The 288,358-nt window shown below is 40.0% G+C and overlaps 4 protein-coding genes and 1 pseudogene across 21 annotated transcripts; all 5 read right to left on the bottom strand.

The window, feature by feature from the left end:
* Positions 1-3,819: 3,819 nt before the first annotated feature.
* On the bottom strand, positions 3,820-46,976 carry BCLAF3 (BCLAF1 and THRAP3 family member 3). 9 transcript variants are annotated; one of them, XM_081126820.1, is made up of 12 exons: positions 46,842-46,976; positions 37,985-38,051; positions 36,481-36,555; positions 32,510-33,073; positions 31,485-32,144; positions 26,903-27,075; positions 25,277-25,391; positions 24,527-24,590; positions 22,912-23,027; positions 16,734-16,836; positions 14,743-14,820; positions 3,820-4,863 (listed from the first exon to the last, which is right to left on the bottom strand). In XM_081126820.1, the coding sequence occupies exons 3-12, from the start codon at positions 36,519-36,521 to the stop codon at positions 4,834-4,836; spliced, it is 1,944 nt and encodes a 647-aa protein (XP_080982946.1). In that variant the 5' UTR covers positions 36,522-36,555; positions 37,985-38,051; positions 46,842-46,976; the 3' UTR covers positions 3,820-4,833. The 9 variants fall into 9 exon arrangements, with proteins under 9 accessions (XP_080982946.1, XP_080982952.1, XP_080982950.1 ...); XM_081126826.1 differs by having other exon boundaries at positions 32,711-33,073; XM_081126824.1 differs by having other exon boundaries at positions 32,510-32,995; positions 46,842-46,933.
* Positions 46,977-56,966: 9,990 nt separating this feature from the next.
* MAP7D2 (MAP7 domain containing 2) lies at positions 56,967-152,778 on the bottom strand. 4 transcript variants are annotated; one of them, XM_081126708.1, is made up of 18 exons: positions 152,405-152,675; positions 110,170-110,247; positions 108,908-109,071; positions 102,669-102,789; positions 101,799-101,897; positions 99,619-99,726; positions 97,708-97,830; positions 95,171-95,301; positions 92,954-93,081; positions 77,364-77,632; positions 76,733-76,856; positions 68,880-69,126; positions 68,021-68,125; positions 66,935-66,991; positions 66,230-66,308; positions 64,863-65,049; positions 61,984-62,259; positions 57,322-60,191 (listed from the first exon to the last, which is right to left on the bottom strand). In XM_081126708.1, exons 1-17 carry the CDS (start codon positions 152,529-152,531, stop codon positions 62,010-62,012), a joined length of 2,397 nt encoding a protein of 798 aa, XP_080982834.1. In that variant the 5' UTR covers positions 152,532-152,675; the 3' UTR covers positions 57,322-60,191; positions 61,984-62,009. The 4 variants fall into 4 exon arrangements, with proteins under 4 accessions (XP_080982835.1, XP_080982834.1, XP_080982836.1 ...); XM_081126709.1 differs by lacking the exon at positions 101,799-101,897 and having other exon boundaries at positions 56,967-60,191; positions 95,171-95,325; XM_081126710.1 differs by lacking the exon at positions 97,708-97,830 and having other exon boundaries at positions 152,405-152,778.
* On the bottom strand, positions 57,004-58,273 carry LOC308551086 (large ribosomal subunit protein eL33 pseudogene; annotated as a pseudogene). The gene is made up of 2 exons: positions 58,186-58,273; positions 57,004-57,384 (listed from the first exon to the last, which is right to left on the bottom strand). The product of its transcript is annotated as a large ribosomal subunit protein eL33 pseudogene (transcript).
* A 6,528-nt stretch (positions 152,779-159,306) lies between the features above and the next one.
* Positions 159,307-176,044, bottom strand: EIF1AX (eukaryotic translation initiation factor 1A X-linked). Its single transcript, XM_081125838.1, has 7 exons — positions 175,668-176,044; positions 170,092-170,175; positions 168,001-168,104; positions 167,078-167,128; positions 165,121-165,202; positions 163,783-163,874; positions 159,307-162,238 (listed from the first exon to the last, which is right to left on the bottom strand). Exons 1-7 carry the CDS (start codon positions 175,681-175,683, stop codon positions 162,233-162,235), a joined length of 435 nt encoding a protein of 144 aa, XP_080981964.1. The 5' UTR covers positions 175,684-176,044; the 3' UTR covers positions 159,307-162,232.
* Positions 176,045-181,210: 5,166 nt separating this feature from the next.
* RPS6KA3 (ribosomal protein S6 kinase A3) lies at positions 181,211-278,807 on the bottom strand. 6 transcript variants are annotated; one of them, XM_081124959.1, is made up of 24 exons: positions 256,457-256,549; positions 256,206-256,299; positions 255,216-255,252; positions 249,120-249,176; positions 225,555-225,671; positions 220,950-221,031; positions 214,694-214,774; positions 213,814-213,893; positions 213,114-213,220; positions 211,917-211,954; positions 211,594-211,736; positions 211,338-211,408; positions 203,188-203,276; positions 202,938-203,002; positions 202,759-202,861; positions 200,492-200,616; positions 198,093-198,218; positions 195,592-195,681; positions 192,831-192,989; positions 191,026-191,187; positions 187,828-187,904; positions 187,220-187,337; positions 183,365-183,505; positions 181,211-182,737 (listed from the first exon to the last, which is right to left on the bottom strand). In XM_081124959.1, the coding sequence occupies exons 4-24, from the start codon at positions 249,159-249,161 to the stop codon at positions 182,615-182,617; spliced, it is 2,139 nt and encodes a 712-aa protein (XP_080981085.1). In that variant the 5' UTR covers positions 249,162-249,176; positions 255,216-255,252; positions 256,206-256,299; positions 256,457-256,549; the 3' UTR covers positions 181,211-182,614. The 6 variants fall into 6 exon arrangements, with proteins under 6 accessions (XP_080981085.1, XP_080981086.1, XP_080981087.1 ...); XM_081124960.1 differs by lacking the exons at positions 256,206-256,299; positions 256,457-256,549 and adding an exon at positions 278,343-278,361; XM_081124961.1 differs by lacking the exons at positions 255,216-255,252; positions 256,206-256,299; positions 256,457-256,549 and adding an exon at positions 278,785-278,807.
* Positions 278,808-288,358: the final 9,551 nt, after the last annotated feature.

The raw sequence follows: 288,358 nt of genomic DNA, 5'->3' as shown, positions 1-288,358 counted from the left end.
TCAGCAAGAATTTCCCAACAAGTCAATTGAAGTCAATTTCTTCTTTACTAAATATTATTTTAAGTATCCTTAGAAAGGATTAGAATTTGAGGTAAAATTTTACTTTAGAAAATCATCTGTAAAACTTAATCTAGTGTTTAGTATCTTAAATGATGTATACAGACAACAAACAAGCCCTCTAAACTTTAATATGATAATTCAGGATTTCCTAAGACATTTTTAGCTTTCCTGGAATGGGATTCTGTCCCTTGCCTTCTAAAATATGTAAACTTCAATGTCATACAGACTGCAAACACGTTTTAAACATGTATGCAACTACATGTGAAGACTGAATATACATATATAAAATATCTCAACTACCAAAATAAGCTCAGAAAAAGACTAATGAAAAATACCAAAATGTTAGTTTTCACTAAATATATACGAGCAGTGTGATTATGAACTTTTCTTCCTCCTACATACTATGCTCTGTACTTTTTGTCAGAGAAAAGTTTTTTCTTTTGAAAAACAGCAGTAAAATGAATTTAAAGTATATATAATTATGATAAATATTATAAATCAACAATTTTTATTAAAAAGTCAACACAACACATACTTACTTAAGGTTAGCCACATTTTATGATATGGGAGGAGGAATGGCAGGGATTGTAAAACCCTTCTGGACTAAGGTGAAGTAGGCAGCCCTTGGAGGTAAAACTTGTTTACAAGGACTTTAGTAACAGAAATACGATAGGATGAAATATCCTTACATTTTTAAAAAGAGTGACTTTATCTTATCAAAACGCTACAACGTTCATTATGTTCCACAGATACAGAAAAGCAGTCACTCATATCCTACCACTTAAAAAAGTCACGTGTTAACAACAGAATTCATAAGTGCAGACAGAATTGATGATGGGAATCACTGTATTTTAAAAGGTTTTAATTTATTTGAATGCTAAAGAAAAAAATAGAAATGAAACTGAAGGGGCCATTTCTTCACCATAGGGGCTACTGGTTCTAAGAGCTAAGTAAACCAGTCCCCTGAAGGGCTTGTTAAAACAACCTGCTGGGCTCCACCCCCTGGAGCTTCTAATTCAGTAATTCTGGGGCAGGGCCAAGAATCTGCACTTCTAACAAGTTTGCAAGTGGTGATGATGCTGCTGCTGGTTAGGGACCACACTTTGAGAACCACTGTGCAAAAGTCAAGAAAAAGACTGAAAAACTTAAGGTCGGTCGCTAGGGTTTTTCCTATATTATACAATACACTCTTAGACATTAAAACTTCACACGACATTTGGCCATGAAAGATGAGACATTCAGCACTTGATCTTTGTTCCCCTTCTCTCCCCCATGTATCAATTGATCAATGTATGTGAATTTTTCTTTGTCAAGATTAATGACATTTACATTCCATTCTACAACTATAATTCCTCAGTTTTCAAATCTTAGTTCTGTATTTTAATGGACTCAGAGCTCCTAACTATTCCTTTTACTAGAACTTTGTTGAGAAACCTGGTCCCCTTTCTTCTAGGTTCCCAAATGTCCAGAACAGGGGTTGACTGGACCCAGTCAAAGGTGTACCTTACCCTTCGGACTTTGGCATCCACAGGTGGGTACTTCAACCTGACCCGGCAAGTGCTTCCTGCTGGGGGATCTCTCCCCTGCTTCACTGAGGTCCTGAGAAGGTAGCTAAGACTTCATCTTCCCAAGGGTTTTCCATGACTCTCCACATGGCCTGGTCACTTCGTCAGTCCTTGTGTTCATACATGGGCCATTTCTCACCAAGATGTTGTCAGTTCAGTTTCTTTACTCAGTGCACCTCAGGAGGGTGGGGGAGGACTTGCACCACACCTGTTGCCTTAGCATCTTCTCTGCTTAGCTTCCTTGTTTGGTTGCTGCTGCGGAAACTTGTGACTGCTGCATACTGGGTTGGCTATTTAATGGAGGAGTTTCTGATCCAGCTTTACTTCTCCTGTTTGGACCTAGAAATATCTCCAGCCTTAAAAAAAAAAAAAAAAAAAAAAAAACTACTGAAAAAATGATTTATTGGGTAAAATGTGCTCCATATTATGCATCTACATAAATTATTATAATGTAACTATAATAATTTTTTCCAATAGCAAAAAAGTATCATCCAAAATATCTATAGTTTTCTCTGTGATAAGATTATGGATACTTTTTTAATTGAAATTTGTATTGAGATAATTATAGATTTACATGCAGCTATAAGAAATAATACAGACAGAACCCATGCTCACCTTACTCAGTTTCCCCCATCCCATCAAATTTTAAAACCAGCAAAACCACCAACACAATAGTGCCTTTTGAAGTTTGTGAAACCAATAAGAAAGGAATGTGACCAGGGGATGCTCAACCAGGAATACCGTTTCTCTCAACCTTTTATATATATGTCCAGTATAATACTTACACTCTATATTGCAAGTCTTTATTTTTGTGACTCTCTTCCCCAATAGCTGATGAGGCTCCTCAGAGCAGGAACTGTGTCTCACTCATCTTTGTCTTCCCAGTGCCAGGGAAGGGGTTACCACACAGAGGAGGAAGGGGAGAAGGCAATGATATGTGACTTATCATAACTTCTCTTCTGAAGTCTTGTGCATTAGTGACTTCAATTCTTTCCAGTCAACAAAAAATACCATGGATAACCTTTTGTTCAACCTCCACAAGAAAATTAGATATTTAGTTCCTAATAAACATATTCTACTCATTGCCCATTCATTAGACTAATGAGTTCCTACTATGTGTCAAGTAGGATGTGGGGAGCTGGTGATACTACAGTGAACAAGACAGACATGGTCCCTGTCCTTATTTTATACTCTAAATTATAAAGCAAGCCTTTCTTTTTAGGCTTTAGATCTTACGCAAATAGGTATTTTGCAAATAACAGGCTTTGCCTTTTGAGAGTGCCAAAAGTATATCCAAATATGCCTAAAATGAAAATCTGTTGTGGAATGATTAATACTGAACCCTGGCTAGGTAGCTCAGCTGGTCAGAGCATCATCTCAATATGCCAAGGTTGCGAGTTCGATCCCTCGTCAGGGCACATACAAGAATCAACCAATGATGCTTAAAAAGTATAACAAAAAATTGATGTCTCTCTCCCCACCCCCAAAAATAAATAAAAATTTAAAAAATATATTGAATCAACCAACTTACCCTGAAGTGTAACAATAAATAAAAACAGAGCGAAAGAATTAATGCCATTTACTGAGTTACATTTCTATGCTTACCATCCATTTTCCCTATCAGACTGTTAGTACCATAAAGGCAGGCTCTATGAGCTTTTTTCTCTTGTTCATTGCTGTAACTTTAGCACAGAATCTGTGCAATAAATGTGTTAACTAAATGGTTAAAAATATGGGAGTAAGTGAAATAGATCATTTTTAAATTTAAGGAAGATGTTATAAGTACCTAACGAAATATAAAACTGTCATACTACTGTGTACATGCATTTCTTTCTTACCATAAGTGGAATGTTAAATATGTTTGGAAAACCCGACCTACAGAGGTGGCACACAGCATAAGACAGGCCATCTACCTAAATTTATTACCTGATTTTAATGCAGCAAGTGTTTTCACCCTGTATTGCTGACCTGTTAAGGAAATGGCTGCCCTGCCTTTTAAAGATATGTAAAAAAATCAAATGTTTGTAGTAAGATTTTTCATAATCCAGTCACTAAAAATCGAGTTCTTACCAGATTTTGATTTAGAAAGGTCTGTCTTTGTAAGTGCAGAATGGTGTTTTAAACATCAACAGGTCCTTCCTAGGGCTGTATTTCTCAAGTAAAATTAAAATAATGTTCTCACAAACTGGCAAATAATTTCTTCAAGAATAACAACAACATTTTGTTTTATTACCAATAAACATTTCACAAAAATTTAATTGGGAACGTATAGGTACTATTAAGCAGAACACAGAAAACAAAAAGAAATAAGATATTAAAGCCTAAAATATCATTTATAACCATCGATTCTATCTTATACATAGTATTCAATACAACTGAATTTAAAATAAACACTTTATAATATATGCTTGCAAAATGTGTAATGCTGTAGTAGTAAAGTACAATTTCCAAATATGAGACTGTCAAATTTTTAAAGGCCTTTAAAAATATGATATGCACAAGCTTGCCCTGAGGGAAAGTAACATGGAATATAGATTACAAAATCTTCACATATTTTCCACAATAGCATTTTAAAACTCGAAAAGAGCAAATAGCTTTGGAAAAAAATTGAATGAAACAATTACTAAAAATTCAGTGCACTCATAACTACCTGATGGAATATTTGGAAGCACCTTTTCTCTCACCTTCTTAGATCATAATATGAAATGTATGAATTATACAAGCCTTGAACTTCAGAAACTTAAGAAAACTTCAAGTTATAAGTCAAAATGTCATCAGAAAAAGAAAAATCTGGTATAAAATTTGCTACCGTAAGGCCACTGTTTAAAGTTCTTTCATGTACAGACACTATACAATTCAGATACTTTTGTTTATTTTATAAGCAAAACTTTCAACATATAAACATTTGGATATAACCCAGTTAACTTCCCTATGAAACCATGCTCAGAGAAAAATTCAACAAATAATGCCCTTTTGAGACTTTTTGCAAAAGAAACTGTACTTAACAGAGGTTTTTAATTGAATACTGTAATTTAAAACCAAGTAAGTGTAAAAAAGTTAAAGCATTCCACTACAGAAAAATAAAGTTGTAGGTGTTTTTTTTTAATCAAGAAAGTTACAGTATTAGTGCTTTAGTGGGAATTCTAACTCCTGAAGAGATCTTCTCAAATTATTCTGTAGTGTTGATTCCACTTGTAACAATTTCCCATTAGTTTTCTGTGTCGATGTTTGCATATTCCTATTGAAAAACAAAAGAAATACAGACTTCAAGAGAAGCTTCAGGTATAACATCTGAGCTGGAGTTTTGTTCACATTGCAATTTGCAAAATATTTTAATTTATGTAGTACTACTTGCATCCAAGATCCCCACAAAGCTCTGTGGAACCCCAAACACACAAAGTAACAACAGCACACATCAAAGTGGGTATCAAATACTGTCAGTAGGACAAAGAAAATACATGGTACTCGACCCACTATTAGTAAGTTGATGGAAATGGCATTCTGCCATTGGGGACATCCCTGGCAAAAAAATCAAGGCTGTTAAACTTTAGCCCCTCAAGTACAGAGCCTGATTTGACACATGCACATCTTCAAACTGCTATTTTATCTTCGTCATCACATGATATCTAATTCTAAAACTATATGGACTCTTCTAGCTTGGCTGATAACAGAGAAAGCTATGGGGGGGGCTTTCTTGCTTTTGGATGGTTACCTACAACATAAATATATGTAAGGCTTCAATAAATGCAGAAAAAGAAATTCGCAAGAACAGTAAGATTATGATTAAAGGGTAATGATTGTAGATTCTATACTGTTACGCTATGTAAAATATTGTTACCAACCATGAACTGGACATTAATATCATGCAACTAATAAAAGAGCAAAAATGGTAGAATGACATGTTTTTTAGGACATTAAAAAAACATTAATACATATATCCTTACCTTTTCCTATAAATAACATTTCCTAATATAACAATTTCTATATATAACATTTTCCTAGGATCTTACATTATTAAAACTGAAAGAAATTTAAAATTTGATTTATTTTTTGGCCTTTATATTAGTATGCAAATGTTTAATTCCAAAAACAGTACTGATAGAAAATTTTTATTCTTCTGTTTTTGTTAATGAAATATTCAAAATATATGCATATATACTTTGGCAACATTATTCATTTAAATAGAGGTAGACTTCATTGTATCCTATTTCTTTATTCATTATATACTATAAAAATTATAATTATATAATGTAAAACAATTTTAAAGAAAAACTCTATACTACTTGAAAGTTTTCCACCTGAAATGCCTTGCCTATAAAAATGTACAATTATTCTGAATCACATTCACCTTTGACATAGCTTCTTCTATACCATCTCTTTGATTAACCCCTCCAGTCTTCCAATTATTTGAAAACCTAATTGAGCAGAATGCTGAACTAGCTAAACAAGCACCACCTTCATCTAGATTTTCATAACTTGCCACTTATGTCATTGCAAATGTCCCCTTGTTGGCATTCCTGCGTCTCATCTCCTCCCCAGAACCCTGCCTACCCACTGCTCACCAAACAATCATCCTCAAGTACCACTTTCTCCTTCAGAGTCTAGGAAGATGCCCTATTACTACCACGTCACATCCTATTCTACCCAGCTTTTGAGGCACTCAATAATTTGTAGGCCCCTATCTCTACCCAACTCTGCGTTCTACTGCCAACATGGATCTGTGGCTATATGCAGCCCCTTCTATGTCCTGCTCTTCTCCATGACTAAGCTCATAACCTACCTCCTCTGTGGAAAGAGTAAAAATCAAAGTGCTTGGCATACACATTCCCTGACCATTCCTAACATATTGACCTTTTCCTTCTCTCTTTAGGCATTTACCATCTGTGAAATTAAGTTCTTCAAAAATACGGTAGTACAGCAAACAATTAATATAGTATACCTGGCTGCTATCCTTTGAAAGGCCTACTTACAAGGTTGGCCATTGGCTGGCATCTGGGAACTTAGATTTCGGGAGGGTTCCCACCACTGGTGAGTGTCTAAACTGTGCAAACAATAAAGTCTTTGCTGAACACCTGCTTTGCTTCTGAAAGTCTCGAACTTGGGTATGTGCCTGGCAGGGGGTGCCTATGTGACCAGCTTCCAGTAAGTTTCCAATGAGCACTGAGTCTCTACCAAGCTTCCCTGGCTAGCAACATTTCACACGTGTTTTCACAGCTCATTGCTAGGGGAATTAAGCAAGTCCTGTGTGATTCTACAGAGAGCAAACTCTTGCAAACTTGCATCTGTTGTCCCCTGGACTTTGCCCAGGGACCAATTTCCTTTGCTGATTGTGCTATGCAGCCTTCCACAGTAACGCATATCATAGCCATGAGTATCACTATATGCCGAGTCCTCGCAGTCCTCCTAGCAAATCGCTGAACCTGGGTGTGGTCCTGAGGACCCCTGACACAATGGCTGCTGCTCACTCACTTTTTAGAGCTAGGGATGGATGAGCTTGTGTGAGTGTATGTATGTGTTGTGCGTATGTATGATCAGATTTGATTCACTCAACCAGCATTTTCTAAAGATGGACTACATGAAAAGCACTAGGGGAATGTATAAAAACTAATGAGGTACCCTCTGTCCTCAAGGATTTGAGCATCTGTTTGGGGAAATACAAAGGTAAACAGCAACAGTTAGAGATCAAGTGAAAGGACAGCTAAAGAGGGGAGGGGGCGGGGCTTTGGTAAGGCTTTACAGTGGGTCTTAAAAGGAAATTTGGGTTTTAGTAAGAAAAACTGGGGGTCGGGAGGCCACTTCTAGTCAAGAGAACAGCAGGCACAAAGATACAAATACATGAAAACATATGTTATGCTCCCAAAAAGCAGAGGGCCCAAGAAGAAATGTGGTTAGAAAGGTAGCTTAAGGCTGGGCCTGGCTAACAAGTCTAATCTCTTTTTTCATAGGAACAAAACCCTTGGAAGGTGTCTGCACAGGAGTGATATGACTCACCCTGTGTTTTGGGACAATAACTGTGCTAGCAGCACAGGAGTGGAGTAAGCAAGTCACAGGAGGCAAGGGAACAAGTTAGAGGCTCCAAAGAGTCCAAAGACAGACCAGGAATACATAAGAATGTGGCGTACAGTAAAGGTGGCATTTTCAATCAGTGGGGAAAAGACAAAATATTCAATACAGCATTAGAAAAACTGAGTATCCACTGGGGAAAAAATTAGATCATGACCTCACACTGTATCATAAAAATATAGTCTACATGGAATATTCACGGGTTTAAATTTTATAATCATAAATTTAACCATTATAGTTATAAAAATAACCATAAGGAATTTTTATAAGCATAAGCATGACACTTGACAGATTCATCAACATTTACAAGTTCTATAACATAAAAGCCACCACAAACAGCTGACAAACATCAAATAAACATCAGTAAAATGTATGTACCCTCAGCAAATCAGGAGCTCCTATAAGTTAACAAGAAAAGTACCACCCCTCAACAGAACCACTGGGAAAGCAGAGAAATAGGAAAGTGAGGGAAGAAATACAAATGGCCAATAGATACATAAAAATACAGTCACATCATGACTCATCAAAGGAAGGAAAACGAGAGCTATTTTCTGCTATCATTTTGACAACAGATAATAAAGACTGATCCTGTAGAGTGCTGGCTGGGTGTAGGTAAACAGGCCTCTTCATGTACCTCTGCTGAGAGCAGAGAGGAGTAAAAGAGGCACTATGGAAAGGTACTGAAGTGTCAGTGTTCCCAGTGGTATTACCAAAAATAATGGAAACCTGTAAGCTATCCTGGAGTCATCAACAGAGGCTTGGTTAAGTCAGCACACATCAAATGCAGGTATGCATATCCTCAGGGGTACATAAAGACTTTCCAAGGAGTATGTGGGTACAGCTAGTTTGGAGGGAATTGATTTCCAGATCTTCAAATTCCCAATGCTTGCTTTCCAGCATTAACCTGTCTGCACATCTGATTAAGTCTGATGCCCCACCTCCCACTTTATACAAGAAAGATACACCTTCTCATTCCGAATCTGATTATTTTGCATTACCTGAGGACCCCCCAAAAAGGGGCAATTAAAAATATTGGTGATATGCCCTGGCTGGTTTGGCTCAGTGGTTAGAGTGTTGGCCCACAGACTGAAGGGTCCCGGGTTCCATTCTGCCCAAGGGCACCTACCTTGGTTGCAGGCTCGACCCCGCATGCGGGAGGCAACCAATCGGTGTCTCTCTCACATCGATGTTTCTCTCTCTCTCTCTCTCCCCCTCCCACTCTTTCTGAAAAGCAATGGAAAAAATATCCTCGAGGAAGGATTACAAAAAAAAAGAGAAATATTGGTGATAGTGTGAAAAAAATGACTTCTTTGTCTAATCAATACTTAAAATCTGTAATATATTTATGCTATTTTGATCAATAGTAATGTTAACTCAATCCAGAGGAAGTATTTAACACCTAATAGTCACAGAAATCTAATGTTTTATGTCAAATTTGATTTGGTTATCAATAAAAGACTTTCAAAGAAAAGTCTATGGGGGAAATGAAATGAAATTCAAATTCAAGGCAAAAAAGGGGATGATGTAAAATTTGTCATTGTTAAAAAGAGCTTGTACATCTTTTTAAATGGACGATGTTAGTTATCAAATTCCTGTGGTGGGCAGCTTACATTGAAGAGATTTAAAAGAATGCTATAATGGTTTTATTTAAAACTCAGTATTTATAATATGCCAGATATTATATCCTTTATAACAATTTAAACTTATAATAAAAAGGTTAGATACCAAACTAAACATGTGCAACCAGGTTAATAATTTTTGAAAATTTTAGGGTATGTAAGCAAAAAAAGTTTGAAAAGCACTAAATAAATCATACATCCATAGAGAGGAATAATATGCAGCTGTTAAAAGGAGTGAACTGAATTACAGAATAAATGAGTCATAGAAAGACGACGACTTGGAATGGCTGAAGTTGGAAGGAGGACTAGGATTAACAGGACAAGTTTCTGGTGTGGCTCGCTGGCTGCAGAGCTGTGGACCATGAGGAAAAACCAATGGTCTGGGGAGGAGAGCAAATTTTATTTTATCTTGAACAACATTACTGTGATGTAATTCACATACTATACAGTTCACCCACTTCAAGTGTAAAATTCAAGTTTCTTAAGTGTATTCAGAGCTGTGCAACCATCAGTCACCATAATCAGTTTTAGAATGTTCTCACCCCCCCAAATCCATACCATATAATTAACAGTCACACAACCACCACACCCAATTCCCCCTGACCCCCCGGTCCCTAGCAATCACTAACCTATCTTCTATCTCTATGGCTTGGTTTATTCTGAACATTCCCTATAGATGGAACCATACACTATGTGGTCTTTTGTGACTGGTTTCTGTCCTTTAGCCCTGCGTTTTTAACATTAACCCATGCTGTACCATGTGTCAGTGCAAGTTTGATTCTGAACATGCTGAATTTGAGGCACTTTTAGGACATCCACGTCAGGGTATCTGGGAGGTGGCTGGAAATCGGGCTCTGAAGAACAGTCAGGGTTCAAGACATCACCAGAGGTGATGGCCGAAACTTTGGGAAAAGTTGAGGGCAACCAAGACAAGCAGAAATAAGGAATAAACAAAGAGAACAAAGAATATAACATTAGGGGATGCTTACATTGCTTAAGGCTGCATGGAAGAAGAGAAATCCCTAAGTAAGACAGAGAAGTCAGAGAAGTAGGTAGTGAAACTGGAGGCTCCAGATCATAAATGTTTGAAGGCAGTGATGCTCCTATGCAACACTTTCGCACCTTGGCACACTTCAGTTTGAGGGACACAGCGTGTATATAACAGATTTTTGTTCATTCATCTGATCTTGGTTCCTGTTCTAATCTTTGTACTCCATGAGTTTCATGGTTGTTTTCAACTCAAAAAGCCATAAATCCTAGTCTCTATGGCTCTCTCCTTTGTTCTCTTCCTAGCCAGAGCTCTGGTAGGCGCCCAGAGCTCCTGAGGACTGCTGGAGAAACTCTGATGGTAAAGAACTCCACGTCTTCCTGACCAAATGCACAAGTGCTGACAGTTTTTCAGAGGCAATGTTCCCAGAGGTGGCTTCATGAATTCTTACTAGGTTCTATGTTCTATTCTGGTATCTGACCCTCAAGAGTTTCTGCAAACTTTCTGTGACAAGAGGAGGATATTAAAGAGGGGCACTTGTGAATGACAGTGGATAAAAGACCAGCCTTATTCCAGGTGGTAACAGACATTCCTCCTACCCTTTCATCTTCCAGCCTAAGCCCAGAATCCAAAAGAAAGGAAATGCGATAAAAAGGAATCTGGGTGCCAGAATGTGATTGATACAAGTGCACGATGAATGAGGAGAAAGAATTTCAGTTCTGTACTTTCCTAATACTGCTTGGGAATCTTACTACTTTGTAGGCAGCTGGGGAACCAAGGTGGTTTAGGGAAGCCACACTGTTCTGGTTAGTGAGATCAACAAGAGGACATATTAAGAGGACATCTCCCCCACCCCTCGCTGAGACTGTTTGGTGTTGGAGAAAGGAAGCATGTGTCTGATGCACAGTAACCAGGCCGCACTACAGCTGAGCATCACAAGACTTTCGAGTCATGAATGATCAGCTCAGGTATTTCAATATGGTGGGGGAGTGAGAAGTCCAGACAAGATCAATCTAAACCTTCCTGGGAGACTTTGAGGCATGTGGGAATAAGTTACAGCATACCTAGATTAACCAATTGATCAAGCATCCTTAATTAATCTAGGTGATGGTCAAATAACAATGAAAAGAATAAAGTTCCTATTGGGGCAAAAAAGCCAAAGCAGTGAACAGATGCTGCTCAGACTAAGGTTTCTCTCCAGAACAGGAGCTTCAAAGTTCCCTCTAAATGCAGGACTTGGCATGAAAAGTGATGTAAATGGTACCTCACACCCAGTAACCCCATTTGAGTGAAAGTGCCCCTAATCCTGGGTTCGATTCCAGTCAAGGGGACGTATCTCAGGGCTTGTGAAGGAGGCAACCAATTGATGTGTCTCTCTCACATCGATCTCTCTCTCTCTCTCCCCCATTCTCTCTAAAAAAGCAATGGGAAAAAAATCCTCAGGTGAGGAATAAAAAAAAGGAGAAAAAAAAAAAAAAGGAAAAAAAACTATAGCTCCCAAATCTAAATCTACTTTATTAGCATAAGAAATGGAAAAATGTCTGGTATTTAGAGCCACCCTTAATTCTACAACCTACAAATATTAAAAGGGAATAGGTTAATGATGGTAATAAAGTACGTTTTCCTCAAACTAGCTTCCTATTTTTTTAACTTTTTTGTACTGATTTTGTTTTATATTTTTATTGATTTCAGAGAGAGGGAGGGAAAGGGGGGGAGAGAGAGAGAAACATCAATGATGGGAGAGTCATTGATGGGCATATGCCCCCTGCTGGGGATCCAGCCCACAACTCTGGGCATGTGTCCTGACTGGGAATGAACTGCAATTCCTGGATCATAGGTCGATGCTCAACCACTGAGTCACGCCAGCTGGGCATTAATTTTTGTATTGATTTTAGAGAGAGGAAGGGGGGGTAGAGAGAGAGAGAAATATCACTGTGAGAAACATCGATCAGTTGCCTCCCACATGAGCCCAAAGCGGGGATCAAACCTGCAACATGGCTCTGTGCCCTGACCAGGAATCAAATCCACCACCTTTTGGTGTACAGGACAATGCTCCAACCAACTGAGCCACACCAGCCAGGACTTATATAATAATTTTTAAATTTTACGTAAAACCATTTTTTAAAACTGTTAAGTGTAAAAAATTTCAAATTCTTGAAATTTACCATGCTAAAAAAATACAACTTCCAAAATCTCTAATGAGCTAAAATTATCCTTCGTATTCATAGTGAAATATATCAAATCACAAATGGAAGGGAAGACATTAAGTATTGACATCTATTTAAGAATCAAAAGCTCTCAACTTCATTCTTGTCAGTACCTTCAAGCCAATCTTTCTTTTTTAATCCTCACCTGAGGATGTGTTTTTATTGATTTGAGAGAGAGAGGAAGGAGGGAGAGAGAGAGAGGGAGACAAGAGAGAAACATTGATGTGAGAGAGAAACATCTATCGGCTGCCTCCCCCACACCCCCCGACTGGGGATCGAACCAAAACCTTTTTGGTGCACAGGATGATGCTCCAAACAACTGAGCTACCTGGCCCGGGCAAGCAAATCTTTCTTTAACATAAAAATTCCATTAGCAAATATTTTCAAGATAAGAGTTATATTTTAAAAGACTATTTTCTCACCTGCATACTGCCCAGTATTATAACAGATATAAAGTGACAATGGGTAGTTGTGTTTCCCATGTGGGAAATGTACAAATGGTGTATAATAATGGAGTAATTATAAAAAACTAAGTACATTCCTCTTCCCACAATTATTTAACAAAGGGTATGTCATGTATAATGAAGCACATAAGTTTATAAAAGGTATGTACGCCACGCCTATTTCCAATTATTTTCTTAAGACTACAAAAAATTTCAGGTAAAACAGAATTATAATGAGACTGTAATTTTGTTAAAACTATCTGCACAAACTAAATATATCAGAGCTAACCTTCAGATTTACACTGTCCATTGTTACCTATCTAATAAGGTGATTACTAATTCTGGCTTTGAATTAGTCCAATTAACATAAAAAGTAAATTTTAATCAAAGAATTCCTTTTCCTAGGAAGGACTATTTCCTCCTCCTATTTTACTATAAAGAATTGTGGACTTCTAAATAATCATATAATATTACATAGCTTCAAATAAATGGTCAAGAAAATTATTGCATATATTTTTTTTAAATTTATAATTAATGTCAAAGAACTTTCCATTACGGAGAAAGGGTAACACGAAATAGCTCTTATAACAATTGTAGAAAAATACTACAATCAACTATATCTGACCAATGACTAGAACAACATGTAGGAAGCACTTATATCTGAAAGTCCACTGACAAAGTCTTTAAGTTATGTAGGTATCACATTTTCAGTTAATGATTTTATGCCTCAAGAGACTAAAAGATGGAATAAAACATGTTTATATATTCTATGGTCATAGCTATTTTTGAAAACCTAATGTCACACGTTTTTAGGTATATGAACAATTAGTCTAAAACCGTTATCTACTCAATTGTGTTGCTCCCAGTGGAAAAAAATCTTTTGACATCTAAAAATGTTGACTATCAAGAAGCCAGGTATTAAGAGAAGATCACTCAGCTACCTCCCTACTCTATGGTTTGGGGATAATTTATATTACCTTTCTGCTCATACTAATTTCCTACTAATGAGCTAACTACTTCATCCAGCCTGCTTGCTCCTTTCACACAAAAAAAGCTCAGATTCTTCTTTTCTTTTTGGAGGGGAGGGGAAATAAGACACTGTGGAGTGAAAAATATGAATAAAGTACCTATCATAAGCAGGAAAATAAGCCAGAATGGATTTAAAAAGCACTTCAACTTCTGAGAGTAAGAAAAGAAAAATACAATACTTTGCACTGTAATTCTTATCCCACACATTTGGGGGATGAGGTTATCTGGATAATTCAACATGTTGGCTGATTAAAACTATCACACCAGACACAGCTGTACATGTAGAATGCGATGGAATATGCTTTAACAAAGCTTGCTGGACCAGAATTTTTCTCTGATGATCAATCCAGAAAGCCCCTGAGGACTGCATGTCTATCTATGACAGGGTTTTTCAATCTGTGAATCCTGGAGAAAGCTCTATAGCTATGCACTTACATCTTACAGGTAAAGGGACAGGCTTAGAAGGAAGGTTTGGGACCTGGCTTGCCTCCCCACCTAAAGCCACTCTGTCTGTATCTGTTTTAGGTATTTGTATTTCTATGTAATGTTGTAAAAGGATTCCACTGATAAAAAACAAATTGAAAATTAAGTCCTGAGGAAAGGGGTCATCATTAAATTGACTAAAGTTAACTATAAGTGTCCAGAAATAATAGTTCATAGCTACTATTTGAAATATCACCAAACAGCTTTGAATTTACTAATACTTAAAACATAATGTTCAAAGCATAAACCAAAAGCTAGAATTAAATAGAAAATAGCACTCAATACCTTAAAAGATCTAAAGTCTCTTGTGTTTTGATGGTCACTTTCATCTTCAAATGGTTTGTCAGTAACGTCGTCTTCTCTCTGCAAAGTATAATTCTGTGTGAAAAAAAGTACTGGCACGGGTTAATGCTCTTTAAAGTTTACTCTCTTTTTTTTTTTACATTTTATTAAACTTATTGGGGTGACAATGGTTAATATGAGCATATAGGTTTCAGGTGTGGGTTTCTATGTTACAAGATCTGTATACTGCTCTGGGTGCCCACTACTAAAGTTTACTTTTAAAACTTCATTTGACCACTTAAAAAATATCCATTTTAAATGTAGAGGATTAAGAACACAAAACATGTAGCATGTAGCTTAGCTATAGGAACATACACACATTTTCCTTCACATAGCCCATGCTAGTTTCTGAGGGGCTAGTTTAATTTATGAACATGAGAAGTGTAAAAAGAAAAATACTCCTGGCTAACACAATGGGTAACTTTTAGAAAATGGACTAAAAATGTAATATTTATTCAGTCATTCAGAAGAGAAACAAACCCAATATTATCAGGAGTTGCTAGAATCCCCACTGTCTAAGAAAAACAACAAATTCTCAGCACTGTAGGAGGCAGGTTTTGCTGACTCAGACAAATAATTTGAGTAGCTGCTCCTGCCATGACTAGGAAACTATCCGAAGTCAGAGTATTAAGATGGAAACTACAAAGAACCTGAATCCTTAATGGGAACAGAAAAGATGGGGTCCACTCTGAAAGATGGTTTCTTTTTTCCAAAATAATAGTCATAATCTTCTTTTATTCCATTTGGAGTCTATACTTCTCCTAAATCTTCCTCCTTCATACCTTTACCTCTCTCCTCAGTGAAAAAAAAGGCACATAAAACCCTTTTCATCGTAGTTATCGTGAATTTATACTAAGTCTACAAATTTGAATAAGTGCATGAAGATATATTTAATGAGATGAGACTTTTGGGGACCCTTGGAGGGAGGAGGTGTATTCTGCATGTGAAGGGATGTGAATCACTGGAGGCTGGTGGGAGGACTCTACTAGGCAGCTTCTGACCAGGCCCCCAATCCTCCCCACCTTCCAGTATCCAGGCCCCTATGTCACCCCCTTCCTTTGAGTGTGGCCTAGACCTAGTGTAGTGACTTGCTTCTTACAAACAGAGTATGGTAGAAGTGATGGAATGTCACTTCTGAGATTAGGTTACAAACATACTGTAGCTTCTATCTTTCTAGTTGTTGCTTGTTCTTATGGAAGCCAGCTGCCATTTATTTTGGGGGGGGGGGGTGTTGTTTTTTGAATCCTGACCCAAGGATATTTTTTTTCATTGCTTTTCAGAGAGAGTGGAAAGGGGAGGGAGAGAGAGAGAAACATCGATGTGAGAAAGACACATCGATTGGTTGCCTCCTGCACATGCCCCGACCAGGGCCGGGGATCGAGCCTGCAACCCAGGTACATGCCCTTGGCCGGAATCGAATCTGGGACCCTTCAGTCCGAGGGCCAACGATCTAACCACTGAGCCAAACCGGCTAGGGCACCGAACTGCCCTATGAAAAGGCAAATCTTTAAAACAAAAAGTAGATTAGTAGTTAGCACGCATGAGGGATCTTACTGGGGTCACAAAAATGTTCTAAAACTAGATTATGGTAATGGTTACACATCTTGGTAAATTTACAAAACATCACTAAATCATACACCTAAAATGAGTGAATTTCATGGTATGTAAATTATACCGTAATAAAGTTGTTCTTAAGTAAAGAAAGCTAGTACTATAATAAATGCAATAAAATCCTGCTAAATCAAATATGACCATTTCTTCTGTCATAATAACTGTATGCTCAACAGAATCTTAACGTTGAACAGAAGAATTATAACCCATACTTACTGAATAGTTACAAACATTATGAAAAATCTTCGTGACCCCTGTACATGTAGATATATCTAAGGAGAATATAATGTACGAAAATGAAAACTTTGGAACTGCAATCTTACCACGTAAGGTTTCTGAATAAATTTTCTAGAATTTGATTTTATAACACATTTAGGGTTTTGGAAGCTATCAATATGAGTTGAAAAACTGGAAGGCTGGTCATTCCTAATAAAATGAGAGACAGAAAATAAGAATCTTTTATTAGTTTATCTTTATCCAACAAATAAATAAGAGAAATCAAATTACCCCCTTCAGAGACCAAGCGGCACAACAGCAAAAATAACCTCAATGATCTATCACTACTAAAATCACAAATGACAGTTATCAGGGTTAAAACCCTCATTTTTCAACAAACATTATTCAGCTAAGCAGAAGTTAGCAATAGGGGTAAACCAGTATTCCTTGGACCAGGGTTCTCAATCTGGGATCCAAGGACAGGCAGCCTGAGGGCTGTAACCCCCTGAAATCATACATAGAGTGTGTGTTTTCTGAGGGTAGGTAATAACTGCTCTCAAGCCTTCGGTCGCACTGGATGCTCCCTTGCTGAGACTCTTATTGGTGAAAGCACAGGAGATGAGGTGTGTGATAGGCTCAAAGTCCCCTCATGACAGAGCTGGGGCCTCTGATACTGCTGGGTCCACAGTAGCAAAGGACAGCTCCCCTCCACTGTCGCCACTAGGTCCAGAGGCCAACAAGGGCTCTTCCCAGAGGGAACGCAGCCCTATGTGGGAGGGAGGCCCTTCCCTGGGCTTCTCCTCCATCCCTGGGGCCTCATTCCCATAGCCCTCGGGGAGTCCTCTCCCTGTCCCTCCCACGTCTTCCCACAATGCTCCTCAGACCCTTTCTGCTCCACAGTGAACAAACATCTCACCTCCTCAGCCCTGCTTCAGTCCCTCCCACAGGTCCCTGTCCCTCAGTGACATTCGGATAAAATTTACACTCTTCATGATCCCCGAGGCCCTTCTTGCTCAGTCCCTTGCTGCCTCGCCCAGCTGCTTCATTCCAATCTCCCCAGCATGCACACTGAGCTTCAGGAACATTTAACTACATGTAGCTTCTGGCACACACCACAATCTCTCCTGCTTCCGTGAGTTTGCATGTGCACTTCCTTCTGTTGTAATTTCCTTCTTAGAGCAACTTCAAGATTTAGCTCATTTGCAGCCATTCCAGGAAGGCTTTCCCAGACCCCTCTGAGGTGGGCTAGGTACCCCAGCTAAGTGCATACATAGCACCCAAGGTCTTCACATGGATCACTTGTATTTGTAACTGGGGCACCTGTCTGTTTCACCCAGAAAGCTTGGATCCCTTCAGAGGAGGCACTGTGGACAGTTTGTTTTGTGGCCCCAGCTCTGCACCCAGAACCTGACATGAATTAGGCACTCAGGGTTTTTTGAAATGTAAAAAAAAAGACCCTATGTTCTGTCAAAATGCTCATGATACTAATAGTAAGTCAAAAGAGTAGAGTGCAAAGCCACATCATAAGGACAATCTCAATTATTTAAAATATACACATACATGCCCAGAAAAAAAAAAAGATAGGAAATGTACTAAACATTAACAGCCATCATCTCTGACTGGTTAAACTAAGAATGTTTTTAAACTTTGCTATATTCTTTCAGATGTTTACTATTAGCATGTCCTATCACTTCTACAAACAAAATAATGAACTTCAAATAGAGATGCAAATTAAAACATCAATGAAATACTATTTTATATCCACTAGGATGGCTATAATCAAAAAAATGACAACACCAATGTTCACAACAGCATCATTCAGAGTAGCTAAAAGATCAAACCCAAATGTCCAGCAACAGAAAAATGGATAAACAAAATGGGTACATCCATACAGTGGAATATTATTCAGCCTTACACAGGAATGAAATTTAAAGAGAATTCTGACATATGACACAACGTGGATGAAAACATCATACTAAGTGAAATAAGCCAAACACAGAAGGATGATTATTGTAAGATTCTACACATACATACACATCTACATACATATATATATATGTGTGTGTGTGTGAGGTAACTACAACAGGCAAATTCATAGAGATGGAAAGAATAGAGGTTATCAGGGACTAGGGGTAGTGGGGATGGGGAATTACAGTTTAGTTGGTACAGTCTCTGTTTAAGAAGATGAAAAACTTCTGGAAGTAGATAGTGGTGATGGTTGCACAGCATTGTGAATGAGCTTAATGCCAATTTATTGTACATTAAAAGTGTTAAAATGTTAAAATTTATGATATGCGTGTTTTGCTACAATAGATTTTTTTACTCTTTGGTATTTAATTTTTGACCAGGCAAATGAGTGTCCAAGTTAAACAATATATTTCCTAGGCTCTGCAGCTACGCATGGCCAGGAGACTAAATTTTGACTGATGTTGCTGAAGAGTCATGCGTAAGTTACAGGAAGTCCTAAAAGTAAAGGATGGAACGTGGACATGATGGCCCGGGCACAAATGCTCACCTTGGACCATGGAGCAAGTACCACGTGCAGAGGTTATCTGAAGAGCGATATCAAAGGAGCCTAGCTTCCTGATGGCTCCACCCTACCATGTTCGACTTCCTGCCTCTAATTTTTTTTTTTATATGAGAAAGAAATATTTTTTCCTCTAGCTCTTATAGTTCATTTTCCACCAAGCAAGCAGAGTGATCCTTTTAAATTTTAATGAGATTATGTCTCGTCTCAGGTTAGGACCCAAAATGTTTTCTAATCTCACTCAGAGTAAATTACAAAGTCTTCATATTCTTCAAGGCCCTTTGTGATCTGGCCTCATCTAACTCTCTCCCTTTTTCACTGTTTCAACCTCACTGGCCCCTTCCTATTCCTTAAACAAGAGCAAGTGTGATCCTGCCTCAAGGTCTTCACATTTGCTATTCCCTTTCTTGAAATACTATGCCCTCAAAAAACCCTATGGCTAATTCTCTCACATAATTCACATCCCTGCCCAATTAAAAAACAACAACAACCATAAGTGCATTCCGTAACTATCGTAAATAAAATCACACCACATCATCACTCCACTCAAGTTCCTCTCTGCCTTACTTTTCGACTGACATATCTTTGTTCTGCTTTGTTTCTTTCTCCTACCATTGAATTACAAGGTCCAAGGGCAGGGGCTTGGTATATAGTTTTTCACCGTATGCCCAGTGCTTAGAACAGTGACTGGAACATAGAAATTAAATATATAAATATTTGTTGAATATATGAATAAAAGATTTGTATAAAGTTAATTCTAGTTCAGTAAAGATTATAGATTATTATATAGCAAAAATAAAAACTGATGTTTTCTGTAATCTGCCTAGCCAAACAAGAAAGCCTTTGCAGTCTGAGGCCCTCTTCATGTCTGCTGGTACTATTCTGAAGCTGCTCCTTCACACACACACCAAGCCTACAGAGCACAACGCCTCACCAGTGCTGCAGGGAACCTAGCAATGCTGGTCACAAGAGAGAGACAGTGTGTCAGAAGAGGACATGGAGATACTACGGTAAGAGTTGGTCACAAGTGGGAGAAAATGGAGAACAAGGTCTGGAGACCAGATAGAATGTCTTAGTGTTGGGCTTGCTTGGAAAGATTACCTAGGGTATCAGAGAATAAATAGCGATCCAGCTCTAAATGCATTACAATTTCAGTACCTCTGTCCCATCTACTCCTTTGGAAAGAAGACTTCATCCATTCAAAAATTATGAATTGAGCTCAAGGCAGTGGGGATACAATGGTAAGCAAACACAGACACAGAGCCTGCATAGAACTTTTTGAGGGGAAAAAAAAATCACACAGGTAGGAAATTGCTCCATCCTATGATTTATGATTTCATTTCTTCTGAAGTTCTATGACTTAACTAAAAAGGTTTATGCAAAAATATTAATGAGGTCAATTTTGATAACTAAATTTCTAAGATAAAAGGGCAAAATAAAATGTTTTTCTTATTTTAACAAGAAAATTAAACTAGGACAAAATGAGAGGTTAAAGGTTCATATAGTTGTTTTTTAAATATGAACAAGCTGGTGAAGATGTGGAGAAACTGGAATCCTCCTCATACATACACACACAGCTGGTAAAAATGTAAAATGGTACAGCCATTGTAGAAAACAGCCTGGCAGTTCATCAAAAAGTTAAACATAGTTATCATATGACCGAGCAATTCCAATCCTAAGTGTATACAAAAGAGAAATGAGAATATATGTCCACACAAAAACTTGCACACAACTGTTCACAGCACCATTATTTACAATAGCCAAACAGTGGGAACAACTCAGATATCCACCAACTGGTGAATGGACAAACAGAAAGTGGTATGTCCATACAATGGAGTATTATTCAGCCATAAAAGGAATATTCACGCTACATGGAGGGACATTAAAGACATTATGCTACATGAAAAAAGTCAGTCACAAAAGGCCACATATTATATGACTGCAATGATATGAAATGTCAAGAATAGTCAAATCCATACAGATAGAAAGTAGATTAGTGGTTGCCAGGGGCTAGGTGGAGGGAGATATAGGAAGTGAAAACAAATGGGTACAGGGTTTCTTTCGGGGGTGATGAAAATGTTTTGGAATTAGATAGTGGTAACAGTTGTACAACTTTGTGACTATACTAAAAACTACTGAATTGTTCACTTTCAAAGGGTGAATTTTATGGTAATATCTCAATTTTAAAAACTCTTCATGGTTCCACTACACCACACCTGCTATTGAATACAAATAAAACAGTCCAACAGACCCAGCAAAAGACAACTTGCAGAAAGACATCTTTGCATGCTACAACACCATCCTCAAAGTTAACTTTAATAATAGGTAACAATGACCAGCTACTCTGTACCTAATGCATCACTTTACTTACTCTTAACCACCACTCTGAGGTAAGTATAATTCTTATCTGTTTTACAGATGAAGAAACAGAAGAAGTAAATTGTCCAATGTTAGTCATATAGCTAAGTGTCTACAAAGCCAGGCGTTGAACTCCGTGCTCAAAGGGTGAAGATATATTCTGAAGCATTCCATGGTCTTTGCAGTATGTTGATTACCTTAAATCTGTTTTTTAAATCCTCTTTCTTGGTACACTGAGTCTCTTTCACTTGCTGGATCAAGAAAAGCATGAGCAAGTTTGTGTCACTAAACAGCATAGTCATGCTGTTTTATCTTCGGAAAACTGTAGACTTTTACACCAAGGAACAAGATTTTAACGATTTTACTTTCAATTGTTTTATATGCCCCAACACAGTTTTGCTATTTTTTAATTGGTCCCAAACTTACGTCAGAATCAAGTCCAGTTTTAAATGAGCTCCATATATTCTGACTAAGACCTAGTTAGACTTAAAAGTCTAGTCAAATATCAGTAATTTGACACTAAGGACCATGGACCATTCATACATTCCCACTTTCTGGGAGATCCAAATAGTATGAGGACCACTGGGGCAAACTGGAAAATTTTTCCCATTCAATTATACCTCATAATCACATGGGGTCCCCCACAGTAGCCATGAGTTCCACATAGTTTTCAGAACTAGAGATGAACTGGGGCCAATCTGGAATACCCAGAGCCCTTATAAAGAGGTACAGTGTTGGAAAAGTAAAACAAGAAATCTACTGCCAATCAATTTCCCATGTACACCATAAGTACTTTACATGTGCCAGCTCATTTACTATTTTAACCTCTCCATCGCAAACTGGTTATTCTCATTTTAGAGAGGAAAGGGCTCCAGAAACTAAGCAAGTTTGCCCAAGAGCTTATAAACTCGCAGAGGTGGGATTCCAACTCGGAGCTCCTCTGCATTTTCTACTATACCTGCCTCTGTTTCATAGTCAGACATTCACGAAGTTCTGAAAAAGAACTGCACTGACCTCAGCAAATTTTAAAATATTCAAATAGCAGAATCTAAAGGGCAAAATGTGTCAGAGTTTGAATCAGCCTGAGCCAAATAATCTATAAACTTGTTGGTTCTGACTCTTGCTAATATTAAAAAAGCTGTTATACTCCTTTTTCAAAGTATAAAGACCTCAAATACTCACCTATTCCCCACAATTTTTGTTGTGTAAGTCAAACAGCATATGATGATCACTGAATAACTTTGAAACATTTTAATAGATTTTACTTAAACTTATAAAATAGATTTGAAGGATTGAATCCCTACGCTAAAATGAAAATTATCATCACACACAAAAATTGAAAAATATATGCTGATACCAAAAGCTCCCTGATAACAGGATGTTTTTCATCTACTGATTACCTCTCTGCAGCACTATCTATGTGAAAAATGTGCTCATCTTCATTCTGTAACCGTTCTTTTCTCCTTCTTTCAATGTCATGTCGTAGGTCATTTGGATCTATAACTTTGACCAGAGTCTGAGGAATTTTGACAGAAGACAAACCATTCACATTACTGTTAGTTGCACAAACACCATATCTAATAAGAACCTTAAGTAAAAGTCCTAAATAAGTTATCTTGTACTCATCCTAATTGCAGTGTAAACTAATAAAAATATTTTGAGATACAATTGACAATACGGAGTCAGAAAAGTTTGACATTGAACCAAGAATCCCACTTCTGGGACTCTATCCCAAAGAAAAGGCTATCTACCCAAATATATTCAAAGTGCTATATTTAAAATAACAGCAACAAAAACCAGAAGTAACTTAAATATAAAAAACAAAGGGGAAGGGAAGAATGATTTTATGGTAAATTTAAGTCAAAGGAATAATGGACAAGCATGGAAACTGTGCTAATATAGACTATGAGGAAGTAAACATGGAAAAACACTTATTGAAAAAAAGTTAATTGAAACTTAAAAGCCTCAATCATAAAAGGTCGTGGGGAATTCAGAGATTTTTATGTAAAAGTAGTGTTATTACAGTTTAAGTAAAAAGAAAAAAGCATCAGGACTGCCTATACTATGATAGCAACTATGTTAAAATGCCAGATGTAGGACTGCAAGAAAAGATCAAACAAGATTTTGCGTTAAGTGGTTGATTAGAGGATTTTTTTTAGCCTCTAACTTTTAAAAACCCTCAAATTTCCTTTAAGTTGCGTATAGTACTTTAATGAGTAGAAATTTTCTGAAAATTTCATTTATTGAATAAACTAACCTATCTCCATAAGTTCAATAGAATTGTAACCATTCACAAGTGAAAAATTATTTATATATTCTATCAGAAATGTATGAAAATTTCCCCTTTACAAAAACTCTTTACTCTCAATGAATAAATTAGCAGCTCTTTTAGAACTTAATATACTTATTCTAAAACAAGAGCAGTTTTCTTCCGCCTTGGCTAGTTAAGATAGTTTTTTAATTAGCCAAGAAATGGGGGGGAGGGGGCAGGAGGTTTTGGGTGGAAACCACCACATACATGACAATAAAAAAAATTCAGTATTATTTCCATTATTTTGCTAGTTCATATTCCATAGAATCTTTCACACATTTTACAATAAACAGAAAGGCAATATCAAATAAAACTAAGTTCCTCTGTATTCATTCTACATATGATTTAAAAATATATTACAGAACTGCTTTGGAAAAACTAGGTATCAAACATGCTTTCCGCAAGCTTTACAGTGTGAAGTTTTGGAATGAATATTAAATACTATAATTTTGTGTCAATTTTACAAAGCTGTTGCCCTTAGAGACTGTCTTAGGGAATATTTTTGTCTTTTGTCAGTTTTCTCCCTGCAACCTGGCCAATAACTAGAATCATGTGGAGAGCTTTGTAAATTTCAGATTCCTGGGTCTCAATCCTTCTTCCTCATCTACTTTAACCCCCTTTTTATTATTCCCAATCACCAGTTCCCTTTCCCATTAGTATGCCAACAATAAGATAATCTCTCATCAAAAATTGTATTCACTTACCTGTTCTGAATCACATACCGTACTTTGTCTACTCTCAAACTCGGTCGAACATATATCTAGTCTCCTAAAATAATAAAGGCATATTATAATTAAAAAATTATGTTATACACTGATACCTTGATTCCATTACTACAGAATGGAAATTTGAAATAAAGCTAGTGTGTCTTGGAGGAAGCAAAAGAAACCTGCCACCAGATGGCTTTTCATTTATGTAGCAGTTTCCCAAGACATACATATCCTTTAAACATCACAGTGATGCTTTAGTGGTTCTCAAATCACTAGTCTGTGAAACCTTAAACTTTGCTCCAGTGATCTACTGCATTCTAACATTGATTCAACTCAGCTCACAAAACAGATGCCAGTAGCAGAAGACATACATGTTTTCATCCAGCTATTCTCAGAACAGCCATTTCTGACCACATGAAGCAACACATGATTTCAATGCCTTGAGAACTGTCTTTCATTCTTCCAGTGATAACTTCAGTAGGCAATTACTATAGACACAGCAGAATCAAAGTTAAGTAGGAAAATATTTTCAAAGTCCTACACATTTAAGCAATGCTAGTCAATGGCTTCAATACAACCTATTCCATCACAGTGCACAGGCCCAGCGCCTGCTTGGAATTGTTCTATTTTTAGGTGGGAAATCTGGTCCTAGAGTCTATAGCAAGCCCAGGAGGCAACACCTTCCCCATCTCTTCTGAGGCTTATTCCCATGGGTTAAGTGGGCATACAATAATTAATCATTACCTGTGAATTTCTGGATCTAAATTCGATTTAATTTCATTTACACCTGCAGCTTGTGTTCCTTGTATTTTCGAGAAACGCTCATGCAGAGTAATGACAGGTGACGGAAAATAATTTGCTGAAAAAAAGGAAGTTTTATCTCAGTGTAAAACTGATTTCACTTAAAAGATTATATATAAGCACAGGAAGAAGGGATTATTTTAAAACATCCAACCTGTTTTCTCTTGAAAATATGTGGGACCTAAACTTATTCCACAGACTAATTCATAGTGCTTCCATGCTTTTTCAAGCCCAAACAATAGTAAAACACCAGATTTATGAACCCCAGGATTCTGTTCCTATTTGACATGCCTGCTTACTTGTTGGGAGAAAAGAGTAGCTCTCTCAAAGTGAGGACCTTTCTTCTCCAAGACAAGACCTTACTATATCTGGGAAGCTCTACTTGGTCTAGAGTGAAAAGTAACTACAAAAACAACCCTGAAATATCAAAATGATTCTGAACAAATGCTAAATGTTATGTTTACATATCAGAGAAGGCCTTCTAATGCCATTTAACATTAACTGAAGCTCACAAAGGTATTCTGAAATCAGCTATGCTTTTAACAGGATAGAGAGAAAGATGATACACTTGACTCATCAGAATGCTACTTAAGCAATCTTTTCCCCTAACTTGCTATTACTGTTCTGAGACAGTCTTCTGGATGTTTCTGCAATGCTAGCTCCCTTTCTGCCAAGAATTACACTTCCTTTGGGTAAGAGGGGCTGGAACTAAGAAGGTGAATTGTTTCAGACAAACCACATGCTTCAAAGTAAATATATGTCTTAGTTTGAGGGATGCAGAGAAAATAATACATTTTCAAAATACGTTTTATGAAGGTAAGAAAGATTTATGCAATTATCTAGCAAGAAATATAAAAATTTTGGAATTCTCCAAGGTGTCTAATTTATAATACCCAGAATTGCCTTACTTATACAGGATCACTTAGGAAAGTTATTCTACATGACTAAAATTTCTAATTAATGGAAATTGGCCAGCAGTAAAAAGAAAACAAAACAAGTCAATGCAAACCTTTAAAGTATTTATTACGCAACTCCCTGATGTCATAAAGTATGCCAAATTGAACTAGAATCTTTTATTGATCACTTAGCATCACCCTTCAGGTATGAAGTCTATAATGCCCTCAGGGCCATTAAGAATATCACCAAATGACCCAGACTTTCAGATTTCTGAGTTTCGTATCTGGTTTTTGTCCTTTTCTCCTTCCTGTTCTGTTATCAGGTATTGTTTCTTGCTCTCAGTACACTCGTCTTTTGCAGTAGCCAATTTTTCCCTTCATAACTTTTGATTTCTAATCTGTTAATTGAAGCATCAGCTTATTGAAACTACATATACGCAACGAGGCCTAGGTGCCATGGCTACCTTGAGAGTCTAGTACTCTTTAAAATAATAATAAAAAACCCCACCTAGGCTTGAATTAATATCTGCTACTCTCTTCAACAGATTTCCTAATTAATGATCTAGCTTATAACGAATTACCATTACAATATCACAGATATTTTCCTACATCTCATGAAAAGTCAGTACATTATTTTTGTGTTGTCCCTAATGTATGTGCAAAATATACCAACCTTTAATTTGATGGATTACATTTATGATTTCCTGAGCAAATTCTCCTGTAGGTTTGTTTTCAGTATTCTGAGTTGAGTCAAGATGTTCAAACACTGGATTCAAGTTCTCAGTTTTCTTGCCAACAGCAACCAAATCATGTGACATCTGTCTCTCTGTCTTGCTAGAAGCAACTCTAGAATAATTTGTAAATGTTGAACTAAATTTGAAAGTGTTTTACTGAGGAAAAAACTTACTAAAAATTAATCAAGATAGCTATACAACTAAAAAGATGTTTATCTTTTCTTATAATTAAGGCAATAAATTGTATGCCATAAAACATGTACAATGATAAGTAGAAGAAAATAGTTACAGATGCATGGCTTTGAGTTCTTTTCAAATCAGAGATCATTAAATATTTGCCACTTTAATAATAAGATCCCCAAAATCCTAAATTAAACACTTTTTACTTTAAAAAATTTAGCAAGGCATTAAATACACTCCATATGCAAAAAATAATCAATTAGATTATTTTCTGCTCCAATATCCATAAAATTGTAAATCCAGTAAGCTTACAGTATCTTAAAATACTACCATACTTTAAAAGCTGATATCAAACATAATAATTTCTCTGACTTCACAGAAATCCTTATATCTCTATATCAGTAATGAGAAGCTTAGAATAGTATTTTGAAATCAAATTCTGTCTAGATTATTTTAATCACTTAGAAAGTCTCACTACACTCTCAGAAAAAAAGTCTCAGTTGTCAGCAAAGTTATGATTAGAACTAATTATAGTGTTTACCCTAAATATATCCTTAAAGAAACGCTACCATTTATAATACAAACCCAGCTATCTTATAACTTTAATGCTTTCTGAATCTTTATAACTTTCATTGAGAGCTCTCCTGACCTTTAGGTACCATTACAAAGCTATTATTTTGACATATAGCTAACACTTATTGAGAGCTTACCGTATGCCAAACACAGGGGCTTAGAGCTTACAAACATGATCTCATTTCATCTTTACAATAGCCCTATGGGGAAGGTGTCATGGCACCAAGACAATGGATGTCTAAATTGTTTTGCTTTACATCCCAGAGGTCAACCCTTCATATGAGCATAATCCTTCCAAGTGTCCTAATGGGAAATTATACCTTATTCCAAGAATTCTGCTCTTGCTTAAAACTACTCTTAAATTCCTCATCTAGAAGCAGTTTATGAGTCACAGAAGAAAATGTCTCATTATTTAATCTTTATACCTCATTTTGAACCCAAAATGGCACTAACCAGCTTACACCCATTTTACTCCTCTGCACTTAACTCTAAACAGCTTTTGGTTTTTGCCAAAAATAAAGCTCACTGTCCAAAGAATTGAGATTTACAACTGCTAGGGTTCTTTATGAGTATGTTATAGGCTCTGAAGATATATCCAAGAGAGAAACCTGAAATATGTTTTAAATAACAGCAGCACAGCTCCTATCTTCTTGGTTGGCACCTTCTCCATCAATAAACCTCTCCTTACTCCAATAAATAAATAAATAGATAAATAAATAAATCAGCAGCACCACTGGATAAAGTGATACTTCTTCATATAACAATAACCAATCAGATGGATACATTTGGGGGTGTGTGTATACATGTGCACAGATTTACTTAAGTCACATAAGAGCCATATATCCAAAACTACTCCAGGGTTATGAATGGCTTACCGATGTTCATTTTTTTAATCCTCACCCAAGGGTATATTTTTATTGATTTTTAGAAAAAGAAGGGGGAGGGAAAAGAGAGAGAGACACACACACACATCAATTGGTTGCCTCCCATACACACCCTGAACAGGGATTGAACCCACAACCTGCATATGTGAGCTGACCAGCAATTGAACCCACAACATTTTTGTATACAGGACAACGCTCCAACCAACTGAGCCACCCAGCCAGGGCCATATTCTTTAAAATGTTCACTCCTCTAACAAGATGGCTTTAAGTGCCTATTTTTAACTTATCAGAGGAAAGGCTTCCATCTGCCTTTCGGTGCTCCCTGCTCCTAAACCAGCACTCTTGAAACAACTTCCTGCCAAGGCAGAAACATGGAGAAGTGACTTAAGTAAATCTGTGCATATGTATGGTAATAGTTGAGAACATGACTCTATTGAGGTTAGCATTAACCACCTTTGTTTTATGTATACTTCATAAGTCCATACATAATTCAATCCAACCCCACAAAACTCTTCCACAGCTCATTAATCAATAAATAATTATAATGAAAGAGTTTGTTGAGCATGATGCTTTATCATACTGAAAAGATGCATATATTTATTAAGTTATTCATTCTTCAGGTTTTCGAATAGAAAGGATTTGCAGTGGAAGCTTTTTATTGTACAAGCCATCTTTCAGGTCCTTGTCAGGTAATTCAAAGATGCTGACAGGTCCCACTGACAGGCCATGAAATTTCACAAAATTATAGTTTGTAAATTCAAACAAAAGATACAGCAACCTCAATTTTAGGAAGCTTACTTTTGTGACATATTATGAAGACCGAGCTACTATTTCTAAATATCAAATTGTAAAATTAACAGTGTTCAGTATCTTTAAAATAAAAACCCTTCAAAATTGCTATTTCTAGCACTCTTTAAAAGCACTACAGCCAATTTATTCTCTTTTAAGTATAAAACATTTCATTATTAAATGTGGAGGTATTGTTAATTTTATAGAAATTCAATATATTTTTTGCAATTTGATTATGCATCATTTTACCTCAAAAGAATAAAACTAGAAACAAAAATTATATACTGAATTATTTAAAGGGAAATGTACTGATATCTGCAATTCACTTTGAAATGCACTGAAAAATAAGATGGAACAACAGATGAATAGATGGACAGATATGTGATTATAAAAGAGTAAAATGTTAATTGTAGACTCTAGGTGGTGGGTATATAGGTGTTCACTGTACAATTCTTTCAACTTTTCTGTAAATTTGAACATTTTCATGATATAATGTTGAAAAGAAAAAAGCTTAACATCCCTAAACTTGATGCTTACAGCAGCCTTTGTGCTCTTAAAATTAAGAACTAGTAGGAAATATAATAGCACAAAATAATTTAAGACATACTATATGAAATAGGATGCAAAAGTATTAATACTGTATTATGACACCCATGTGAAATACACACAGAGAAATAACAAGAGGAGCTGCACTAAAATATTAATAAAATTGTCCTAGGGTAGTAGGATTGAGTTATTTTCCCACCTATATTTGTCTTTCTATAATTGTATTTGTAAATGTTTTCCATAAACATATAAATATACATATGTATACTTAAAATATTTTTGCAAGTACAAAACAAAAACAAAAACAAAAAAACGAGGAAGGGGGCTGCCATACCCAACTTTAAGAAAAAGAACAAGATATATTTTGTTAAAAAAAAAAAGGATTTTGGGTTTGCCTAACTCTGTCACATTCTAAGCATGGATTTTGTTTTCTCGTTTTTGATTCAAATATAGATACATCAAATGTGAACATAAATGTACCAAATCAACATGGTCCATCACTTTTTATTCACATACTGGTACTGTATTAAAGTAATGAACAGATTTTAGCTGACACAGCCTACTGCAGTGCCTTATTCTTCTCAGAATTCATAAAGAGAGGTAATATTCATAATGCAAGAATGCACACAAAGCACTTTAGGAGAATATAACCTAGTACGACTAGTCTATTTTTCTACAAAATCGTTAGGAGCTAAACCAAATGTTTTATAAATAGGCCTCTTTCTACACTCTAGCTTAATTTCCTCTACTTAGGAGAATCTAGTAGGTTGAGCCCCAGTCTTTTTTTTTTTTTTTACTATATCTTCTTTATTGATTTCAGAGAGAGGAAGGGAGAGGGAGAGATAGAAACATCAATGATGAGAGATTCATCATTGATCGGCTGCCTCCTGCACGCCCCCAACTGGGGACGGAGCCCGCAACTCAGGCACGTGCCCTGACAGGGAATCAAACCGTGATCTCCTGGATCCTAGGTCGATGCTCAATAGCTGAGCCACACCCCGGTGGGCAGTCCCAGACTTTTTGAGATGGCAGCAAGAACCATATTAAGTCACCAGCTTCATTGCATCACAAAGGGTCACATGGATTTGAGACCCAGGCACTCCTACCTAAGTCGCTCTTCTGCTCTATAAAATCAGGGCCTACTAAGGTCGCTTCCAGGTGAAAAATTCTCTGAATCTCGGGCAACAGGGAAAACACTCTGAGAAACTAAGCAAGGAAAAGATCTCCTTAAACTCCACCCAGCCTATCCCTGGATACAGAAAATCTGGCAGCATAACAACATGCAAATTCATGAAGAGGAAAAACTCCATAGAATACTCTGCCCCTAAAAAGCATCTGAAGATTCAACATGGAAACAAGCAGACATGAGATCAGCCCATATTACTAATCATGAGATTCATCCTCTTTACAAGGCTTTTTTGAAAAAAATCTAGGCAATCCCTCACCCTTAATGGACTCTAAACACAGTATTAATTTCATTTTCAAAGCTTCTAATAAAGGTGGCAAAAACAGTTATTAAATATCATCAAGAAAAAAACAATGATAATACCTGGATGTATTTACTGTTTTCTTTGAATCTACTTTAATTATAAGTGATTTCTTCCTAAGATTAGGAGATGAAGGTTTCACATCAGAAGGTTTACTTTCATCAAGTTGATTACTGGAAGAGGTGCTCTCTCTTCTCGCTTCTCTTTCTCTCTTTACTTTCTTCTTCCGTTTGCCATTATAGGGTCTCAAATCATCATCACTTTTATTTGAATGAGTAGAGGCAGTGCAGTCTTTCTTAGGTGGTTTAGAAGCTTCTTTAGCTTGCCCATCTTCATTCTCTCTCTCTCTTCCAGCATCAAAACAACTGGACTCTCTATTTGCAGAGCCATTTTGAGAAGTGTCTTTTTTATCTTCTTCCTTAGAGTATTTCTGTGTTCTTCCATCCGAAAAGTCCTGGTCCCCATCTGAGGTCTTATGACGTTTGCGGCGATGGTCCCTGGATACCCTGGTTGCTGAACTGCTCTCTGGGGATTTCCGATGAGCACGTCGATGAGAGTGGTGTCTATGGTTCCGCTGATCTCTCTTTTCTTGGTAAGGTGAAGGACAGTGCTTGGACTTCCACTGTGAGTTTCTGGAAGGCTCTCTGTTTTCATACCTTTCCATACCTGGAGATCTTTTTGATGTATGTTCATATTTTCTGTAATCATGATCCTCAGGATACCTGTGGTGACATAAAGCAGTTTACACTTGCACTACAGAGAAGAAAGTGAGAACTTCTATGTGTGTGGAGTGTTGGGCAGCATCGCTTTAAATGCAGAATGCAGTGGTAAAGTTAACCTCTACTCCTTCAAGCCAAATCACAGAGGCTCCAGGTAAAGAGGAAATACCATTTTATTTTTAAATATTCTAGCCATCTACATGATTACTCTAAAAACAAATACTTCCCTACTACCAGTAGACATAACTACATTATAACTACTTTTTATTTTTTCAGATAAAAACTTTTCAAGGTGGTTATCTTTAACTATAAACACCTTTTCACTTGAGGTTTTATACCCAATTACCCAGGTTTAGTTTATCCTATACCTTGTCTGAAAAGAGCTCCTTCTCTCAAAATCTTCAGAGCCTCTTCTAAGTGATTGAGAATATTTTTCATCTTGTAACCTCTGGTAACTCAACTCATCTTCATACCACTCTCCTTCCAATCTAAAAGAATCTGCTATTGACCTCTCAGGTGATGTCCCTTCTTTTCCACTCCTTCTAACTCTGTCATCATCAGGAATATACCTTTCTTGCACTTGCTGAGGATAACAATTCCACTGATAATCTTGGTAGTGTGCACCTCCTGAGTATCTGGACATATACGGAGATCTCCTATCATCCCTTCTTGGTGAATATAGGTGGTAAGGCTCATAAGAATAAAAATTGTCTAAAGAGCTGCTTCTTATGCCTGGAGAAGGTGATCTATGTTCATAACATTGGTAATGTGTATCTTCACGAGAAGAAATCCTTGGTTTACTCTGTCCATGTTCCTTATCATTCATTCTCCAAGCGGATCTTTCAAGATCCTCCCTATAGTCGGAACAATAATACTCATGAGAATATCTTTGCTTGTAGTATTCAGGCTTTCTAGGTACTGGTGATGAAAACCTATGTAAACAAACACAAAAAAGTTTAGCTCATTTAAAGTCAATAAATTTTGTCTTAACATGACTTATCAAATAAAAGATTTGTTTTCTACTGTTTCTTCAACCCAAATTCATGAATTTGCCATATCTGCATTCTAAATTGTCCATGTGGGGGTCTGATTATGCTTGCCCCAATTAAACAAGCATACTCTTTCCACCTGAACTAATGTATCCCATGTGCATATTAAAAAGGGCTGAGGACACCCGTCCTGTTGGAGGAAGACCAGCTTAGTTACACAGCAGGATCCATTTTGGAAGATTGCTGACAGCAAAGTTCTGACAAAAGGACTGGTAAGAGCTTACATCAGGTTCAATGGTCAGGTAAGAAAAAGGCAGGACACCCTGGCCAGGTGGTTCAGTTGGCTGGAGCGTCATCCCTAACACCAAAAGGTTGTAGGTTCAACTTCTGGTCAGGGCACATACCCAGACTGCAGGTTCAGTTCTGTCAGGGCAAGTATGGGAAGCAACCGATTGATGTTTCTCTCTCACATTGATGTTTCTTTCTCTCTCCCTTCCTCTCTCTCTAAAATAAATAAAAACATATCCTCAGGTGAGGATTAAAAAATAAAATAAAAGAAAAAAAGAAAAAGGCAGAAGGAAGGCTGGATTCATACAAATAAATATGTGGGAGAATCTCTGGCAAACTGAACACAACCTTGAAATTAAATTAGAGTCTAAGAGTTTGATGCCACATAAACTCAAACTCAGACCCAAAACTGACCCCACAGCTTCTCCAATTGTCTATTCTCTCTACTAAGACTATCTTAAGGAGCAAAAAAATGCATACTTGAACATTGTGTGTAGGTGGGGGAAGAAAAGGGTCTTAAGACTTGACTCTCATGCTTGGATCCTCCATAAATACTAACATAGGTAAATTGCTTTTCCTTCCCAGACCTATTCCCTTACACATAAAATAAAAGATGTGTTATTGAAAAACAGCTTGCAACTTTGGTGAATGTGTATTTTTATGTTGCTATAATGCTCTCCAGAGACAGCACATCCTTTCTGTAACTCCTTTCTCAAACACCTCAGCATTGTCAACATCAAGCCTTTCATTCCCAGTGAGGAGGAAGACTTCTGTATCCAGATAAACCAGTCTGAGTTGTCTAGACTTCAGGATAAGAGAGAGGAGCGCTACTATCTGGAACACAATGAAGTTCAATTTTGCATCTGGGGAATGTTTCCTCCCATCTGACCTGTGCAATTTCCCCACCTCCTCCCTGAGGGTTTAATATCTTCTAATCAATGAAGCTGCGACTCTTGCAGCTTTTGTTATCTATCACTCTGTCTTCAGGTGCTGCCCCAGAGTTGGAACAACCATGAGTAAAAATTCTTTCCATTTGGTGACCTGCATACTTCTGACAAGAAAGGAGGCAGATTTAGGTTCCTCACATACATACTAGGATTTTTTTAAACGTATCTTTATTGTTTAAAGTATTACAGATATCCCCCTTTTTCCCCCACTGACCCCCTCCACCCTGCTCCCACCAGGCCTTCACCACACTATTACCTGTGTCCATACACTTACACAATGGAATACTATGCAGCTATAAAAAAGAAGGATCTCTTACCCTTTGACACAGCATGGAGGGACCTGGAGAATATTATGCTAAGTGAAATAAGCCAGTCAGAGAAAGACAAGTATCACATGATCTCACTTACATGTGGAATCTAATAAACAAAATAAACTGACATACTGGGATGTATATACTGGACAAGGCAGTATCTCCCTCTAAAATCACCAAACTACATATACTGGTGTGATATTTAGCTGAAGCAGAAGCTGTCTCCCAGCTGGCTGCACCTCATCAACACAGGAATAAGCAACTGGGGCCTCTGAGGACTTCCTGGAAGATGGCATCTCTTCCACCACTAGGGAGAAAAGCTGGCAGCCAGAGGCTGAGGTCTTCCAGGCTGGACAAAATAGTCAATCTCTCACTTTAATCCATACTTCACTTTGAATACACTTTGATATTATATTTCACTTCAGGGTTTTATTGTATAGAGCCCCTTTCTTCTGAAGGAGATTGCTGGAATGGTTGCTATAATTTTCAGTTCTCCTAAAGGGAAAAAAGAGACCCAAAGAGTCTGTTGGGAGACAATTCTCTTTGGGTCTCTCCCACTCTGCACACCTTGTAAGCAGAGGCACTGACAGCTTTCATTCCAAGACAAACAGCCTGGAAAGATGGAGCCAGGGCCTCCCTCAGGGGCAGAGGGCCGATTTGTCTGCTATCCAGGATAATAAGATAATGTCTCCTCCAAGGCCAAAGCCCCTCATGGGACTTGGGTTCCTCAGCTATGTTGTCACCCCACTGCTTCGCTGTCCTGCAGCACCCGCCCTCAGGGGGATGGCAGTGAGGGGAACACAGGAACATGAAGCTCAGCCTGCCTGCTGTACTATGAGGAGTAAAGACCTTTGCCTCTGCTCCAGGAGGGCCTTATGACAGGCTAGTGTGTCAACTTGCAAGAAGAGTAAAGTATCAGACTCCTTACGGTTTTCAGGGTCCTGAGAAGGAATCCAGAAACCAGGCACTAAGCTTGGCAGGCTCTTTTGTGCCCCCTCACCAGGGCCTACCACAAAAGGGTGACACAAAATGACCTCTGTGATGCCCTCTATGTTAAAATCATTCGTTTCTTTACATTCCCCATTTTTGAAACTCCTCCCCATTAAAATTTGGTCTTATAAACTGGAAATTAAAATTGTTGAAGAAATGGCTGATTAGTCATTGTAGAGCCACAATGGTCAAGTCGTATTACCATGAAAAATCTTTGTCTGCCTTTTGTGTATGTAATTACGGTCCTTTATATGAATCCTAGAACATACCAGTGACTTTCACAGCTCTGTGCCTTTGTTCCTGTTGTCCCCCATAACTGGAATATTTTTCTTCTCTCTTTCTGCCTTTAGAAATTCTACTCATCCTTTAATGGCCAGCTAAAATCTCATTGCTTCTTTGAAGACTTTCTTAGCATCTGCATTTCCCATCCACAAAAGCAGAATTATACCCTCCCTGTGGATCCAGAATACTCTGTCTCAGTAAGTAGCACCACACTTTTCCCACCATCTTATTTATGCATTCATTGGTTGAGTCTTGCATGTGCCCTGACCAGGGATCGAATCCGCAACCTTGGCTTATCAGACGACACTTTAATCAACTGAGCTACCCAGCCAGGGCCCACTGCGCTTCTTTTTATTATGGATTAATTCTAGCTTCCAGCTGTAATTAAAGAAAGCTGTCAGCTCCTAGAAATACAACCTCTATCACTTTAAAGCACCTACTATGAATAACCAGGTCCCATGAGCTCATTAAAATAGGTTCTTAATAATACTGGTGAATCCAACCTTGCCGCACTACACTAAGGATTGCTCACCTGTGTTTCCACCCGGGGGATCTAGAGCGTGACCGTGTCATCCTTTGACATGTGAGCCACTATCCACTTTTTATACTGCAAAGAAATACAATATTAGCACGTTTGTAGAAAGAGCCTGCAATCTGCTCTAAAAACAGTGAATGCCACCGGCAAAAAAATTACTTAAGCTCTCAGTGCCTCAGTTTCCTCATCTATAAAATGAGGATGATAATAATCAGACCCATATTATCACAATATTGTAAGGATAAAATGAATTAAATCAGGGATGAGCAAACATTTTCTGCAAAGGGCCAGATAGTAACTATTTTAGGCTTTGTAGGCCACACATGGTCTCGGTACATTTTCTTCTTCTTCTTTTTAAACATCCCTTTAAAGATATAAGAACCATTCTTAACTCAAGCCCCCCCCCCCCCCCACAGGCCTCAAACACCAAATGCAGTATAGTTTCATGATCCCTGAGCTGACTCATGAAGAGAGCTTAGAATAGTGCCTGGCACACAGTAAGTACCAAGTAAGTGTTCCAAAAAGAGGGGAAAATTACCCAGAATTATTCTCTCTCAGTACAACCACTACTACTCTCCTGTCTTTCGTCATGTACATAAACACTTCATATAATGATAGTAAAAATGTTTGAGGATACTGGATGATATCTCCTGCTTTTTAAATGGTCGAATAATAAGAATTACAATGCCCAATTACAATACTCAATTGCTACCTAACTTCCACCAGATAAATATATCAAAACTTAATTAAGCATGATTAAATATTTAGCTTGCTTCTGATTTTTTGCTAAAATATGTGAAATAAGTAAAATGTAAAAGATACAAACTTGATTTTTTAAAAATATACTTCAGTCTTGCCCTGGCAGGTGGCTCAGTTGGTGGACCATCATCCTGTACACCAAAGGGTTTCGGGTTCTCGGGTCCATATGAGAGACAACCAATCAATGTTTCTCCCTCTCCCCGCCTTCCTCTCTAAAAAAATCAATGAACAATGTCCTAGGGTGAGGAGATATATATATATTTTTTTCCAGTCTTTAAAAAAAACTGATAGCTTTAGGGACTGGATTTTGAAAATGGATAGCTTCAGGGAATGTGATTAGGATATAATTTTCTATACTATTATTTACATTTCAATAAAGCTCCTCAGTTCTGAGAATATAATTAAGTAGTTCTCAACTTACACTTTGGTGGGTTTCAAAATTATTGCCATGGGTCCATGAATAATACATACATCCACCATGCACATATTATATAATATATGTCTCATATATTATAACCTCTATTTTACAAATTTCTGAAGATACTACGGTGACTGTTAAACTATAAATGGCTCTTGCCACTATGTAGTTTTTCTACTGACTGATAAAGTACAATTACTATTTTGTTGACAATGGTTTAAAAAGGGAGTCTTCACAGTCAAACATTTGCAAACTATTGTTATAATGAAATTCAGAAGAAAGTAAAAGCATATAAGGTTAAAGGACTTGAATCAGATCACTCACCAGAAGAAGTACATTCAGTTCAATTCATTCAGTTATTACACTGCTTCATTCCAAAACGAATTTGAGGCTAGGAAGAACAATTAGTTCAGATGTACAATGAAATTAAGATAATAAAGGGGAAAATGTTAAAGGGGAAATTAAGATACTAAAGGGGAAAATATCAAAATGCATTCATTCAACAAATGTTACTGAGTACCTATTATTTGCCTGGGGATATAGCACTGTTCTGGGGATATAGCAGTGAACAGAAACAGGAAAAAATTTCTGCCATCCTGAACCTTACAGTCTACTGAGGGAACTTATAATTTAACTAAAGCAGCTTTGGGAGCCCGGCAGGGCGTGGCTCAGCAGTTGAGCATCGAATCGACCTAGGATCCAAGCAATCGGGGTTTGATTCCCGGTCAGGGCACATGCCCGGGTTGTGGGCTCCATCCCAGTCCAGGGCGTGCAGGAGGCAGCCAATCAATGACTCTCTCATCATTGATGTTTCTATCTCTCTCTCTCCCTCTCCTTTCCTCTCTCTGAAATCAATAAAGATATATTTAAAAAGAAAAAGAAAAAAAGAAGCTTTGGGTATCAGTTCATACCAATTAAATTGAACAAAAATAGTAAACTCAAAGGTTGGGGCAGGGTACCAAATAGTCTTGGCAATGATGAAAAACATCCTTTTTCTGGAAGGTAATCTTATTTTCCTTTTTTTTTTTTTGTAAAACAGGTTTATTGGGATATAACTCATATACCATACAATTCACCTATATAAAGTATACAATTCAATGTTTTTTAGTATATTTACAGGAATGTACAACCATCACCACAATCTAATTTTAGAACATTTTCATCCCTTCTAAAAGAAACCCTGTTAGCAGTCTCTCTCCATTCCTTCCCTCCTTTGATAAGCCCCTACCTGACAACCACAAATCTTTCTGTCTCTATAGATTTGCCTATCCTGGGCCTTTCATATAAATGGAATCACACAATATGTGGTCTTTTGTAACTGGCTTCTGTCCCTTAGCATAACATTTTCATAAGTCATCCCTGTTATACCATGTATAAGTACTTCATTTTTTATAGCCAAATAATATTCCATTTTATGTGTATAGCACATTGTGTTTATTTATTGATCTCTCAATGGACATTTGAGTTCTATTTTTTGATTAAGAATAATGCTGTTCTGAACATTTGTGTACAAGTTTTTGTGTGGACATGTTTTTCTTTAGTGTATATACCTAGGAGTGAATTGTTGGGTCATATGATAACTATTTTACTTTTTGACAGACTTACGAATTTTTCCAAGCAGTTCCATCATTTTACATTCCCACCACCAATGTATGAGAGTTCCAATATTTCCACATGCTCACCAACATTTGTTACTGTTTGTGTTTTTTATTATAGCCATCCTAGTGGGGGTAAAGTGGTACCTCAACTGTGGTTTTGATTTGTAGTTCCTTAATGGTGGGTAATCTTCAAATATGTAAGAAATTATGAAACTAATTTTACCTATTTTCCTTTAATAATTTCAGTTTAAACTTATTTCAAGATAATAATTTAAAAGAAAAAAGCAACTATATATATTAAGATGTCTGTATCAGCTTTATAATAGGAAAGAAAACCAGTCAAACTAATTACAACCCAAATGCCCAACACTCCCAGTACAAGATTAAATGAATTTTAAAAATATATATCGAGTTACTTCCTACATTTCTCCCAGCCTTATGTATGTCTTTTCCTCCACATACACCACACTACTTGCTTTTTTCTGATTAGGCCATGCTGTTCCTACCACACAGATGGCCCTCCCTCAGTCTCCCTGACAAAAATCCTTATTCTTTCGGGACTCTTTGACCATTATATCCCCTGGGATTCTTCCCTTGACTTTATTTTTCCCCTGAGTCTCTTTCTTCTTGGGAATTCTGGGTTTATCCTGTGATTATTTCAATACATAATCATATTTATTTCAACAGGCAAAAGACTCCAAACAGCATATTACAAAATACAAATACAAATGACTTATGGACACCTGAGATGTTCAACCTCTGAGATGTTTGACCTCATCAGTAATTGAGTAAACACAAATCAAGATCATAACCGTCCCACACCTATCAGATTGACAAAACAACAACAACACTGAAGTTGCATGTTTCAGAGTCCTGGTGAGGATGTGGAACAATAGGGACTCTCATATATTGCTAGGTGAGTATCCATAAGTATAACCAATTTGGAAGGGGCTGGCTGTACCCATTAAAGTTCAGCATGCTCATATCCCACAGCCCAACAATTCCACTCTGACATATACCTTGGAGCAACACAATTTGCTGGGCCTTATGCCAGGGGTAGGCGCCCCACTTCTAGCAAGTTTCCAGGTGATGCAGATGCTGATGCTGCTGGTCCACGAACTACAGAACCACTGGGTTAAAGGGAAAGGAGGAGGTCACTTGGAAGAAAATGCTTACAAGTGAGATTTATTGATTACATGATAAAAAGAAGTGTTATGATACTTTCCTTTGCTAAACTGAAATTAGCTTCATTGAAATTCAAACTATGTACTCAAAATGGGTGAATTTTACTGCATATAAGTTATATCTTAAAGCTGTAAAAAAAACAAGCAAGCAAGCTTTAAGTAAGGAAATGCTCTAAGATTAGATCGGATATTACGGAGATGGTTGCACAGCTCTGCAAACATACTAAAAATCACTGAATTGCACACTTTAAACCTGTAAATTATATGTCACTAAAGCTGTTTCTTAAAAAGGTAACTTTGTTTACAATTGCTTAGTGCACATCAGCTAGTAATGAAAAGTACTGGCTCAGGGGCTTAAGGGATAAGAGAGGAGATTTCATTTAAACCCCAGAGTCTGAGCTAAGAATGGTTTTTACATTTTTAAAGGATTGTAAAAAAAAGAATATGTGACAGAGGCTATCTGTAGCCCACAAAGCCTTAAATATTTACTATCTTATTTACTGGTCCTTTACAGAATAAATTTGCTGACCCCTGATTTAAACTAGCTTACTTGTGACTAGCAAAGTTAATTAAAGGAATCAGCTTTAGGAGAGAGCAGGAGGGAGGGGTGGGGGGGAGAGAGAGGGAGAGAGGAAGAGGAAGATAGAGAGGAAGTAGAAGAGGGAGAAAGGAAGGGGAAAGGGAGACAAGGAGAGAGAGGGAGAGGGAGGGAGGGGGGAGAGGGGAGAGAGACAGAGAAGGAGAGGAAGAGGGGGAGAGTGGAAGAGGGAGGATAGGAGGGAGGGGGAGAGAGGGGGAGAGGAAAAGAGGAAGGGAGGGAGGGAAGGAAGGAGAGAAAAAGGGAGGAGGGAGGGAGAGAGGAAGAGGGAGAGGGATGGAGAGAGAGGGAGAAGAAGAGAAAGAGAGGGAGACAGAGAGGAAAAGGAAGAAGGGGAGAGGGAAAAAGGAGGGGGGGAGGGAAGGAGGAAGGGAGAGAGGGAGGGGAAGAGGGAGAGAGAAAGAGTGGGAGAGAGGGAGAAGGAGAGAAAAAGGGGTAGAGGGTGAGAGAAAGAGAGGAGGAGGGAGGGAGGATAAAGAGAATGGGAGAGGAAGGGAGAAAATGAGGGAGGTATGGAGAGAAAGGGAGGGAGCGAGGGAGGGAGGGGAGGGCAGGGGAGGGGAGGGAGGGGGGAGGGGGGGAGGGGGAGGGGAGGGGGGAGGGGAGGGGAGGGGGGAGGGGAGGGGAGGGGGGAGGGGGGAGGGGGGAGGGGAGGGGAGGGGAGGGGAGGGGAGGGGAGGGGAGGGGAGGGGGGAGGGGGGAGGGGGAGGGGAGGGGGGGAGGGTTTGAGAGGAGAGAGGGAGAGAGAGAGGGCTAAGGACCTGAACAGACACTTCTCTAAAGAGGACTTAAGGTGGCCAATAGACATATGAAAAGATGCTCAAGGTCACTAATCATCAGGGAAATGCAAATTACAACCACAATGAGCTATCACCTCACACCTGTCAGAATGGCTATCATCAATAAATCAACAAACATGTGTTGGTGAGGATGTAAACAAAAGGGAACCCTAGTGCACTGCTGGTGGGAATGTAAACTGACATAGCCACTACATAAAACAGTACGGAAGTTCCTCAAAAAATTAAAATGGAACTGCCTCCTCATTCTTGGCCCCTCATCAATCTGGCTTTCTACTCCACCACTGCAGCAAACTGCTCTAGTCAAGATCGCTAATGAAATCCAGGTTGCTAAATCCAGTGGTTATGGCTCCTCCTCCTCCTGGACCTACCAGCAGCATGTGACAATCGTACCTGCCTCTCAGAAACATTTGCTCACATGGATTCCAGAGCACTACACTTTCCTGGTTTTCCTCCTACATGTAAGGATTCCTTCTGTCTCTTTTGCTGGCTTCTCTTCATTTCCCCTGTCACTACCCTGATCCCTAAATAGGAACCCAGTCTTCCTCTAAATACTGACCTCAGTGTTTGGACTTCTCATTGTCTACACTTTCTCCCCAGTCCACACTCCCATTCAGTTGCATGGCTTTAAATACTCTCTATAAACCAACAACCCCCTATCCTCTGTGCTGCAGTCTCATATATCCAACAGCCTACTAGATGCTGTAAACATCTCCAAGAACAAACTCCTGACCTCCCTCCAAAGTTTGCTGCTCCTACAATCTGTCTCACCTCAGTAGATGGCAGCTATATCCTTTGAGTTTTCAACAAAGAGGCGACATAAATGTCCAATAAACACAGGAAAGGATACTCAACCCTACCTAATAGGAAAATAAAATGTAAAACTTCATACTTACGAGATTTGCAAAAATTTTAAAGTCTGATATCCCCGTGTTAAAAGAAAGTGGAAAGAGTTCTCAATTAAGGGAAATTCCTCCCCAAAAACCATGAAGCAGAAGAAAGTCTATAGTCCAAGCAGAATAAATATAACCCAAAGCATTTAAGGATATTTTTTAAATATACCTTTATTGATTTCAGAGAGAGAGGAAAGAAGGAGGAGAGAGAGAGATAGAAACATCAGTGATGACAGAGTCATTGATCAGCTGCCTCCTGCATGCCCCTCATTGGGGATCGAGCCCGCAACCGGGGTATGTGCCCTGACCAGGAATCAGGAATCCAACCAAGATCTCCTGATTCATAGGTCAATGCTCAACAGCTGAACCACACCAGCCGGGCTAAGGATATTTTTTTTAAAACCTCACCTTGAATCAGAAATTTTAAAACTAAGAAAATAGACCAAAAAACAGTGAAATGACAGGAAAAATGTTAAATGAACTCAGAGAAAAAAATGGGAGAAAGACTAAATTACATCGGAAATGAAGAACAAATAACAAGGTGCCCAAGAGAGAATAAACTCGAGTGAAAATTTAATAAGGGACACTGAAACAACCAAGAAAATGAAAATGACTTTGTGGGGGAAAACAGAGAGTAAGTAGTGGAAACAGATGACAGGTAAAGAAGGAATAATATTTGTATTATAGTCCCTGAGAAGAAAAACCAACAAAACTGAACTAACACTTAAAACTATAATTCAAGAAAAATTTCCAGAAATAAAGAGACCTGAACCACAGTGGCTGGTGTGGCTCAGTTGGTTGAAGCATCCTCCAGTACACCAAAAGGTTGTGGGTTCGATTCCTGGTCAGGGCACATACCCAGGTTGCAGCTTCGATCCCTGGTCGGGGCACTATTGGGAGGCAACCAATCAATGTTTCTCTCCCCGCCCCTATCTAAAAAATCAATAAACATATCCTCAGGTGAGGATTTAAAAAAACAAGACTTGAATGATATCAATCTACACACTGAAGGGCTCACTTGGGAAAATTAAGCTCAATCAATCAACTCTGAAACACAGCCTGGTAAAAACTATTTAATTTCAAAGATAAAGATAAAATCCCCCAGACCTCTAAGTAAAAAGAATAACTTACAAATAAAAAAAAATACACTAGCACCTGATATTTCAAAACCAACATACAAAGCAAGACAAAAGATCAGTTTTTAAAATTTAAAAAATAAAATCAGTGAAAATAGGTGTATATGCCAGGCATATAAAGTTGGAAGAGGCCTAGTTTATTTCCTGGAGATGCTAAGTCTTCAGTAGATAACAATGATCACATAAGTGCTAGTACTTTCTGGTTCACATAGTATGTAGCAACTACTATCTCATTTCTTACCTGCCTTTGAGGAAGCTGGGATTACCTCCATTTCATAAGTAAAGAAACTGAGCCTCAAAAAGATCAACCAATCTGCTCCAATGAAAGACCTGAAACTAAAATCCAGGTTCTCAGACTCCAATACTAACACTTCCCCACCTTGCAACTCCTACCCTCAGAAAAATGACCCTGAAGGGACTGCCTGGTCATTTCATAGATGCTCAGTCAGCAGAATTGGACTTTAGCACACTCCAGAATAGTAGACATCCCGCATCACATCTAAAATTGGTGTCTAAATTTGGAAAGCAGCTTTTATGCAAAAAGCCTGGACTTTCTGTAGCCTGTAGGGCACAAAGACTACGTTTTATTTATCTTGATCCCAAGGACTGTGTTTTATTTAGCTTTATATCTGTCCTCCTCAGCTTTATATATAGTGCCTTTAAATATTTTCTCCTTCAACATCTGTGTAGATCCATTCATTCACCTAATTTTATAACTCTGAGATAGTTTTTAATATAATCTGGGGCATCAGCATAAAACTTCACATTTAAGTAGTGAAAGAGTGTGGGGACAAAGGATATCATAAAATAGCTTTTTGAATTCAGATATCTGCTTTAAAAAAAATCAAGATGCTTTTGTGCCCTGAAATTTTTACAAGATGACAATAATTAGCAACAAGACAAAGTATGTTTAAATGTACTTTTCCATAAATGTCTCATTTGACCCTTAAAATCACCCTGTAAGAAAGGTAAGGCAAATGCTCTACAATTTCTAATTCAGAGTTGAGGAAATAATCCCTCAGAAAACATAAGTGATTTGTTCAAGGTAATCAGGTAACACTGACTTCAAATGTCCTACTCCATGATGCCTGTGCCTCACCTATATAACCTTTCTTTACTAAACTGGTAAAGGTGGAATAAAAGATGAGAAACTGAAATGGTATCAACAAATAAGAAAAACATATGCTCTGACTGGTGTGCTCAATGGTTAGAGCGTCGGCTCCCCCACACAGGAGAGGGTTACTGGTATGATTCCTGGTCTAGGGCACTTACTTGGGTTGCAGATTCGATCCCACCCCAGTGGAGGTGCATGTGGGAGGCAACCAATCGATGTCTCTCTCACATTGATGTTTCCATTTTGTTTCTCTTCTCTCCTCTCCTCGCCTCTTCTCTCTCTCTCTCTCCTCCCTCCCTTCCACTCTCTCTAAAAATCAATGGGAAAAATATCCTCTCCTCAAGTGAGGATTAACAAAAAAGAAAAAAAGAAGAAAAAAAAAAAAAAGCATAGCTAGAGAAGAATATCTGTATGTGGTTGGAGAGAACAGAAATGGCCCAAAAGTATTCCTATAGAAATCCTTTAAATGTTGTCTTTGGCTAGGGTGCAGAAAACTTAAGATTGTTGGTGGGAGTGCAAACTAGCAGATCCTTTCCAGAGGGCAACTGAGCAGTTCATATTTTTAAAAAACCAACAATTCTATCATCTAGGAATGTACACTAAGTAAGTAATCATGGATATGCAGATTTTACATTTCTCCAACAATGAATTTAAGTAGTGCAAAACTGGGAATAACCAATTAAGTAAATTACTACAGCCATATAAGGGCATGCTAAGTAGTGGGGGTGGGGTGGGGTTACTAAAGAGTATCCACTTTAGAACAATTTGTGCATTCATCGCTGCATACAAAATGACTGGAGGTGTGCACCCAGTGTACCCATGTGCACAATGCTTACCTGGATACTGTACAATGTTTCTAGTAAGACGTTTTAACGGCTTCGCGGGGGGTGGGGGATGAAACAGCCGGGCTTTCAAAAGAACATTCTAGTACCCATTTTTAAAATAACATTACAAAATAAAGCATTACTATACCATTATCATGAAAATAGCACGTATTGTACACCGAAACTTGTTACTAACCAATGTTGTATCAATCTTTAAAATACCGTTTAAAAAATTAAGCTCTCAGAAATCCACACCAAAACCGTTTCTTTTAAATTCCAGTCCTTCACTTGTACCGGTTCGTGTTCGGAAAAACGCTACAAATGTTGCCTGGCTAGAAGTCTGGCAGACACTCTCGATCCCTCCAGGCAGTTTTTACTTTGTTCCAGAAAAAAGCATCACCTAAGGGGCAGCTCTCGGAAAAGCGGCGAAGTTTCTCTCCCATTTCTTTCCGTCCCTACCCCCCCTCCCGACAGGACGGTCCTGAACTGACCGGCCCAGTTTCCTAATACACACTAGAGAAGCCCAGGAGAAGAGCCCATTTGCGGTACACGTTTCTAAAACGACAAGTTTTCCTCTCCAGTGTGGGGGAAAGAGCAGCCTTCGCTACTCCTTCTGGAGGAAGATACTACGGCGCGGGAGGAGCGCCCCTGGAGAAGGACAAAGGGGGGTTCCTCCGCTCCGGTCTCTCAGGCAACGCTTTCGGGCCGCGTCCGAGACAAGGACACTGTCCCTGGACGCCGCTCCCCCCCGTCCCCGTGGCAGACACTCCCAAGGGCCCGGACCCCAGCCTCTGCCCTACTACGGCGGAGGATGGGGGCGCGGCAGCAGGTGCCCGGGTCGCTGAGCCTAAGAGGAGGCACCGGCCCAACGGCCTGAGGTAGTGTCACCGGACCGGTAGCCCGGGAGTCCAAGCCCGGCAGCCGCATCCTCCCCGCCGCCCCACCGGCCATCCCAAGAACCGCCCCTCCCAGGCTACGGACACACCCGCCCCGCGGGTGGGAGCCTCCACGCCAGTCCGCGGCCCAGAGCCACTCACCGGTCCCGGAGGTCGCGACAACCGCCGCCGCCCCCTCAGGCCTCGCCCCGAACACTGCAACCGCGTTCCACAGCAGCAGAATGTCGAGAGCTGCCGCGAACCCGGAACCACTTCCTTCCGGAACCTCCTGGCCCCGCCCAGGCCCCGCCCACCGTCCGCGGCATGCGCCCGGCAGCTCTCGAGACGCCGGCGAGGCTTCCAAACTCCGAGAGCCTCCCGGGCTGCTCAGGTCGAGGCGCCTGCGCCCTCTGCCGACCGTTCCCACCTCTGCGGCTCCGTCCAGAGCGCGTGCGCAGTCTGCCGCCCTGTCCTGGAAGAAAGGACCAATTTGGGCGCTTCAGGTCCCGCAATCCTAGGGGTTGAAGGTTAGGGACGGGAGCTCACCCCTCAGTGAGGGGCAGGAGCTTGCTTGGTCCCTTGGGCCTTCCAGCCCCTGGCTTGGCCCTCAAAGCCCTTCCAGAGCCATCCCACCGGAACATGCACCTCCGCCTACTCACTCTCTAACCGATCCCAATGGCCTCAAATCAAACTTCTACCCGAAAAAGCAAAACCTCCCCTCTGGACTTCCCAAGTAGAGAGGTTAATGGTACCAACATCTCTCTACCATCAATTCAAAATATTGACTCTTTTTTATCTGCTGTCTTGATTTTTCTCCTTCCACATTCCATCCACCAGCCCCAAAGGTAACATGTCCGTCTCTCTTGGAGCTTTCTCACTTGACACTTTGATATTCTTTTTACCCTTGCAAGATTTCTCTTTCAGGATCCACCTTATCTGGTAGTACTGCCTTTTACCTTCCTTGTCACTCTTATCTACTTATTACAGTAGCTTTCCTTTCCTGAATTACTGCCATCAGCCTGATGTGTGCAACAGCCATGACTAAGCCCTGTTTCCTTAACTACCTCAACCCACATGACTTACCTCTACTCTACTTTCTCCACTCATTCCCAGGCACACCTCCTAGAAAATTTAGACATTCATTGCTTTATACCGCTCCATCTCATAAACCTTAAGTTCACAAATCCCATTTATTTAGACTCACAATCCTCATCCTTGCTGTCCTATCCCTCCCTTAGTCCCGATATATTTTTCAAAGATCCCAGAGCTCTCACATCCCCTGAGCCTTCTACCTGACATAAGGCCATGGCTTTTGACTTCAACCACTTTTGTAAGCAGAGCCCCTTGATTTGCCCTTTGACGCATCCTAACATCAAATCACCATCTTAAAACACTCAAGTTATCTGCATTTTCCATTCCTATATCTATGTTTCCAAGCACTGCTTAGGAGGAAAAAGCCACACAATTATAACAGAATGATGCCACAACAAATCTATGGACACCCGCCACAGTAGAGAGCCGTGGTGCCTCTTAGGAATCCTCTTAGGTGACCTCTTCTATTTCCAGTAATTACTGTTACTAACCCTTACAGCTTTCTTTAAGCTCCATACCAATGATCACTTTCCTCTCTTCATACACAATTTTACTTCCTGTTTTGCAGAGAAAATTCCTCGGCATAGTATGTAAGGCCTTTTATCATCTGGTTCATGCTCACCTCTCTAGCCTCTCTGGTCCTTGTATGCAATGCTTTGGCATGACTGAAATCTTTGTACTTGAAGAGGATTGCTACTTTTGTTTCCGTTTGGTTGCACATATTGTACTTTCTGTCTGGTTAAGAAATATAAGTCCTTTTTAACTGCACATATATGGTTTCAGTTCAAGGAGGTTTTCTTTCATTCTACCTACAAGAATTGTCTATGCTCCATTTGCTCTGGTCTCTCTTTTAGGAAGAAGAGAGCTGTTCATGGTAGTTCTCTGTTTTATCATGTTCATTTCTTTATCCGTTTTTTTGAGGGGCTGGGCATTCTGGTATACCACAAATTTGCTTTTACTATTACTAATAAGGTTTCCCAAAGCATTATTTCTGCCTCTGTTTTTGCTTAAATTCTATTATTGAGATTTTTGTTTCTTTGCTTCGGTTCCTCCTACCGATCCCCTTCAATTCATCCTATTGATTTTTCATCTCATCTTCTCACTTTCTTATAGATTTCTGTTCTGGTTTAATAGAAGGCCTACCTTCTTGCAAAAGCATGCTAAACTGGTCATAAAATTTTTCTTTTGGACCTTGTAGTCAATCATTCTCATACGTATGTGCTTCTCTCTCTTCCATTAGTTTTGTGCACTTCACTTTATATACTGACCTCTTCGAACAAGGCGATCTTTGTTCAGACTTATTATTGGTTAACAGACAGCACAAGTAGATGGCCCTCTCCGTATTTGCTGTCTACTTGTGTGGACAGAAAGGTTAAGTAGTTAGCACAAAGTCATGTGGGAGAGGAACAAATTTCCCTCTACCCTTCTAAGTTCTTTCCGCTGTTCTAACAATCAAATCAAATGGATATGAAACAGATTAACAAGAGAAAATAACCAAATTTAATTACATATGTATGAGACCCCACATACATGAGAGTCAGAGACAGAAAGGCGAAAAGTGGACATAGATGGCTTTCTAAGATAAGGGTGAGGTGAGGTGCCTTTGGGCTTCAGAGGGGAGGTGGGTCATTCACAAGATAATAAGATGTTTGATAACATTTGCCCTGACCTATAGACAGGTTCAAAGAAAAAAAAAGCTATTTCTGGCAATAACACTTATTAAGGGCAAGGCCCCAAATTTAAATTCTTTAAGGGAAAGGTAAAAGTTTTTCGGGAGCCCGGAGGGTCTCTATTGCCTTCAGCTCAAAATAATTCACATGCCTTTTCTGAACTCTTTTAGTCACATAGCTCTTGGTGTGTATAAATACTTCATACACACACACACACACACACACACACACACACACCAAGCCTAAGAGAAATGGGTTATTATCTGCCCTTCCATTTATTTTATTTTTCTTTGATTTTTTACGCAGTTACATCTGCTGTTGAATGCCAAATATACTTAATACAAGCATTCTGTAATAGTAAGAATATGTTATAAGAGCAATCCCAAAATATCAGTGGCTTGTAACAACAAATGTTTATTTCTCATTTACAAGCCTATCATGGGTCAGCTTTGGTTCTTCTGTACGGGACCCAGGCCAAAGGAATAGACCTTATCTGTGACATTAGTGGTGTCATATCAGAAGAAAAGGAGCAAGAGTGGGGAGCATGAGCTAGATCTTAAAGCTTCTGTGTTCGAGTTGAATCAGGAACTCCAGGGGTGGGGCCCAGCATCCTATTAACAAGCCCTCCAGGGGTTTCTGAAGCTCACTCAAGTTTCTCAACCACTTCTCTATGGCTTGTAATCCCTGTAAACCAGAGAAGAGATATAGAGGCTTGATGAAATTCCGAGTGGTTTTAAAACTACTAATTCTTTTTTTTTTTTTTAAATATATCTTTATTGAGTTCAGACAGAGGAAAGGAGAGGGAGAGAGAGAAACATCAATGATGAGAGAGTCATTGATCGAGCCCGCAACCCGGGCCTGTGCCCTGACCGGGAATCGAACCCTGATCGCCTGGATCCTAGGTCGACGCTCAACCGCTGAGCCACGCCCAGCCAGGCTAAAACTACTAATTCTTAAACAGAGAAAAAAAGTCTAATTTAAAAAGAAGGGGGAGCCTGGCCGGTGTGGCTCAGTTGGTTAAGCGCCATCCCATGCAGCTGGAGGATTCCTGGTCAGGGCACATGCTTGAGGGGGAAGGGGGGTGAAGCATCCCCTGTAGGGGGCATGCGGGAGGCAGCCAACTGATGTTTCTCTCTCATCAATGTTTCTCTCTCTCTCCCTCTCTCTTCCTCTCTCTGAAATCAATAAAAACTTAAAAAAGGGGGGGGCATCAGGCTTGGTACACACTTAGAGCCAGTGCCCACTGTTATTGTCATGTTTTGGAGGGACACTGCCTCTGGGGAAATCTGCTCTGACACACATCTCCAGCTATCCTTCTGTATAGCTTTCTTTAAAAAATGCTGAATGATGAGAGAGGCAGATAATTAGGGAGGAGCAGGACAAATAGCGTTCTCATTCCTTGACAACCCTGTTGGCCCGGATTTTTCTCGTAGTTTCTGTATAAACAATTTGTATTGTGTTGGTCATGTCTTCAGCATCTACATTAGTCCTTATAACTCAGAGCTGACAGAACCAGGTGAGTTTTCCCTTGCCTTAACTATCTGACGCTGATTGTGTTCCTTAATACTCATAACAAAATGTGATGTATATATAGGGTGTCCCCAAAACGTATACACATGCTTTGAATAATTATAAAGGCAATGTTTAGTATAATATATTTCATTTTCAAAGCTGAGCTCTCAGCTGTTACAGTGTGTATACATTTTGGGGGACACCCTGTACTTAGCGGCCATTTTCTTTTTTATCCATGAGATAGACATTTTTTGTGGATGCTGTCCTTGCTTTACCTTTACTTTTTTTTTTTTAAATACATCTTTATTGATTTCAGAGAGAGGGAAGGAGAGATAGACAGAAACATTAATGATGAGAGAGTCGTGGATCAGCTGCCTCCTGCATGTCCCCTGCTGGGGATGGAGCCCGCAACCCGGCATGTGCCCTGACCGGGAATCGAACCCAGATCGCCTGGATCCTAGGTTGATGCTCAACCGCTGAGCCACGCCCGGCTGGGCACCTTTACTTTTTTAAGGGTTTTGTCAACAGTGGAATGAAGAGAGAAATTATGTGTATTGTTTGAAAGAAACTGTTTTTTAGACAGGATTACGCTGCAGATTCTTTTTGCTTATTCTAGTCACTGCTTTTATGTGTTTGCCTGAAACGAAGGACAAACTCCTAAACAAGCTTTGGTAGTTACTACCAGCCCACTGGCACCATAAATTATTTCTGACGAGCTCTTTGGTAATGTAATATGCGAAGTGGCTTGGCGCCAGTTCTGCAAGTCATATGATATTTGTGGTTTTAAAACAACGTGTCACAACTCAGCAATTATTTAAAAAAAAAATTGATTGATGTGATCTACCAATATTGATACAAAGCAAAAAAGGATGACATTAGGCTTAAAACTTAATTTTACTGCAAAATAATTTTTTAAAGTTCATTACTCCCTGTATTTAAATCTTCAGTGCTCCCCCAAAGCTTTTCCTCAAAATCCTTGAGAGGTTCACTTCACATATCGCTTCCTCTCAAGCAGTATGCTTTTCTGTCCTGACACAACCCAGACACCAATTCAAAAGCCATTAAGCTCTCAAAAAATGTTATTTGCCTGAAAAATTTGGTGTAACTCCACATTTATCCCCCCACCACAGTTTCTTCTTAATTTTTTATACCAATTCTCACTCTCCCTTAAACTGGTAGGAAAAGAGAACCTAATAGACCCTGTGGTAGATTTTATAATAATACAATCAAAATTTGTACTGCCCCTCTCTTCCCAGGCTCCCTACTTGAACAGTGAAAATGACATGTGGGCCTGGCCAGTGTGGCTCAATGGTTGAGTGTCAACCCATGAACCAATAAGTCACCGGTTTGATTCCCAGTCAGGGCACATGCCTGGGTTGTGGGCTCGATGCCTGGGTTTCAGGCTCGATTCCCAGTTGATGTTTCTATCTCTCTCACTCTCCCTCTCTCTCTAAAATCAGTAAAAACATTTTTTTAAAAAATGACATGGCACAGCCGGGTGTGGCTCAGAGGTTGAGCATTGACCTAGGATCCAGGAGATCAGGGTTTGATTCCCGGTCAGGGCACATGCCCGGGTTGTGGGCTGCAGCCAATCAATGACTCTCTCATCATTGATGTTTCTACCTCTCTCTCTCCCTCTCCCTTCCTCTCTCTGAAATCAATAAAGATATATATATATTTTAAATGACATGTGGGGCTCACTTTATATTCCCATTAGACAGCTCTGCTCTGAGGCAATCATGATATGGCAGAGACAACTAACTATGCACCAAATTCCTCGTGCTCTCCCTTGTATAATACAGCAATATCTTTGGTAGGAAGTAAAGCAGCCAGGGACTCCATGTCTCAGTATCCCTTGCATCTAAGTGGGGGTCACATGACTAGTTCTTGCCAATGAAATGTGAGAGGAAACTGTATGAGTCCCTTAGAGGCAAGGTGGTTGGGAAGCAGTGTGTCTTTTCCATAGTCTTTCCCTATTCTGTCAGCTGGATGCAGAAAACCATGATACGATGGTAAGATGAGGGAGCTACAAGATGGAAGATGCCTGGTCCCTGAATTACCACTCAGAGAGTTGCAATAAGACACATCTGTTTTGGACTTCCCATGAGGGAGAAAAATCTTCTATTGTATTTGAGACATTCTGCATCTTGGTGGGGCAGGTTGTTGTTATAGAAGCTAGCATGGCCTTAACTAATGCATGTGATCATCGCCTTCCTTTGTCCAGTGATTAAGCTTAGCTTAGGAGTCAGTGTAAGACCTAGTACTGGCCAATGAGAAACAGAAATCTGTTGGGAGCTTCTGGGAGTTTCCTCCTTGGTGGAAGGAGGGGGCAGTACAAGGAGCAGCCTGCCATTGACTTCTTCGCATCTTTGACCACAGAGGAGTGAGGATGGGATGCTGGTGCCACAGTAGCCTTCTTAAGAGCCAAGAGACTCAAAGAAGTGCTGCCCTAGAATCCTGCTGTCATTGAGCTCCCTTTGGAGCTTGTTATGTATTATGTGTGATTAACAAATAACCTTAATATTGAAGCCACTTTCTGCTGTGCATGGTGGAACCATCCAAATTGGTATATTTCAATTTAAAAAAAAAAAACATTTAATGGTATACATGGATTTGAATTCATAGGGTACCTCAGTGACAACTGTTGTTTATTCACTCACAAATATTTACTGAATACCTGTGTTAGTAGTAGGAAGATGGCAGGCCTATCAAGAGGCTTACAATGAGGGAGGCAGACAGTAATCAAAGAATCAAAGAAATGTCTCATCACAAACTGTAATAATATGAAAACGTGTAACAACAGACCTTTCCTCATTACCTATCCCAACTGCAAATAATATCTTCATAAATCATTTGTCTACTGTCTCTCTTCCCTGTTAGACTGGGCTACAGGAAGGTGGGGACAATATCTAGGCTCATTCTCTGCTCCATCCCATCCTTAGCAAAATGCTTGGCATGGAGGAGGGAGGAGGTATTCAGACATAGTTGCTTCATAAATGAGCATTTCCTCCTGGATGACAAAAGAAATCTAACATTCTGTGCTTCCAGACAGAGGGTGCAGGTATTCTGCTGCACTGAGTAGTAGAAAAATAGATCAAATGGCCTCCGCAGAAGATTCCCAGGGATTTTCAAAGTCAGCAACAACCTATGGTGAGGGAAGCTGGTTGACATAAAATGGGAAGCTTGCAAATATAGTTAGGAGATGTGTAGACTGGCAAGAGCCTCTAGGGATTGTGACTGTGTGATTTCCCCAGGCAAGAACTTTGAGGTGTGGTGGGCCAGGGCAAGCACAGGCTCCAGAGAAAATCTTGGGCTTAGAGTGCAGCTGTGTACTTCCTGGCTATATGTGACCTTGAACAAGGCACTTCACCTGTCTTGGCCCTCATGGTAAAGTGAGCATGGCAACAACAGGCCTAACTCTGAAAGTCATTCTTAAGGTTAAGAGAGAGAACACATGGAAAGTCCTTAGCACAATGGCTAGCTGGTTCAGGTCCGGTTCTCCAGGAACAGACCTTGAGACCAATTAGCATGTAGGAAGTACAAGGGGAGTGCTAGGGGAGAAGAGAAAGCAGGAAGGAGAACTTGGGCTGCAATGCAGTCTCAACAAAGGCCACAGGTGAACGCACAGGGAGCTCTGAAGCTGCGACAGCCCTTCTGAGTTGTCCCACCTCAAGGCAAAGGTCTTTATATGCCCAGTTACCCAGTTATTGGATGCGGGCTTCCCAAGTGAGGGGCTTTGACCTTGGTGAGGCTGCCTCCTTCAGTCAAGGGCAATTCTCAGAGGAGAACTCTACCAACAAGACTCAGCAACTCTACCTCCAGCATCTGGAAGGAGACATCTGGAAGGACAAGTACGGCAGTCCTAAAGGGGAGGCCCATCTGGGCAGCACGCCACGACATCCACTATACTAGCATTGAATATGAACCTTTAAAGCCATTGTAGCAGCTTTTTAAAATTTCTCAAAGCTGCCTGGCCAGCATGGCTCAGCCATTGAGCATCGACCTAGGATCCAGGAGATAGTGGTTTAATTCCAGGCCGGGGCACATGCCTGGGTTGCAGGCTCGATGCCCAGCAGGGAGCGTGCAGGAGGCAGCCAATCAATGACTCTCTCATCACTGATGGCTCTCTCTCTCTCTCCCTCTCCCTTCTTCTCTCTGAAATCAATAAAGACATACACAAAAGAAAAAAAAAAAGACAAGAAGAGCCACCAGAGAGCTGTTGGCTCTAATCTGAAAGTGGCTTTACGTAAAAGCTCAGTTCTTTGGGACTCTATTCCTTGCATTTTCCATTTCCCGCGAACAGGTGAGGCAGGGAAAGCCTGCCCTTATACCGTCTTGGAAGTGCAGAAGGCTGACCGCTTCAGGTGCTTTCCCTAGGGCCAATGGGAGGCGTTTCCTAACCACAGCACAGAGGCTTCTCGCTTGCTCACTGCAGAGCTAAAGGGAAAGGTGGGGAGTGAACTCTCCAAGCACGCCATCCGAAGCAGATCAGCTAGCTCCCTGTGCCTTTCGCAAGGTGCCCCTCCAGCTCCAGGCTGTGGAAGGAGTGATTTCTTTCCACAGTATACACTGCCCACTGTTTTGGACCCTGACCTAGACCTCAGGGGAAAGAAAAGAAATAGGCAGCACTGAAACGCTCTTTCCCTCCTGCTCGACATGGGCCATCTGTTTCAGAAACACAAGGGCAAGTGGAGCCAGCCCTCAGCTGCCTGATCTAATGGTAACACATTAAAGGCACGTCTCCGAAGGTTCAGGATTTTCAAAGCATTTTAAGTCAGTTTCACCCACTCTATGTCTCTCATTGACCTAGAAGTCCCATGCCGGGTATCTGATAAGTGAGCCTGTGTTTCGCATTTAACCCAATATTTATGCACAGAGAATGCGAAACAACACAGAACAGCCCACATGAATTAGGTTACATAAACACCTCCCTAATTTGAAGGTGGCGAAGGGGATGCGACCAGTTCAGGGAATACTATTTTCAAATCCCATGTTCTTGCTTCCAGGTACAATGAGAACTTGAATTGATGACAAAGCCAAGCTCTGCAGCTTTCAGTAGGCGAATGGATAAGAAACACTTGCAAAAGCACGCTCAGATGAAAATGTTCTGGAATTATGGTGGTGATGGTTGCATAAATCAAAGATGGAGAATGTAAGCTTTAAAAGGGGGAATTTTATAGTATGTGAATGATACCTCAATCTTTTTTTTTAATAAAAGCACACTTAAAACTAGGATTCCCCATGAAGGTTTGGGCTTTTCTCAGCTGTAACACCTGCTCTAGCAAAACACTTCTCTGCTCTCAGGGGCACAAGAGCCTGTCAGCTCCCCCAGGGGGAACCAAAGTTGGGGGCCCTGGAGTCAACCCCAGCTCTGCCAAGTTCCAGCTGTGTGTCCTTAGGGACATAACCCTCTTCTACCTACCTGATAGCCTGGAGAAGTCTTAGGACCATCTTGCATACAGCAGGAACTCAGGACGTGCCCCCTGTTAAGGTCTACTCCTGAGGAAGCTTAAACCACAGCAAGTAGAGAGCACTGTTTCTCACCTCCTGAGATCATGGCACATCCTGGGGAGAGGGGCATCAATTTAGGATCTTTAAAGGCTGGTACCAAGCCTTGTATGTAAATTTTCCCCAACTTAAACTTTGAACCATAATTTGTACCCACACCTTGGATCCTCCTCCTGTCTTTTTCATTTCCTCAGACCTCTGAGCCTGTACCCCACTCCATCAGAGATGCTAAACTCACTCCCCCAGGAGACACTAAACCATGTGTCCACTCTACAGAACAAATGTTCCAACCCCACCCCATCATGCCTTAAAGTCTTATAACTCGTGGGTATGTTGCTGATCTCTATTTCTATTCCAAATTCTGTCTCTTTCTCTATCAGACTATACTGTCTTAGTTTTGGAAGTTTAATCATATAGTTTACTATTTGTTGGGGGGAAATCTCCTTTTTAAAACTCCCTTTTAAAAACTCATTTCTTAGATGTAAGTTCATTTTCTTTCTTTTTTATGAGAACAAATCCATTTTACTTAGTTTTCAGTAAGTTTAAATCCTTGAGGGGAACAGCATTACACAGATTCTGTGTCCAGTGGCCTTAGCAGGAAGATTGCTTCGGAATTTGACACGAGCCATGCCACTGCTTCCATAAGCACGAGTTACCTTTCCCCAGATGACTCTGGGTTTGTCCAGTTTGCCACCAGGAGTCACTGTGTTGTCCTTTGCTTTGTGCACATAAGCACATCTCTTGCCCAGATAGCATTCAGTTTCATCTCGAGCATAATCTCCTTCAGTTTTAAGAAGAGCTGTGTGCTCCCTCTGGATCCAGAGACCCCGCCTGTTGCCAGCAAACATGGCCTTGGACCACAGCCTTCTAGACGTATTTGTCCTCATAGAAGTCCTGTTCCCAGCAGCCTCCACGGGGTCCAACTTGGCAGAAAAAGTATGTCTATTTTCTCTCATGAACCGTAAAAATTATACTTTCAAGTTGCAAAAAAGAAATCCCATTCATGGAACTTCATTTAGTTTACAAAGACTGCACAAATGTGAGGGCCACCTACTGTTGGTCTTCTTCACAAGCACAGGTTTTCCCATTTAGGGGCATGGGTTTACGTCTATGCTAATGTACCACAGTCAAGTTTTAGACATTCTAGGAATTACATGGGTTTTGTTGGGATCTACTTCCTGTTTATTGTTAATGTGTAAGAAAACTATAACGTTCTCTTTATTTAGTAGTTGGCTCCCTGTGAAATTATTCTACAAGTTTTTTAGTTGTTTCTCTTGGGTTCTCTTTTCTAATGTTTCTATGAGTTCTCACTCCATTTTCTTAAATAATTGTGCTTCCTAAACAATGCTGAAGCGTGGGGATAGAGGTCACCCTGTGTTGTGCCTCAATGTAATGGGTGTACCTCTAGAAACAAATTAGTTCTTTACATCTGCTTTCTAAATTTAGTTTACAGAGACATTTGCTAATAGGAAAACTGTACATACTAAAAAAAATGTAGAATGTTCACAAAATAGAAATTGCTCTTAGGAGTGACTGGCCTCTACTGTGACCCTCTGGCTAGAGCTCATGATGACAGAAGCTACTTGTAATGCCAGTGTCAAAAGCCAGCATATGGAAAGAGTTAGGATGTTGACTCTTGTGCCCTCGCCAAAGCCTTTGTCAGCACAGCTGGGGAGGGCTGCACAGACCGGGCCCTAGCTTGGAAATTGCAGCCTAGAAGTTACCGTGCAGGTTCCAACACCTCCATTCCAGCGCTGCCTCTCTGGCTTCTGGTCCTGACTGGTATTGTCTCCCAGGCTTCAGGCAAGCCATGAATTCGATACAAAAAAGCTGGTCTGGGTTTCAGCTTACTGGAAAATAAGAATCACCATTCCATTATAATTTTGTTTAAACGCCAGATTGCTATGTGGAATGTTTTCATAGGTTACACTAAGGTTAACTGCATCTTAACCAGTTAGAAATCCCTCCCATCAGTGGTCTGAAAGTGCAGCAACTTTACTGTACTTAGAAGTTCATCATGTCCTAGGGCAGCTTATCACTTAAGCTTATTTCCACAGTTGGCTTCACTTGGAACTGACAACTGAGGAATTTTAATGAGTTTGACAGGGAAAGGACAGCCACACAAGATTTTTGCTGTTTTTTCCCCACATGGGATTTTTAAAAATCTGGTTTCCTTTCAGCAGATTTCTTCATTGAGCCTACAGAAACAAACAAAACACTAGCACACCATCAAACTCTTCAGTGAAAATGTATTTCACGTTAAAGACAATGTACACATCATGCAAATGAGGCATCACCACAGTCACAATGACGCTGTGAGGCACAACAGATCACAACAAAACAGACCTTTAGCAAAATAAAGCTGTAAGAAAGATGCGAGGCATTTTTTGAAAGTCATGCTGTCATTTTCTATGTGCTTGTCATAAAAGGGATTTTCCCTGATAGTCATCAAGATCAATGGCACTGCGTTGGTGGAGGCATATATTTTATTTAGTATATACACATACACAAACATACACAGTTTCCATAACTAATAGTCTTAAACTGCAGCTGGTTTCGAAAGCACATAAACAATATTACTATTGACACTGCTTTATATTTCCTGGTTTCAAACCTCAGTCAGCATTATGGATCTTTATGAACTCTTATTATACAAGAAAGAGTTTCAAAGAAGAAAAGGTGATTTTAATCTGAAAGTCACATTTCACCACAAGAAACAAAATTAAGAAAACACATTATATGGCGTAAAACATGAGAAGTGTACATTCTAGCGTCATCTGTCCTCCGTTCAGATGTTTTATGTTGAAGTCCATTACAGTGACACACTGAGTCCCGTTCGGGGCCCCCGTTTCAGAGCGCTATCATTTCCATCGGTGCCTGGTTTTATTCAAGTTGAGCAAACACAGGAGCGAACAAACAAACAAAAGCCCCAACAGCAACAACATGAAAACCAACCAGCAGTGCATGAGACACACGATTCATTCAGTCCAAAAGCCACTCGATGGATTAGAGTGGCTACAGCTTGGGGATGTTAAGGTGCAACACGAAAGGTGCTCACTAGACTCAGCTGCTCATGTCCATAGGAATGTAAGAAAACAGAAATCATTCCACACTGTTTAATGGCTTCCTAATTCAACCAGACTTATTCCGTTAGCTCCTCAAGGAGTAATGTGACGCAACACGTTTTGCAGGTGACTAAGCTTAATAATAAGAAAAACAGCTTCTTGATAGTAACTTCCAACAAAGAAACCCCAGAGAGAGGGAGAAACCCTCTGGAATTTCTTCTTCTAAACACAGGTGTGAGATATGCAGCCCAAGTTCAGTATATGTTTAAGTAGAGTCTGGGTAAGTATCTAGAATATTTACAGGAAACAATATCTAAATGTTCATGGGCTCCAACTTTGGGAATAACAGTTACAGGTGAATTTCCGAGCTGGAATGACTCGGTTTCGGATGATCACTATGGTAACAGTAAGTAGTACAGAAAGCGCTTTGTCAGCAGCCGAAGCTCATAAATAGAACCATAACATGAAACGGCGCTAAAGCCGACAAGGCCAACTTCGCAAGGTGTCTACCGTGAGTGGCCAGTGTTTGATATACTAACTAGGAATACAGTTACACTTCAATCTAACAATGTGGAATCCAGTGGGTAAGGATGACAGAAGCTTCTTCCAAGGGCCAGCAGCTCGGATCTGACTACCAGCATCTTCACGGCTTCTCGCAACACCATCTGTGTCAATTCACAAACAAACCCTGGTGAGACCAATGAAGACACCAAGTATATTGCAATTTGTAGCCTCTATTCCCTTTCACTAAAATGTTCACACACTGTGGGACTTGCTGCCTGCTTGGTGATTTTATTTCCTTGGTTCACATGGTATCTCTCAGCAGAAGTGCTGCATCATCTTGTGTAGAACTGTTCTTTTAGGTGGGCCAAGTTTTCTTTGCACGGACTGTGTGAAACCTGCAGGCTGCTGAAAGTCCCAAACTTTGCTTTCCAAATGCTAGTGCTGCCACCAGCCATGTGACAGCAAAACCCCCAACACATTTCTAAATGCCGCCCCCCCGAACCATGCAGGGGTGGTGCCACCTCTGGTTGAGAATAATTTAGGAACTGGACTAAAAAACAAATGAAAATATACAAACAGTTATAAATGCAGTTATCTAGCTAAGGTATTTTCTTTTTGGACAGGGATTTTGCACTTCTTTTAGTTAGAGATGTAGAGAATAGACTCAAGGAGCCTAGGTTTTGTGGATTTTCTGGTCTTTACTGAATAGTGATGTCAGTGGACTGAAGGGTTCAAGGTATGCTAACAATAAAAGAAACCTTTGACTAAATATTAAGCCGTATGTCAGGGAGATAGAATGCTCAGGTGAATTGTTTTTGGTTTTGGAGTGTCCAAGAAGGCAGCTGCTCTTCCAAACCAGGAATATTCTTTATTCTAAAAATTATGTCACACATTCCCTCTCATGTGTGAAGGTACCACATCTGCTTTCCCAAGAGCCAAGAGACGTAAACTCTAAAATGCACTGTGTACAGCCTACAGCTGAGGTTAGGTAGAAATAAGTATACAAAACACCGCAACCTTGGCCATGTGGCTTCCCCAACCTGCTTCCTCATTTAAGAAAGAGAAAGATTGGACTAGGTCATATCAGGCATCAAAGTTCTGTTATAGGAGTGGAGCATCACAAAACACAAAGTGGCCAAGAGAATGCTGAGACTATAAAAATGTCTAAAAGAAGTCTAAAGTGGGAGGAAAATTGGCATTATTAAGTTACAAACAATTGGTGGTAAATTGTTTTCATCACTGAAAAACAAATGAGCCCCAAACTGAAGTAAATCCAATGTGAGGTATGTGTAACTAAAGGCACATAAATGCAGAGGGTTTAGAACCCATATATAACTTGCTCAAATGAGAAGAGCTTCTAGAAGGACTTTGGCAAGAAAAAAGACCAAAGGTGGGAAACAAAAGCTTCAGGGCACAAACTTCAGTCTCCCCACCCCCCACTCCCTCAGGTACACTCCAAGAGCAAATGTTGCTTTGGAAGGCTCCAGAACGGGTCAACAGGACAGGAAATCATCTGGCCGAACACTCATCAATGTATACGAATGATTCTGGATAGAATGTGAGATGTAGCTGAGTAAAACTTGGGGAGAAGTTCATTTTATGAACATCGCCCTGAACCACTATTAGAGCAGTCTCTCTTTGCTTCTAAATAAGGTGCTACTCGAGATAGGTGGTGGGTCAAAGTTTTAGGCAGCGCTTCTCAATACACACACCCATCCACACGCCCTAACGGCAGGGCCGGGCATGGAGGGTGTGGTGCTAAAGGCTCCCATGTGAAGGATTTACTTGAAATCCACTTCAATTCTTGTGTGTACTGCAGTATGTACTACATATTCAAATTCATACTTGCATTTTTCAAATAAAACTGCCTATCCAGGAGGCTGCGTGATGTTTATCCTACCTTCATGACCCCAGTTGGAGTTATAGATTTAGACTATCATCAAAAGACTGTACCTTTCATTAAAGAGATGCTGTATTTGTCAACAGAAGGTGTTCAGAGTATTTTCTTGGCTGGGACTGTTAAATCCTTCGATCAGGTTTTTGTTACAGTCATCCAGGCTGAGATTTTCACTGGATCTCTTGGGGAACATGGGGGGGCCGGTGAAATCTAAGAGATCTTGAAGAGCTCGGGCATTACCAGTTCCATTTTGGTCCAGAGACACCCCAGGAATCATTTCACTCACTGGTGAAAATTCTGGGATGGAGATAAGCTCTTCTTTTGAAACAGGACTGGGTGGCAGGCAGAAAGGAGGGGAGAAGGAGAGGGAGAGGGAGAGGGAGAGAGACAGACAGATAGATAGAACTATTAATTCTAATATTTTGTTATACTACTCTTCTTTCCTAGAGTAGATGGATTTAGAGCCAGAGCTTGTGTGTAACACATTGTAAAAAAATGTAAGTTAGGCCCGGCCGGGCGTGGCTCAGCAGTTGAGCGTCGATCTGGGATCCAGGCGATCGGGGGGTTCGATTCCCAGTCAGGGCACATGCCCGGGTTGCGGGCTCGATCCCCAGTCGGGGGCATGCAGGAGGCAGCCGGTCAATGACTCTCTCATCATTGATGTTTCTCTCTCTCTCTCTCTCTCTCTCCCCCTCTCCTTTCCTCTCTCTGAAATCAATAAAGATATATTTTTTAAAAAATGTAAGTTAGTTCACATCTGAGATGCTGACAGACACAAGGCCCCAGTGGATGAGAACTAGGGAAGGGGACTGAGCAGGGCTGTGAAGGTCAAGCTCACAGTGTCCACAGGAAGGAAGAAAACAAGAAGCACAGGCACCAGCCCTCTACTGCAGAGAAGTCAAGTACTTCCCAAACCTTCGAAATGGGAAACCCAGACAGAATGCACACGCTGGAAGTTAAAAGCGAGCTGAAGAAGGGCCTTAGTTGGCACTGGGCCTTGGAGTGCTGCCTCTCTCCAGCAGTGCAGCCCTGGGCGAGCTGCTTTTACTTCCTGGGCCTCAGCTTCCTCTGCTGTAAAATGGGGCGAACAGTCATTTCTCCCTGCCAGGGCTCCCGAGAGTGGGATGTGCTCACACTGGGGAGTATTCCTGCATCTGTCTACTGTAAGCGCTCATTAAGGTTGGGACCATCGTCAACAAGGACCCCATTATTTACCCTGTCACCTGCAGAGCGACTCTCCCACAGCTCCCTCTGTAAAATGAGGCTTCTGCTCCACCCCTGACTTATCCAGCTCCTGCCCAGTGGGCCTGGTCCCCTCTCTCTCTCGTCTCCCTAGAGATGGGAGGCAGCTGTGTCAACCACGAGTGGCTGACTGCAATTTGAGGGCCTGTCACCTGGAGTCTCTCTTAACAGCCAGAGTAAGGCTGCTTCCAGGTTGGTCTGTTCTTTTTTTACTCGATAAGATCTTAGAGAAGAATCTAGAAAAACCTGTTGAACTGTAGAAGCTCAGAGGATCCATCTCCCTCACACTGAGCAGCAGCTGACCTAATACCATTTCTGGTGGCTGGACCCTGGGCAAACTGCCTCATTAGCAAAAACATCCACCCCACCTCCTTTTCCTGGGTTTAAACAGCTTCTCAGTGCTTGGGGAGGAGAGGATGCCACAGCCTTGGTGTAACCTCCAGAAATCGCCTCTCTCCAGAGGCACAGGAAGCTACCGGGAGAACTCAGTGCACACACAAAGCCCCTTCCCTTTCTTGAACTCTGGCAGGGGCCATGTCTTGTCCCCTTCCCCACCCAGATACAAAAGGAATAAGAGGGCTCAGCACGGGGGGGGGGGGGGGTTCTGTTAACCTTTAATATGCCTCAGCTGTTTTCCCTGGAGGCTGCCGGCCATGATGGTGGCTGGTGGTGGCCGGTGGTGGCAGGGGAGATGGTGGCAAGGGCTGAGGAGGCCCTGCTATCAGTGTGCACAGGACGTGCTCCCCTGGTGATGGGGCTGCTGGAAGTTGGGTTTTCACATATCCGGCTCAAGGCCAGGGTGGGAAAGACCCTCCGCTCATACCTCTCCCCCTAGACTTAGCTGAGAATTCGCAGTCAAGGAGAGCAGGGTAAGCTCTGGGAGAGCTTTTGCCAACACTGTCGGTCCCTCCTGACCGAAGAGCCGCCTCCACTCCAAGGGCCCTGCCTGGGGCTCTCTAGTCCAGTGCCACTGCCCCCACCCCACACGAACTGTTCTCCTTTCATCTGGGATGAATTTGCCAGGTGGTATCATCCACAAACATACCAGTGTGAGAATTCCTTAAGTTCTGAGAATCTGAAAGCAAACTAGTTCCGTTATCGAGTCTTCAATAACAGGTCCCCTTAAACGTGAGACACTAGACACAGTGGGCCCTGTTCAGGGTGCCCCTTTACCCGCAGGTGCACCAATCCCTCAGCTGCAGAGAGAGTTGGCAGCTAAGCATTCTGAGCTGCCACTTGTGTTCTGGACAACTGCCTTCAGCTGACGGGAGCCCCATGCCCACACACATTATACCTGCCTGCCCCACCAAAGACTGATGGATAACGGCATGAAGGCTGCCCCCTTCTCTCATTCAGATCATAAGCTGCTAGAAATTCATCCTCCAGGGCTCCCATGGGACCAGCTGGGGCTGCACCTTGCCCGGTGATTTCCCCGGCCCCATCCTGTTTCTCACACCCTCCACTTTCTCCTAAGACTCTCTCCCATAAATCCCAGGCCCTAGACCCCCAAACCCTAGGCTCTGCTTCTAAGAAGCCTGACCCAAGACACTAACGTACCACTGAGAGCTTTCCTGAATGGCAACCGAAGCCATCTGAGTTGATCGGGATGTGTAAAAAATGAAGAAATCAACTATGAGGTGGGGGAGGTGTTTGGAGAAGAGATGAGTCTCAAATGCAACAGAAATCAACTTACCTCACATCCATAGACTGAACTTCTTCAGTTGAGTCATCCAGACTGTTTGATTTCCCATCAAGGGCATCCAGATGAGCAAGTCCCCCAACTGGTTTCAGCCCTTTGGAGAAACCGTCTCGGGGGAGAGTTGCTGGGGCGGCACGCTCCACACTGTTAACTTCCTGGCAGGTGTTCAATCCATTGATTTCTGATTGAGAACAGAAAGTCATTCTGTTCATCATAAAATACCCAAAACAATGGAGCAACAGAGGAAATATATACAGTGGTACCTCGGTTTTCGAATGTAATCCGTTCTGGAGACCGTTCAAGTTCTGAAACGTTCGGAAACTGAGGGATCTTGCCCTCAGCAGAAGCCGTGGGGCATGTTCGACTTCCGAGGCGTGTTCAAAAACCGAAGCATTTCCTCCTGGGTTTACGGCGTTTGTAACCCACAACGCTCGTCCACAGAGACGTTCGAAAACCGAGGCACCACTGTATATCGAGGCAATTAATATAATCCTCTGCTTTACCAATAATGCAATATCTTTTGCAAAAAGAATCCCAGGTAATCACTGGCACACAGGGGAAGAGAAGACAAGTGGCATTACCAGTGTCTGTGCAGCAGAGCTCAGGACCCAGCCAGGAGTCTCTGTGTCATACACTGTACAAGTCCCCCAGTTCTGGCAGCAGGTTTTTGGGTTTTTTAAAATATATTGTATTGATTTCAGAGAGAAGAAAGGAGAGGGAGAGAGAGAGAAACATCAATGATGAGAGAGTCATTGATCAGCTGCCTCCTCCACACCCCCTGCTGGGGATCGAGCCCACAACCAGGGTATGTTTCCAACCAGGAATCGAACAGGGATCTTCTGGATCATAGGTTGATGCTCAACTGCTGAGCCACGCCAGCCAGGCTGGCAGCAGGTTCTTGAGCCACAAAGTAAAGGAGAAATGTGAAGAGTGACTCTGAGATGGGTATGCCTTTTCTGACTTTGGCTGCCATGAAATATTCAAACCTAAGAAGTTCTAAGTGTACACACTAGAAAAGAGCTAGACTACCCAGAGGTGTGGCAGGCAGAAGAAACTGTCATAGAATAGTGGTCAGTTTTTAATAGAACCTGCCCAGCACGTAAGCTCCCTGGAAAGCAGCATGGGCAGCAGACGGCTAGCTCCTGCACTGCAATAATTAGAGTAACCAAGGAACCCAGGCCTTTCCGAAAGTTCCCGGCAGATTTGTGCTGGAGATTGAGACTCCACCGGGGAAGGGAAAGTGCACAGCCCCCATTCAGCAATCATGTTCTTAGGACCCACAGGTGTCTGTCCCCTGCAGGAAGTGCATCAAGCCCTCACCTCCTGAAATGAGATACCCAAGAACCAGACCTCTCACTCACCTATTTTGTTAGTGACAACTGTTTTTGTCTCACTTTCCATGCACACAGTGGGCTGGAGCTCTATTTTCAGGTCTTCTTTCTGAAAACAAACAGAGGGGAGGCTGACTTCACATAAAAATACAAATGCTTTTGAAAAGCATCAGAGGCTATCTGGAACCATGCTGGGCCATCTGTCTGCTCCATGGTAGTTCTTTGGGTTTTCTGAGCTTATTACAAATCAGCTGTTTCCCTTATTAATATGTCACCATTCTCTTTTTTATTCATGACTACTGTGTCTCTCCCTGCATCCCCACCCCCATTTCTCTGAGGAAATATTTAATTACCACCCCATCTCTGAAACTCCTCTCTTAGACTCCTCTTTTTGGGGACCTACAGCCTCCTTAATATAGCCAGGAACAAAGCAGGAAGGGTCCATTTTGTCTGGCTGCTCCTCTCTGAGATCCACAATTCCACTGAATGTCTTCTGCCATTCAGCACACAAACTATTAAAATGGTATTCTGGCCCTGGATGGTGTGACTCAGTTGGCTGAGCGTCGTCCCAAGCCCCAAGTGGTTGCCAGTTTGATTCCCGATCAGGGCACATACACAGGTTACGGATTCGATCCCCTCTCTCTCACATTGATGTTTCTCTCTCTCCCTCTCCTTTCCTCTCTCTCTAAAATCAATAAAAAACATATTTAAAAGAATGGTATTCTGAATGCTTACCTTCACTTCTGGAGACACATCACTCCTCCTTGTTCTCTTCATGATTTCATCTATTCTCTGGAAACCAAACAGAACCAGGTAAGAGGAATGCAAGACCAAAAAGGCATGAAAGTAGATGGGTCTATATGCAATTTCACATTTCTCAGAAAACTCATAAAACAGAAACGTCAGCAGAGGATAATGAGTATAGAAAGGTTTTCTGTTGGTTTTGCAGATGTACACCTTTGCCCTCTCAACAAGGTCAAATGTTTGAAAAGTGAACTAGTAAGTATGTAGAATCAACATCTCATTTATATTCCATCTTTCTCCTTCCTCTCCTTAGGTTACCTAAAAAAATCAATAATCACCACCTGCTATTCAAGGGGACCACCCTAGAGAAAGTGAGGCTGAGATGCAAGTTGAGAGGGAAGGCCACAGATTGGCTTCCTGGCTCCCAGGCCTACACCTACAGCAGCACAAAGCCCAGGCTGGAGCTGGGACACCATGATAATGGACCTTTATAATCAGCCTCCTTAAACACACTTTATCCATAATTCCATGACATGTAAATAGACCAAACACTGCAGTCTGAAAGCAAAGACTGTCAAACTGGATTAAAATAACAAGTCCTGACTATACGCTACTCACACTTATAAGGACACACATAGGTTCAAAGTAAAAGGACAGAAAAAGATTTACTATGCAAATGCTAATCATAAAAAGACCGATGGAGTGGACTTTAAGACAAGTATTACTAGAGATAGAGAAAGACATTTCTAATGATAAAGGTAGGTGTCAATTCAACAGGAAAATTAAGTACTTTGAAATATATATTCACCTAACAGCAGAGCTTCAAAACATATAAGACAAAAGTTGATAAAGAAGGAGAAATGGACAATTCCATAATCACAGATGAAGCTTTTAACACTCCTCTCTTAGTAACTGACAGAACAAGATGACAGAAAGCTAATAAAGATATAGAAGATCTGAATAGCACTATCAATGAACCTGACCTAATTTGACAATTCTAAGATCACTCTACCCAACAACTGCAAAAGAGAACTGGATTTGCCTCACCCTCAGTCCTCCTAACCCCTTAGCCCTTACCTTCTTCCTCTCCAGTCGCTCCTGTTCAATCTGCAGCATGATCTGTTCTCTTTCTAGACGCATCTGTTTAGCTGCCTCCTGGGCCTTTGCTTCTGCTGCTTCCTTCTGAAAGGAACAGGTAAACCAAGGCATAGGCTTTACTAAGCTACGAAAACACTGTAGCAATTACCTAGGGTTTGCACATGTTCCTTGACCGCATCATCTACCCCAAAGTGGTGCTGCTCTACCACTCAGTGTGGATTTACACGGCCGGCTCTACGACACAGCAGACTAGCTGGGCCTCACTCACCTACCCTGCAAATCAAGTGTAGACACTTCCCATGCATGGCCAAAGTCTTTGTGTCTGATGGCAGCCTCTGGCCATGAAGTGTATATGTGGCTAGGAGTTTCAGGAAGTTAATTCCCCAAGGATTGACCTTCATCCGTGAGAGGCAGGAGTTGGTAGATAAATAATAATCCAGTTTCCTCATCCCTCGGAGGGACAATTCTAGGCATGTTCCACAGTTTCTTAGATAGTCCCAAAGGGAGTGAGTTGCAGTTGCCCATAGAAACCCACACATCAATGCGCTTACATTGGCTTTCCTCTCACTCCCCTACTAGTTTCCTGGGATCTTCTCCCAAATCAATTACTGGCACCCAAATTCTCCTCCAGGGTCTGTCTGAGGGAGCCCTAACAAGCATACAGCAAACATTACCAACTTCACTTTGATTGCCCAAAGTGACTCATATTTAATAATCAGCCCAGTTGGTTTAAGAAAAAATACTTCAAGAAAATATAATGAGTCATTCAAATTTAACTAATTTTACCTAATGCTAACTAAGATCCTTAAGAAGAGTCTATATGAAGACTCCCAAGTACCTGCTTTTCGATCACGGCTTTTTCTTGCTTTTCTTTTTCTTGCTTTTCTTTTTCTTGCTCTTCTTTCAACAGCAGCTCCTCTTTGGCCTTCTTCTCGGCCTCCTCTTCCTCCAGCCTTTTCTTTTCCTCTTCCTGCTGCTGCCTTTCCTCTTCCTGTCGCTGCTTTTCCTCTTCCTGCTTACGGGCTTCCTCTTCTAAGCGAAGTCTTTCCTCTTCTGCCTTTCGTTCCAGTTCCTCTCTCTCCAGCCTTTTGAGAACATAACTGTCATTAGAAGATGAGAACATGCTCAAAGGCAAACTGCCAAAGAACTGTGCGCTGACAGGAGTGTAGCACAGCACAGTCACAGACACGTGCACTTCAATTAGTATCCACTTAAGAAAATGACTCATCCTTCCCAGAAAGCCACTCCAGTCCATATACTTACAAAAAAAAAAAAAAAAATTAACGAGGGTTGACTTGAAATTCTGTTATGAAGAGTAATGATGATATTGATTTGTGAGCATATTGTAATGAAGACACAGATGTTCCCCAGTCAACCCACAAATGACCACAGCCCCATTAGTCTTATTTAATGCGATCCTTTAAAAACTAAGCACAAGTGTCTCAACAGCCACAACTGTGCCAGTCAGCAATTTGAGAGCAGTGACTATGGGCTCAAAAAGTTCACTTTGGGTTTTAATTGGTGCATCACTTCTAAAGCAACAAACAGAAGAAATGCTCAAAAGAAACTTGACATTTAACACAGAAATTAAAATACCCTTTTCCCATTGAGTTAGGAAATCTTTAAAAATCTGTTGTAGCTTTTATTCTCCGCTGTATAAACTTTAACTCATGGACATGGACAACGATGTGGTGATTGGCAGGGGGAGGTGGAAGAGAGCATAGAGGGGATAAATGGTGATAGAAAAAATATAAAACTTAAATTAAAATAAAAACTTAACAGGCATTTGGACCTTTTTCACCCACAGATGAATACTTGGTGATACGATGACAAAAGAGCTCTAGGCAGCGAGGGAACGTTGTGTAACAGACAAGCTTGTGTTTTTACATCTCTAATGCCCTTCTTGCTCACATGTGAGTCACTTTCCTCCTCTATGAAAAAACCTGAGTGATCATACTCACCTTGCAGTGTGTGCCGGACTGGCAATGTGGCAAATGGGCAAGACCAAGACTGCATTCTGACTGTGCCACTCACCTTGTGACCCTTCCTCGGAAAGTGACTGAACATTTCTGATGCCCATTTACAAAGTGCGAATGGCTATATTATTGGCTCCACGACATCACTGTGAGAATGAAGTGAGATAATGCATGGGAAGCACTTAGTGCAATGCCTGGCTCTGGGGAGATTCCCAAATGTTAGTTTGTCTTACAATTTAAAATGAATCTTCTCTCCAACTCCCAATTTCCTTTTAAGAGCATCTATAAAACTATGTTTTTCAGAAATTACCTTTATTTGGAAGAATGTGTCACTGACTTACTGGATGCTGTTATCCTGTTAAAGATCAAGACTTTAAAAGAAGATCCTTCTATCCTAATGGTTAGCTTCAGGAATCGTGGAGACAATTAGCCTATATGTCACAAAAGAGACATTTTAAAAGGTGAAGAGGCCCGGCTGGGTGTGACCTGGAGGTTGAGCACTGACCTAGGATTCAGGAGGTTGCGGTTCGATTCCTGGTCAGGGCATGTGCCTGGGTTGCAGGCTCACTCCTGCCAGGGGTATACAGGAGGCAGCCGATCAATGACTCTCTCATCATTGATGTTTCTACCTCTCTTTCTCCCTCTCCCTTCCTCAATAAAGATATATATATATATATATAGATATAGATATATAGATATAGATATATATATATATGAGGAGATACTTAAAGACATTATTTAGCCTACGACTGACAGTGTGTGAGAAACATATTCTGTATTAGCACAGGTTGCACTGCCCAAAAGCATTGCTGCAACAACCGAAATTATTAACAGATATTCTGGAAATCTCTGGAGAAGAGCATTAAGGGGCCTAATCAGAAAAAAACTCTCCAGTTCTTAGATTCCTCAGTAACAGACTAAGTAGACCCAACACAGCATAATCGCAAATGGACGTGTGGAGAACACGATTTATCCAGAGGTTAAACAGAGCACCGTTCTCATCTCAGTTCTCATCTCTTCTAAGGAGCCGGTTGTGGTTGTCCTAGACAAGTTAATACACAAAGAATCTGTTGTGTGTGAAAAAATGCCCATGTTGCTTCACCTTTCTCTTTATCTTCAGGATCTGAAAAGCCACTGTGTTCCTCCCATTTTACCATGAGGACTTCAGAGGTGCCCAATGCACACACGCAGAACATAACCTATCTTTTTGACCCCTAAGTCTCCATAATCACCAACAACAGAAATTCCTCCTCCTAAGCCCACTAGCCCCTGCCTGTCCCTCCTATTACAGATCAAATTCCCTCCATTAACCACACTCTGCTTCCCCCAGGACTGGCATTGCCTGTGTGACACTGAGCCCCTCAGTATCCTCTGCAAGGATGAACATCCTTTCTCTTCCTGCTTAAAGAACCAGGCAGAACATGGATTTTTGGTAATTTCCCCACCACCCCTCTCCTGCAGGCCACCCACACCCCATTGCCCTTGTCATTACTCCATTCCCTCCAGCATTCACTAGACCTATGTATGGCTCTGGCACCCTCTCTGTCCTTGTTCCTGTCACCTACCCCAAACCCACCCCCTTCCTCACCAGGCAGAAAGTACCAGGAACCTGTGGTAATCCTTCAGCATCTGCACCCTTATCCCCATCACCAGCCACTGGCGAGGGTCTTTGCTGGATAACTTGCAACCTCCAGCACTTCGCTGCCTCCTGTCCCACCTTTTCATATTTATACCGCATCTCTGACCTGTGCTCAACCTTGAATTGCTCAGTCTGTGGACAAGTATGTGGCTTTCACTATTCTCTCTTCCTTATGTGCTTAAAAGGTTTCATTTGAAAAAGTTTAACCTTTAACATCCTAAACTTCACCCTCTGTGATCTGCTCTCACCCTGCCCTTCACCGCCTTCTCTCCTGACCTGCCTTGGGTAGCACTGTGCAGTCACTGTGTCTGCTCCCTCTCCTCTGTGCCCCAGGCCTCCATCCCCTCCTGAGCACTGCTGGGATAGCATGGAGCCCACTCTGCTGCCCATCCACGCTCGAGTGGCCCCAGGGCCCCCTGTGCCCTTCTGGGCTGCCAACACTGGTTAGAGCAAGGCCCAAACAAGGCTGACCGGCCACCTGTCCTGGGGCCTCAGCTACCACTCCAGCCTTCTGGCCCTATCCCTGCCCCCGATCTCTGTGGAAACAGTCTGAACCTCTACCTCTTCCCAGTCTTCAGCATTCTTCTTTGTTAATGGCATCACAACCACTTTGCAGAGAAGCCTGGGCCACCTGATCTGAGCTTCCTAATCTTTTCTATCACGCTGCTGCTCAGAAATGTCCCCTTTCTTCCTCTGCTTAGAGGCAAAAGATTGTAAATGCCACCACTCCTGCTATTAATTTCACACTCTCCCACACCGTGTTCCTACCACTATCCCATGTCTTCCTTCCATCGTTTCACCCTCTACACATACTTTCCCATAACCTGGAAAAACACTCAGGTCTCAGGCGTCCCAAACAACTCTCCCCTGCCTTCCACTCATGGCCTCTTAACATCCAGCCAACAGTTCAGAACCTCTGTCCTCTCACCTCTAACACGCTGACTTCAGTCTCCACAATTTCCCTCCAAAATCTCGGTTCACCTCCTAAATGTCAAGACCAACAGCCTTTCCTCGACCTACCCTGCAGGTACAGATAGCATTAAATGTCTCTCCTGTGAGGACTCCTCCTCAACCCTGTGCCATGAGGCTCTCCCCTCCTGCCTCGGCTGCCACCACACTCACCACCCCACATTGGATGGGCCCCATCTGCCCCATCTCTCACCCCAAAAGCCAACTACCTGAAGGCTCAGCCAGTGAGGCACAAGGTCTGAGAGGCAGGAGGACCTCTGACGTGGACATCGTGACCTTGCTCATGGGGGCTGTCTAACTTAAAATGTCTTGCTGCGTGAGCACCTAGCAGCTTTTTTAGTTTCTTAATGTGACTTACTGGGCCCCATTTTGGAATCCCAGTAAGATCTCTGGCTTGCTGGCTTCTGCCAGTGCCTTCCCCAGGGTGGACCTGGGCTCCAGGCAACTCAGAGTCCTGATTTACATCTTGGGCCACCCACAAGTCCAGAGGCTACGCCCTACTCTGTGTGCTTCCAAGAGAGCCCTGACGTCACTGTAGTGGGCACTGGGTCAGCCTTTGCTCTTCTTCCTGGGCCCCAGGTACCTGGACTGTCAGCCCTTCTGTTCTGAGTAGTCTCATCCCTGATGGCGTTTCCCTCACCAGTTTGTGACAATAATCAGCTTTCCACGGTTTGGCTCAAGGACCTTTATTTTTTGTCTTATTCTTGTACTTGGCAACTGCATGTCTGTGGCTTCAACTATTGCCTCTAATAACAAAACAGACGTGGGGTGATCTTATTCCAAGTGATATCCGCTGTGTTCCAGCCCCAGGTTGTCTGGTACTTGCTCACCTCCCACGTGGTGCTATGCAAAGCTTCACATTCTGGCAAGAGAGAGGAAAACTGGTTTTGTGTCAAGCGTATTACTCTCGTTTTTATTTAGGCCCCAGGCGTCAACTCCATTTCCAATCACCTGAACATTTTGCAGGCACTTTCAACTTAGTTTGTCTAAAATCAACTGGATAGTTTTTACCCTCTAAAACTAATTCCTTCTGCTCTTCCTTTATCGGTTATTGGGTACACCATTCTCCTAAGTCCTTACACTCAAACCTCACCATCAACTTTGAATCGGCCTGTTCTGTTGGGTCGTACAAGTCCTCAGACCGGAGCTAGGCCACCTGATATGAACTTGCCCTCCCTTTTCCAGGACTACTTTCATGCAGTGTTAGCCCCTGCCTTCTCTTAGCCTACAACTGCAATAGTGTCTTAGTTGGGTCTCTTCCTCCTTCTCTGCCTTCCTTTTACATGTATTGAGCACGAGCGCCAGTGATCCAAGGACTGTATGTCAACCTTTTAAGGTGCTTACTAGGGGACAGCGGGCCAGTGAGCAGATGACGCTGTGTCAGTTGCCAAAGAGCTGGGCTCAGGAAAGAGGAAGGGGGGGAGGTGTCAGTTCTCTTCTAGGTGCAGGGCCAGAAAGGCTGCAGAGGGAGCTAGACTTGACCACAGTCTGGAGAAAAGGTGTGTCTGTCAAGGAGCATGAGTCCATGTGCAGCAGAGGGAAAGCAGAGGTATGGAATCGCATGGTGGGGGCCTGTCATGCAGGTGTCCAGAATGCTGGAAGTGGAGGTGCAGGTGGTGGCCAGGTCATGTCTGGCCCTGAAGGCCTTTTGATGGGTTTGGATGGATCCTGTGGGCAGGGAGTCACTGGCTTGTTAAAGAACAGGAGCGTGACAATGACACTTATGTGTGAATAGTCACTAGGGACACAGTGTGAACAATGGACAAGCTCTAGGAGACCTAGAGCAGGGAGCTCAGCTGGGATGCCACAGACACAGTTCAGGTGACAGACAACAGGAGTTGGAGCTCAGAGGAGAGGATGGGCTGGAGGAGAAGGGAGAGGAGAGAGATGCTAAAGAGGCAGCACGGATGGACCTGGGAACTGATGGGACACCGAGGAGGAAGGTGAGGGAAGAGTTGAGAGCTGACTGAGACTTCTGATTTGGGTGCCTGGGGAGATGGGGGCACAGAGCTTGTAAAGAAAAAGGAAATTTGGGCAAAAGATAATAAAGCCTGCTTGGGAAATGCTTGGTTTGAGGTACATGTGGTACACACTCAAATGAGGAAATATAGCCTCTAAGTGCTCTGCAATAGAACTTTCTACGATTCGGGAAATGTTCTAGAGATTTGTGCTGTCCACAGTAGCTACTAGCCATGTAGCTGCTGTGCATTTGAAATGTCACTAGTCCAGATAAGGAACTGAAGTTGACTTTATTGTAGTACATTCACATTCAGGTCGCCATATGGAACTAGACGCTATAGCAGTGGACAGCACAGCCCTTCTCAGAGACCAGGCCATAGGCTCAGGTTCAGGAGTTGCCAGTATGCATGTGTCACTTAGTGCCTCTCTTGTACCAGAAAGTATTGAGGGTTCACAAAATAAGAAGGAATTAGCTTCCAAAACAGATAAAAAGGGAAAATGAGAGGAGAAAAGGACATGAAAGCAGAGCTGGTTTAACATCAGATGGCTACCATGAAACCATGGCGTGAAATGTGAGCCCCAAATCTTTTGAAGCTGGAAAAACTGGCAGCGTGACAGGGACACTGGCAAAGCAGGAGGACTTGTCAGGTGGAGTTGGCCAAGGACTGAGGGCTGGGAGCCCAGGCAACACGTGAGGGGAGGAGAGGTGGACAGAGGGAGACCGAGATGGAGAGGCCAAAGAAGCCAGCGCAGGTTGGACAGGGTGCAAGCCAACAAAGAAATAGCTTAGGCGTCTGGCAGTTTGGAGGAACAAGTGAGTGTGAGCTATGGGACTGAATGTGAGCTGAGGAAAGAGACAGGGAATACAATCAATTCTTTCAGGAGCTGAGCTGTGAGGAAAATGCGAGCAAGGGTAGTCGCTGGAAGGTAAAGACCTTCGCCTTCCTCAGCACACAGCTACAATAGTGTTACTCACCTGCTCAGGGCCTGCAATTACCAAGGCTGTCATTTGAGGTCCCGTGGTTCATCTTCATCTCCTGTAACCTCCCCTCACAAACCCTATGGCCCACCCAAACCAGCCCAAGCACACCACTCAATAAAGAGGTCTGCAGCCACACGTGGGAAAATCATCAGAGAAGTCTGGAATTTGAAGAAGGTACCAGCCAGACCTACCCCCCCCCCCCACCACCACCACCTTCAAAAAATAAATCAGCAAACCTGTAATCAGAGACCACAAATGACTTGTCAAGGTCACTTCAGGATGGAGAATACTACTCTATTATTTATTACTCTCAACTCAGTGCCGGTCTTGCAGAGCCGCTTCCTGTCATGTTAATTCTCTAAATAGTGTTGAATTGCACTCTGTGATTATCCTAAAAGCTTCCTTTATCAATTTAGAGATAAAATCTACCTTGCTCTTCCACATGCATTCCTCTCTGAATACAAAGATCAGAAAAGCCAGGCTGTCTGTCTATATTTTGACCAAGTGTCCGGTATGAACAATGCAACACAGTGGTTCTCAAACTTCAGTGAGCTGTTGAGGCAGGACAGGGCCTGTACCTGTGGGTTTTCCCTGCATGTCTGGGATGGTCTGGGTACCCTCCAAAGTTTAGGGACCAGTCTAGTCTTATGTTATGCTCCAGGATGGGAGTCCCCATACCTCGTATCTCGTGGACTATCACGTCGGCTTCCACCTCACCCAGGGGCCTCTGCCCAACCCTCCTCTCTCTCACTTGGGGGTGTAAGTTAGGATAATTTGGGGGAAAACATGATTCAGGAAGTAGAATCAAAACCCTTATATTTAGAACCTCCTGTCTGTTCAGGGAGAACTTCATTCTATAACTAAAGCTCAAACTCCTTTGGTCACTCTATAAGGCCTGGCTGGTCCTAGAGTCCAAGAGGAGAAAGGGAAGCGCTGGTAACATTTAGATCCAGTAGCTATGTGTTTCCAGGTCGTCTGAAAAGACCAAAGTTCCACTGCCATTAATGACATCTAATAAAAGGCGCAGTCTCCTGGACACGTGCCAGGCACACCTATACTTCCGCCAAGGCTTTATCAATTCCAAAACTTTAGAAAGAAAGGCAAGTTGCTCTTTCCACCACAGCCTTTTGTGTGAGATCGCGGCAAAACTCCGAGCACCCCCATACCTGTCTTGCTCAATCTTCTCCAGCCTCTCCTGCTCCTTCTGCAGCCGGGCCTGGCGTCTCTTTTCGGCCAGGATCTTCGCAGCCTCTCCTGCATTGGTGGTGCCTGCTACAGGCTTCCCTGAGGCTGCACCAGAAAAAAGATCAAGGGGAATAAACTAGTGAGCACAATCACGTGGCAGCTGCCACTTGGAAACAGAAGACCCTATCTGGTGGGGGATGGGAAATACTACAGGACTGGCACAAGTAGCCACTGAGCAGAGTCGCTGCAATGGGCGGCTGTGACTCAAATGCATTTCACAGTGGAGGCCAGTGGAAAGGTGAGGAGGAGACAGGGTCACCACCAAGTCCCACAGCAGCCACCATCGCTGTGCCCATCTGGGTAAACTCGCTGCATCCATCACAGCAGCTTATAGGACTAAAAGAAGAGTCGTTCTGTGGGAAATGCTGATGCTGGCCCGATGCAGCAGGGGACTCTCAGGAGACTGAGGGGCAATGTGCAGCTATTTAAAGGAAAATCCCCTCCCGCCTTTCTTCCCCAAACACGAGACTCCCACATGGATCATGGATTGGGTCAGAAGGCAAACTGGCCGGGAAAGCCAAGGCTGGGGTGGTGTTGGCAAGGAGGGCCTACCTGCACCGCTCTCGGCCTTCCCGCCTGTGGCCACATACTTCTCCGTGACATGCTTGTCCACCACATGCTTTTCTGGGGCTTCATCCCCAAGTGGGTTGGCTGGCCACTGAGCCAGCGCCCCTTCTTTTTCCTTGTTGCTCTTCTCTTTCTCTGCTTTCTTCTTGGGTGTTTCCTGGCTGGAGAAGGCAGCCAAGCGGTACTTCACGAAGGACTCTGGGTAGGGCATCTTCACATTCTTTGGAGACTGTGGAGACCCTTTCCCAGTGGCCCTGAAAAACCAAAAACAGGCCAGAAGATACTTACTATGCCTGACCACAGAACTCTCTGTTCCTGAGACACCTGGTTCCAAAAAGTCAAACAATTTCATCCCTTTAAGAACAAATGTAAGGCTTAGCACAAGCTCAAAAGTCCCTGGGGCACTGTCACCCTAATAGGAGCACATGTTATCTATAAGATGTCCCAGGGCAAAGGGACAATACTTTTGGAAGCCAAGTTGGTGATACCATGTCCTAATGTCACTTAACTTTGATGACAATGTAAAGATGGAGTGTTAGGCATTTTCCCACCACCCCCTTTTAGGTGGATACCAGAGCTGGATGTGGCTTTAGGATATGGCAATAGACAAGTGGGCTCCTTTTTTATTGTAGCAAAATACATGAAATATAGAAGTTACCACCTTACCATTTGTACTTGTACAGTTCAGTGGCATTAAGCACATTCCCACTGTGCCGCAAACCATCACGACATCATCCACACATAAAACCCTGTTCCCATTAAACACTAACTCCCATTCTTCCCTCCCTAGCCGCTGGCCACCTCTTCCCTTCTGCTTTCTGTCTCTGGGAATTTGACTATTCCAGGTACCTCACAGAAAATGGAATAATACAGGATTGATCCTTTTGTATCTGGCTTATTTCACTCAGCATAATGCCTTCAAGGTTCCTGGTTCCATTTAAAAAAAAAAAATCTGCACCTTTACTGAGATTTAACTGACATCTGGTTCCTTTTTAGATGCTGAGGAACAAAGTCAGTCAAGAGATGGGGAGAAGGGGTGTCTTTTTGGAAGGTCTTCAGGTTTAAAAGGATCTCTCTTGCTACTAGGAAGATGCAAAAGCTAAGGACAAGCCCATTTCCACCCAGGGAAACACTGCTTTGTTAAAATACAGGAGCTTGTGCCTTGGCAGATTGGCTCAGTCGGTTGGAGAGTCTTCCTGTACACCAAAAGGTTGCGGGTTCAATTCCTGGTTGGGGAACATACGGGAGGCAACTGAACAATGTTTCTCTCTCACATCAATGTTTCCCTCCCTCTCTCCCTGGCCCCCCTTCCTCCCTCTTTAAAATAAAACAACAACAACAACAAAAAACATATCCTCTGGTGAGGATTAAAAAAAAAAAAATGCAGGAGCTTGTCTTATGTCCAGTGGACGAAGGTCCATCATAGGTATGCTGGCCTAGCCCTGGCTCCTGGTGAGCGCTGGATGTTGATGACGATGGTAACAGCCTAGCTTTAGACTCTGAGTTTACCCAGAAGTTCGCATAGGGATGTGGCATTTATACGGAGTTCCTTTAGGAAGAACATAAAGTAGTCTGCTCGTAAATTACAAACTGTCACTCAATCCTATAGCAGGTTTAAAGATGAAATTGCTAATATTCAACTGTTTTTGATCTATAAAAACAGCAATAAAAAAAAACAACTCAGCTCAATATTAAAGGTCCATTTCTCACCAGAGGCTTTACGTTACCTAATCGAATCCTGATGATAAGGAAAATGAATATTAGACCAATATTAAATTTGGTCTTGAGCTGGAAAATAATCCTCAGGTGATATGTGGATTGGGTAACATGCAGGTCAGTTTTCCAATGATGCTCTCACACTGAAAGGCCAGCTTCAGGTGCCCTTCTCTCAGTCAATGCCAGGCTGAGGACCACAAAGTAATGTGATCACTCAACCCAATGAGTATGACTTGAACATAATTTGAATTTTTAAAATTCAGTTTTTCAGCATCAACCATTTTACTGATACAGAATCAGTTCAGATCCCACATCCATAGTGGGCTGTCTACCCCTCTCCAACGGTCTGCTCCCCAGCTGGGCAGCTCTAACCTCAGAAAGAACTGCTTCATATTGGCTACACTGACCTCCCTGTAACATGTCATCCATGTGGACGAGGGCTCTCCTCTGCAGACTGTTCTCCTTTCATCCTTGGGCTCAGCTGACTAAGGCCCACCATTCCTAAGGGACCTCTCAGCAACCAGGTGTTTCTTTCCAGATGCGCTATAACCCTGGTTTCCTATTTTTGTTCCTAGACTTTTAACCAAATAAGTCGTAACAGAATCCTCCTGTCCCCTCCAAATACATATGCAAATGCACAAGGGTTTCTCCAACCCTGCCATTACTGATGTTTGGGGTTGGGTCATTCTTTGTTGTGGGCACTGTCCTATGCACTGTAGGGTGTTCAGTAGCATTCCTGGCCTCAACCCGTTAAATATCAGTAGCAATCTCCACCCGCAACCCCCGGTTGTGACAACCAGAAATGCCTCCAGACATTGTCAAATGTCCCCTCAGAGGCAAGATCACCCTGGGCTGAGAAACACTGAAGGGAGACATGCATACAGCCACCCCCACACGCCTTCTATCTATGTAAAGCAGATAAAAGTAGAGCTGCTGTGGTTGAAGGTGCAGTATCCTAAGTCCCACACCACAGTGACCTCGAGGCACACCTATGGGATTCCTAAGCCTGAGAGGTAATTACTAGTGCTTTGTGTGTTCTGACAGAATCATACCCAGTCTTCCCCTGAATAACCTGGAGCTCAGACTTCCATTAATACCCATGGACCAACACTGGCTCCATGCTTCTGAGTGCTGTCTACACACCAGCCACTGTGCCACTAAGTGTATACATATACACATGTGTCTTTTAGTTGTCAAAACACAATATGGCACAGGTACTATTATTTGGGTCACTTTACAGGTGAGGAAACCAGGCTGAGCAAGGTCAAGGAGGCCGTGGAGCTGCAGTCTGAGCCCATGTCTCCCTGACTCCTCTTTTCACAACACTGCCATATTCCATGTTGCAATGGTGGCTAAGCCTGAGTTTGGGGTTATCAAGACCCTCACATGTTCATTTTAGAACTGGCACAGGGTAAGCACTCAATGGCTACCTGTGTTGATTAAATATATGATAAAATACAAATCTGAATTCTCCTCACGAACAACAACAAACTTTTGCAAAACCAGGAGGAACTGTGTGGGGGGAGAATATAACCCTGCCATCTCACGATGACGGTGCTCCACTGAGCAGTTTCCAATCAGCTGCAAAACCCTGTGTTTAGGTTTATATCAGCTGTACAAACATATGGCAGACAATCTTTTGCTCAGCAATGCCCCCTTTACACGCTGCTGTCCAGTGCCATAATGAGCTAACCGCAAGGAGGGTGTCCCGAGGGACCCGGTCTGATGTCTTGTGATGATAAAAATTAGTCACCAGAGTCACCCACTCCCTGGAATATCATGTGCATGCTGGGTATGGCTTCACTCTAACCACAGGGCATGGCCAGGGAATGGCAAAGAATTAGCCTGGATTTGGGATTTCAGGAGAGAGGCGATGGAAGGAGTGCTATTTTATAGTAGGTGATACAGATGGACACAGCTTCCGCTCCATAAGCATTCCTACCTTGACACATGAATCGGAATTGCTCATATTAGAAAGGCTGACAAAAAGCCTTCTGCGCTTCTTCCTTGCATTCCTCCTCTTCCTCTCTCATCAGTGAAACTCAGCAAAGGTGCTGGGTAGCTTCAAGCACTCTCTCACTGGGCCCGCCTGCAGTGAGCTGCACTCTGGGCTTCTCTAAGCGGCACCTGAGCAGGCAGGCTCCACCCCGGGGGCCTGCAATGTGCTGGCACCTCTGCCCATGAATGGGTAGATAGATGAGGAGCCCTTCTACAGATGCCACCCCCATCATGAGGGGCCCTATGGCTCGACTGGAGGGAGTGGGTAAGAGGCCTGAACTGGCAGCAGGCCCAATCCATTCAACAGTCCAGCCTCAGCATCTGGATCTCAACACAATCCCAGAGTCTGGTTTAAATGGCTCACAATCACAAGGGAAGGGAGTGTGATGAATTCACACCCTCAGTGTGCATGGAGCCTGTAAATGGCAATGTGGGGCAGAATCACAATCCCAGGGACGAAAGGCCAGACTGGCCTGGATGGGAAAGGTTCTGACAGCTCAGGCCAGCTCACCCCCAAGCTACCTTGCTTCATCTTGCTTTAATAGAACAGTCACACGTACATTCTGTTCACACCATAGACTATTATTCTAAATAAAACTGAGCCAATTATCCATGAGAACACATTTAAAAATAATTTCTACCTGAGAAGTAAAGGTGGATTATTTGGGATAAAGCTCAATATATTAAGAAGTCTGTTTATCACTCCCAGTGATACCAACAGCAATCAAGGCTCAACTACAACAGGACAGTGCACACAACCCACACAGGGACCACACCTGAAGTACCCAGCTCAGGTGACTGGGGAGGCTGTGCCACTGGGCCCTACAGGACACCTACTACATAAGACTACTCTACCTACCAAGTCCAGAAGACACAGCAGCTCTATCTAATACATAGAAACAAACTTAGGGAAACAGTCAAAACGCAGAGGCAAAGAAACAGGTCCCAAATGAAAGAACAAGACAAATCACCAGCAAAAGAACTAAATTAAATGGGGGCAAGCAAACTACCTGATACAGAGTTCAAAACAATGGCTATAAGGATGCAAAAGCATCCTTAATGAGAACTTCAACAGCATGAAAAAGGACATAGAAACCACCAAAAAGGACCAGTCAGAAATGAAGGCTACACTAACTGAAATGAAGAATTTACAGGGAATCAACAGATTAGAAGTTGAGAATCAAATCAGTGATTTGGAATATAAGGAAGCAAAAAACACCCAATCAGAACAGCAAAAAGAAAAAGGAATCCAAAAACATGAAGATAGTGTAAGGAGTCTCTGGGACAACTTTAAGCATACCAACATTTGTATCACGGGGAAGGAAAAGAGCAAGAAATTGAAAACCTATTTGAAAAAATAATGACAGAAACTTCCTTAACCTGGTGAAGGAAATAGACATACAAGTTCAGGAAGTGCAGCGGGTCCCCAACAAGATGAACCCAAAGAGGCCCACACCAAGAAGCATCATAATTAAAATGCAAAAAGTTAAAGACAAAGAGAGAATCTTAAAAGCAGCATGAGAAAAGCAGTTGGTTACGTACAAGGGAGCATCCATAAGACTGGCAGCTGATTTCTCAACACAAACTTTGCAGGCCAGAAGGGAATGGCAAGAAATAGTCAAAGTGATAAAAAACAAAACTGGCGAGTGTGACTCAGCTGGTGTGAGCACCATCCTGTACACCAAGAAGTGGCAGGCTCAATTCCCGGTCAGGGCACATACTCAGGTTGTGGGTTGGATCTCTGGTCGGGGCATGTGCAGGAGGCAGCTGATAGATATTTCTCTCTCACATCGATGTTTCTCTCTCTTCCCCTTCTTCTCAACGAAATCAATAAAAACATATTTTTAAAAAAGGAAAAAAAGAAAAAATATGAACAATAAAATGGCAATAAATACTTATCAAAAACTGAATCTAAAAAACAAAATAAACTAACAAGCAAAAGAGAAAAAGATTCATAGATACAGAGAACATTACAACGATTGCCAGATGGGAGGGGGGTTGGGGAGATAGGTGAAAAAGGTGAAGGGATTAAGAAGTACAAATTGGTTGTTACAGAATAGTCATGAGGTTACAAAGTACAGCATAAGGAATATAGTCAATAATATTCTAACAACTATGTATGGTGTTAGATGGGTACTAGATTTATTGGGATGATCGCTTAGTAAGTCATATAATGTCTAATCACTGGGGTGACACCTGAAGCTAATATAATATTGTGTGTCAACTATAATTGAAAAATAAAAAATGATTAAATGGCAATAAAAGAAGTCTGTTTATAATCCCCTTTCCTAGTTCCTGCCCAATAAACAAAAAAAATTAGAAGACACACACACACAGCCTTCAAATTAGAGAATAGGCAACTCATAGATTTTTTTTAACAGCAAGTGACCAAAACACAGAAGAAAACCTTAGAGGTTCCCTATTTTATCTCCACGTCTTTAGTTTCCTGCTCATCCTGCCTCATCACTTCCTTACAGGATTTAGCCCCCTGCCAGGCACCTGGGAGAGCGCTGAGCTCAGGTATCTTGAACCAGAGGATGAGGGTCTGACAGGCCCCAAGGCTCTCTGGTCAGCTCTGCTAACACGAAGTGTGGCAAAGTCATCCCCCCCACCAATTTCCTCAAAATAAGTATCTTCGCTGATGAAATTAAACACAGATTAATCAGAGGAACTCACTGTGCTTTCATAGAGTTTTATTCTTAAGTACTTTCTTGTCTATTTAATAAGGGTCTATTTGATTGCCATGAGAACCCAGTGAGCAGATAGGAAATTACTATTAGCCATATTTTAGATAGGAAAACCTAAGTCCCAAACGCTTAAATGATCTTTCCCAAGAGATGTCAACAGATGAGAGAACCAAGGCTAGCATCCAAGTCACTGATTCTTCATCTTGCTTTTTAATAGCTCTTCCACTTTAGTTTTTAAAAGTTCAGTACATCCAGTGATTAAAAATCTAACAAAGGGGATTCACAAGTTTTGTTGGGGTGGTAGAGATAGGCCTTGCTGGTGCGCAAGGCAGGATTATATAACTTCTTAAGGTTTCTGAGTGTAGGAAACATTAACAAACACCTCTGTAAGTAGAGCAGCAAGAATAACTCTCGGGAGAGGGTTGTCACACTTCTGAACATGAGTTTACTGCAAAGCAGAACCCCAAAGGACTTTTTTCCTCCACAGCTTGGAATCCAGTTCTATTTTCTCCAAAGCCACTTTACTCCAGACACAGTGAACACCGCCCACCCACAGGATGAGAGGGGTCTGTGGCCTTGTCAGCACAAGTTGGTCAACAGTCTTTAAAGTCTATGTTTATGGTCACATTTTATTCCTTCCCAGAGAGGAAAAGAACAATTTATACCAGAGAAACCTGTGGATACCACCTTAGTGATCAAAGATACCATCATCAGTAATATAACAACCTGATATTCAGGCCTCCTGATATGATGCACTGAGAAGGAGCCCACATCCCTCCAGTGGGATTCCTGCCCCAAAGGCACAATCATGCGGAAGCAGCAGGCCAACCCAACAGAAAAAGTCCTCCAAAATAATTGGCCTGTGTTCTTTTAAAATGGCAAGGGCATGAAGAAGAAAGGCTGAAGAACTGTTCCAAGTTAAAGGAGACAAGACAACTCAATGCAGCATGAGAGTCTGGGGTGGGTCCTGAAGCAGGAAAAAAATGCTATAAAGACCTCATTGAGACAACTGGCAAAAGTGGAACATAGACATAAATTAAGTAACAGTATTATATCAAAGTTAAATCTTTTGACTTTCACAATTGCACTGTGGTTATTATACAAAAGAATGTTTATTTTTATTCTTAGAGGTAAAGGGTCATGACGTCTTTAAGTTACTCACAAATGGTACTGGGGGAAATCTGTGTGTGTGTGTGTGTGTGTGTGTGTGTGTGTGTGTGTATGCAAAGTGAATGAGAGTGGGTAGGGGGATGGGAATGATGAAGCAAGTGTGGCTAAATGTCAACAGGATGAATATTATACAGGAGTTCTTTGTTCTAGTCTTTCAAGTCTTTTGTAGGACTGAAATGATTTTATAATAAAAAGGCTTTTAAAAAGTGGTCTAAACTCAAATTACTCTCTAGTAAGAGAGAAAAACACAGGACTATGGACTGGGTGAGTGTATAAGTATGACTGTGCAGAGGGGGTGTAACAACATTCTCAATTATCCTTTTCAAGAAAATTTTCAGGTAAGAATACAGAAGCCTATTTGAGAATGGTAGTGGCAAAAACAGTGAAATTGCCAGTACAGGGAGCCCTGATCCACTGAAGACACTCACGTGCGGGCAGGGATGACCATGCCATGCATCTTCCAGAGAAGCCCATGGGAATGGCACCCAGTAATGATCACTCAATTCTATGTCCTCAACCTCCAAAGGAACGGGCTGGCTCCAGGAGCCTTCCAGGAGCCTATGATGTAACTAGGAGGTACTTATTTGGAGCCATTCAGACAACCTGGTCTTAATTTTCTTTCCTCACATGGAAAAACAAAATCTGTTTTGTTTCCAATGCATGAGAAAGTGAAATTAACCTAGGCCAGGTTCCTGATACAAAACTGATCTCAGATATGAGCTATCTCTGACAGTGATTATTTGGCAGATTGTATTTTCCAAAGATGGACAATAATATCTCCTCCCATCCCACATGATCTTTTGAGTTTATTTCTCCATCCCATTGAATCTGGGTTGGCCTGACTGCTTTGAGCAATAAGATACAGCAAAGAAGGAATGTTGTCCCAGTTCAGGGCATTAACTGGCCTAGCAGCTTCCACTCCCTGTCCTGGGAGATAACCACTCTTGGGGACACTCCCTCTTGGAACTCAGCTGTCATGCTGTGAGATGCCTAAGTCCTATGGAGAGGCTCCACGTGGGCATTCTATTCTGGTTGAGAGCCCCAGCTGAGCTCCAGCCAAAAGCCAGCATCAGCTGCCAGACAGGTGAATGGGCCATCTTGGACCTCCAGCTCAGCCGAGCCCTAGGTTAACCCAGCCAACCCTGGACCGTAACTGCATGGAAGACTCCAAGTGAAAAGCGACCGGTGAACCCAAATCAACACACAGAGCAACCAAACAAAAGACCCACAGAGAGACCTTCCAGTTAGCCTAAGTCACAGAGCTGTGGGAATTAACAACAAATTGTCTTATACCACTAAATTTGGGGGGGGTTTCTCACAGCAGCAATGAACAACTGAAATATTCCCCATTATAATGACCAAACTGACTTAGAATATATTTATAGGAACCTGAAATCATCAGAGAATATTTCATGCTGAAGAACTGAGAGCACAGGTGGCCCTGATAGAGGCCGGGGCAATCCAATGGCCACACTTGATTTCCTCTCTCTAGGTTACAAGAAGAAAGCTATGTTCCAGCCACATCTGAGAGTGCTGCTGAAGCTAGTTTTCTAAAACCCATACAAGTATCCAACAATGTGAACAATAAAAATAAATGTGAATCCTGCAAAGAGCAATGCCATTAATATGCACAGCCACCACCAGTGGCTTAGTTTATCTAAGATCTGGGAGGGGAAATGCACTGTCAGAGCCATTCATCACATAACACGTCAGGGTTTCTGGATGGGAGTTCAAAGGGACTAAGCCTGAAGCCACGTCGCATCCAGTGAACTTTATGGATCACACCCTTGGTCTGCACAGAGGAGAGCTCGAAAACGCCGCTTCAGTGGGAGTTTATTTTGTGTGTGACACCATTTTAAAAATCAAGCATTTCTTTTTTGTTTTCTTTCTTCAATATCAAGTATGCAAAAGACTATTTATAAAATACAAAAGGTATAAAGAGTATACAGATGGCCAAGAGACACATGAGAAAATGCTCAACGTCGTTAATCATCAGAGAGATGCAAATTAAAACCACAATGAGGTATCACCTCACACCTGTCAGAATGGCTCCATCAACTAATCAACAAACGACATGTGCTGGCGAGGGTGTGGAGAAAGGGGAACCTAGTGCACTGCTGGTGGGAATGCAGACTGGTGCAACCACTATGGAAAACAGTATGGAGGTTCCTCAAAAAATTAAAAATGAAGCCGCCTTTTGACCCAGTGATCCCACTCCTAGGAATGTATCCTAAGAATCCTGAAACACTAATCAGAAAGAATATATGCACCCCTATGTTCATAGCAGCACAGTTTACAACAGCTAAGATCTGGAAACAGCCCAAGTGCCCATCAGTAGATGAGTGGATAAAAAAAGCTGTGGGACATTTACATCATGGAATACTACGCAGCTGTAAAGAAGAAGGATCTCGTACCCTTTGGGACAGTATGGATGGACCTGGAGAAAATTATGCTGAGTGAAATAAGCCAGGCAGAGAAAGACAAACATCACATGATCTCGCTTATACGTGGAATCTAAAGAGCTTTTTAAACTGATGAACAGCATAGATTGAATGACATGGAAGCACAGATGAGACTGACGAATGTCAGAGGGATGGAGGAGGGCGGGTGGGTGGAGGAGGGCGGGTGGGTGGAGGAGGAGAGAGTAACCAAAGAATTTATATGCATCTATGCACAACCCAAGGACACGGACGATGGTGGGGAGAGGGACTGGGGAGGGGAGTGGGACGGGGTGGAACAGGTCACTGGGGAGAAAAAGGGACATCTGTAATATTTTAAACAAAAATTAAAATTAAAAATTAAAAAAAAGACTTGGAAAAAAAAAGAGTAATAACAAATGCCTGCACATCCACCCATTAGTTCAAAAGAAAGACATTGTAATTAGGCCAGAAACTCCTGTGTGCCCCTCCCTGATGGCTCTCCCTGCCCCCCACTCAGAGGCCAACATCACTGTGCATTTTATGTTTGCCATTTTCTTTTACTAAAATTCATTTTACCACATTTATATTCTTAAAAAGACAGTGTGTAGTTTTGCACATTTGAGAACTCAATATAAGCAAATTCTCCCGCAACTTCCTTTTTCTGCTCGACACTATGTTCCCGAGATCCACCGCTGGTTGTGGGCAACTGCAACCCATTCTTTTTCACTGCTGTACAGTCTGGTTGGATTTTCAGAGTTCACTCATGGTCTACCTGACTTCCCACATTTCTTAGACCTGGTCCATACCCAGTGTGGCTCAGCCATTAATTTTCACTATCTTTCTTTCTGAATATCTTAAAATCAAGAAATGTTTGCTTCTTCTTAGACATCTCAACTTGCAATTCTGATGTAGAGGGGCCCGAGCAACTTCTATCCCCAGGGTCCCTCTTAAGAAGATGATGTTCTGGTAGTTTTGGCAGCACACAAGGAAGGCCAGCTGGGATTGAGGTTACTATATGCTGCCTGCACTAGAGATGGCATGTTTAGGGCTCTGAAAATACAGGCAATTCCATTCATTTCTCTTTGCTAAAGTGGCAGGAATACCCAGCAGTGCAGTACAGAAGCTGGAATCCCTTATACTTTAAAAATTCCCCAAGTGAAATACGCAGCCCTGAAAAGTGAAAGTTAAGAGACTCACCAGTGGGAGAATAAACCTATGCATGGCCCAGAAGGAAAGAGGCAGCAAAGGGCAGGACTGGTTCTAGCACTGTCCACTCCAGCCAGCCAAGCCCACCCCTGCCCTCCAGGCTCTCCTTCCCTTCTGGCTTTTGTCCCACCAACACTTAATTGAGCACCTACTGTGAGACAATAAATGGAGTCAGTCCCCACCCTCTTGGCAGGAGGTAACACAGTGCAGTGACATACAGATCAATATGGCCTGCCCCCTCATTTCATGCAGGGCTTGGCTGAAATGTCACCTCCTCAGAGCCAATATCACCACCTTCCTTGACCACCTTATCTAGCTATATCCTTCCACTACTCTGTCATCCAACCGGGTTATCTTTTCCTTCACAGAAATTCTCACCACCTGATGTTCTAGTTGCTGTTCATGGTCAGGTAAGCTCCACGAAGGCTGAGAAGCATACTGCACACACAGCAGGTGCTCTGTAGGTATTTGATGAAAGAATGATAGAGGTCTGCACACGATGCCCCATGAGCACAGGGAAGGGGATGAATTCAGCTTTGGCTGATTCTAGAGAGGATAATGGCTGAGCTGCATCCTGAAGGATGCAAAGTTCAAGGCAGACAACTCCCTCTCCGGACCATACCTGGGACTGTCCTCCTCTGTGTCAACAGGTCCCTCCCACTTTACTTGGGGTCAACAGGAGACTGTACTCCTCATTTGGGGATTCTCTGAAGTGTCTGGCACAGTGACGACATTCATTCACACCACCAATATATATGAAGCACCTACTAGGTACCCATTACTATTCTAGAGAGAGTGGGAAAAAAGTAATTTCTCTAAATTGAACTTCATAAAGAAAGTCTGGGATTTTGTTCATATCTCTTTGGTCAGAGAGAGCTTTTTATAAAATTCAGATGATATGTCCTTTAAAATATAAAATAGTTCCGCCTGGCTGGGTATGGTTCAGCGGTTGAGCATCAATCTAGGATCCAGGAGATAACGGTTTGATTCCCGGTCAGGGCACATGCCCCAGTTGCGGGCTCAATCTCCAGTTAGGGGCGTGCAGGAGGCAGCTGATCAATGACTCTCTCATCATTGATGTCTCTAGCTCTCTCTCTCTCCTTCTCCCTTCCTCTCTCTGAAATCAATACAGATATATTTAAAATATAAAATAGTTCCATAAAGAAGATGTGGTATATACACACTATTTAGCCCTAAAAATGAATGGAACCTTGCCATTTGTGATAACATGGAAGGACCTTGAGGGCAATACGCTAAGTGAAATAAGTCAAACAGGGGAAGACAAATACTGTATGATTTCACTTATAAATGGAATTTAAAAAATAAATAAGCAAAACAAAAACAAGCTCACAGATACAGATAGCAGATTGGTGGCTGCAAGAGGGAAAGGGGGATGGCAGTGGGTGAAATGGGTGAAGGGGGTCAAAAGGCACGAACTTCCAGTTATAAAATAAATAAGTTATGGAGATGTAAAATACAGCACGGTGACTATAGTTAATAACACTATACTGAATATTTGAAAGTTGCTAAGAGTAAATCTTGAAAGTTCTCATCACAGGAAAAAAGAAAAAAAATTTTGTAACTAAGTATGGTGACAGATGTAACTAGACTTACTGTGGTGACCATTTTGCAATGTATATAAATATCAAATCATTATGTTGTACACCTGAACCTAATATAATGTTATATGTCAATTATAACTCAATAAAAAAAAAAGAAAGAAAAGAAAATAGTTCCTGAAACACAACCTTCAAGATTTTCAACTTCAAAGAAATAGCACAGAAAACTAAAATGCAGAGAAGCATTCAGAGACTGGGAAGGGGACACCTACTGTAGCACCTGGCATCCCCACTGGGTCAAGGGGAGGAAGAGAGAATGTTACAACTCACTGCTGACCCCACCCAGGACAGAGTCCCATCTAGAGTGGCAGTGCACTCTTACCTCCACTGGGGCTTGGAAAGACATGTTCTCAGCACATCATCTGCCAAAATTCTGCCTTTAAGCCAAGTCCTGTTCCTATCAGCCTTAACATAGCTTCAAACTTCTTTTGTAAAATAGACAAGCAAAATATCCTTCCCTTTTTTTGATAATACAAAAGTAGTATGTGATTTTTGTAGATAATTTTGAAAATAGAAAGACAAACAAAAAAGGGAGGAAGAGAATAAAGACCTCATTGCCCCAAGAACCACTGATTGTCTACACATATTTATAGTCACCAATGTGATCAGGTAATATCGATCTCTTAAAAATAATTCATTAATCCTATGTCTGAAAATCCATCTTAAAGAAATATTCATCAATATGGAAAATACGCACTTGATGAAAATGGAACCATGTTCTATATCCATTTTATCACAATACCCTGATCAACTTTCCATGTAATTACATATTGTTCTTCATAACTTTTTATGGCTGTATAGCACTCCATTGTTTGGATATGTCATAATTTGTTTACCAGTATATTCTCAATATATTTATGTTGTCTTCCATTTCGCCCTATTAAAACAAGGCTATCCTTATAGCATAAAAAAAAGAAAAAGTCCCAGCAGATATGGCTCTGTGGTTGAGCGTCAATCCATGAACCAAGAGGTCACTGGTTCGGTTCCTGGTCAAGGCACATGCCCAGGTTACGGGCTCGATCCCCAGTGGAGGGCATACAGGAGGCAGCCAATCAATGTCTCTCTCTCATCAATGTTTCTACCTCTCTATCCCTCTCCTGTCCTCTTTCTCCAAATTAAATTTAAAAAATAAAAAGAAATACCACAGAGCCTACTGAGAGCTTGCTTCTAAAAACTGAATTCTCTCTCTATAGAGAGGGCAACAACCCCTTGTTCATCTTAGTGAAATTTACAATGATGATGATGAAATTTGTCAGCTACTATCCATGCAGTAACCATGAGTTGATACCCTGGAAAGAAAGGGGGGGAAACTGGAAACACTTCAGTGTGAACAGGACTTTTTCTCTGTTAATTCCAATGTCCCAAACTATCACCAGAGTAGTAACATGTGAATGGAAGGGAAATAAGGCAAATAGAGACCTTCCGGCCCACCTATTGGATTTAGAGTTTGCAATAAAAGAGCAATACCATAACCAAAGGTAGGCAATACAAGCACAGAAAGAATGCAATGGACTTAAAAAATTAACAAACCACGATGCTATTAATTTAGCAATGCACTATAGGAGGCTTTTCCTTGTGGAAGACAGATAAAGCAATAGTAGAAATTAGTAGTCTATAAAAACCATAGTGATATCTGAGCAAAATAATAATAATGCAAAAGTCTCTGTTAGAAAGTAACAAATTAGAAATAAAAGCTTCTGTCACCTTGAAATATTTTAAGAAATTCCCGAATGTTCATTAAATTTGTGTTTTATCCTATGTTCTCTGAGCCAAACTGATGCACTAAAAAAAAGTTTTATATGATTCTCTCTATATAAAGGGTTTCCTATTTTCCCAAAGTAAAATCATATTTCTCTTTCTCTCTCAGTACCACTGAAGATGTTTCCATTCTACTGCTGGATTGGGTTACTTACTGAGTCATTCTTGTCAGTTACTATCAATAAAATATTTTAATGACTTAAGACAAAGCCACACAGTATAAATTTGTTTTTCATTTACACAATTGCATTGGTGAATTCACCCAATTCTTAATTTTAAAAAAAAAAAAAATATATATATATATATATATATATATATATATATATATATATATATATATATGGGCTTCATTAGAAATAACCACACTGCTAATGGTGGCCAACAAGTTATTATTGCCTCTTTTAATAAGAGAGACCCAAACACAGTGTGATCACTTCACTCCAGGTGCAGATGAAGGAGAAAGAAGGAAAATGTCAGGAAAGCAGAATGAAACTGAAGGGTCTAAAGAAAAAGTGCTGCCTGGCCAGGCGTGGCTCAGTGGTTGAGCGTCGACCTAGGATCCAGGAGATCGGGGTTCGATTCCTGGTCAGGGCACATGCCCAGGTTGTGGGCTGCGGCCAATCAATGACTCTCTCATCATTGACGTTTCTATCTCTCTCCCCCTCCTTTCCTCTCTTTGAAATCAATAAAGATATGTTTAAAAAAAAAAAGAAATTTAAAAAAAAATAAAAAATAAAAAATAAAGAAAAAGTGCTGAATGGGTCATCTCAATAACTAAGAGTCCCATATTTACCAGGCAACAAGACCTCTTAAGAGCCTGTTGTTTGTCTAGAAGATACTCAGAGAGTGAAGGAAGTAGAAGTCATGGTTCAGCATTCCTCCTGCTCACCTCTTAGGCCGCCCATGCCTCGTGGGGGAGCAGGAGTCATATCCTGCCCTGCACAGAGCCCCACCAAGCTGCTTTAATCATCTGACTGTGATTACAGGGGCAAGATGTTTACCTGGATGCCACGGGAGAAGATGACCTTTTAGAAAGGCCTATGGGAAAATCACATCTCTTCAGAGGGGACCCAGGGCTCACATAGGAAAAAGAACTGGTTGTTCGCAGCCCCTTCTTCATCTTCTCCATCTGCAGGGGACACAGAATAGGTCAGCTGTGACCCACAACAATTTCTAAAAATACCCCAGATGGAAGCGATACACGGCTTTCTTTCAGAAGGATCCATTTGAAGCTACAGTGCTTCCCACAATAGGAATATTTGCAGAGAAGCACCATCAGGTCATTATATTTAGGCAATTTGGTTAAAAATAAATAAATTCAGCCTCAAAATGCAAAGATTTCCTTCTCCTTGTTATCTTGAAAAGCACTAACAACAGAACCATATGATGGTCCTGGATACAAGGGTAGGCAAAAGTAGGTTGAATTACCAGCCATCATTACCTAAAAGATAAATCATAAGTGGATATGAAATAATAACAATAATAAGAGTAAAACAAATAATACAAATAAATACTAATTAATTAATAAATAACACAAGAAGAAACTTTTGTGTACTCACAACTGTAAACCTACTTTTGCCCACCCTTGTATTTAGACAGTGGAAAGAGTACAAAGATCTACAATCACTAGGAAAATTGCAGGTGTATGCAAATGTGGTTATAGCACTCAAGACAGTGAGCTGTGGCCCTGGCTGGGTGGCTCAGTTGGTTGGAGTATTGTCTCATACACCAATAGGCTGCGGGTTCAATTCTCAGTCAGGGCATGTGCCTAGGTTGTGGGTTCGATTCCCGGCTGGGGCATGCCCAGGAGGCAACCGATCGATGTTTCTCTCTCTTTCTCCCTTCTTCTAAGCATGTCCTCGGGTGAAGATTTAAAAAAAAAAAAAAAAAGCCAGTGAGCTGTGGACCCTAACAGTGTACCCTGGAACCCTACCTGCCCCTCTGTCTTCCCCATGACCTCCCTCTGCAGGAGGTCAGAGGCATGGGCCTCAGTGCTTGGCCTGCAGTGGGGTTCTCCAAGGGTGATTCCCTTCTCTCTCCATCACACTTTTCTGCAGCAAATCCTTATTTGGTCCTCACACCCACATATGTTGGCCCCCTTCCACAGTCATCCACCCTACAGTAAAAACAACGAGTCTGAAACATTCACTCTTCATGTGAGAACCTCAGGGCTACCCCGGATTTCAAAAATAAACATGGTGTTATAAAAATAAATGCCCAATAGTACAGTAATGTGGTGGTTTTAAAGTACGTTCATACATTATTGGCTGTTCTCCCTTCAACAGGTGGAGCTCAATTCCCGTCCCCCTGAGTGTGGGCTGGTCTCAGTGACTTGCTTTAAATGCACAGCATGTGGCAGGAATGATGGTGTGCAACAGCTGAGGCCGGCACGTAAACATGTTGCAGCTTTCCCCATGCTCTGGCTCTCGGATTTCTTGCTCTGAGGGAGGCCAGCTGCCATGTCCTTGGAATGCTCAAGCAGTTCTATGGAGAGTCCACGCAGTGAGGAACTGAGGCCTCCTGCCGACATGTGAGTGAGCCGGCCTGGAAGAGCCCCAGCCAAGCTTTCAGATGACTGCAGTCCTGGCCACCATCCTGACCACACGCTTATGAGAGACCCTGAACCAGAAGCACCCAGCTAAGCCACCCTCAATTTCAGACCCAAAGAACCAGTGAGGTAATAAACATTTGTTTTAAGCTGCTAAGATTTGGAGTAATTTGTTATATAACAAGTGACAACTAACAAAAGTAGTGTAGTATGTATAATTTCTAAATAAATGTACCTAATTGGGAGTGCCTGCTCAACATTTGTTTTGCTGATGGTGTCAGTATGACAGAAAAAAATGTCTAAAGGCCACTTGTGTGAATGGCAGTTGGCCTAGAACCTCAGTTCTGGTAGCCTGTAGAGGCAAGACTGATCCAGATTCAGACACCCTTAAAGAAGCAGAGGACACTCAGAACCTTCCTTCTAACTCCCAGCCTCTGGAGGGCAGGCTGTGAGGAGGACAAGATCTTTAGGAATTTGCTCTAAGGCACTACAAGATTTAGAAGAATACAAAAAGCAAAATGATTTTCAAAGGTTGAGTGAAATTTTAAACCAAATCTGCCCCTTGAGCGGTCCCTGGACATTGACAGAAACAGGCCCAGGTCAAGCGCAGGGAGGAAGAGCACTGTCAATTCAAGCAGTCCCGAGGGTGAATGAATGCGTGTAGACATACCCGAGAGGCCTCCACTGAGGCAGGGGCTCCTTTCCCAGCATCTCCTCCGCTAGAGGTGGATGCAGTCTTCTTCTTCTCGATGGTCCGAGTAGGGGAAGACTTGTAGGAGCATTGAACAGGGCTAGCTGTAGCTGTACGAGGACAGATATGAAAGACTAGAGAGTTACAGCATGACAGCCAGAGAGACAGGGAGCACAGACGGAAAAAGTAGCGTGAGCAAGAAGTTGGGAAGAACACATTTCTGTTAGAACGTGACACGGGCAATCCACAGTCTCAGAATACCACCATGCTTTTTCCCATGTGAACAGAAAGGACTATCTTAAAAGACTCCCACACTCAGTGTTAAAGAGTCCAGTTCATTTCAGGAGCTCAAAATCCAGACATTGGAGCCAGACAGACCAAACACTATCACCTAACAGCTGGATCACTGCGGGCAGGTTACTTAACCTCTCTAAATGGCAACTTCCTTGTGTAGAAAGAGCTAACATAGCAGGCCTGACTGTCTTTGGAAAGAACTGCTTACAAGGTTGGACCTTGGTCAGCATCTGGGAACTCAGGTTTCAGGAGGGTTCTCACCACTAAGTGAAGAGTAGCTCACTGCACCTAAGCTGTTAGTACAAACAACGTGACTTCTGCTGCCCTTCTGAGTCCAGAATGCGGGTATGTGCCTGGTGGGGGTGCCTTCAGGACCAGCTCCCAATAAAAACCCTAGGCACTGAGTCTCTAATGCGCTTTCCTGGTCGGCAACATTTCACACAGGTCACAACTCATTGCTGGGAGAACATGTCCTGTGTCACTATCCTGGGAGAGGACTCTGGAAGCTTGTACCTAGTCTTCCCCAGACTTCGTCCCATGTGCCTTTTCCCTGTAATAAATCATAGCTATGAGTCCTCATAGAGTCACTGACCCTGGGAGTGGTCTTGGGGACCTCCTGACATATCCTTCTTCTCAAAATGGGAATACTTCCTGCTTCCCAGGAACTTCTTTATTTGTACGAAACATAATTCACATACCATAAAATTCACCCTTTTAAAATTTACCATTTTTTAGTATATTCACAACATTGTGCAACCATAACTATAGTCTAATTCTAGAACATTTTCAACACCCCCAAAGGAACCCCTGTACTCATTAAGCATTCATTCACCTTCCCCCGCCTCCTCCATTCCCTAGCAACTACTAATTTACTGTCTCTGGATTTGCCCATTCTGAACATTTCATATAAATGGAAACATACAATTTGTGGCATTTTGTGTCTGGCTTCTTTCACTGAACATGTTTTCAAGGTTCATCATGTAGCATGAATCAGTAATTCATTCCTTTTTATAGCTGACTAATATTCCACTTTATGGATACCACGATTTCATTTACCAATTCATCTGTTGATGAACATCTGAGTTATTTACACTTTGTCTATAATGAAAAATGCTGCTAAGAACACTTGTGTACAAGTTTTGGTGTGAACACGTGTGTTCAATTTCCTCGGCTCTATACCTAAGGTGGAATTGCTGGGTCATATGGTAACTCTGATTAACTTTTTGAGAAACTTGGCCAGGCTGTTTTCTAAAGTGATTGGATCATTTTTTCATTTCCACCAGCAATGTATGAAGGTTACAGTTTCTCCATATCCTCACCAACACTTATTTTCCTTTTTCTCTTTGAATTTTAACCAGTCTAATAAAACGTCAAGTGGTATCTCATTGTGATTGTGATTAACATTTCCCTAATGACTAATTATGCTGAACATCTGTTGTGCTTATTGTATATCTTCTTTGCAGAAACAGCACTACTCAGAAACAGCCAGAACTAGGTAGAGAATTATGTCATTTATACATCACCTCACTGAATACATTATCTTGAGAACTGAGACCAGACCTACCCTAATGTGGACACAGCGTTGCTCATGTGCAAACGGAGCACACCAGCCCTCATTAATCATGCCATAATGAGTTGACCCACTTTGGTCAAGGAAGGGTTTTGATGGTATGGCCCAGGGTTTCTGATTATAGCATGCAGGTCTGGTGGGTCCTGGAGTCTGCCTTCCTAACAATCTCTGGTGTGATGCCAATGCTGCAGGTGCATGGATCAGTCCTTGACATTTGTTAAGCTCTCTTACTGTGCCAATCTCATTTAATCCTCATGACAATGTAATATAACTCCATTTTATAGATGGGAAAACTGAGGCTTAGAGAGATTACTTTATCCAAAGTGGTAAGAAATACTTAAGTGGTGGAGTTGTTTATAGAAGCCCAGAGATTGGGTTAAAGGGAGCTTTGCCAAACCATCTCTTTAAAAAGTCTAACCTCCATAGCTCATGAAATGGATTTTTTTCCTAATCCACATGCCTTCAATGACAAAATAATTTACTCACCTTTGTGACACTTAAAAGAAACATAGCAATTGGAAAACACTGGTGGGCAGACATTTCACAAAGCCAGCAAGTATGAAGCGAACTACAAAAATTCAGGAATAACTTATAGGATAGCCAACACCACTTCTGGCATTGTCCTTAGTGTCACCAGCTTGGCCTCTTTTACCTGAGTCACTGGCCTGCTCAGGGACTATGAATGCACTTCTGCTTCTGGCTAAAGAAGCCTGTGTGGGTGCCAACAGTCGCATAACGAGAAAGTTTTCCGTGGGAGTAATGTGCATGCGTTGAGCTGAGGAATGGAATCAAATAAAAAATTTAAAAAGCAAAATTAAAACAAAACAAAATAAAATGTTTAAAACAACACAGTGCATGATGCAAATTAACTTTTAGGTGGTAGAACGAATGTGGAAAATAAAAATATTCTAGCACAGGATGGCTTCAGAATTTGTTATAGTAAAATAAAACAAATGATGTGTCATTTAGTGTGAAAGAGTGCATTAATTCTCTTGCAGTGCCCAAATTCATTCAATATGCTATTACAGTGTTACCTGTATCACTCTAAGAGAATTAGCCCATCTTCCAGAACATAATATGGACTCAAGAAACCATTTACTCACCAAGTAGATCTAACATTGAAAAAAGATTACTTCTACAAAACACTTGTTTTAGGTCCTCTGTAAAGAATATTTCATAGGACACTGATTTTGCTTGTGTGTAAATATGCATCCTTTCATATTTTTCCATGTAAATAAGGGCAAAATTAAATAAGCACAAAAATAAAAATAGCCAACTGATTATCAGCTTTCATGGAAGTAATAATATTCATAATCTAAAATTCAGTGACTTAAATGTCATTCTGATGGTTTTGGAATGTATTATAAGGTAATGGATGAACTTTTCCATTACTCTGTACGCTTTGGGTACCCAGTAGCCAGTAAATGGTTGGGAATTCAAATTTTCAATTCATAGTTCACAAGCAGGTAATTTAGCTGCCAATCTTTGCTTTCTAATCAATGAAAATATGAATTTAACAGCAACTTGGAAGCATGTGAGTTCATGAAAAATTATGGAATACACTCACTAATGCAACAGTTCTATGGATTTAAGAACATGTATACATTTTCTCATCCAGCTCTTAATCAACTCCAGGTTTCCAGTGCTTAACCATGAACTAATCCGAGATCAGCCACACTGAAAGGGGTCTCTGACACGCATGACAGGTCTCCATGCTGGAGGTGCAAGGTCAGTGCCATTGAAAAACAACTAGGAAGACATACTGGCTTCTTCAAAGTCACAAATATCCTTCTTCTGGCCCTTTGGTGATGACTTGATGTTTAAAATATTCCACTGGCACCTGATACCTCTTCAGCGATGCTTTAAAACACACTTTTGATGCATGGACAGCTTAGCTTCCCTGCTTCCTTAACCTGCATGTGCTAAAAGGTCTCAGTTCAGACTTTTAATGACTTATCTGAGCCTCCACTAGAACTCGGGAAGTTTTCAATCTACTCCATTTCTGGCACTGGCACGTGACCTATACATAGCATCTCCCACCTCAAAGCAGAGTGCAGGAAAAGGCCACCCACCCTTTCCCCCTTTTAAAGGCTTCATATTAATTCTGAATGGCTTGGGCAGGCCCACAAAGCACAGGCAGAAGCAGAGCCCAATTTTTTCACTCATCTAAGTCTCCCACGTACCTCTGCCTCATCAATTCTGCTGTTTCTGGCTAATCAATTACATCACACCAATAGCTGGGCGGTTACTTTTTTAATGGGCACATCTGCCCACCAGCCAATTAATTCTAGGACAGGATAACTCCTGCATGCATGGTGGGAGATGGAACAGTCTCTTTCAGGTGGGAGAAAAGCAGTAATTCCTATCTCTATACAGCCATGACCTGGCTCTAAAGGGCGGTGCCACTTTCCAAAGTCCCATTGTGGTCCTCACATTCAGACCACAAGACTAGGATAATGGCAGTGTTTGCAGAAGGCTCACGAGGAGCTCTCACGAAGACCGACATTAAGACGCTAGCACTAGAAAGAACACAACTGGAGATCAGGTCTCCGTGCTCACTTGCCTCGTTCTGGGGAGCTGGATATTGCCGCGGTGGATGAAGACAGGCGCTTGCTCATGGGCTCCGTCTGCTTGGGCAGATTCATAGCTGATGCTGAAAGGCTGTCGCGCGCTGCAGAGAAATGCAGTAAAGACACTGGTACCATGCCACTGTAGACTGAGAACCACTCCCCAACCCCCCAGCATTCTTCCTGTCCCCATCCACGTGCCTCCGAAGCTGCTGTGACACAGCACACTGCCTCCAGCGTCCTCCCATCTACCTGCCTGTCGGGAAACACCCAGGCCACAGCAGCCGCAGGACTGAAGCAAGAGCTTCTCTACCACCTACCTCACTGCACTGTTCAACTAAAGGCATGCTAATCCCATCAGCAAATCACTTATTTCCTTGTGTCCAGGGGCTTTTATTCAGTATGTTCAGACCACACAAAAACAACACCAATCAGAACCCAGAGACAAATAACCCCCAGAAAATGTTCTATGGCCTGAGTGCATGAGTGGGAACCGCACTTTTTCTGAGGGCTGTCTACAGCTCAGGTGGGAGAGAGAAGCCATTTGTAAGGAGGGGAGCTCTAGTTAAAGCAGAACAACCTTTAGTAGCTGTTTCCCTCCTCTTATCAAGAGATGGGGTCACCATGGCCTTTTCTCAAATGCTGTAATTGCTTATGGTTAGAATGGTAACATGTGGTCCCGGGTTTGGTGTTCTTGAGTTCCAGCCATTATTTTAGAGTGGTTTCTAAATGAAACCATTACAGCAAATGAAGAGGTACAGGCGGTGCCTGCCAAGCCATATCGGAGCCCAGGGCAAAAGGAAAGATGTGTACCCTGGCTTGAAAGGCAGCAAACTAAACTCATCAACAAGACTTTCAAAATCTGCTCCTCTCCTCATGTTTTCAAATGAGAGAACTGCTGTGTTTGACTATTTCTTCTGACCAAGTGACGATCTTAAAAAATTTCTAATTGACTTAAGCTGAAATAAAATTATAATAAATTGTTTTGGTATAAATAAAATAAACTTACAATTATGTGTGTTTTAATACACCTGCTTTTCAATTTTTCAGTATTTTGGCAACTACTTTAATATTCTCAAAGATAATTAACTTGGGAATTACATAAAGCCATAGATCGGGGTACACATTCCCCCCCCCCTTTGCCTCAGGTTCCAGTGTGGCTCTGCATGGCACTGGTCTTTAGAAATTCAATATTTTTGTCCATCATGGATTGTTCTGCATTAATTTTGATTTATTAAAATATTATTTTATCTCGATATAGTGAGATTTTTGGTGCTCCCTTAAATTGTGTACCTGAGTTGGGTACACTTACCTCACCCTGGCCTGGGCCCTGGGTGCGATTCCCAAGAGTTAATTATCAACTCCACCTGCCCCTCTCTGTCAAGGGGAGGCCAGTGCCTCCACTACAGCTCCCTCAGCCTGTGCAGCAAAGCCTCTGCCACTCAGTAACACCCATAAAGATTATTCTTTGTCAGAGGAATGCTGGAGAGCAAGGATATTTATTCCTACTGCTATAAACTGACCTGTGCATGGCTGGTAAATAGTGCATCTCTTTTACTTTGTTTTTTCTTTGCCAGCCAAAGATGGGTTGAATTTCTAAAGTGGTCATTAAATGGGAACAAAGGTTTGCTAATTCTGTTCTTGATCTAGAGTCTAGACCCTAAGAATTGCCCAAGCCTGTATCGAAAGCAGAGAGCCTATCAGAGAGGTGAAATCCAGAACCCAGCCCGCTGATCTCCTTGTTTGGATCCCCAGGGTTAGTACTGATAAACTCCCTACCACTCCCTCTCAAACAACTCTCCAGGAATCCATCACATTAACACCCAGAACTCAGTAATTAACCAGAAGTGACTAAAACACAATACTACTTAGTGCCCAAAGCAATGATTAATGAGTGTGAAAGATCTGAATGAACAAAAGTCAACATTAACAAGATTTAAGACAAAAGTTAGAGAGCTAAGGATGAAATGTTTCCAGGGCACTAGGATGTAAGGCATGCACAGCTCCATGCTGACAGGAACAAAGGAATATGAGCATGTCATCCACATCACTAGAAAAAAAGTTCTAAGGGGTCAGACTAAGAACTGTAAAAGTGCTTGAGACAGACACAGTGATGGAGGAGGGCGATGGGAACAGTCATCACAAAATGCCATGGCACAGTGATGCTCGGATATACCATTGGTGGACTCAGAGGCGGCAGTGGTCCCTGGATCCGGAGGAAGGGTATTGCTGGCTGCTAAACCTAGAGGAGGGGGTGGAGTATTTTCTGATTCACCTATACAGCAAAAAATCAAAACAAAGAGGTAAAAGAAAAGGTCCCACTTTCTGGTTGACTTAGTTCCTACTTAGGAAATTAGGAAAGTAACTGAAATGGGTTGACTTCTCACAAACAGAAAAAACAAAGTATATTCACTGACAAAAGGTTAAATGCCCAATACAGCAAAGTCAAGAAGCTGTAATATAAATGTAAATCCATCTGCTTTCAGGAAGAGCTAGTACACAACTCCTGGATAAGAAGATGACAAAAGGTAAGACATTGAAGGGGGGAAGGCCACTCAGACTGGTAACAATCCATACATTCAATTAAAGATTTTAAAATTTTAAAATGAGTACGAACTAGATAATGAAATAAATAAGTCATCTTCAAACAAAATAGAAACAACAAAAATTAACGAGGAGGGAAAGCCCCTACCCCCTTTTGAGAAGGTAACTGCTGCTCAGCCTCTGTGGGTCATGCTGTAGCGCTGCCATCCCCCTGCCCTGAAATCAGACTGTCCCAGGGCTTGCTGGGTGGAGCCGGTTAACTAGACTCTGCATTCAATTTCTTTGCTTTTCTTTTGCTTTACCTCACAGCCCAGTTATTGTATCAATTGCTGCTTGCTAGCAAAAAAGAATACACAGATCCCCTTCACAAGAAATGCATACACAGGAAGCTTGGCAGTTTGAAACATTACATCTGAAAAAGGTACCTGCAGACTGGTACAAAGCATCCCCCAGACCCTGTAGGCTGTGGGGCCCTGCAATGCAGGGACAGCCCTAAACTCACCATCACGTCCTCCAGGCCCGACTGCCACTGCCGGTGATGCTCCTCCCCAGGAGTACCTCTTCTTCAGCTCTAGCTGCTGGGAACGCTCCAGGGACCTGCGCAGCATCGCCTCCAGCCGCTCCTGCCCAGGTGGTGCAAGGGAGAGCAAAATTAACACCAGACTCAGCGCTAGGATGAGTCACCAAATGGGGCTCTGGGCTCAGCATCCAAAACCCAGGCACAGGTGCTCTCCGCCACGCACACACACACAGTGCCTTCTCAGTGGGTGGATAGTAAACAATGATAGTAAACAATGCAGCTGGGAGAGTAAACAAGGCAGCTGGTGTGTTCCCAGCCCCAACACCTCACCCCTGGGAGAGGCTGTGCAGCCAGGCCTAGACAAGCATTAACTCCTTGAGGCCTGTCTCAAGTCCCAGTTTGCTCCACCTACTAGGAGAACTGGAGTTGTGTTCTAGAAACAACCAAATGCTCTCTAGTTGAAATGCATAAAGCATTCTGATTTGAGAACATTTATATTAAAATATAATTTGAATTTTATAACCAGAAGCCTAACTTTTGGGGTTGCTACATGACTGAGAGATTTATTTTGCAAAGCCCATTTTCATCTTAGCATTTCTTAAAGGGGAATCCACTGTTTTCTACATTGTAACACTTTTCTGCTCTATAGTCTTCTGGAGATAATGCTACATATTTCAAAAGTTAGAGGAGACAAGAGTAGGGAAGTTTCTGGCCACAAAATACAGCATCTGTGCCTTCTCAGAGTTGGATGGGAGGAGGGGAGGGAGAACTCAGCAGTTTTTAGCCAGAAGAGAAAAACACAGACTTCTCTCTTAACAGAGCATTTATCAAAAGCACTCTCCTGTATTAACCCAATTGTCACTTTCAGAAGGTTGGGCCTGATTGCTGGCAAGTACTTCCCTGGCACTGGAGTTTCAGTTCTACACTCCTCACTGCCCCAATGACGCTGCAAATACTAGACCCTCTCCCTAACTCCCCATGGAGAAGGCCGAAGCAAGATAAACAGTTATGCTGACACCCTTTCACCCTCATAAAACCCACCTAAGGTGCTCCAGGAACTGGGCTAATCCTAGCCTGACTCCAAAACCGAAAGATACTCTTTACAACTGGCTTCAATAAGCAAGCCAAATTAATTTAGGGCAGCACTAACCAAGTAACCGTGACTTAAGGATCGGGCAAGGCTCCCTTATTTCACTCACTAGAAACACAGAGGTCACTTAGGAGGTGCCTGGACCTATCCTTTGTCTACACCAGAGGGATGAGTTGAGCATTCTTCACATCTCAGCCTCCTCTGCAGAATTTCTCTCTGAACAACACTTTGCTAAGAGACAGCCTCTCCGGGGACCTGAGAGCAGAAAAGGGATTTTTTTCCTCCAGTAAATATCAGATTGGAATTTGCTCTTGTATTTGGCTGAGATTCTACAATCATGAGTGTGCATTTCCTGGCAGAGTCCTGTCCTCATGACCTGGGGCCCATTAAATTCTGACAGCCAACCCCGGGGATCTGTCTGAGAAAAGCTGGGGCATTGAGGGACTTGAACATCTTGACTATTTGAAGCTTGAGGTATGGTTGATCAAGACTGGGGCTGAATAGTATTTTGTTACATGGATTTAACATAAAGTATTTAACTAGTGACCTAATTTAAGTGCTGAAGCCTTGCACCTCAGAGTAAATCTAGTATTGAGTGGCTTATGGAGATTTCCTACATGCCAGGACCTCACAAGGTAGTCCCTCATCTACTAGGAGACCAATGAGAGGAAAGAACACTAAGACTCTGGGCCAACCTTACCACCGAGCAGCTATCTAGGGGCATAATTAGAAGGGAATGATCACTCAAAGCCAGACCTACTCTTGGACTATTCAGTTACCTTTAGAAAAAACACCTCTCCATCTACTACCAATCCACTGAGGGAGCTCTAAATTCCACCATTAGAGATTCATTCCTTTGAACTGTTTATAGGCTTATGAAAATGAAGTTATCACTGAGAGAAGACACAATCACTTTGTGTCACCCACTTTTGGAGAGGTGATGAAAAATAGATAGTAACCAAGCTCTATGGTAAGGGGATTTATAGAACCCAAAGTTGTCCAGAATGAGGTGATTCAAACATCAAAACAAAACTGGTTCACTTTGCTTTCTCAGAGGTTAGTTTACACAGGTCAGTACTACCTAGTATCTTCCTATTCCTTCACGTGATGGAATGGAAAGAATACTAGATTTGGAGTCAGGAGGTATGGATTCAAATCCTACCTCTGCCTGCCACTTTTTACCCTTGTCACCTTGAGTATGTTTAAGATCCTTGGGCATCAGTTTCCTCATCTATAAAATGGGGATATTACCTATATCAGCAGACCATTCAAGTGTACAAGATAATAACTAGCACAGTAAATCCTGAGCCAATGCTAACTGAATCTGAATTTGAAGAGGAGGATTATCGACAGGGCAGTCTGAGCAGTGGTTCTCCAACTCGAGTGAGCCTGTATCAGAGTCCCCTGCACTGCTTGTTAGGACAACATTGCTGGGCCCCACCAAATCTCTGGGATGGAACCTGTTGAGAATTTGCATTTCTGATGAAGTCCTAGGCAATGTAGGTACTGCTGGTCCTGAGGCTACACTTCCAGAAGCACTGGTTAGAGGAAAAGCTGAGCATGAGAGGGCAGTTGAGAAAGTTCCCTCACATCAGTATTAATAACTATTAGAGCTGCATACCACATAGCTCGATTCCTGCCAAGCTCTGGTTCTTCAGATGGTTGATAGAGGATGGGGAAAGGGCAAGGCAGATTCTTGTCGCTAGAATGTCCTTTATTGGGTGGGGCTTAGTAGAAGGAAAGAATAAGGAGACCTCACCCTTGACCCCTTGAGCTCTGGCCCTAGATCTGCCTGTATGAACTCAGAGGAGAATCACGACCAGGGTGACCTGCTGAGCTGGCCTAGCTTGGGAACTGCTACCCAGCTAGCCAGCTCTGGCAGGAGAGGAGGGCTGGCTGGGCCTTTTCCAGTGCCCTTACTATATGTGTTCTGGAGATGACAGTGTGGGACAAGCTCCCAAGTGGTCCTCAGCAGAGGGTCTTTCTCTCTACAAACAGACGTCCACCCCTGACAAGAAAGGCCATGCAGTCACCATGGCCCCATACCAGCCAGTGCCTGCGAGGGCCAGCCCTCAGCTTAGTGAAGTTTTTGTTTAGGTTGAGTTCAGAAATTTGTCTTTTTTTACACTCAGCCTGGTGGGTCTAGTTAGGTATTAATCAATATCACTATGAGAAGTTGTGATGTATCCAAATAACTTACAGAGATGAAGCTACTCATTGCCAGAGGCCTTTCCTGGTTATCTGTTTAGCATGAGGAACATAGAATTGGCTTAGCCAGACCCCATTTTCCAGGGCCTCTCGTCAGGAAGCCATTCTTCCCAAGCGGAGGGTGGGTGACCACACTGTGTTGTCAGCCCTATTCCAGGTAGGTGACAAGGGCTTATTCCAGAAGCTCGATCCCTGGGGCATGAGAGGGCTGGAGGAATCTGCCTTGAGGAAAAGGCAGCCTCCAGTGCATACTGTATGGCCCCTTCCCCAGGACAGGCCTGACCAGCCTCCAGCCCTCCAGACCCCAGGAGCAAGGCTGTCCATGGTGCCCACTTCTCTGTTGGCAGACAGGAGGCCTCCAGGCTGAGTCTGGGGCTCACTCATATGGATGTGAAAAGTCATCAAGAGCACCATCACGGCAACCCTGGGGACATGGCACTGGGATGGGGCTGGGGGAAGATGGGGAGTCAGCGGGCCTTTTACAAGCTCCTAATTAATATCAGACCCACAGAGGCAGGACTTGGTGGGCAACCCAAACACTTTCCAATAAGCTTAAGAGGCAAAATGGGCCGCAGTGGAATGAAGCCCTGCAGAGGCTTCTCCCTGGCTGACGGAGACAGAGCATGACAAAAAGACTGAAATCTGCCACTGACAAGAAGATGGAGACTCTCCACAGCTGTGTACCAGGCAGGCCGCGGCCCTCCCAAAGATCTCCGGTGACCCCTGGGGCCATGTGCAGAGGGTTTCCTTAGGAAAGGCACTCTTGCAATGTAGACTTACCCATTTTCTCCAAAGATAACCCATGAGCATGCCAAACAGGCCTCTGCACAAGCAGAGCCAAAGCCAGCGTGGTTAGCAGGCCAGCCTGCATGTGGAAAGTCCCTAGGCTCCACAGGGCTCGCCCGGGGCCCCAAGGGTAGGAGCAGGTGGCAGAGAGAGGCTGCTGCTTCCCTGTCTTGCTACGTTGCTCCTCAACCACAGGAGACCCAGCTCTCAGCCCTGCCCTGCTGAGTCTGGGGAAAAGAGGGAAGCAAGCTTGGCTTGTGTTTATGCTGACGAGAGGCAGCATCCCCTGTTCCCCGCCATCACCATGCTAGGGATGAAAGGGAGCACACAGAGCAAAAAATTAGCAGGATGCGCAACCACTGAAAAGTCAGCTGCATCAGGACCAACCATCTGGCCTAACATTCCCTCATCTGCAAGAGCAGGAAGTCTGAGAGCTTGATTTCAAATGCCTCCAGTGCCACGGTTCAATGAGAAAAGCTACGGACAGGGGTGCCTCCAAGGTGGACCCCTGTGACACCATCAGGTGTGCCAGAGGCTTGGGAAGTCTCCTGTGACTGCACAGTGCCCCTTCGTGGAAGCAGGAGTCACACTTGCTCTGGAATCAGCAAGCCAGCAGGATGCCAGGAATCAAAGTGGAGAGAGCAGGGAGGAAGGGGACAAGCTGTGAGTCAAGGAATGGAGGATGGGAAGCAAATGGGCGAGTCCAGTGACTCACAACAAATACACACAGGCTGGGAAAGGGCAGATCTGTCGAGGGTTACCGAAGCGGCCTAGTACACTGTGGATTTCTTCTTAGTCTATAGACTTTGTGCCGTAATCTTTTCTGGGTAGCTCCCTCTTGACCTTGTTTCAGCCCAGGTCAGCTGAAGTCACTGAAGGGAATCACACATTTCTGAGCATTACTCTCTGCTACGTGCTTTCTGGGCACTTTCACAAAAGTCACCTCCTTAATTCCTGAGACCACCTGTTTTGTGCTGAGGAGACTGAGTTACAGGGTTATAAGGGGCTAGGTAACTTGCCCCTGGCTACCGGCTGCCTAGTGGCAGAGCAGGGATTTGCATCAGGAGCAGATGAAGCCACACAGTGATCAGGCTGCAGCCTGCAACAGCGAACTGTGGCTAAGATCTTCGCTTAGACCTTCATCTGCTAAGAGGAACAAATAAATTGCCATGTAAACGCATGCTTTGTGGGCAAAGATGAATGTAATTGTGCGTGTGCACGCATGTTCATGTTTTTTAAATTATTAAAAGAGGAAAGGGTGAAGATATATCATGATAAACCATTCAGAGATTTAAAAAATACTGAATTTACAGAACTATTTCTGTATCCTCTAGTGTTGGCAATCAACAAACCTCTCTGTTGTTCATACTGGATGATGAGTCATTATGCCTTATGAATAAAAAATGATCATCACCTGATCCAAGGCTATGACTACACCCTGAAAATATACTTGTTAAGAAAATCTATACCCCAAAAATGCTTTCCAAATATATTTTCAAAGTTTAGTAATAAAAGACTCTGTAGGGGTAATTATATTCCATTTCTTTTTTAAAAGGTAACTGGAGAGAAAGGATGATTAAAGCAAGGAACTGCATTAAAATTTAAATATACTAGCATCTTTGGATTTAAAGGCACACTATTTGAATTTTTCCAGTGGTAAAAGGATCAAGTTCTCTTCCACCCTCACAGCTCTTCCTCAAGCCTCTTGTCTGCCCTGCAGGCTTGGACCTCCAGCAGAACCCTCAGGCCTCCACCACCAGCCGCCTATCCACAATCCCCTGAGTCCTAGAGTCAGAGATGGTGAAGCCTGGAAGAAGCCTTGGAGACTGCCAAATCCAACCTACTCCTTTCAGAGACAAGCAATTCAAGGCCCAGAGAGGCCAAGTGGCTTGCCCGAAGTCACACAGCAAATGAACAACTGAGTTGAATGGATAAGTCTCTTTGTCCCTAGTCTACTGCTGCTCCCACTGTATAGTGTCACGCTGGTAAAAGAAGGCATTGTGAGCCACCCAGGAGAGAGCTTAGGAGCAGATCACTCTTGTACCTTGTACCAAAGAACTGGGAAGGACACACAGGTGCCCTGAGAACCAAGCCCTGTGTGAGCCGCTCAGACAGCCTGGGGGTCTGGGGACCTTACCCCATCCTCCCGGAGCTTCTGCCTCCTCTTCTCTTCCACGGCAGCCCTCTTCTGGTTCTCTCGGCGCCGCTGCTCCTCCAGTTTCCGCCATCGCTCTTCCATTTGCTTTTCATACTGGAGCTTGGCTCTTTTCTGTTTCTCCAGAAACTGTTGCTCCCGGGCAGCTGGGGGAAGAAAAACAGAAGAAAGGTGGCATTACCAGAGCACTCCACACCATCTGGATTAAGTCCAACAATGCAGAAGCAAGAATGAGAGCAAAAAAAGGGCCTGGTGGGAGCTGAGGCCACAGTGACTGAGATGAGGAGTCCTGGCAGCTCTGCCACTAGCTGGGTGACCCTGGCCTGCTAAGCGCACAATCTCTGCTTTGGTGTCCTCCTCTGTGACATGGAGACAGTCACGTTTGCAACATCCCAGTGCTGTGAAGATCGAACGAGACAATGCATGGAAAGTGTACAGTAAGTGCCCCTACACGTGGCAGCTCCAACTATCATTGTTGTCCTCGAGTCAGTCTTGTCATGCTGGGTAAGCCATACACTGGTTGAGAAATGAGAGCTGTAAGGCTATGATCATTCAAAACATGTTAACTGTGCATGCATCACGCACCAGTCACCGAGCTAGGCGAGGAGGTAAACACATGAATAAGCTTGGCCCCCACAAAACAATTAATAAAGGGGCCTTAACTCCATCCACCTGGCCCTCAGGGAAGAGCTCCCTGGAGGGCTCAATGCCTGTGCTAACCAGCAGGAGGCAGTCAAGAACTTGAAAGCTCCTCATTTGTCCCAATGGGGGGAGGGTTCACTATCTACTTCAGAGTACCGTGTAGGGACACGCCCTACTTATCCATCTACAGTCTGCAAGAGGTAAGACAGCATTTCTCAACCGGGTTCCCTACCTTAACACAAATAATGTCTCAACTGGCCCTTTCAGATGCCCCAGAGAGAGTGAGCGCACACAGTGGACACCCGAGAAGCGAGGGCAGTGAGCACTTCTCAGGCTCTTGTTCTTCATGCTCTCTGCAGCCCCCAGCATGTGGCCTGGAACACAGCACATGCTCAGCGTTTGCTAGGCGAGTCAAGGAACTGTTCTAAGAATCACATAATTGTGACCATGCCAATCACAGTGTGGGTTCACCCCCAATTCTCCACGTTCATCTACCAATTGTCCTCTCTTCCAATTCAGTCCCAGATTTCTAAGGCTCTTGAGGGAAGACACGGCCATATCTCTGCTTCCTTGGACCTACACTGCCCAAGTGCACAACTTACCAATACACTTTTCTCTTTCTTCGCGTCTTTCTTTGGCTAATCTCTGTCTCTCATCACATCTTAAAAACCCGTCCATGCCTACAAGAAAGAAAACACAGTGAAATATTTCTTTACTCTTTGCCCACCTGCTGAGTGCCAGGGGCTGCTGGGCCTGAGCCCTGGGTCTGGCCACGTGCATACATCATACATCAGTATCGCTTTGTCCTCCGAGACCCAATCCGTCACTCCCCACCCACCGCACAGTCCCACCCCCACACGGCTGGCCCCAGAGCTGAGGGGCAGCAGCCATGGCGGCCACTCACCCACCAGCACCAGCCCAGGAGAACCAAGCCTGTTCCCGTCTTCTGTTCCCGGGCCTGGCCCTGCAGGGCTCAGAAAGTAGTAAGTGCCCTGGCCGGTTTGGCTCAGCGGTGAGAGTGTCAGCCCTCTGATTAAAGGGTCCCGGGTTTGATTCTGGCCAAGAGCATATACCTCGGTTGCAGGCTCGATCCTGGCCCTGATCAGGGCGAGTGTGGGAGGTAACCAATCGATGTGTCTCTCTCACATCAATGTTTCTCTCTCTCTCTCTCTCTCTCTCTCTCTCTCTCTCTCTCTCTCTCTCTCTCTCTCTCTCTCTCTCTCTCTCTCTCTCTCTCTCTCTCTCCCCCTGCCCCCCTCCCATTATCTCTGAAAAAGCAATGGAAAAAATATCCTCAGGTGAGGACTGAAAAAAAATGAAAGTGTAATAAATGACCAAGAGCCCTGGCAGTGTGCAGAAAAGCCCACCAGGCCTCCCCCAGCCTGGCTTCCAGGGGAGGGGAGAAGCAGAAAAGTGGAATGATTACTACACAGAGTGAACATTCTAGTGTCAGGAGGGCTAACAGCTGCAGGACACGGGAGCTCCTCGGGTGAACAGAGAGGATCACACACTCCTTTTATTTTGGTTCATCAAAGTCTGCTCTCATGTGAATCTTAGTATTTTAGAATCACAAAGAAGCAATACACTCCTGTTTGTTACTTAAATATCAACAAATAAAATGGAACAATGGTGGTTCTCCCCCCTCCCTGCTTGGAAATGTCTGGGAAGCATCCCAGGAGCTCCTCATTGCCATCCATTTCATCTCTCTTCTACAGGACCCTAAAGGGCTTTCTAAATCGGAGATGAAATGATCTTCACTGTCCTTACGGGATGGGAAATAATTACAGCGCTAGGTCACAACTGGTCATCCATCACTATCATTTTTTTTAAATTTATCTTTATTGTTGAAAGTATTACAGATGTCCTCTTTTTCCCCCACTGACTCCTTCGACCCCACACCCACCCACCCTCCCCAGGCCTTCACCACACTATTGTCTGTGTCCATGGGTTATACATACATGCATCTAAGTTCTTTGGTTAATTTCTTCCCACCCACCCACCCACCCACTCACCCATACCTTCCCTCTGAGAATCAACAGACTATTATTTGTATAATGTTCCAGCATAACATTCAGGAGCAATAGGCTTCAGTGTTAGCACAACCATCATCCGACCTCCTGAACTCTCCTCTGGTAACATCACAAGCTGACTTCATAGTGCCCGCTGCCATGGTAACCTGTGCCCCACCCCTCTCATGAAGGTTCCTGCACTGTCCAGGAGGGGCTAAGAGGCCTGGACTACAGAGTAGGCATGAGAACAAGGACAGGGATAGATGAGATAAACACTGGGTTGTCATGAATCCCCACCAGCACCTGCTTTTGCAGCCTGGATCACAGATAGGGCAAATCAATGTTTGTTAAGACACAAGCACTGGAAAAAATCAAAGCCGGACAAGTGCCACTCCCCACGTTTGGTTTCAGTCAACTCTTAGTCATTAAGATGCCACCAACAACGTGGATGGCATCAAGAATTTCAAGCCCTCCCCCAAATGAAAGAATTTTAAGGCCCAACTTAGCTCATCACTGCTGGTCCCTTACAATCAAACCCCAAACTCTCTTCTAGCTTTACCTGAGCACTGCCCTTCTCCCACCCCCTTCCAGCTAAAACTGCCCCTTCTCCCGCATTCAAGATTCCACAAGTCCCCAGACCCCAGGATGCTCTGTGCTCCCCCACAACAGAGGAAGCCTAATTTCATTCTGCTTGGTTGCTGTGTTCTCTAACTTGGTCTCCCTGGAGACAGAGAGGCTACCGAGCCACGGTGGCTTATGCATCTCTGGGATGCCCAGCTCAGGCCACTGCCCCTTGCCCCACAGTGGCCTCGAGATACACACACAATACTCAAAGGCAGGCATGTAGTTGGTGGAAGGGGAGCAGGAAGATAAAACCAGGTTTCTCTTCTCTAAATGAGCTCTCGTCTCTATCACAGGAGTTTGATTAGTAAGAATATGCTCTGTGTGAAAAGCCACAAAGAGAAGTCTAGGAGCCCTGGACAGACACTCGTGTCCTCCCAAGGAGGACATGTGTCTCTCTGTATTGCCCATACCACCCTCCAGGTGTTAATGGGCCTGCCCCATATCTAAGGTAGAGCCTAAGAACTACTGAAAATGTTCTTTAAATAGAAGAAAGAAAAAAACTGAGGGAAAAGGGCCAAGCACATTTGAAACTGGCCACATTACCTTGAGGCTTTACAAACAGAAGGCTAGGTTTTCCATAGACAAACATGATTTCAGGCTGCCTCCTGGTGGGCATCTGTGAGAGTCACATCTTCAAGTCAGAGCAAATCTTCATTATGATGCTCAGAATCATCCACACACACGTTTCATCATAATAGGAGGTGACAACAGAGCAGTTACCGTGGACCAGGGCACTGCTTGAATTACTATCATGATCCTCATCTTATAGGTGCAGAAAGGGAGGCACCGAGAGGTTAATTAACTTGTCTGATGTCACCATCAGAATCAGAAGTGGAGAAGCAGGTTGCAATGCAAGAATCTGACTCTAAGACCCACACTCTTTCTTTCTTTTTTTAAATTTTTATTTATTGATTTTAGACAGAGGAAGGGGGGGAGGGAAGGAGGAAGGGAAGCATCTATTTGTTGTTCCACTTATTTATAGACTCATTGGTTGCTTCTTGTATGTGCCCTGACCGGGGATCGAACCAATAACCTTGGTGTATCGGGACAACGCTCTAACCAACTGAGCTTCCCGGCGAGGGCCAAGACCCACACTCTTAATCACTGCTTTCCTATGTGGCTCTCCAACAAAGAAGGAAGTGTAAGAGTTTGATCTTAGTGCTCATGAATGAAAGCCATGACTCAGTATCCAAGGCAGGGAACAAACCCCATCCTTGTCCCAGGAATGAGTCTGCAAATTTGGAGAGAAGTGCAAGTCTAACTCATTAGAGAAGTACCAACAAGCACTACTGTGAGCCAAGAAAACAATTTGTTTCCTCTTAAACTGGTGGTTTGGAAATGTTTGCTCAAGGCTGTTTTAGAGAGGCTGATGATGCTGGGTGGGGAAGGGTAGCCAGAGAACCCTGGGGATAGCCGTGGCAAGCAATTCTGCCTTGATCCCACTGTGGGGGGTAGAGTGACTAAAACAGCCCAACGTGGTTGAACCTGGAGTCTTCATGCCATCATATGGCAGCCACGAGCCACGGGAGGCTATTTAAATTCAAGATCATCAAAATTAAATACAATTAAAAGCTCAGTTCCTCAGTCATACTAGGCATATATGAGGTACTCACTAGCCACATGAGGCTGGTGGCTCCCATACTGGACAGCACTGAATGAGTGGCCTGGTGGCTCAGTACTGTATTCTCTCCCTTCACGTTTTGTTGTTCTGGGACACGTGTATAAGGAAGTTCTCAGAATTCAATCAGGGTTGAGTTTTGCTGAATGAGTAAGGCTGGCATAGAGCCTTGTCTTTCCACACAGCATCTGCCTCTCCTGTTTAAAAGAATTGTCAAGCACTCCAACGACAAGGGAAACAAACACAAGTGGGACTACATCGAACTAAAAAGCTTCTGCACATCCCTGGCCAGTGTGGCTCAGTTGGTTGGGTGTTGTCCCATGCACCAAAGGGTTGCCAGTTTGATTCCCAGTCAGGGCACATACCCAAGTTGTGGGCTCAGTCACTGGTAGGGGGCAGGCAGGAGGCAGCCGATTGATGATTCTCATAATTGATGTGTGTGTGTCTCTCCCCCTTCCTCTCTCTGAAATTAATAAAAACATATTTTTTTAAAAAAAGAAAAGATGTTCAACATCGCTAATTAGAGAAATGCAAATCAAAACCACAATGAGATACCACTTCACACCTGTTAAGACAGGAAATAAGTGTTGGAGAGGATGTGGAGAAAAGGGAACCCTGGTGCACTGTTGGTGGGATTGTGAGTTGGCGCAACCATTATAAAAAACAATATGGAGCCCTAGCTGGTGTGGATCAGTGGTTAGAGCGTCGGCCTGCTGACTGAAGGGTCCTGGGTTCGATTCCAGCCAAGGGCACGTATCTCAGTTGCACACTCAATCCCTGGCCCTGGTTGGGTCACATGCAGGAGGCAACCAATCCATGTGTCTGTCTCACATCGATGTTTCTCTCTCTCTTTCTCTCTTTGTCTCTCTCTCTCTCCCCCCATTCTACTTTCTCTGAAAAGCAATGGAAAAAAATATCTTTGAGTGAGGATTAAAAATAATAAAAATTAAAAAACAGTATATAGGTTCCTCAAAGAATTAAAAATGTAACTACCATATGAGTCAGCAACCCCACTTCTGGGTATTCCAAAGAATATGAAAACAGTAATTTGAAAAGATATAACTGCCCCTATGTTCATTGCAGCACTAAGATATGGAGTCAAGATATGGAAATAACCTAAGTGTCCCTCTACAGATGAATGGATAAAGAAGATAAGGTACTTACATGCAATGGAATAGTACTCAGTCATAAAAAATGAAATACTGACATTTGTGACAATATGGATGGAACTTGAGGGTATTATGCTAAGTGAAATAAGTCAGGTAAAAAAGGACAAGAACAGTATGATTGCACTTGTATGTGGGACATAAAACAAAAGAGAAATAATGAAAAACAAAACAAAAACAAACTCATAGACACAGACAACACAATGGTGTTTACCAGAGGGAAAGAAGGGGTGGCAAAGGGCGAAACGGTAAAGGGGATCAATTATATGGTGATGGGTGGAAACTAGACTGGGTGGTGAGCACACTACAGTGTATACAGATGTCAAATTATAATGTTGTAAACCTGAAACTTATAAAATGAATGTTATTAACCAATGTTACCTCAATTAAAAAAAAAAAAGTCAAGCAAACACTCCCAGAACATCTATTTAAAGAGAAGCCAAATAATTAACTCACACCTCCAACTTCTACCTGTGACTCTTGATGACCTTCCAGGGGCCCCTGCTGCGAGGCCCTGGGCTTATTCCAAGGGAAGAAGGGGAGTAGCACAAACCAGGCAGCCCCTATTTGTTAGGGGCGATGCACTTGAACAGTTATGACCACTACAGCAATGGAGCCAGAGGAATTGAGGTAGACAATGATTAGCAGACCCAGAGCAAGTGACCTTAATACTGAACACTAACAATACCAGGAAGCATCCTCTAAAGACACATATACTGTTGGTATACTCAACAGTTAGTGCTGAATTTTATTCCAAAAGGAAGTCTTCTTTCTGTATGGCCCGAAGTCCTAAAGTATTTTGTTTTGTCAACTAATTGTCCTTTGTCCCTTGTCCCTTATATGTATAAATTTATCATCTCTCTTATTAAACTAGAGACCCAACTTTATCTTGGACCCTATGAGAACAGATGGAGAACAGTGCTTGTCAGGGGACAGTGAAGAGGGGCTATACAGGGCATCCTGGCTGTGACAGCGTATGACTGCTGCAAATTAGCACCAGTGAGGAAAACTGGGTAGAGTGTACATGGGATCTTTCTGTACTATTGCTCATAACTGTATATAAATCTACAGTGACCTTAACATAGAAAGTGTAATTTTTATAAAAATCTGGCTCAAGTGGGAAGCCCTGGGAGGGATTCAAAGACAAATGGAGCAGAAGAGGTGCCTCACCCAGGAGGACAAGGGGTACCCATGTCAGAGGCACCCCTGCCCCATTCTTGATGCCATCTTGCTTCCCAGGATAACAGATTCAGGTGACATGCACCCTTGAAACAGAGGCCTTTTCCTGGGCAATTCATCCCTACAGGAAATGAGAATGAAACAGGAATACTGAGCTGCTGAACAACTATTTTATGTTAATAGAACAGCATAAAATTTCATACTTCACTGATTTGCTCTTGCTTGGAATAACTTCCCGTTAGTTATGTCTTGGCTGCAGCAACATGGTTTTAAAAACTAATTTTAAAAGAAATTTTATTAGCCTGAAGCACTCTCCCACTAGAATATTAATGAGATGATATTAGTCAATTATTCATGGTACTGGTAATAACCATCATCGAAACAGTTTTTGGGGAAGCCAGCTGTGTTTGACTTTTAAAATTTAATTGTATTAAATGAATTTTAAAGCATCCTTTCGAACCATCGGTGCAATTGCAATGTCCCAAAAAAAGAAAGGAGACCAGGAATGAAAAGCTTATCAAATGGGAAGTCCAACTCCAGTTGCGATGATCTGGCTAAGTACAGGGAGACCTCTGGTACTCAACTGTGGCCATGCAATGGAGTCACCTGGGAGCTTTAAAACTGACAGGTGCCTGTGTCCCCCTCCCAGAGGCTGACCTAGTCGACACAGGTGTGGCCAGGGCCTTGGTGCTTTCAAAGCTCCCATGCGACTTTAAGGTGCAGCAGCAAGACTGAGAACTGTCCTTGGCCTACTCTTCCCACTGGAGCGAGCACCAGAACTGCCCGCAAGGCTTGTAACCCCAGGCTGCTGGGTGGTACCCCCAGAGTTTGTGATGGAGTTAATCTCGTCTGTGGCCTTCTTCCAAGTCCTCCAAGTTACTGGTTTTACTTTTTCCTCTTAAATATCCAGTTGATAGATCTGGTTCCAACAAAACATTTTTAAAATTAAATTTATTGGGATAACATTGGTTAATAACATTATATAAATTTCAGATGTACAACTTTATAATATGACATCTATACACTCTATTGTGTGCTCACCACCTGCAGTCTAGTGTTGTTCTGTCAACATATATTTCACCCTCTTCCCTTTGGTAACCACCATTCTGTTGTCTGTATCTATGAGTTTATTTTTTTGTTTTGTTTTGTTTGTTCATTTGTTGCTTTTTGTTTTATATCCCACATATGAGTGAAATCATATGGTTCTTGTCCTTCTCCATCTGACTTATTTCACTTAGCACAATACTCTCAAGATCCACCCATGTTGCTGCAAATGGCAATATTTCGTATTTTTTATGGCTGAGTAGTATTCCATTGTAGGTATGTACCACATCTTCTTTACCTAATCATGTCAAAGGACACTCAGGTTGTTTCCATGTTTTGGATTTTGTGAATAATACTTCAATGAATATTTAAGAATATTTATTTTTAAGAATAAGTCTTTTCAAAATTTTTAGGTAGATACTCAGAAGAGAGATTGCTGGGTCATATGGTAACTCTACTTTTAAGTTTTTAAGGAACCTCCATACTGCTTTCCATAGTGGCTGCACCAGTTTACATTCCCACCAGCAGTGAATGAGGGTTCCTTTTCCTCCATATCCTCTCCAAAACTTGCTATTGCTTATCTTGTTGATAACAGCCATTCCAGCAGGTGAGAGGTGGTATCTCACTGTGGTTTTGATTTGCATTTCCCTTACAGCTAGTGATCCAACAAAGTATTTTTGCGGTTGTTAATCCTTACCAGGGAATATTTTTTCCATTAATTTTTAGAGAGAGTAAAAGAGGGAGGGAGAGGGGAGAGAGAGGGGAAAAAAAAACCCACAAAAAACACTGATGTGAGAGAGACACATTGATTGGTTTGCAACCCAGGCACATGCCCTTGACCAGGAATTGAACCTGTGACCCTTCTGGGTGTGGGCCAACGCTCTAACCACGGAGCCACATCAGCTGGGGCCAACAAAGCATTTTTAATAGAATGCAAAGGTATGTGGGTCATTTGAGTATGTAAAAATCATATACCCCTGTAAAGTGTGTTTGCCACACAATCTCAAGAGCTTTGTTATTAATTTATAAAACTGGGGAGCAAAAATGAATGTAGGCAAGTTGAAAGAAAAATAGTCTACATGAAATTATGTATGTGAAGAACTTCCCACTGTAATAAATGCTCATTAAATGTTAGTGGCCATTATTTTTAGGAGGAGGTTATATTTCAAAATTAAAGAAATGGAGACTCAAAAAAGTCAAGGGACACATCTAATGTCATTAAGTAGAGGGACTCTCATTATCTCTCTGACCCTTTAATCTGTTGTGATTTCTCCTAGACTCTGCTGCTCTCCTGAGGGTGGGTGGGTGGGGCAAGATCAGATTCAGATCAATGAAGGGCAGGAAGGTGGAAATTCCAGGCAGGGGGAATGGTGTATGTAAAAACATGCTAGAGAGTAATAGTCAAAGCCTGAAGCCTCACTGAACTTCAGTCCTTCCAGTGGACAGAATCCAGAACCTTGGTGATGTTTCCATGCAGGTATATTGTTTTTGTTCAGAAAGCATCACATATTCCTGAATCATATTTTCAATTGAAATGTCAAAACCAATTACAATCCCAAAGGGTCAGTAAACCTTCCACTGAAATGTATTTCCTGGTGGAGCTAAATCCCAATTCCCAGTAGCTCTCATCGGTGTCCATCCACACCTCAGGATGAGCGCTTTGGTGCAGTGGACTGTGATGAAAACCAACAGCACTAACAGCTAAAGAAGATTCTTCTCTGGTAACCTGATTTTTCTCCAAAATGATATCCATACCCATTAAAGGCAGTCTGAGGATATTAATAAGTCAACCCTTAATACTGTTAAAATCATACCAGTGAACAATGCACAAAAAACCCTGAAAAGTAATTTAATGCATGATTGGCATTTTCAAAATTCCAAATCATGGAATTTCAGGGGGAAGAGCTCTCAGGGGCCCACTTCCATGCTCTACTTGCTTCAAGACAGAGAGATGGTTGCTCCCTGTCCTCCACCTGAAAGAGAACTGTCTTTATTCTCTCAGCTTCCTCCATGATGCTCATCCACTATGGTGGCTCAGTTCTTGGGCTTCTGTCATACAGATGGAGAATGCAGGTAGAAATGGTTTCAGGACTGCGAGAAGTGAATCAGCTTTGACTACTGACATTGGAAAGGGGAGCAAAAGCTGTGTGAGGGGGTGAAAGAGAAGGAAGTGAGACATGGAGGATAAGGGAGTCAGGAGCCACGTCAGGCTGCCTCTGGGGAGAATTATGCCTGAAAGTTGAGCACTGGAGGGAGTTTTGAATGACTCTCAGAAGGTGGGTGGGTGTGTGTGGGTGTGTGTGTGTGGGTGTGTGTGTGGGTGTGTGGGTGTGTGTGTGTGTGTGTGGAAGGGGGGGGGGAGAGAGGGAGAGAGGGAGAGATCAGGAGCCAGAAGAAGAGGAAAAGAGATACAGGTTAGAATTCAATACTGACACTTTTCACCTGTCCAGTAAAAATCTGAATTGCTTTTAATCTGTTTTGACTACTGAATTCTACTTCTTTGGCTATCACATGGGGTTCTGCTATTTGGGATATTTATTTTAGAAACAAATACCTACGCAGACACTAGCCTTAGGGGAGTTGCAGGGTTACAGAGACCCTTCTGGGGCCATGCATTCCATTTTCTTTCTCTGATAAAAGCAGAACTAGGTGGCTTCAATTGCAGTTTGTGTCTTTGGAAGATGCCATTTCTCCCAATAGCTTAATAACTCAGTTGAAAATTTGCGGGGGAGAACTAATCCAGTGATTCTCAGGCTTCAGCATACATCAGAAAAATTCCCTGGAGGGCTTGTTAAAACTGACTCCTGGGCCCACCCCTAGAGCTTCAGATACAGCAGATATGGGGTGGGGTCTGGGAATCTGCACTTCGAATGAGTTCCCAGGTGATGCTGATGCCACTGGCCTGGGAACCACACTTTGAGAATCACTGATCTACTCTATTCCTTACCTGCTATAACCCAGGTATCAAAATACAGTAAAAATATGTATACAGATACCAAAAAGTCCTTGGAAAGTAAGAAGTGGAGAAATAGGGAACCGCATAAGAATATACAAATCTATGCTATTATGTTTTTGTAAAATATGTTTGCTAAATTCCTAGAGGTTCCTTTAAAACTGATGAATTATATTTTCCAGAAAAATGCAGCCGTAATAAGGGTATTACCAAATGACTCCAATGATTCCTAAATGATTCTCTTAAATCACAATTTCACAGCTAAGAGAATGAACAGTTTTTTTAATGGATTTTTTGTTTGTTTTCAGTTTCTAACTGAGTGAAGTCCAAACAATCACAACGAACAGAGCAGTTTGACATCAAGGTCAAATAGTAGTGAGAATGGATCTCCTCCTCTTCGCCCTGAACCCTGGCTCCTAATCCTCACCAATCTATCATGAAGCCCTCTGCATGGGGTTACTGGAAGAATGTGCACCAGTCAGTCTGCTCCCAGTACCCCCTTCTGTAAAAAGGGAGGTAAAGGTAGTGCCTGTCTGATTTAGAGGCAGGGGCAGGAGAGATAGCTGGCACTGCATCGCTGCCTCCAGCACACAGTAGGAGCTCCACAAACTGAGCTATTCAGTGTTAGTTATTCTAGCCCACCTGTTCCTCTTTGTCACCCTTTATCTTCCACCACTGAGGTCTTCTGCACACATGTCTGAAGACCAAGCACGCCACCTTTCCTAACAGGCAATCAGAATGCAAGCAACACTGCCAGGGTAAATCCAGGGCAGGCATGCTTTTTCCATAAAAATTATACTAGAACAGGGATGTGTCCCCTTGATTCCTCATCTTCTGCCAAGGATGTCGGTTACTGATCACTGTTTGTGTCTACACATGTAGACACACGCCCCTTCTGGTAAATCGGTAGAAGTGAGATCCTGTCTTATGTAGAGGACATTTCACATTCACGGTGAAGCTGCCGTATGACCATGCTTTTCTTCACCATTTCAACAGTAAATCACCTAATTATATTTAAAAAACACATATCTGCTCATCCCAGGAACTCCTGCACCAGCAACTCAGATACACTTCCCCAGAACCAAATAAAAACATGCCAAGTTACAAAATTCAACTGTGCCCAGTTTGGGGAACTGTACACATATTCATGGGCCAGACTGTCTTTCTCTAAAGGTACCGTTTATTAAGTATCTATTTCCTGCCAGGCATTACACTCTCCAAATGTTATTTAATGCTCACAATAATCCTAGGGTGTGGGAGGCATCCTCATTTTACAGACGAGGAAATTGAGACTCCAAGAGGTTAAGAAATCTGTCCAAAGCCACAGCTGGAATGCAGCAGAGCTTGGACTTGAGGCCAGTTTGGCTGACTTGTGAGCTGATGGTGTCAACTCAATTCTAAGAGGGAAGGGAGGGCACCTAAAGGAAACTGCACTGACCTAGGGATCTAGATGTCCAGAAACTGGAGCTATTCTTGCTGGGGTACATGCAGGAGCATAGTAAGCAAATGGGCTCAGCCTGAGCTCGGCTGAATTCCTACTCAGCACACACTAACAGTGTGACCACCAGGGAAGCATCTAAGCCTCAGTTTTCTCAGAAATAGGTATAATATAGTACCTGTGTCATAATGTGAAGCCTGAAGAAGAATATATGTAAAGCTCTTAGCACCCGTTAAATGCTTAATAAATATTCACTAATGGTATCATCATCATCGCCATCAGGTTAGACATGGCCCTTAAACAGGAATGTAAATATAAGTGCTTAGGACATATTAAGCTTTCAGAAAGGATTAGCGTTCACCAGTATCTGTATTATTATCAGCCCACCACCATCATGGCTGCTACTATAGTCTAGAACTCGACCCCGATCCCCACCAATCTTTAAACCTTGCTTTCAAATCAGCAATGTCTTCAGCTTGCATCAGGCACCCAGCGGGGGACCCATGGGGCATCTCAGGAACTCCTGTTTCTGTCTGGGGCCCTGGCAGGCAGGGTCCCCATCTGCTAGAAGACTACTATGCTAATGAAGGGGGCCTGGGCCAAGGCAATACGCGCATCTGTGAAAAATCACCCGATGGTACACTTAAAATGTGTGCAGTGTAGTATATGATACTTAATGCTACAACAACTGCAACAACAAATAGAAAAGGCGAAATTCAGTGCTGGCTGACCTGCCACATGTCCTCAGTGCCCAAGGCTGAAAAGAATAACCCTGGATCTCCCAGGCAACCACATCCTCGCTGTGGCCCTGTGAGGACGTGAGGGGACTTGGACTCTAAGGACAGCGTGAAGACAGGAAGTATGCCTCGCTAGGGCCAGCATGGAAACTGAAGTCACCTGCAGAGGCCAGGGGATTGGCTCGAGCTGCAGGACTCTTAGAGCACCTCGTGATCAGGAAATGAGGAGGTGTAACAGGCCAGCTCCTTGGTTCTGGACCCTACCTTGACAACTGTTCCCTTCCAGGGCCACTGTTAACCTGTCTTTCTCATGACATTAACTATCTCTGTCCCACACCAGATCCCAGCTGCCAACGTCCACATGGCCTGGCTCTGCCTACAGCCACCAGTAACACTGTCTCTGCTGGATCACTCCTCCATTCATGTGTAAAGCTCAGCCCTGGGGGCTGCCTCTTGGCTCCTTCCTTGTGACCTGCCCAATAGTACTGGAGTAAAGGGACCTTGAGTAAATCCCTTTATATCTCAGAGCTCCAGGCTCCTCCTCTGTGAAGCAAGAATATTACTACCTACTTCCCAGGGGTGGGGGTGGGGGTGGGGGTGGGGGTGGGCTTGTGAAAATGCTTGGCCGGGGAGCAACCACAGTTGGCTCCCTTCCCCTGATGAAAAATGAGAACACAGACCAAACAAGTTGTGGCAGATGCTCACTGGGGCCTGAGCCCCAGGCCATGGCATTATAAACTCCACATTTCAGTCTTCCCAAGAACCCCACAGAATTTCCCCAAGAAACCCCCACAATTTCCTAAGGGGTCACAGTTTCCATTCAAGACTTGTTCTGCCTAGCTGATAAGTCATTTAGAAGGTGAGTGGACAAAGTCAAAGGTGACTAAGAGACGAAAATGAATGGCTAGAAAAATTCAACTTAATTATTTACTGAGCACCACGATGCACAAACCTCATTCCCACCCTGGCTCCTCATGAGGGAGGCAGGAGTTACCTGGATTCCTGTGCTTCTATAATAAATCAAATACAAGTATGTGTCATTTCAAAAGGACCCAATATCTATTCACAATGTGACTTGCTAGTTAAGTGAAACCTACATAATTTTCCCTCTGCCCTTCTGAGTTCTTAGCTGGGACTCCTGTGACACAAAGAGAAGTTTAATAACATGTATACCTCTTGAATACATGGAAGGGGCCAAGGAAAACAGAAAATTTTCTGAGGTGGCCCGCACCACCACCTTAAATACAATCTTCAGCTAAAGATAAAAGAAAGGGGGGAGGGATTACAATTCATGGCCTCTGAGAAGAGGAAATGTTTGTTAAACAAAGGTTGCCCTACTGTGCAGATCAGTCTGGTAAAAAAGTGACCTCTGGTGCTAGCTTTCTTCCTTCAGGCCCATTTCTTATGTTCATTTCTTTACAAGTGTACACTTCCTTGCAAAAGGGTTACTTTCAGTTTTCAGAACTTGTCTGGTGTGTGTAGCTTCTCAAAATAATCCTTACGCCAAAGGAGCATTATTTTGGGTGGCACATTCTGCCCCCTTCAATAGCTAAGCATGGGGCTTGCTCAGGTAACTGGGTAGCTCTGTGCTGAGGTCTGCCCACCCAGCCTTTTTCCTTGTGTGGTGGCTACACAACCATCTTTCCTCCACCTCCTGCTCCCCTCCTCTGTGCATCTCTGGTCATCACAGAATTGTTTGCTGCCACAAGAATTTGGAGTCTACTCATCCTGTCAAGGATAACAGAAAAACAGTTAAGTGGGAGCTGGCACCAGAAAAGGGAGCGAACACGGACAGCAGAGCAGGTATAAAGGTTTCTACCATGGACAGGGCACGCAAGGCCAGGCATCTCAACTTGGCTGGGTCCTCTAGAGATGGAGGGGCTCTGACATGTGGGGCTTTGGCATAAGCATCTGGAGGCTTACTTGATGCACAGCCGCAATCAAGGGGTTAGGCTGCAATCTGCAGACAGAATGACCCTTGAAAAGACTCCCCATCCCCCAGAAAGTATGTGTACAGTGCCCAGGAGCCAGAGCTGTGAGAGCTCAGGGAGCCAGCTGGCCTGGGTTCCATTCCCTCAGACATCATGGCACATCAATGGAGAGGAAAGGAGACTCGGAAGGGAGAGAGGGAGAGAAGGGGAGTGAGTGTGTGTGTGTGTGTGTGTGTGCGCGCGCGCGCGCGTGCGCGCACACACACTGCTCAGAACACTGTCTGCTGCAGTCACTGCTCAATAAATGTTAGGCTTCATTATTTCTAAGCCTAGTCCAGCCAAGACTGTCCTTCAACTGGGAGACAGAGGCGGGTCCCCTGGCTGCACACCAGGGGAAGTGATTGTTTACAATGTAGGTTGTGTAGTGTGAAAAAGTCAACCTCCACACTCCCCATCCTGAGATAAGACTCAGAAAGGCCTTGGACATCTGGAAAGAGGGCCAGACATGGGAAGAAAATAATTCTTATTTGCAGTTTTCAGCAACAAAGTACAAGAAGCTTACAAATGTTTCTTTGGAACTGTGGAAAGAACCCAGCAGATAACAGCTGGTAAAGATAAATTAACCACGGCCTCCCCATTATTAGCACTGTCATTTGATGTTCTCTTCAGGTTGCTGTGTGTTTAATGGCCATGGAAGTAAAAGATGTATAAAGTATCCCAGACAACAATGAAGACCCTTCTGGCCAGTCTTCACGCCACTCCGGGCCCAGTTACCCATAAAGTCCTTACTGTAGGAAGAGCTGTGCCCTTCAGCATGAGCGACGCTTGTCCCAAGCCCCTTATTTTGTCCTTGTTTCCTGAGTATTTGCACACGCCGACATGCTCATGGGCACTTGGGGTCCCTCCACTCCACTCTTGCTGTTATAGGGTTGGCAGGAGCCTTCAGGTCCCTTCCCTGAGGAAAGCCCCTTGGTTCGAAGGCTGCCTCCTCCCCCTCTGCCATCTCACTGGGCACCGGAACTGAACTCTGACCACTGCTGAGCAACTCAACCATCCAGAGTGAACCCTCAGCTCCACATCCGAAATGGCCGCAGTTACACCAGCCAGTGAGTCGAGGGGCCAAGGACAGAGTTCCTGAAACCAAATCCAAGTCATCAGGACTGCTTCCCACCAGCTGGCCTTGGTTCCGAAAAGATTCCTCAGTTTTAAAACAAAACACAAAGCGGAATAAAGAGGCTAGAAAATAAATCACTCTAGTATTGCAAGTCATTTGCAGACACCGTATTAAGAACTTTGAAAACTGCAACCTCCTGTTCCTTTTCTCCCTGAGAAGCACTCTCAGCAAGGTTGCTCCAGCTTGCCCCAACCTACAGGCTCTGCATCTGGCACCGGTGGCGCAGCCATGATTCTTAAACAAGGACATCTTCAAGGGCACTTTGAGGCCTTGGGGCAGAAACAGCTTCCCAGCTCAAATAGAGTCTTTTTAAACTGCAAGAGCAGCACAAAACTTGAGTTCTCCCCACCATGTTCAGGGCAGTCTGGCTGCCTCTTAAACAGCCTTGCAGATGGCTCCTGCTTGTGGATGACATTTACCCCCATACTCCTCCACACCCACCCACCCCCAGGACAAGGCACATGAATCTTGAAGCTCCACTTACTGTTGCCAGTGGTCAAAAGTTTATGTTAAAAATGGTAAGATTACAGATTGTGATACTGACAAGAGCAAATGTAAAGTTTCTGGGAAAAATTTTTGCAAAGTAAAGGAAAAAGCCTTCAGAGGTAAAGTCCCAAGGTTTTTGGACATGTGCAGACTTCTCTTTGGGCTGTTCTGCAGAAAAGGTCTCTGCCACTCAAAACAACACAGAAGTGCCCCTTTGTGCACCACAGCTCAGTCTGAGCATGGGCGCTTTGCCTATTGTGGCCATCACTGATTCTTTCCTTGTTTTCCATTGCAGGAAGATAAACACTGAGGATACATGTATTTTCAACCCCACCTGTTGCCTTTCACCCACCAAAGCCATCATCAAAGAACCAGAATATACTGTTGCTATTGGAGCATGCCACCCATCCCAGAAATCGGGTTTGGATTCACCCCATTATCTGTAAGTGGCCAAACATTTCTATTACAGCTGACCCAAAACCAGTGCTTAAATGACCACTGCCTTTTAAAACAGCAAGCTACACAAACCTTCCACTCTAATGCATTGGTTCTCAACGAGGGGTGACTGTGCCCCCAGGGGATACTTGGTAATGTCCAGAGATATTGTGGTTTGTCACAACTTGGTGGGATGCCTGCTACTGGCATCTAGTGGGTTGAGGTCAGGGAAGCTGCTGAACATCCTGGAGTGCATAGGACATACATACATACACACACACACACACCCCCAGAATCATCCAGCTCCAGATGGCAGCAGGGCTGAGGTTGTGAACCTACTCCAGTAAGCTGCATGCATAACACAGGTAGCAAAGCATCCTTATACTGCATATACCTTGGTTCAGGCACATCGATATACAGCACTAAGAAAAAAGCTAAAAAATGATAAATACACAATAAACATGATTCCCATGTGGGCAGCTCCGTTAAAAAACTGTAGCTATTTGCCCTGGCAGGTGTGGCTCAGTGGTTAGAGTGTCGGCGTGTGCACTGAAGGCTCCCAGGTTAGATTTCTGGTCAAGGGCATGTACTTGGGTTGCAGGTTCAATCCCCTGCCCTGGTTGAGGTGCGTGGGGGAGGCAACCAATCAATGTTTCTTCCTCTCTCTGTCCCCTTCTCTCTTCCCCCTCCCGCTCTCCTTTACACTCTCTCTAAAAAAATCAATGGAAAAAATATCCTTGGGTAAGGATTAACAACAACAACAAAAATAAAGAAACAAAACTGTAGCAATTTGTAGTAGTACCCATTGTATTATAAAATTCTTCTAGGTGTTCACCACCACCACCAGGCTGAATTTGTTCCCCAGGTAGGACTGTGACTAAATGCATTAGTAGTCGTGGTAAGGGGTTTAGAACAATCGTCATGGAAGTAACTGCCCAATGCTGCCTTCTTGGACGGCAGTGCAGTGAAGCCATGGTGCAAATTTGCAATGGAGGCAAAGACAACCTGCTGCCCTTGGGAACCGGAGGGAGAAAGCTTACAGGGCATGGTTACCAACCCCCAACAGGCCAACCGGGGAGGCAAAACACTCCATCTGCCTTCACATGGCTTTCACAGGCCCTCTGGGCAAAGAAGTTCCCTCCTAAAGACTTTAGTACAAATTACACCCTTAATCATAATCCCTGCTGATGGAAACAATCCATATTGAGTCTTACAACAAATATCCTGCCCACTTCCCGGGGGCACTGAGGAAGACAGATGGATGGAGGCAGCTCTGATTGTCGTAAAATCCAATAAGCATTTGAAAACTGGGTTTACTTGATTTGATCAGCACTAAAAGAAGTCTTAAGTATGTGATCAGAGTTATTACAAAATACGGCATTTCCTTTGGGCACTTTTCTGCCCAAAGAATCTGTAGAACACAGGTTGCCTCATGACTGCAGCCGCTGCTTCCCTTTTTATAGTAACAGGAAGGACGTCTATGTTGCCAAGGCAACCCAAGGTTTCAGTCATCAATGCAGCACCGAGTACTGTCATCGGGCACAGTATCAATCTTCTGGGGCTTCAAAACTGAGCCCAGGACAGGGCATGATGTCTTATGCACACCACAGCAGAGATGGTCACCAACAAATACAGGGAAGGTATTGGGGTAAAACACTTTCTAAAGTTTTTCTGCAGGTGATCACTCAAACTGATGACAAGCCATTTGTCCAATTCGGTCTAAGGCCTTCACTCTACGCAGAGAGGTGGCCAGCAGGGACATGTAAAAAAAAGTAAAGGGAGTTCGAATATATGGGTGCCCCAAGGTTCAGCCTGGTCCTTCTCAGAGCCCTCTCCCCACCTGCTCCTCAACCTGCTGAGGTCCACCCTGTACCCAATCCTGACCTCCCAGCCCACCCAGGTGCGTCCAGGGCCCGGCCCCAGGAAACCCAACACTGTGAATGAATAATCCAGATGGAAGTTCATGAGGATTTGAACAGGAGTTGGAATGGAAGGCAAAGGGTGAATTCTAGTTGAGAGAGGGGTGCGCTACACACACAGGCAACTGAATGCAGGTGGGAGGAGAGCCAAAGGAAAGTTGAGGTTCTGGGCCTGGGGAGGCAGGAGAACAGTGGCTGGCGCCATGTGCAGAAACGGGGAAGTAGCCTCGGGACACTTGGGGGGCAGGTGATGATGTCAGTTTCATTGTTAAAGAATTTGGGGAGCTTGGAAAATAGCTAAATGAGAGATTTCACCAGTAGCCAGTTTAGAGACTAGAGATGATAGTAAGAACGATGATGATGGTAACCAACCTCGACCATGCCAGGCCCAGTCCTGCTTTACATGTTTAAACGCATTGAAGTTTTCCAGCAAATCTATGCAGTAAATACTGTTATTGTCCCCCTTTTCCAGGCGGGAAAACTGAGAGGTCAATCACTTTCCTGGAGTCACAAAACTGGTAAATGGCAGAGAGGAGATGCAAACTCAGCCAGTCTGATTCTAGAACTACAGGTTAGGAGGGGGGTGATGGTTGCCTAGAGGTGAAAGGCAAGGCCTTGCCTTAAAGGCATGGATCGCAGAGGAAAATACATTCCACATTCACAACAGAAACCTGCAACGTGTATGCAACCCTGGGCTTCTACTGCATGTAAGGAAAAGACTTTTAGAATCTGTCTTAGACGATAAAACTTCACAAATCTTGCCCTCTCTATTTTCAGAATTTACAACATTTCAGACACACTGACCACTGCTGAGCAAAATTTTTGAAATCATTTCACCTCTCTGCAAATTGTCATGAGCTAACTCACAACCAGCCAATCCAGGCTCAAAAATATGTAGACATATCAACAAGGGTTTAAGAAGGTCAAGATTCTTTTAACTTATAATTTCTACATGTTAAACCCTGACTGGCGTCTCTCAGTGGTTAGAGCATTGGCCCACGCACCAAAGGGTTGCAGGTTCGATTCCGGTCAAGGGGATGTACCGGGATTGCAGGTTCGATCTCCAGCCCCGGTGGCAACCAGGAGGCAACCAATCGTTGTGTCTCTCTCACACTGATGTTTCTCTTTCTGTTTCTCTCTCTTTCCCTCCCTCCCTTCCACTCTCTAAAAATCAATGGAAAAAATATCCCCGGGTGAGGATTAACAACAACAAAATTCTACATGTTAAAGTGCCAGTCAATATAAATGCATTGCTATGTGACAGAAATTTACTAAAAATAACTTTCTGTGTAAAAATACTTCTGTGCTTGGAAGTCATGTCACAGGGCCTCTGGCCAATAAGGAGCCACTTTTAGCTGAGTGTGTGCATTACTGGTCCACTCAAGTCTGGACTGCACACTGTAGGCGGCTGTCAGTATTTTAAATAACTAGTGTAGGGCTGACTGTAAAGAGGCAAAAGTGAAAGTTTTAGGATGATGGAAGTGTTTTAAAACTTAATTGTGGAGGTAGCTGCACAACTATATAAACTCAAACTGTTCACTTAGAATGGGCAAATTTTACAGTATGTGCATTATATCTCAAGAAAGCTGCAATGGGAAGAAAGGGAAGGGGTAAAATAGGGCAGGAGAGGAGAGGAAAAGGAAAAGAAATAGAAAAGCAAGCACAAATCTAGGAAGGGTAGGCATCTGTCAAAACCTGTTTCAGCTATATCAATACGGATGTTGTAACGTGTTTCTAATTGTGGAGCTATTCATGATCCAAAAAGCCCAAAAATCCTGTTTCAGGGGAATAACATCTAGGTGAGTGCTATGCAACCTTGGTGGGAATCCCCTGGGGAACTCCTTATAATGCAGGTTCTATCCAGCAGGTGTGGGTGAGGAGAGAATCTGCATTTTCGAAAACTCCCTAGTGGTGCTGACATTGCTGGTCCATGGACCACACTTTGAGAAACCTAGGCTTAAACCGGTTAAACCACAAAGACATCTGTGATCTCATTTATCAAGAGGTATCTAGAAAAAGTCTTGGGGTTCCTTCAGTGGCTGGAAGATGAAGGACCCCAAGATCCTTTTGCTCTTCACTCAACCATCCTCGTGTGGCCTGCCTCATGATCACAAGGTGGCTGCCACAGTTCCAGCTTCACATTCTCACAGGAGAGCAGGTGAAGCGGAATGAAGAGGAGCCAAATCGAGGAGGCAGGGGCTCTCTCCTCATGCTCATTCCTCTCTGCTCCCAGAAAGACCCCTAGTCGTCTTCCCCTAAGTCTCCTTGGCTGGTTGTGGGTCACTTGGCTGAAAGGGAGGCCAGGAGAGTGAATACATGGCAAAGGGGAATGGAACCACCAAGAATGACTTAGGCCTGAAGTGGCTCACAGCCTGCCCCACTGCTGTCTACCCCAATCCTTGTGCTCTGTAGGAAGGGAATTATGGCTGTTGGGTAGGCAGTCAATAGCCTGCCCGGTCCATGCTCCTGTGTGGATGCCCCACTGCCAGCCAGTAAGAGGGTGTCCCACCAGCAAGCTACTAAAAACCAATCTGCCTCCACACAGCAGCTGCTGAACTGACTTAGCTCGCTCGGCCTCCTTTCTTCTTGTAAAACAGGTTACTTCTGCCTTTGCTGCAGGGTGGAGGAGAGAACTAAATAAAAGAATGGGTTTGTTGCCCTGGCCGGTTTGGCTCAGTGGTTAGAATGTCAGACCTTGGACTGAAGGGTCCCGGGTTCAATTCTGGTCAAGGGCATGCACCTCGGTTGCAGGCTTGATCCCCAGCCCCAGTTGGGCACGTGCAGGAGGCAAGCAATCGATGTGTCTCTCTCACATCGATGTTTCTCTTTCTCTCTCTCTCTCTCTCTCTCTCTCTCCCCTCTTCCACTCTCTCTGAAAAGCAATGGAAAAAATGTCTTCGGGTAAGGACTAAAAAAAAAAAAAAGAAGAATGGGTTTGTCCACTTTCTATGTTTACCGGACTGGGCTTTGCAAAATGAGGGACTGTGTTAGCTCTGTCACATATCACAGGTTGGCACAGGTCAGGCACTCAATAAACGTTGCCGTTGCCGAGTGGACCAAGAGCTTCTGTTAAGTGCCTGACCTTAGGCTCTGTCAAGGCCATTAAAAGAAATACCTTCTGGGAATTTTCACACTAAAGGAAATGCTACTGCATTAGAAGCTGGGAGGAAATGAGAACACATATGACAAGCAGAAGAGACTAGCCGCTATAAAAACAGAGCGAAGAGTGTTACAGGGTTGTTATTCAGCCAGGCTCGTGTTTAGACAGAACGCTCAGAAGACACAGCCATGTAGGAGCGGGGGTACAGGTCGGCAACCTCATCCACACCACATGCTGCAGGGGTAACAATCAGGCTGCGCCTCTCCCGCTGACCTTGAAGGTCTCACAAAGCAAACTCACCAGTCTTCTCCAGGCCTAGAATGGCTACTCAACAGCTCTGACCCACAAAAGGTAGGGTGCTGCATGTGTTTTTTCTAATTCTTAATACAACCCCAAGAAGTAGGTGTTACTGACCCCATTCTACTGACAGGAAACTGAGGTCCTGAAAGATTTTTCCCAAGACAACATTGAGTTAAGGGGCTGAGGCTATATCTGAAGGTGCTTCTGGGAGGCGCTCTAAAGCCCGGCCCCTGGCTCTGTTGTCCTGGGGGTCTGAAGGCTGAACCTGCATCAGACTCTGGCCAACTGATCATCTGGAGCCAGGTGGAAAGTGCTCCTTCCAGACTGAACCTGATACAAGACTTCTATCATTAGGATGCTTACCATTTTCTATTTTAAGAAATAAACAAAAACCCAAAGTTCCTCCCCAAACAGGAGCTTATTCTATTTCAGCCAACATAAACTCCGGAACACAAGGAGAGGCAGGACAGATCTTGTTCTAAGAGTTTGCTGTGCTTCTCTCTCACGTGGCTCAGGAAATTCCACAGCAAGGGCCTGCTGGTACTCGCCAGTCCGCAGCGATATAGGGATGAAACGGAACGGGAGGTATATACAGCATGGCTGGGAAGGAACGCTGCTGATGTCTTTTAACACCAAAAACAATTAGTAGATTCATTAAGCAGGACCCTGACTACCCTTTGTTGTCAAGGTTATTTGTTTTGAGCAAGATGGTTTGCGTTGATTAAAGCAACCAGTTGCCAATAATAAATGATAAAATGTTTTAATTTGCTCACAAGAAACAACAATATCTATGATTCCCAGCAAGAACCTAGTAAGCTTAGCCAAATCTTTCCTGCGTTGATGTTTATAATCAACAGTGTTTCATGAAAATTATTTAATAAAACTCAAAGGTCTAAAGAGAAGAATAAAACACGGCTGCCACCCAGCCTCCACTTCACCAGCAGTAAGAGCCCAGCTCCAGGTAAGCCTGTAACAGGGCTCTCATTCCATTCATGAGCCACTGGCTTATTCCTGACAGAAACTAATCGAGTGCCTTGTATACATAAGGAACATAATGAAATATGGCCCCCGATGCCAGCTAACATCGATTGAGCGCTTATTCTGTCAGATGCTAGATTAAATGTTGTGCACACATCCTTACTCAAAGCTCCCAACCTCATGCGGTTGGATGTATTACTGTCCCCGCTTCTGCAGAGGAAAAGAGGCATCCAGAAAGGTGAAGTGACTTGCTCAAGGTGATCCACGTAATAAAAAGAGTAGAACCAGTATTCAAACCCAGGGCATCTGGGTTTGCTTACAGAGTGAGCAACAGCTATACTGAATGAATAAATACATACGTCTAGTGCACCAATATTTTCTCACTGCCAGTAACAGTGATGGGTGGGCATGCTACATACTGATATTTGCAGATTTCAAAACTGCCCCACCATTAATGACTACTAAATGCTATTTTTGTTGGAGAAGAAGTTAGTGAATCTACACATGTAGAAACTGTGCATTTGATTTCCACCGCAGCACTCACATGGGATTGCAGATCAATCCCAGGGCAGCTTCTGGCCTTGTGGCTCTCAATGGCCTCACACTCTGGGTCCCTGCAACCCAGGCAGTGAAAGAAAGCCAGCTGCAGAGTGACAGAGTGAAGGCAGGTGGCTCAGGATGGCGTTCCAGGGCACAACAGTGGCTACCTGTCCGTCCCTGCTCTTTTTGATGAATTCTGAAGCTGTGTCCCCTCCATCAATTCATCCACTTGGACAGCTATTTAAGGAGGATTTACAGCTAACCTGCTGATATCAGAAAAGTGGGAGGGAGGGAGGGAGGGAGGGAGGGAGGGAGGGAGGGAGGGAGGGAGGGAGGGAGGGAGGGAGGGAGGGAGGGAGGGAGGGAGGGGAAAGGAAAGAAAGAGAGGGGGGGAGGGAGGAGGGAGGGAGGGGGGAGGGAGGGAGGGAGGGAGAGAGGGAGGGAGAGAGAGAGAAAGAGAGAGAGAGAGAGAGAGAAAGGAAGCAAGCTAGCTAGCTAGTTCGCTCACTCACCCTAGCTGGTTTGCTCAGTGGTTAGAGCGTCAGCCCTTGGACTGAAGGGTCCCAGGTTTGACTCTGGTCAAGGGTATGTACCTGTACCTCGGTTGCAGCCTCGATCCCCAGTAGGGGGCTCATGCTGGAGGCAACCAAACAATGTGTCTACTTCACATTGAGGTTTCTCTCTCTTTCTCTCTCTCTCTCTCTCTCTCTCTCACTCTCTCACTCTCCCCCCTTCCCACCTCCCTCCCTCCCTTACACTCTCTCTGAAAAGCAATGGGGAAAAATATCCTCTGGGGAAGATTTTTTAAAAAAAGAAAGAAAGAGGGCCAAGTATTAGAAGACCACAACAAAACCATTCCCAAAGCATAAAATACTAAAACCACAACTACATGGTGAGTGACATTCAGAGCCCCCTGGTATATATGAATGGCATAGAGTCACAAAAGGGTATGAGTTTTTATTATCTGCTTCAAAGCAAAGCAATCTGAAATCTAAAAATAAAATATTCAAGGCATTTGTTATAAACAATCTGGTTTATGTTTGCAAACGCTAGTAGTTGCAGAATTTGGGATCAGAACCAGAAAAGTAACAGAACCAGTTCCGAGCCAGGGAAGGACCTCTGACAAAGCAAACATGAGAGGTGTAACAAAACACAGAGAAGCCCCGTAAAGGCCTGTCTGATCCTACAAAACCAGGCTTCCAGGGTAATCCTGAGGAGTCTGACCCATTTGTGAGGTTATTCAACATCCTGTTCCATAAAACAAGGCCTCATAAGTAGCCGAAAATATGTCAGGTAGCAGGGGAGCCTTTCTGAATTTTGGTCTGAAGGCCTTGCAGTGGGCAGACTATTCTCGCTAAGGACTGCACGGCATTTCAAGGATTTGGTGCAAACATCCTTCTTTTTAAAGCAGGGGTGGAGAACCTTTTTCTGCCAAGGGCATTTGGATATTTATAACATCATTCATGGGCTATACAAAATTATCAACTTAATAATTATCTATGAAAAAAGCTCCTAGATTTATTGAATTTCAAGTCCTGCCTGAGATTGCCTTGGCAGGGCCAGACCAAATGATTTCGTGGGCCGCATACGGCCCGCAGGCCAGACGTTCCCCACCCCTGCTCTGGAGTCTCATATAATCCTGAGTTCCCTTCCTTACACCCAACCGCCTTCAAGATTCTCTCCCAACCCCTCTGGTTCCTAAGAAGCTATAAAAATCAGTAACTAATGGGGATGATTGCACAAGCTTGTGAATATACTAAAACCACTGAACTGTCACTTTATAAGGGTGAGATTTATGTTATATGAATTATATCTCAATAATAATTTTTAAACTGTTTAAAAAAATCAGAACCAAATATAGAATTACCATATTACCTAGCATTCCACTTCTGGTTATATACCCCCAAAAACTGAAAGCACGGACTCAAACAGATACTTGTACACCCATATTTGTAGAAGCACTGTTCACAGTAGCCAAAAGGTAGAAGCAGCCCAAGTGTCCATCAACAGATGGATAAACAAAAGGTGGTCTATCCATACAATGGGATCTTATTCAGCCTCACAAAGGAATGAAATTTTGACACATGGATGAGCCTTGGGAACACTATGCTGTGAAAAGGTCAGTCACAAAAGGATAAATATTATATAATTCCACTTATATGAGGTACTTAGAACAGACAAAAGCATAAAGACAGAGAACAGAATGTTGGTTACCAGGAACTACGGGTAGGGGGCCATGGGGACTTATTATTTGCTACAGAGCTTCTGTTTGGGATTGTAAGAAGTTCTGGAAATAGATAGTGGTAATGATTACCAAGATTGTGAATGCACTTAATGCCACTAAATTGTACATCTTACAAGTTAAAATGGTAAAGTTTATGTTATATATATTTTACCACAATAAAAGACAATTCAAAAAAATTAGGGCCCTCTCATCTAAGAATCCACACTTGATATCTGCTTCCAATTAATAAGGCAGTACAAAAATGACTTCAGAAAGTCAACACCCTACTGGCCAGGTGTGGCTCAGCAGTTGAGCATGGACCTAGGATCTAGGAGATCGCAGTTCGATTCCCCGTCAGGGCACATGCCCAGGCTGCAGGCTCGATCCCCAGTGGGGAGCGTGCAGTAGGCAGCCGATCAATGACGACTCTCTCATCATTGATGTTTCTCTCTCTCTCCCTTCCTCTGTCTGAAATCAATAAAGATATACTGAAAACAAAGAAAGTCAACACCCTTTTTGTATTACAAATCGGAGGTCAAAACACTTTAATTGCATTAGTCAAGTTTTGGTTGATTAGGGTATACATCCAACTTGGTCACTTGGAAGAAGAACCAAAACCATCACAGCATGGATGAACACTTATGTCTTCCTCTCTCTATTAAGTAGCTTGAGATAATCCTCTAGACCACCACTATGTCATGGAACTTTATGCAATGATGGACATATTCTGTATCTCTGCTCTCCAATACAATAGCCACTAGCCACATGAGGCTACTGGGTACTTAAAATGTGGCTAGTGCAACAGAGAAGTTGAATTTTGAATTTTACTTAATTTTAATTAATTTAAATAGCCATGTGTGGCAACTGGCTGCCATACTGACCAGCACAGAGTCTAAAATCCTAAACTTAAAAACTTACAGCACTCTATACAACTCTCTTATCTTGTCAGAAGCCACATGCAATTTCCACAGTTCCAGAAGGTTGGGTGATCTCTTGAACTCTGGGCCGTTTTGTCAGGTGAAGCACCTAGCAGGGTGTCAAAGAGGGGTAGAGGGCAAAAAATAAGAGTGTCCCTCTATTCTTTTGTGCCCTCTGTGGAAAAATGTTAAGTGCACAAAGTAGGAAGAGAAAGCTCACCTAGAACAATGAGAAACAGGACCCAGGAGGAGGCTCCGACGATGTATTTAAAGGAAGAGGAAAAGGAATGCCCCTGGCTGTATGGGCTCCCGAATAAGGCATGACTTTATGCTTTAGGAATTTCAATGTGTAAATTAAGCTCTGAGAGGGAGAAAAAGCACCATTACTGTACAGAAACTGGAGAGAAGGGCCCAAGAGGAGTCTTCACTATTTGCTGAGTACCTGCCAGTCCTATCCTGCTAACCATGGGGGAACCTAAGGGTGACTATGGGACTCATACACACACACAGACTGTCCTCAGTCCTCCAGCCAGAATGAACTGTTTGCTCTTCTATGGCCTCATGTTCCATTTTTCTATTTCCCTCTATGGTACTTTTCAGTGTTAGACTTACATTACAGTAAGTTAGAGAAAGCTTATTTTCACCAGGTCACTAGCTCCTGGAAGGCAAAACTAGTATATAAATACATCCATATAAGTATATTGATGTAGATGTATACTACATACAAAAATGTGTTTGCTGGTGTCCACAGACATGGGTCTGGGACCTTGTACTGGATGCACTGATGATCAGGCTCTTACTGGAGTATTATCAATGGGCAAGTCACTGCTACACGCTTTCCACGCACTACCTCATGTAATCCTCCTGGCGGCCCCACCAGGAGTTTCTGTTACTATCCCCACTTTGTAAGTAAAGAAACTGAGGCTAGACTAGACCAAGAAACTAACCTACGACCCCACCGCTAGTTAGTGGTCAAGCTAGTATCTGATCAGATTAAAGTCTTAAGTGGTGAATTCTTTTAAATTTTTTAAAATTTTACTTTATTGTGGTAAGAACAGTTAACCTGAGATCTACCCCCTAACAAATCTTTCAGGGCACAGTACAGTCTTGTGGACTCCAGGTGCAATGTTGTACAGCAGGTCTCTAGGACTTCTTCATCTTACTTAAGTAACTCCCCACTTCCTCCTCCCCCAGGCCCTGCCAACCACTATTCCACCCTTTGATTCTATGAATTTGGCTACTGTAGAGCCTTCATGTAAGTAGAATCATGCAGTATTTGTCTTTCTGTGACTGGTTTATTTTATAATGTCCTCAAGGTCCATCCATGTTATCACATATTGTAGAATTTCTTTTTTTAGGGCTGGATAATATTCTATTGTATGTATATATCACATTTTCTTTATCCACTCATCTCTCCATGGACATTTAGATTGTTTCCATTTCTTTTCAATGTTTTTTTTTTTAATTGATTTCAGAGAGAGGGGAAGGGAGAGGGAGATAGAAACATTAATGGTGAGAGAGAGTCATTGATCGGCTGCCTCCTGTACACCCCCCACTGGGGATCGAGCCTGCAACCAGGGCATGTGCCCTGACTGGGAATTGAACCATGACCTCCTGGTTCATAGGTCGGTGCTCAACCACTGAGCCACACTGGCCAGGCTCCACGTTTTATTTTAATTTATTGATTTTGAAAGAGGAACATCGATTTGTTGTTCCACTTATTTATGCATTCATTGGTTGATTCTTTTATGCCCTAACCGGGGATCGAACCCATAACCTTGGGGTATCAGGACGATCCTCAAACCAACTGAGCTACCCAGCCAGTGCAGTTATTTCCACATTTTAGCTACTGTGACTAGTGTTATTATCTCTTTGAGATCCTGATTTCAATTCTTTTGGATAAATACCCAGAGGAAGGGTTGCCGGGTCATATGGCAGTTCCATTTTCAATTTTTTGAGGATCCTTCATACTGTTTTCCATAATAGTTACACCATTTTGCATTACTACCAACAATGTACAAGAGTTCCTCTTTCGTCAGCACTTGTCGTTTGTTTTGTTTTTTGTTTTTGTTTTTTTGATAAGTGCCATCTGACAGGTATGAGGGGATATTTCATCAGTAAGTTCTTAAATGAAGAAAGAGGTGAAAAAGTTACACTATGGGCAATTTGTGCAAAAGGTTAGAGAAGGGAAACACCAATGTCACAGGAATAAACACCACAGAAAGTCACGTTAGGAGGCTTTGGGGAACTGGGCCCCACAGACGGTCCCAGGTCTCTTTATGGAGACTGGGGGGGTTTGTGAAAAGGATGCTGAGTGGCTGTCCTGCCTGTCTGCCGAGGCATTAGCATCTATCCTCCTTTAGAGGAAAGATGTTTGTATGAACATAAAGGACTTCTTGACCCAGGAGGTGAGGGGTGCCCCTCTAGCCTCAGAGAATGTAGAGTAAAGATCCATGATCTGGAAAAAGTTAACATGGGTAGCAGCTCACCCCACATTTTCTCTTGAGATCCCCTCCAGACCTGGAGTCCACAGCGGGGACTCCAAAAGGCCAGGCCCTTGGCCTCCTTGATCCAAGATGATAGGGAATGAAGAGAGAGCTGGGTCAGGGTCTTGGGAGGGACAGTTCTCAGCAGGAATGCCACCACTTGACTTTCCCCACAATCTGAATACAACAGGCAGAGAGGACAGTATGTCCAGGAAGCCACCAGGACTCCATTAACACAGGGCCACAGCCCTTTTCAGCCCGTCCCAACCCTCCTGGTGTGTGTACCGGCCACACTATTCAAGGCCCAGGCATGCCTCCATTGTGGCACAGCTGGCTTGTTTGCAGATCAGCCTGTGAATCACGTGTACTTATTCAGATCACTAAAGCAGTGACAGAGTCAGTATGTCTTCAAAAGGGACCAATAACCCTAACACAGGCCCGTTACAATAACGCCTACCTGATATATTTCTCAAAAGACCGATACCTTTACGATCTAGATACCAACCAGCCAGGTCTCGGATGACTACAGAGATTTTCCTGTGAGGGACGAAAAATTCCTCTGCCATATCGAGGGCAAGGTTTCCCACACAAACACATGACACCCCGGAGGGTCAAAGTCATGTCAAGGCACAGGAATGTTGCCAACAGCTCGGCAGCCTGGAAAGATAAGACTGAGGCCCTGACCTGACAGCCCTCCTGACACCAGCTGTGTGCCCAGCAAAGTAAACTGGGAACAAACTAGAACACAGAAGGTGATTACTCACGTTAGGATGTTTCCAAACGAAGCCACAATCCTGTCTGCCTTTTGTCTAATACTAATCCCACTTCCAGGTATATCTCCCTGGCGCCCACCACCTTGTGTCTAGGGGCAGCAGAAATTCACTTCTACTCTGATTTCGCCTTCCTCAGAAATTCCAGCCTCAAGTTTCCAAGGTGGGTTTAAGTCCATACAGATGACATTCCCAGTGCTTACCTTCCAGTCCTTCCTTCTGCAAGCTAGGAGCTGCGGTGTGTTGCTACATGAGCAGAGTCCAGGAAAAGGAAAACCAGAGTCTCTGCAGGTCCAAGATCAGACTCCTCAGAAGCCTGACACCGGAACTGCATTTCCCTCCTCATTTACATATACGGTGAAGTCACTGCAACCAACGCCCTCAGGAGTTGGGGCCCACATCTCCTTCTATGGCATTTATCACTTAGAGATTAACTACCTTGGGAAAGACAACAGCAGAAGCTAGAAACCAGGTGATTTGCTCTGGTCCTGTTTTTATTTGGGAGAAACCCTACCTGGAGCCAGAGATGGGACTGTATGCATGGGCTTTCACTTCCATCTTTGGCTCTGCTTGCTTCTCTGTTGAAAGTTGCTGAGACACTTCTCACCATCCAAGGAGCATGTATTGAACCAGCTACTATACTACATGACTTGCCTCATGAAGGAGTATTCAGTTAGGCCAGTACAGAGGCACCTAAACAAATATTTATAAATCTATCACTAATAAGTTGCAATAAAACTGTATTGGAGCAAAAGAGGACACACTGCTTGGGGGTGGTAGCTGTGGCTATGCCCCCACATCCCCACCAGAATGGCTAAAATTAAAAAGACTGACAATATTAAGTGCTGACAAAGATGTGGAAGGACTGGAAGTCTAATGTAAAATGGTATGGCCATGTGGTAGGCACAATAACAACCCCCCAAAGATGTCCACGTTCTAGTCCCTGGAACCTGTGAATGTTACCTTATATGACAAAATGGCATTTGCAGATGTGATTAAGACTCTTGAAATGGGGAGATTATCCAGGGTTTTCCAGGTGGTCCCCATGTAATCACAAGGGAGGTAGGAGAGTTAGAGTGAGATGTGACAATGAAAGCAAAAGTTGGAGAGAGAGATTGGAAAATGCTACTCTGCTGGCCTTGAAGGTGAAGGACGGGGTCATGAGCCAAGGAATGCAGGCAGCCTGTAGGAGCCAGAGAGGGCAAGAAAAGAGATTCTCCCCGAGAGCCTCCAGAAAGGCTCTGCTGACATCTTGATTTTAGGACCTTCTCACTGCCAGACTTTTAAGATAATAAATTTATGTTTCTATAAGCCAGTAAATTTGTGGTAATTTGTTATAACAGCAATAGGAAACTACTTCCAACTGTTTGGAAAATGGTTTGGCACTCTCTGCTAACACTGAACATATGCCTACCATAATACCCAGCAATTCCACTTCCGGGTATGTCTGCAACAGAAATGCAATGGTATGGGCACCAGGAGATGGGTACAAGCATGTTCATAGCAGTTTTAGCCAAAAAATAAGAAAATGAAAGTAACCCAACTGTCCACGAGCAAGAGAATAGATAAGACAAATTGTAATACAGTCACACAATGTAATAGTACGCAGAAAGAAAAAGAAATGAAAGGTTGAGATCTGCAACAGCATGGGTAAGCCTTTTGGACATAATGTTGAGTGAAGAAAACCAGGCACAAAAAGTATATATTTGGTGAAAAAGTTCTGGAGATAGATTGTAATGATGTTTGCACAATAACATGAATGTACGTAATGCCACTGAACTCTTAAAAATGGCTGAAATGGTAAATTCCATGTTATGTATATTTTGCCAAAATAACAATGTACATACTACATAAATCTGTTTTAATAAAGTTCAAAAACAAGCAAAACTAATCCATAGTGAAAAGAAGTGAGAACAATGGTCACCTTTGGGGGTGGGGGATATGGCCTAAGAGGAGGCCTAAGGGAGGCTCCTAGATGCTAAAAACGTTTAGTGTTTTGATCTGGGTGTTGGTTACAGGGGTGTACATGTAAACATTCATTAGACTGTACGCTTAAAATCTATGAACTTTTGTTTCCAAATGCCAATCCCAAGTTTATTTTGCACAAGATCTGATTTGCCTGAGTTAATGTTATCAACACTGTAATGGAAACGGAAGAGAAAAGAAAAAACACACCCGAAGTGTGCATGGTCGGGGAAGCTTCAGGGAAGAGATGAGGTGTGAGCCGAGTACTGAAGGATGAACATGGCAGACATAGAGAGGAAGGGAATTCTGGGCAGAAGGAAGAGCATGCACGTGGGCAGTGAGGTGCAAGTGCATGCAGAGTATCCTGCACACTACAAGCTGGGGGTGGTCACTGGCCAGAGAGAGGGGGCTGGAGGTGTAAAAAGGAGTCCATCCCAACACGCCTGGGAATCCCCATTAGCAGTGTAGACTATACCCAAGCTAGGTAAACATCAGAGGAGGTTAAGCCAGAAAGTGACGTGATGGACCCATGACAGAGAGGGTGACACCTGGACAGAGGGACAGAGACTCCTAAGGCTCTTGTGATAATGGTCAGGCCCTAGACGACAGAGTCTGACCCAGGCTTTGGGGATGAGGTCATGAGAAAAGAAGGAAGGGTATCTCCCTGTCTTGGTGGGGGAGGCTGTTAAGTCTGCTGCCTCCAAGCCTACGTGACTGGTGATCCCACTAACACAAAGGGTGAAGGTCAGACTACCGCTCCCTCTGCCTCCTGGGCCGGCAGTGGAGAATCACAGCATCTCAGAGTTGGAAAGCACCAGTCAGATTTCCTAGTGAACCATCTCACGTACAGACAAGCAATCGAGTTCTTCTCATAGGCCAACACCTGAGGCTATAGTTTGTGAGGAACAAGCTGGAACGAGAGAGCTGAGGCTTATCTACTTTAGTGAGCACGTCCTAGAGAAGAGGGAACATGACTCATTCAGCTGTGGCGCCTGATGCCCCCAGATGCTCTCGCCAACCTCACCTTCCACCACAGGGTTCTCCAGCCTAGGCCTGAGGTCTCAGTCAGTCCCTGCCAACCTCTCACTGGAAAAGTTCTCCCCACACCTCACCCAAATCCTATAAAGCCAATGGTTCCATCTAATGGCTTGATAATGTCTTGTGAGTCAAGCAGGTCTCTCTTCCACCCAAGTTGTATAAGCAAAACGGAGGCAGGGACAGAAAGAGGTTAGCTGACCACGGGCAGCCCAGGGCTACCAGGAGCCAAACCTAAGTCTTGGCTTCTAGGTCCCTACAGACCTGGTATGAACGAACCACAGGAGCTAACTGCCGATTCTGATCTTGGTGGCCTGCGCACATCTGAGTGCGGTTGAATAACAAGTGCCAGTACCAGGGCTTGTAGAGGAGACACCAAGAACAGATGGGTTTGCAGTGCCTTGTTGAGGCCTGAAACTCATTCCTCATTTTTGTTCCCAGTCTGGCAAACTAAGTCAACATCTAGTTAACTGCACAGTCCAATTCAGGAGCCACTATCACATGTGGCTATTTAAGTTATTTAAATCAGATGCAATTAAAAAATCAGTTCCTCAGTGCTCAATAGCCACATATGGCTGGTGGCCACCATATGGAACAGACACAGAACATTTCCATCTTCACAGCAAGTTTTTCTGGGCAGGGCTGTACCTGCGTGTATCTCCTTCTTGAATTGGCCTGATCATAAGGGGCACTTACTCTGAAATCATCTCTACATGACAAAGTGGCAAGAATCCTTTCAATTTTAAACTAATAAAGATAAAATTATGTACCACAGAGGACATTCAACACTCCTTAGTAGAAAGGTGCTGAGTCTTCTCAAGTCCCTCAGTCAAAACAGAGAAAGTAAAAGATAACTAAGAGAGAGGAAAGCTGAACAAGGTAGAGTGAAACAGTCCATGTTGCTCTCTTGACTATTCTGCTCTCAAAAAAGTTCATCTCATCCCAGAAGGTTAGGGATATGTGGGAATTAATGGGCCATTAATAAGAAGCAATTATTCTTTAGAAATAATTCGTGATTGAGGAAAACAAAATCAAGTGAAGTGGAAATCTGGGTGGGTGAGGAGGGAAACAAGGAGGAGGAACATGTCTTGCAGTAAGAAAACTGCAATTACAATCAGTAATTTTTTCAAGAGAGCTTTTAGTCTGAAGATGGAACTAAAACTGCTTATATAATATTGATTACTAGCTAATAAAAATGATCACTGTTAAACTGTGTTTGTAACACACAACTCCACTGGGGGGAAAATTACCCAAGTGTGAGGAAAGCTTCCACTGAAGGCTGTCACAATATTTCACCACCAATTGTCACCCCTGACTGGTGCTCGAGAGAAATGAACACACAATGAGTAAGGTAGAGAAGAGGAAAACCTCCTAAGCGATGACACTATCCCCCTGCATGAGGACGGTGGAATGCCGAAAATGTATGCCTGTGTGCTAGGGAAACAGAACATACAGGAATGGGAGGAGGGGGTGTAAAAACTCAGCATAGCAGGCCAATCTTGTTTTGCACAGTTCAGGTGGTTATTTCAAGTGAAGGACACATATCAAGGTGTTCTGGAACAGAGGCACAGTGCCCTGCTTATTAAAGGGCTTTAAGTGCCTGGGGAAAGACTCAAGCTGCAGGGGCCTCTCCTGCTCTGTGTTTCTGAATTTCAGGTATTGATTTATACCCTCCTTCTCTCCCTCCTTCTGCTTACATAAAATGTAGCAGAGATAAGTATGAAAAGTGGGCAAGAAGGAGAAAAACAAGAGTAGGGATAGAAAAATCCAGCCAAGAAGGAAATTAATCAAATCTATCTACCACAGCAATTGGGGTTCCTCACTGCTTGACTTGCTAAAGCAACAGTTAACTCTTTTTTTATTTTTTATTCTTCAAACACAGTTTACATTCAATACCATTTCGCACCAGCTGCAGAAGTACAGCAAAGTGGGCAGAAAACCATGCACTCTACACAGTGGTCCCCTCACTGCCCCAAGCACCCACCTGGCCCCATACACAGTTATCTCCACACTACTGACTAGATTCTCCATGCTGCAATCAGCGTCTCTGTGGCAATTCTGCAACTACCAATTTGCACTGCTTAATTCCTTCACCTATTTCACCCAGGCCCCCAACCCGCCCCTCTGACAGCTGTCAGTCTGTTCTATGAGTATGTTTCTATTTTGTTGGTTTATTTTGTTCATTAGATTCCACATATAAATGAAATCATATGGTATTTGTCTTTCTCTGACTGGATTATTTCACTTAGCAGGTCCATCCATGCTGCTGCAAAAGGTAAGATTTCCTTGTTTTTTATGGCAGAGTAGCTACTCCATTGTGTAAATGTCCCACAGCTTTTTTACCCACTCATCTACTGATGGGCACTTGGGTTGCTTTCATATCTTGGATATTGTAAATAGTGTTACAATGAACATATATTCTTTTTTTAAAAAATATTAAAAATTTTTAATGTTGACATTATTGCAGACTTCCCCTATCCCCCCTCTTTGCCCACCTCCACCTAACTCTGCCTCCCCCTCGCTTGGCCATCACCACACCGTTGTCTGCGTCCGTGGGCTATGCATATATGTGTTTTGGCTAATCTCTTCACCTTCTTCATCCAGTTCCTCCCACCTCCCCCACTCTGACAGCTGTCAGTCTCTTCCATGTATCCATGCTTCTGGTTCCATTTTGTTCGTCAGTTTATTTTGTTCATTAGATTCTACATGTATTTGAATTCGTTGTTTCTTCAGATATTTTCCCAGAGTTAGGGCATATATCTAACTTTATGTCCTGTCAGCCAGCCTGAACTTGTTGGCCACAGTCAGCAAGTGGCTTCTGTAAACAGGCGCTAGGAAGGTACAACACCAGCCCTGGGGGGGAAATGACCAGAAGTCACCTCACAGAGCCCATCTCAACCCAACTCCAGAGACTCCACCCAGCAGATGGGATTCCTACTGGGCCCAACTCGGAACCTGGAGATCCCAGGCCAGATACTACCGCCCTCTCCTCCTGCTTTCCCTTGGTACCAGCTCAACAATAACCACCAAGTCAAGCCCACCCCCTTTTAAAAAATACATTCTTATTCACTTTAGAAAGAGAGGAAGGGAGAGGGAGAGAGAGAAACATTGATGTGAGAAAAACATCTATCGGTTGCCTCCTGCACACCCCCTATTGGGGATCAAGCCCGCAACCTGGGCATATGCCCTGACCAGGAATCCAACCAGCAACCTCTTGGGATGACATCCAACCAACTGAGCCACAAGGGCCAGGGCAAGTCAACCACCTTTCCACAGACTGTCAGGTCCCCAAGATGACGATCTGTGTGAGGACCTTGCCATTTGCCCATTCTGGGGAAAACAAAAGCATCTTCTCTCCCCAAGGGCCTAGGGCCTTATTGCCTTATTGTAGGTTGGAGAGAACATTTTGTCAAAGTATCTTTCCATTTTTGCTAAGCACACCCTTGCAGAGACCCAAGGCAACTAAATACCACAGCACATTCTGTACTTCTTCCCACACTTGACAGCACAGGGACTGACCACCTCACTATCACCATGACCTCGTTCTAGACCAAGAGAATTTTCTGCCAGGATAGAAATGTTCCAGGTCAGTGCTGTCTAATATGCTAGCCACTAGCCATAGCTGCTACCAAGCACTTGAAATGTGGCTGGAAGTGTAAAATACACACTGGTTTTGGATGACTTGGTGCAAAGAATAGAATGTAAGCTATCTCATTACTAATTTTTTATATTAGTTAGATGTTGAAATAATATTTTGGATATACAGGGTTAAATAAATGGTATTATTATATTAATTTCACCTATCTGTTTTACTTTTTTAATGCAGCTATTAAAAAATTTAGGATTACATATGTGGCTAGCATTCTGTTGTAGTAGCCACCACTAGCCTATGCTATTATGTAGTATTTTTCTTTAAATTGAATTTTCATTTTTAGTTGTTTCAAAAATATACATGAAATTACAGTTTGATGTACTAGTTGTAATTTTACAATTAAAGAATCCACAAAACTTTTAATGTAAAATTGAAGGGATAAGTTTGTCCATGTATAACCTAAAACCCTCTTGTGTGAGACAGCCTTTCAGTAACGCCAGCCCAGGGCAGTTACTAAGAGTGTGGCCTGTGGATGGGTGCCAGTCTCCTTATTGTTCCTTTCGTCCACAATAAGGACATAAATTGAAACTGTACATTTAGTCCTGGCTGGTGTGGCTCAGTTGGTCAGCGTGTCATCCTGTGCACCAGAAGGTTGGGGTTTGATTCCTGGTCATGGCACATACCCAGGTTGCAGGTTCAGTATCCACTTAGAGCACGTGCAGCAGGCAACGGGTCCTTTCTCTCCCTCTCTCTCTCCCCCCTTCCTCTCTCTCTAAAGAAACGGAAAAAAAGAAAGTGTACATTTAGAAATGTTTATAGCAATTTGACAGAGTAATCTGATATTCACTGATATCTTGGAACCTAATATCTAACTTAATATTTAAATGTTAGAGCTTGTATATTCCATGTCTTTTTTATTTTTCTAGTAAGTCTTTTTATTGTATTTTACTAAGAAATTGCTCAACAACAGATTGGAAATTAGGGGGGAAAAAACAAGCCCAGCTGGTGTTGCTCAGTGGTTGAGCATCAACCCATGACCCAGGAGGTCACAGTTTGATTCCTGGTCAGGGCACATGACCAGGTTTCAGACTCAATCCCCAATAGGGGGCATGCAGGAGGCTGCCGATTGATGATTCTCTCTCATCATTAATGTTTCTATCTCTCTCTCCCTCTATCTTCCTCTCTCTGAAATCAATAAAAAACATATTTTTTTAAAAACTGGCCCATCACCAGTTAGTTTGACACACACTGGCCTAGACTATAAGAGAGAATTTTCCATGGGCGTTCCAGAGTGATGACTGAAGAGCCCTAATCCTCAGTCATGCCCAACGCAGTGTCCCACAACAAGAAAGAGTACTAAGGAGATCCCAGACCCCAACAATAAAGGCTGGCGTAGAGAGGATGGGAGGCTAACTCCTAGCGAACCAGAAATTCTGTTAAATGGAACTTCTCTTCTTCTAAGCACTTTAGTTAATAACATTTTTGCTATAAGAAATGAGGGTCTTCATCACCTTTGGGGAGATAAACAACTGTGTACTAAGGAAAAGGCACACGAAATTCTCATAAAATGTGGATCGACAGTACTGAGCTAGATCTTGGGAGGGGTACAGGAGACATGGGCAGCATGGTCCATGTATGAAAGGAGTTGGTTATAATGCGTCTGGGAATGCACAGTAGTATAGATGCAAAACTACTTCACTCTGGAGTCAATCACACTTGGGTGTGAGGTCTGACTTGCCACTTACTGTGTGACCTTGAGCGAATGACTTTAACCTTTAATTTCAATGGACTTACCTGTTGCACTAGAGAATCTCCCAAAAGAGAGAGATTCCTCTTCTCCCAGTAGGCGCTTACCACTCCTCACATCAGGGAGAGGAGTCTATTTCCCCTCCCCTTGAATGTGGGCTGGCCTTGTGACTTGCTTGGAACACTGAGTGCAACAAAACTGACACTCCTGGACTTCCAAGCCAGGCCTTAAGAGAACTGGCAACTTCTGCTGCCTCACTCTTTTTTTAAAAAAATTGTTTTTATTGATTTCAGAGAGACAAAGGGAGAGGGAGATAGAAACATTAATGATGACAGAGAATCATAGATCGATCATACCCTGCATGCCCCCCACCAGGGATTGAGCTGCAACCTGGGCATGCGCCCATCTGGGAATTGAACCTCGACCTCATTCTTGAAGCCCAGCTGCCACACTATGGAGTCCAGGACAGATTCCCTGGACCATGAGAGGCCTTCAGAGAGACTTCAAGCCCACTGACCTCCCAGATGACTGCAAAGGCAGGAGCCACTCAGCTGACACCACAGGGACCAGAAGAACTGCTCACCACTCATCTGAACCCAACCAATCCCAGAATCCTGAGAAATAAGCTTGTAGTGGTTTGTTACATAGGCAGAGATAACTAAAACATCTCTAAAATGAGGATTAAAACAGAATAAAGCCCTAGCCAGTGTGGCTCAGTTTGTTGGCGCATAGCCCCGTGCACCGAAGGGTCATGGTTTTTATTCTCAGTCAGGAACATGTCCAGGTTGCGGGTTTGATTCCGGTTAGGGCACGAAGGGGAGGCAACAGATTGATGTTTCTCTCTCACATCGATGTTTCTCTCTCTCTCTTCCTCTCTCTAAAATCAATTTAAGAAAAATTTTCAAAGGGTATTTGTGCCCTAGCCAGTTTTGCTCAGTGGTTAGAGTGTCAGCCCTTGGACTGAAGGGTCTCGGGTTCAATTTCAGCCAAGGGCATGTACCTTGGTTGCAGTCTCAGCCCAGGTCCGGGTGTGTGCAGGAGGCAGCCAATTGATATCTCTCTCTCTCCCTCTCTCTCTCTCTCTCTCTCTCTCTCCCCCTTCTACTCTCTCTAAAAAGCAAATAGAAAAAATATCCTCAGGTGAGGATTTAAAAAAAAAAGCCGTAAAGTTTTGTGGGGCATAAAGTAAAATAATGTGTGATGAGCACAGTTGCACATCAGTGCTTGACAATGAGCGGCGGTTACTATCTGAGGAGCTAGAGTTACCACAAGTGCAGGAGGTGACTGCAGACTTCTCGGGAGGCACTTTCAGGTTCTGAGGGCTCAGAGCCCTGAGCGACGGCACAGAAGGTGAAAGGGAAGGCTTAACTTGGACTGTGAGGAACCTAGAGGAAGTGAATCCCCGAAGGGAAAAGGGAACAGGGGGCATTTCAGGCTGAGGGGAGCACAGGACCTATGTGACACTGAGGCAGCATGACAGCGGAGATCTGGTGATCCTACCTGCTGGCTAAAGGTATGTAAGCAGATCCAAGCAACAGGCGCTTGCTCCTGCGTTACACAGTGCATATAACACAAGCACTAAAAAGAACAGCGCATTTGAGCATCTCCACGGGGGAGAGGTAATTAAAAAGAAAAAACATTACTGGAGGATAATGGGAACACACACTGGATTTCAATATGAGAAGAAGCTGTTGCTAAAGGAAACAACCAGAGGTAGTCCGTTGCAGCCTTCTACAGCAGCTCCCAGGAAAACCACTCACCAACTCACATCCAGGAAAACTTCCCAACTCATCCATCCCCCAACGTGCCCACACGAAATAGTCAGAGAGCCCACATATCGAAGGTCTTTCCATCTTTTCTAGTCCTCACAGCACTCAGCACAAACTTAGGAACAAAGGTTGGCGTTCAAGAAATGCAGGGTTGACTCTCATTAGGAATGATATGGATTCTGGGGTGGATTATAATAAAACCTCAATAACCAAGACTTTTCTGAGGATGACATTTTTCTAAGTACGTGACTTCATGAACCCTCAAAAGAACAAACCACAGTACTACCTGGCACCAAAACTGAACACTCCAATTTTTCCACACCAACCCGACTGCACACAGAAGTTTATTATTTTAAACTTTCACACACGTCTTTCCATATTTCCAATTTCAAGTGAAGGAAAATGGCTTTAAGCTAATCTTGCTATCAGTAGTGAGTGCATTACATGGTTCTACAATAAAGTTTCCAACTAGAACTTGGTAAGAATGCCCCATTAAGTTCCTTCAAATAAATTAAAATCCCAGATAAATTGTAGGCCCAACCATACAGCCGCTCCCTGCCTCTAAACACTGAAATAACCTATTATTTAAACTCCCAACAAAATAAAAATGTGAACTTCAACAACTTCCCCTTTCCAAAGTTTGATTCTACTAGGTCCCCCTCCCCCACAGCTTGCTCTGATGGGTGAGCGGGTGGTGAGGGGAACCAAAGTTTTCACTCCATAACGTGCCTTTTGGGATACTCATTTAAACTGGTTATTAAGGAAAAAAACCTTGCCCACTGGCATGGCTCAGTGGTTCAGAGTCGACCCATGAACCAGCAGATGACGGTTCAGGGCACATGCCCAGGTTGCAGGGTTGACCCCCAATAGGAGGTGTGGAGGAGGCAGCTTATCAATGACTCTCATCATTGATGTTTCTATCTCTCGCTCCCTCCCCCTTCCTCTCTCTGAAATCCATTAAAATAAAAATAAAAAGAAACAAAAACCTTTGACCACCCCCCTTCCTGCTTAAAAAAATTCAGATTGAAAAACCTGCTCCAAGAAGGGAATCAGCATAATCACCTTGGCCACATATGAATTAGCACATGCGATGGGCAGGAAAAAATCTAGCAAAGTAAGCTCGCCTTTGTGTCCCACTGTTTCTGGGTGGCCCAGCAAGAATTTGTTTACCATATGTTTGCTCTTTCTCCTACCTGTGAATTACCTATTTCCCTTTCGTTATCCTGCGCCCTACCCCCACCCCTTCTCCTTTGTCCAGAATCCCATAGAAGCCTTAACTGCCCAAGGCCGCATTTGGAGTTTCATATCTTATGACACCCTGGCATGTAGATCTGTAATAAACTTTGTGTATTTTCTCCTGTTAATCTGTCTCTGTTAATTTGTTTATTAGCCCAGCTGGAAGAATTTAGAAGGTGGGAGTAAAGTTATTTTTTTACACCCCTCACAGTGTGTTCTGGGTTCTTCCCTAGCAGATGCAGCCGAGTTTCTCAAGCAAAATGATGAAAACAGAAGTACATATTTATAGTATTTATGTCACTATCCTGATATGTTTGTTAAATTCTGCCTTAAAAATATGCGTGATGAAAAACGCAAACTGGGAAAGAATTAAGTCTCCTCCTCCTTCTATCAATGATGCAAATGGGGGCTCAATCACAAATACTACCCCCCACCCCCCAATGAAAAGCATGTTTTAAGTGACTAAAGAACATTTCCCTTGATTTGTTTCCCTTCCTCGGTACACCTTATATAAAATAATTAGATCTTCACTATGTGATAATTCTTCGAATCCTAGACTTAAGATCCGTGAGCTTTTGTGGCACGCATGTTACAATGCAGCAAAATTTTTTTTAAAAATAGCTCACATTAACTTTAAAAAAAGGCGTTTCGAAGAAAACCCGTATGAAATCAGTTTCCACGTTGCTTACACCGCCACACTACCTGCAACCACTTTATGGAACCTCAGAAGACGCGAGACCTGCTTGTCTAAAATCCTGCCAAATGTCCTCAAAACCTCGCCCTGCTCCGCTCATTTCTAGGCAGCCAGTCCGGGGCCAGCCTGCCCTCCGTGGGTCCTGGCAGCTGCAGCCTCGCGGGCTCCGAGGGACACTCATTCCGCGCGCTCCCACGTGAGGGGGCCGCGGCCCCGCAGACCCCAGGGCAGCCCACGCCGGCGGCACGGGAACCGGCCAGGGGCTCGCGCCCGCCTGGCCCTGCCAGTGGGTGACCCACGAGTCCTGCCCCCGGGACGCCGCAAAGCGCGCAGCTGTACCACCTTCGCGTCGGGCTGCAGCAGGCGCTCCCGCGCCTCTCTAGAAGCAGAGTGGGCGGGCGCGCAGGCCCGGGCGACCCCCGCAGCCCGCTCCGGCCTTCCCAGTGCCCTCCACGCCCGCCGCTCACGAGGAGCCCCTCACCCCGGGCATCAAACGTGGGCCTCGGCGCCCCACGTCAAACACACTTGCCACCCATCCTGAGCCACCCCCAAGCTCGCTCACTCACTCAGGCCAGCCGAGGGGGACCCTGCCACCGCACCGCAAGGGGCGCGGCCCTCGATCCGGTGCCCAGCGGAACCCAGGCAGGAGAGGAGCGTCGATCCTACCTCCGCCCCGCGCCCTCCGGAGCCGCAGCCCCGCGCCGCCCGCAGCGGGTCCTCCCCGCCCCCGGGGGCCCGCAGCCCAGGCGCCCGCCGAACCCGGGGCCCCACCTGAAAACCGATGGCTGGGCGGCGAGGTCCGCACGGCGCTCGGTTCGGCCATCTTCCCGGGAAGCGGGGAGCCCCGCGTAGTCCCCTGCGAGCCGGCTCCCGCGCCACAGCCGCCGCCGTGGTCCATCCAGCTGCGCCGGCCGCACAGGCCCACTGCCCGCCGCCGGGGCCGCTGCGCCGCTCGGCACCGGACCCGCACGCGCCCCCACACGCGCGCGTCTCACACAGCCTGCGCACTCGCCCTGCAAGTGCGACGTGCGCACCGGTTCTCAAGCCGCGCAGGCGCGCCGCGTGCACGTGCGAAGTGCTCACCGGTCCTCACGCAGCTGGCGCGTACCTCGGGCACTTGCACTGTGGCCACCAGCTCTCGCAGCGCGCGCACATATCGCGTGCACGTGCGATGTGCACACGGGTCTCCGTACAGTTCGCCCGCTCACACGACGTGCACACACCAGTGTAAACACACCTCTCCATACAGTGCACACACTCAAAGTTATACACACAGGATGCAGTTTCTCACACACCGTGTGCACGAACGCTCTCGCCCAGGGCGCACATGTTCTCACACACCGCGCAGCACACACGTCTTCACACGGCTCGCATGCGTTCACCCACACTAGGCGTCCGCACACATACTCAGCGCTGCAGCTCTGGAACCGGTTTCCGGTCAGGGCCCCTTGGGCCAGCGCCAACGTGTGCGGACGCGGTGGGCTCTCCCCACAAGCAGCTCGGGTCCAGTTCTCCAGAAGCCCTGCTGGCCGGCGCTAGGCCCCCCTCACCCCAGCGGGCCGCGGCCACCCGGGGCCTGACTCCAGCGAGCCAGCCCGACGACCTTCAAGGAAGGGCAGCGGCACCGTCTGGCCGACTTCGCCCTGCAGCCGTGCCCCCCGCCCTGGCTGACGGCGCCCCAGAGCTACTCGGTGGTTCCTTTTCTCCGGAGGCGCAAACAACACGCACCTGAGACATCTCGGGGAGGAGGACTTCTCTGGGAAGACACAGAGAAGCTGTTAAACGTGTAGTCTCGTGTGTGTGTGTGTGTGTGTGTAGGAGGGTGTCTTTCCCCTGGGCACCCTTTACCCCTGTCACGAGCATTTATCATCTTTTCAAAATCATACATATTGAGAAAGACATCTTTGTAGAGCCAGCTCAGGCCTCCAGGGTTCGCCCAGGTGTACCTGCCAAGCGATAACGCATCGATGCGGAGCCCCAGGCTGCACCTTTCTCTGTTGGGTGCTGACCAGCCCGCTGAGGTTCTAACGCCCACCCTTAGGGAAGGGAGGAATACATGATTAAAAAGCCGAAGTTGAATAAAGGTACAAGATTTCTTTGGGGGATGATGAAAATGTTCTAGAATTAGATTATGGTGATGGTGACGCTGGTGAACTTTATGGTACATAAATTATACAATTAAAGAAAAAACCCAAGCCGAAACCCTCAGGAACCGAAAAGCTTGGAGACTCCCTTTGCGGCACAAAAATATGATGAATGTGTTCATGACGCTCCCAAAGGTGTGCCCGGAGTAGGGTGAGACTGTGGTGAGAAAGCTGGAAGGGAAGTTTAGACACAATTGAGCAGGTGAGCGGGCATGTGGGGGCTGGTCCCTTGGCTGTAAAGAAAGCTGTTTCTAAGTTAATTAGGTCATGGGAGCTGTTTTCTCTCCCCCCCCCCCCTTTCTTACAGATCTTGAATCTGTTGTTCATCCAATTCTTGAGCTCATTCATGGCTTGCTGACATGTCAGAGTAGCATCCCTCTCCAGTTTTACTCTATTTATTCCTCTTTTTCCTTTCTATTCCACTCCATCTTCTTTCTAGTAATGGACACCTCCTCTGTTTCCTAGTTTTCTGCTGTATTTTTCAAACATACATTGTGAAGATATACATGGTTTTAATTTATAGAAATGATATTTCACAACAGTTATGACTTTGTTTTTCCTTGCTTGGGATTGTTTTCAACATCTACCCATTGCAGCTGTATATACAAATCTATCAGAAATAGATTAGCCATGCATTCTGGTTTACTCTTCTGAAAATTGCCTAGTCGATCCTTGTCCATCTTTTTATTGGACTACTTGCCTTTTTCTGTTGATTTCCAGGAGTTTCCAGTATTCTAGATAATTCCTTGTGGGTTTAAAAAGGTTGCAAATATTTCACACTAGTCCCCTAACCTTTTCTAAGATTAGCAAACCGTCTTAATATTTATGCCAAAACCAACCCATTTAAAAGCTTCTTATATAGAAGCCATCTCAAATTTATAGAATTTTCAAGAATAAGAGTTTACAAAGAATAGTCATATACCCCTTATTGAAACTCACCTATCATTACCGTTTTACTCCATTTGTTTTATCATTTGTACTTCTATCTATATCTCTAATATTGTTTTGAAAGTTGCACACATATGCTTGGCCCTTTACCCCTAAACATTTCAATGTGTATCTAAAAATATTCTCTTGTACATCCACATTAGTTATCAACTTCAGTAAGTATAACATGGGTACAATTTTATCTAATTGGCTTTCTCCACTGTCGAGGTTCTATTTTTCTCTTGCAATTTACAGGCAATCTGTGGGGAGGCACTTTAAGGCCATGCAAATATCCTACTCCTTATCAAAACCTCCCCCTAGATTTAGCATTTATTGATAGTTCTTGCTTGACCCAATCTTTCCCATGGTCACAAAATAAAATCTATCATTTTTTTCCTCTATGGTTTATGCTTTAAGAGGTCTTTTCAAAATACAGATGTAAAAGGTCAAATTGTGGGAAGCTTATTGCAGCCCTTAAACCTCAGTGGAGTTGAGAGTCAAGGGGGAAACTCTAACTGTAGCATTAGGTAGTTCGTAGAAGGAAATAAAGATGAAAGAGGTCTTGTTTAGTATATACTTCTCCAGCCCCAAGATAGTCCGTTTTCCTCCATTATATTTACGTTAACTCTAAAGCAATTGTATTTCCTGTATACGGTATGATAGATCCATACTTACTTTATAAAGTGGTTTTCCCAGCACCATCTATTAAATAACCTATCCTTTCCCCAATGATTCTGAAACAAAGCATTTATCATATATCACAGCCCCATAGGTACATGAGCTTAATTTTGAGTCCGCCATTCTGACCTTTTTGTCTGTTATGGAACCTATTATTACTATGGCTTATGGTGTGACTGAATAACTGATGGGGAGTTCATGTTTTAGAATTCTTTTAAAAATTCATAATTTCCATATGAACTTACTTTACAATCAGTCTACTCCCTCCCAATCCTGCTGGAGTATTAATTGGAACCTATATTAAAGTCAGATTAATTTGTGGAAAATTGGCATCTTTATAAGATCATACCATCTATGAACACATTTCTATTTAAGCCATGTTTAAAAAATGAGTTTGGGCCCTGGCCAGTGTTGCTCAACTGGTTGAGCTTTGTGTACTGTAAGGGTCGCCGGTTCAGTTCCCAGTCAGGGTACATGCCCTGGTTGTGTGCGGGAGGCAGCAGATTGATGTTTCTCCCCCCACCCTTCCTAAAGTCAATAAAAAAATTTTAAAAAGTTTGCTAGGCTTTTCCCATTAGGTTAACCTCATAGTTGAAGGGTTATCTTAAAATCTGTACCCAGTCATCCAGTGCAGTATTGTCCAATTTTTTTTCAGAGTCCCTTCATAGCAGGGGTCGGAAGCAGGGCTTGTGGGCCAAACGAAAGCTGCCACCTATTTCCGTTAATAGTTTTACTGGGATGCGACCACACTCACCTGTTTACATGTCTACAGCTGCTTTGCCCTACAACGGCAGAATGGAGGAGTTGTAACAGATGATATGGCCTACAAAACCTAAAATATTTACTACCTGGTCCTTTAGACAAAATTCACCAGTTCCCACTTTACACCTAAAATCGAAATTCCCAAGTAACTTTTACAAGCTAATGGTGGTGGGTGTTAAGTCTTCCAAAACTCTTTAATTCTCACTTAAAAGCACAAGCATAATATTGGCAACACTGTCAGTTGTCTTTGCAATGACAAGTTCTCTTGTGGGCTGTGTCTATGATTATGGATGTATCAGAAAATTTTAAAATATTAGTTCAAAAAGAAACCCAATGCTTTTAACAACATACATTTAGTGAAAAGTAACAAAAGAACAAAAAAAATGAGGCAGTTTCATGGTTTTTGCAAATCTCTTTATTGTCTTGACAGAAGACAGTCTTGCACCTGCTTTAGTATTCAGTATGTTGCAGTACATTATTTCGGTTAAAGCGTATGAAGAAAATCTGGCCTCAGAGGTATATAGTTGGAAAAGGGAAAAATAATTTAATAGCCTTTTCAGATAACTGTGTATGTTCTTCGATACTATACCCAATCTTGACAAATAATTTCTTAAAGGTTACTTGCAATGTGAAACCTAACACTGAATCAATGATGTTTTCATACTATTAAATTAAAACCCACTGATCATTTAGAAAATATTGGCTAAGCCATGAAGATCTTCCAAATGTCAACACATTTCATTCTACAATATTTAAAAAGTCACATTTATTACCATCACTGATCTCTTCAGAAGTCTTCACTGTGAAACTGTCAAGCTAGTGGTAGCAGATACTAGTTTTCCAATTTTCAGTTTTCACTTGAAAGCTCAAATTTTATCACTACCAACAAATGCTGTCAATTGTTTTCCTTGAAGTGACAGGCTCATTTTATTCACTTGTGAGAAGATGTTGACCTCAAACCAAGTTTGAAAAACCAGTCAGTTCTTTCAAGTAAAAATGGTGTTCCACGAAAAGCAGTGGCCAGTTTAGTTTGTAACGGAAATAATCACTCAAGTATTTTTCCTTGAGACAACTGTACTTCCCAAGATGTACAGAAGTGCTTTATGTAGCACTTCCTATTTTGTCACATGAAATACTAAAAAGATGTGTACTCTGCCCTGGCCAGGGTGGCTCAGTTAAGCAGAGTCCTGCGCACCAGAGTCACTGGTTTGATTCCTGGTCAGGGCACAGGCCCAGGTTGCAGGTTTGGTCCTCAATGGATGTTCCTGCCCCCACCCCCCCCAAGTCAATAAAAACAGCCCTGGCCAGTGTGGCTCAGTTGGTTGAGCATTGGCCAATGCACCTAGAGGCTGCAGGTTTGATTTCTGGTCAGGGTGCATGCCCATGTTGTGGGCTCAATCCCCAGTAGGGGGCGTGCAGTAGGCAAGCTGATCCAGGTTTCTCTCCCTCCCCTTCCCCTCTCTAAAATCAGTAAACGTATTTTTTTAAAAAAAGTGTACTCAAGGGCTAGATTCAATGAGATTAATTTTTATTGCTTGTCAGAAACAGTCTTAGGTAAAATTGACTTTTAAAAAAAACTGAGTTTCTGTTTGCTTTAGGTAGATAATCTTTATCAAGTTAAGAAAATTCCAATTATTCTTAGATTTCTGATATTTAAAATCATAAACTATGTATTGGACTGTATCAAGTTTGCAAAAAATCCAACCAATTCTATACCCGACAGTCCAGTGGATCAAATCAGCAATGGGACTTGACTCAGACTGTCCCCACTTTCTGATCTGCCATTATCAATGGGAGTTAAATGAAGCCTGGACTGGAACAGAAAAACACTGGCTTTTTATTTTTTCTTGATTAAACTCACATTTATTTTCAGCATGCCTGTATCTGTGACAAGCGAGCTTGAACTCTAACACTGGCTTTTTAAAAGTGAGCAAGTTGCCCAGAGGATAAATACCTACTTCACCTATGTATAAAATAAGGTCCGTTGAATGTGATTTTGGCAATTTGAGGCCATTCTGGACAACTGATTTGACATGAGAAAAATGTCATCTTCAGCACAGGTGTGTAACAAATTTACTCACCCAGAAAATGCAACCCCATATCTGAAGTCTGATTGAATGGATTTAACTGACTCAAATAACCAGAAACACAAAAATAAAAAACATAAGTACACATTCCCCTCATATATCACATGTAATTTTTAAAAAATCAAATTTTCAGAAAAGAATCATCATAAAAAGTTTTAGTTTAAAATGTCATTACGTTTGAAAAGAATCAATTGCATACAGTGTTGCAAGTTATTTCATATTTTATTTTCTAATTGCAATTATTTTGCATCTGATTTTTTTTACATAATCCCACATGATGGAAAAGGAAACCTCCAAATCTAGTCAGTACTAATTAGCTTTCATGAATTTATAAATAAAAAGGATGTAAAAGGACTCATTAAAGACTTAAGAGTGAAATATGACCAGAGCTATCACTATTAATAACGATAAACTTTCTCTTAAAGAAATATAGAGCAATGGTATTTTGCAAAACATCTTCAAGCAATTTGGAGGCTTCCAACTGTCAGTCTTACACTGAGTTAAATGAGGGTGGTAGCAATTATTTTAGTGTCGACAAGAATATACAAATATATATTCTACCTATACGTTTCTTTTATTATAGGAACCCAAAACTACAAGTAAAAGAAATGGTAAATAGGGAATATACGCCGTGCATATTCTATTTTACACAATCCTGGATATTGAGTGAGAAGCGGTGGACACTAATGTAAGTGCATTACATGTATGAACACAAACTCTTAATCCCCAACAATTCTGATTCTGCAGGTACTGTTCTCATCAGCCCCATCTTACAGGTGAGGAGCCTGAAGCTCAAACAAGCTGAAGGTACCTGTGGTCACCTGCAGGTAAAGGAAAGAGTGGGGTTTGGGACACAGGCCCATGCTCTTCACTCCCCACCACATTGCCTCCTAAGTACTGGCAGCGGGGCGGGACACAAACACAGACACACACAGACACACAGACACACAGTCCAACACACTCTCCAAATTCCTTGGTTCTCTATACCTGAGAGGCTAGTGTCTTATCACACTTGTAGTAAGACTTAATTCAGATTGTGTACTTTTTTTCTGAATAGAAAGAAGAAAAGCCAGGATAAAAATGATGGTAGTTTAAGGTAAATCAAAAACACGAAGTGGTGTTTGAGAGCTCAAGGGAACTTCCCCTTGCCAAGCAGGATAAAGATCTAAACACCCCAGACCAATGCAAATCTTTTCTATCTTTATGACAGTCAGGTAACATCAAGAACCTCACTTTCATTCTGATACTTTAACAGTCAAGCCACAGTTAATACTGAATGTTGTTAAACCTGTACATAATACAAATAAAGTATAAATCCAGCTAGGTATTCTATTTGAAACATGCTTTTACCTAATTGATTACTCGGTTGCTTTTTAGTCAATACAGACAGCAATTTGTATCTATTAAAGATGTTATTCAACATCCTATAGTTTAATATTTACATATGATATGTGAGACTAAGTTAAACCACAAGTCACAAAGAGTCTTGTAAGCAACTATATTAATAGTCATGATACCAGAGATGTGGTGAGTAAACCAATGGCCATTTCTTAATAAAATACAATTTTCATCATGCATAGTTTACAGGCTCCTTAAAAGGGGGTCTCTTTAAGAGTCTGGATGTTCAAGGAAGATTCAACAGTCAAATAAATCTTGGCAAGTCTTTTTTCACACAAACACTTGGCTTGGCTATTTAGCCACTTTAGTAATACAACATAGTTATACTCTAAGTGGAATAAATACTACATGAAAAATGCAAGCCTATCAAATTTGTTAGTAATAACTATTACACCTCTCAGCAGTAAGAACTATTATCCTTGGATTTCAAACATTTTATTTTCTTTCAGAGCACACTTTATACCATTGTATTTTAGGAATCAGAGGATAACCAAAAAACCCCTAAAACTTTTCTTAAGGACCACTTCCATTCCTCATTTGAGATATAATCAATCGATGAAACTACATTTCCATACTGAAGACAAGTTAGTAAAATAATTCCAAGTAGTGTTGATATGAGCCACAACTTTAGCCCAACTATTTTTAGATATTATGGTTTCAGATTTTCAAGGATGCAACAGCACTACATCGAGCTGTTACTACCAAGGCAAGAAAGAAAAAATCACTAGCAAATGCATGAATTGGGCCATTGTTGTAATTTCTAAGAATGTTAGATAAACCATACTTATTAGAGGAGTTAAGTAGAAAAACTAATGTTTGAGATACACCATCCCTACCATGAACTGTATCACAGACACAGAGTTAAAATGTCCTTGGTAAAATAACATGAATCTATATAAGGGTGGGCAAAAGCAGGTTTACAGTTGTGAGTACGTTAAAGTTTGTTCTTGTAATATTATTTCTTAATTATTGTATTATTTTCCATACGAACAACTGTAAACCTAGTTTTGCCCACCCCTATATATATATCTCAAATTTAGCAAAACATCTTCATTACAAAAGCCTAAATATCTTAGGAGGTTTAGACTACTGGGAAAGACAGTCACTATTGACAATTCTTAAAGGCTGGCTTCTTTTAAATATTAAAAACTAGCCCATAGGCTCAGATGCATTCTACCTAGGTAAGTGTTCAGGAATAGCAAATAAAAACCATGAACCCCAATTGTCCACTCTTAATTTCTATTCTTTGATTCAAGTGTTTTATAGAACCTCAGATTTTGATTCCAGTGTTTACACATTTAGGACATCAAACTAAGCAAAGTTCTCTGGAGACCAGCAGAATAAAAGCTTCACATGCTACATGGTGGATCTCTTCTTTTAAAGTTGCATATGAATTCAATGTGGTTAGTTCGGTCTAACTAGTCTAGCCTTGAATTTCATTTTACTCCAGTTGATAACGAAAAACTAAATAAAAAAGGGTGAATCTAAATTCCTAATATCAAGGGGGGGAAAAAAATCTGTACACACAATAAAATACACCCTAAACACAAAGGGTATAATATACTGTGCAGCATGATATTGTCTTTATTATATTTCCCGACTGTAGCTCTTCCATTCATTACCTTTTCATTAAATTATTATTCACTCCTTTCCCCAGCTTAGGGATAGTTTGAAAAGGGCTTAATTTGTACAAGTTGCTATGAAATTAAATTTTCATTTATACATAAGTCATGTATTTATAAAGCATTCAAAATTGTAGCTTACATGTATGACTTCTGAAGTAAAATGACACAACAATATTTTAGTTCTTTAAAAATATTCAACATACACACATATGATCAAAACAATCTTGGTTAGGAATTTTGTATGCACAGTAAGTGTAAAAAGTTTACAACTAAATCAGTATTTCCAATGTTAAGTAACTGAGTGTGCCACCTAGTGTTCAATTTCTGCAACTACTAACCTTACAAATTCAAAATTGCTATTAAAACCCAGGTTCTACTATCTGCATGCTGGAAAGGCTTTCTTGCTGATGTTTATCATGGCAAAATAAGGTCATGAAAAGAATGGATGCAATATCAAAATTAGTATAAAAATAGCCACACGCTACTTAAATATGAAAAACAGACCTAATCATCTCTGACTTTAAATGCAGACTTCTGCCTCTCTTAAATTTTGTCAAAACCTCAAGGGTACATCTAGGTAACTGGAATACACAGAAAGTCACTGTACAGTTAACAGGCTAGTCAAAACTAGGGCTTAATCATAACCCATGAGTACAGGGCAAATGGTTTATCCAAAACATCCATTTATTTACTGGAAGTGGTCAAAGTAGGAAAGGTTTTTTTCCTTTTTTCAAAAATAGTAGATGTGCTCTTTTACCCATAAGCTCCATTACACCAAAAGAACAAAGTGGGCTTTACATTTCACTTAACTCAGCACTACCAGTTTTTAAAGAAACAACCTTAGAAACAAATCAGTCTGCTTTAACAAACCACACTCAAATTAACGAAAATTTTAATCTTCTTTTGTAGGCCACAGCCAAAATCCAAATGGTTGAACAATCCTCAGAGAAGTTGGAATGCAAAAATGTTGATGTCAATTTAGATCTGAAAGGGAAAAGAACGTCAGATCAAATGAAAAACGGATTCTTACACCACCACAGCAGCAGCAGGGACACCTCCACGCCCTTGGGCTATCAGAAACAAAGCCGGCCTGGAAAGCAAATGCTACACACTGTGCTTTGCTCAATTCCGGTCTGCTGCCAGGAAATCTTTATAACCTCCTTCAGAATGCTACATATTATACTGAATATTCTTAATAAAGTTTAGTGTCTCCTCCCTTCTGTGCTAGTGATTTTTTATTTTGGGGGTGGGAGCAGACAAGGGGAGCATTATTTCTTTAAGAAAGGAACAAGCATGATACTGACCAAATTCTCCTCCTCCTGGTCAAGCTGGTTATAGAATTGAAGACTAAAACACCTATAAACCATCTAGAGAAATGTCTCAGGGAAGAAGTAAGGTTCTCCGGTGATAAACAAAGCCACCCCCACAAGCGTTCAAGATAACTCCAATTCCCTTAATAACCACTGTCCTTATCATCTTTCCCCCGCCAGCCTGCTGGGCCCAGATACAAGGAAGCACTGGCAGAGATTCAGAAATTTTTTCCTTAGAAAACCTTTCTCCTGTCTAGATCCTCAACTATCACCTCTGTATGTGGCTTCCTATTCACGCATGTTCTCTGGTTAGGTTTTTAACTTCTAAAAAGGCCTTCTACCCCAGCTCAGCTGTCCAAATGTTTGGATCACCCCGTAACTGAACAGAAGGGCAATGAGGCATTTACTCTTGTGAGCATCACTGCTTTACTTTTAGGAAAAACAATACATTTTCCTCAAAATATACACACCAACTCTAAACCAAGAGTTTGCCAATAGTGCATACCCAGCAAATAACATCACATAATGGAAAAAGTCCTTGATTTTAACAAAGCTTCTAACGTATGTTGTAATTTCAATGCTTCTTATCAAGCTGGTTCAAACAGGATTCTTCTTTTAACATACTATTATTCAATTGAGAAGGTATGTTTTCTTTGGTAAGATCTTGTATTTCTTACAACTAAAGTTATTAAGAAAGATCTCTTTAGACACACTTTTCTTGGCTTGTTTTATTTATTTAAACTTTATTTTTATTGTTGACACTATTACAGATGGCCCCATTTCTTCCCACCGTCTTGCTCACCTCCGCCCAGCCCCCGCCCCCCTTCCCTCTGCCCATCACCACCCTATTGTCTGTGCCTATGGGTTATGTGTGTATGTTCTTTGGCTAATCCCTTCACCCTCTTTCATCCAGCCCGCCCCCCCCCCCACCGCCTTTAGACCCTCTTAATTAAACAAGTTATGCTTCCCAATGCCTAGCATTCATATTGCCAAAGCAAATATTGATCTTTCTAGGAAAAAATGTTGAAAATAAATGAATCCTCAAAGTATAAACAGTTTGATTAGTTGTCTCCTGAGTATTTTAGTTCATGGACAAGTCTCAAAATATATCCTTACTTAAGTATTCAAGATTCTTAGATTAAAGGAAGCTAAGGGAAAGAGCTGGTTTCTCTGTGGATAATTCACAAAAGTTGAAAAACGCAAGGTGCATCTACTTACATCATCAATGTCTTCATCGTCATCGCCAATGTCATCAAACTGAATTTCATCATCATCGCCAGGACCAAATGTATCAGTTTCATTGATTTTAGCTAAAGAAACAATAATAAATACACTCATATAACATAACCAAGATGTTATTAAAATGAATAATTGACCACTAAAAGTGGTCTGATATCAAATGTTGAACTATAAAAGGAGACTCTTACAACTCAAACTTTAAATCTAAGTTTTATGATCAGAAAGATCCTAACTTTGACCTAACAATGCTACTATACAGTACAGTATTTGATACAAGAAAACCTCCAACAAAGTGTCTACTAAGTCAAGATGGAATGTACCTGGGTTATAATTTTCTTTTGGTTTATCAAAGTGTTTTCAGCAAGGCAGGCTCTAACGACACAACTTCCAGCTATGCTTTAAAAAAGGTTTGAGCACACCCTAATAATTCATCAACCATCAGACTTTTCAATCAGAAAGATTTGGCAAAATCATGCTATACCTAAGCAATGAAAACGAATCAAAAAGTGCTAGTTCTATTCCCAGATATATTAGCATTTCCTAGATTGGAAATGCCAAGTAATTCATTTCAGCAGGAGTTTCATGGTCTATAGTACTATGTGTTTAAAAATTCACAAATGCGTGAGTATTCTAATGGTTTGGAAATGCATCAAAATTTAAGATATGATGCAAAATATATTGTTTTCATGATAATATGTAACAGGGCAAAAAAATAAAAAGGAACTACCAAATGAAAAAAATGCAGGTTTACTAAACAGTATGTAAAGTATATTTTCCCTTTGATAAGGTTGTGAGGTACTTATTTTTTTTTGTTTTACTTAAGTTCTCTTCATTAAGAATGCCTAACTTTTGTATTGGGGGAGGAAACAAAGAACGTTGGCTTAAAAAATCTTGTGGGATACTGTGGTACTAGGGTATGATGAACTGAAGGCTGCCTTTTCAATAATAATCAACAGTAGTACCTAATTACTATCCTTGCTTCACATTTAAAGTTAGACGAACACTGACAGTCTCTTTAAGATATAAATTTTTAAAAGAAATACTACAATACTTTTCCTTTGACTGGTAATTACACAGAAGTCCAGGGCTTATAAAATATAACTCCTCACCAAAACTGTATTTATTAGAAACAGAATCTCAGTTTTTTCCTTAAGGCATCTAGTACTGTGAAGTATAGGCAGTCAGACTTAAAATAAATCATGTAAGCACAACAGTAGATATGCAAAATCCACAGAATTCTACCCAAATCCCGTTACGTTAATACAACTGACCAGGTAACAGCACCACGACAGGTTAATATAATAACTCAAACATTACCATGCTCCGGAAGCTCGCCATATGCCTTCAGACTTCTCGCTTCATCTGCATTGTATTTTAAAATTACATCAGCTTTATTATCCTTAAAAAGAGAAAAATCACTTTTAGAACCAATTATGGCAAAATATTACATTTTCTCCTACCCTCTGAGAAACATCCTCAGGTTTAACCCAGTGTGAAACACATAAACAATGATCAACAAGCTTAGGGGAGGCCTTCGCAGATCTCACGTTAATGAGAACAGAACTGTGCAGACCCAATCTCATGGATTATTTACCATTACCCTTGATTAGAAGTCTTTTGAAATACAAAAATTCCCTGGGACCATAATTTACTGGGTGCTTAAATACTCTAATTAAAAAATTGAGACTGGTGTAATGAACTAAGGAAATTCATACACCTTTCCATGTATCAGTGGTTCCTAAGGTAGAATTGATCAAAATCTCCTGTGGAGCTTTTACACTTCCTGAAGATAGATTAGTAGATGTAGAGTGAAGCCATGAATTCATATTTTTAAAAGCTTTTTGGGTGTTTCTGATGCAAATGTCCCACTGAAAACTAATGACTTAGATATTCACACATCCTCATTTAAAAAAAAATATGACTTCATTAAGGTAGAAAAAAAAGTTGAAGCTGATTGTTTCAAAGGCAACAAAAATGATTACAGTGACGCAAGGGCAGTGTGATTCAGACCTGCATTTCTTAAACTGTAATGTGTATCGAAGCCCAGAGGGGTCTTGTTAAAATGCATATTCTGATTTAGGAGGCTTGGAGTAGAGTCCAACGATCTGCATTTCCGACAAGTTCCCCAAAAGCTAGTGATGCTACTGGTTCCTGGACCACCCTTTAAGTGGCAGGGGAAGAGAAGGAGGATCATGAGAAATTAAGAATCAGAAAAGTTGGTCTTGGCTGTCATTTTCTAGTCAGAATGTTATACCCTTTGGCACCTTGGTTTCCTATTTGTCAAACAGGGAACTATTCTCTCTACTTCTGGGGTTATTTTTGAGGTCAAAATAAAACGGACATTAAAATGGTGTGAATCTAAAGCAGGCTTTCTTAACCTCAGCACTACTGATATTTTGGGCTGAATAACTATTCATTGTAGGGCCTGTTCTGTGCAATGTAGGATGTTTAGCAGTATCTCTGGTCTCTAACCACTACATGCCGGTAGCACTGTCCCCCTCCCTTATGTGTGACAACCAGAAATGTCTCCAACACTGACAAATGGCCCCTAAGACTTAAAAAAAAAATAAAAGTAAAATAAAATTACCCATGGTTGAGAACCATTGATTTTAAAGTAAAGATTTTAAATCTTTATTCTGGAGTATGTATATATTTTAGAAATCAAAGTATGACTAAAGTTATAAAAATAGAAACATTTTATCACACACAATGTGACTTAACAGACAGTGATAAGTTCTAGAGGTAGAACCAAATAGATTTCACAGACCCACAATGTCTCCAGGTTGAGATCATGGGGGCAAACTACCATTTTCTTACCTAAGTGCTGATCTAAATTTAGAGTACATATTTATATCATGGTTTATACTGTAATTACCTGTGTGCCTTTCTTATTACCCTCATTACCAGGCTGTATACATCTTGTGGGATGGCAGGGGGCATCATTCAGCTGTAGCCCTGTGAGTAACAGCTTCCAGATTTTGATTTCAAGATGGATACATTTTTTTAAAAATTGGGGTGGGGGTCCTGGCCGGTATGGCTTGGTGGTAGTTGGCCTGTGCACCGAAGGGTCACGAAAATGTGAACTCCACAGACTGGAAATTGGGAACCATAATCTCTGAGGTACCTAGCACAATGCCTTATGAAATGTTTGCTGATACAATGGTGAGGGGAATACTAGGATGGGACTGGTCAAATACAGTTATGACTCATGTTCTTAACATTAATGGGTCATCAGAATCAAGCAAGTGAATAAAAATTTTATTTAATTTTTTACCTGGTAGTCTCGTAGACCAACCAATATGATGTCTGAGGTATTTATCCAAACCTATAAAAGAAATAAAGAATCAAGAGTAACACTGATTCAGCATTCCCATAAAATGCTATTTACCCAGCTATTTCCTTTATTTAGAAATAAGAAAAAAACAAAACCAAAAACCAAACTATAGCAAGCAGTTGTGCCTGTTTCAATTTTTCTGTAATTTGGGATGTTAAAAAAATACTCTTATTTTAATTACCTGATAAGTTTAGTAATTCCAGAGGAATGATGATGATTAATTTAAAAATTAAGGGATTTTTCTCATAGTGAACCACTCTAAGTGGTTAGCTATCTACCCATTACATATAATAGAAAATTAGAAACCTGGCTTCATCTCCCTCCTTCCCTTCCTTCCTTCTACTCCCCCACCCCAACCCTTTAGTTTGTTAAAAGAAGGATGAACAAACAAAAAAATTTTTTTTTAAATCATAAAATCAGAGTTGGAGGGACTTTTAACCAATCTAATTAATAAATCTGCCCGAATACCTACTGTGATAGGAAATTAGTCATTACTTTCCAAGGCAGCCCATTCATGATCACAATTCAGGAAATTTAACATTAATGTAACACTTAATAGCACCCCAGCCTTTTTTCCCCCTTTCCTGACACTAACAATGTATTAAAAGCCAGGCCACTTGTGAGAGTCCCTCAATTTGGATTTGTCGATTATTTACTTATGATTAGATGCAGGTTAAACATTTTCGTCAGGAATACAACATAGGTGATGCAAATGAGTCTTCAAATAGAATTTGTAAATCACTACTCTTCTGAACTCTTTTGGTAACTTACAAAAACGAGGTCCTTGGCCCATAAAAACTGTAGAGCCATTCCCCGTCTTAATCACAATTTTGTATTAAACTAAAACAAATCTCCACACCTACCTTTTTTCTCAATTTCCCTCTGATGTGACACAACCTCTTTACACCATCAAAACACATTGCTTCTAAGCGTCCATTTCCCAACATTTTGATTACCTGAGCATATTCTGGGGGAGGGAAAAGAAAAGGGCATAAGATAATGTTTAACTTTTGATAAAAGCAGTTTAGAAGTCCACATAAAACCGACTAGAATGTATAGGTGTACTAGTTGGGAATAAATATATGCAGTAAAATAAACGCAAGAAAGTGATAAACCCCGAGCTCGTCAATGGCAGAGCCACAACCAAGACTCATTTCTGCTATCAGAAATGTTTCTGCATGACTGTTTGCTTTACTTTTGGAGATCAAGGTGGCTTATCCCAAGTGGCTTACACACTATATACCCCCTCAATCTCTCAAAGCCTTTTCCAATTTTGGAGCTCCTTTCCCTTAGAACCTTTAAAGGCTAAACTCAACACATCTGGTACATATGGCAAATAAAAGTAGCTTAAATGTTAATTATGTCTTTGTTAAATTAGAATATCTTAGTGATTATTCTAAAGTTTTTGTAAAGCCAGAAAGATGTGCTCAGGCAAAATGCCAAAGTTTTCATTAAAATCTTTCCAAAAGGGTACCCAGGAAGCCAACTGGTTTCACTGCCATTTGAAAAACTGAGATTATGAGCATTAGCTTGCACATGGGCCTCTCTTTTGTCATTAAATGCCAGAAGACATGGGGGGGGGGGGGGGGGGATGGGACGATGATGCATCACTTCAGACCCTTTAGCTTACTCAAGTTGTACATTAGACTAACCCCCAAACAGGATAGCCACTAACTGGTAAACAGAGATGTAACTTTGAAAAGCTCAACTGTGGGATTGAGAAGTGGAAGTTAGTTACTCAGACTACATACAGTGAACCTAGCGCCTCAACATGGTCGGTCAATTCAAAGACAGACTCTCTTCCATAGTGGGGGAAAAATATGAAAAAGAAATAGTGGCAGTCAAAATCAAGACAACTGCTAACAGGGGCTAGAATGACTAAGGCTAAGAATCAAAAAGGTCTCTTAGCCAGAAAACACGTTTCATTTTTATATGGTGTGAACAAATCACCAAAGTTCTATAAAAAGACTACAAAAATTTTTCTTTGTTAAAAAGTGCTGGAGCCCGGCCTGGGATCCAGGGGATCGGGGTTCAATTCCCAGTCAGGGCACATGCCCAGGTTGCAGGCTAGGCAGCCAATTAATGACTCTCTCATCACTGATGTTTCTATCTCTCTCTCTTCCTCTCCTTTCCTCTCTTTGAAATCAATAAAGATATATTAAAAAATATATAATTTAAAAAAAAAAGTGCTGGAAATTATTAGGATAACTGGAAAATTTTGAATATGGGCCATATACTGGATATATAATATATTCAGGTTAAATTACCCGCGTGTTTCTGTTGTTATATAAGAGAATATACCTGTTCTTAAGAGACACATGATGTAGTAGTAAAGGAAAAGTAACATGAAGTCCACAACTAACTTTCAAATGGTTCAACACGCACGTACCCAAAGGGTAATTTTTAAAAAGTTCATTGTACTAAATACTGGAACTTTTCTGAAGATTTGAAATTACTCAAAATAAAAATATAAGAAACTAGTATTATATATCTTCATTGGTTCAAAATGGTCAGTCAAATGCTCAATTTCAAATATTTATGAAATTATATGCTACTGGCACTGGAGAAGTGGGAAAGGCTTCAGATTCATCCCTCAAGTATCCATGGTATACTGCACATACTATGTAGCACCATTTACTATCAAAAAGGTCTACTAAATCATGGAATTGTCAACCATCACTTTTGAGGCTTAATTCCCTCTGAACTGTATAATTTGCTCTTAGCTATGGGTGTTCATGCAACACAATGAAACCTATACATTTACAAAAACACCACCAATCCTCACTGAGTATACCAAGAAATGATTACCAAAGGAAACGGAGAAGAGCAAAAAGGGACATGCAATTCACTGCTCAGGATTATGAATAGTATCTCTTTTATGTTTAGAAATTGAAATTCCATATTTAAAAAACAAAAATATTACTAAAAGAAATCTAACTTATGAAAACGCTTACCTTGCCCATCTTCTTTGAACACCAATTCTCTTTTTTCAGATTCATTCTCATTCTTACCTCTACGTCTATTTTTACCTCCTTTACCTAATGGTTTTAAAGAAACAAAAAGATATTATCTACAAAACAGTAGGAAAAGAAACTAAATTGAGATTTATAAAATGGTTTAATAAAAGTACTTAATTTAAAAATTCACCTAATTTAGTGACACAATCATTATATTTACAATCTCTAATCATATTAAACACTCATATTGTCACTCTCCTACCCTTCTTGGAAATTCCTTTTGGAATATTTCTGACATAAAATAAAAACCAAAGCAGATATTATACAGAAGTATATAGATCCCTTACTGAGGATATCTGCATTCAGTGACCCAGGATCATAAAGATAATGGCAACCTGGCTGACTACACTGCTCAGTGAACCCCTCCTACAGTGGCCCACATGGGACAAGGTGGGAGGTGTAACGGGCCTTGATAAATTTTATAAAAATGCCTTATCTCCCTTGTATCTCACCCCAATGAAAGGTGTGAGTGCAAGTAGGAGATGACTGAAAAGCAAAGAAAAGGAAAGAAAACAAAAGAAAAAAGGTAAAGTTATAGCAACTGGAATGGGACACACTGATTTTGTGGTGGTGGAGGGAGAGCAACAAGTCTGGCAAGTCGGAGTTTGAATTTTATCTTATTGCGGTACAATACATTGAGCAAGATATGTGAAGTTAAAAAGAAGGTGCTAACTGCCTGAACTTGAAAGCAACTGAGGTGTTCTTCACTTGGTGAACAAATAAATTGTGGTACAATAAAATATTATTCAGCAATAAAAGGAAATAAACTACCAAGCCTCCCAAAGACATGGAGGAACCTTTACTGTAATGGTGTATACGTGTCACTATACATTTGTCAAAACTCATATAATGTACAACATAAAGAATGGAAACTATAAGCTATGGACTTGAGTTAATAATAATTCACCTAGACTGGCTCATGCAAGATGTTAATAAGAGGAAACTGGTGTGTGGGGGAAATATATGGGAACTTTGTACTTTCTCCTCATTTTTCTATAAATATAAAACTGCTCTAAAAAATAAAGTCTATTAAAAAAAGAGCAAAGACCTAGCCGGTTTGGCTCAGTGGTTACAGTGTGTTGGCCCGAGGGCTGAAGGGTCCTGAGTTCGATTCCAACCAAGGGCAAGTACCTAGGTTGCAGGTTCGATCCCTGGCCTTGGTGGGGCAAGTGCAGGAGGCAACCAAATGATGTGTCTCTCTCACATCTATGTCCCCCCCACCCGAAAAGCAATGGAAAAAATATCCTCGGGTGGGGATTAAAAACAATGGTGCAAGTTTAGCCATGATTGATGGTGTCTGGAGCCGGGACATAAGTACATGAAGGCTCATTATACAGACTGACTTTTGTATCTATTCAAAATTCTTCCTACAATAAATTTAAAAATAAATAGAGCAAGGTGAAGAAGAGCATGAACCCACCACTGATGTAAAAAAAAAAAAAAAAAAAAAGAAATTCATATTCATTGTTTGTGTGTGTGTGTGTATATATATATATAATAAAATATCTCTGGAAGGGCATATACAAAAAAGTTAACAATGCCCGTGAGAAAGAACTCGTTGGCAATGGGATACATTTAGGAAGAGAGATTTCACTTTTTATACTTTTTGAAATTTGAATCATGAATACAGTTACTATTAAAAAATTTTAATTAAAAAAATGTGACATGATTCTCTGGTTGGGAAAACTCTCAGGTCACTGTCCCTATTACACGTAGAATGAAGCAGGCTGAGCTTAGTCATGAGGAGGAAAGTAACTTGGAAGCAACCAAGATGTCCTTTGGTAGATGAATAGATAAACTGTGATACAACCATACAATGGAATATTATTCAGAGGAATAATAAAAGGATTATTTCTGAGATGGAAACAAGAGAATTATGACCAGATATAGAGGGAGGCAGGATTAAAGGATACACGGATGAGCTTTCACACACCCCCGCACCCTGGATCTGTATCAGCCTCTGTAAAATGTGGGAGTTAGAACAGAAGACCCAAATACCTCCATTTAGGATTCTAGAACTCTTCTACCTACTGGTGTCCTTAAACATCTGTCATTCTCCAAGTTCCCCTTGTTTTTCATACTTTTCTGACTTTTAAAGGGTCACTTGTATTCTTCCGGACCTTTCATCAGCCCCCCCCCCCATTATGCCAATCCCTTTGGGACTTCATTCACTCCAAATTCCTACCTTCTCTTCACCCACTTTCTAAGGAAATTTATTTTTCTCTCACCTATCACCTCTATGCTAATAATTTTACATCTCAGCCCCCTATTTTAACTAAGCCTTGGTCTCCTTTTTCTAATGGCTCAGTACACTTCCAGTAAATGGGTTACTGTCATCTCAAGCTCAGTTTTATTCAAAACTCCATTTACTTTATTTTACAAAGCTGGTCCTTAATCAACATCCCTGTTTCTGTTAGTGGTAACATAATTACCTTAAAGAATATAAGTCTCTCAACCTATAAGCCTGGACACCAACCTATCTCTCAATACTTCTATTCCCGTATGCTTCAATCCAAGCACACTACACACTAGTAACTCACTCCTAACAAGCCTAAAGCCTATGAGGTAGGTACTATTTTGTCTTTATTTCACAAGGAAACGGACTTTGAAAGGGTGACTTTTCTGAAGCTATATCACGTGACCTGAGATCTGGGGTGTGAGATCCCAGAGACTATGCTCTTAACCACTATGCAACTACCCATTTACCCCCAGTTTACCAGTGAGTTCATCCAAGCTTAGAGAAGTAATTCACTTAACACTAGTCAGTGAGTATAGGCGACCAGATTCAAACCTAATCTTCTTTTGTTCTTGGCCCCCACATTAGGGTATCTCTCCACCGCATTTTGTTCCCATTCCAGACCCTAAACCACAATGGCAGCCATTACCAAAAGTGACTGTAAGTGGTAGTGACGTTAAGGGACATATGGGAAGAGCGTGGCAGCAGCAAAAGGTTCACAGCTCAAACAGAATAAAGAACGTGCATTTGGCCAATGTAAAGACAGACACACTTAACTTCTTGAATTAAGTGCACTTACCCTGTCCTGGGCACAGACTCACAATGCTCTGTGTGATTGTTAGGTGAACATCTACAATTTCCTGACCCACCCAGAGTCCTTAGAATTCAGTATTTGAGGTACTCTTAGGGCACACCAAAACTAATTTCCTAGGAAGAGAAAAGTATCTTCTGCTTCATTAATCATGCCAGATCTTCAAACTAGAGTGAAAGCTCCATTAGGACAAGAATCACACCTACTTTGGTTGCTGAGTTATATGCCCAAGCTGGCAATTTAAATAAGTCAGCCAAGAGTAGTCCATATCTTCCTAAAGGAGTGGTGCTTTTAAAATCAAAGGTAGTAGTAACGTCCTCAAAGTGTGGGCGCACCTTACCCCAAATGCTCTTCTGAGTGGGCCAAAGGATACCCTTCTTTCCCGAGGTAATACACTGACAGAATCTAGAGGAAATAAGCTAAGAATCAGCCCAAAGCTAGTCTTTTGACACACAGTTCATGGAAATTTACATCCTTACTTGTGTAACTATCATCAAGATTATATTCACAGGGCTTCTGGCTTTTCCAATGAAGAAAAAAAAGCAATTTTATTTCGACATTAAACCTCATCTCATAAAATGCAGGGGTCTTGAAAAGTATTATTCCTCTAAGATAACAACTAAGACAACAAATTGCTTTTACATGTATAAGAACAATAAGTTCAGAATGGTGGTTACCTCCGGAAAGAGAGGAAGGGGATTGTGGAGGAAGACACAGAGGGCTTTAACTGAAACTGCGTTATAATTCTCAAGTTTAGAGTAATGGATTCCCAGGTGCTCACTGCATTATCTATAATTTTTGTACATTCCAAATGTTACTTATAAAAGTGATTCATCACTTGTCAATATACCAGAATTAACCATACTCTGATCACCCCCCTCTCTTATTTTATTGCCATATAATGGAATGAACTTTAAAGGAAGGAGGCTAGTGAACTAGAAGTAATTTAATGCAGAAGTCCTGTCCTCTTGGAACCAAAGGGGAACCTATTATTCACCTAAGAGTGGACTCAACAGAAGAGAGGTGACTTAATCCAACAAATATTTATTGAGCATCTACTAAGTGTCAGGTGCTAGCAATCCAATGTTATTAAGACAGATACTATTACTGCCCTTTACAGCTTGCAGTCTAGTGAAGGAACTGGGAATTTCATGCTAGAAATAAAAGTGAGAATAAGATACCCATTGAAGTGGTACAGTTAGTACCACCATCTCATAGGGAATAAAAAAAGGATTTATATAGGTTACAAGAAAACTATGACTTTAAAAAACGCTATTTTGTCACCCCATCTTTCCAAGAATAATTAGCAGTAAAATCCTTGTTCCAAAATGGACCTACAAGTTAGATTTCTAAGGGCAATAAGGTGGAGTGCCCTGAGGGAACAGCACCAAATCCTGCACAGAACTGCAACCAAATATCCCAAGGGATAAAATGAGTAGTGACAGCTACAGAAGAAATGAGGTAGAAACGCTGGAGCCAGCTGTGAAGTAGAAAAGAGAAGAGAAGTAGGGCAGGGTAGGGCAGGGCAGGGCATCTCAGGATGAATAATCAAAGGAAGCTTCTTGTGGGTTCTGAAATATGCTCCTCTCCTGTCCGAAACACAGTTTTCCCAGTTCCTACTTGCACAATTTCCTTTGAGAAATTATAAGGATGCTCAAAAAGCAGAAACACCCTTAAGTCTAAAAAAGGGAAATTTCTTTAGGACGGTTTTGCTTTTACCTAGACTAGGCTTTCCATTTTGGAAATTCCAAATGAACTTATCCTCAAGTCTGATAACTTGTGAATGTTTAACTTCAGAATGGAGAGAACTTAAAGATCATTACTTCCAACACAAGATATATATGATCTAAAACAAAAGCAGAAAACTTGGCTAAATACTGAACAAGTGTGTGTGTGTGGGGGGGCGTTTAAAACCCGTAAAGGGATGGGGAAGGTTGTATCTCTAGAGCTGAATCTCAAAAATGCATCCAGGTTTCGCCCACTGTTTATAAGAGAGGAGGAGTCTCCACAATATGCAACAACTGTCCATAAAGAAACCCATGCAGGAGTACCTGATGGTTACTAAAGCAAGCATCACCCTCTAAAAGTTAAGAACTGCTTCCAGGTTTAACTCCCCTTGCCCGGGAAGGCCCAAAGCGCCCATTTGCGAAGCCCAGGCCACCCCAGGGGAGGTCGCCCCACCAGGTCCCCAATGCGCCCCGGTCACTGTGGCGCGAATCAGCAGCAAAAGCCCACATTCTCCCGCAGGAGGCCCTACAAAAATGGCGTCCGCTCCACCCCAACGTGACCAAACTGGGAGACAGGAGTAACTTTCCAGCTCCTCTCCCGAGCCCAGAATCCCGTCCGGAGCGCCCAGCCGCCTGCATACAGGACGGAGAGGAAGGTCACTGCGGCCTGGGCTATCCCGAAGCCGCAAGCATGGCCGGGAGACCCGGCAGAGCGGAGCAGGGGTCCAGGCGGCATTACCCTTATTCTTGGGCATGGCGGGGACAGCGGCCTCGCAGCGGCTCCGACTCTTTTTCGGGCGGTGGCGACAGCAGCGACTCCTCCAAGGGGCGACGCGTGGAGCAGCGCGGCACCAAGCAGGCGAGAGCGGCCAGTCCGGTGAGCCGGCGAGTGCGGACACAGACTTCTTCCGAGATCAGCCTCCACACACGCTCGGCCGCAGCAAATGGCGTCGCATCTGCTTGCGTAACTTCTCTCCGCCTCCAGCACCGCCTGGGCCCGCCCCCCTGTCTCTATTGCGCAGGCGTGGCCTCCTAACTCCTATTGTTAAAGCTGAGGGACACGCACCCCTGGAGCTTTCACTACACTCAGTTCGCAGAACACGTAGGGGCGGGGCCGCGAGCAAGGAGGAGGCGGAGTCAGGAAGGGAATGGGCGGGGCGCAGGCGTCCTAGGAAAGGGCGGGTTCAGGCAGCGCTCTCTGCTGGCTGAGAGCAGACTTCCGGCGCTTTGTGACAAACCAGCCTCTCTGGGTTTGAGCAACTGGCTCATCAACTGTAATCTCACATCTCACGCAGCCCTTTCACCCGACCTACCAGGTTGGGAGTCTGAGGGGAAGGGCAAGGCTTTCCTACCATCCTCATTACCAAAGCGTAATAGCTGCATGACACTTATTACTTTAGAAATGTCTTCCCTGCCTCACTGTAAACCTCATTAGGCTGAGACCACATCTGTTGCTTTACCATTACCAGCACTTAGCAGAATGTCTGGCACACAGTAGATATTCATTACAGGCAGGAAGGAAAAAAGGGAGGGAGGGGAGAAGACCTAAATTCAGTGTGTACTCCCAAAATTCATATGTTGAATTCCTAACCCCTAATACCTCAGAATATGACTTTATTTGGAGATAGGGTGTTTAAAGAGTTGGCACCTTGATCTTGAACAACCAGACTCCAGAACTGTGACAAAATAAATTTCTGCCAGTCTGGTATTTTGTTATGGCAGCCCTAGCAAACTAATACGCTATCATAACATTAAACTACTAAAAATGTCTACTGGGAAGGAAAGGGATAACTGCAGGCTTATATATAACCCATTCCCTCTCTATCAGCAATCAATGACCTCAAATTTCCTTTTAAATGTTCTAATGATATTTACTAGTAAAAGAAAAAAGTCCTTCTTTCTAAAATGCTTTTAGCAAGATATGCTTAGTCTATAGAGATAGCTTCTTGTAAACTTGCAGTTTATGGATTTATGAGGTATGGTTGGCTGGAGAATGGGGGCTCATCATTTAAATTGTGTAATTAACAAGGCATCAAAAGGAAGTTTGCAAAACCAAATGACTCCCTTTGTTTAAACAAAGTCTCCGCATACATCTCACAGAAGGAAACTTGTTCTTTAATTCTGAATCAATCCAAAATGTACCATAATGAGGGATAAAAAGGTTGTTTTGGAGCTAAATCTAATAATCTTGGACTTCTCAGGAAAGATTCTCATGTGTGCCAGGTGATTACCCTGTATCCTTTGAATGATTAATCACGTTTGGTATTGGGTAAGATCTATGACTGATGTGAGTCTGATTTGACAAACTTTTTAGGCTAACCAAAACTTTGCATGGAGAAATTAATCTGTACTTCTTAACTCAGAAACATTCCTGTTTTAAGTTCTACCAATCCAATTTGATAAATTTGTACTTTGGATAGAATAATTTGATAATATGAAGGACTAATCATCATGTAATCGAAATAATCTGATAAAGGAGCATATGTGCATTTATTTGAAACTTTATTATATAAATTTTCATTTCTTTTAAAGATTACAAAACCTGTTCTGTGACAGGAATACAAGCAATATTGTTCCAGGATTATTCATGGATACATCTGAAAGAGCTTAGATTACACATTAATAGTATGATTTGAAAACTTCCCAGATTATACTCTTAAACAATTTAAGTATTCATTGATATTTAATCCTTTACAAGCATTTCATAATTACGGCAGCAGTGCCAAGCATCTGATACGATTTAACCACCAATAAAAGGTACAATACATATGAACTCATGATATGGTACCTTGGGCTTCTGGCATGCCTTACTAGAGAGAAACTAGTATAAAGTAAGATCATATATAATAGTAGAAAAATACTTGATTTTTTTCTTTTTTAAAAACCTTTTAAGTAGATGCCCACCCCATTCCCACCCATGGCCAAAAATGCAAAATAATTACATCCCTCAGGTGTATACTTTCCCTTCTGCGTAGGGTAACAGTTAAGGTAAACCTAATACATGTACATAACTTTAAGAATTAAAAACTCATCACCCATAATTATTAAGGATGCTAAGAAATAGCAATACCTTGAAGCATTTTTTGATTAAAAAACAAAGCTTTAGATGGAACACTACACTTACAAGAACACAAACTCAAACCTTTATCCTTATATGCCCTTGCTTTGTATTTAAAAGTTCTACTTTAAATACTTGTTTGAAAAACTCAGTATACAGTTCATTCAGTACTATAGTGATAATAGGAGTAAAGATTTTCACTTCCATTAGATATTGAACTAATCTACTTAGAGGACTACTATAGCAACTCTCTTCTCACATACACTTATGTATACTGTACTCAAATGGTATGTGCTCTAAAGAGGTTTCTTTGAGGTTTGCACCTCTGAACTTAGTCTCTAAACTTTCCTTTCCACTAGTCTCTATTCGATGTCATATATTTTGCTAGTTGCTCTGGGAGAAGTCATGGACATTTAAACAGCTTATCATGCACTTCAAGGTTACATGGAAAAATAATGAGGACAGTGCCTTAAGAGGTAGGAAGTAGGCTCTTATCCCAACCCTTGGTATGCCCTGTTATGAACAGTTAAAAGACTGGAATCAAAGTGGTAAATGTGAGACTAATAGTAAATACAAGGCTTAAGAAAATTAAGTCAACTTAGTTACTAGAATTCTTTGAGAACACTCACATTGGAACCAGTTACAAGTCGCTCAATCACAGAATACAGCAGTGTCAAAAATACAGAAAGAGCCCTGTAGATATAAATTCTTCTTGGCCATCCACACTTAGGTATTATCATTCTGTAGATTCTTCACTAGAAAAAGTGGTTAAGCATGGCTCTGCAGAATACCACAGTCCCAAGAAAGTGAATTTCATTCCTTCATTAATTGGTCTCCACCAATGGTCACTTGGGGAGACCAGCAAAATGTAAGCAATCTGGAGGTGAAAAGAGGATGATTTTCATTTATTGAAATAAAAATATGGAGTTAAGTCAACCTCTCTGTGAATTAAATAAGGCTCAAAGTATACATCCAGTTTGTTAGTCACATGGAGTTAGACCTTTCGGAGGGATAGACTCTAGAACTAGACTGGAACCTCCTGGTTTAAGCACCAACGGTCAGCCATGAAACCTATCAAATTTGTTAATCAGAGAAAACAGACCTTTCTTACCCTTTACATTCCTGAGATATCTGTCCTAATGTCTTCATAAATCTCAAGTGCTCAATACCATCATGAGAGAGAATTTTCTCTATGAAATATAAAGGAAACTGAAATATTTCATGACATTTATAAAGGCCAGGAAGTAGAGAATATCAAAGCTATGTTGAGATGTGTACTGCTGGCTGGCTTCCATGGTGATGAAGCGTATCTGTACCATGGCCCCCAAATCTTGAATGTTTTTCTGCTCTCATCTCAGGCTGGACCTACCCCAGCCCCTTTCCTACCCAAACTATTCTGCCTATTCGTGAAGCCTTTGCACACCTCCCCCTTCAAGTCTTTTCTGGTCCAAGGGTACAGGGCACAACTAACAGCTAACAGGCCAACCTCACCTCCCATGATGTCCCCTGGCCCCAACAGCACCACTTCTTAGACACAGATGGGAAACGGTTGACCCAAACCTGCTCCTTGCAGCCCACCACATGTGAAATGTGGAATCTCTGCCTTTCACACACCACACACACCCTCTCCAGACACTGGCTAAGTTAACTTTTCCCACCTGTCAGCTTCACAGAATCTCAACTCTGCCTTGTCAAAATTATTACATTTTTGGACTTTTGGGGTTGCTTGTGAATAAATGAATCCATATAAAATCTGTTAAAGACAAGGGTCTAATGGACTTAGAAAGAAGACATCATCTCTGTAAATTAGAGAGCAGAAATAATTTATATAAAAAATTAAAAAGGACAAAAAACTTACCTTAGTTTAACATCACTTGCAAGGGAAGATACAAAACACATGGTAGTATAATCTGTATTTTCCAGTATGTGCTCGGCAATGCTAAATGCAATCTACCATTTAGGATATTATTTTGGATTATAAGCTAAGAGGAGGTTTGTGAAAGTGGCCTGAGAGTTTAGTTCCTTCTTTCACATTGAAGTATCTTTAAGACTGAACTAATACCTCCTGGGAGAAGCCCTGGTAACCAGCAACACTAACTGGTAAAGGGCCTCACTACCACAACTATAGGGGCCTGGAGGAATTGGACATGAAATTAATGGAAAGGTTAACCCAGCACAAGCACTACATTGAGACACACTGTTGGCCAAGTCTGTCCGTTGTAAGTCAAAGGCAATAGGAACACCAGAACCACAGATAAAATAAGTGATGCTTATGAACTGCATTTTAGGCAGAAAGCCTTGTTTTGTGAACATATAGCCTGCTTTTCTCCAATAAAACTGGCAGTTGGACTAGGCAAAGAAGGCAATTATCTTTGAAAGCAATAAACTTGGCATTCATATACCAGTAGAGGAGTGCCTCAAGAAATATGTAGTTTTTGAACACCTCAGTTCCTGGTTGGCTGATAATCTGAAGGGAAGGCAGCATGGTGTTATGGTGAGAAAAACTGAATGGGAAATTAAGGATTCTAGTCTTTGCTTTGGGTCATAGGTTTCTTACATGCAATATGAAAAAGTTGTACTAGATGACTTATAAGGATTTACACATTCACTTCTGGTTCTAAAAGACTACAATGGAAAATACACCTAAGCAACTATGGAATAGCGTCAGTGTCAAAATCTGAAAATATATGCCCAGAGTTATAGTAACATCTTAAAAATGACAAGAATTTGGGATGAGCGTGGTTTAAAACACTGAATAAAAAGGAAAAAAAGAGCTTTCTTTCCAGGCAATGAAAAGCATCCATATATTCAAGAATTTAAAAAACCTTCTCCATCTGGATCTTCTGAAATCCCTCCTCTTATACATTTTTTTAGAAGATAAACTTACATTTCATTTCTAAGCAAGAATCATTTTGCGTCACTTAGGCAAAAGGAATGTTATAGATTTTCCCTCTCTTTAATTGCATAGAGGAGAAATTAAGGAATAGCAAGTGGCTTCCAAGACAGACAAACCATGCTTTCTTGGCTTTGTACTCTCAAGGGAAAGATTTAAAGCTTCTGGCAGAAAAAATATTTCTGATGTAAATGGCTTAGTACATGATGAAGGAAGATCTGTTTAGGGACATTCTTGATGAAGTAAGTTAAATCACTTTTTCTTTACTCATGTGTTTTTCATATTACATATTGGTGTATGGTAGGTAACTTGGCAAAGATACAGGTCATAATGAATACAGAAATTTCTTTAATCAAATGAAATTACGGAAACCACCACATTAGATGTAGATAATGAATACTGTAATCTAAGCAGACTCAGTGACCATTATGAAAACTGATCATATCTGAAGTTAAAGGAAGTATTACATGGCTATAAATCATCAGGAGGAATTCAGAAAACACTCAATACTAGACATTCCGTTAACCTACCTTAGCTATGATTTCAGGTTAGAACAGATATTGTTTGATCAAGAATGTTTTATTCCCTAGAATAAGAAAGTTTAATCCAATTTTATATAGAGGCTTGTGGCTTTTACACACTCAAATTAGTGTTTAATACAAGAACAGGTATCCTGTTACTCATATGCTAAATTCTGCAATTTGATCAATTTAAACATGAAATATCCAATGGGACTTGAATGGCCTATTGCTAAAATTTCCTTTGCCAATTTCTTCACCATGACTCTCAAAGGCCTTTGATGTATATTGGCAAAATTCCAAATTATATGCCAATACTAAGTATGGACACTATTTAAGATTAAAAGTGCAACAACTACTTCCTTAATTTAAAAAAAAGAACCTAAAGAGTTGCAAAGTATATGAACTAACTTCATAGGTGTACTCTTGATGTCATGCCACAGACATATAACTTTCTCTATCGTAACAGCTCTCTAGGTTAGTCTGACAGAGCACCCGACTTTAAGTAACAAACGAACGAACGAACCAGTGAAACAGACATGGGGAAAGATATGTACATTTTGAAAGTATTACATTCAACAGCTGTTCCACAATCCGGCCATTTTTAGGGCTGTCCAACAATACTGTTAATCCAGGTGAACTATTTAACCAGATTTAATAGTCAATTGGTTAATAATAATAGATCCCAAGTTAAACAAGGCATGTATACATTAAAGAAAGCAGTACAGAAATGTACTGTGTATGAACTGTTTACAAAAACATACAAAATGTTGGATGGCACAAAGGATACAGTGCTAATATAAACGGATTGTTTAAGCTAAGTGCTTAACATAAACTGTCCATCCCTATAACTAACAAAGAATATTTAAGGGACATGAAATATTTCCTATAAAAATAATGCTATATGGTGTAGAGTACTTTATTCAGTGTATTTTAGGTGGTATTCATATGTTCATTCTTCTTCTTCTTGATTCAGTGAATGTATCTTCATCATGTTTCCATTTTCATTTCACCCGAAGCTCCAGGAAAATCTAACTTGCTAACAATCATGTAAAGCGAGAAGAGATGAAAGCGGGAGCAGCAGCAGGAGCAGCAGCATTATGGGTACCAGCTGGGACAGTGTGTGCTTGCAGGTGTCTCTCAGATATGTGCTACCTGTCGCCAGAACTTGTGCTATTAACTTACACCATGGTACCAAATATTTCACTGAGGTCACTTCACAGGGCTGTGGAGGTGATTTTTTTAATACCTCTACGCTGAGCAAGAGTAGAGCGGCCTACTGGTTCCAAAACTGGTGACTGATTACGGTTTAAAGCAGAATATGTAGCTGCCATGGCACCCTGAAAACAGGAAAGAAATGTCAAAACAAAAATGACAATGGGTAGTCATGTACACAGAACATGAAATGAACATTTTCCCCCCCAGATAATTTCTTCACTAGCAAACTTACATAGATTTTATTAGGCTTATAATGAAAATAACCACACTGGCCAAATCCTCTGATTTAACTACAATTGAAGAGGCCAGTGTAGGAGGAGGTTGAAATGATGGATGAGAGGACAGGGATGGGCCCATAACAAGCAGTCCTCACTTTTCTCAGGACCATTCAACTTTTTTCCTTTGCAATTTTTAATTTCAGAGGCAGCAAATCATGCTCTTTTGGAATTTGTAGTTTGCTCTGGGTTGTGCATAAGAGATTAAAGTATAAAGAAAATAGGAAATCCATAAGCTTATCTGATGGATAAATTCAGAAATTTAGAAGTCATTCTTAAACAAGACTTATTACAATACTTCGGCACAGCTTGACTTTTTCTTTTCTAAATCACCCATTGTAAGAGAATCCCACAGGAGAACCGAACGCAGGCTGAGGGACAGTGAAAGGTGCAGGTGCTGTGATGTGGAGAGGGCATCTCATAGTCTCTCTTGGAGGATATGTGGGAAAAAAGGGCCTGAATGGGGCCCCTCACCTTGACCAGATGTGGTGCGTCCTGTCTGTTTAGCTGGTATTGTGGCAGTTGGTCCCAGTGGACTATCCAAGGGTGTCTGAGCACAAGGGCAGCAGTCAATCTCTGATGAGGGTCCACATGAAGCATCTTTGACACCAGGTCCTATAATGGGAAGAATAATAATAAAGCAAGCGTAAACCTTTTTGTTTGATTTTATAGCACTAGATACTGTTGAGATTTTTCCTAATTATGACAATATTTTTTCCTGATAGTAGGTAGACCTTGGGGCTTAAAGTGATAGGGGGAGGGGTATGTAATATGAATAGGACCACAGTTGTTTAATGATTACTCACCTAACTATAGATAAGAGGTTTTTTTTTTTGTTTTGTTTTGTTTTGTTTTTTTCACAGACCCTGGGAAACTGGAAGATATGTTGCAAAAAGAAAATACACTTTAGCAGACCAAGGACAGGACATGCTTTGACTTGGTTGCTGTGCCTGGATCTTGACTTCCCCTCCAGGAGTTTGCCTCAGGAATGCTGACCATTCTCCTGTCCCAGGAACAGGCTGAGCTGTTTGTAACATCACAGAAGATTAGCCACCTTGTTATTGGACTTCATGCTCCTGAAGGCCGGACTACAGACCCTCCACTCCCCTTTTCTGTTACACTAGGAGCTGCATGTAGCTATCTTCCCTCTTCCCTATATAATCAGCCAGCTGGCAGAAAAAGGCAGAGCAAAATTTTCAGGATGGCCTGCTCTCCCCATACTGCCATCATTACTGGAATAAATGTTCATATATGATTTAACCCTGTCTCTGCTTAATTTGGCTCAAGTAGTAACAGGCGGCCTCGGACATGGTCTAGTATCAAAAGCAATTATTTGGTCAACATGACAATTTGTTTTGTGTGTGTGTTTTTTGTTTTGTTTTTTAAAAAGCAAAAACTTAATCTCTCCTCCCTGAGTAACAGTAATTTTCGTGCATTACAAATGGTGAATTACCATATTTTATGTATCTTTTGGGTTTTTTGGGCTCTTTTTTTAACCTTAGATATTCTGAGGTTTCCACATTTTTGGAGATTTACTTGTAAGTAATTTTTAGCCACTTAAGACTCTTTTGTGCTGCTAGTAATACTGAAAAGCAGAACTATCCAATAATAGGAACTTAATTAAGAGAGTTCTAAATGCCCCTCCTAAGATTACAGAATTCTGTTTTGTTCTACTTCAAAAGCAACTCATGGGCATTATAGAAAAATCAGAAATGCAGAGAAGCAAAAGAATAGAAAGAATACCCAGAATCCTACTCTTTTGGGGACAAATGCTTCCTATCTATCCAAATGCTTTCCTATGCATGAAACATGGATCCATATAATTACTATATAGTAGTTTTATACGCTCCAAAATAACACAATTGTGATTTATAAAAGCCATGTACCACTTGTTTATATATCCTATAGAATTCAAGTTTTAACCTATATGAAGCTCACAGGCACTGGGGGGAAGTTCTCCTATCAGTATAGCTCAGGGCAGCACGACTTCCCTCAGCATGTTTATGGGACAAGTAATTTGCTGTTCATCATCCTCTGTGTTACTAGTTCTTAGCGCACGTCGGAACAGCCACTGCAGGCACAGCATGTGTTAAAACTGCTGCAGAAAGTCAGGCCACAGGACAATCACCATGCGTGGGATGCGGTGTGATCAAGTGCTAATAATTCACTGAACACTGTTTATGAGCAGTGACTCTTGGATTGAAATATGTACACTATCGTTGAAGATATGTAATATTTATTTATGTTGGTGAAATTAATACAGTGTTTTTTGTTTGTTTTTAATATATCTTTATTGATTTCAGAGAGAGGAAAGGAGAGGGAGAGAGAGAGAGAGAGAAACATCAATGATGAGAAAGTCATAGATCGAGCCCACAATCTGGGCATGTGCCCTGACCGGGAATCGAACCTGGATAGCCTGGATCCCAGGTCGCCGCTCAACCGCTGAGCCACGCCCAGCCGGGCTAATACAGTGTTTTTTCCAACATATGGCCTATTCGCTAAAATTTGTTAAAAATAACAGTGAATTAATAACAGAAAAATCTGTTAATTTAATTATTAACAGATAATAATTAAATCTTGGTTAAAAGCATTTAAAAATTAACAGGGTGTGAATTTTCACATGTGACAAATGGACTGGAAATTTTGTCCATTAAATCTGAAGTCTGTTAAATCGAGGTCTGCGAAGTGGATGGTTTACTGTAATAATGTGGCATTTATAAGAACAGGCTGTAAATGGATGAAATTTTTGTGTGCTCTATTTGTATCTCCTCCTCACCTGTGTTTCTCTTTCACTCAAAAAAGGACACTGGAATGCAAGTGAATGAAACCAAATTACAGAAATTAGAGAGACAGCCTTGACTTGCTTTAACTTATTAAAAAGCAGGCAATGTCTAAGCCCTAATACTTTATTTGGTAACATTACTTGATATGCCCACAACTGACCATGGCAAAGTTTGTGGCAAACTCCACGGATAAAAATTCCTGCTACACAAAGTTAACTTAAAAAAGGAAAATCTGATCACTATAATGCTTAATATTTTTCAATAGTTCCCCAATACCTAGAGTGAACCCCCAAATCCTGAGAATGACCTACAAACCCTTTCATAATCTGGGTTCATCAGCTACCCTCTTACATGCACCCTGTACTCGTCATATCAAACTACTCACAGCTCCCTGGAGACATTCTGCCCTTCCTATGCCATCATGAGCACAAGCAGCATGTGCTGATCCCTCAGCGTGAGATGGACTACAGCCTTCTGTTCCGCAAAGCTACCTGGAAAATCCCTTCATTGCTTCTGGAACTTTTTCCCTGAAATCTTTCTGACCAAGCATCTTTAGCACAGAAAATGTACCACTGTAACAGCACACGTGACACTAGTTGGCCATTTCCCAACTAGATTGTGAGCTCCCTGAGATCAGGATTCTGAGTCATATCTTATCTATGGAGCCTTCATTTATTAAGTACACTGCAGTTGCTCAATACATGAATTAAAAAGGAAACAAATACGCAGAAAAATGAATTATCTGGTTTAAGAAATTTTATTGCTAAAAAGGAAAAGGCTAACATTTCATTTTAAATGCAGATGTAAAAGCAAATCAACTCGTTTCCACCTCTAAGAAAAATCAGCAAGCACTTTTACCAGTATGTCTCTTCTTCATCTCTTCTATATTTTTCTTATTTTGAAGTGGAAAAAAGAATTTTCAATGAATAGAGTGAAACTAGAGCAGAGGTGGAAACCAAGCCAGTGTTATTCAGGGGAGGGCAGACCTTTCAATGAGAAAGGCTTTTCAAATGGATTTCAAGTTGACACTATAAAACTATACTACTGTTTATTGTGAAATAGATAAGACCCCTTTCTTTATAATACAGACCGAAAACAGAACATGGTACAATTATTCTAGGGATTGAGAGCTCTGGAATCAGCTATTTACTTTGAAGCACCCACATGTATCTGGTGTGTAACTATGGACAAGTTCATACTAAAATTCTGTGCCTTGGTTTCCTTCTGTCAAATGGGGATACTACCACCTATTTTAAAGGGTTGATTAGAGGATTAAATGGATAATTTAGGTGAAGTGTAGCATGAAGCACAGAGTAGATATACAAATCATGAAGACTGCTACTATTAGTATTTATCATGTTCCTCAGCAAGAAGTAACTTTAGATGTATAGATAACAAAGCCAAACCAATTCCTTTTGAGAAAGAACCAAAATAATCGGTGCATTTTTGAGTTCAAGTTATTTGGTAACATCACTTCAAAATACTACTTTATGAACAAGTTTCTAATTGATATTATTTATTCTCACCAAGGATTATGAAAAATTACCTTTGCTGTGTCGGAAACAGAATTCCAATAACCACCACTGAGTGAGAATTTTCCGCTGCCGATGCGTGCCAATATTTCCTCTGGTGTATCATCAGGGCCATTTGCAAATGGAGTGTAACTAATTCATAATAAAATTAAAATGTTAATGAATAAAATGTCTCTTTTGGTTGGTAATCTTTATATTTATTTGCAGTATCGAAAAGTACTCTTGAGTAATTCAATTAATGTAATACTTTATTTAAAGTGAAAACTATCAACAATGTGAAGCTCCACAAATGAAATAATAAACTTAATATACAAAAATATAAATACTTTAAGATATGACACATTACAGAATAAAATATTTAAAATAGTGCATGTTTATGACATAAGAGTGAAAAAGGTATGGAAAGATCAATTTAAGACTTCAAGACATTAATAAATAGTACATTATAGAAAATTAGTAATGACACAGCTATAAATGTGGTATATATATATATACACACAGAATTGTATTAGAAAACGAGAAACCATGAAAAGATATTACAAAAAAGATTAAAAAAAACCCTAGATAATATAAACAAAATATTGATTAATAAATGCTTACAAAATATATAATATACACTTACCCAGTAAGCATTGTATAGAGGAGGACACCAAGACTCCATATATCACAAGCAGCATCATAGCCTTGTCGTTTCAAAACCTAGAAAAAGTAAAAATTAGTATTAACATACCACTGTTTATTAGATAGATAAGTTGTGGGAATGGAATTATATCTCCTAAATCAATATATATAAGAGAAACCTCAAGCCCTGGCCGGGTGGCTCAGCTGGTTAGAGCATTGTCAGGATATACCAAGATTGCTGGTTCGATCTCCGGTTAGGGCACATAAAAGAGGCAACCAATGAATGCATACATAAGTGGAACAACAAATCAATGTCTTTCTGTCTGTCTGTCTCTCTTTCTCCTCTCTCTCCCTTCCTCCCTCTCTCTCTCAAATCAATAAATTTGTTGCTCAGTGGTTAGAGCGTCAGGCCTCACACCGAAGGGTCGCGGGTTTGATGTCCGGTCAAGGACTCATGCCTGGGTTGAAAGTTCAATCCCCGGCCCTGGTTGGGGGTGTGTGTAGGAGGCAACCAATCATTGTGTCTCTCTCTCACATTGATGTTTCTGTTTCCCTCCCTCCCTTCCACTCTCTCAAAAAATCAATGGAAAAAATATCCTTGGGTGAGGATTAACAAAAAAAATAAGGAAAGCCTCAACTGAACATGATTAACAAACAAGACAATACATTAATCCCATTCTAGAACCTTCTACTACTAACAATTCATAAAACTGTTGCTATCTGAATTAACATTTACTGAATGCTGTCTTGGCACAGAGGACTATGAAAGTAAGTTTCTTATTTAAGTGAATGTATATTTTATATGGGACTGCAGAAACAGTTACATAAAATAGTACTTTTAAGAACACATACAACAGTACAAATGATATAGTGTAAAACTGTACTTTTATATCTACATAATTTGATTTATTCAAGCATTTAATAATCACCAATATAATCAGGCATGAACTGTGACAAATACAAAACAACTCTGGTTTCCTTAAGAAAATCAGTATCTGGCAGGGGACATAAACATATAGGGTGGGGCAAAAGTAGGTTTACAGTTGTTCATATAGCAAATAATACTATAATTAATAAATAATAATACAAGAATAAACTCTGTTTCACATACTCACAACTATAAACCTACTTTTGTCCCACCCTGTATATGTAGTTAACAATTCAACATAAGTATCATAAAATTATGTCTAAAGTGCTATGGTTATAAAGATGAGGAAGCAATTCATTCTTGATATGAGGAAAGAAGGAAGGCTAGGGGATAGCCTGCTTGTTCTGTGCCTGTAAGTAGAATTCAGGAGGCAAAGGGAGGAGGCGGGGGAGGGCAGATGACACTCAAAGGGCAGAGACAAGAGAGAAGAGCATAGTTAGCGACAGTTCTGTATGGCTAGATCTCTAGGTAGGGCATACCAGAGAGACTGAAGGGCTTTTATACATATGTTGTTAAAAATTTTAGATTTTTTTCTCTAGGCAATCAGATGTCATTGAAGCATTAGACAGGAAAATAAAATAAGATCTGTATACCAGAAACATAACTCAAGGTATAGAAGAAATGCTGGCAGGATCAGATACTGGAGACAATGCCACCCAATAGGAAGCAATTTGTAGCAAACTAAGTCAAAGGCTATGAAGACCTGCACTGTAGAGGCTGGATATATAGGGTAAGGGGAAAAGGGTCTAAAATATTTAGGGAACAAAATGGAAAGGATTTGGTGACAGACTGAATGTAGAAAAATGATAGGGAGGATATGAGGAAGACTTCCAAATTTTAACTTGGATGACTAAATGGAGAACAGGAGACAAAGAATTAAAAGATCAGGTCTAAGAAGAGTTTAATCATGGAAGATATCCTGAAGAAGATAAATTTGGAGGCAGGTTTTGAAGCAAAAACATACCAATGGGCCAAGGCATAACAGCTACAGGGTGATTTCTAGAAGCAAATTCCTTGCATGCAGTAGGAAATACTCAAGAGGGAAGATGAGATGGCTAGAGTAAGTGGCCACATTTGGACACCAATGTGTCAGAGGCTGAGGATATGTGGACAAACAAGCAAAAAAATCTGTCCCTTACCAGTTCTAGTACCACTGGGAGAACAGATGCAAGTAGTCTTATAAAAAATATTTTATACCTCAAAAGTAACAAAATTACAAAAAAGTTTAAAAAATAAAGGGGAAATTCAACTCTATAATCCAACTACCCTAACATTACCAACTATTATTGTTTTTGTGAAAAATCACTGCATGATACAAGTATAGACTTTGCAGCCAGATGGTCTGGGCTCAAATCTAGGCTTGACCTCAGAAAAATTACATAACCTCTCACTGTGTACCTGGTTTCCTGTAAAATGCTAATAAAAGCACTCACCTCACACAGTTATAATGAGAATGAATTATTATATGTAAACTACATGTTGTGAGGATGAAATCAGTTACTATATGTGCCTGGCACATAAGCCCTATATCAAGGTTTACTATTACTTTCTATTATCTTGTTCATAGTTACTTATTTTTTACACAGTGATAAAAACGTAAAAAATCTTGAGGGCAAAGCAGTGGATTTGAGATTTACTACAATGGGGAACTGCAATTTCTTAAGGAAAGAAGCAATTTGATCAAAGCAGTGATTGAATAAGACTTTAGTAGCTTTCTGGCTCTCTTGTGGAATGACCAATGACAGCAGAATGACAAGAGGGAGTAATGTGCACCTGGGCTGTGGCAGTCACCTGCGGGGTGGTGAGAGAAGCGGGGGCTAGGATGGCGGTTCCATGAACAAAAGAACCCTGACATGGTTTTTGGGGATAAGAGATGGTAACTAGTTATGTAGCTAAAGCCAAGAAGAGACCATGATGTGTTAGCCTCGAACATACAGAAAGATAGTGACAAAACCAGGGAATTAGAAGGATATTAGGAAAAGTAGAAAATAAGCTAGTTTCCATTTAATTCTATGCACTTATGAACACAAAAGTGATAGTAGACATCTACAGATGTCTGATTATACAGAAAGAAGTCAGGGCAGGAAGAAGATTGTAGGTAGTGGTGGACTGATGACAGAATGAACTATCAACAGAAGAAAAAGGGTCACTATTTTATTCTAATTATTTGTTCATTAATTCTTCAATTAGAGATTAATTATTCTACATTAAACACAGAAAATAAGTTTTTAAATATACTAAAATACTGCAAGCAAACTATTTCATAATTACCTCTGGTGCAACAAAATTTGCAGTATAACAAGGTGTCATGAGAAGACCATTTTCTGCTCTTAGCTGTTTGGCAAAGCCAAAATCACAAATTCGAATGGATTCTGGATTGCCAGATTCATCCACATAAAGAATGTTGCTAGGTTTCAAGTCTCTGTGAACCACCTAAATAAAACACAAAGTAAAGAGGTACATTTACAATACATTTCCACTATAGAGAATTCTTTATTCAAAACTGTCAGGCAATGCACTTAACAAAATAATGAATGCTGACTTTTAAATTATCCCAACATTATAAAATGCTGATAATGTAAATGTAACTTAACACAGAACTGGAGCAAAGAGAGAGGGAAGAAAGAGTAGTATTTAATTCCCCCTCTTTGTCCAACTGAGTAAGTAGGTTAAGGAGAAATGCAAATAGCAATAGTGTCTGCCTCCAGATTATTCATTCATTAAACAAATATTTATTGAATGCCATGTGCCAGGGTATTATACATGGAGCTGCACATACTGTGGTGAACAAGACCCATAAGACCCTTGCCTTTACATGCTAGGAGCTTACATGGTAGTGGGGAGGCAGAGAATAAACAGGTGAGAGATGGGGCGCAACTAGGGAGGTCAGGGAGAGGCCCTAGAGGAGGTAACATCTGTTCTAAGAGCTTCAGAACAGAATGAACAAGCCAGGACAGTGGGGCACAGTCATTCTCAGTAGAGGGAACAAACAGCATGTACAATGCTTGTACACAGCGAACTTGTGCTGACAGACTCAATGGATCAGGCACGGGGTTTAGGAGTAAAAAGGAAAAAAAATCCAGACTTTATGTATTCGCTATTTGATACCCATGCAACACTGTCACACACACACAAAGATACCATTCCTTTAGAGTTTTGTATTATTTTCCCCCTTTAATCACCTACTTGAATACTTCTTTTATCATAAGCCTCTCTGACTCTCCTTGCTAGACTTATGTGTTTCTTTCATCATCAAATTCTGAGTCTATATTCTGATCAATCACCTCAGTTTTAGTTCCCAGCATCCCAAACATGACTTCTCCTGGCTACAGTACTAGGTGACTCTTGACCAGCAGGAAGTCAAGAAGCTCTAGTATTAAATCAAAACCATCCAAGTGTTAACTTCTAGGGGGAGGAGACAAACAAAAGGAAAAGAAACTCCTTAAGGAGCAATCTATTTTTTTCTTGCTTCCAATTCCTCTTCACCTCTGCTGTTCTCCTTTCCTCTCTCCCTCCCCTCGTTTTCTCCTTTGCCCTTGTTCCCCCACCACATTTCCCTTCTTTTACAAACATGATTTTTATGCTATTTACTAATAACCTGCAGGAGGAAATGGGGAGAGCATCCACCAGCCAAAAGCCAGGTGACTATTTGGCCTCATATGTTTGAAGGATTTCCTTTTATGAGTGAACACAACCCATGATTCTCTGGTTCTGTTTCGAAACTTGAAATAGGCCCATTTCTCAAGAGTACAGAGCGGCACAGCAAAACAATGCTATGTCTTCTAGTTCAGAGCATCTCATCCACTTTTTCTTGGGAAGCATAAGAATTTAATATAAACAAGCTAGGATTTCAAAGCAACACTTCAAGCTTAATGAGAGAAGTTTATGTATAGGAGAATAGCAGAATTAAGCTAATAGCAGTTATTTCCCATTACATGCATAAAGTAACTTCTTCTACCTTTGTAATTTTAGCTCAAACATGAAGAAAAGAACAAAGGTATTTATGTGTATGTATGTATACATGTACATATATATATTTATAACATTTATATACATAACACGTTAAAAAGACTTACCCCTTGAGCGTGAAGATATTCAACAGTTTTGGTTATAGTAAACAGGACAGCGCTGGCCTCTCGTTCAGAGAAAAATTTCTGTCTAAGTATTTTATCCAGCAATTCACCCCCTTTCATAAGTTCTGTCACTACATACACATATTTTCCATCATCGTATACCTATGAAATTCAACACCAAAATGTAAAAAAATTATTTGAAGCTTTACATGTGCTCAGAACAAAGTTTTTTACGTATTAAAGATAAATTAAAACTTACTTTATATCCAAGGAAAACTTTACTTATCACAACTAATGGAGGATATAAATCTTGCAAACCATTTATACACATAAGAATATTAAAATAGGAATTGATGAGATCAAATGTCAGAAAAACCACCTGTAATTTCCTTCTGTGAAACTTAATTCATGGAAATCAAAGTAACTATGGGCATTGTATACAAAAGGACACTGAACTTTTGCATTTAGGGTTTGTTCCTCTTGATCTTTCTATCTACTGCTGAGGGCAGGGACTGCTACAAAGACATACTCCTGTGATTTTCCTGGAACTTCTGCAAGTGCAGAAATTCTGCATTTATATATATAGGACAATGAATTATTCTAGTTTTGGTTAAACCGAAAGTCAAGTTGTGGCAAGAATTAAGTAGGAAGATTAAGTAGCAAAGAGAAATTCTATCCAACCACCCAGAAGCACGCCAGTTTACTCCTAATGTAGAAATAGAATGCTTACTGTAATTTTGGATTTATATTCCTGGCAATTCTGAACTGAAATAACCCCTTTATTAAACTTTGGTCCCTTTTACTCCCCCTTCACCATGGTTACTACACACCTTTAATTAGCTTCAGAAAAGGCACCATGTACTGGGGCCCCAAATATGGAAAAAACAAGGCACCTGCCCTCAAACTTTTTATTCCAGTAGGGAGAAACAGACAAAGATATAAGAATTTTTAAAATGCTGGAGGTGTTGTAACAAAAGGGGAAAGTTTTAAAGACTTTGGAATTTGAAATTAGGAATGGATCAAAAAAAAAAAAAAATGACAACAGTGCCTTGGCTGGGTGGCTCAGTTGGTTGGAGCATCATCCTGGGTACCAAAAGGTTTCAGGTTTGATTCTTGATCAGGGCACACATATCTAGGTTGCCGGTTTGATTCCCAGTCAGGGTGCATACAGGAGGCAACCAATCGATGTTTCTCTCTCTCTCTCTAAAGAAAAAAAAAAAATCAATAAAAAAAAAAATATCCTTGGGTAAGGTTTAAAAAAAAATGACGACAGCTTAGGGAGTTTCCAAGGCAAGGATGCGAGACGTATTTTCTATACTTCCTTTTTTTTCCTTTTTTTTAAAGTTTCATTTTTTTAAAAAGTATATCTTTATTGATTTCAGAGAGAAAAAAAGGAGAGGGAGAGAGATAGAAGCATCAATGATGAGTCATTGATCGGCTGCCTCCTGTATGCCCCCGACTGGGGATCGAGCCCACAACCTGGGCATATGCCCTGACAGGGATTAGAACTCTGATTGCCTGGATCCTAGGTCGATGCTCGGGCTCTATACTTCCTTTTTAATTTACTTGGTTGGATTCTTGGAGGTTATATTAATTAAAAAGTCACTTAGGTTAAAGAGCTTCGCATTTTTTTAAAATGTATTTTTATTGATTTCAGAGAGAGGAAGGGAGAGGAATGATGATGAAAGAGTCATCATTGATTAGCTTCCTCCTGCACGCCCCCTACTGGGGATGGAGCCCGAAAACCCGGACATGTGCCCTGACCGGGAATTGAACCGTGACCTCCTGGATCCTAGGTCGATGCTCAACCGCTGAGCCACGCCCAGTTGGGCAACAGCTTCACATTTTAATGTGACTAAATTAACATTCTAACAACGAGCTGTGATAAATTTATCTGAGGACACTGAAATTTTGGGTTAGGAGGAGAAAGGAGGGTGAACTTTGGAATTCAGAAAGTCTAAGAGGTGAAAGATGAAAGGTTTCTCAGAAGTCCTCTGGCTCAGCTGCCCACATGACATCTGTTCTACGACAACCAGATATGGCCTTTGAGCCTATATGACTACCATCAGCAAGAGAGGACTTAATGCTGCCGGGGGAATTCATACTCTTTGCAAAGAGCTCTATTATGATAAAAGTCATAAGTAGCAGGGAAAGGATACCTCACTTGTCCTGGGGGTGGTGATGGGCAGGGTAGGCTTCCTGGGGGAAGGAATGCTTTAGCAAAGTCTTAGATGTGCAGTAGTTAGCCAGGTAAAGAAAAGAAATGGTGTTCTCAACTAAGAGAACCACAAATTCAAAGACAGAGCAGCACGAGAAAATGAGGAGCATACGGTTTGTGAGGAAGTGTGAAAACTATGAATGGAGGAGCAAGGATCAGAAGTGATGAGAGGTATGAACTGTAGGCAGAGAAGTACCATGGTTAGATATGAGTGCTGCTCTCTCTGGCAGTATTATTAAAGACAGTTTGGGGAGTCCATGGAGTATGAGACTAGTCAATCCTGAATATTAACACTCAAATGTTCCAGTAAATGCAGATATTAAAAGCAATGATGTCAACAATACTTTTCTTCTTACAGCAAAAGTAGAAAATTTAACTATATAAACGTATTTTTCTTTATAACTAAAATTGTGCTATATATGTTGTCATTCAATCTAGTTTTTTACTTACTATATTCAGTTCTTTGTCTACCACATAACATCTGAAAACATTCCAGATGCAAGTTAGACAACTGATTCAAATGTCTACGTTAAAGAATCTACTTACATCCTTTAGAGTAATAATGTTTGGATGCTGTCCATAACGAAGAAGAATTTCAATTTCTTCTGTTGGGTCTCTCTTGCTTTTATCAATAATCTAAAAGGCAAATATTAATCACAAAATCTCATGAACTTTAGTTATAAACCTTAAATATTTACAGCTACAGACCTTGGGTAGCAGCTGATGTAAACACTGTATACATAAGCCATTTATTAACCAGTTTTATTCAAGTACCTGGCCAGACTGTCTAATGAAAATTCAAAAGCAAGTCTTGATGTAGATGACAAGGCTGTAAAGTAAATTCTATGCCATGAGTCACATTCCACCAGGTCTCTTCAGTTTAAGTTTGTAGTAACTTTAAGACTTACTAAAAACTCAAAAGCCTCAAGAAAAGGTACCAAGAACAGAGTTAACATCTTTCTTTCACCCTTAAGCATCTTAAACTTTTGGGAACCCAGTCAACTTCTAAGCCCTGTCAATACAGATAATTAAGAGTCATATATATATATATATAAAAAATACCACCGTTAGCATCTGTTTATTAAATTAACTTTACTTCCTTTAATAAAATGCTTCAATGGAATATCCCATTAGTTGTAAGCTACGTATAAATATTAACAGTTCAGTAGAACAAGATTATTTCTGAAGCTAGGCAAAAAGCTAAGGAGAAAACCACACCTAGAATTTTACTTGGCTAGAATTAAGTTTAATTATTATAATAAAGCCCTTTAAAATACTAATACAGCTTTCCAACCCTTTTATGTCAGCTGCTTCTTAAAAATACTTCTCTTAATGTTTTAATCTGTTAAAGAAATATTGTATTTAAATAAGGTTTGCTTTCATCCAAAAGGGAGTCAAAAATAAATTTTGTGACCTTTTTATTTTCAATTTTAAAACAGCTTAGGAGTTAATGTATGCAATAAATACCCAACTGCTCTAGCAACCTAGCTTACAACTCTGAACATGAGCCAAATCTGGTATCTGAAATGGATTTAGTTGTAAAATGGTTCTGTATTTGGAAAACAGGAAAGACAAACATATAGGTGTCCACTGTTAATCAACTGTAAATGACAGTGTGGAAATAGGCAAATGGATGATTAACAGGAAAGGTGGATGGAACAGACATGCTGATTCAAGGGATACGATCTGGGGTTAGTCTTTTGAAAACCAGAACACACTGGAAGTGTTATTTCTGGCAACATTCTGATCTGCTAATCTGAGCCCAGCTGACATTAAATCCATACTTGTGCTTGTGGATCTTAGATTTGTAGCAATTTTAGTAGAAGCAAGTTGTGCTGGGATTGCTTTTATGACTCTAACTTAAGTCACAAGAATCCACAAATAGCTTCAAGATATTCTCAAGGTTTTCATACACTGCTTCTGGTTTCTGTAATTCAAAGAAGGCCTCAGGACATTTTTTGCCTTTTTCTGATGTGTTTATGAAGGCAAGGTACATCCTTAAACTGCCTACCAAGTACATTATTCACCTTCTCTCCTTCCATGTAAGCAATTTGAAAATTTCTATGTACCCCAGATTTCACTATGAGCAATGGGTAGAAGAGCAGATTAAAATGTATTTCTGGTTTATCTTTATAGCTGACAGAAAGCCTTACGGACACTGATAACTTGTTAAAGCAATTAGATCCAAGTTTAGAATAGTATTAACAATTTTTGTGTCTGCATGTTTTCTCAGATATTTGCTATGCATATGTAAAACACAATCATTTTTATTTTTACATATGAAATCCTACTATATAGTTAGATAAATAGATGGACGGATAGAAGTAATCACAATTAATGCCACTTCCCCACTAACTAAATACGAGCTGCCCATACTTACAGACTAGTTCTAAGGTTGCAGGTAAGTTGAAAGCTTTAGACATTACTTGAATTGCATGCAATGGGAGAGCAGAAGCTACCATTCCAAGAAATAAAAAGGCAGAGACTTGATTGTCATATCTGTTCACTTTCAACTAAAGGTTTGCAACTCAAACTTTATCATAGAGCCATGTGTCCTGGTTTCGGCTTAGAAAAATCTTACTGTCTTAGAACACTTGATGAAATTAAAAGAGCTAATGATAATAAATTTAATGACAGTGGTTTTTATTCTTTTATTGGTTCAGAGATCCTTTTAGATATGAAGGACAGTATGAACAATTTTGCTAGAAAAATGTAAACATACCAAATTTGGTATACAATTTTGTGGAATTCCCTGACATCTTGACCATAAAATGGAAGGCTTCTGAGGGTAAAAGATGTGCTACAAAAAATCAGGTCAGGAGTAAACTGGTACTGCCCTGAACAAACTGGATGCATGCTACCTTACCTTTTAAGCTCACTGGGGAATCCATGGTTCCCTGAGGATCACTAGCCAGATATTTAAATTAACTTTACCTTTTTATAACAAAAGGCACATTTACGAAAGAAGAAAAGTGAAAATTTTAACTGGTACTGACATGCATGAATAAAAACTGTAAAAGTTGCATTGTAAATCTAAAAACATTTACCTTCACTGCAAACTCCATGTTTGTGGCTTTATGTATACATCTCTTGCAAACTGAGTAGGAGCCAACTCCAATATCTTCTTTTACTTCATATCCATCAGTAAACTGAATACTGTTCCTGTGCAACTGCTACAAACACAATTATAAATTGACAGAGAGTTCCATAATGACTTTGGTACATTTCATAATAGGGGAATGTATTATTCAACATGCACTGTTGATGTTAACTATAAATGAATATCAGTAAAAATCAAAATCAATCTTTACATGATTTATTCTTCCACAACTGTATATTTTAAAAATGTCTACAATAAAATGTACAGCATGAAATATGCCCTTTAAAACACCTTACGTTAAAAAAGGAAGAAATTTTTACCCTTTGTGACAGTATGGATGGACCTGGAGAACGTTGTGATAAGTGAAATAAGCCAATCAGAGAAAGACAAGCACCATATGATTTCACTCATATGTGGAATTTAATGAACAAACTTAACTACCAAGCAAAATAAAGACAGATTCATAGATAGAGAGCAGGCAAATAGTGCGCGCGCGCGCGTGTGTGTGTGTGTGTTGGAGGGTGTGGAGGGATTGAACAAAAGAGAGAGAGAACTCATGGACATGGACAACAGCGTGGTGATTGTGGGGGTGGAAAGGTGAAGGGGGTGGAGGTGGAAGGGGGCATACAGGAGATAAATGATGATGAAAAAAATTAAATTTTCTGACCATAAAGAAATAAAAAAAAATAAAAAAGCTTACGTTAAAATGAAAAAATTAAATGTGTACAACAGAAAACGCAGAACTACTTGATAAGGGGCCGACAGCCTTGTCTGTGACTGACCCCATTCTACTCCCCAGCAGGCTATATGTCTTTGAAGTACCTTTGCAAATAGGGAGAAGTTTGAAACCTCTGTTATAGAAGAAAAGATTTTGCAGGATTCAGAATTAGAACATCTGGATTCCTGTCTCAGATGTACCACTTGTAGGCTGTGTAACCTTGAACTTGTGTTTTCTCAGAGGGTAATGGTGAGGATTAAATAACGTATTTGAATGTGATACCTATTATCGTTTTGGACTATTAATAGCCATGCCTTCCATTCTCCATCCTCAAGTCACAGTTTTAATACAACTTTTGCTAGAGAAGCCATTAACGGGTTAAGGACTAATAACACAGAGGGTGATGAACAGCAAATTACTGGTTCCATAAACACGCTGAGGGGAGTTGTACTGCCCTGAGCTATAGTGATAGGAGATCCCCTCTGAGCTTTATATAGGTTAAAACTTGAATTCTATAGAATATGTTTGCCATTTCTATGTTAGGTACAGAAGTTATTACTTTAAAATTTACCATACATCACATGGTTGTCACAGTAAGAGACACAGACTATTTCAACATGAACTTTGTTCAAAAACCACTGTTTAAATTGGTTTTCTAGAAAGTGGAAAAAGCAAGATGACTGACTCATAAAAAACACTAGAGCAAAAGCAACTTAATTATCAAGCAAATTCAAGCACTAATTTCACCCTCAAAACAATTCCCTCTACTATTAGGAAGATGAATTAAATTTATCTTTCCATGATACTAGAATGAGAAGAAATAAATCTAATGTTTTGTACCACTTGTGGGCCTCTAGTGACATTTAATTTGCTAGCCCAGTCTCCTGTTACAACACACATGTGCACCTAGAAGCCCGCTTCTGTGGTTTTTACCTTTTTCTCCAACTCTGATAAACAGATGGGATGATGAGGTAGGGGGTACCCTTAGGGAATACCGTAACCACTTCTGCCTAATGACAATGGTGTTCCAAACAAACAAGGACGCAAAACTTGGCAAACAAAAAATTTAAGTCCATTTTTATTTCCTATGTTTCTATGGCAAAGGCTCGCAAACTATGACCTGTGGGCCAAATCTGGTTCACTACCAGTTTTTCTAAATAAAGTTTTATTGGCACACAGCCATGTGCATTCATTTTTGTATTGTCTATGGCTGCTTTTGTGCTGCAATGGCAGAGTTGAGTCGTTGCACAGAGATCACATAGCCTACAAAGCTTCAAATATTTATCATCTGGCCCTTTACAGAAAAAGTCTGCTGACCCCTCTTTTAATGCATCAGGGAACCAGAAGACTTAAGCTCATAACAGCTGACCTGACAGAGGCACAGGACGAAACAGACTAGGCCTGATGAACATTTTGAGGCACAGGAGAGGGGAGAGACAAGACGGTGATATTTATCTCAACTCAGAATTCTACTTTCAAGTCAGACAGACATTCAGGATTCTGGCGCAAGCAACCTTTTCAAAGGCATACAAAAGAAATTTCTAAGAGTAACATCAATGATAATTATTGATACAATAAACTATATATTACAACCCTTCAAACTTAAAATTACTTAGACATTCACTCACCTGAACAATTGAATGCACACCAACTGTCTGCATGGCTTGGCTTTCATCATCTGAGGTAATAGCAACAAAACTAAACCCCCGAAAAAGCTGATGTGCATTAGCACTAGGTGGAATGCCAGGTGAATCTGAAAAGTATAATAAATTACCAAGAAGGTGATTACTTTGAAAGGAAATTAAGGGAAGAATTGTCCATGTTACAGCCTTTCATACTTTTTCTGGAATTCTACGTTTCAGGCACCTAGTACTTCCAGTATAACTCAGTGAGGCACTGTATCAGATCTGTCCTGATGGCTTATTGCCATCACAACTTTAATATCCTAGTCCCTCAGAGCCCAGAAAATAGCTATTCATTTAATGTAATAAATCGATGAATTACTGGGTTAATGCTATTCTAAATTAGCACTGTCCCATAGAATTTACTACAATAATGAAAATTTTCTTTATCCGTGCTGTCCAATATGGTAGCCAGTAGCTACATATGGCTACTTAAATTTAAGTTAATTAAGATTAAAAATGTTGTTTCTCAGTCACACTAACCACATTCCAAATGCTCAGTAGCTGCATGTGGCTAGTTGCTACCATATAGGATGGTGCAGCCCTAAGTGGTAACCTACCAATGCTATGGCTTCTGGATAGGAGGAGATACAAGGTTGATATACAGATAATTTAGGAGAAAAGAATTTAGCTCAGTAGTCTCAGTACATAATGTCAGAATCTAAAATCTAAACTACAAGCTAAAAATTATTATATATTATATATTTAAGGGTCAAAAGTAATTTCTAGGGTAATCATGGTATGTAGTCCTTAAAATATATTGTATGACATGATATGCATTGTTATTAAAATTATTTATTGTAATCTATTGGCATTAACAAAAATCGAAAAATACTTTTACAGTATAGTTAATGTTCATTTTAAAGACAAACAATAAATAGTATGTGTTATTCATAAATATAAACACACAATTAGGCATACTAATATTTATAAACATACTCTAAAGGCTAAGGGCAAGCAAAAAACAAATAGGTAAATCTACTTAAACATCAACTCCATATAAAGCTCTTTTTGAACATCAGCTTGATATTCTCAGCAATATATATTGTTTAGTGTATTTTAAATCAATGTAACAGTATTGTACTGAAGATTTCTGCTAAGAGAACCTGTCTAAGCAGAATACAATATACAACTGCTCTGTTCTGAGATTTTTCCTCTACCAGAACAAATTGTATTGAGAAAACAAAGTAGAACACCACCATATATCATTAATTCTATGCATATCATTGTCCATGTATTTGCTAAAATTTTGTTCATATATTAACCCAAATTTCTAAGACTGTCTTATAAAAATAATAAACACCCATCAATGCTCAATATAGATTATGAAGGTTTTGGCTAGAAAGCTTTATACTAAAGTTTGAGTGATATACTCTATGGAAAATATATGTAAGTACACTTTCAATTTATTTCCTTGTCAGTGATAATCCTGGGGTCTGGTATACCTAAGTGAGAGAATATTAGAGTGCAAAACACACCATTATGTATACACATATGCTAATTAATGAAATACAGATTATCACTTCAAAGATTACTTCTCTATAACAGTCACTGCTTATGTAATTTTAGAATAAAGTATGAATCAGGATATGATTTATTTTGAAGTTTAATCAAATCCTTGTATAAAGTTTAAGCTATGTTTGAGATTTGAAACTTTACAAGTACTTCCAGAATACTTCAGAGTTTTAAAGAAAACGATTTACACTAAAGAGTATTTCACGTAAAAATAGCTACAGGTAAATAAACAGACAACAAATAGTTTTTCCACATAAACAGAATCAAAGTTTAAGGCACAATATAATTTGCTAAAAGATTTAACAAGGATCTTAATTGCTATAAAATACTGTAAAGGATTTATTACTTATCTAGTTATTGTGGCAGGGATAGGGTATGAAGGAGAGATATGAGGACAGCACAAAAAATTAAACTGGATGCTCAGCAGTTGAGCATCTATCTATGATCCAGGAAATCACAGATCGATTCCCGGTGAGGGCACATGCCTGGGTATCAGGCTCAATCCCCAGCAGGGGGCGTGCAGGAGGCAGCCAATCAATGATTCTCTATCATCATTGATGTTTCTCTCTCTCTCCCTCTCCCTTCCTCTCTCTCTGAAATCAATAAAAATATATTTAAAAAAATTAAACTGGAAAAGATTTTCTGATTGAACAAGAAAAATATTGTCTTGTATTTGGGTTTTCATGTTTTCTTCTTACCTTTGGGAGTTTTTGCAGTGAACTCAGGATCAAAATAGAATGTATCTTCAGGCCTGCCAGTTGCAGGTTTAAAAGGTGGATGAATTTCTCTTCTGTATAGTTTCTGGAGGAAAAAAGAGAGACTTAAGACATGTGTTAATTATAAAAAAAATTTAAGCAAGCTTTCATTCTATACTTACATTCCAATCTATTGTTGAGAAAAATAAATGTCTTTTAATTTCTTCAACTCCATCTGGTCCTGCGCCTATCAAAAATTAACCAGTTTTGATTAAATGGTAATTTTATTTCAAGGAGGAATATATAGTTTAGCTTTCACTTTTAATATTTGTCCTAATAGTTTATAATCCCACAACAAAAACAAATATCTACCCTCACCCCCTCCAAAACCAAATCGCAACAAACACAAAAGAAACAAAATAAAAATTTTACCTAATCTGTTTGCAGGATTTCGTTTGAAAAGCATTCGTAAAAGACTCTGGGCTTCAGGACTCAAAAACTGTGGCATCCCAAGTTTAGCTCTAAATAATAAATACACATAATAACATTTTATATTTTGGAGGTATCTGTATTTTATTTTTAAATTTTTGAAATTAAACATTTTAAGATAATTGTGGATTCATATTCACTTGTAGAAATAATAGAGATCCTGTGTACTCTTTACCCAGTTTTCCCCAGAAGTAACATCTTACAAAACTATATAGTACACTCTCACAACCAGGATATTGACATTGGTACAATCCACTGATCTTTCAGATGTTTCCAGTTTTACTTGCATTTTGTGTGTGTGTGTGTGTTTAGTTCTATCACATGTGTAGGTTCTTGTACCCACTACCACAGTAAAGATACTGAATGGTTCATCCCCAGCAGGATCCCTCACGATGCCCCTTCAAAACCACACCCACCTTCTTCCCTCCCCAAATCCTAACTACTGGCAACCACCAAGATATTCTCTATTTCTATAATTTTGTCACTTTAAGAATATTATGTAAATGAAATCATACAGTAGGTAACCTTTTTCCCCCCCTCAGCCTGAATTCTCTTGAGATTTATCCAAGTTATTGTATGTGTCAATAGTTCATTCCTTTTTATTGCTAAGTTGTAGTATTCCATGGCTGAATGGACCACAGTTTGTGTATCCATTTACCTGTTAAAGGATATCTGGATTGGGTCCAGTTTTTGGCTACCACCAATAAAGCTGCTAAGAACGTTTGTGTATAGGTTTTGGTGTGAACACATAATAATTTTAGTCTACAATGTCCTAATGAACGTTTTCATTTTCAGAATTTTGCAAAAAGCACTACTGTAAGAGTAAGATCATCTGAGTCTTAGTTCTGGCTCTTCTACTAAGAACTTTGTGACCTTGGGAAAGCCAATCCCTTTGGGCCTGTTACTACTTCTTTATAAGCAAGGGAATGGGACATTAGATCAACGGTTCTCAAACTATAGTCTTGGAACCCTTTTTCAAAAGGAATTTTAAGAAATCCAATATTTAAAACTGCTAAAAGAATATGTGCTTCATATGTTTATTTTCCCCTCCCATTCCCTTTAATAGTCCTACAGGGAAGAGGAGTTGGTGGGAAAGGGGTCTGTGGAATATCTAAGAGTTTGTGGCACACAGTCTGAAAACCACTGGCCTGGATGAGCTTGAAGGTCTGTTTCAACTCTAATATATAATTTTATTCTTTTTCTCCAACCTACAAATTACAGAAACCAACGATCCTATAAGTATGAAAATAGTAACAGCTGGGGAAAATGGCTAGCACAGAAATTTCTATTTCAGAAATAGATCCATTTATTATTCAGTGTGTTGTTATTGAGCTACTATGTGTTAGACACTGCTTAGTGCTGAGGATACAGAGATAAGACAGCCCCCAACAGTCAGTGGGGAAGACGGATATAGATAATCCTGGTACATTAAAGAATGCTAAGGGAACAGTAGGGGATATCTAATTTAGCACAGGAGATTATGGAAGGCCTTCCGTGCAATTTAAAGGCTGAGAATTTATTCATTTGGCCAGTGTTTCCCTCAAATTTTACCGAATAATATTAATCTCTCTAGCTAACAACAAAAAATTTTCATGATCCAATGAGTTGTGGAATGCTATTATACCCCTCTGCTGAAGACATAGAATTAAATACATTGCATACAAAAAGCTGAGACATCTAGCGTTAAAAAATCAGTATTTTTCTAAACATTTGTTTCCAACACCTCTTTCTCTAAGAATACCTATTAACATCTTGTAGAATTAGGGTTCTGTTGAACAAATCTGGGGAAACACTTCCATGTTAGGTAACAGGGATACAGCAGAGGTCTTTATAAACACTTGACTAACATGACCAGATTTATTTTCAAGAATTAACTCCAAGGGTAGTATAAAACGATCTGGAGTGGGAAGTGTTGGTAGCTAATAGGCATTCTACTTAGGAGCTTGTCCCAGCAGTGTGGGTAGGAGATCACCATGGTCTGAGAACTGTAAGCAGGTCAATGCAGAGGAAAGGCTGGGACACTAAAATATCACTGAGAGCAAATTTGGTGAATACCTGCATATGCAAAAGAGAGGAATAAAAAATGATTTCCAGGTTTCTGGCTGCATGGAAATGCTACTAGCTGAGGATACAAGAGGAAAAGTATAGCAAATAGAGATAAAAATGTTAAGTCATGCATGTCATATGTTACTCACTAGGCAAGTGAGTAAACGGAAACATAGGTCTGCTGTCTGGTAAGTTAAGAGTGATTTGGGAGTAATTAAAATGGTGATAGTAGTTATAAGAAAGACTGAGGTCAGCCAGGAAAGTGAGCAAACTGAGGAAGAAAAGGATATTAGAGATGGAACTCTGGGTAACAAGAAAATTTAAAAGGTGAGCCCGGCTGGGCGTGGCTCAGTGGTTGAGCACCGACCTATGATCCAGGAGATTGTGGTTCGATTCCCGGTCAGGGCACATGCCCGGGTTGCGGGCTCAGTCCCCAGTGTGGGGCGTGCAGGAGGCAGCCAATTAATGACTCTCATCATTGATGTTTCTATCTCTCCCTTCCCTTCTCTGAAATCAATAAAGACATATTTAAAAAAAAGGTGATGAGAATAAGGACAATTTGGGCATTAAAAATAATGAATGCAAATGGCTGAATCACACTCATTATTAAATCCCACAAGTTCATTATAGGAAAAAAAGAGAAGTCAAAACTAACATAAAAACCCAACTCATTGGACACCACCTCCACTGAAGGTAACTAGGGCTCTGACAACTGGAAATAATTAAGAATAGAATTCAGCATTTATTCTGCCTTTCTTGTTTGAGCCTTATTTAAAGGTAACTAAATAGCCCTGGTCGATGAGGGAAAGTTCACTGTTTCAAAAACAGAAACCCAGCTAATAAAGGAAAGAATGATAGTAATAGAAAACCACCATTTTTGAATCCCTAGTAAAACAATAGTTTCAAGTAATGATTATCAACAGATGAAACCGATAGATGAAAGCCTGACAGGGAACTTTATAATGGAGGAATCAGTTGTAACCACGGGAACTCATCACTTAAAGTAGAACAACCAGGTGTTGTAAGCCTCTTGATGTGATGCAACAGCTATAAAATAATCTTGCCAAAAAAGTTTAACCAGAAACAGGGATAAAGGAACAATTAAATGACATCACAAGGAGAATAAAAATATTTGCATACTCCTAGAAAAAGACTAATTGTTATGTAACCATGGTAACAATAGAGCCACCAGAACTGGTTTTAAATCCATCCAATTGATCAAAGACAACTTGCCTAGGTGTACATAGTTGTTGTTTTTGCAAACCAATCAGTAACTGCTCTCTGTGAAAATTAGCCAAACAAGAATGGGCTGCCTCCACTAACCACACCTGAATGCCAACTAATCAACAACAGTTCCGCCCAAGTAACCACACTGTTAAGAGATGATGTAAACCCACTTATGGCCCTGAAAAGCTGCCACTTCTTAACTCCACCCTTCCCCAAAACCCTACATAAGAACAGTGGTCTACTCAGCTTGGAGAGACTACTGGTCTAACATTGCTCTCCCTTACTACAGTAAACAACAGGATCAGCTTTATGTTTTTTGTTTCAGGTATTGAGAGGTGGTCTCATTTTTTCACAAGATAAATTCAGAAAGTAGAATTCTAAACTGATTGGCTTGGTTTCTACAAGTAAATGGCAGGGGAAAAAGAGGGGTAGACTGTTTTAAATAAACAGCAGCTTAAGAAATACAACCAAATGAGACGAGCAGACTTAATTTGGGACTATAAAAACACCATTTTGGAGAATATACGAAAAATATGGTTAAAGATTGTTACTAGATGATACCTAAGCATTATTACTAGTTTTGTTAGATGTGGTTATGTAAGAAAATATCCACACTTTTTAGTGGTGCAAACTGAAGTAGGTGAGAAATGACATGTTTGGAATACTTAAAATATTTCAGTAAATTAGAAAAAAAAAGAATAAATGAAGCAAATGTGGCAAAATCTTAATGACTATTGAATCTGGGTGACTGGTATATGTGTGTTCACTGTATTATTCTATTTCTGCAAATTTATGTTTGAAATTTTTCATAATTAAAAAGAGAAAAGCAGGCAGACAAGGAATGGTCAAGCAAGAGCCCGAAAGAGGAATGGTTAGAGGTAGGAGAAGCCAGTAGCAGCGGGGACAAACTAAGGGGGGAGGGAGTGGCCAACAGTGTCAAATACTTCTCAGAGATCTTTCTTAACTGTCCCATCTAAAACGGATCCTGCCCCTGCCCTCACACTTCAAGAGTATCCTGGTTTATTATCCCTATTGTTACTATTACTAACTGAAATTATTATATTTATTTGTTTAGATATTAATTCCTGTCTCTCCCAGTTGAATGAAAGCTCTGTGAGTCCACAGAAGACCTTGTCAGTCTTGTTCACACTGCATCCTAAGTACCCGTAGCAAGACCTCAATCACCTGTTGAATAAATGGTGTGAACAAATGGTAGAGAGTCACCTTTCTAACAATCTGCGAATGGTTTAAGCAACCAGATCACTGATGACAATAGTGAGAGGAGTTTCAATAGAGTGGTGGAAAGGAATGACGAACAGACTATGGAACAAAAGCAGCCCAAAAATGGTAACAGAAAGACTACTCTTTAAAGAGGCTTTGTGTTGAAAAGATGGAGGAAGATGGTGCAGAAACTTGGAAGGCAAGGTAGGTCAAAAAAAGTTGTTTTTCTTTTCCAACACTAGAGTGTATTTGTTAGCAGAAAGAAAAAGGCCAGAGTACATGGACTGAAGTTCAGTGAACATTGATTCCTACAATGAACATCTTCTAACCTTTATTATTGTAAAGAAAAACATGGAGTGCAAAAAAAAAAAAAAAAAAAAAATCCAACCTAAAATACACAGCTCAATGATTTACCACAAAGTGAAGAGTCATCTGACCAAGAAATATAACGTTGCCAGAACCCCTCATCCAATGTAACCACTTTCCTTATTTTGCCTCAGGCTTCTGTGATCTAAATGTGAACCCTAAAAACTAGGCTTTAGTTTGTCTGTTTTAAAAAGTTTATAAATAGAATCATATAGCATTCATTCTTTTGTGTCTGAACTGCCTTTGCTCAACATTCTTATGAGATTTACTCAAGTTGTTGCATATAACTGTGGTTTGTTCATTTTCTTTGCTATATGGCATACTATACCCGTGGGCTAATTAAGCCTCAGCCTGTTTTTATATGGCTTTCGAGCTAAGAATGGTTTTTACATTTTTGAAGTATTAGAAGCAAAAAATAAACAACAAAAATATGTGACAGAGACTGTGTGTAGCCTGCAAAGCCTAAAATATTTACAGGTAGTGTGTCAACCCCTGCTCTGTTCTATTGTATGAATATACCATAATTTATTAATCCATTCTACAGTTAATGATCGATTTGGTTTCCACTTTTGGACTATGACAAATAATGCTGCTATGAACATTTTTGTACTTGTTTTTAATGTACAAGTACCTTGATGCATATAAATTTGGTGCATGGCTAAAATGATTATTGGATGAGGGTGTATATATTTGACTTTAGAAGATAATGCCAAAAACTGCTTTCCAAAGTGGTTATACAAGTACTTATATTCCTTCCAGCTATGTAAAAAAGTTGCCACTGCTCCACATTCCGTCAGCACTTTGTACTGTCAGTCTTTTTAGTTAGTCATTCTGGTGGGTATGCAGTTGTAGCCTAACTCGCATTTTCTGACTAGTGAGGGGGAGCATCTTTTTTATAAGTTTATTGACCACTGAAGTCCCTATGTCTCCCCTACCCATGTTTCTATTAGGCTGTCTTATTGATTGACTGGAGTTCTTGATATATTAAGCCCTTTGTTGCTTATATGTGTCACAAGTTTCTTCTTCTACTCTTTTTAAAAAATATGCCTTTTTGTTTGTTTTTGTGATTTGAGAAGAGAGGAAGGGAGAGGGAGAAAGAGAAACATCAATGATGAAAGAGAATCATTGATTGGCTGCCTCCTGCACGCCCCCTACTGGGGATCGAGCTGGCAACCTGGGCATGTGCCCTGACCAGGAATCAAACTATAATCTCCTGGTTTATGGGTTAATGTGCAACCACTGAGCAACACCAGCTAAACTTCTACTTTTTCTTAATGGAATCTTTTGATCAGAAACAGTTATTAATTTTAATGTAGTAATAATATATCAATCTTTACCTTTATAGCTAGTGCTTTTTCTGTATGAAGACTACTTTTCCTACCCTAAGGTCATGAAGATATTCTCTTATACGCTTCTAGAATTTTTTCTTGCCTTTTTACATAAACATGTATACACACACACACACACACACACACATACATATATGTATGCAATATACTTAGACATGATTTTTGTGTATGGTCTGAGACAGGGATTGTTTTATATTTTTCCAGCATGATTTATTTTAAAAAGGCTGTTCTTTCTCTGCTGCTCTGCAATTTCCAATGGTTGGAAACCAAGTGTCCATATGTGTATAATCTGTCACTGGGTTCTCTTTTGTACTGCATAAGTCTATTTTCTGTACTTTCAATGCCATATGTCCTAATTAGAGTAAAACTTGACACTTGGTAAAGTGAGTTTCCCTATCTTGATCTTCTTCAGAGTGTTTTAGTTATTTTTGGTCCTTTGTATTATCATATTAGAATCAATTCCACACAAAAAACTTGTTAGGATTTAAATTTGATTTGCACTCAAACTATAGTTATGCTGTCCAATATGGTAGCCACTAGCCACACACAGCCACTTGAGCACTTGAAATGTGGCTAGCCCAAATTGTAAGTGTAAAATGCACATTTTCAAATAAGTATGAAAAAAATAATACACACCTCTCATTCATCATTTTTAATGTTCACTTTATGTTGAAATCATACCTTGGATATACTGGGTCGAATAAAATATATTACTGTAGTGTGCTGCTTAAAGACAGCAATGTGTTTTGAAAAATGTGTCGTTAGGCAATTTCGTTGTTGTGCAAACACCACAGAGCGCACTTACACAAACCTAGATGTATGTATAGCTTACTACACACCTAGGATCTATGGTACAGCCTATTGCTCCAAGACTACAAACCTGTACATCATGTTACTCTACTGAATACTCTAAGCAATTATAAGACAATGGTAAATACATAGTGTACATAATTGTATGTGCTTACACTGGCATCATCACAAACACCTGAGTAATGTGTCACAACTACATTACAATGGCTATGATGTCACTAGGCAATGGGAATTTTCAGCTCATTATCTTGTGGGACCACCATCATATATGAGGTCTGTCATTGACTGAAACATTGTTTATACAGTGCATGGCTATATAAAAAACAATTAATTTTAATTTTCTTCTTACTTTTCAATGCTGCTACTAGAAAATTTAGAATTATGTATGTGGCTCATATTATATTCCTTTGGATAACACTGATCTATAGAACCCACATTTTTATAACACTGGGTCTGTCATAATATAAATATAATACAACCTTCCATTTTATTTTGGTCTTTTAAATTTTTTCCTGTAGAGTTCTTATATAACTTTTGCTAGATTTATCCCTAGGTATTTGATATTTTTACAGTATTATAAATAGCATTTTCTGTTGCTTATATACAGACATGAAATAGATTTTATTGATCTTTTATCCAGCCACTTTGCTAAATAAACTCTTATTTTAAGACTTTTTATGAAGATTTGGATTTTTCTATGGACACAATCATGTTATCTAAATAATGACAATTATATTTCTTCCTTAAACCTTACATCTCACTTCTTTTGTTTGCTTACTGTGCTTGCTAGTAGTTCCAGGACAATGTGAACAGAAATGAAATAATAGGCATCCTTGTTATATGCCAAATCTCAAAGGTAAAGCTTTCAACACTTCATCATTACCACGAAGAAAATATGAGTACTCTAAATCTATTGAGTTTATTTGTATTTAAACTACATAATACTAATGTCATAAGATTGATGAATTTCTTAGTTCTTTTTTATACTATAGCACTCTAAAGTCTTTTTTTCCCCCTAGCTTGAAGCATTTACTTTTAAATCTCACCAAAACATATCTATTGGGGAGTACTTACTTAAGGATCATAGTCATTGTTTCTTTTCGATCTTTTCCTTGGAAAGGTAGTGTACCAGTGAGCATCTCAAACTACAAAAAGGCAAAATAATCAGCGGTATTAGTCACTACACATAACATCTCAAGGCCAAAAGGTAAAGAAACATCATCTTAATTACAACCAAATCTTCTAAAATTGCTATATAATAAGACATGCGATTTATATTTCTACTCTCTTCATTACTAAACTTCTCAAAAAGAGACACCCCAAACCTTACCATTAACACACCAAAAGACCACCAGTCCGCACTCTGAGTATGACCTCGACGATTAACTACTTCTGGAGCCATATATTCCACAGTTCCACAAAAAGAATACGCCTTCTTTTCATGGTCAATAGACTCTTTACTTAGGCCAAAATCTGCCAAAATAAATAGAGAATTCCTAAGTATCCTTTAATAATTTGCACATGCAAAGTTTAAACTTTGAGTTCCAATATTTAAATTAATTATTTAAAAATTCTGATCCAATACCATGATCAGCCTTAAAGGAAATTTATATAGAGTAGGAAGAAATATTTTAGTAAAATGAGGAATTTTACCTGTTAATTTGATGTGACCTTCTTCATCAAGAAGTATGCTGGAAAAAAGGGACAAAGTCAGAAAAACTTCTCAAACCACTGGAGATTTACAAATGCTAAAACTAAAATTACTTTGCTAAGCATCAGATCACCACACTCATTGGCACACGGATATCACAAATCCCAAAAGTAAAGCCTTATAAACTTGTGTTAATGAGCCAGAAGCACCAGAAAACTCACAGAAAAAGAACCAAAACCTATATGCTCCTCTAAGTTGCTCTTTCTAGTGCCTTTCTGCAGAGGTGGCCTAACTAAATTCCCTGGTACTTGCACAACAGACAGAGGGTCCACATATTTAGGTCAAATGTATTAGAGTGGTCATTCTTGGTCATTTTTAAGGCATCTGACTCAATCATTCTTTCCTAGCTTCTTTTCTGACACAACCAACACAATCCTCCTCTCCTCAACGCTCCAGTGTTTTCAATAAACGGTATTTAGAGGAAAGCATTAGCTCTAGGCAATACCTCACACTAACAAATTTCTAGATGGAGTTAAAAACAAGAAAAAAGAAACTACAAAATTAGGGGAAAAAATCTGATCATTGGATTGGAAAAGTGTTTCTAAGAATAAAAGTCATAGAAGAAATCATAAAAGAAAAGACTGATAGATCTGGCTGAGGAAAAAAAATACTTGTGTAGGTCAAAACAACAAATAAAATGAAAAGATAAACTAGAAAAATGTATTTGCAATATACAGGGTGGGGCCAAAGTAGGTTTACCGTTGTGAGTACACAAAAGTTTATTCTTGCATTATTATTTATACTTGTATTATTTTCCATATGAACAACTGTAAACCTACTTTTGCATCACCCTGTGTGTCAAATGGTTAAATTCTTAATTTGTAAAGGTCTCTTACAAATCAATGGGAAAAAAATAACATTTCACAAGGCAAATGAGCGAACGTCATGAACAGAAAAATCACACAAAAATACAAACATATGAATACAGATTTCAACCTCATTAAAAATCAAAGAATAAAATTAAAGCAAGATAACATTAGCAGATATTTAAAAGTATGAGAATACATAGTGTTAGTAGAAATGTGAAGCACAGGGACTCTAATGTAATGCTGTGGAAGTTCTATGAAGGGATTTTATTTTTTATTATCTCCTAAACAATGATATTGCATTGGATTCAACTTAGAAGCATGATTCCTTACTTTTCTGGTTTTAAGTCTCTATAGATTATTCCCAGGCTATGCAGATGGTCTAAAGCAAGTGCAAGTTCAGCCAAGTAGAATTTGACATCTTCTTCTGTGAACATCACCTAAAAATAAAATAATATTTTTTCTGCCTTTATTTTCTTTTTGTCTGTAATTTTCATTTAAAGTTCTATCTCAAAGTTTAAATATTCAAAAATTATAAACATACTATTACATGTAATTTTACCCACAATTTACGTATAAAAGGATTTGCAAAAATTATCAGTCAACTAATTACTAAGTGCTAAATGTGCACTGCGGGAGAAACAGTTTTGCATTTTGGTAAGTAACAACTATATTAAGATTGTGTCATTGTCGCCCACCACAGTAACATCTTAGAAATGAAAAGTGATCTTTGTAATGCATGCTGAATATCCACTACCAATTGTTTAAGGATATCTTGTTGATATATTATTGCTTCTGAGAAAACTATAACTAAAAGCAGCAGGATGAAAGACCAAGATAATGAATCAATTTAAAGTCCTATTTTCAGAATAAATTCAAAAGGTGGAAAAAGAACTCTTTTGGCACTAATTCTTCAATGTAAGAATCTTGTGTCACTAGAGAAAATATGATAAACATAATATTGAAATATATCAAAGCTTTAGTTGAAACAGAATGAGTATAAATAGATTAAAAATAAAGATTAATTATATACCTCTTTGGATAAGCGTGTAAACAAATCTCCTCCCCTGAGAAAATCCAAAATAAGATACAACTTCCCTTCAGTTTGAAAAGCTGAATGAAGAAATGAAAATTTTTGTTTAATCCACCACAGTTTATTTTCTTAGGCTTATATTAGTTAAACTCATTCACAAATTATTTTTAGCAAATTAATAATTATATCATAGATCTAAACTGATTTTTATTTTGAAAATAACTACTGATTTCTCTTAGTTTCCATGTAGAAATGTTAAATGCAGTGTTTCTATGAAACCACTAGAACATTTGTTAGATTTTCTTCAGGCAATAGTCTCTCAGGAATATGATAGTTTTACAACATATGATCAATAAGAAAACTTCTCCAAAGAAAAAGACTTACTTTAACATGAAACAAAATACAAAAACACCTCACTTTACTACAGAAAAAATGTGGGTTGGTTAGGTTTAATTACACATAATAAGAATCAGCATACATTCACCCAATGAGAAAAAGTACACATTTATTGCCTCTCTTTCCTTTGAGGGAAAGAGAGGCAATAAAAATTTCAGAACATTGGAGATCTTTTTTGTTTTTAAGTTAAGCTAACACATATGGGCTAAAAAAGGCTGGTACATTATTATTAATTAATATAATAAAAAATAATTATCACCTGTTACTACTCAGACACTATAATGTTTAAAAAAATACATAAGCTAAATGTGATAGAAGTTTCTAAAGTGTGTTTAAGTAATGATCTAATTTCAATGACTTTACTATATGTATCTGCTAACCACATAAATATACACAAATATTTAAACATATCAGCATATCTGAATGTACTCAAGGAGTAGGGATTGAGGTGAAGGAGTGAGGTGGGAGGTGGTTTATAACTTACCATAATGCAACTTGACAATAAACGGATGATTAACTTCTACCAAGATATCACGCTCCATTTTTGTACGAACACGGTCTCGAACTATAAAATATTGTACATATGGCTACATTATAATAGTTTTCAGAGACAATCTTTAAAACAAAATGTCTTTGGTGCGTACTTTAAATAAAACTGTTCTCATATGTATAAAAAAGTAAATCACATTTTATATATTTTACTCTTGAATTTGCAAAATTAATAACTATAGTTTTACTGTTATATAACCAGAAGAAATTGTATATATTTATAAAATCTGTGCTTCAAGTTAAAAAAACACAGAGAACATATTTGATATTGGCTTTAATATCAAGTTTACAAGTATTTTAATCAAAGTTATGAAAAAACCCAAAAAACAACATTTTAAAAATGAGGAATCCCAATGAAATATTAAAACATAAGAAAGGGAACAGGTTTCAATACTCCTACCAACCCTATCGACTCAACAAACATTCATTAAGCATCTAGAACATGTGGCAGACATAGGGAAGGATGGATATACCCCAAAAGGTCTATTTTGAGGGAGAGGGGAAGAGAGGGAGAGGGGAAGAGAGGGAGAGGATACTGTGGTGCAGATGATAGAGCAAAGACTTTTTAGAGTTAAAGAGATCTGGATTTAGACTGTGTAATCCTGAGCAAGTTACTTAAACTCTCTGAGCTTCAGTTACCTTTCATCTATAAAATGGGGATAATACCGCCACATATCTGGGGGATGTGTGACCATTTGAGATAAGGTCTGTACATCCCAGATCCTGATATATAAGAGATATTCAATTAAATGGTAGCTATAATACCATGGATATGATAAAGAGGTTAAATGATTTATTGCCATCAGTAAGTAGTACAGGAATTCAGAGAAAGAAAAGATAAGTGTTACTTGCATAAGAAGGCTAGAGGGAAAAGGGAGGGTTAGGGACTTTTGGAGTGGAATTTAGTGGGTGGGAAGGAGTGGGCCTGGAGAAGAAAAGTCCAGGTATGGGGTACCAGGGTAAGCAGGGACATGGAGGCCTGCATGATGAACAGGAAGGGTCAAATCAGTGTGCAAAGTGTGGAGGTGAATTAGGGAGGATACAGATTCTGGACAATTTGAAATGCCAGGAAGAAGTTACATTTGACCCTACAGGCAGTTCTCTTTCACTAACCAAACATTTCCTGAGCAATCTGTGCCAGGCACTATGAGACAAATACAAATAAAATAATGCTTAAGAAGCTCACAATCTGGTGGGAATAACAGACTAGTAAATAAATGATTACAATACATTTGACAAGTACTATAATTGTGTTGGTAGCTCAAAGGATTTAAGAGGTGAAAATGATCATTGATTAAAGTTTTAATTTTTTTCTGTTGCATAATAAGAATAAATCATAGATAACTTCTATTTTTCAGGCCAGAGTGACTAAAAATGGTTGTGCCAAAGATTAAATAGAAAGAATGGTAAAGAGAGTCTTTTTGGGAGGTCAGAGAGAAAAATGAATTGGTTTTCTTTTCAATTTAAGGTGACCCCAGATATTTAAAATACAGAAATAAGACCTCTGGGAAAAATAAACAAGCTAAAAAAAAAATCCTGTTTCCCATTCTACTAGTTTTCCACTTCCAACTGGGGGATTTTGGTGCCTGTGACTGAAAATGGTCAAACCAGGAAAAGAAACTGATTGCTCTCAATGTCTATGTAGCTCTTTTTCACTGACTTGTCCAGCTAGTGTATCAAATTCAATACCAACCTCTGATTTCATTATCTTGTCCTATCACTACCACTTTGGTGTCTGATATCCAACAGGTCCTTTCTATTATTTATGTGAATGAAGTTCATCACCTAGACCTGCAGATAATTCTGTCCCAGTCTAGCCTAAATCTGCCCTTTTTCCATTGCTACCCATACAACCTTGGATTGCATTCCTATTATCTTAAAGTTGGATTCCAAATTTCTACCTCTTTAAAATTATACAGACCTTACAAAGCTTATCACTTAAAATTCACTCCTCTGTTCAGTAAGCAGCAAAAATATCCATCAATATATTTACTGTATATCCCTCTTCTATTATTCTATCATAATGAAAAGATTAATTATTTGGGGGTCAAAAGCTATAGTTTAATGGTTGTGCTAATAACTAGATGAGTTACCTTGATCAAATCCTTTCACTGCTTAGGGACTTCCTGCTACCTTCTCTATAAAATGAGAGGCTAGAACAAGATGATTTCTTTCTATTACAACTATCTTATGAGATAGTTTCCTTATATGTAACACTGATGAGACTTTGTTTAGTTGAAAATGTGCAGTGAGATTCACTCACTAAAGAACTCCTTCACTTTGTCTGAGGCAGGACTATATAATAATTATAATTTTGTTTCTTTTATGCAAAGACATAGTGACAAATAAAAATCATCCTATAATCAGGAATTTTGATTAGAATATACTGGTTCCGAAGAAGGCATGTTTTATGTGTTTATTATATGCCAGTTAAACCTCAATAAAGCTACTTTCTTTTAAAAGTTTTGTCAATTTTTAAATTTATTTTTATTGTTTAAATTTTATTTCTCAATTCAGTTTACATTCAATTACATTCAACATTATTTTGTATTAGTTTCAATCAATAAAGCTGTTTTTAAAATGAAGAGAAAAAAAAAAAAAGGTATGTTTTATATTGGTTAAACTCTAAACCCTAATATAAAATTTGTTAATACTGACTTGTGCTGGCGAAGCAACTACATTCCTCTGAAATAATTTTTCTCATATACAAGTTATTAGTTTTTAAACCCTCCTTGACTTGAACATGAGAGTAAGCAAGAAGTGCTGTTTATGTTTCTAGTATGATGTATTAAGAAACTGCTTTAAACAATGGTTTACAAAACCTTTTAGGCCCAATTACTACTTTATTAGGACAAAAAATTCCCATAAGCTCAACCTAACGCTATTGACTTTTATTTGACCCCATTTATTTTATTAATAGGAACTTTAAAATGGAAAGAGACTTCTGGTTAAACATGGGTGTTCTACTTTCTACTTTATTCCACAACACCACTGAAATTACAATAATAGAAAAATTATGCACAAACTCACAAAGACAGAGAACAGGAGAGGAAGCAGTAGCAGAAGATGAGTAAGTGGTAACTCACACAGCAGATTAGAGAAAGCTAAAATCTAAGCCTAAGGGAAGGAAGCCAATGAGTAATAAGCAAATTCTTGCCATTGAATCCTTTCCAATCAGCTTTTTTGTTCCTCACTCTTAAGTGAGGAAAAGACAGCAAAGGATCTCCAGGCATTTGAGGAAAGGCTCTAAACATGAGAAAGTTATCAAAATAAACAGAAAAAACCCCCCACATGAATAAAGTAAAAGAAGGACAATGTAAAGAACAGAAGAAAACTTAAACAAAACAAAATTCAACCTTGTAATTTATATCCACCAAGAGAGCAAAGATCATATGGCACCAACGAAATAAGAAGCTTTAAAAGAGGTATGTGGGCCGGGGGGGTGGGGGGGGGGGAGAAGGAAGCAGTATTTTCAACAGATAAAGTTAAAAAAAAAAGAAAAGAAATGGAGACAGAGCTCATAGATTGAAAGACTTAAAGAGATATAAACCAATTGCAAAATATAGACCTTACATAGATCCCGATTCAAACAAATTGCAAAAAGAAAAATGAATTATAATAATAGGGACAACTGGAAATGTGAACACTGGATATCTATATATTAATTCTTAGGTATATGACAGTTATATTACTTTTTTTAAGAGTATGTCTTAGCGATACATACTAAAATATTTATGGAAGAAATTATACAATGTTTGGGATTTGCTTTAAAATATGAAGAGGGGAAGGGGCAGAACACATAAAAAAGATTATATAATGAACAAAATAAATTGATGAACAAAATAGATCCAGAGACACAGAAGCATGGAACAGCCTGAGGGATCTCAGACAGAAGGCAGGGGTGGGGGAAAGGGTGGGGGGAGGTTAATCAAAGAACTTACATGCTTATATGCATAACCTATGGACACAGACATTGGTATGGGGAAGGCCTGGCGGTGGGGTGGATGCAGGGTGGAAGGGATCAATGGGGGAAAAAAGGGGGACAACTGTAATACTTTCAATAATAAAGATAAATTTTAAAAATAGTAAGATAAAATAAAATATAAAACAAAAAATAAGAATGAATATGAGTTGAAAATACTGAAGCAGAGAGAAAGGTACATGGGGGTTCTCTATATTCTTGTTTCTTTCTTTAAATGTTTGACACTTACCATAATAAAACGTTTTATAAAATGGAATAATTAGAGAACAAGGAAAATATAGGAAGTTAAAAAATATGATAGAAACAAAAAGGTCAATAGAAGGGTTAGAATACTTTCCCCAAACTGAAGAAATGAGTTTCTTAATTGAAAGAGACATTCCCTATCTAGTATGATGAATTTTTAAAAACCCACAATAAAAATAACCACTATACAAATTTCAGAACACCAGGGATAAAGAGTAGGTTCATTCTAAAGGCTTCCAAAGAGGAAAAGCAGCTTGCACACAAAGGACTGGGAGTCAGAATGGCAATAAACTTCATAATTGTGACACAGGAAACTAGAAGACAATGGAAACAATGCCTTCAAATATCTGAGGGAAAATTACTTCTGACCTAGAATTTTACACCCAGCCAAATTATAAATTAAGTGAGGGGGTAGAATAAATGCATTTGAGACATGCAAGGTTACAAAAAATTTACCATGCATTCACCCTTTCTGAGGTAGCTACTAGAAGATGTGTTCCACCAAAACTAGAAAGTAAACTGAGAAACAGGTAGATACAGAATTTAGAAAAGGAAATCTAATACACCAAAGATATGAAGGAAATGTGATTCCTGTATATCATTTGGCTCAGTTAGGAACAACTGTCATAAAGCTGTAACAGTGAAAACAAAACATGAAGAGGGAAATTGTGTGTGGGTAGTAGTATAAGAGAACTAATGTTCCATGTTAGGATGTCAATAGGTTATGTTCCAAATGAAAACAAAAAAATTGCAATATAAGAGTACTCAATGCGGAGGGAAATGGCAGGAGCAGAGGCTAAAGAGGTGAAAGTCACTGTCTCTGGGAGTCAAGAATTGGGATAGGGAGGAGGGTAGGTAAAGCGCTGCTATTTTATAAGACTTTATACACATATTACATTGATAAAAAATAAAAATTAAATTTAAGAACATATCAAGAATTATCCAGCAGCCTACAATTCCAATAAGTCAAATATTTTTCACTTTTCTATGTTCTCTTCTATAACTTATATCTATGTAATTTTATATACTTACAGTACCCAAACCTGTTATAATTGTTCACTTATATATTTTAATTAAGTTTTTGTGATTATATTTGAAATATTTCATTTAAATAATATCCTATTAAATGGTATCCCATAATTTTCTAAACATTCCTCTATTTTTCAATATTTGTGTTGATGTCTAAATTCTCGATATTGTAAATAATGTTACAATGAGTATTTTCAAATGCATGAATGCCTTCTTTGAGATTATTTCCTCGGGTTAATTTAGCAACAATAATGGCTCTTTGTACTTATTGCAAAACTGCTTTGCAATATTGCCATCATATGAAATGATAACTTATTATTTAATTTGCATTTCTTTATCAGCAAAATGGGACATTTTTCTAAAGGTTATTTCATTTATTCTCTTGCAAAAAATTTATTCTCCAATCCTTTAGGTGGAGGTTGTAATGTTACTTCTTAGGAATGCCTAACTCAATCATTCCTTTTACTTATGAGTCGGAATTCAACTGTAAGGATGTGTTCCCCCTTGTTCCTCATTAATTAATTCATGGATTAACTCATGGATTCTTATTTTATTCAGTGGGGTTATAATCTATCACTATCACTATTGAAATATTCAAATTGTCCTAGATTTGGCTAGTAAAGAACCCTTTAGTCAATTCCTTATATTAATATTTTATAATATTTGAGGCAAATCATTTCCTGATTTCGTATTTATACTATTTTTCATTGTATGAAAGACTAAATTGTTTTGTATTGTCAATTTGTTTTTAATTTGTAGTTTGCTCAGCATCTCACAAATTTTCTAGATTTGAAAAATTCACTTAAAGGAAGTCTAAATTTAAAGGTGGTAACAGGAACAGATTCAGAATGTAAGTGCCTAGGAGTCACATGATGTCTATTGAGACCTTTTAGTTTGTTTATATTACACAAACATTACAAATAGTAACAGCACTTACCTTTCAATGTGGCCTTCTTCAGTACTTTCATGGCATAAAGCTGTCTAGCATCGGAGCCTGAGATTTTCTTGACTAAGAAAACCTGTATTTAAGTAAGAGAAAATAAGTTTTACAAAGTTTCACAAACTATACCAGTTAAAATAAGACCCCTGCTATATCATTTATTATTAGAAAGATTCTGATATCTCTTTTGTTGCTTGTCAAATCCCAAAGAGCATGTAACATGTAAGACAGAAACAAAAATCTTTAAACTATGTAGCAATTAGTGAAAAGTCTAACATGTTTAAAGTATAACACAGGTGGTAATTGTTCTGCTTTTTAACAAAACAAAAATTCTTCTGATTCTATAAAAATTGTTTTATAGGAGTTCCCCTTGACCACAGTTTTCTGTTGATATAATTATTTACTGATGAATAGTCTTTTCCAAATATAAAAACTGCACATAAATTTCTCATTGCTGGGCAGAACAATTTAAAACACTTACATTGAAGAAGCATATTCACAAATATTTAATGTAACTTAGTAAGAACTTACCTTTTAAAAATCAATGATCACATACACCTAAATATGAAGAACACAATTTCTAGGTATGTTATTGAGCATCTTCATTTTCCAAATATTTTCAGCTCCTTTTGACATATAGTGTGGGATTTATACAAAACCAATCACGCCTGTTCTAAATAGTTCATGGTTATGCTAGAACGCGGATAATACAAAACTATCAATAAATCTCTTCTACTCATTTTGACCACTAAAAGTTTCATGATCTTTTCCATCAAACTTTTAAACAGACCTGCAAATGGACAAGAATTTGAACTCTTTTCTCCTACCCATTCTTTTCTAGCAGTGTTATTGAGCTGCCACAGATGGGCAGAAGAGACAGTTACAATTAAGAATTAATTTAGGGTCAGCTCTCAATGATCTGCATTAGCAGGCTAGGCTATTAGCACATGCACAAAAAAAGATTCATTCAACTGATTCTAGAGCAACGCAGAGTTCCTCACTCTGAGAAATTGTGCCAAAGGCAATGGGCAATGACTTCAATTTAACTGGAGTACCAGAACTTGCACAGAAACCCTGATGGAGGGTATGTTCCTCTCCCCAAACCACTCCCCTTCACCCCCTTCACCATGCACCACCCTTTAGTTCCTTCCAGCCAGTTAGCAGTGAGCCAACCTAGGGTAAGAAAAGCATTCTTAGGTGGTTCCTAAGGATGGAATGATGTTCAAATGTTAAAGGTTACCAGAGATTAGTATTTATGAACAGAAATAAATTCTAATTAGGGTGGAGGTAATTAGGAATTATATTTATTAACTCTTAAGACTCCCTAATCAAGCTTCTCTGTGCCACTGTACAAGAAAAATTCTCCTTGTGGATTCCAAACTTTTTTCACCCTTCTCTGAAAGCACACTTTTTTTTTTTAAGTATTTATTTATTTTTTAATCCTCCCCCGAGGATATGTTTTCATTGATTTTTAGAGAGAGAGGAAGAGAGAGAGAGAGAGAGAAACACTGCTGTGAGAAACATCAGTTGTCTTCCATACACGCTCTGAACTGGGATTGAACCTGCAACCTAATCTAGATATCTGCCCTGACTGGGAATCGAACCCGCAACCTTTTGGCATATATGACGATGCTCCAACCAACTGAGCCACCCGGCCAGGGCTCAAAGCACATTCTTAACATTTTTCAGCACTTCTCAGTTTGTAAGGGACCTTCACAAGCATTTTTTAAAAATGTTTCTTTATTGTTGAGACCATTACAGATGTCCCCCTTTTAACCCTACTGATCCCCTCCACCCCACATCCATCCCACCCCCAAAATATATCTTTATTGATTTCAGAGAGAGGAAGAGAGAGGGAGACAGAAATATCAATGATGAGAAAGTCATCATTGATCAACTGCCACCTGCACGCCCCCAATTGGGGATCAAGCCCACAACCCGGGCATGTGCCCTGACCGGGAATTGAACCGCGATCTCCTGGATCAAAGGTTGATGCTCAACCACTGAGAAACGCCCCGCCTGGCCACAAGCATTTTTAATGTATCATCACGATAATTTTGGGAGGTAGCCTACTAAGCAATGCCTGTTTTATAGCTGCCCAAGCTAGGGATTAGGGAGGTTAAATAATTTGCCTAGTGTTACAGTGGAGGTACTGGGACAAGAACCAAGCCAGCTACCCAGTTTTGTGCTCCTGCTCAGGGCACTCTTAATCTAGTCTCTTTGGCCTGTCACCAGTCAAGCACAGCAGGAGCAGCAGTCCCAGGTGCCATCGGATCTTCCCCCACCAGAGCATTTCTGACCTTTTGAACTCCCCCATGATGCTATTCTAGGCTGACAGGTCATCCCTGTTTCCTTGGCTTGAACTGGCTTTTTAAGATGAGTAAGGAAGGAGACGCCTTGTTTTTAATGTTTGCTATTTATAGTAAGGTATTTAAAGACATAAAGGGAGAAGCGTGCTAACTCTGGGAAACTTAAATATTGTGTTCCCTGAAAATCTTATGTATAGAAATAAACCCCTCTATTTTGGGTTTATCCATATATAATGCATAATATAATTTCATAGCAGATGTTATGTATTTGGCCTTATATCATTTAATTCTCACTACTACGTTATGAGGTCACGACTATTATTTACTCATTAATTCCCTTCTAGAATTATATGCTAGGTACTGTGCTACCAGTTCAATGCTGAGACATGGTACAAGGCATGGCCCCTGCACTCACAGAACATAGTTTTTTTGGGAGATACCAATAAACAAGTAATTATGAAAATGGAAAACTGTAATTGTGGTGAGCGCTATGAAGATGAGGAAAATAATGCTGAGAGGATAAGACAGGAATATGGCCTGGTCAGGATGGCAGGGGAGACTTCTTTGAGGCCATAAGCAGGAGAGGCACTAACCAGGTGAGAAAGGCATGGGGCTGGGCCGAAGTGTTTCAGACAAAGGGAACAGCACATGCAAAGGCTTTCCAGTGGGATAGAGCCTGGTACTTAAGGACTGAAAAGGGCCAATGTGGCCAGAATACAAGACAGTGATTTTGAGGTAGCCAGGGGCCAGACCTACGGGATCCTCAGCCATCTTCACAATTTGTCTTTATCCTAAAAGCAAAGGAAGGTTACTAAAGGGTTAAGGGGGTGGAATATAAAATTAGCTCATATTGGCTGTCATGTAAATAATGGCTTTAGGCAAGAATAAATTTTGGGAGCCCAAGTTAGGAGCCACCTTCAAGAGCTCAGGGAGAAATGGTGGACAGACTAGAGGAGTGGCTGTGGAGCAGGAGAGGACAGGCATGATTTGAGAAATCTCTACTAAATCCACAGGAATTGCTGGTGGATCAGACTGTGGTGGGGTGTGTGTAGAGGGAAAGGGGGAATTGAAGGATTAGAGGTATAAATCTGTTACATCGGCCGTATAATGGTTATAATTAAGATTGTGGGCATAGAGAAATTAGTAGGGAGTACACAGTGAGGAGAAGGCAGCCTAGAATGGAACCTTGAAGAACTTTAATACTAAATGACTAACTAGAAGAAAAATAGGGGGCTCCAAGAGGTTAAGTAACTGGCTCAAGCACACATAGCAAAGAAGGAGGAAAAAAAATTGAATCCGAGTTTGGCTGACCAAGAGCCTAAGCTTGCAAGTATTATGTTCTGCTGGCTAATCTATATTTGGATTTAAAGCATCACTTTGGGTTTGAAAGAGGTTAAAGGCTACAACAGATTACCTATGTTAGCCAAGAATTGCTAACTAGTCTGATAAAAATACACAAGAGCGCTTAAACTGGTGTTGTTTTGAAGCTTGGAAAGCATATCTTCAAATGTTTCCTCACAGAGAGGTGGTAAGGAAGCCCTGCAATGTGGAAGTTGAAAGCGATCTCAGAATTTTCCTCTTGCTGAGAGAGGGACTAGACAGATCAAGCAGTAGTAACTATAATGCTGTACTTCTCAAAATGGAGTACAGGAAGTGGTCCTGAGGTGTGTGGCAGGGGGAAAAGGAATACTCGAAGAAAACTGATAAAGATGTTACATCTGCTGGAGGAATTTTCAGTTGGTGGCTTTAGGAAATATTTTTGATAATAAAAACAAACATGGATATCATTGATAGACGGCAACTTTTGCATTCATTTTAAAGATAAACTGTAAGTCCCCCAAGTTTCATACTTGTAGTGGTACCCCCCCCCACACACACACACTAGCTCCTTGGAAGTACCCACTCGCTTCTGCTGGTATTACGGATACTGTGGAGGAAAGACCGAGATGCACTGCAAGACCGCCTTTCAATTCCACACAAGGACTCAGAGGCCAGTGCATCCAGAGAATATTTTGTGATTTTTAATCACTCAAGAAGTGCAGTTAGAGAGGCGATATGGTCTTGAAGATAAAATGAATAAAGTGAATACTGCCAATTTATGAAATTTTGCAATATATTTTTTAATGACTATTAACTTTCCCACACTTATTGAGTCAGAAATGTAAAAACACAGAAAATACTGCTTGTAAGGAGATTGGAAGTATTTCATAAAATATTTCTGTTCCCCATCCATATGAAATATACAGGGATTCCAAAAAAACAACTTTTTAAAAAGCTCAAACTCTTGACTTACCTTTCCAAATGATCCCTGCCCTAATACTTTTAAAAGTTCAAATTGGGAAGGATCTGCCTTTTCATGTCCTTCCTTTACATGATGTGTGATTGCAATTTCTTTGATATTGCCTTCTTCCTGTTGATGCAAATACAGAGAGAAAACACGGAGTCAGAGCTACTTCCTCAAGGAATATAACTAGTATATCATATTAGAAATTCTCAAATTAACATACACCAACCACCTTTACTGATCCACCAAGTAAACAGAAAACACACGGCAAGCAAATATACTTTCAAATTAAATATCAGAGACAGAATAACACCAGCCTACCACATAGGCCAATTTAACCTCTACGTAACATTAGCACTGAGGACTTCCAAGTCTTCACTTCCTATGGGAGATAATTAGAATAAACAGTTTTCATGGGGTGAGGGCAGAGGGTGTAAAGAAGTCTGAAAACAGATCAGAGTAATGTGCTGTGCTCTGACATGTGGTTGCATTAGGTAGAACTAATGCTATGTACAACCCCCCCCCCCCCCACACACACACCCTATTTATTGGGAAGAAGGGTTGAAAAATATTCCAGGGTAAAAGTGGAGATTTCTACCCTCAGCAAGGCCATTTGAATTAGTATGCTAAAGTTTATTCTGTTTGAAATATCTAAGTTACAATCTGTCTCTACCTGAAATCTGAGAGGGGAGAAAGGAATAACTCGAAAACTGTAAAACGAAATAACTCTAAATGTTAAATCAAAAAAGATTTAACCTTTGGAGGATAAGACACAGAAAAAAATGATCAGCATAATGGAATAGTGGAAGGTCTCAGGGTTAAGAGAAGGATTTTTATTTTTATTTTTTTAAACATGTCTTTATTGATTTCAGAAAGAGGAAGGGCGCCCGGCCGGGCCTGGCTCAGCGGTTGAGCGTAGACCTAGGATCCAGGAGATCGTGGTTCAATTCCCGGTCAGGGCACATGCCCAGGTTGCAGGCTCGATCCCCAGTTGGGGGCATGCAGGAGCCAGCTAATCAGTGAGTCTCATCATTGATGTCTCTTTCTCGCTCTCCTTCTCCCTTCCTCTCTCTGAAGTCAATAAAGACATATTAAAAAAAAGAAAGAGGAAGGGAGAGGGAGAAGGAGAGAGATATAGAAACATCAATGATAAGAGAGTCATTGATGGGCTGCCTCTTGCATGCCCCTGACCGGGAATCGAACCTTGATCTCCTGGATCCAGGTCGATGCTCAACCACTGAGCCATGCCGGCCGGGTGAGAAGGATTTTTAAAGACAGCGGATCTTTCAGTATATCCAAGGGAAGGTGTCAGAAGAGAAAGGTTGACAAAATATGTAAATATACATAGAATTCCAATTACTTATTCACCCTGAGATCATTCAATTAAGTACACCTTATTTAATCAAGACACATACTATATGTTACAGCCAAAAACTACAGTAAAACAAAACTCAATAAAACCAGAAATTACATGTCTGTCAAAGACTATTTTTTCTATTCTTCTTTTTGCCTGCATTACTTTTTCTAGTGCATAAGTACTATTAGTAGAATCTAAGTGTGCTATACAAACATAAACAATTTTTTTATTACTATTACATTCCATATAAATGTTTGAGATCAATTAACATTTTCTGAGACACAGAGTATTGGCAATATAGGAAATTACGAAGGTTTCTCAAAAAGATACAGCAGGGTAGCTTTCAAAAACAAGCAGTAAAAGGAAAAAAGCTCCTGTAAGAGGACTTTTTTCAGGAATCCAGGTCCACCATTTTACTCTGTAATACACAAGTTATAGTTTGTAGACTGTCCTACTACTTGGTGGCTTAATCATTTTCGACTCTCTCAAAACTTTGGCAACAATAATAATATGGTGTAGCCCTTTATCATTTCATATGCATTATCTCCTTTCATTCTCACGACAATCCTGTGCAGTAGGTATTACAGGAGAATCCAGTATCAGCTAACTCTAAGATGCGAACCCCTTTACGGGACACTTCTCTCCAAATGAGACCAATGTATAGGGCCTGAGAGTAAGAGCTGTTCATAACTACATTAGGAAAGGCAGAAAGCCAATTACCAAATTCCTTTTTGAAAACTCACAAAAAACAATGTATATGTGCAATTGATTAAGTAAGATTTAGATTAAAATCCAGAAAATATTTATTAAAAGTGCCTACCGTGTATTAAGCCTAGGTTAGGTGCTTTTTCACCTTTTATCTCATATTTATGATTCATGACAAATCTTTGACTACATATCAATGTTAGAAAGACATGATGACAACACAGTGGAGTACACCCCAGAGCAAGCAAAAACATTTCAGAATTTTCTATGAACTTCCTCATTCACCACCAGAAATTTGACAGATCTTTTAAAGGCAAAATGGTTTGAGTACTCTAGTCTGAAGTTTAAAGAGATTAAGTAAAGATCACAAGCCAGTAACTGGCAGACTTAGGGCTCAATTCCAGGTCTCCTGACCTCTAATGACACCCAAAACAAAGCTCTTAGCATTATACCACACTGAGACTGTCAGTGGCTCTTGGTGGTTCCCCATCCAAGATGTGACAGGAACAAACTAAATTATGCCCCTCATCTTTGTAACTGGTCTGTATTTCTTGGGTAAGTTAGCTAAACTGACTAGAGAAGTGGTCTCTGAACTTTTGGTAGCACATCCCTATTAGTAATAAAAATTTAGCATATACCCAATATTTGTGTACTTGTCTTATAAATTACATACATGTGCTTTCGGTATTATTAAATTATATACATTATACATGGAAATGAAACTATAAAGAAGTTTTCCTTTCTTTTCTGTACCCCAAAGTGCTGTCATTTCCCACTTTGAAGAGTAGTGGATTAGTCTAGAGGCCAAGTTCATGGGTTGGATTCCAGCATGTGCCAGTTAGCTTCCTATGGAAAAAACTATCTGTTCAAGAGCCTAACTGGAATCTAATGGCTATTTATGCCCTTAAATCATGAGGCTGGGAAGAACTATATTACGTAAGTTTCTCTATGTTTTACCACTTTTCTTTGTTGGGTAAGTGGGATGTGACTTATTAGGCTGTAATATTTTATCATCTTATATTTCATAGCAAATATCTACAATTGTCTGTCACAAATAAAGACGCAACACAGGCAGGAAAGGATTACTGAATTAGAAAAGTTCTGCATTTTGTAGAACTTTACAGGATTAATACAGGATTAAGCCTTACTCTCATAGTGTGAGCTATGATCAAGCTATGGATCTCAAAATAAACAGCAGTTACTATTCAGGAAAGATTTCATCTTTGACATTTATCCTTCCTTTGCTCTGTCAAACAAGTTACTAAAAACCACAGTCTCCCTTTGATTCCTTCATTCAACACGCATGGTACTAGAGATACTTTTCATTCCTTTTCTATTTCCAATATCATCTAGGCATAATCCTTCATTACCTTTCCTGTAGAAAACTGAAACTAGCTTGGTTACTCATAACGCCCCATTCTGCCACTGCCAGTCCAACTCATCCTCCTGACAAATTAATTTTCTGAAAGTAGACAGCTCCAGTCATATGATCCGACTGCTCAAAAACTTCTCCAAGTTTTCCTGAATTAAATGCACTGCTTCATTTGGGCATTTCAGGTCCTCTACGATATGGCCTCAACCTACTCTTCTGGTATTATTCCCAACATTCCCTTACATGTAGCTTGCCAATCTGGGTTATTTCCTGTTCCCTAAATTTTTTTTTGTTTTAAAAATCAAAAGTAATACATACATGCACATGAGTGACAAATCAGTGACAGAATAGCTTATGATAAAAAGTCTCTCCTCATCCCCATATCTAGGCTTTTAAAAAAATTAGTTCTTTCTGCACTCACTTTATTTCTTAGTTTGTTAACTTTAAGACAATGCTTATTGGTTTAAAAATAAGAAAGATGAGGGGCTAACATATTATGCCCCTTCCTTCCACCATCTTCCTCCCTGCTATTTGACAATTCTATTACTTTTACATAAACCTCTTGTCTTTCCTATCAGTTTTAGATGAGTCCTAATTCCTCACTTTGTAAAAGGAAGCTAATAGTGCCCATATATTCTTTCTCTCAAACTTCCCCCCACCTGCTGCTACCTGTATTTTTACATTTTTATTAATATTAAGACAATTAACATTCTCTCTTGTAAGCACAACCAAATCCTTCACGCTCTCTCCACAGCCTGGTCCTGAAAGCTGAAAGCCGATACAGTAGCATCCACATTTTCATGACAATATATGGGTCCAAATGCAGGCTAGGAAGTATATTAAATTTCCTTTTATATGGGCCTATAACAGTCACTTCCAGGGCAATAATCCAAGGGGACTTAATTTTAAATTCATGATACATTTTAACTTTGATTTACATAGATTTCTTGTAGTTTTCTACCTTTCCTGTTTCTAACAGCCCCACATCATTCTTGGGGGGGAGGGAGAGGTTAATTTGATCATTAATCTTTTCTTAGCTCTTAACCATACTTCCCATTCTTCCAAGAACCCTCTCTTGTCCTCCCATTGGGGTTGGTTTTTTAGGCCTTGCTGCACAGCTATTATCTTGGGATATCTCTTTCCTGGTTGAATCCACTATTTTTAGTTTGCATGTATTTCTCTTTCTTGGATTACTCCCTTGTAACTTCCTAAGAAAGGTGATGTGGAAGGAAACTTTCTGAACCTTGCACATCTGAAAATTTCTTTATTTTGTCTTCAAATTTGTGTAGTTTGGCTTGGTATCAAATTGTAGAATAAAACAATCTTGCCTCAGAATGCCAACACCATTGGTCCACTGCCTTCTAACCACCAGGGCTGCTGATGAGATGGGTGATGCTAGCCTGATACACACTTTTTGGAAGGTGATCTGGTTTTTCTTTCTGGAAGCTTTAAGATTTTTCTCTGCCCTTGTACTTCTGAAATTCCACATTAGTGAGATAAATAGAGGTCTTTTTTCCTTCAGAATGCTAGATCCTTGGTGAACCTTTATAATCTAAAGACCTACATGCCTTACCTCTAGGGGAACTCTTAACATTTCTTTGATAATTTCCTACTATCCATTTTCCAGGGTTTCTCTTTTTTGCAGCTCCTTTATTAGTTGGAAATTATATGTTTGGAATTGAATCCTTTATGCCACTCATCTTTTTTCTCCTATTTTCTGTCTCCATTTTTCTGAGACTTCCTTGACTTTATTTTCTTACTCTTATACTGAACTTTTTATTTGGGAAGATATTATTTTTAAATAAAATATCAAGTACTCCTTTTCTCAATGTTTCTTTAAAAACAAACAAATAAAAAAACCAGCACCTTCCTCTACTTCCTACCTCTTCCCCGAACAGTGAATGCAATCATTCCAAATCATTTTGAGGCTACAAACTGAAATTTTAAAAATCTTTTTCTAAATTGGGGCTCAGAGCGCACAAAAAAATGTTCTTGGGAGTGGAGGGGAAAAAGATCAATGCCTATGGCTCAAGTTCCAAAACTTGTCGCTGTTTTATCCTCAATACATGTCTGGCATGTATTAGGTGCTCAGTAAATAAATGTTTAAATGTTCTAAGTTCAATATTTACTAAGCACATCAGCAAACGATTTTCTATCTATTTTTATGTATATGTAAAGTCAAAGTAGTATAATAGGCAAAATATGTGGTATCGTGATGCCCAGATTGTGCTTAATGTCACCAATTTTTCCAAGTTATAAAACCATGAGTATTTTAGAAATGAATTTGAGGTTCAACCAGGACATACTACTAATGCTTGGGTAATCTTGCACAACAGGTAGAAAAGCAACAATGTGATCTTCCACTAGCTCATACCTGGAATCCAATGACATGGGTACAGAGAAAAATATCAAATTCCTGAAGGCATTGATAACCCAGGGCAGACTGACATTTGCATATGACAAACATATGTCACTAAATTACCTGTTACTGAAATAAACCTGTCACATGAAAACACAGAACTACAGTTTGATAGTTCGTAAAATTGTGGTTTTGCCTCTAAGTACACAGTGAAGTCACTATAATTTTATGGAAAAAGAACTTTGTCAACAAAGTGCAGCACAGATATAAGTTATATCCATTATAATTACTCTGTGAGGCTCACATATTTTTACATTCTTCAGCACAAGTATATTTTAAATGATACATGGATCCCTGCTCAGTCATTACCACAAAAATCTTATTTTGTGTACTTAAAAAATTATAATAAATTACGTATTTTTAGTTTTACAATGTCTGTTTATTTGATAAGTAAAGGTCTGGTTGTAGGCAAAACTGTAAGGCTGGCAGCTGGTCTATATCACTACCAAGTATCATTCGTCTATTCTCCCATCACTTTCAACATTTGCCAACCCAAGACTGTGTTCAGCACCCTCAAGCTATGTATTAGAATTCATCCATTTAAACATTTATTTACTGAGCACCTAATACATGCCAGACATTCTTCTAGGTGCCTGGGATATATAATAAATGAAAAAGACTAAAATCTCTGACATTTGGAGGAGAGACACATCATCATCATCATCATCATCATAAATTATTATTATTAATGTTAGAACATGACATACCATGGGAAAGAGACTACCTTGGATAGCAGGGATCAGAACTGCAGGGGTGGAAAGGAGGGTTTACAATTTTAAATAAAGGCACCAGGGCAGGCTTTACTGAAAAGGTACTGTTGGAGCAAAGACTTGAAGGAGGTGAAGGAGTCAACCACCTGAGGGAAGAACATTTCAGGAAAAGGGACAAGCCAGTACAAGGGCCAATGTGGGAAACATACACGGAGACAAGTGTCTCTGGAATAGAGAGGACATAAAGGAGAGGAAGAGAAGAACAGTTCCAGGAGGGGATTAAAACTCAGGTGGCGCTCATGCTTTTGCTTCTTTTTGATTGCCTGATCCTAATGAAAATGTTTCTGATCTATGACATATTATCTTAGGCCCATTCCTTTTTGTTAGAAGGCAATTCAGATTATGGGCCAGGTACTATGCTACCCGTTAGAGATACTAAAATAAAGAAGAGTATCTGCCCTCTAGAAATTTACCTAGGGTTTCAAAGATTTATTACTGGATAAATATCTGTTGAGACATGACCCCTGACAGATAAAACAAAGTCAATTCAGTTAAAAAATATATAATTTTAAGAATTCTGTAAAGAATATCACTTTAGGCATCACAGAAAAATGGCAAAAGAAAATTCATGGACAGGTAGATTTTTTGGTGTCACACTGAAAGCCACCTCGTTTGTTTCTTAGAACCAACAAAAGGTCTGTAGGTTCCCTCTTAAATGGTCTTTAAAGTTCACCCTTTAAAGGAAAAAAAATTAATTTTTTTTCATGTTGAGATGAAAAAAATACAATTTTGTTCTTAAAATGTAAAAAAGATTACAGAAAAGAAACAAATCAATGCTGTCTATTTGAGTTATAGAAAACCTAATGGTGTAACATGCTAATATTAAGAAAACAAACTGGGTGCTATTAATTGATTTTCAAGTATGATTCAACATTTGGCATTATGCCCTGCCTTGTATACATAATTTCCTTTTTCCTCCCCTCCCTTGAGTCAGGAAGTGTGTTCTTAAGGCATTTGTATTTTCTAAATTGTTTTGAATGTCAGAAAATATTGTTGAAGCTTGAAGTAAAATATTTAAATAGTCCTTGGTAAAAGCCAATAAATATTTTCTAACCATGGATATGTAATCATTTTTTGGCGTAAGATAAAAACCTTACAAATGAAAAATGTAACTTTTAAATTATATTTAAACGTAATTCAAAATTTAAATATCACTCTATATACAGATACCTATAGTTCTATAGTGTAGTTTTTTATTTTAAAAGATACGTTAATTTTTTAGATGACCAAGATACATAAATATTATTTGGCTGTGACACATTGTTAGGCTGGTTATCCAAGTCATGGTGAGAAACCACATTTTAATTTAGTGTAGATTACAATTTGACCAAATCCAATTTACTTGATTTGCTAATGGATGATAAATATGCTCAGCATTTTTCATTTAACCAAATTCTTAAAAAGATTCTTCCAAGCCAGCTTCTTGTTTCCATGTTTGAGAAAATAGCATTGCTCGTTTTCCAGAGTAAAACTCTCAATCACTGCCACAAAAAGCACAGTTTCCTCCCAATCGAAAATCCCAGTCAACAAATTTAATTAATTCTCTTTACAGAGCAGCAGGATAGCACAATTCTCACAGCAAAATATGATTTGGCAGGATTTTAGATTAAATATAGCACAAATTACCATTCACTACGCACATTTTAACAAAGTAATGCTTTGAAAACTGTGCCTATTCTAAGTTAGATAAAATTACTTGCTTAAAGTTACTTAAATATAGTTGATTAAAACTTCAAATTTTAAAAGGAACCAATTTCAACAAAAATATGACTTTAAGTTCTTCACTGTTTAATACAGTCTCCTACCCATAAAAATACTGCTCATATTATATGTAATCTCTTAAATATGAGTAAGTTCATGATTTTGTTCATGCCTGATTTAATATTGAGAAGTATAGCCATCCATTTTACTATACGATATTACAAACACTAGCAAGATAAAAATTACTCCAGCACTACAAAACCAACATAAAAATAAGTTTACAAAACAGACTTGAAATATAGAATAACTCATAAATGGCTTACTTTTAATAAACAGAAATATAATCCTTTTAAAGTTCTATAAAAACTGGTTTTGAATTTTGAAAAGCGTCTTAAAAGAACATATAAAGTAACTGTTTAATTAGTATATTTATACTGAGCACCAACTAAAACACTTTAGTCTTTAATGAAGTTGAATAAAGCTTACCTGTATAGAGCGAACACGAAAAGACAAAAATTTAAACATGGCTACGAAACCATGATGGTGATAAAAGAATTTCTGACGGTAAAACTTAAGTTAGAAAGGGAAGGCCAAGCCCCTGCAAAGTTTTCTCCTACCAGCTGTTCCGGCAATTAGAAAATTTCCTGTCAGGCGGGTCCTGAAATGCTAGAAAAAGAGGCCTGACAATTTTCCTGTGGTAAAAGAAAGGAGAAACAAATGGCAAGGGTACTAACGTAGCTGATAGGTAGAGAGGCCAGAACAGGAAACCAAAACAGATCTGCTGATAGCAAAATCCTGTTGAAAAGTTCTTTACTCCGTGTTCCCAGCAATCCAGTGAATTTTCACAATCAGTGAAGTGAACCTTATTTTATTTCTGAATTCTGAGAAATGCCAGTATTTCTTAAGTATATGACTCTAAGAGCAACTGAAACTAGTCAGCACTGTTAAAATGGATGTACATGTGAAATTTAATCCTTTGTTGTGTTTATACATACAATCCAAAGGAGAGTCTCAAGACTATTTTAAGGTTATATATAGATATGTCATGGGTGTTCCCTGTCATTGAGGAAGAGTTTCATAACTATGGGAAGAAAATGACCACACGCAAAAGAAACTTTTTGATTGTGATATAAGGACTAAGTCTTCCTGTCTTAAGTGAAAGTAAATTACATTTAAATTCACATTTGTCACGAACATCAATTATCAATCAGGTTAAAGACTTCAAGGCTAAAACGCACATTTCTAGTTGATAAAAACAAAATAAAAAAGTCAATCCCTAGGTTATTACTGAGCAAAAGGAACACTTACTGAAGAAGCCAACCTGCAAAAGGAGAGGTGAAGTCACCAGACAATCCCTTACTGCATCTCATCCTCTAACAGCCTCTAGAAGCTCTTCTAAGGTATTTTGCTTTGGAAAATATTTTCTAAAGTATGCCAACAGTCAGAATATTACCAAGATAGTGGCATTTAAACAAAATCAAAGGGCAGAAGCATTGAGAGCTGTGGGAAAATGTAGTACTTACATTTAATCTATGTGGAACCAGAAAAACCTCAAGCATTAATCTACATTGCCAATACAAATTTAACAAAATCACTAAATTTTCAAAACCTGAAGAGCTTCTAAAAACACCAAGAACAGTCGGCTCGCTTTCTGGATGAAGGAACTATGGTTCAGGTAGGCACATATTTGATGATGGAGCTATCTATAATGGGAGCTTAGTTCAGCACTTCTTTATTGAGCAAACATTAGAGTGCCCATTAGGTGCTACAGGTACCACATGAAAGGCCAGGGGCTTTTCTGCTATATCAAATTTTTATGGCAATGTTCTATAAATGTTCCTGCTATATCAAATTTTTATAATGTTCTATAAATGTCCTAATGGAAGATGAAGAATAAAAAATTTTGCTCAAGTAAAAAAATATCCTATGTAACCAAATACATTAGAACCAACTGGGAACCAAATAAATATCCAAAATAAAACTTTGAATTCTGCCTGGGAAATTGTGTACTTCTCTTGATTAAAAATGCACACCTAAATTTTCAGCAAGGATAGTACTTAGAAAGTTTTTCATCAGAACACGAACTCTCCCATTTTCCAAAAGGAATAACTTAAGTCTCCTTACAATGCTGCAAAAGGGCAGTAAGGCTAGAACTGTCAAGAAGCAGCATATATCATGGTTATTGTACAATGGATTAAGATGCACAAAACAAAATAGAAGTGTCTCTGTATGGAGCAGTCATCAACTTTATTCAAGTAATATTTAAGTACAGGAGCAACCAAATAACCTTCCTGGAATTTAAAGGATTAGTCTAAATTGGCTTTAATGACTACTGATGCTCAGGTTAACAAGTCACATTTTGCTGTGTGTTGTGCTTTTTAATATTAGCATTATGAAAATGAAGCAGTATTTCAGATACCCAAATCTGAAATAAGTCTCCCTGAGTTGAAATGACACCTTAATTAAAACAGTGTGGTGCTGCTATATAACACTTTGGGAAAAATAGATTTCACTCATTGCCTTGTTTTTCTTTTATGTCTATTGATTTTAGAGAGAGGAAGGGATGGGGGGGGGGATTGACTGCTTGCCTCTCATATGCGCCCCAACCAGGACCTAACCCACAACTCTTTGGGTAAAATGATTATGTGAAGCTAAACACTGTATTTTGTAAAGTTGGATTTACTCACCAAATCACAAGAAAACAAAAGTAACAAACAGGACAGTAAATGATGGTGCTCAACCACTGATATAAATTAATAGAGCTACAACTTGTTACTGAAAAGAAAGAAGTTTCTGTTACTGCATAATGAAAGGGCAATCTACAGAGATAAGCAAAATACAAAAGTGCTGCATATTAAATAGAGAGAGACTCATAGAGAGCAGGCAGACAGCTCTGGTGTGTGTATGTGAGGGGCAAGTATTGGAGGGGATGGAGGGATTGAGCAAAAAAGATAAAAGAGAACTTGGACATGGACAACAGTGTGGTGATTTCAGGGAATGGGGGGTGGAGGTGGAAGAAGGCATAGAGAGGATAAATAGTGATGGAAAAAATAAAATAAAATGCTGCCTATTCACGAAGAAGATTGGCTATGAGCAGACATTTATAGCCATTACAGGGAGAACAGACACTTCCATTTTTCATTGTTTTTAACCCTTGAAAGAGGGCCAATTTTACTGTGAACTTAAAATTGCTCTAAAAAATAAAGGTGATATATGGGGAAAAATAAAATAAAGCTAAAGAGTGTCAAAAAAGAATAAATACGACACTTTACATCTGAGGGAAATGTTAGGACATTTGGCTGCCTGTTTGGAAAACACAGAAGCCATAAAGGAAAATATTGCCATAGATTTGATTATAAAACTCAAAAACTTCTCTACATCAAAAGGCACCATAAACAAAGTTAAAAGATTAGTTCACGTGACTGGAATCCCTTACAATAGTGTTACAACTCACGACTGAGCAACTGCTTTATTTGGGTGTTAGCTATCACCTAACCAGAATGAAAGCTCTTAAGGCCCTTTGGTACATTGCTTAAGGCATTTATTACTATTTGAGCACATCCGATTGCCCCCACCAAATTAATCTTCAGAACAGACACCATGCTTACATTTGTATCCCGATAGCAAATAGTATAGAATAGGAACTCAAATAATGGCTGCCTGAATAAGTATCATATACTGAAATCTGAAATGGACATTACTTGTGGGGTTGTGTGAATGAAACTAGATATTATTGTTCATATTTTTTCTGCCTCTAACTCAACTTTCTTTAAATTTATCTTATTATTATAAGATTTTCACTAGTTTTTCTTCCTTTGTAAACCTTACTGGTTTCCTCTACCTTATTATTTAGAGTAACTTTTGTTATAAAAATTATGCATGTAAATTATAAAAAACTTAAAAAATACAGATACACAAAAGAAAAAAACAAGAGAGAACAAAAATCATTATTTTGGTGCATTTCCCCCCAGTCTTTTTCTTTATACATACATGCACACACTTAGACAATACTATGCATATTATCACTTTTTTCTGCAAAGGGCCAGACAGTAAATGTTTTTGGCTTTGCAGGCCATATGGTCTGTCAACTCTGCCACTGCAGTGGGAAAAGGAACAGGTGAGGTTGTGTTCCAATAAAACTTCATTTACAAAAAACAGGCGACAGGTTTGGGGTTTACTTTGCTGACTCCTGTTCTCTATTATTAAATAACCTTCAATGCATTATTCATGATTGCAGAGGATTCTACTATACAAATCCCCTGTGGCTGGGTATTTGATTTTCTATACCACTGGGATGTCCCTATCCTTTGTGCACATTGACAAACATTTAGAGATAATTTCTAAAAGTGAAATTGCATTTCTAACAAAAAGAGTTTGCAGCATTTTAAAATTTTTTGATCCTAACTTGTTTGCCAAGTCGTCTTCCAGGAAGAACCTAAATAATGAGGGAATCACACCAAGACCTCAGGCAGGGGCAAACGACAGGCCCAGCCAAGAAAGGGCCAAACCTGGTCATGCCCATCTTTGTTTACACATGAGCTCCTGTTGTTTTTGCCCTACAATGTCTACTGCTGACTTGAACAGTTGCTACAAAGACCATATGGCTGACAAAGCCAGTAAAATATTTACTACCTAGCCCTTTATAGAGAAAGTTTCCTGACAAAGTTTGGTCTAGAGCCCTCAAAGAGAAAAAAACAGCAGTTGCAAAAGACTTGAGATAGGAATCAACTTAATGAATTCAAAACACAAAGGAAAGACCTCTGTGGCTAGAATTGAACACTGAAGAAAAACAAGGAGATGGGGAGGTAGGAAGGGGCCATATTAAGTAAGGCCTTATAGATTAGCAAGAAGTTTGGATTTGGATTTTATTTCAAGTGTAATGGGAAGCTAATCTTCCCAATTTTAGGCAATGGCATCATTACCAATCCCCAAAACCTTAAGTCCTTTTTGGCTCTTTCCTTTATCTAACTTCCTTCCCTTCATATTTGTTCCATCAACAAATTTTACTTATTTTATCTCTCAAATTAACCTCAAATCTAATTCTAGTTCCTCTGCTACTCTCAGTACAAATCTTCATCATCTAGTGCCATCTAACTGGATTTCCCGCTTTCCAATTTTCCCTGTGTAATACCTTCTCTTCTCGGCAGCCAGAATAATCTTAAAACAGAAATCAGACCAGGTTGTGCTCCTACCTCGAATTCTTCAGTGGCCTCGCATCACAGAACAAACTCCAAATTTCTCATAGTCTATGGAGCATAAAGCAAACACTAAAAAATGGTACCTTGATCCTGAGTTGGGAATATACTCACTACATCATTCAAATGTGATGTTAATATTTGGTTTAAGACATATTTTATCATGTTTAAAGTCAGACTATTTCTTTTTTACTAAAAGAGGAATGAATATGCAATTTTAAAAAATGCCTTTTTATTATCTATTAACATAGTCACTTAGTGTTTCTCCTTTGATCTACTGATTAAATAACAGATCAACAGATGTCCTAATATGCTTGTATTTCTGGGAAAATCCATTGTTTTGATAAGTCCGTACTTGATTTGTAATTTTTAGGATTTTTACATCTATATTCATAAGTTAGCAGTTTCCTTTTCTGTGTCAACTTTCATTTTATAAAACAAACTAGAAGACAATGAAAATTTTCTCTATGCTTTGGGACAATTTAAAGAAAACAGGAATAATGTATTTCTTGAAAGTTTCAAAGATTTCTCCTACCAAATCATGAAGGCCTGGCCCTGTAGTTATGGAAAGAGAGCTCATTCTATAATAACTTAAATTTCTCCCTTGTTATTGATATACTCAGTTTTTCTATCCCTTCCTAAATGATATCATTTAGATTTTCCTAGAAAACCATATATTTCAGCAAGACTTTCATATTAGTATAGAGTCACACTTAGTACTCTAAGTTAAAGTTAAGGAAAATTTCAAGCATATCTAAAAGTAAACAGAATAGTGTAAGTCTTTTGTACCCAGCACTTAGCTTTAACAATTATCAACTCATGTCCAATCCTGCTTCGTTCACTCACTTCCCCACACTCCCATACTTAATTATTTTGAAGCAAATCCCAGACATTATATCATTTCATCTGTAAATATTTTAGTTGTTATGATGCTTTAATCTCCTTCCTATCTGTGGTTATATCCTGTTTTGCTTTCCTAATGCTGTGCATTTGTGTGTGTTTTTCCTGTTTTCTAATTCACTCTTTGTGGAATTTATATTTAATTCCTTCCTCTTGCTTTTTATAGGTTTACGCTATAGTTCTTTTTCTAGCTTCTTTCACTGAGTCCTTAGTTCCTTTATTTGAATTCTCATATATTAATATATTATCTTTCAAGTATAATTCTAACAATGTCATTTAAGATACTACTATGTTCTAAGCACCATGCTTTACATGAAATTATTTCAGCTAATTCTCACTACGATAAGTACTATTATCCACACTACTGATGAAGAAACTGAGGCTTAGAGAGAAGTTAAGGAACCTGCTACCCAAGTTCACACAGTTTGGAAGAAGTAATGGCTGTGACGTTGGTGGGAGTATAACTATGTAATTCTATCTGGCAAAGGAGTGTGTTTATGTATGGCCAGTGGATAACTTAGGTCAGAAATGAGGAGGAGCTAAATCTTCTGATAAGACTCTGAAGGAAGACAGCTCAGTAGAGAATCCACAGCAGTGTTTCTGAACACTGTTCTACACTATACATTTGTCTGGCAAAACCCTAACCCTGGTCAAACTCAATTATCAACCATATTCATGACTCCATGATGGCTGAACCCTTCTGGAGAAATCAACCCCTATGATAAAAACTTAAAATTAACATGTTATTTCCTGGGCAATGTTGCTCAGTGGTTGAGCACTGACCTATGATCCAGTAGATCGTCATTTGATTCCGGGTCGGGGCACATGCCTGGGTTGCAGGCTCGATCCCTAGTGGGGGGTGTGCAGGAGGCAGCCAATCAATGACTCTCTCATCATTGATGTTTCTATCTCTCTCTTTCCCTCTCCCTTCCTCTCTCTGAAATCAATAAAGATATAATTTAAAAAAAATAAAATTAACATGTTATTAACCAATTCCTTTGGATATATTTTTGTATGGATCATTCAATTTTTCAGACACTAAAGGATATCCATTAAGGAGAATTACACTCTAGAATACATCCATCAGTAGATAATGTTATAAAGTGCTAAGGTTCTAAAGTTTTAAATCAGAGATGGAAAAAAGGTTTCATGATCATCAACTTGAACCAAATGGTAGTGGCTCTTGCAGTAAGTAGCAATATACCCTAGGTGGTATTGCTCATCTCCCTATCCAGACATTTTTTTCTGCTTAGTCTGGGGTTGTTTTACTAAGTCATGCTTGTCTAAAATGGTTTAAATTAAAAGACTCATTTAGGTAAAGGAGTTATAACTTTCAGTATGCCAGTATTTCAGACTGACTCAATAGAACATTCATACTTGCACAGAACTTAATCAAATCAGTTGACTCTCTTTCTAATTATGGATTAGATCACTCAAAGTGAAAAAAAAAATGGGTACTGTGATAAATAAACTAGAGCAGAGGAGAAGCAATTTTGGATCAGAGGCACCATATGAGTTAGGTAGGCCATGATTTAAAGGTGGGGGGAGCTAAATTTTTTTTAAAAACTCTTAGGTATGAAGTGAAGGGACAGTAGGAAGTGAAAAAAATAGCCCTGGAAGAGAGCCAAAAATGTAGCAAAAGGAAATCTTACATGCTTGGAAATTCTGCCTATTATAAACATATCCCATATAATGCTACTATACAGTGCTAATTATAATGCTATTTATATAAGAAATATTTTCCTTAGTGGTATATACTTAATTCTACTAGAGTGTATTTTTCCCATGCTCTGAGTGCTAAAATATACTCTCAGCCAGCAAGAATTAGAACAACAGACAATACTCTATACCAGCAATTTTCAACTGGTGTGTGCTGCAAGAATTTTTAAAACACGCAATACCTGATTATTTAGTCAAGAGCACTGACCTCTTTTCCCTTAGATTGTTAAATAAAAAAATGACAACAGCCAACACAACAATAGCTGTTCGGTGTAAATTAATCAAAATTATGCCCTTTATGGTCAGATCAGCAAAAAATATATTTTTTGGTGTGCGGCAGAATTTTAGTAATTAGGTGTGTCATGAGATGAAAAAGGTTGAAAATCGCTGCTGTATACAATTAGTCAATAAGTGCGATTAGTGTATCACTCCACAAATGTTCCCTGCCAACGAGCACTCTACTGTACTTTCCTGTGTTGAGTGGGTTCTTTACTGTTTATTTTCAACTCTGCTAGGGCTCACTTTCTGTAGTTTCTTTTGTGTTTGTGCCAAGATGACTGTAAGAGGTGTGCAAGTATGTGCTGGACTCATGGCTTATATCATTTTGGATCTTCAAATGCAAGTTTTAAGGCAGCTTGAGGGAACCTTCAAGGACATGGAGGAAACCAGCGGACAACTAGAAACTGGTGAAATTCCCTGGATATTGTGAAGGTCATCATACACATCACTTCAGCCTTCGGGTTACTGTATAAATGGTAGCTGGAGTAATGGCATGCATGGAAGTTGGAAGAAACTACTGCTAAAGAGCCATGATGACTTCAGAGGACTTGAAAAGAACAGGGCACTGCCAGTGTACTCCTGCCTGTGATCTTCATAGAGGTGCTGCTCCTTAATTTGGGATTTAAGGTCATCTATAATCTATCTCCACTTTACTTTTTTAAACCATTTTTATCACTACTACTTTTAACAAGCTTTCTCCAATCCCTGACAATCATGCATGTGACTTAATACAAGAGCTACAAAGACTGAGTTGATATGTATAGTGTTTAGGACTATAGTAATACAATATTTACGAAGTTGATGCTATGAACAATTAATGTGTGCGTGGTTATTAGAAAGAAGGATAAGGGGAACAGAAAAATCAAAGGGCCAAGTTAAAAGAAAGTCCAATTATTTCAGAATTTTGTCTGAGGCCAGGCCTATTGTCAGCAACAAAATCACTAGATACCACCCTAGTTCCTAAGGGGTCTATTTTATCCCTGGTGAATAGTCTGAGAGAGCAGGATCTACCTCTGGAAAGAAGAGGACAGAAAAATTAACATTCACTGGGCTCTTACTTTGTGCTAAATATTTATCTCCTTTAGTTCTCAAGCCCCAGAAGAATCTTTCTCTGGTACTACAAGAACCATTAAGAGAATTATTTCCAACTAAACAAGAAACTGCTTTAATGACTCTTAGATGACTATGGAGACCTAAACAGTCAAGGCTCCCTATTTCTTCAGCATGGAGTCTTCTGGCCAGATGATGAAGGATGAAAAATTCTGGACCCCAGGAAGATGTCTTGGCTTGAGGTGCTATACAGCACTCTATCTTCTGCTAGATAGTCTGTCTCTACAGCCCCACCAAAATAAAAGATACAAATAATCAACTGTCCAGCAGGGAAAGGAGAACAAGACACTGGCTGGAGCAAGTTAACTGGTGAGAAATTCAATTAATTAGACATAAATATGGATTACTATACAAACATTCCTGGGGGAGGGAGATGGGGAAAGGTGATGTCTATCTGTTACATTCTGGTATGAATGAATTTAATTACATAAATTTTCTTATATTTTCTAAGATACATGGAGGAAATAAAAGTTTTCACTTCAGGTGTGTAAAGACAAGAAAGGATGAAGCCTTTAGAAAGCCAGAAGAAAGGAAAACAACATCAAAATTCCAAAGATGGAAGAGAAGTAGATCTAGGATACAGGAAGGAGTCAGATTGCGGGCAAAGAATAAAGGGAAGAGAGGAAGAGATGAAGTGTGAAGGGGAAAATACAGCCAAAACGAAACCAGGGGACATGTTCAAGAGACACCACAGGGGCAGCTTAGTAGGCCTTTACTTGATCTCCCTATTTCCAGCCCAATGCCTCACCCCACTTCCTACTATGCCTGGGGTTTCCCAAGTCTGCAGTCTCTGGTTCATTTTCCTCTATGAAATACCTCTGTCTCTTCCAGGGGTAGGAAAGGAGAGAGTGAAGGTGCTTTATATAGACAGTGAACCAATCTGTTTCAGCCCAGCGCCATATCTCCACTTTCCATAGTACCTGGTGACCTCATTCTTAAGCTCTCTGGGGCTTTGGGGGCCGTGAATAAGGCTTGCTTCCTGCTGATATACTCCTCTAAAAGCACTCAGGTCCTATAACTTCCTCTTGTATGACTCTTTTATCTGATTTTCACAGTTATATACTGTGGTTCAACTACAGAAGTCTTCTAATTCCAAAGACCACATTTCTGTTTTTCATTCTTATTGTTTTGGGTGATAATTTCCCAGAGGGGAAGCAGACAAAAACAGCTTTACCTTGCCATTTTAAAACTAAAAGTTTCCCTTATATGCTTTTGTGTTTCCAACAACCTAACAGAGTTCTTGGCACCCAATAGACATTCATTAACTACTTGGTTAACGAATGATTAGCTGTAGTTACAGACTAAGCTACTGTAACAAAAAGACCTCAAAATGCAATGACTCAAACAGGATAAGTGCCTATTTTCCTTTCACGGTGCACTCCATAGGTAAGAGGGTAGGTTAGGGTGAAGAGGTGTCGCTAGATCATTAGGTCATTAAAAGGCCCAGATTTCTTCTCTCTTGTTATTTTCCATGCATTCTAAGGTCATGTCGTGGTCAAAATTTAATCATTACACTCTGCATTCTAGCTCATGGAAAAAGCGGCAATCAGCCTACTAGAAAGCCTATCAGTTGACAAGTTCCACACATAAAATTATCATCTCATAATTTCCATAGGCCAGGAATCTGGGCCAACAAACGTGTCAGCTTGGAAGTAGATCCTTCTCCACGTTAAGGTTCAGATGAGACTCTGGCCCTGGCCAACTGCCTGACTGCATGCAGTCTGTGAGACTCTGATCCAAAGAGCCCAGTTAAGCTGTGCACAGATTCCTGGCCCACAAACTGTGAGATAGTAAATATATGCTGTTTCAAGCTACTAAATTTGGGGCAATTTGTTATGCATCAAATAGATAACTAATGTGAAATCTCAACTTTCACTATTTAAATTATCAGTAACTGACAAAACACTCTTAATTATACATTAAATGCAAATATAATTTAAAAGTATAAAGCTAACATATATTTTGACAATCTTTTGTATTTAACACCACTAAAGAAATATTAAATGCTTAAACCTAATTCCTATAATCTGGAATGACCTGCTCAATAATTTCACCCATACTGCTGGTAATATCTTAGTCATGAACCTTTTCACCCTATCTCTAGAATGCAGTTTCCTTCCAGAGGTAAGTGTTGCTAATGCTGTGAGTGCTCTGAGGGAAAGTACGAGCCATGTAATATTGCAATGGAAAATGCTTTGATTTTAGACTGAAGAAAAAAAAATGTAAGGTTTTCCTTCCAAAGGAATTGTTATATAAAGATAAAAAAGGTAGCTGGTGGCAGAAAAATCAGTATTAACACTTACTGATTGTTTTCATGTTTGCTTAAATGCTAATAAATGCATACTACAGACTAATGAAGTAAAATGCCTCAAATGGTTTGGGAGGTACAGAAATCTAGACCAAATGTGAAGGCAGCCTTGGGCACTAGGCCCCATGCCCAGGTCCCTGTGGTAGCCAAAGCATAATTCATGCATTCATTTAATTAACAAGCACTTATTGGGGTGATGGATATAAAACAAGGAATAAGTCAGACATGGCCACTGCCTCATGCAGCTCACAGTTTAGTAGGGAATATAAACAAATAAGCAAGCAATAAAAATCTAGTATAATGCTGCTATTTAGGGTATGCATAGGTGCTGTGGCAGCACAAAGAAAAAACACTGAACTCAAGGTGAAAATGGCAGTGACAGGAAGATGTCTCAGTTGAAGAGATATCAAAACTTGGATCTAAAGGATGATCAGAAATGGAGCTGCCATTTGACCCAGTGATCCCACTCCTAGGAATGTATCCTAAGAATCCTGAAACATTCATCAGAAAGAATATATGCACCCCTATGTTCATAGCAGCACAGTTTACAATAGCTAAGATCTGGAAACAGCCCAAGTGCCCATCCATAGATGAATGGATAAAAAAGCTGTGGGACATTTACACCATGGAATACTACGCAGCTGTAAAGAAGAAGAATCTCGTACCCTTTGGGACAGTATGGATGGACCTGGAGAATATTATGCTAAGTGAAATAAGCCAGGCAGCGAAAGACAAATATCACATGATCTCGCTTATACGTAGAATCTAAAGAGCTTAATAAACTGATGAACAGCATAGATTCAATGACATGGAAGCATAGATGAGACTGACGAATGTCAGAGGGATGGAGGAGGGCGGGTGGGTGGAGGGGGAGAGAGTAACCAAAGAATTTATATGCATATGTGCACAACCCAAGGACACGGACAATGGTGGGGAGAGGGACTGGGGAGGGGGAAGGGACGGGGTAGAACAGGTCATTGGGGAGAAAAAGGGACATCTGTAATATTTTAAACAAAAATTAAATTTAAATAAATAAATAAAGGATGATTAGTAATTAACTGGAGGGGGGCGGTAAGGGGGAAAAAATTCTGGGAGAGGGAATATCGCCTCTGAAGGCCCTGGAGCAAAAGAGAACTCAAATGACTGGACTTTCAGTAGAGGGCAGAGGTGTGTGGCTGGAAAGGATACAAAGGAGTACACAGAGGCCTTATCACACAGCACCTGGTAGGTCACACTGCAGAGTTTGGACTTTATTTAAAGGAAGCACAAAACTATTAAAGGGTTTTAAGAACAGTACAATAATCTCACTCCTCCATAACTGACTAAATGTTCATGACAATTTGTTTGGTTTCCAAAAAATTAACTTTCCCACGATGTTAAAACACATATAGGTGCCTGGCCGGGCGTGGCTCAGCGGTTAAGCATCAACCTAGGATCCAGGAGATCAGGGTTCAAACCCCGGTCAGGGCACATGCCCGGGTTGTGGGCTCGATTAATGACTCTCTCATCATTAATGTTTCTATCTCTCTCTCTCCCTCTCCTTTCCTCTCTCTGAAATCAATAAAATATATTAAAAAAAACACACACATATAGAAACATGAATGTCCTTGGATGTGAAGACTTAATATTATTAAAATAACTTTCTTCAAGGTAGTCTGTAAATTAAATGTACTTCTGATAAAAATCCCAATACATTTTTCAGGAGTACTTGATAAACTGTAAAATTCATCTGGAAGATCTATAAGACTACAATTTTGAAAAGTAAAACAGTGGGAAGGCTTGCCTTGCCATATATAAAAGTACAGTAATTGAAACTGTGTGAAGTCAAAACCTTCAGGGATGTTGTAGGTTGAATTGTGCCCTCCAAGGTATGTTCGGTATTCCCTATCTGTACTTTACATGGTGCCACACAGGTACTTGACTTATTGGGGTGATCACTTTGTAAGATATATAAATGTCTAATCACTATATGCTGTATACCTGAAACTAATATTGTATGTCAATTACAATTGAAAAATAAATTTTCAAAAACTGTTAAAAGGGTATGTTCAAGTTCTAATCCCCCATACCTGTGAATGTGATCTTATTTGAAAATAGGGTTTTTGCAGATGTAATAATGTTAAGATGAGGTCAAAATGGAGTAGCGTGGGCCCTAATCCAATAGACTGGTGTCCTTATAAGAGGAAGAAATTTTGGGCACAGCAACACACAGGGAGATTGCCATGTGATAATGGAGGTAGGGATTGGAATGATGTGTCTACAAGCCAAGGAATGCCAAGGACTGCCCCACCAGAAGCTGGAAGAGGCAAGGAAGGATCCTCCCCCAGAGCCTTCAGGGAGAGCATGGTTCTGTCAACACCTTGGTTTCAAACTTCTAGTCTTCTGGACTGTGAGAGAACAAATTTCTGTTGTTTTATACCACTCCACTTGTGGAACATTGTTAGGGCAGCCCTAGGAAACTGATACAACTGGTATATGGCAATTTTATACATAATAAAAGAAGGATCTCAAATGAGTGAGAATGAATGGGTTTGTTATTCAATAAGTAGAGATTAAGACAAGAGGCTATTTAGAAAGGAAGGTTAGATTTCTACATCATGACAGGTACTAAAATTCCAAGTAGTTTGCAGAGCTAAATGCTAAAAATAAAACCATAAAAGTGGTAGATGAAAATGTAAGAGAATATTTTTATAACTTTGGTGCAGGGAAGGATTTTCTAACTAAAACATGAAACCCAGAAGCCAGATCTGATGACTTAAAAATGAAAAGTTTACATATACAATGACAGACAACATGATTAATCTTAAAAAAATAGGGAGAAAATATTTGCAAGATACATTATAAACATGGAGTTAATATCCAGAATATATATAGAGATAATACAGATCAAAGAAAATTGGATCAACACAAAAATATAAAAGCCAATAATGCGTGGATACTCAACTTTACTAATAATCAAGTGAGATGCAAATTGAAATGAGAAAGTATTATTTATTTAGAGTGTCTCAAATTAAAAATAATTTCTCATACTATCCAGTGTTGAATATCCTGCTTGACCGTACCCTATTCAACATGGAATTAATTTTTGGTCTGAAGGGCAATTTGGCAGTGTCTACTGAGATTTAAACGTTCATACCCTTTGTTCCAGCACATCTTTTTCTAAGACTATATCATACTGAAACACAAGTTCACAAAAATAGGGGAAAATTACATTAAGTATAGGACAGGCATAAAACAGAGTATTATACAACCAAGCAACTATTTAAAAGATGTAGATCTATATTTTCTGTCATAAAAGATGTTTAAGACAGTAAGTGAAAATAACAAGTTGCAGAATGTATGTATTTTGTAAATATCAACAATAATTGTCTTATGTATAGGACAAAATGAAAATAATAACTGAGCTGCTAACAATGGTTACCTTGCAGGGGAAGATAATTTATTTACTCGCCTCTAATAAATCTATGGTTAGTTTGATTTTTTTTAAAAAGTTTTAAGGTACTAATGAAAAACTTTCAATAATATAAAAGCATTTTTTTTCATTCTCAAAATCAGTCTTATCAAACAGTTTTTAAAAATGTCACTGGCATATTCAAGAATGCATTTAGGTAAAATTCATGTGAAAGCATCAATAAATTTCTAATACCATAAAATCATTATTTTACTCAGTTTAAAAGAATACTTAAATTTTATGGTATCTGATTTATCTATATCCCTTATAATACAACATTTGACTTACAGTTTGTGGATTAATCTCCTCCTCTCCCATAGGTTCATCCATAATTTGCTGTCCATTCTGTGAAAAGCACAGCAAGTAGAAAGTTACCAAAGCAGATCTTACATCAGTTAAAATTAAATGAAGGCAGACAAAACAAAATTGTATAGGATTATTTTCACCCCTAAAGGGTTCTAATGAAGTACAAAACCACCATACAAGTATGCAGTTGCCAATTTGCAACAGGTTGTGCTTCAAAAGTTAACATGTAAATTGTTCGTTTTAAACGATAAAAACATTTTTCAATGGAAATGATGATAATAATAAATGATAATTACCTTTCCAGGTGAGCCCTTGAATTTATTTTAATAGTTAAATGCATTACAAATGATCTTATTCAAACCTCATCAAACTTCATTTATAATACTTTCTATGGGAAAACACATTCTAAAATCCAACTCCATTGATAATTAATCAGGGCAACTGACTATTTCAGGGGAAAATTAAGCTAGACCTCTATATCAAAATAGATTCCAGATGGATTAACATTTAAATGTCAAAAAGAAAGTTATACAAGTACTAGAAGAAAATACAGGTGAATAATACTAATGGGGTTAGGAGGGTAGAAATCATAAAGAAAAAACTGACATTTGCATCCATAAAAGTTTAAAATGTCTTCTGCCAGACACAAAAAAGTAGAAAGACAAATTGATTACAAAAAAATAAAAGCAACATATGATAAAGGGTTGGTATCCTCAATATATAAAGAGCTTTGTTTTACAAACCTGTAAGAAAAAACGATGAACCTCAACAGAAATGAGCAATAAGGGAAAAAAGAGTTCAGCCTTAGTACTAATCAAGGAAATGCACTTAACTGAAAGATACTTTTGCCTTTCAAATTGATAATGATTTACAGAAAAAATAACACCCAGCACTAACATGGGAGAAAGAGCACTCAGGATATACTGCTGGAGAAAGTGTAAATCAGCTCAACCTTTCAGGAAGGCAATATAAGTCTATATTTGAAAAAAACAACACAAAAGTTTGAAAGAGCTCATCATGTCGACTTATTTTTTTTAAACAATGTACAAGTGTGCAAAGTTGTACATACAAGAATGCTCACCATAACTTTTTCCAAAAAGAACTCCAAGTTGGAAATCTAAATTCCTAACAATAGAGAACTAGTTAAATATGTTTGGTACATCCACATTATGGAATACTATGCAGTCATTAAAAATGATGATAAAGATGTAAATTTATTGACATGAAAAGACACTCACATGTAATAAGTGAAAAAGCAATTTACAAAACAATATGAATTGTAATGATCCCATCTTAAATAAATATATACATGTTTCAATGTATATATTTCTATGGGAAAAACTCTAGAAAGATATACACCAAAATGTTAACAATGGCTATCTCTGGGTAGTAGAATTTTAGACAATTTAAATTGTTTGTTTTTGCTTGTTTGAATTTTCTAATGTGTCTACAATGAATATGTATTATTTGTGTAATTTAAAACAAAATAAAACAAAACCAGAGTCAGGAACATATAGTGTCTTCTCTAGTTCCTTCACTGGAAAAAGGAGTCAATTCCCTTGACCACTTGTTAATTCAGCAAATGTACAAGAATCTAAGCTAACCATCTTTGGAGCACTGTCAACTAGAAAATAAAAGGTAACCCACCCCATTACCCTATACCCCTCATGAGGCAGCTGCTCTGAATTTGAACTCCTCTCTCTACTCTCCCCATTCCTATTTATCCATCCATTCATCCATTTATTTTATTTCATTCATGTTATTATGTTCTAGGCACCAAGCTGGAGATGAAAAGTTAATAAAACATGACCCCCATCCTAGAGATCCATCCTAAAGGATCTCACAAATCTACTAACCCATAAAAAGGGCACTTTTCATTTTCAAACACTCACAGAGTATGTTCTTAGGTTAGGAAATGCCTATACAATATTACAAAGCACAGAAATAGTGCCAAATGAAGAAAAGGGGGAAGCAGGTATAAAATCTTTATTTTCCTAAGGCACTTTCAGAAACCTATTTCTATGGTAAGGACTCAACTCCAGGATACATCTTTCTCCTAAAAGCCAAAACCATTTATTCAACTGAACACTGATTATTTTTATCCAGACATCCCAGGTGAACCTTAAACTAGCTCTTAAGAACACTGGCTTTGGAGTCAGACACCTAGATCAGATTTCTGCTCTTGTACTAATTATGAAGCCTTAGATACATTATTTAAACTATCTAGGCTTTAGTTTCTTCATATGGAAAGAGAAGATTAAAAAGTCATATCTTCAGAGAGTTATAAAGACTAAATGAGATCAATATAAAACCCTAAGCACAGTGCCTGGCACTTAGTTAACAACATATGATAAAGGGTTGGTATCCTCAATATATAAAGAGCTATATATTGTCAGCTATTTTAATTATGTCCAAAATTCAATTCAATCACCCCCTCTGTGGCCCACCAATCTGCTAACTTCTCCTGTGTTTGCTATTTTAGTGAGTGTTACCATCATTCACCTAGTAACCCAAACTAGACTTTCTCATTAATTGTACAGTTGTCTTTCTATAATAATCTGCTCAACAGCTCCCCTATTATTTGGCTTTTAGAACCCCGGTCTAACTAGAGCTACACTTACATTTTCCATGGGAATATAATTTGAGAACCATCTGCTCCTTGTGACTTTCATGTATGCAAAGCAAGAATCACAACTTATAACTTACTTTTAAGGCAAACTGGTACAGCAGAACAGCATTAAACTTCGAATTGGTGGACCAGGTATAGAATCCTAGGTCTGCCACTTACAGCTTTATGTTTTGGGGCAATTCAGATTTTCTCCTAGACTGTTACTTTATCTGTTCAAAATGAGGAAACTTGCCCTGTCTACCCAATGGGTCACTGTTAGGCTCAAAACTGAGTTAACTCATAAGAAAGCACTTTATAAACTATAAAGAGCTTTACCAATGCAAATTTACTATTATTAAGGTGAGGTAGATTCATGAGAAAAAATAATACTCCAGCTCTAGCTGGTTTGGCTCAGTGATTAAAGCGTTGGCCCTCAGACTGAAGGGTCCCAGGTTCGATTCCGGCCAAGGGTATGTACCTCAGTTGCAGGCTCTATACCCAGCCCCAGTTGGAGCAAGTGCAGGTGGCAACCAATAAATGTGTCTCTCTCATATCAATGTTTCTCTCTCTCTCCCTTCCACTCTCTCTGAAAAGCAATGGAAAAAATATCCTCAGGTGAGGAGTAAAAAAAATAATACTACTCTATAAAGTCTTTTAATCTTAGAATTTTAAAATGTTTAGGATTTGTAAGGGATCTTGAAAGTCATCTGTTCCAAATATACATCATATGCTTCAGTTCTTTCTATCCCATTCTCATCTGTATTTGAACACTATCAAGACAAGAATGTACTGCTTCACCAGGCAGCCTACTACACCATCTCAGAAAAAGCTTTGACTGCTAGATAAAATTCATTATACAGGAACTTTCCTCAGCAACAATTCCCCTTAAGAGGATTACTAATATATGATGGCTAACTTGCCTGCACTATATCTGCAAAGTCACAGGAAGTAAATCTACAGCTATTACTACAAACCACCCCAAGTCTGTTTTTTTCTAGATAACTCAAGTTCCTTAAAGCATTCCTTTTAGACAGATGAGACCATCTTCTTTCTGAGCATGCATTCAATTCCCCTTAAAGAGGAGTATACAGAATAGCATGCAGTGAACATTCCAACCTTGATAGGACCAATGTAAAGGGCATTATCACCTCTTCTGTTTTAGATAATAACTTTAATATTAATGCAATTCACATATGCAATATATTTAGAATGTCCACCATACATTGCTGAGTCATACTAAGTTTTCTGTTGATTCAATACTCTTCTTTATTTACACTGTAACTAAGCCCTGTATCCTCTATTCTGTACTGGTTACTCTTAGCCTTGTGAATAAAGCCTTATTTTAAATTTTCGTTTTTTCCCCAAGTTCTGATCAATTGCTAGACTCCATAGATTAGATTCCAAATTTGGCAATCAGCCTTTTCTCTTCACTATTTTCAGCTTCATATGATCCATAAATTTTACAATATATTTCCTTTTCTGAACTCCTCACCCAACTAATTAACAGTAATATACTACCAAAGGTATCTAAGAAAAAAATTAAGTGAAATGTGATCTAAAGGTATTTTTTGCTCCACTTTTTGCAAAAATATCTAGTTCCTTTCTGAGTTTAGCAAAGATTTAAAATTTTGAACAATTTAATTTTTAAAGCAGGAAAATATGAAGGCCAATGTTATCCTACATACCAGTGCAGGATCTTTACAAAGATCTATCAAAAAAAGGACCTTTACTTCAACAAATGTTTTGTATCATTTTATCAGAACAAGGATTCAAATGCTATCTGTTAGAAATGAACAGTTACTTCTGCAGCTAAGAAGTTTCCCTTTTTGAAAATGACCTTGGCTTCATTAAAGATTAGGTTACATGGACCATCAGTCAGACTCAATACTGCAATTTCTATAGTTCCAAAAGTTCAAGAAATAGCATCTACTAAACAAGGAAAGTTATTTCTCTAAGTTGAAGAAGCAGGGAAAACAGGGGGCCTGAATCTGGCTAGCATCAAGTTGAAACCTGTCCTGCCACTTACTGCTGTAGTATCTGACCCTGGGTAAGTTACTTACATTTTGAGTTTGTTTCTTCATTAGCAAGATGCATATAATATCTACCCCACAGGGATGTTGTAATTAAAAGGATCCACCAAGGGACAGTAGATGCTCAATAAAGGCTACATCCTGTCCTCTCTGTATAACATTTTCATTTCTATAGTTAACTTCTAAATGCAATTCAGTGAGCAAGTACAGGAGAGTGTTGAGATACCTTTTCACCACTTAGTACAGCCAAATTCCTGCCAAGCAGGGTGGAAGAGATCATTCATGTGTGTGGTATATTTTTATACAATGTGGCTAAAGAATGAGAACAGACAAAAAAAAAATAGTTTAAAAGAGAGGCAAATGTATTTATCCTCTCTCATCCCACCATAATGCCTTTCAGCCAAAAAAACTGCAAAGCTTGGCAGATTATACATATGCAAATATTATGTGAAATACTGGAAAAGGTTAGAAAATTCTAATCATGCTTTACTCTGTTAGTCTGAAATATGTAAAAGTCAAAAATCAGATAATGTACAATGTGGGTCTCATCAGAACAAATCAGATAAAGATGACTGTTAGCTTGAGTTCCGGTAGGAATTATTTTCAAAATAACTTCTAATGTGGTATAAAATTATCACTTAAGATCATCTCTCCGGTTTAAGTTAAAGAGGCTGAACAATTCACATCGGTAATTCTGAATCAAGGTTTTAGGACTTCTAGAATATTCCTACGAGTTTTAAGGAAAATCCTGAAATGTTAAAAATAAGAACATTTTACTAATTTAAAAAATTATTTTAAGTAACCCTACTAAATAGACTGTTTTGTTGTAATGGTATGTTTACAATAATGCATATTTCCAGGCTGCTGTTTGATACCTTTGAAGGAAATATAAAATAAAAATTTAAAAATGCTTTGAGTTCAGCAGATCATCATGTACAAGTAAGTATATGGGGACTAAAAAATGATCTGTGATTGATCAAATGCTAACATGAACTAAGCAGGACATACCATGTACTGACATCTTCCTACCTAGATATGAAAGGTACATATGAACATAGGGAGAAAAGGGTTCCTCACAGAGAACAATAGCCTAAAATAAGAGGAAGGGAAGAGGAAAGGAAAGGGTCCAGAGCCCTAGTGGAGACCCAGGTTGTAGGAATGAGCAAGGACCACACAATTTTTTTTTTTTTTTACCACCTTCAAGTTTCCACAAATACATGTGCCTTCCAAACTCCATATCAGCAATGATTTTCCTGCCAAAAGTGTATGCAACAGGAGTTCCATAAAGGTGCTGAGGATGAGGCATTAGAAACCTCTCTCAAACTGCAGTTACGATACCATCAAATTGTTCAGAATCCAAAGAATCCTCTATGCAATCACATTGAAACAATAAGAAACAAGCATTTTATATTCTTAATAAGGAAGGTATATAATCCTTACCAATGTGACAGGATTAAGAATCAGCTCCTCATTTATCCTAAGGAAATATCAGAGATGTGCATAAAGACTTATGTACAGTGATAGTCATCATACTCATTATACTGAAAAATAGAAAACAATCTAAATGACCAACAGGGGACTGGTAAAATAAATCATAATACATCTATTCATATGTAGGAATACTAAAAAATGGTTAAAATCAGGGCCTCAAAGAAAAATTAACGATGCAAAGGTATGCTTGCAATATATTAAATTAAAAGGGATACAAAACTACCATAGTATGACCCCAATTTTGCACCCCCCCAAAATGTGTGCATGTAACTGGCAAAGCATACATAAATCTTATCAGTAGTTACCTGGGTCATAAGATTTTCTTCTTTGTACTGTATTTTCAAAATTATATGCATTTATTATATATTATTTTAAAAAAGATAAAAGATAATCAATGTAATTAGAAAATCCGTTTATTCTAGTTAAGGTGCCCTTATGCCTGCTTTGCTATTCCTTCAGCAACTAAAGGCCTGCTAGTACTCAAGACTGTTCTATTTTCTAGACAAGGGTAGGAATGGCCTCTGGTATATCTTCATTTTAAGCTTTTTCTTTCCTTTCTGGTCCTGTGGTTTTGGCCTCAGAAAATAGATATATTTTAGGCCTGAATCCACCTCATGTTTTTTGGAGTATACCCCTAAGGGGAATTCTGCTTATGAAACAAGAGTATGTTGAGATAAGAATAAAGAAAAGAAAATACGGTAGCCAAAATTAAATCTGCATTGTGAATAGCAAGTATTAGAATTGACACTGCAGAAAACGGAATCCATGCCACGGAGGACAAACTTGAGTAAATGAAAAAGGAAATGAAAGAAAATATTTAAAAACTATGGAGGACAGACATAGAAATAATCTATGAATAACAGATGTTCCTAAAGAAAAAACAGAGCAGTTTAATCAATCAAAAGTATAAGAAAACTTTCCAGTTCTGAAAAAAAATACCTGAGACTGGAGACTGAGAAGGTTCAACAGAGATCATCAACACCAAGACATGTCCTGGCAAATGTTTTTAAATTTCAAGGGTAAAGATATAATCCTACAAGCATACAAGCAGAAAAAAATAGGTTATTTTCAAAGGAACTAAAACCAGATTGACCTCAGTTTTCCTCTGCAACAATAAAATGTCAGAAGACAATGAAGTAATGACTTACAGAGAGTTGAAAGGGAAAAGTTATCATCTAAGAATTTTATACCTTGTCCTAGTTTTTCATGTACAAACGTCACAGGAAATTATTCTTAGGTCTGCAAAGCCTTATAAAATGTCACCATCCTGGTAGTATCTTTTTTCATAAATTGTTCAAAGGTGTGTCCTAGACTATTGAAAGAGAATCAAAATAAGAACTCAAGAATATTGAGGTAGGAAAGAACTGGTGAAGTATACTGACACCAACTTAATATCTAGAAATAACTGAATAGAATAATTAAGCCCACTAAAAAAGGGTCAAAAATGAAGAATAAATAATTGATATAAGTATATAAACAACATAAAACTTTAGAAAGTTAACGGTAAGATCTGTAAACTCAGAATAAATTAATGTGGACTCAAAATAAAAGATTTAGTGGAAGAAGGGAGAAATAAAGATTCTAAATTTTGTCTTTCCTAAAAGAATATTTAAAAACCACTATTTTTAGTAATTAGCTAGTAAGTATAAATTTTGCAATGTTTTGAAAAACCATACAATAACCAAGAATTTTATTTATTTATTGCAGTCCAAATCACTAGAAGATAATAACTGGCAAAGACTGTGAATAATACTTTACGCAGGTATTACATTCAACCCTAAGATCATGAGGCAGGTATAATTATTCCCATTTTACAAACGAGGAAACAAAGGCTCAGCAAAGTTAATTAGTGAATGGCAGAAGCAGGATTCAAACCCAGGTCTTTCCAGTTCCATAATTCTTTCATCACTATTTCATAACCTCCTCAACAAAACAATCCATATGGCAAAAGTAAAAACACACACAACACAATAAAAAACTTAAAATAAGATGAATGAAATAATTCCAAAAGTAATAATGTAAGAAATGTAAAGTATCTAATTAAAATCAAGAGTCTTACTGTATATTTAATGCAATTACAGAATTATTGATGCTTTTATGAGTGATGGTGGTATGGTAGTTAGTGTTTTTAAAAGTCTTTATATTTTCAGAAATATAAATGTAAATATTTACATCTGACTTGATGTATATAGGATTAGCTTCAAAATAATCTACTGGAGCCGGGGAGGGGAAGAGAGAATACATGTGGGGGGTGATAATTCTTGAGGCTGGGTTATGGAAATATGGTGGTTCATTATACTATTCTCTCTACTGTGGCATGTGTTTAAAACGCTTGATGATAAAAACGGAAAAGGTTAAAAACACCCACACAATCACATACTACTTTAAAGAGAACCCCAAACAAAAGAGATAAGTATAGAAAAGCATAAAGAAAAAGAAAGCAAGTGTTTTTAAGATTAAGACCAAAAACAAACTGTGAGGCAAAAACCTTAAGCTGATTAAAAAGGTCATTTAATTTGGACTAAAAATATAATTAGTACGTAATACCATATAGTTAAAATAATTGCTATCACTTACTGAGGAATTACCATGCACCAAGCAAGTGCTAAGTGCTCTAGATCATCTCTGATGCCTCCGACAATGCTCTAAGTCATTATCACTAACTTACAAATGAACAAGTCAAGCCAAGATGGGTATGTCAGTCTTTTTGAGCACTGTGTCCTCAACCCCTAGCAAAATGCCCGGCACACAGGAGGTGCTCAATAAATATTTCAATAAATGAAAAAGTCTAATGTCCTGCCTAAGGTTAATAAGCAGAGCCTAAATTCAAACCCAAATCTTATTCTAAAACCCCTATTCTTAATCACATTTAAATCTTTTAATAATGATATTTCATAGTAACAGTAAAGATGTTCATTTCCTTCTGTGTTTGTTTCTCTATTTTTCAGATTTTCTATAATTAGCATGTTATTTTCCCAAACAAATAATTAAAATAATAAATGCAAAATAGTTTTGAACATTTAATCACAGACTAACTTAACCACAAAACACAAAAGATATTTTGGGAACTATAACATGAAATAAATGGAAAGAAAATAGGAGGAGAAATTTTAGCACACTAATATCAACTAGCATAATGAACAAAATAAGGACAAAGCATATGAAGTAATTTATATTAGAATAGGTAGACACTGAATTTTATAATGTAAAAAGAATATATTCTTTTCAAGTTTTTATGAAAAATTATAAAGACTAATCATGTTTTAGACCATAAAATTCAAAATTCCTAAAAGCAGAAATCACATAGATCATATTTTCTGATTATGATAAAAAACTGAATAAAGAAATAAACTAAAGCACTCATTCAGAAATTAATACTCTTCTAAATAACTACTGCCTCAAGGAAATAAATAATAACAACAGCTATCATTTATGTAATGCTTATTTTGTTCAAAGCATACTATTAGTTATGTTACACAAATTCTCTTGTTTAATCTCAACTAATCATTAATAAACCATGAGGAATATTATGCATAGTAGAGGGAAAAGGTTAGGTTGAGATTTAATAACTTGTTCAAGATCACAGAGCTACTAAGTTTGCATATAAGATCATTGAACCCAAGTCTGAATCCAAAGCTCATATTATTACACAGAAATGCTGTCATATATTACTGTTAGAATTTGTGTAGAGGCATCTAGTTATGCTCATTTTTCTCTTTTTATAAAATAAAATTTTGTAATAAAAAGTGGAAAAAGCTAGAGTTCCTCCTTAACACATGTTCTGAAAGTGGCCACTTGTTAAATACACAACTCTAGAGAAGGTAATGATTCATTTTTCTAACATATCATTGATCAGATATATTATTTCAAATTGCATAATCTTCTAAAAGAGATTCCTTTGAATACATTTATATTCTCAATAGGACAATTAAAAAAGGAAAAAACCATATTAGATAAAGCAGGGAAGGTAGGGTAAACATGATTTGTCACTAAATTTATTTCTAAAAAGCAGCATGACCTTGGAAAAGTCACTATTTTCTGGTATTTATGTGCAATCCATAAGAGTTTGGTGGAACCTTGGCCAGAATGGATTTGAAAGTCTGCCGCTAACTGTGGGCAAGCCCTTAAGCCTTGCCTGAGTTATGGCTTTCTTCATTCATAAAATATGTGGATACCTGAGAGCTCTTCCAGCTTGGAAATGTTATAATCCTGTGACTTTAAGGATTCAAGTTATTTAAGGTTATGTAAGATTTTTACACCTGAGGAAATTACTGATTCTGTATTCAAAGCTGTTTTTATGTTATTTCTAATTCTTTCTTTCTCTTTTGCATCCAAATTAGTTTTATCTATATCCTTTAGTGGTGCCTTTGTACCCAATCGTAAGCAAGAATAATGCCAAAGAATGGGATTGCACAAATGTTGTCACCTGAAAGAAAAATACTAATAAAAAGAAAACATAGTTTTTCTGTGCAGTTTAAGGAACCTAAAGCAATTTTATAATTTCCACAATCCAATCTTACTATTCTTACTTTGCTAGTATTGAAAAGAATTAAAATGTCAATTTGTTTTTTTTAAGCGCCTGTCTACTCCCAGCCAGCCCTATTCCTGCTCTCCTAACACTTTCAAACCCCACTTCTTAGTACTAGTGGAGTTTGTAGTATTTCCCATACCTGCCTGATGATCAGAATCACCTAAGATTCCCGTTAATAATACATTACCTGGCCTTACCCCAAACCAAAAACGAATCAGAAGTTCCAGAAGCACCATGGCTTAATATTTCATTTTTTAAACAGACACCTTAGATGATTTCTGTGATTAGACAGTCTGGGGAATCACAGTGTAGAGAAAAGATCATGGGCTTTGGAGTCTGACATATCGTTTCAATACCTGGCTTTGCCCTTTATTATAGGTGTGACTTTGGGCAAGTTACTTAACATGAGTCTCAGTTTTCTAATCCACAAGATTTGGATACTAGTTATGTTGAAGGTTGTGGTCAAGTTCACTATGCCTAGCCATGTTGGGTGTTCAGTAAGTGTTAGCTTCTCTTTCTTCCTGCTCATCTTGCCACAAGAAATGACAAATACAAATACTTGAGGGGATTCTGATGAGTCCCTTAGCCTAATGGGTCCACTTCCATTTCTAGGGCTAAAAACCAGAGTACTAGATAACTGTTTAATGCACTACTTGGGTTGGCTAATTTAAGAGTTTGGGAACAAGCCTAATAATTTATTCTGGTTTCCAGAGGCTTAAAGAAGGCCTCCTATTTAAAACAGACATAACCATTTTGTTAGGCTTCAAAGGCTAAGCTATGTGACTGTGCCAAGATTACATGAACCTCTGTTTCCTCATCGGTAAAACAAGTGCTGCTTCAATGTTTGCCGAAATGAGCACAATACAGTATTGATAACATAACTGTTAACTAATAATCACCTAAAATAATTAACTTATACACAGTCTTACAAACATCTTTATGAACAAAAAGAAGACAGCGATAATAGCTTGTAAGTAAGTGAAATGAGACAGGATGGGACTTGCTCAAATACACAATAAATCAGAACTTAACATCCAAGCAAAATTCTTATGTAGTATCAACTGCATCTTTTTTTAAATTTAAATTTATTGGGGGATAACAGGAGTTAATGACATTATATAACTTTCAGGGGTACAATTCTCTAACACATCACCGGCACACCGCACTGTGTGCTCACCATCTGAAGTCCAATCTCCTATCACCATTTATCCCCGCCCCTCTGGTAACCACCACACTTCAGCTGTATCTTAACACAAAATGCTTCAGACAAGTTTGGAGCTGACTGAGAAAAAAACAATCCAAACTACTTACTCACTCTAAAAAATGTGTGTGGGTACTTAAAAATTATCATAGGTATAAACACACAATCTAGCAACAGACTTATTTCCGAAAAAGTAATCACAAATAGTTTCTAATTACAGCTCCATGATTAATTCTAGCTACACATATATTATACATATACATTAATAAGAGCATTTTACTAAAAACTATTAGTATTAATTGTTCAGATAAGCTATAAAATAATTAAAAGGAATTTTTAAAAAACTAAAAATCCGAAAACATTCAAGACAGAAGTTACCCTCAATTCTTAAAAATAAGAAAAAAATCCTCAAATATTATTGAAAGTAATTTATTTTTCTTTTAAAAGTAAAGAACCACAGCTTTTCTCTTGACTTATTCAAATTATTCTTTAATGAAACTGACTTTCATGCAGTTTCTGCCCTTTCCTTATTATGTTTATTTCCAGACATTTAATATTTTTACTGCTATTTTGAACAAGATCTTTTTTTCCATTATCGTTTCTAACTAGGAAAGCTATTTATTGATTTCTGAGTATATTTTGCATAATATCATCTTTAGACCATCATTAGTTTTAACAAACCTTTTTACTGGTTTCCTTAGATTACCTAAGTATGTGATATATATATATATTATCTGTGAAGAGTAATCTTTTATCCTTCTTTTGAGTATCTTTAATTTTCTTGCCTAAGGGCATTAGCAAACTCTTCTAGAACATAAAATAGAGGTGAAAACAGCAGGCATAGTTTTAATGAGACTTCCTATAATATGTCCATCAAGCACAATGCTGGCTATTGGTCATAAATAAAAATTATATATATAATTTTTTCCATCACCATTTATCCCCTCTATGCCCTCTTCCACCTCCACGCCCCCTCTACCCCCACAATCACCACAGTATTGTCCATGTCCATTAGTTCTTTTTTTCCTTTTAATATTAAGGACATACCCTTTTATTTCTACTTTACTAATTTTTTAATTGAAAACAGACATTGAATTTTATCTAATGCTTTATAACTTTTCAAGCTTTTTAATTGGAAATGATTATAGGTTCACAGGAAGTTGCAAAAATAGTACAGAGAGGTCCCATATACATTTAACCCAGTGGTTTCATCTTACGTAAATCCCTGTCAAACACAGGAAATGTATACTGATGCAATGCCCAGATTTTATTCAGATTTCACTGGTTTTACAGGTTCTCGAGTGGGTGTGTACCCTACATATTTTACCACATGTATAGGTTTCTGTATCTACCACCACAGTAAAGATACTGAACAATTCATCATCACCAAGGTCCTATGTTTTGCCCCTTTACAACTGGACCCACCTCCCTCCATACCCTCTTCCTAACCTTGGCAACCACTAACCTAGTCTCCATTTCTACAATTTTGTCATTTCAAGAATGTTATATTAACGCAATCATACATTATGTAACTTTTTATCACTCAGCATGAATTCCCTTGAGATTCATCCAAGTTTTTCTGTATATCAACAATTCATTCATTTTAATTACTGGGTAGTATTCGATGGTGTGATTTACCAGAGCCTGTTTTAACTATTCACCCATTGAAGGACATTTGGTTTTTAACTTTTAAGTATTACAAATAAAGCTGCTATGAATATTTGTGTACAGTCTTTTGTGTGGACATACATTTTCACTTCTCTGAGATAAATGCCCAGGAGCATGACTGCTGGGTCACATAAATAACTGTAAGTTTAATTTTTTAAGAAATGGCCAAACTGTTTTCCAGAGCTGTATCACTTTACATTCCCACCACCAGTCTGTCAACATTCTCAACAACATTTGGTATTGTCACTATTTTTAATTCTGGCTGTTCTAACAGGTATGTAGTGATATTTCATCATTTTCTCATTTCACTGACAGCTAACCATGTTGAAGTCTTTTCATATGCTTATCCATATATCTTCTTTGGTGAAATGTCTGTTCATCTCTTTTGTCTAACTTCTAATTGTATTGTTTTTGTCTTTGTTACTATGAGTTTTGAATGTTCTTTATATATTCTAGATGCAAGTCCAGTCTCAGATACAGGTTTGAAAATATTTCCATCTAATGTGTACCTTGTCTTTTCATCCCCTTAACTGGTTTTTCATAAAGATTTGAACTTTGAGGAAGTCCATTTTATATATCTTTTATGGATTGTGCTTTTGGTATCTGGTCTAAGAACTCTTTACTTATCCCACTGTCCTGAATATTTTCCCCTATGTCTAAATTTTAAGTTTTAGTTTTACATTTTATATTTAAATCCACAATCCATTTAAATCATTTTTGTGTAAGCCATGAGATTTAGATTGAGGGTCACTGTTTTTCCTATGGATGTGTAACTGATCCAAGCACCACTGTTTAAAAGGCTATCTACCCTACCCTTCCTCCACTAAATTGCTTTTGCACCTTGACAAAAATCAGTTGGCTATACTTGTATGGGTCTACTTCTGGGATCTCTATTCCGTTCCACTGATCTATGTGTTTATCCCTTCAGCAATACTAGAGAATTTTTATTACCGTAGCTATATAGTAAGTCTTAAAAATGGGTACAGTGATTCCGCCCACTTTACTTTTATCTTTTCAATATTTTAGTTCCTTTACCTTTCCATATAACTTTTAGAGTAAGCTTGTGTTAAACCTATAGAAGAATTTGGGGAGAAATGACATCTTTACTGTTGAGTCTTCCAATCTATGAACATGGTACATCTCTCCATTTATTTAGACCTTTGATTTCTTTCATCAGCATTTTTTTAGTTTTCAGCACACAAATTCTGTATCTTGTTAGATTTATACCTAAATTTTCTTTTTGGGCAATTTCAAATGGTACTGTTTTTCATTTCGGTTTCCACACATTCAATTTACTTTTTTTTTTTTTTTAAAGATATCTTTATTGATTTGAGAGAGAGGAAGGGAGAGGAAGAGAGAGAGGTAGAAACATCACTGATGAGAAAGTCATTGATCGGCTGCAGCCCGCAACCCCAGCATGTGCCCTGACCGGGAATCAAACCCGATCTCCTGGATCCTAGGTCGATGCTCAACTGCTGAGCCATGCCCGGCTGGGCTCAATTTACTCTTGTATGCTGATTTTGTTTCTTATCATTTTGCTGAATTCACTTATTAGTTCTAGGTTTATGTAAATTTCTTGAGATTTTCATTGGAGACCATCATATCACTCGCAAATAGGGACAGTTTTATTTCTTCCTTTCAAATCTGTATGTCTTTTATTACTTCCTTTTCTTGCCTATTATGCTGGTAACTATGTTGAATAGCAGTGGTGAGAGTGGACATTCTTGCTTTGTTCCTGATATTAAAGGGAAAGCACTTAGTCTTTCACTATTAATGTGAAGTTAGTTGTGGTTTTTTGGTAAATGTTCTTTATGAAGTTAAGAAAGGTCCCCTTTTATTCTTGGTTTTCTGAGTTTTTATTATGAATAAATGTTTAATTTAGTTTAATGCATTTTCTACATTAATATTATTTTTCTTCAGCTTTTTAATATGATGGGCTAAATAGAGTTATTTTGGAACACTGAACCAGTCTTACATCCTTGAAATAAAACTCACTTGTTCATAGCATATAGTTTTTTCTACATTGCTGGATATGTTTTGTTAATATTTTGAAGATTGTGTTCTGTATTCTTGAGGGATATTGGTCTGTAGCTTTCTTAGTTTTGGGATCAGGGCAATACTGGTCACATAAAATGAGTTATGAAGTCTTTTCTATTTTATGGAAGAGACTGTATAGAATTCATGTAATCCCTATCTCTTTAATCTTATGTTCCAGATCCTTCTTTTACCATTTCCTTTCTGCTTGAAGAACTACCTGCAGTCCTTTCAGGGTCTGGTACAAATTCTCTAAGCTTTGCTTTATCTGAGACTGCTTTAATTGCACCTTCATTCCTGAAGAATATTTTCACTGGGCATAGAATTCTGGGTTGACAGTTCTTTTCTCTCAGCACTTGAAAAACAGTGTGCCATTTCGTCTGGCTTCTATGGTTTCTAACGTGGGATCTCCTGTCATTTGAATCATTGTTCCCCTATAAGTAATAGTTCATTTCTCTCTAACTGCTTTCATGATTATTTCTCTTTATTTACAGTTTGATTTAAAAATTTAATTGTGGTAAAATACACATAAAATTTATCTTAAGCACTTTTAGTGAACAGTTCAATATGTTAAGTATATTCACGTTGTGCAACCAATCTCCAGAACTTTTTCATCTTGTAAAATTGAAACTCTATATCCATTAAACAACTTCTCATTTCCAAAGGTTTGATTATGATGTGTCTGGGTGTGAATTATTTTGGGTTTTTATTGTTTGGGTTTAGCCAGCTTCTCAAATCTGTAGGCTTGTATCTTTTGCCAAATTGGGGACATTTCAGTCCACATTTTTCTTCTGCTGAGACTCTGATGTCATGTTAAATCTTTTATTAATGCCCCCCAGGCCCCTGAGGCTCTCTTCATTTTTTTTCCTTCAGTTTTTTTTCTCTGTTGTTCAGAGTGGGCAAATTCTATTGCTCTATCTTAATTTTTACTGACTCCTGTCATCTCCATTCTTCTCTTGATCCCATGCTTATTTCAGTTATTGTATTTTTCAGTTCTAAAGTGTCCATTTTCTGCTTTATGCCTTTTATTTCTTTTCTGAGACTAACACTTCATTTGTTTCAAATGTTTGTGATTGTTCACTGAAGCATTTTTATGATGGCTTCTTTAAAATCCTTGTCAGATAATTATAACATCTGAAGCATCTTGGTGTTTGTATCTGTTGACTGTTTTCTCATTTGTGTTGCATTTTCCAGGTTCTTAGTATAAGTGATCTTCAATCGTATAATAGACATTTTGGAGATTACAAGACTCTGGATCCCATTTAATTTTTTTAGTAGGCTGTCCAACAGTTGAGATATAAGTGTGCGGGCAGGGTGAGTGCGTTTATTCAACTTCCTGCTGGGCTCCATCGACATCACCCTGGCAAAAGTGGAGCAATGAGTCACACTGCATTTTTGCAGATGGGTGGGATGGAAGTTCAGCTCCACTCTCCGCCCCAGTGAAAGTGGGGCACCAACCTGCACCACCTCATTCCCTCTTTGTAGGGGTGTAAGCTCAGCTTCCTGACAGACCCCACTGACAATAGTGGGTAGGGAAGCAGAAGGCTGACTCACATTGTTCTGTTGCTGCAAGGTAGAGTGGAAAGCTCAGTCCCCTGAAGGCCCCAGTTAACTTGGGAGGGGACAAGGGGAAGCAGAGTGCCAACTATCCCTGCCATCCACCACTTTGTTCCCCCTGGTAGATACCAGATGAGGGTGGAGTCTCAGCTCCCCAGTGGGCCCCACTTACATCAGGGGAGGGGGGAAGCAGTGTTAACTAGCCTACCTCCAACCATCTTGTTCTGCCTTAATGTTTGGTGAGGGTGGAAGCTCAGCTGACACAGGGCAGGGGAGGCTTAGTGGAGACTAGCCCTGCCTCACACCACCTTGATAAGTCTCACTGCTTCCAAGTTGGAGTGAAGGCTCAATTGTCTACTGGACCTGGCTGACACTACCCTAGTGAAAGCACCACCTCCTGCAGGGGGTGGGATGAGGAAAGATTGGGTCCTTGATCACCCTGCCAAAACCACCTAGCAGAGGGAATCAAAGTGCTGTCTGCTTTTGATAGGCAAGGAATGGGAGATTAGGTCCCTGATCTACCGAGCCAACACCACTGAGTGGAGGAATCTGAGCACTGCCACTTGCTTCCTTGGACTAGGGTGTTTTTCTGTTGATGTTTAGCTATGTAGGGTGTGTAGTACAAAAAAAGTTTGCTATTGTTAGCCTACCCTTTCCCCAGTCATCTGGCTAACCAGAACAGGCTTTTTCTTGGGGCCCATTTTGTCTGTGCCTGTTAGTGGTTTTAGGTTGGAGGCTTTTACAGCACCCAATCCAGAGAGAGAAACTTGGGAGGGGACAGGGGGAAGTAGAGTGTCAACTAGCCCTGCCATCCAGGGGTAGTGTGTGTGTGTTAAAAAGAACTTTATTGGGTGTCGGGGGTGAAAACATTTATTTCCTAGTTTTCCACATTATGGTTAAAAATGTACTATGGAAACTGCTATAAAATTATAGATCATAATTTTGCCCTAACGATCCAATTACATCTATTTATATCATTCCTGGCTAATTTAGCTTGCTTAGTGTTTTCCAACTGTCTGTCTACCTCAGTACTTTTAGACTATAATATTCCAAAGAAAAGAATTCTATTTCACTCATTATCACCTAGTACTATACTATACTATACTATACTATACTATACTATACTATACTATACACTTTCAGAACAGCCAGGGAGAAAAGATCACTTTGAAACTCATTTATGAGCTCTTCTTTTTAATAATCCAAGGAAATCTTATTAACATGTCTATGACATTTATCGCTTTAAGTAACCCCCCCTTACTGCTATCAACATCCAGTGTGATATTCTTCTTGAATTATACCAATGGCCAGCAGGAACTTCAAGAAAAGGAGGCAAATATGGGTTTTATTGTGCATTTTTACTTCTTTAAATAAAACGCCTATATATTTCACTTTATTTAAGAGACGAGTTCTTGAAAATAATTCATTTATCTGTTGACATGCTTAATTTAAGATATTCTATAACTTTTGTTGTGATTGACCTTCAATTAATACCTGTACTCTTGCTTTAAATAAGAAACTATAAAATAGAATAACAAGACTGAGAAGACTGTAAGGAAATTATTACTGCTTCAATCTTTGCTTTCTTTCTATAATTTTCTATAATTAACCTTCAACTCTTTGTTGTGTTCCTTTAGGAATTCTGCTCTGGCTGGAGAAGGGGTGGCCCAGGTGATGAGGTATCCTAAGGTACTTCCACAGAACATGGGGCTCTACTAACCCAGGTGGAAAACCATTGTTCTAGGAAAAGTTTTGTATTTATTACATCTAGAAGTGAAGGAAATCTTTTAAAAGCACAAACTGAAACTAAGTTTTCTGTGAATTATGTATATAACATAACATAGATAAGGATCCTCTATATCAGCATTAGAGCAAAACTCCATTTAAGTCCACAAATCAGTAACATAATAAGCATGAGAGTTACTTACATATACAAGCAGACAATAAGCACATGAAAAGATCCTTAACATCCTTAGTCACTAGGGAAATGCAAATTATAAGCAACAATGAGATACCATTTCACACACACTAGGGTGACTATAATGAAAAAGAAAATAACAAGTGTTGGTGAGGATATAGAGAAATTAGAACCCTCATACACTGCTGGTAGGAATATAAAATGGTACAAGCAAGTTGGAAAACAATTTGGCAGTTCTTCAAAATGTTAAATACAGACTTACCGCATGACAAAGCAATTCCATTTCTAGTTTTTACCCAAAAGAACTGAAAATACACGATCACATAAAAACTTGTATACAAATGTCCACAGCTGTATTATTTATATAGCCAAAAAGTGAAAACCCAGATGTCCATCAACTGATGAATGGATAAACAAAATGTGGTATATCCATACAGTGGAATATTACTCAGCCATAAAAAGGAATGAAGCAGATACATGCTATAACATGGATGAACCTTGAAAACATTATGTTAAGTAAATGATGTAAGACACAAAAGACACATATTGTACGATTCCATTAATATGCAATGTCCAGAATAGGCAAATTTACAGGCAAAAGTAGATTATTGGTTGACAGGGAGAAGGAAGGAATAGGGAGTGACTGTTAATGAGTATAGGATTTATTTTGGGAGTGATAAAAATGTTCTGAAATTAGTGGTGATGGTTGCACAACTTTGTGAATAGACTAAATACCACTGAATTGCATACTTTACAAGGGTAAATGTTACGGTAGGTAAATCATACCTCAATTTTAAAAAAGATTAGCCCAGCTGGGCGTGGCTCAGCGGTTGAGCATCGACCTATGATCCAGGAGATCACGGTTCGATTCCCGGTCAGAGCACATGCCCAGTTTGCAGGCTTGATCCCCAAAAGGGGGCATGCAGGAGGCAGTCGATCAATGACTCTCATCATTGATGTTTCTAGCTTTCTCTCTCTCTCCCTTCCTCTCTCTGAAATCAAGAGACATATTAAATTTTTTTTTAAAATAAATAAAAAAGATTAATTAGGGCTATTTGACCTAAGTTTAACCCCCTCACCCCAAAAAACACCAATGATTGTGTAACTTTTCTTTAAATTTCCTTTTATACTGTAGCAAGATAATTGGCAACTTTTCCAGGTTGAGCCAGATCCTGTTTTCTGGTACTTTGAGGGAGTGTAAAATAGATTTTTCTGAAAAGAAGAGGCAAATACAAAGAGGTAATGATTTAATACGCTACAGTTAAAAAACAGAGCAGTTACTCAGCACATAACTAGACACTTCTGTATGGAGAGCTGTTAAGTAACATCTAGGCAGTCCCCCCTTTTCCAATACTATAGTTTTTGTTTCAAATGTTCATTTATAAGATAGCTGCTTAGATATCTCAAAACATTTTCCCATACAATATCATAAAGGCTGCTTCTCAGGCCAGTTCACAAAAGCCTATTTAACCCATACTGTATTTGGAGCATAGTATCTATTTTATTTTTCTAACTTTACCTATACACTCCCATAAAAACATCTACTCATGCAAATGCCCTGAAACCTCTCTCCTTTGTAGATTTCATCTATACTGAACCACTCACCTAAACTAGAGCAGGGTAGTCTAGTGGAAAGCCAATGGAATTTGCAATCTGTGAGACTTGGGTCTAAATTCTGTCTCCTCCACTTACTGGCTATGCAACCATAAGCAAGTTACTTAACCTCTCTACACTTTAGTTTCCTTATCAGTAACCTGAGGATAATTATGTCTACCTCATTCAAATGGAAATACAAAAGTGTCTAGTCAGAGGGGGCATTCAGTAAATCTTAGTCTCCAAGATGTATCAATCCCCCTTTCCAGTATTAATATAGCACAGTATAGTGAAAAATGCAACATATTTTGAAAACTAAAATTTGCCAATGTGTTGGTGTTATCACTTGAATGAGAAATGTCACTGTAAAACTAGTGAAGTTGTAGAAAGTGCAGAATGGTGATTTGGGCATGTACCACCTAGCAGGGCTTATCAAAATCTTCAAGGTAGGAGAAAGACAAAACAAAGCTGATTAACCATAATTTGAAAAAGTGTATTAAATATACTTTTCACTTAGAAAAAGCTTTAGCCTATTAATTTCAATATATAAATAATATAGGGTGGAGCTGAAAAACACCAGTGTAGAAAAAGGGTTCTATAACCTAGAACTGTGTTGTTCAATGTGGTAGTCAATAGCCACAGGGACTATTTAAATTTAAATTAATTAAAATTAAATTTAAGATTCAGTTCCTCAGCCACACTGGCCACATTTCAGGTGCTCAATAACCACAGGTGCTAGTCACTGCTGAATAATGCCAATCTAGAAGTTTAAAAAAACATTTTAAGTGAATCTTTCCCATTATTTTATATGGTTTTCAGGAAGACACCTTTGCCCCTAAATATGAAGAACTGAAATAACATTCTGGTAACTGAGATTTTAGATATAGGTTCTACAAGATTTCTGGAGTGAAGATTTCTCCCAAAATACTGCACTTGAGATGCACTTCAATCTATTAATGTCAAAATGATCTTTTGCTTCAGGCTATCATTTGACATCTGCTTCTAACACCTATCAAATGACTGAACCAAGTTTCCTATAACAAGCTTTGTGGACCAAAGGATTAAAGGCCAAGCTCTGAGAAATCTAGATGACCAAGTCAGATTTGAATATGAGATCATCATCATATGTCAGATTATAAAAATCAATTTACATGGTGGATAAAACATAATTAGTGTTTAAGGTATGTAAGAAACCATGGATATATTCATCAAGATGGGACATCTGATTTACGTATTGCTGTAATTCTATTTATATTAACAAAGGAGAAGAGTGACAGGAAATATAAAAGCACTTCTGGATTTACACAGAAGTGTAAGTTATCTAATATTCAGGAAACTAGCACTATTTTAACACCCCCCTCCCCACACACAGAAACACAGCCTAAAAGACAATGTGGAGACCTGACTCCAGGTGGGGCAGTAGGCCAGCTTTCCGTCTTTTAGCTGCTTGTTCTTTAGTTCATTCACATTCCTTCCTAGCTGACAGCTTCAAGACAGGAAGGTAAATATGCAGAGTAGGTAATGCCAGTAATTGAGCCATTCTGTTATGGTATGTTGAAGCATAAAATTAGTTTATTAGTAGGTAATATGCCCATCAAATACTCCTGACCCCAGAAGTATGTGTATATGATGGGCAGACATCAGAAAAAGGGTGAGGATGCTATTTTACATTGTTTGGTAAGCTGTAAGTGTAATTCTTTTTAAAAGATGAAGTAACAACATTCCGAAGTTAAAAATGGCTGCATCAAAATATCATTAAGCCTAGCTATCTGTCTGCTAGTAACTGCAAATTAGAAGCAACTAATTTAAAAAAAAAGAAGAAGAAGTAGGCAGATTGACAGCAGCAATAAGTAGCAAATGATAAAAGTCTTTAAAAACTATGAATATTACACATAAGTTACAGAAAAAGTCAATGAAGGGGACATTTAGCAGGGGCCATTAGTTTGACTTTAAGGTAGAATATGACCATTACTTGTAAGAATGTTGAATTAAAAAGTTTACATTATTTAAACTTTTATTTAAATTATTAATTTAAATTTTTAGTTCACTATTAAGATGGAAAATTATACAATTTAATTTAGAAATATTTCAATTTAAAATGAAATAAAAACTCTTGACAGTTAAAGAAAAAGGTTTGATACAGTCAATTAAACATAACAGTTCATTTCCAGGCAATACTGGATCATGTTACTGTAGTTATTAGACTTTCCAAAACTGTGTTCTGCAAAGCATTTATGTCCTTTGAGACTTCATAGATGGTTCAGAAAAAAGAGGTTCTTACATCAAGTCTCAAATGATGGGAATATATCCTTTTTGCAGATTCATCAATCCTAAAAGTTCTAAGAAGTTATGCAGTAAAGATATTGGTCAAATCTTGTTTAACTCCACAATTCCCAAATTTATTTCATTATGCCATGCTTCGTTTCTTTTGGTGGGGGAGATGGTTGTTGGGGTACAGATACAGACTTCTCAGTTAAAAATATTGTAAGTGATATTTAAAGTTCCTTAAGTATCAATACCACCTAACAGACCAAATCTAAAGGATTATATTCCTAGACAGGAAAATCCAGTTACTCACGGCATATTCAAAAGACCAAAACAAATGTGTTTAGACTAATTGGGAGGGAGGTGTGGCATTATGAATTGTTGTCCCTAAAAATGAAATTAACAGAACTAACTGATCCTAAAATTAAAAAGCACATTTTCTTTTGGTATGTTTTCAAAAGTTAAAATTCTACCTACTAATGCTATATATTTACTTTATCCATTTCTTCAGGGATACACTTCCCTCAAGGGGTTGACATACAGGATATATCATATTTCACTGATTAAAAGACACCATCATGTGTAAGATACACTATTATCTTATGTATCACTAAGGAAAAAACCTACTGCTAATTAACGACTTGCCATTGATTGTAAGGCACCTTCCAATTTGAGCAATGCTGAAATGTGAACATATTTCCCTTTCTTCCTTCTTCCACACATATTCTTCAAAATGTTTTTTATCTGTTTTCCCCCTTTAAAGACAATATCAATGAGGGGAACAATACAAAAAAAGAACAAGATTCAAGAGATTTCTGTTCATCTTACCCTTACAATCATATTCAGATATTATAATGGTTCTGTTTAAATAGATCAATCAAACAAATCATTTGTATTTGTTCTGCTTGATTCTGAAAAAAACAAAGAACTTCCTCAGATATTGGTTAGAGATGATTCATTATAACTATTATTTATTAAACACTTAAACCATGTACTGAACCAAGTGCTTTGCATATATTATCATTTCATTTAATTCTCACCACAATCCCATGAGGTAGATATTATTTTCATCCCTATTTTACAGACTAGGATGTTGAAGCATAGAAACATTAAATAACTTGCATAAGATTAGAAAGTTATTAAGTGGCAGAGCTAGGACTCAAATCCAGGTCTTTATGACTCCAAAGCTATGTTCTTTAGCACTTTGCCATACATCCAAATTATCACACAAAATGACTTCCAAATTGTAAGGAGATAAGTAAAATTGAAATATTTTATAGGCCAAATGTATTAAATAACAGTTCTGTTCTATATGCACACATTTTATCTCGAATCTGTTTTATAAAATGTATATAGTATATTTGTGTTGGTTTTGTTAACTCCATACATTTTACTTAGCAATTAAGATTTATAGTTGTTTTTGCTTTGCTTTTATGCTTTTTGGTATTAAGTTGATAAACTGGTATATCTGATAACGTTCCAGATAAATGATACAGGAAACTATACCGACTCTGAAAGGGAGGGGGCATCTAATGCCAAGATTTAAAATACAGTTGCTTGTTTTGTCTTTCTATTATGTGAATTGGGGAATAGGATATGTAACATATATTTGCACAATAGCATTCCAATGCTTTAAAACTTATTATCTACCAAAGCACGTATCACCTGGGCACTATCACACTCATGCATTACCGAGAAGAGACTAAGATGTCATTGTCGTACACTGTGATCTGAACAACTGCATCTAAAGCATCCAGTCTATACTGGCAAATTGGGCCACTTGACATCACCCATCATTACCAGTCTGGCAGATCACATGCCTCTGAGCATGAAACTTTAGAGCAAATCTTGTCAATGACCACAATGGTATGAATTTTTTAGTGGATGATACATTAAAAAAAAAAAATCTTTAGAACAATTCTTCTGCAATTCAGACTTGTGATAGCCTGCTACATTTTTTATCACTCTATAATTTACAAAATGTCATATCCTTGGTCAAGAGTACACATCCCAATTATGCCACTCTTCTTATATAAAACAGAATAATACTCATTGTGATTTCTGTAAACATACTAAAGAAAAGGCAAAATCTGCCTATACTTGTTTCTTTAATTAGATAATTTTACTTCTTTATCTTAAAATTTAAATATATCAAAGAAGTTTCACATTTTGGATCAACCCCATTAGTATAGGATCAAGGTACCAAAATAAAGCAAACTTTCCTAAATTTTAGTTTAACAAAAACTGATATATTATAATCATTGAAAACAATGAAATGTTCAGTAATGTGTCACAGTTACTTGACAGTTGACATGTAACAATACCTGTCCTCTCCTCAGATCTTCACTTGGGGGAAAGAAAAAAACCTGAAAGGTGGTAAAAATGAAACAGGAAAAGGAAAAGAAACTTAATAAAACATTTTTTGCAAAATCAATGATTATACTTTAATAGAATGTTTTTCCCTACAGATGAAATATAAGAAATCTAATATTGATATAGTAGAAATACTATAGAATCCAATAGAATCATTGAGGTTAAAAATGGCTGCACAACCACTGAAGATGGTTTCCAACACAAGGGTCTCATTTTTTGTAAGGAAAATATTTATATAGTTATTATTTTTCAATGCACTATGGGTGCTTGTTATTTAAAGGAATTCAAAGTGGCTATTTTTATATAATACTTTTATTTTTGAAATTTTTTCATATTTAGCTTTACTATCATTTATCAAAAAATCATATCACTTTAGGTCAGGCTTATGATTTAGTAAATATTAGCAGTGGCAAGGAATTTGTAGAACAGGATAGCCACAATTCTTTGAAATCCATCTCCTAAGCAGTCAAATATTCAAAAACATACTAGCACCTTGAAACAACTCCTTAAAGATTCTGAATTCACCTGGACTATTTAGGAAGCTATTTTGTTTTTAATCTTGTACCAACCTTGACTTTGCTAACATAGTACCTCCTTTATTATCCTAAATTTGCTTCTTCAAACATTCAGCCTTATTCTAGCCTATCATGTTCTGACCCATGTTTGAGTTCAACCACAAGGGTTTTTGTTTTGTTTTAAGCACCATGAGACCTGTGTGAGGTCTTAAAGCAGGAAGGTCCTCTAAAGGAATGAAGAAACTGCCTGTACTTCTGGTGAGGTGCTCAGGTGTTTTAAGATTGTTCATACTTCAATGTAAGAGTAAAATGATAAGAACAGAGATAAGATTGATAATCACCCAATTCCTGACCTTCATAATTCATTCAGTGGACATCTACTCGGTCCATAATATGTGTGTGCCAGGCACTGTGTTAAGTGCTGAAGATACAGAGAAAAAAAAGTTCCTGTTTTTAAGAGTTCTACTAGGGATGAGACCATAAATGTAAATTCTATTTGTTTGTTTGTTTGTTTGTTAATCCTCACCTGAGGATATTTTTTCCATTGATTTTTTTAGAGAGTGGAAGGGAGGGAGAGAGACAGAGAAACACATTGATTGGTTGTCTCCCACAAGGGGATCTAGCCTGCAACCAAGGTACATGCTCTTGGTCAGCCCATGGACCAATGCTCTAACCACTGAGCCAAACTGGCTAGGGCAAATGTAAATTTTTATAGAGACCAACCCTGAAATCTTTTAGCCTGGAGAGAAAAAATTTGATTATTTACTCAAGTAAAATGACTATTTTTAAACATGATTTTAGTCTGGTAAAATACAATTATTCTCTGCTTAGAATTGACTGGGGAGGAGATGGCATAATAAAAGTCCAATATTAGACTTCCGAATGAACATTCTCAACCTTTTCTTTACTGGCTTCAGTATTTTAAATTTGTATCAGAAACAATTTACTTGAAACAGTTGAACAATTAAAGACAACAAAATATTTAAAGGAAATTTGTTAAAATTTAGTTTTAATAAATCCAGGTAACAATAGCTCTGTTTTGACATACCTTATGACAGAATATCAAGAAAATTCTCTCAAAATGGCAAATTGTATAATCCTATCTTCCAGGTTCTGGAAACCATGACAGTAACTGAAATAACTAGGCTTTAACAAATGAGACCTCTGTAATACCATAATTGTTTCTGAAAAATACGGGACCTCTAACTACAGGCTTATTTTTTTATACTATGAATTTTTCCACAAAGGATTTGAAGCAACTACTCTAATATAAAGCAAAGTACATGAATTATATCCACCTGGCCTTGAATTATGGCTCTACCATTTACTATTTAATCTTAGTGCCCTTAACTTCTGAGATTCAGTTTCTCAATCTGTAACAATGGGGACCATAATCCTACTCTCTTGGGTTATAGGAAGGATCAAATGAAACAGCATGTAGCATAGTGTCTTGTATAGTTAAGTCCTAAATAAATATCAGTTTTGTGCCTTCCTTATCCAAAAGTATGATATACAGAAAAAGGATAAGATGGAATTTTAAATGATTTTTTTTACACATTGATACGTGCCAAGCAGAAATGCGGACTGATTATGAGTTGCAAATGTTAATGTCTGCATCTAAAATTCAGGCTCAAAGCAAATTACATTTCTTTCCACAAGGTCAGCACTTTGAGAACATATTGTATTAACCTTTTAGCTGTATTATTTAACCAAAAAAATTCTGAGGGGAAAAAAATGAAAAGAGCCCCGAAATACTATTTTTCACACTATCCATTCACAGGATGATTGAACATTCTAAATTTGATTTTCTTATAAAAGATTTATATTATTAGCCTGGCTAACATAATTTTAAATGAAATTCTCATAATTCTGCCAGTCTTAAAAGCATGATTTCCTTTCAAAAAATTTAGGTAACACATATCAATGTCTTTTCTATTAAAGAGCAGCGTTTAGTTTAGGGTTTAAAAATACGATCCAAGTAGCAAAATGCCAAGCACCAATCGTAAGCACTATTACAACTCTACTTGCATTAAGCAGAGCATTTTATACAGCAGTGGAAGTGACTAAGAAAAAATTGAAAAGCGATTGGAACTGATCCCCCTCCCTTTCCCCTTCCCCTTTATTATTCCCGAACACTGTGTCCCGCATCTCAGATCAAACTGAGCCTTGGTCTTACTGACGTAACCAGTAACCCTATCCACCGCTCACACTGCGGAGGCCGGCAGGGCAGCGGCTGCCGCCAAGTACACCACTCATCAGAGCCTGCCCCATTCCGCCCCCGCGTTTCAGTCATGCTTTCCAGAAATGGGGTCACTCACACAGTAACTATTACACACACGCAGCCTATCATCCTGTAATCCCCCAAAGTCCGCTGCGGGGATAGAAGACAGCAAAAAGTCAAGAAGGAAGAATCACAGACGCGCCACCATCAGGAATTGATTTTCCACTCCGGAGAGGAGCGCGGATGCCCTGGAATGGGTCTTGTCTGGGTTATTTTTGCAGACCCCGAGTTGGTTCTGGGACGGGGGCGGCTGCAAAAAGCTCGGTGCTCTGGTGTGTCCGGGGGAACTGTTTTGTCCTGTTTGGGTATATTTGGGTTTTTGGCATTCGGGTGCGTGTCTCGGGGACGGTCACCAGATCCCGGGAGAAGAAAACCAGAAAGCCTTTTAAGGCGGCTGCCGATCTCCTTGAATATCACCCTCTCACCTCCACAGACAGGAAACTCAAGTTAAACTCACAAGAACGGGGTCCTGGAGCTCAGGGACCTCAGAAACGGGAGTAGGAGGAGACCTCAGGCTTCCACTTTCTCCTTTGCAGCAGCAGAAACCGCTGCGGCAGATGGGGGGGCAGAAACCCTCGGCTGTCCTGCACCCCTTCCCCGAAACCCCCGCAGGTCTCCAGCCCTGCCCTGGGCGGTTCCTGCCCCCGCGCTCGTCTCCCCGCTGCAACCCCGTCCCCGGGCGGGATTCAAGAGTCCCTGCTCCGTAGTAAAACAAATCCATACCCCTCGCTCAGCCCGCAAAGCCACCAAGGTCCATGGAAGCCCCCAACCACGCAGGGCCAAACTTCCCAACTCCACGTAAGACCCTGCTCCGCCTCCCGCTCCCCCCACGCAAAGTTGATTCAAATTGTCTCCTTGCAAAGCCCCAGCGCCCACTCCAAACCCCACGCGCCACGGCACCACAGCCCCTCGAGCGAGGGAGGGAGGGTACGGGTGGAAGAAACAGAAGGGCAAATAGACCACCACAACTACCCGAACCGGAATCCCGGAGCGAGGGGACGCGCAGCGCCAGAGAAAGGGGCCGAGCGGCGGGCTCCGGGAACGGAGCCGGCCGGCGGGGTGGAGTGGAGAGGAGGGAGGGGAGGAGAGGAGAGGGGAGGGGAGGGGGCGCGCCGGCCCCGGCCGCCCGGCGGCACTCACCTCAGCGCTGTCGGACGGACTCTCCACAGCCATCTTCTGCCACGGGTCCGCCAGCTGCGCCAGCGGCATCTTCCCCCCCCGGCCCGCCGCCGCCTTCACCGCCTCCTCCCTCCCCGCCCGCCCCGCGGCCGGCCCCACTCAGTCGCCGCCCGAGCCCCACGGCAGCGGCGGCGGCTGCCCGGCAAAGGGTTCGGCGTCCGCACCGACCCTCGAACACCGCGCGCCCAGCTGGAGACGCCCGCGCGCCAAGCGAGAGCCGCGCGCCAACCGAGAGCCTCGCGCCGCTGCCCGGCACCGGGTCTCGCCCCTTTCTTCCTCTCCTCCTTCCGCCGCGGGGACTACAGCTCCGCCCCCCGCCGCCGGTTCCCGCGCCCGCTCCCAGCAGAACAGCGGCAGCCGCGCGCTCCCCACTTCCGCTCACAACATGGCGCCTAAGCGGTACCTGTCTCTCAGAGCTGGGCTCAGCCGCCGCCGCCACCGCGCGCGCACTCGGGGGCGGGGCTCGGGAAGACACGCCCCCGGCCCCCGGCCTTCGCTCCGCCCTCCTTCCTCGCCCCAGCCTCAGCTTCTGGGCCTCGCCTACTTTCAGGAAGGGCGAGCCCCAGAGATCTGGGGGCGTTGGCGGGAGGCGGGGGAAAAAAGAGTGGAAAAGGCAGGACGGCCGAAAGGCTGGGAGCCTTTAACTGCCTTGGGTTCGAGCAGGTTGGAGGCTCCTTGGGAATGCAGAGAACAGTGGTCTCCGCCCAGCTGTGGAGGGAGATGGGCGAGGCTCAGAGGGCACGGTCCGGTGCCAAAGACCCAGGGAACAGGCGTGGGATGTCTGTTCGGCCTGACTCCTCCGTGCGTGCGTGTGGGCTCGCCGATTCTATGGGCACATCCCGCAATGGCCAGGACCCGCCCTCTCCAGGGTCACACGCTGAGCATTCACCTGCCCCCCACCTCCTCCCAAGACAGGGACACCTGCAGGCTTATTGCCCGGGAGCTCCCCTGGGCGTTAGGCTCTCGATTTGATTCAAGGCTCTCCAAATTAACGCTCTTCTGTTATATTTTTAATATTTGGAATTCATTCGTCTTATATGACTCGTTTCCCCCCTCCCCAACCAAAACCGCAGAGCCCTTAAAGCCCCCCACTCCTTGCTGCTTAAATCTTCACGAAGGAGAAAACGAGGTTCCTTAAGGCTACCCGCGACTCTAGGCAGAGGTTGGGGAATTATTCTAAAATATCTCGTTGGCAGGAGCCCGGGGTTCCTGCTTCTCTGTTGACTTTAAATAAGAGATTAGATTAAAAAAATCAGGCAGGCCGTGGGTGGAGGAGGGGGAGAAAGGGAGGGGTTCTAACTCCTCCTTCCCAAGAGAGGGAAGCCCTGTGTTGAGGAAACCCAAACCCCAGACGGTGACGGCGCCCAAGAGGACGAGGAGAGAGTGAGGGGAGAGGCCTGGGCGTCAGGAGTGGGTCGCGGGGGCGGGCGCGACCCTGAGCGCCTCGTGCCAGGTCCAGTGGCGAGCTCACAGCGCCCAGCAGAAAGGTGTAAAAGTCGCCGGGCTGACTGTAAAGCTAGGACAGTCACTGGCTAATGGCCCCACAAGGCGAAGGAAAAAAATAAAGGGAGCTCTCCAGGCTGGCCAGTGGCCTCGTTCCCTCGGGCCTCCGCCCAGGCGTGCCGGGCCTCCCACGCCCCGCAACCACAGCGCGTCCCCCGCTGCGCTCCCAGCGCCAGCCTTTTAACAGCTTCCTCTCACCCTCGGGACCCAGCCGCCGGGAGAGCCCCGGCCTCCTTTCGAATGCAGGTGTGGGGAGCAGATTAGAGCCCCACGCGCAGCCCGCCCGCCGTGCGAGGTTCCTCGCCGGGCCAGGTGTTGGGCTTTCCCTGCGCCCTTCACCGGCGCGCGCCTGGCACCTGAAGAGGCTCCATCTGTTTCGGGAGCCGAGAACGGGGCCGAAAATCCTTGCTGCCCTCCCTCTCCCGCAGCCTTGGACTCTGGCCCACCGCTCAGGGTTGAGCAACCTCTGGGCAGGCTCAGCGTGGTCTGAGGGGTGGGGGTGGGGAGGGTTTAGCTCGAGATTTTGTCACCTCCCCCAACATACTTGATTCAAGAACTGCAAATCCAATCTGAACCCTAACTCAGATGATTTGTCAGCACGGTCCAAGTAATTCCTGATGTGAAACCAGCTTGCAGAAGTTCGAAGATAAGGAGTTGTGTATAGTTTTGCATCTGTGTAAAGTGCCTAATTTATCTTTCATTTACATTGCAAAGCCACATTACCATTCTTATACTATAGCAAAAGAAGTTGGTCAATTAGGTTAAAACTAAATTAGCCCCCCAAACAGTGATCAATTATTCCAGTTAACATTCTTGCTTTAGTAAAAACATTCATAGTTGAGACAATTATTATGTGTCTACACTGTTCAGTGCTGATCACTCAAAGGGTGAACTAATCTTTTGAAATAAATTGTTTGCATACTGGAAAGTTGATTTCAGTGTCAACTTCTGTTCATTTCTCTTTACTTTGAGAACTTGAGGAATAACTTTTAAGACAAAGCTAATTGATCTGCAAAAGTAATGTGAATAGTGTCCACATTGCAGGAATTAAACATTAAATAAACTGTTAATAATGGTCTGAAGTCCCACTAGAACAGCTGTCTTACACTTAGGATCAACTTGATAAATACTTGTGAATTGATTTAGAAAAAAAAAAACACTATTATCCCTCCCTTTGCCCCCAAAGAAAAGAAAGTGAATTTTTTCCCTTTTGGTTAACAATAAACTTTTTTTTCTTTTATCCTTTTATTAAACCAAAGAGTGGTGCAGCCACTCTCTTTGGGAGAATTTGGGAAAATCAAATAAGGCTGGGGAATTTTTCTTGTAGGTGGCAGCAAAAGGAGTTATTTGAACATAGAAGCTGATATTGCCCTGAGCAGGATTACCTTTTTTTTTCCTGTTTAAGAAAGAAAAACTCCAAGTGCACTTATTAAAAGAATAGCTGCTTCTAGAGATCACCCTGTGCAGCCTAATGTGGTAGCCACTAGCCATACGTGGCTCTTGAGCTCTTAAAATAAGGTTGGCCAGTAAACTGTAAAGTTCACACCAGATTTCAAAGACTTAGTACAAAAAAAGAATTAAAGTATCTCAATAATTTTTATATTGGCTACATGATGAAATATTTTGAATATATTGAGCTAAATAAAATATTTTGTTAAAAGTAATTTCACCTCTTTCTACTTATTATGTGACTGCTATAAGATGTATCCTTACAAATGTGGCTTGCTTGTCAAGTTTTGCATTAGAGTTCTATAGGACAGTGTTGCTTTAGAACTTTCCTTTAACATTGAAACCTATATATTCCTACAAGGCATATAATGCGATATCCTCATATTATGCTGTCTTTTTGGACTCCTGGGTGCAGAGTCAGCAGAAAGGGCTGATTCAGTTACCTACTGATTCTATGCTCCACCCCCCAACACACACATGTAAACTTCTTGGTCAGAACCAAAATATTGGAAACTTACTACTTGAAACTATAGCAAAGGGAAACAGCAAACCTCAGTAGAAAATATGGACTAGATTTCCAAGAAATCATTCCTGATGTATGACAGGACAACCAGATTTAACCTCCTCTGTCCCCAACAATTTCCTGCTATAATTATAACCTTTGTATACAAGTTTAAATGGGCATTTACTTAACAAAATAACATTTGTCCAAAAAATGGATTTACATCAGTTTGGAAAAGTTCCAAGATGACTATGGCTCATGGCATAATCTCTAGCTCACATATATCCAAAATTCACAGCTCTTTTACTTATGGGTTTGTCACTACTAAAGAAAACCCATCAAGTGTAATTATCACCTCTGTGAAAAAACTTTTTTTCTTTACACTATCTGAAGCATATTTATTTTTCACACAAAATGAAAAAATAATCACTGGAAACTATTTAACTATTTCTTTCCAGAAAGAAAGAAAGATTAAAGCTTAGGTTCAAATTTCATCTCGTGGAAGACAATAATGAAACAAAATACATGGTGACATATCTTTCACGTGTATGAATTTGGGGTTTTCTTTGAAATTCGCCCAAATAAAAATTAAGACTATTTTCCTGATTGACACACATCTCAAGAGAAAACAGGAATATCTACATCTATTTGAGAGAATTCAAATTTTGGAAAATGTAAGTATCTTCTCCAGGTTCCCCTCCAGAAATAAAGTTCAATGATTCTATAGTTGCTTATGATGAAAGATGCCAATAAAATCTATAAGAAACTAAAGAAAAGACATTCTATGATACATATTCTTGAAATGTTTACTTTAACATTCTTCCCAGTTGGGCAGTATGGGATCATGGTAAAAGCAGAGACAGGCCTGTGTCCATACTCCAGGTTCCTTTATGTCTCTAAGCTTCAACTCGACGGCCTAGAACAAACAGGGTCTGGCACAGACTAGTCGCTCAACAAATATTTGCTTAATAAACTTTGTGTTCCTTACCTGAAAATAAGGATAGTAATAACCACCTCACAGAATTGTTGGGAGGATTAAATGGAAATAATGTCTGTAAAGCATTAAGCACAAGTGCCTGCCACATAGTCACTCAATAAATGGAACTATTGTTAGCAGCTTCAGAAAGGGAGTATTCGTGCGTACATATGTAGTGCAAACACTTCACCCTGGAACCTTATTTCTTTCCTTTTGTTGTGTGAGCATTTTCCTATGGTGTAATCTATTCTTTAGGGTACTTTTGTATCCCCAAAAAATGATACTGAGTAACTTCCTGTGGAACTCAACAAAAGAGCGTAGAGGGTATTTTTCAAGCCACTGTATGTTGAAATGCAAATGATTACAGGTCAGTTGCCTCATAGGCTATGATCAAAACTTTGTTTATGTAATGCTCAAAAGAAACTAACAAATGTATGATTCAAAGTTAACATTGTCTGACTCATAGTTATGTTGGGAATATGGGAGGAACAGGGAAGTATGGAGGAGAGGTCTGTGTCAGACATGCTTTAATGTTTTCTTTTATTGGTTTCCAAAATGTTTAATCCTTAGAGGTGTCATTTTGTTTCAGAGTTGTTTGAAGGGAAAGAATTATGGGGCTTTGAGACTTGACAGGGAACGGAGAAGCCATTCTTGGAGCTTTAATAAGCTACTGTTTTTCTTTAGTTTTCATTTTACTAGAACAGAAAAGATCCACTAGATGTTCTTGTTTATAAATACTTATTCATAAGAGAGAGATAGTACATTCAAATTTCATTTTCAAACTGATATTAAAACAGCTGCCTTAACATTAACCAAAAATCACAGTATACAGTATTCCTTCAGAGGATAAACATTCCCGTTTTGTAACTATCAATTTAGTTTGGTTAGTTAGAGCACTGGTTCTCAATTGTTTTCAGTCCACAAACCATTTTGAAGCAAAAACCCAAGGACCACCGGTTCCTACTCATCACTATGAAAAAACAACAACAAAAAAAAACCAAAACCCAAAGGTTATGAAACTGCTGTTTTAGAGCATGGCTGTTATTGTGGTTACATTCTTTTTTTTTTTTTTTTTTAAGTTTATATTTGTGCTTTTGAATGTAGATTTGAGTCTGCAGCTAGAATAGATAGTTCAAAAAATATCCTGACTCTTTCAGTGACTTGCGTTTAAGACTAGCCCATCATCAGATCTCAACTGGAGAAGTGACTTAGGAAAAACTATGGAATTAAATGGAACTCCATTCCTTGACCACCCACTAAACTCCAAATCTCTATGTTTGGGAAATATGGAGCTTTAATTACAAAAATCATGTGAGTGAGGCAGCATTAAATCGGGTCTGTTGCTGGAAAAACTGGCTGTGGATTAATAATGCCATATTCATTAATGAAGTACATTTTCAACAAACGACACGTCAATTATGATTTCAGTAGCTTATTTTCAAGTCATGTTTCTGGTAACTAGTGAAATAAATACTTTGGGGGTATAAATATTAAGGAATTCTTTATTAAAAAGAAATCAAATCAAATTTAAAGAACTATAATTGCCTGCTAAATAAGGGATGGATTTTATAGGTTAGATTTTAAGAAACCCCACCTAATGAAACTATATGCAAATGTTGAGTTCATATGTAAGCAAGAACAAATCAACTGGAAATATCACTGGCAGTGCTGGACACTTTGCCCTCTTCTATAATGATGGTAACAGCTAGACATTATTGAGTATATACTATGTGTCAGGCTGTATTATAAGTGTTTCACATGTATTAACTTCTTTAATCATTGTTTCACTTCAAAGAATGCTAAATATATATTAATAGCATTCAATAGCTATTGAGTACATGCAAATTCTTAAACGGTTTATATACATTATCTTGTTTCACTCTAACAATAGGTTTTGTTAGCAAAAGTTAGTGTTTTAGTGTGATAAAGAATGACTGTTTTTCAGTATAATTAATTCTTTTAAAAAATTTCAGGAAAATGCTTGGGAAAAATGTATCATAAAATATAATTGAATAAGTACTTAAAAGTGTCTTTATTAATTTTATCTGCATGTCATATCACTTTCTTATTCTTCATTTTATTTCACCTTTGCGGAGACAGCAAGATTCTGTGAATGTCATTTTGAAAAAAAGAGATCCAGTTTCTCCAAAGAGCAATATAAGACTTTTAAAAGAATGCTAAAGAGATAATTTTCAAATGAAAACTTTCTTTGCCATAGTTCATAATGGATCTTTTAAAATTTATTTTACTTTTCAATTACAGTTTATATTCAATATTACTTTGTATTAGTTTTAAGTGTACAGCATAGTGGTTAGATAACAATATACTTTACAAAGTGTTCTCCCTGATATTTCCACCTGGCACCATACACAGTTATTACAAGATTATTGACTATATTCCCTGTGCTGTACTTTACATCCGCGTGACTTTTTGTAACTACCAATCTGTCCTTTTTTTTTTTTTTTTAGAAAGGCTAGTGCCAATTTTACTTATTTATTTTTTATTATGATTATTATTATTTTTAAATTTATTTATCTTTCTTGTTTAGGGTATTGTGGGTTGAATTATGCCTCCCCTCCCCCAGGAATCTGTTGAAGTCTTAACACCCAGTACCTAAGAATGTGACCTTATTTGGAAACAGGGTCATTGTAGATATAATTAGTTAAGATGAGGTCATACTTGAACAGAGTGGGCCCCTAATCCAATATGACTGGTGACCTTATAAGAAGATGGCCATGTGAAGACAGAGACACTGGGAGAATGCCATGTAAAGACAGAGGATTGGAATGATGGATATACAAGCCAAGGAATGCCAAGGATTGCTGGCAAACCACCAGCAGCTAGGAAGAGGCAAGGAAGGATTTCCTTACAGGTTTCGGAGGGACCATGGCCTTGCTGCCACCTTGATTTTGGACTTTTAGCTCCCAGAACTGTGAGCAATAAATTTCTGTTGTGTTTAAGTATGCAGTTTGTAGTACTTTATTATGGCAGCTCTAGCAAAGTAATACAACCACTGAAAAGATTTTTGCTCATATGCTTGCAGAGCATTTTTCACATCTGAAACCACTGTATCTACTATTACAGATTTCCTAAAATAATAGGTACATCTCTGTAAGCAATAGGGAAAAATAATGATAGAGGGGAATTTAGAAATTGTTTAAAAATGGATAGGAATAGAGCCTAGAATTTAATTTCTTCAGGCAAAACACTTAATGCTAGCAAAATAATCCTTGATTTTTATTTATATATCTCTGTGATCCAGACAATTCTATATGAGCAATTTCCCCATAGTATAGTATGCACTCACTATTATTCATTAGACTTAAGTGAAAAAATAATTATGCTATAGCTTCCTAAATTTTTGCTTCTGTCTGGGAGGTCCATGTTTGGGCCAATTTAGTTTTTCATTTAGTAACTTCTCTGTACTGCTCTTCCTGTACTCCTCAGGGTGGTTTGGGGCATTTTTATCTACTTAGTTCACCAAATTAGAATTCTAGGGTTCAGCCTGTTATCCTACCATACTCCCTCTCGCCCCACCACCCTCTACATTATTTGACAGTTGATTCTGCTTTCTAATCTAGATTTTGTCCTACTCTCCTATCCATCACCCCACCAGGGTTCAGGCTCTCACCATCTCTGGCCTGTATTATGACAGATCCCTTTGGAACTTTCCTAACCCTCACCTATTCACCACACTATGGCTAAAGGGTGCTTCCTACAAGGAAAATGTCATGTTGTTCATCCCCTGCTTAAAACTCACAATGGATTTCCATAGCTTAGAATAAAATCCCAGCACCATTACATAGATGCAAGAAGCCTGCTTTTTTTCCCAGCCATTAATGACAATTAAAGAGAAAAAAGAATTTATCATGTCTTTTCTTTTGTTTTTTCAAATATACCTTTTTATTGCTTTCAGAGAGCAGAAGAGAGAGAGAGAGAGAGAGAGAGAGAGAGAAACATCAATGATGAGAGAGTTGTCATTGACCGCTGCCTCCTACATGCCCCCTGACTGGGGACCGAGCCCTCAACCGGGGCATGTGCCCTGACCGGGAATTGAACCCAATCTTCTGGATCCTAGATCGATGTTCAACCTCTGCGCCACACCAGCAGGCTATCATGCCTTTTATTGTATAAACTGTATTCCATATAATATTAGTTGATGAAAGGTCTTTATAGAAAAATACTGGCTTATAAATGTAGAAGGAATGATAGACTTAGAAAAGCACCATAATGAGTGAATTGATTCAGGCAACAATTATAAATGAATGAAACCATTAGATAAAAGGTAGATGGGGAACTTGAAATGGGAAGGATTAGGCTATTGTATTGCCACCTCAACTCACTGATCAATCTTAGCATCAAAAATGTTGAAACAATTAAACACTACAAGCCTTTTATGTCATGCAATAAAAAGAATATAGTACTCCCTATGAAGTATTTGTTCCAAAAAACTGAAGTGAAATTTAATTAAGTCATTTAGATTTGTACTGGTCAACATGGTAGCACTTGCCACATGTGACTATTAAAATGTAAATTAAGTAATAGACAGTAAAATCTAAAAAATTCAGTTCTTCAGTCCACTAACCACATTTCAAGTGTCAAGTTTCACCTGTGGCTAGTGGCTACAGGGTCAGTGCATGTTACAGAACATCCCCACCATGGCAGAAGGTTCTATTGAACAATGCTGCTCTAGAGCTAACTTCTGTTTTGGGCAAAAAGGGGGTTAGAGAAAGAAAGTAAATGACACCAGAAGCAAGCAAATAGATAAATATATTGAGTGTGATATATTATTCTGGTTTAGTTGATCCAGTTTCTGCAACAAGTCAATGTAATGAATAAAAAGGGGGAAGGGGTAATGTTTTATACTAAAAGAGCCAATCAGATGTAATGCATGAACCTTGTTTGGATCCCAATTTGAACAAGTCTATTATAAGTATATTTTTGAGACAGTCATGAAAATTTGGTGTTTTGTTTTTTTTTTTAATCCTCACCCTAGGATATTTTTCCCATTGCTTTTCCAGAAAGAGTGGAGGGGGGAGAGAGAGGGGGGGAGAGGAGCATCGATGTGAGAGAGCCATATCAACTGGTTGCCTCCTGCATGTGCCCCGACTGACTGGGGCAGAGCCTGCAATTGAGGTATGTGCCCTTGGCCAGAATTGAACTGTGGAGCCATCAGTATGCGGGCTGACACTCTAACCACTGAACCCAACCAGCTAGGGCGAAAATTTGGTGTTTTTAAATTTTCACTGTATGCTGATATCCCATTCGGCTCTTGGGGTGTGCATTTCCCTGATTTAAATATCTGCAGCAGCTTCAGGTGAGAAGGAGGGATCCAGGTCTAGTTACAAGACATCCTGAATGTAGAGTGAGTGAGCAGGGAGCAAGGCAGAACTAGGCAAATGTGGACATCTGGGACATCTGACAGCAAAAGGACAGACCACAGCAAACAAATCCCTGAGTGTAGCAGAACTTGCAAACTACTCTAGTTATGTATCACTTGCAGGGATGTCTGCTCTCTGGGAGCAAGATGGGTCTGTGGTTCTGAGA

Source organism: Miniopterus schreibersii (genome assembly GCF_964146895.1).
Source record: "Miniopterus schreibersii genome assembly, chromosome: X".
In the NCBI taxonomy this organism is placed as follows: Eukaryota; Metazoa; Chordata; class Mammalia; order Chiroptera; family Miniopteridae; genus Miniopterus; species Miniopterus schreibersii.
The sequence above is the reverse complement of the archived record's forward strand: the minus strand, read 5'-3'. Positions and strand labels throughout refer to the sequence as shown.

What these genes read in the sequence shown, in the direction of transcription:
- EIF1AX (XM_081125838.1), bottom strand. An exon ending in GTTCAAAGAAGATGGGCAAG is followed by an intron (nt 168,105 to 170,091) that starts GTAAGCGTTTTC and finishes TCCCTCCCCCAG; the next exon opens with AATATGCTCAGGTAATCAAA. An exon ending in TTGGTCTACGAGACTACCAG is followed by an intron (nt 165,203 to 167,077) that starts GTAAAAAATTAA and finishes TCTCTTTTTAAG; the next exon opens with GATAATAAAGCTGATGTAAT.
- BCLAF3 (XM_081126820.1), bottom strand. Translation starts at nt 36,521, where the DNA reads ATGACACGGTCACGCTCTAGATCCCCCGGGTGGAAACACAG. An exon ending in TCCCCCGGGTGGAAACACAG is followed by an intron (nt 33,074 to 36,480) that starts GTGAGCAATCCT and finishes TTGTTTACATAG; the next exon opens with GTTTTCATCACCAGTACCTA. An exon ending in AGGAGCTCTTTTCAGACAAG is followed by an intron (nt 32,145 to 32,509) that starts GTATAGGATAAA and finishes ATGTCACCACAG; the next exon opens with GTATCCTGAGGATCATGATT.
- MAP7D2 (XM_081126708.1), bottom strand. Translation starts at nt 152,531, where the DNA reads ATGGACCACGGCGGCGGCTGTGGCGCGGGAGCCGGCTCGCAGGGGACT. An exon ending in AAGCCGTGATCGAAAAGCAG is followed by an intron (nt 68,126 to 68,879) that starts GTACTTGGGAGT and finishes TGTTCCTTTCAG; the next exon opens with AAGGAAGCAGCAGAAGCAAA. An exon ending in AGTTGTCACTAACAAAATAG is followed by an intron (nt 65,050 to 66,229) that starts GTGAGTGAGAGG and finishes GTTCTCAATCAG; the next exon opens with AAATCAATGGATTGAACACC.
- RPS6KA3 (XM_081124958.1), bottom strand. Translation starts at nt 278,411, where the DNA reads ATGCCGCTGGCGCAGCTGGCGGACCCGTGGCAGAAGATGGCTGTGGAG. An exon ending in ACAATGACTATGATCCTTAA is followed by an intron (nt 203,277 to 211,337) that starts GTAAGTACTCCC and finishes TTTATTATTTAG; the next exon opens with AGCTAAACTTGGGATGCCAC. An exon ending in GTGTGCATTCAATTGTTCAG is followed by an intron (nt 198,219 to 200,491) that starts GTGAGTGAATGT and finishes TTGTGTTTGTAG; the next exon opens with CAGTTGCACAGGAACAGTAT.